Consider the following 281,015-nt stretch of genomic DNA (forward strand, 5'->3'; position numbering starts at 1 on the left):
GAGCTCTAAGGGGTCATACCCAATACCTGCTGATGCAATCATACGGACCCAGTGGGTTTGAAGCGGGGTGATCTCTTACTGCACCAATTAAACAGTCATCAGTTCTACCGACCATAAAACCAACCATAAATGTAAACAAAGAATTCCTGATCCCATGGGTCTGGACACTAAAAATCATGAGGTCCCCAAACTTAGAAGTTCTGGAAGAGAACATGTGAAAGTTTTGGCTTATATAGCAAGAGTTCTCCATTATTGCCCAGACAATGGAAATAGCAACCACGCGGCGCCTTCTAAAATCCCTTGCGGTCTGAGACCTGTGGTGGAGACCCTGGTTTACGTTCATTATGCATGAACCCAAAGTACAGACTTGCAGACTTTCCTAGAAATGAGTAGTAGTAAGTTCAGACCATCAGAATATTCAGAAACCTGATGTATTTCAGAGACTTTAGCAGTAAAAAGGGGTCAGAACACTACAATAGCTGTCTGGTGAAATCTAAGAGCGTTGTTCATAAAGACATTATGATTGAGTTAATGAGATTTGGCAAGGTATGAACCATCTTGGTAGACCAATAATGGTTGGCTGCTATGGAGTTTAGACTGGGAAATAGAAAACTGAACTGTTGTCAGAAAAGTTTGAGATACTTTCTTATACTTTTTGTATAAGATGAAAGCCTGCAAAAGATGAGGCTCAAAAGATATGGAGACAACCTAAATGTCCATCAAGGGATGAATGGATAAAAAAAGTTATATATATACACACACACACACACACATACACAATGGAATATTACTCAGCCTTAAAGGGCCTGGGGTGGGATCCTGTCACTTGCAACATGGATGAACCTGGAGGACATTATGCTAAGTGAAATAAGCCTGATTCAGAAAGACAAATACTGCATGATCTGACTTATGCAAAAAATCTAAAATAATCAAACTCACAGAAGCAGAGAGTAGAACAGTGGTTGCCAGGGGGTAATAGGGAGGGAAAATGGGGAGATGCTGGTCAAAAGGTAAAAAGTTTTAGTTATGCAAGACGAATAATTTCTGGAGGTCTATTGTACAGCACGGTGGCTACAGTTAATAATACTGTATTGTATACTTGAAACTTGCTAAGAGGTAAGATCTTAAATACTCCCATCACAAAATAAGAGAAAATGACTACTATGTGAGGTGATAGAGATGTTAATAGCTTGACCGTGTGATCATTTGATCAGGTATATATATCTCAAAACATCAGTTGTACACCTTAACTATATACAATTTCTATTTGTCAATTATACTCCAATAGAGTTGGGGGAAATGGAAAAAGATGAGGTTCCATAAATCATCTGAGCATATCAGGAAGTGAAACATTCAGGTGTTGAGAATAAAAACATAATTATCTGCTGGGCAAGGTGGCTCACGTCTTGAATCCTAGCACTTTGGGAGGCCGAGGCAGGTAGATCACCTGAGGTTAGGAGTTTGAGACCATCCTGGGCAACATGGTGAAACCCTGTCTCTACTAAAAATACAAAAATTAGCTGGGTGTGGTGGCGGGCACCTGTAGTCCCAGCTACTTGGGAGGCTGAGGCAGGAGAACTGCTTAAACCTGGGAGGCAGATGTTGCAGTGAGCCAAGATTACACCACTGCACTCCAGCCTGGGCGACAGAGTGAGACAGAGAGAAAAATAATACTAATAAAATAAAATTAATAATAAAATAAAACCATAATTACCTAGTGTGTGGCCTTTGCTGGAGAAAGGCTCGGCACATCGCCCAAGAGCAGGCCTTAATGCCGTGAGCTGAACCAGCGGGGCTGGACTCAAGGGTTCAAGGGTGCGGAGCGAGAGGAGAAACAACAAAGGGAAGCTGGGGACAGCTGCTCTGGTGAACTCAAGGAAGCCACCTGAGATGGAGAGGGAAGGAAAAGGGGGTTAGTAGAGCTTCAGGGAAACGCAGAGGAGAAGACTGATTTCACCCGGTGGTAGAAATAAAGGAAAAGGGAAAACAGAAGCCACGTTGTGGTGGTCAGCGCCACAAGAAGGACTCTAGGAGAGAGAGCTTCTAATGAGAAGAGGAACTGGGGCCAGCAAGACTGGCTCCAGGAGGCAAGTTCTGTGAGGTCTGTGAAAAAGGAAGTAGGGAGGAATCGCTGTTGAAATTCTCATTGTGAATGGATGGATCCCAAGCCCTGGAGGAATGGGCAGAAAACAGAAAGCAAAGAAAAAGAAATGTAAAAGAAGCCTTCAAAGCCTAATTAAAGTCATATAAAGAGGATAAAGAGTAATTCAAAGAAGCAATGTGAAAAAAGAAACACTAAAAGGAAGGCAAGAGGACCCTAGGGAAGGAAAAACTGGGCATATGTTTGTGTAAGAAATCTAGGTATTACCTGTTTGAAGCAGTTTATTCACCAGGAACTAGGAAAGGAACTGGCTCTGTGGATTTCCTTACCAGACAATTTTCAGAGTGAGATTTTTGTTTACAGTTTATTATAAGAAACTTCCTAAGACTTATGGGATCTGGATCTGATGATACATAACAATGCTTATGACCTAAAAAAGCAAAACGATTCACTTCATGGAAATGCATGTTCCCCGAAAGAAATCTGTATAGCCCCCCAGTGAAATTTTCAAGAGAAAAGCCATGTACAAACATATGATCCGCTTCCTAAATGCCACAAGGTGGAAGGAGTAGAGGAAGATGTCCACGGATTCTTGAGAAAAAAATGAAATGGGAAATCTAAGGCGAGTGCCCAACAAACCAAATAATGCAGGTTTCAAGAGCACAGAACTGAACGGGGTTTATTTAAGCACACACACCAGCTGCTGCCACACGGCTACCAAATGGAAACTGAGCCAGGAGGGTGGCCCAGTTTCTATGTACAAGAAAGAACAGAGGTTGTGACATGTAACAGGAATGATGTTTCCATTTTTATTTTATGAAGTTAACAGCCAAAATTCACCTCTGAAAACCTAAGTTTGGCAGTGGTATAAAGAAGGGAGGAAATTCCTGATGGAACAAGAAGGGATTAAAAACAAAAGAGGAGAGATCAGGGGGAGGACAGGCCTCTGATCTTCCCAGGCTGGCAGTGGTGGGCAAGTAAGAAAATGATGTGAGCAGATGCTCAAGGAAAATAGCCCTGAAATCAAAGGCTTTGAAGAGATAAGCAGAGTCCCTCAAGCAAAGCAATAAACAGAGAAACCAGGATGAATACACTGGAATCGAAATGATGAAATGCACCACAGAGAGGTTTCTAGAAGAGTGTCCAGAGATGGAAATGGGGAAAAGAGAAAGATACAGCAGAAATATAATTGCATACGAGATTCTAGTGTGTGCTAGAAATGTAGGGGGGAAAGAGTGATGGTAAAATTAAAAGAAAGAAGTGGATAGATTTTAGTGGCATGATTGAAATGGATAATGAAAGGGATCTTTATGAAACCGTTGCCAGGAGAAAGAAAGACATAGAAAGCGAAAAAAAGGCTGTAGGTTAATTCCAGTATGACAAGAATAACAAAGAAATGCATGAATTCTCAGCCAACAGCCCGTATCAAGAGACAAGCATGTTCTGGCCGTGTGTGAAGGGCACACCGTGCCTGGGGCTCTCCCTGCCAACGCCTGCAGACTTTTGCTCCTCACCTGGACCTCACAGTGCACCTGTTTTCAATGACACAAGGGGGAAAGGGTCAAAAGATGAATAAGGCCAGGCGCAGTGTCTCACGCCTGTAATCCCAACACTCTGGGGGGCCAAGGCGAGTGAATCACTTGTGGCCAGAAGTTCAAGACCAGCCTGGCCAAAATAGCAAAACCCTGTCTCTGCTAAATATATACAAAATTAGCCAGGTATGGTGGTGCACACCTGGGTAATACCAGCTACTGAGGCTGAGGCACAAGAATCACTTGAACCTGGGAGGCAGAGGTTGCAGTGAGCTGAGATCGCACCACTGCACTCCAGCTTGGGTGACAGAAGTGAGACTCTGTCTCAAAAAAAAAAAAAATGGATAAAATGATACTCATTTCTTCCTTGGTCCCATCGACAAACATTTATCGAGAGATGTCTGTGTGCCAAGCACAGTGCTTGATACTGAGAAAATACAAGAATTAATAAGCAACATAGCTATTCTGACAAAAATGGAGGAGGTCTAACATATAGAATTTTCCAGATAAGACAGAGCAAAGTTCAAAGCTGTGAAAATGAGAGTCAATGTGAAATATGACAGAATTGGGGATACCAAGGTGGACACAAGATGACCGTATATTCTCCTCAAAGGGGAACAACATAGGAAAGGAAAGTGGGAAACGAAAAGCAGAAGTAACATCGAGAGCCCCTAATGGGGCTCTAATAGGTTCTAACCTGAGTCCCAGCCCTTAGCTGGTTCCAAGATGATCTTGAGCAAAGTGCTTCTGTGTTCTGAGCCTCAGTTCCCTTAACTATAAAATAAACTAATGATGTCTGGTCTAACTTGTGGTTGTCACCACGACACAGTAAGGGGTATTGGTTGTGCCCTCCTGCCATAAACAACAATAAAACTGGACAAATTATATGAAACTGTTTTCAGGTGCAACGCTACAGATGGTGCAGGGATGTGACCCTTGAGAGAAGAAACACAAGAGGTGAAACCCACATTTACTCTGGCCTCCTGCCTGGGGCTTTCCAACCACAGCACGCGGAAGTGGAGCCCAAACCGAGGATGGAGGAAAGAGACCGAAGGTTAGGGCTGCTGCAGGGATTGAGTGTGTAGGACAGGGTATGAGAGAGGCAGGAGCTGCACAGAGCAGAAATCCAAAAATCTGCAGAGACCACCTGAATCTAGTTGAAAACAAAACTGCACATGTACAGGGTAACGTTTCCACAAAGCCTAATAGAGAATAGGTAGCAGGGGCAAGGCCCAGTAGCTCATGCCTGTAATCCCAGCACCCTGGGAGAGGCTGAGGCAGGAGGATTGCTTGAGCCCAGGAGTTCAAGACCAGCCTGGGCAATATAGCAAGACCTCATCTCTACCAAAAATTTTAAAAATTAGCTAGGTGTGGTGGCATGCACCTATAGTTCCAGCTACTTGGGAGGCTGTGGCAGGAGGATCCCTTGAGCCCAGGAGCTTCAGGCTACAGTGAGCTAAGATTGTGCTGCTGCACTCCAGCCTGGGTGACAGAGTGAGACCCTGTTTCTTAAAAAAAGAAAAAAAAGAGAGAAAGAATAGGTAGTAGGAGCTGTGCACTAAACAGAGATTCCAGAGGTCACACGGTGGGAAGAGACACTGTGTTCTCAGTGTCCACGGTGGAAAGAGCTTGATGAACAGCCTGGGCTTTCAACAGAGGCCCGGGAAAGGCCACACCTGTGGAGCTGGGCCACCCCAGCACTAGAGAGGGGCTGCACTGGACCCACCAAAACAAAGTCAAATTCCAACACTCAATAATGGATCCAAGTGGATCCACCAATAAATTAACCACCTGCCAAAACAAATGCAATGATCCTTAAAGGAAGATAATAAAACCGTAATGTTTGACATGTAACAAAAAATTACTCAATGTGTAACAAGGAGGAAACAAATAGAATAGAAAGCAGCCAATAGAAAGAATCCCAGAGGTGATACAGATGGAATTAGCAAACAAAAACTTTAAAATGACTAAATATATTCAAGAATTTAAAGGGAAAAAATGGACATAAGGGATGAAAAACAGTTACTCATTGGAAAATAGACATTAGAAAAGAAACAAGATGAAAATCATGGGACTCAAAAATCTACAATAACTGGCTGGGCACGGTGGCTCACACCTGTAATCCCAACACTTTGGGAGGCCCAGCCAGGCAGATCATTGAGGCCAGGAGTTCAAGACCAGCCTGGCCAACATGGTGAAACTCTGTCTCTACTAAAAATCAAAAAAAAAAGAAAAAGAAAAAAAAAAAGAACTGGGCGTGGTGGTGGAATCCTGTAATCCCAGCTACTGGGGAGGCTGAGGCAGGAGAATCGTTTGAACCCAGGAGGCAGAGGTTGCAGTGAGCCGAGATTGCACCACTGCACTCTAGCCTGGGCAGCAGAGCAAGAGTCTGTCTAAAAAAAATGTGTATATATATATGTATCTAAAATAACTGAAATAAGTCACAAGATGGACTTAACAGAAGATTAGACACTGCAAAAGAAAAGATTAGTAGACTTGAAGACAGAATAATAGAAATTATCCAAATTGATGCACATGGAGCGAAAAAGGACTAGAATAAAAGAATAGAGCTTGAGTTACATATGGGACATTATTAACCAGTCTAACAGATACATAACTGTAGTCTTAGTAGGAAAGCAAAGAGGAATTTGGGCAGAAGAAATATTTTAAAAAATAATGACCTCCTAATGTGACAAAAAAGTACCAATCCACTGATCCAAGAATCTCAATGTATCTTAAACAAGATAAACACAAAGAAAACCACATTTAGGCACAACATAGCCAAACGTTGTAAAACAGTGATGAAGAAAAGATCTCAAAAGAATTCAGGAGACAAAAAAAAAAATCCCACCTGACTGCAGTGGTGCAATAATGAGAATTATCACTGACATCTCATCAGAAACGTTGCAATCCTGAAGATAACAGAATGACATCTTTGGAGTTCTAAAAGAGAAAACACTGCTAACTTAGAATTCTACATCCAGTGGAAATATCCTTCAAAAATGAAGGCAAAATGAACAAATAAAAGCTGAGATAACTTATCACCAGCACAACTGCACAATGAAAAATATTAAAGAAAGTTCCTCAAGCCAAAGGGAAATGATACCAGATAGAAACAGATCTATAATACGCAAAGGAATGTGCCAGAAATGGTAAATCTATGTGGTCACTATAGAACACTTTTATTTTTTAATTTCTTTAAACTACATTGTCTGCTTAAAGCAAAAATGAAGTCTCACTAATTCAAGTCAGACTGTGCTCAGCTAAGGAACTGAAATAAAACAGAGTTGTAGGTCAGAAGTCAATAGAGGAAATAGAATACTCACAAGCACTTCATTAATCCAAAAAGAGACAGGAGAGTCGGGCAGAAGGAACAAAGAATAGATGGGAAAATCTAGAACAAATAGCAAGATGGTAGAATTAGACGCAACCTAACTCAGTGCTATCGTGAATGAAACGAAACCATGGCAATGGAACTCTGCTATAGCTGCCCTCATCACACATGTGAGGCTCTGGCTGTGTGTTTCTGGATGAAGGGGAGGAAGGTGCCAAGGAAGGAAGTAGAAAAGCAAACTTATGGGACATAGAAATTCTAATAAAATAGGTTCTAGGTGCTCAAGCCACCTCTCACCCTGATTTTTCGGGGCATAGCTGTGTATTACTCTTACCCTTGGGGCGTGCAGCCCAGGTTACAGGTACCATGTTCCTGGATTTATGGAGCAGCCACATGAACTGGGCTTGGGCACCAGAGGAGAAGCTGAGCTGGTTTCCAGTGCTGCTGTTTGAAATGTGAGGAAGGACAGAGACATGCTTCTAAGTCCAACTACTCACTGTGAATACCTGGTGGAAAGAGGACACCCTTTCCAGCAGGGCGGATGATGTCAAGCAGACCCACCAATAAACTAACCACCTGCCAAAACAAATGCAATGCTCTTTAAAGGAAGACAATAAAGCCCATAATGTTTGGCATGTAATAAAAAATTACTCGGCCTGGCGCAGTGGCTCACGCCTGTAATCCCGGCACTTTGGGAGGCTGAGGCAGGTGGATCATCTGAGGTCAGGAGTTCAAGACTAGCCTGGCCAATGTGGGAAAACCCCGTCTCTACTAAAAATACAAAAAATTACTTGGGTGTGGTGGCGTGCGCCTGTAATCCCTGCTACTCAGGAGGCTGAGGCAGGAGAATCGCTTGAACCTGGGAGGCGAAGGTGGCAGTGAGCTGAGATCACACCATTGCACTCCAGCCTGGGCAACAAGAGCGAGACTCCATCTCAAAAAAAAAAAAAAATTACTCAACATGTGACAAGGAGGAAACAAAAGCAGTCAATAGAAAGTGTCCCAGAGGCAATACAGATGGAATTCCACCAGGAAAACTAGAAAAAGGCTCTGCCTACAGAAGGGACAGTGTAAACAGAATGGCAGAAGAGAACAGAAACAGAGGATCTAGAAAGAAGAAGTATAATCCAACGCTGACATAGGGAGGAGGGAACTGTAAAATTAGAATCTGACAAGGTTTTAATAGGCAATAGGTAACGATCAATTAAAACAGGGCTGTCATGATATGTCTGGACAGACTCAGTTATTTGACCCATGAAGGTTCTGGAGATGAAGGCACTGTGGTAGCAGGTCTAAATGTGTCATCCCAAGCATTTGTAGCTAAGCGGCAGAGAGAAAAGACCAAGAATGATTCAGTTCAGTTCGGCACTCGTTTACTGGGGACCTTCTGACACCAGGCTCTGTGTCAGGTGCAGAGGATATAAAAGTTACTAAGACCAAGTCCATGCCTTTAAGGGGAAACCCAGTTCTACTGGGGGAAACAGGCGTGGCAACACATCAGAAAGTAGTGTGTCCAAGCATCCACCTGTCACTTACTAGCTGAGAGAGTCTGGATATGTGCCCTGCCCAAATCTCATGTTGGATTGTTATCCCCCGTGTTGAAGGTGGGGTCTGGTGGGAGGTGACTGACCCACAGGAGTGGATTTCTCATAAATGATTTAGCCCCAACCCCTGGATACTGTCCTCACAAAAGTGAGTTCATTTTCATGAGATCTGGTCGTTTCAAAGTGTCTGGCACCTCCCCCTCCCTTGCTCCTGTTTTGCCATGTGATACGCCTGCTTTGACTTTGCACTCCATCATGATTGGAAGCTTCCTTAGGCCTCCCCAGAAGCAGATGCTGCTAGGCTTCCTGTATAGCCTGCAGAACCGTGAACCAATAATACCTCTTTTCTTATAAATTAAGAAAATTTATAAGAAATTTTCTTTATAGCAGTGCAAGAACGGCCTAGCACACCAGCTATGTGGCTTTGCACAAATCTTTTTTTTTTTTGAGACAGAGTCTCGCTCTGTCACCCAGGCTGGAGTGCAGTGGCGCGATCTCGGCTCACTGCAAGCTCCGCCTCCCGGGTTCACGCCATTCTCCTGCCTCAGCCTCTCCGAATAGCTGGGACTACAGGCGCCCGCCACCTCGCCCAGCTAATTTTTTTTGTATTTTTAGTAGAGACGGGGTTTCACCGTGGTCTCGATCTCCTGACCTCGTGATCCGCCCGCCTCGGCCTCCCAAAGTGCTGGGATTACAAGCGTGAGCCACTGCGCCCGGCCTCTGCACAAATCATTTAACCTCAGTTTCATCATCCATAAAATGAGGATAATAATAACCACCCAGCAAGATGGTTGTGAATATTCTAGAAATAATTTTAAAAGTGCCTAGCTCACTGCCTGGCTTATAGTAATTCAGCAGCTCTCAACTTGAGAACAAGACACACATTAGAATCTAGGTGGCAAAAGGAGGGTATTTCTAACTAGTCCCAGCCTGCCTCCCACTCATATCCTGATTCCCCCGGAAGGATGTGCCTACCTATTCTAAACCCATTACCCTGGATGAAGAAACACTGTCTCATGCACAAAATAAAGTGTGGGAGTGTGTTTTGCGTGTGAATGGTGCATAGGTAGAATAAGGTTTGAGAATCACTCTGTAAGCATTCATCTCAGTTCAACACTTACAAAGCACCTATTGTGTGCCAGGCTCATAAAAAAACTAGTTTGGATTATTTCCACAAAATGATAGAGGTATGTATAAAATGCTAAGAGAATATAATACAGGAGAAGGCACTCAGCCTGGGGGTCAGGAAGGCCCACAAGCCTTGGCAGTTACCCAGCCTAGCAAAGGTGAGAAGGTATCCCAGGGAAACAGAAAGGTATAAGTTGGCAATAGCATGGTGTGTGCAGGGAACTGGGATCCAAGCATCAAACAGGGTCAAGGAATTAAATATGTGGTAGAGGTAGACAAGGGCAAGTTTATGAAAGGCATGCAAAGAAACCTACTTAATCCTGGGGGTGGTGAGAGCCATAGAAGAGCATGATGAAAAGGAGACCCAGGTCCCTCTGTGCTCCAGGTCAGTATCTCTGAAAGCAGTTCCCAGGCTAAATTTCATGATGAACGCACAAGGAGCCTCAGAGAGCTCCGCCTCCAGAGGAATTCATTCCTCAGGGGCAGTGTGCACTGCTCACTTGCCTTTGCTTCTCAAGCACCTACCCAAGTCTGACCCCACTGGAGGCACTAGGTTCATTGTACAGAACTGATATTAATAAACTTCCTTATCCAGAACTTGTGCAATAGCCGAGCATAGTGGCTCATGCCTGTAATTGCAATACTTTGGGAGGCCAAGGCAGGCAGATTGCTTGAGCCCAGGAGTTCAAGACCAGTCTGGGCAACATGGTGAAGGCCCATCTCTACAAAACTACAAAAATTAGCCAGGCGTGGTGGTGCATGCCTGTGGTCCCAGCTACTAAGGAGGCTGAGGTGGGAGGATCTCTTCAGTCTAGGAAGTCAAGACTGCAATGAGCCATGATTGCACCACTGCACTCCAGCCTGGGCAACAGAGTGAGACCCTGTCTCCAAAAAAAAACAAAACAAAAAACAGAACCGGTGCATTTTAACATTATCTCCAACTATGGAATTCATTCAATCACAAAGTTTTATTAACCATCAAGCAGGGAGGGAAGATATGAACACAAATACAGTCAGGAGTTTACGACAGGGATACATCTGGGAAATGCATCATTAGGCAATTTTGTCATGTGAACATGATAGAGTGCACTCACAGAAACCTATATGGTACAGCCTACAGCCTACAACACAAACAGGCTACGGTATATAGCCCATTGCTCCTAGGCTACAAACCTGTACAGCAAGTAATTGCACTGAATATCATAGCCACTTGTAACACAATGGTATTTGTGTATCTAAACAAACCTAACGTGAAAAAGGTACACTATAAATACAGTATAAAAGATTAAAAATGGGCTGGGCACGGTGGTTCACGCCTGTAATCCCAGCACTTTGGGAGGCCGAGGTGGGCGGATCAGGAGGTCAGGAGATCGAGACCATCCTGGCTAACACAGTGAAACCCCGTCTCTACTAAAAATACAAAAAATTAGCCGGGCATGGTGACGGGCGCCTGTAGTCCCAGCTACTCGGGAGGCTAAGGTAGGAGAATGGCATGAACCCAGGAGGCAGAGCTTGCAGTGAGCTGAGACTGGGCCACTATACTCCAGCCTGGGCAACACAGCGAGACTCCGTCTCCAAAAAAAAAAAAAATTGATTAAAAATGGTACACCTGTATAGGGCACTTACCAAAATGGCTGTTGCAGAACTCGAAGTTATTCTTGGTGAGTCAGTGAGTGAGTGGTGAGTGAATGTGAAGGACTGGGATATTATTGTCCACTACTGTAGACTTTATAAACACAGTACACTTAGGCTACACTAAGTTTATTTTTAAAATAAAGTAATTGAGCTACAACATGACAATGGCTACGGTGTCACTAGGTGATAGGAATTTTTCAGCCCCATTATAATCTTACGGGACCACCTTCATACATACAGTCGGTTTTTGACTGAAACATCATTACATTCAGCATATGAATGTAATTGCAATGAAGTGAAAGATAAAGGTTATAGTTCTAGTGTATCCAGAGTGCTTTAGGAGATGAACTGTTAGGGAAAGCCAGAAAAATCTCCACCATGGAAAAAATATTTGGCCTGGGTCTTGAAGGATAAATAGGAAGTCAGTACTCAGAGACAGGTGCCAGTGTTTTTCAGCCTGAGGCAGGGAGGTATGAGAGACAGCTGGAAGGGTTTGAGAATGGGTGGTGAGAACTTACACTTACTGGGGACTAGATATAAGAATGCAGTAAGACGTGGACCTAGCACCGTGATTTTTCGACCTGGGCTACACATCAGAAAGAGCTAGGGAGATTTTAAATCTTCCAGGGCCCAAACCACATTCCGAACCAATTAAATCAGGACGTCTGGGGCTAGAAGCCAGTCATCAGTATGTTTTTTTAAGCTCCCAAAGTGGTTCCAATGTGCTGCCAAGTCTCAGAACCACTAGTCTAGAAAGGAGGGATAAGGAGTTTCAGCAGCCCCAGAGAACCGGCCCTCCTGGTGATCCTGCAATCCTGGCACACACACCCCACCCCGCCTGGGAGAAAGACTGGCCACACCACTGTTTCCTGCTGCTCCTTTCCTCCCACCAGCATTTTACTCTGAAATAGTGGTTCTCAAAGTGTGGTCCCCAGACTGTAGCATCAGCCTCAGGGGGAAATTGTTAAAAATGCAAATTTCCCAGCCGCACCCTGGACCTACTCACCCAAAAACTCTGGGAGTGGAGCCCAGCAACTGAGGCATAGGTTGAGGCTAAGGTTGGTGAGCCGCTGCTGTGGAACATTGACCTCTCCCAAACTGCAGCAAAGCAAGGGCCTGGGTGTGACTCTGGCGGTGTAGGTGCTACTAGAATCTGCTGGAGTCACTGCTTGTCGGCAGAGATGCCGTGGGAGCTGGCCTGGGTGCCTCCACCTTGGCCGTCACCACCAGGCAGTGGCCTTTGGCCTGGAATCGAAGGTACCAGAGGGCTGATAGCTCAGTTTTTTTATGGTACCAAGAAAAGACTTTCAGATTGGAAGTATGGGATTTTGTTTATTTTTTAATCCTCTTTTAATACAAAGTGGCCCCTTGAAAGCAAACTTTCAAGATATTTCACATCAGAACTGGCCGGGAAATCCAGCATGTGGACAGACACGGATATGCCGTGTGCATTTTTCCGTTGGAGGAAGGGGGTAGGCTTGGGTGCTGGAGGGTGTTGCCTGGGGGCGGAGCGAGAAGGAAGAAAGGGCACTGCTGGTTGACACCTCACCCATCCCCTCCTCCCAGGCCCCAACCAGGCTGGAATTAAAGGACCCTGGGAGGAAAATAAGGAAAGCAACAAAGGAAATGAGTTCCCCATACAGAAAGGAAATTGCCTTTCCCCTTAAGGTCAGACTGGTCCGAAGTAAAGGACTGGTGAGCCCTAGCGACCGCCTCTGCTGAAGCCCTAAAGCTGGAGCTCTTTTGCCCTCGCAGAATAACCGGGACTTTCTTGCAGCCGGAACCAGCCACGTCCTGATGCCACACTCCCTTGAGGAGCCAGCCAGCTCCACATTTACTCAAAGAATCCAAAGGGCACCAAGTGGATTCTCTGCCACACGATTGAAGAGGGCAAGCTGTCTGGGGGGTTTGCCACCTCTTTTCAACTCAACTATTCTGAGCTGAAGTACTGGACCCGTTTTGTTTTTCTTGTTTTTTTCCTGCTTCGGTAAATCTGGAAAAATCCTGAAGGTCTGAAAAACTGTTGGACTTGACAGCGTGTGTGTAGCGCCACCTGGTGACCACAGCTTATCAAAACAGCTTCCTTCCGGGGCTCTTGTGGATGTACATCAAAGGCTCCAGCTTCCAGACAGGTACACATCCTGTTCTCACGCCCGGCCCACTTTCCCGTGGGAATGTCAGCCACTCTGATTTGCCTTGGCTGAAAACCTCCTGTCTTTGCATGGAAAAAAACACAAGTAATATGAACAAGCAACAGAGTTTTCTTTCTCTCTTAAGTAACCAAACATTTAAAATCTTCTAAAGCACACATTTCCCTAACTGAGAAAGGAAGCAGAAGAAAAATTTCTGGCTGAACTTACAAATCATAATAAATGGTCAGAAATACCTTCTCCCTTCCCAAGATTCCTAGGGTCCTAGTGTAGAGGAGACTTCAGTTGCCCCTGACACTACAACATCCTGACTAAAAGCCTGTTTCCAAGGTGATATTTGATAGACACGAAGGACCCAGGTGGAAAAGAAGGTAGTCTGGATGGCACGGCAAGGAGTGGAACACGCAGGCTATGAGGGGTCAGGAGAAATCAGTTCTGGTCCTGGCACTGCTACCGACTTGCTGTGTGACCTTGGGAAGTTACTTAAACTTTGTGGATCTCAATGCCCCAGACTCGTTAACTTCTTTACTATTTTTTCCCATAAATTGCGTGTTTCTGAAAGATGTTGCCCACCAAAATGCATCTCTAAAATAGGAGCTTAATAAGCGTTCTGTCTTGAGGAATCAGACATATAAATGTCAGGCAGGCCTTCTGATCATGATGCAACCAGAGTTAGCACAGTGAGTCCATATCACAGAGAAAGGCAACCTGGTCTCCCACCCATGAATGATTTTTGTTGGGATTTCAGCATGTTGAAACTAACCCATAGACCCTAGTTACAACTTTCTTAGGCCCTGACAGCTGAGGAATCCCAGTTTGGGAACCAACAGACTAGAAGATCTTGAGGGTAACTCTAGCTCTCATGAACTAAAACAGAGTAAAGATGGAAGCCTGTGGTATGTACGTGCAGGTAGAATCTCGATTTGAGAAATGGCATTACAAGGAATTAACACTTCAGAAATGCCAGCTCCGTGCCAGGACTTTTTTATTTTATTATGTATATTTGTCATGGACAACATGTTATGAAATATGTATACATCGTGGAATGGTTAAATAAAGCTAATTACATATGCATGTGCTCACAAAGTTATCATTTTGGGGGTGACTTAAAATCTCTCAGCGATTTTCAAAAATATATGTTATTAACTATAGTTGCAATGTTGTACAACAGATCTCTTGAACATCTATTCCTCTTGTCTAACTGAAATTTTATGTTTTTTGACCATCTCCCCAACTGCCCCCCAACAAGCCTGAAAGCCCTGGTAACCCCTATTCTACTCTCTACTTCTATGAGTTCAACTTTTTAAGAGTCCACATGTGAGATCATGCAGTATTTGTCTTTCTGTGCCTGACTTATTTCACTTAGCGTAATGTCCTTTGGGTTTATCTGTGTCACAAGCAACAGGATGTCCTCCTTTTTAAAAGACTGAATAGTATTCCATGGTGTATTTTCTTTATCCAATCCCATTTTCTTTATCCATCCATCCATTGATGAACACTTAGTTGGTTTCAAATCTTGGCTATTGTGAATAGCGCTGCAACGAACATGGCAGTACAGATAGCTCTTCAACATACCGATTTTATTTCCTTTGGATATATATACCCAGGAGTGGGATTGCTAGATCATATGGTAGTACTATTTTTAATTTTTTAAGGAACCTCCATACTGTTTTCCGCAATGGCTGTGTTAATTTACATTCCCACCAGCAGTGCACAAGGCTTCCCTATTCTCCACAACCTCGCTAGCATTTGTTATCTTTCATCTTTTTGATAACAGCATTGCAACAGGTATGAGGTGATAGCTCATTGTGGTTTTAACATGTATTTCTCTGATAATTAGTGCAGAAGTTTTAAATACAGAATCACAGTTAGTCCTGACAATAACCTCTAAAATACCCATGCAGATGAGGAAAGAGCTGCAGAGAAGTTAAAGAAATTGTCTGCACCTTACAGCTGAGACCAGAACCAGGTCTGTATAATTTCAGAGCACATAATCTTTCAAAGTAACCAAACAAAATCACAGCAATTTTTAGGTTCACAGAGAACAGGCCAAAAAAACAAACAAAAAGAAAGAAATTATAGTAATTTCCAGGTATGAACCAGTAATCCAAACTAAACATACTTTGTTGAATGAATATACTGGATTCTACTATGTTTCTCCAAGTCCCCATTGTCTTAAAACATAGCATTTGGGGTTTAGTAGTTATTGATAAACCTTTTGCATATCTATGCACTGTTAGTTCTTTATACTACACATTATTTTATTGTAGTAAAGCCAATTTTCTGACATTTATCTGAAAGCAAACTGTGAAGTACTTCCCTTCTACTTCCCGGTGATTTTTAGTGACCTGGTGCCATTTGAATGTATGTGTCCTTCAAAATTCATATGTTGAAACTTAAACCCCAAAGCAATGGTATTAGAAGGTGGGGCATTTGGAAGGTGATTAGGTCATGAGGCCGCCACCCTCATGTGAATGGGTTTAGTGCCTTTATAAAAGGGCTGGAAGGAACTAGCCAGGCCCATTGCCCTTCCATCTCTTCTGCCACATGAGGGCGCAGTGTTTATCCCTTCTGCTCTTCCACCTTTTCCACCATGTGAGAACACCAGAGAAAATACCATCTGTGGCCAGGCACGGTGGCTTACGCCTGTAATCCCAGCACTTTGGGAGGCTGAGGAGGGTGGATCACTTGAGGTCAGGAGTTCAATACCAGCCTGGCCAACATGGTGAAACCCCCATCTCTACTAAAAATACAAAAGCTGGGCATGGTTATGGGCGCCTGTAATCCCAGCTACTCAGGAGACCAAAGCAAGACAATTGCTTGAACCCTGGAGGCAGAGGTTGCAGTGAGCAGAGATCGCACCATTGTATTCCAGCTTAGGCAACAGAGCGAGACTGTCTCAAAAAAAAAAAAAGGAAAACAGAAATGGCTATATTAATATCAAGCTAAAGTACACTTCAGAGCAAAGAAAATTGCTAGAGACAGAGAGGGAGATTACATGATGATCAAAGGGTCAATCCACCAGGAAGTATTAACAATACTAACTGTGTGTGTGTCAAACAACAGATCTGCAAAATATATGATGCAAAAAGTGATAGAACTGATAGTAGAAATAGACAAATCCACAATTATAGTTGGAGGCTCCAACACTCCTCTCTAAACAATTGATAGAACAAGTAGACCAAAAATCAGCAAGGCTGTAGAAAAACAACACCATCAACCAACAGAACCTAATTGACATTTGTAAAACAGCGGACACAATAGCAGAATGTACATTCTAATACACATCAGAATACAGACTGAATATACACCAAGATAGACCATATACATTCTAATATACATCAGAATGCACACTCAACACACACCAAGATAGACCATATACATTCTAATGCACATCAGAATGCACACTTGGCCTCCCAAAGTGCTGGGATTACAAGCATGAGCCAAAGTGCCCAGCCCAATATGAAATAGATCATTTGAATAGCCCTATAACTATTAAGAAAATTTAATTCATAATTTTGAAATTCCCTCCCCAAAAAATTTCCAGACCTAAATGCTTTCACTAGATAACTCTACCAAATGTTTAAAGAATTAACACCAATTCTACACAATCTCTTCCAGAATATAGATAAGGAGGAGATTCTTAGTTCATTTACGCTGCTATAACAAAATACCTGAGACTGCATCATTTATAAGCAATATAAGTTTTTTCTCACAGTTCTGGAAGCTGGGAAGTCCAAGACCAGGGCACCAGCAGGTTTGGAGTCTGTTGAGGGCTGCTATCTCTGCTTCAACATGGCACCTTGTTGCATCCTCCTGAGAGAATAAATGCTGTATCATCACATGGCGGAAGGACAGAAGGGCAAAAAGGGTCTAGCTAGTTTCCTCCAGACCTTTCATAAGGCACTAATCCATTCATGAGGGCTCTCCCTCATGACTTAATAACTTCCTAAAAGGCCTCATCTGTTAACACTACCATAATGGGGATTAGGTTTCAACATGAACTTTAGAAAGAACACACACACTCAACCCATGGTATCTTCATAATTGGTTTTATTTCTACCAAGACCAGATGAAGGCAGAAAACTACCAAAAAAAAAAAAAAAAAAAAGTCAGAAAACTACAGATCAATACTATCTTGAAAATAGACATGAAAATCCTGAAAAAAAAATTAGTAAATAAAATTCAGCAGTATGTAAAAAGAATTATACATCTTGACCAAGTGGGGCTTATTATAGGGAGGCAGAGCTAGTCCAATGTTGGAAAATCAATAAATGTAATCAACCATATTAACAAGCTACAGAAGAAAAATCACATGATCATATCAATTGATGTGGAAAAAGTATTTGACAAAATTCAACAGTCATTCATGATTTTTAAAAAACTGTCAGAAAATTATCAATAGAAAAGAAATTCATCCACTTAGTAAAAAGCTCCTATAAAAATCCTACAGCAACATTATACCTGATGGTGAAAGTCTGAATATTTTTCCCTTAAAATCAAGAATAAGACAAGTGTATTCACACTTACATTCTTATTCAACATAGTAGTGAAAGTTTTACCCAGTGCAGTAAGACAAAAAGATGGGGTGAGGGAGAATAAAAAGGAAGATATTATTATCTATATACGGAAAATTCCAAGGAGTATACAAGAAAAACAAACTCTTAGTACTGAGTTCAGTAAAGTTGCAGGATATAAGATAAACATACAAAAACCAATTGTATTTCTGTATACTAGCAATGGACATGCAGACATCAAAATTTAAAATATAATATCATTTGCAATCACTCAAAAAGAAGGGAACACCTAGGTGTCAATCTAATAAAACATATCCAGGGATTTTATGCTGAAGACTATGCTATGCCGATGAAAGAAATAAAAATATCTAAATAAAGGGAGAGACATACTGTGTTTATGACTAGAAGATTCAAAATAATAAAGGTGTAAATTCTCCCAAATTGATATGAAGGCTTAATATAATTCCTATCAAAATCCCAGGAAGTTTTAAAAATAGATATAAACAAGCTTATCCTAAAATTTAAATGAAAAGGCAAAGGAGCTGGACTTCAAAACAATTTTGAAAAAGAAGAAAAAAAGTGGGAGGTAACTCAGTCTATCTGACTTCAAGACATATTATATAGGTCATTAATCAAAACTGTGTGATATTGGTGGAGAGACAGACACACAGGTCAATGGAACAGAATAAAGAATCCAGAAGCAGATCCACATAAATATGCCCAACTGATTTTTAACAAGGTGCAAAAGCAACTCAACAAAGGAGAAATAGGCTTTCAACATAAGATGCTGGAGTAATTGCGTATCTATTGCCGGAAATAATGAACCTCAACCTAAGCCTCACACCTCAAGCAAAAATTAACTCAAAATGGATCATGAACTTAAATGTAAAATGTAAAGCCATAAAACACTTAGAAAAAAAATAAGATAAAATAGTCAAGATCTAGAATGAGGTGGCCGGGCGCGGTGGCTGAAGCCTGTAATCCCAGCACTTTGGGAGGCCGAGGTGGGCGGATCACGAGGTCAGGAGATCGAGACCATCCTGGCTAACACGGTGAAACCCCATCTCTACTAAAAATACAAAAAATTAGCCGGGTGTGGTGGCGGGTGCCTGTAGTCTGAGCTACTCGGGAGGCTGAGTGTTGTGTTTTTTTCACATATGGAGAATGCCATGTGAAAGAGTTCTTAGACTTGACACCAAAAGCACAGTTCATAAAAGGAAAGATATAGAAACTGGTCATGTTCCGTAAAAAATCTTGTTAAGGGAATGAAAAGATAAACTACAGAGTGGGAAGAAAATATTTGCAAACCATATATCCAACAAAGGATTAGTATCTGGAATATATAAAGAACTCTCAAAAATTAATAAGAAAGCAAACAATCCAATTAGAAAATGGACAAAACATGAAGAGACGTTTTAACACAGAAAATATACAGATGACAAATAAGCACGTGAAAATATGTTCAACAGCATAAGCCATTGGTGAAATGCAAGTTGAAACCACTATGCAATATTACTACATATCTATCAGGATGGCTAAGATGAAAAATAGTGACAACACCCAATTCTGAGAAGGATGCAGAGAAACTAGATCACTCATATGATGCTGGTGAGAATGTAAAATGGTGGCGTTTGGAAGTTTCTTAGAAAACTAAACATGCAACTGCCATATGACCCAGCAATTGAGCTCCTGGGTATTTATCTCAGAGAAATGAAGACTTGTAGTCACACAAAAGTTTGTGCACAAATGTTTATAGCAGCTATATTCACAGGAGCTCAAAACTAGAAGCAATCTAGATGTCCTTCAATAGGTGACTGCTTAGACAAAATGTGGTACATTCTATGCGATGTTATTCAACAGTAAAAAGGAACAAACTTTTGATAAACACAACAACCTAGATGAATCTCCAGAGGATGAGGCTGCGTGGGAAAAAAGCCAATCTTGGCCGGGCGCGGTGGCTCACACCTGTAATCCCAGCACTTTGGGAGGCCAAGGCGGGCAGATCACGAGGTCAGGAGATCGAGACCATCCTGGCTAACGTGGTGAAACCCCGTCTCTACTAAAAATACAAAAAAATTAGCTGGGTGCGGTGGCGGGTGCCTGTAGTCCCAGCTACTCGGGTGGCTGAGGCAGGAGAATGGTGTGAACACGGGAGGTGGAGATTGCAGTGAGCCGAAGCTTGCAGTGAGCCGAGATCGCACCACTGCACTCCAGCCAGGGCAACAGGGTGAGACTCTGTCTCAAAAAAAAAAAAAGCCAATCTCAAAAGGTTACCCATGTATGATTTCATTTCATTTCCATAATGTTTTTGAAATGACAAAATTCTAGAAATGAAGAGTTGATTAGTGGTTGTCAGGAGTTATGGAGGGGGTAGGAGCAGGAGGTCACGGGCTGTGGCTATAAAATGACAAGATGAGGGAACTTAATGGTAACGAAAATGTTCTGTATCTTGACAGTAGCAATGTCAATATCCTGATTATAACACTGTGCTATTATACTGTTACCATTGGAAAAAAAATGGGTAAAGGGTACACAGGATCTTGATTATTTCTTACAACTGCATGTGAATCTACAATTATCTCAAAATTAAAAGTTAATTTTTAAAAACAAATTCAGGGCATACACATACAAAACTAAATTTATATTTCATAAGTTGGCAGGGTTCTGCTGATACAGACCAGGTGGCTCTGCTGAACTCAGCTGGCCTCACTCGTGTGTGCTGCTGATCTAGGCTGGGTTCCTCTAGGTCAACTTGAGAATTTGATTCTGTTTCTTTTATCTGTCATCCTCAGCAGGCTGGCCTGGGCATGTTCTAATGGCCATAGCTGAGGTGCCCGAGAAAACAAGCTCTAGCCTGGGCACGGTGGCTCACGCCTGTAATCTCAACACTTTGGGAGGCCAAAGCAGGTGGATCACTTGAAGTCAGGAGTCCGAGACCAGTCTGGCCAACTTGGTGAAAACCCACCTTTACTAAAAATACAAAACCTTAGCCAGGCGTGGTGGCGCACGGCTGTAATCCCAACTATTCGTGTGGCTGAGGCATGAGAATCGCCTGAGCCCAGGAGGCAAATGTTGCAGTGAGCCAAGACGGCACCACTGGCTGGGTGCAGTGGCTCACGCCTGTAATCCCAGCACTTTGGGAGGCTGAGGCTGGTGGATCACCTGAAGTCAGGAATTTAAGACCAGCCTGACCAATATGGTGAAACCTCATCTCTACTAAAAATACAAAAATTAGCCAGACATGGTGGCGTGCGCCTGTAGTCCTAGGAGGCTGAGACAGGAGAATTGCTTGAACCCGGGAGACAGAGGTTGCAGTGAGCCGAGATCGCGCCACTGCACTCTAGCCTGGGCGACAAAGCGAGACTCCATCTCAAAAAAAAAAAAATCACACCACTGCACTCCTGCACTCCACCCTGGGTAACGGAGTGAGACGAGACAAGACAGGACAGGACAGGACAGGACAGGACACGACAGGACAGGACAGGACAGGACAGGACAGGACAGGACAGGACAGGACAGGGAAAGGAAAGGAAACAGAAAGGGAAAGGGAAGAAGAAAACAAGTTCTAGTGGACAAACCTCTCTCCAGCCCGAATTTGAGTCATGGCTTTTACACACTAATGACAAAAGCAAGTCATATGACTGATCCCAGAACCAGGGGACAGGGCAGGTCATTCCTGCATGGTGGGAGGGCACTGTGAAGTTATGCGGCAACAGGCATGAATATGGGGCAGAGTAGGTGAAAAGCTGGGGTGGTTGAAGGACTCTACTACCATCCTTGACCACCTCCAGGACTAAAAATACCTACTGCGACTTTCTCTTCTTACTGCAGTAACTCTTGCCCACTCCCCCACTCTACCTGCTTCATCCAAGTGAGGGGGAAATGAGAGTTAGGAAGAAGGGGAAACATTGCAAATGTGTGCCTCTGTGTGTGTCTGTGTGCCTCTGTGTGTGTCTGTGTGTGTGTGCCTGTGTGTCTGTGCGTGTTTGTGTGTGCCTCTGTGTGTCTGTGTCTCCCTGTGTGTGCGCCTGTGTGTGTCTGTGTGTGTCTATCTATGTATGTGTCTGTGTGTGTCTGTGTGTGTGTTTGTGTGTGTCTCTGTGTGTGTGTATGTCCATGTATCTGTGTCTCTCTGTGTGTCTGTGTGTGTGTCTGTGTGTATGTTTGTCTCTGTGTGTGTGTCTCTGTGTGCCTGTGTGTGTCTGTGTATCTGTGCATGTGTCTGTGCCTGTGTGTGTGTGTGTGTATGTGTCTCTGTGTGTGTGTGTGTGTGTGTGTGTGTGTCTGTGTGTGTCTGTGTGTGTGTTGTGGAAATTCCTGGAAATCTCCTCTTTGTGGGAACTGAATCCCCAGCACTGCCATGTAAATATGTTTCCCTCTCATGGGCCACCGTGGCCATTGTCCATTGTTTCAAAGACCCTACAACAGGATCTGAGTTTCCCTTTGCCAAAAGACAGGTCACAGGGAAGGGAACACAGCTGACCCTTGAACAATGTGGGGTTAGGGATGCTGACCCCCACGTCGTCAAAAATGCGTGTATAACTTTTGATTCCCAAAAAAGGAGTCAGCCTGATGTCTGCTCAATATTCTACTGAACTTAACTACCAAGAGCCTGCAGTTGACTGGGAAGCCTTGCTGATAACATAGTCAGTTAACTCCTATTTCGTGTATGAATTATATAATGTATTCTTACAATAAAGTAAGCCAAAGCAAAGAAAATATTATTAAGAAAATCATGAGGAAGAAAAATATTTCCTCTTCGTTAAGTGCAAGTGGAGCTTCATGAAGGTTTTCCTTACTGTCTTCACACTGAGTAGGCTGCGGAGGAAGCAGAGGGCTTATTCTTGCTGTCTCTGGGTGGCAGAGGCAGAAAAGGCGGAGGAAGTAAAAGGGAAGGCAGGAGAGGCAGGCACACTCAGTGCAGCTTTTACTGGAAAAAACCTGTGTATAAGTGAACCTGTGCAGTTCAAATCCGTCTTGTTCAAGGGTCGACTCTCTATAATGTCTACAAATGTCCTACCCTGCACCAGGCTGCCTCTGCCCCAATCTTTATTCCATTTTCTGTTCCATCTCTGACTCTCTGCTCACCTTTTCAATGTTCTAGACTCCTTGTTCCTTTCCTAGCACCCACCCAGAATTTATGAGAATCCCTGTCCAAAGCCACTGAGAGCAGTCTCTTCAGCTCCATATCTTTATTAGTAAAATATGGATATCAGCAGTGCAACCTCACAGCGTTTATGTGAGGATGAAGCGACATGACTGATAATGAGTTTACACTGCCCGGTATGCAGTGATTCCTCAATACATTGCAGGGTGTGTTTTTTTCTTTTCTTTTAATATGGGGGTAGGGGCTGCCCAGTCTCACTGCAGACAGTTAAAGGAATCCCAGCACCAGGCACGATGGCTCACGCCTGTAATCCCAACACTTTGGGAGGCCAAGGCGGGTGCATCACGAGGTCAGGAGTTTGAGACCAAACTGGCAATATGGTGAAAACCCGTCTCTACTAAAAATACAAAAATTAGCCGGACCTGGTGGCAAGCGCCTGTAGCCCCAGCTATTCAGGAGGCTGAAGCAGGAGAATCGCTTCAACCCAGGAGGCAGAGGTTGCAGTGAGCCGAGATCATGCCAATGCACTCTGGCCTGGGCGACAGAGCAAGACTCCATCTAAAAAAAAAAAAAAAAAAAAAAAGGAATCCCAGCAATCCAAGGCGGAACTCTGAAAATAGTTTCCCGTAGAAACACCGTTCTACACTGCAGTCGTATTCTATCCACTATTATTCCTCCCAAAGAGTCTAAGGTTCCAGGGCTTTCACTTCATCCGAGAGGCTAAATGGGCTCCCCTGGGCTCCCCTGGCAGAACTAACCACCTAGAAGAACGTTACTCCAAGGGGAAAATGTGAGTGCTATATAAGTTCCTTATAAATGTGCTTTTGAAATAGAGTCCACTCTTAAGTTTGATACTTCCTAAAATTTAATGTGTGAAGGAAGATGCTTGGGAGACAATCCGTGTATCAGGCTGATATGTGGCAGATACTCTACTGAGCTCCCTGAGCAAGAACCTGAGGAATGAGGCCAGATGGGCAGAAATACTCAGGGCCAAGCAAGGGTAGGGAGCAAAACTGTGTTGTAAAGAGACCTAGATGGACTTGGGAGGAGGTGGGTTCAATAGGAGGCCACGACCAATGCCCTGGCATGCAAAGGCTGGACAGGAGTCTTGAAAGAGCCTCAAAAATATGGAAAACCAGATCCTAAGAGCAAAATGCCAAGGGGGACCTACTCATTAGTGAGCAGTCTGCAAAAACAGAAAGGTTTTAGCCAGAAGCTTATAGGAGTAGACCTGGAACCCAAATTGAAAAGGAATAGTGAGACCCATAATCTGAGAAGGAAATAGAATAGACAGAAGAACTATAAAAACTATAGCTTCGAGTCTAAGAGCCTATTTATAATCTTTTGGCTTCCTTGGACCACATTGGAAGAATAATTATCTTGGGCCACACATAAAACATACTAACACTAATAATAGCTGATGAGAAAAAAAAAGAAAGAAAGAAAAGAAAAGAAAAAAGAATGGCCATGCATAAATCTCACAATGTTTTAAGGAAGTTTATGAATTTGTGTTGGGCTGCATTCAAAGCCATCCTGGGCCTCATGCAGCCCGTGGAAGCTTGCATAAGAGATGGATTTAGGACCTTTTGGGGGAAGTGCTTGATAAGGGTTGAATGGCACCATAAACTGAAGCTAAACTGAAAGGTTTTAGAATTTAACTTGAGACACCTCAAATGCTTTTAGATGAAACTCAGGACTTTTCACTGTAGTAAAGTTTAGCGTGAAATTGACCTTGTAGGGGCACCAGACAGCAGTGAGCAGGGTGTGTAAGAGTGAGGGAGGGCTTAATAAATAGAGATGGTGGGAAAAGGAGCTGGCTTTTTGTGAGTACAGCTTCTTGCAGACTAGACTACCAAGAGCCAAGAATGAACCTAAGCCAGACTCAGGTCTACTGGGCAGTGCTAGGCCTGTCTCAACCCTGTTCGCACATCAGGTACCCCATGCATCTGCTGTAGTCTGTAGCTACGTGTGACCCTAAAACATCACCGAGGTTTCTAGTGATGTTGAAACTCAGCTCATATACAGGGAATCCCGAGGGTTCCCCTCTACTCCACTCCTGACAGTGGCCATCCTGCCTCTGTTTGAATACCTTAACTCACCTCTCATGAGGCACCTATCTCCTCATTAAATGATTGTCACTGGGAAGAATCCGCCCCACACAGCCGGATCAAATTTGCCCCCTGGTGACTTTCAGCCCCCGGTCCCCATTCTGCTCTTTGGCGCTAGGTAGCTGAACCGAATCCTTCCATGAGAGTCAATTCCATTCCTCCTAAATCTTCTCTCTTCTAAGATAAATAGTCCACGTTACACAATCTTAATACCCAATTCAATGAGCATTTCATGAGTGTCTAATATATGCAAAGCACCATGCTTGTGCCAAGTGGGACCCTAAAGTGAATATTATCTCCTTGCTCTTTAGGCAAACAGGGTGAAGAGAGAGGCATAGATGATGGACACTAAAACAAAGACCGTAAGTACTGTAATATAGCTACACACAAATTACAGTGGTATAGGCATGAGGAAAGAGTAGCCCAGCTTACCTTGGGGGAACTGGAAAGGCTCTAAGAAGTGGAATTGAGTTGGAGTTGGAAAGACTTCAACAATCAGATGTGAGAAGGAGGTGGATGGTGAGTGGAAAGAAAACAGGACAGGGCTGAGGACCTTGTTTTCCTTTCCTTTTTTGAGGTTTTTTTCTTTTTCCTTTGTTTTTCATTTTATTTTTATTTTTCATTAACAAGTAGTAATGATATATGTTTATGGAGTAAAATTTGATGTTTTGATACAGGTTTACAATGTGGAATGATTAAATCAGGCTAATTAGTAAATCCATCACCCCACAAACTTACCATTTTTTTGCAGTAAAAACATTTAAGGTCTACTTTTAGCAATTTTGAAATGTATAATGCATTATTACTTATTATAGTTACCATGCTGTGCAATTGATCAGTAAAGCTTATTCCTCTTGTCTAACTGAAGTTGTGTAGCCTTTGACCAACCTCTCTGCTTTTCCCAACCACCCCTCCAACCCCAGTCCCTGGTAACCACCATTGTACTCTCTACTTCTATGAGATCAACTTTCTCAGATTCTACCTATGAGTGAGATCATGCAATATTTGTCTTTCTGTGCCTGGCTTATTTCACTTAGTGTAATGTCCTCCAGATTCATCCATGTTGTCCCAAATCACAGGATTTCACCCCTATTTAAGGCTGAATAGTATTCTATTGTGTATATATACGACATTTTCTTTATTCATTCATCTGTTGATGGACACCTAGATTGATTCCATATCTTGGCTGTTGTAAATCGTGTTGCAATGAACATGGGAGTTCAGGTGTCTCTTCAACATACTGATTTCAATGCCTTTGGATAAATATCCAGAAGTGGGATTGCTAGATCAGGACCTTGGTTTCTTAGTTTCTATTTGACCTTGAGTATATCTAAAATGAGAGCCCTGAACGAGATGATTTCTAAAGTTTAGTGATAGAGACCAAAAGGAGTGTACATTTGAGCATTCCAACTTAGGCCAAAGCCTAAAAGTGAGAAGCCTGCCCATATCAAGGGAGTGAGGTGTGTGTTTGCGGCAGGGGTAGTAGAAGAGCAAGATGGTTCATAAATTCAGTATTCTTGTTTCACTGAGGCAGCACCCATCACCATTCTGATCAGGTCCCTCGGGGACATGGACAATGTCCTTAGAATGATGATGATGATGGTACCACCAGCACAACCACCACCATTTCTCTAGCATGTGGGTGAGCCAAACACCTTTGGAAACACCTTACATATTTACATTTACATCCTACTGAATCCTCATAACAGCCCTGTGAGATGGATACAATTTTTATTATTCTCATTTTACAAATTAGAAAGCTGAGGCACAGAAAGGTTAAATAACTTGCCCAAGTCCATAGGGCTAATCTAATAGCAGAGCTGGGATTTGAAGGCAAGTAGTCTCACTCCCTGATTTTCTTCCTCGAAAAACACAAGGGCAGGGCTGAACACAGCTCAGGGGACACAGTCTGCACCAGGACAAGGTTACAATGGCACCATAACTTCTTTTTTTTTTTTTTTTTTTGAGACGAAGTTTCGCTCTTGTTGCCCAGGCTGGAGTGCAATGGCACAATCTCAGCTCACCACAACCTCCGCCTCCTGGGTTCAAGCGATTCTCCTGCCTCAGCCTCCCGAGTAGCTGGAATTACAGGCATGCACCACCTCACCCGGCTAATTTTGTATTTTTAGTAGACATGGGGTTTCTTCATGTTGGTTAGGCTGGTCTCAAACTTCCAACCTCAGCTGATCCACCCGCCTTGGCCTCCCAAAGTGCTGGGATTACAGGCGTGAGCCACCGCGCCCAGCCAGCACTATAACTTCTTTTGCGTTCTCACTAACTCAGCCTCAGACGACTTTGGCTTCCTTGGAAGCCACCGCATACTGAAGTGGAACTGACAATCACCTAAAAACCCCTAAATGCCTTTGACATGAGCCACTCTTAAGCCAGGTCTCTCCCATTCTGTTCACGTGCGGCTGATCAGTTCAACCTAAATGTTGGGTTTTACATTGAACCCTATAAAATTCTAGGTTTTAGCTCATAGTTTCACCCTACAATAATTTTGAAACATGGTATGTTACCTAATGTCGCCTCTCCCAGCTTAGTAATAACATAAACAAAAACAGTTGACCGTTATGGGGGCCCTGACTTTGTGCCAGACACCCTGCTACGTGTTTGTTTGTTTAATGTAATACCTCTTATAATCATTTAGTCTTTACAGAAAGTTAAATATTATTATTATTCTCACTTAATAGGATAGGAAACCAAGTCTAGTGAAGTTAAGAAGCTTGCTCAAAATCCAATTAGGGGCTGGGCACGGTAGCTCATGCCTGTAATCCCAGCACTTTGGAAGGCCAAGGCGGGGGGATCACCTGAAGTCAGGAGTTAGAGACCAGCCGGGCCAACATGAAGAAACCCCATATCTACTAAAAATACAAAAAATTAGCCAGGCATGGTGGCAGGTGCCTGTAATCCCAGCTACTTGGGAGGCTGAGGCAGGAGAATTGCTTGAGCCCAGGAGGTGGAGGTTGCAGTGAGCCAAGATCGTGCCACTGCACTCCAGCCTGGGCGACACAGTGAGACGCCATCTCAAAAAAAAAAAAAATCCAATTAGGAAGGGACTGACCCAAGATTCATACCTAGGATTATCTGACTCCAGGGCCTGAACTTTTATCTATGTTCTCTGCAGCATCCTCACATCTTCTACACACTTATTATCTAAGTCAATCATGAAAAATGATGAAACAGGCCGGGCGTGGTGGTTCATGCCTATAATCCCAGCACTTTGGGAGGCCGAGGCGGGCAGATCACAAGGTCAGGAGGTCGAGACCAGCCTGGCCAACATGGTGAAACCCCGTCTCTACTAAAAATACAAAATTAGCCGGGCGTGGTGGCACGTGCCTGCAGTCCCAGCTACTCAGGGGGCGGAGGCAGGAGAATCGCTTGAACCCAGGAGGTAGAGGTTGCAGTGACCTGAGCTCACACCACTGGACTCCAGCTTGGGTGACAGAGTGAGACTCCATCTCAAAAAAAAAAGAAAAAAGAAAAATGATGAAACAGAATCAGGGAGAGAATTCAGAGGAAAATGACATCCCTCCAGGTGTGTATGAACCAATTACTCAGAGTCATAAACAGTTAGAGATTGAGGCATTTTTCACAAAATATTGAGGGCTGGAGAGGTTGAACAATTTGCTCCCACTCACACATCTAGAAAAGAGAGGAGATGGAAAAGTAAACAATGCAGAAAGGTCAAGACCCTCATTCCATCCACACACAATTCAAGTGCACATACGTGGGAAACCATCTGAAAAGTTTTGTAATTACAATTTCATCTAGCCAGCAATTCTCCAACTCGTTCACATGCATCTCATGAGATTGTTGTCAGAAGCCTCGCTAGAGTGAACGTGCACTTCATCAAAGACACCCCTGATCCGTGGGAGATGGGATTCGTTTGTGCTGATCTACTCTCCAGGAACACAAGAAACTCACCATTCTAACGGTTCATAAATCATCCATTTAATACTCCAGTTTCAGATTTTGCAGGAATTAACATCAATGCAGGGTTTTTGAGACCCGCCAACTTGCTGAAACAGTGCAAGCCACCTGCAGTCCTCGGATACCACTCAGTGATGGCCCTAGGTCTCCCTACTCTGGGCCCGAGTTCACTTACAGCTGCAAAACACACCTGTGCCCTCTCCTCACAGGCAGAACACTTCAACTTCTCTCAGTCATTTCCAACTGAGACTGTTTTCCTTGGTAGAGAATACAGAAGTCAAATGGACTCAGCGGTTCTGCCTGGTCTCTGCCTTCTGTTGTTGAGAATAAACCAGAAAAATCCCTTCTTCCGTCATTAACATTTTCAGGAAGCTCCGTTCAGTCCAGTGCTCTTATTTCAGGCCTATGACACCCTTTCATATTCGTGTTTTCATAGCCACTGACAAAGACTGTCCTTGACCAAACTTTAGTCAGGCTCCTCTGAGCCCAATTAGGCCCCATCCTTGGGCATGCCCCCACCCCCAATATCTGATCACCCTCAAAATCTGATCAAATTCCTCATCCCTCATCATCCCCCAGGCGATGTCTGATCACCCTGCCTGGTCTTCAGCAAAAATAGCAGTAGGTCAACTTAGCCAGAATCCCCTGACTCCCAATGTTTCCCCTTAGTAATTTTCCACCCACTGACCCCACCTGACTCCTTGGTTACAAATCCCCACTTGCCTCTGCTGCATTCAGAGTTGAGCCCAGTTTCTCTCCCTGACTACAAGACCCTATTGCAGTGGTCCCTACACCAATTGCGACAGTCCCGGATAAAATCTGCCTTACCCTTTTAACAAGTGTCAAGAGTAAATTTTTCCTTAACATCTCCTGTGGGCAGTATTTGTATACATTTAAAGTGCGAGCTTACCCAAGAGCTTCCTTTTTAGCCTGGCAATCAAGTATCCTTTTTGCTTCTTTCTCCAGATCACTCCCTAAACCCCTCATCTATAGTAAGAAGCAGAATCAGAATTTGACTCCAAGACTGTGCCTGAGGAGCCTGAGCCCTAAATACTACGCTCTGTTGTTACCTGTGTTATCTGTAAATAACTGAGCCATTGATTAAAACACAGTCAATAGGCTGCGCACGGTGGCTCATGCTCACTCGTAATCCCAGCACTTTGGGAGGCTGAGGTGGGTGGATCAACTGAGGTCAGGAGTTTGAGACCAGCCTGACCAACATGGTGAAACCCTGTCTCTACTAAAATACAAAAGTTAGCTGGGCATGGTGGTAGGCGCCTGTAATCCCAGCTACTCAGGAGGCTGAGGCAGGAAAATCGCTTAAACCTGGAAGACCTCGGAGGTTGCAGTGAGCCGAGATTGCGCCACTGCACTCCAGCCTGGACGACAAGAGCGAAACTCCATCTCAAAACAAAAACAAAACACAATCAATAACAGAACCTTGAGATCTCTAGCTAGATGCATCTCAATCAATTAAGCATGCAATCAAAGAGCCTGAAGGGGACCTGAGATCCAGATAATTTAAGTGATTTAACCAACGTTAAAGACTATTTTTTAAGGGGAAAATCATGACTCTCACATGATATAAAAGAACATGTGGCAGATATTTTATTTAACTCATTTAACTGAAGCCAGCAAAATATTAAAACCAGCTCAAAGGAGAAAACTCCAACTACCACACATTTATAGTCAGATAAGAAATACCAGGCCGGGCGCAGTGGCTCACGCCTGTAATCCCAGCACTTTGGGAGGCCGAGGCGGGCGGATCACGAGGTCAAGAGATCAAGACCATCCTGGCTCACACGGTGAAACCCCATCTCTACTAAAAATACAAAAATTAACCGGGCATGGTGGTGGGCGCCTGTAGTCCCAGCTACTCGGGAGGCTGAGGCAGGAGAACGGTGTGAACCCGGGAGGCGGAGCTTGCAGTGAGCCGAGAACGCACCACTGCACTCCAGCCTGGGTGACGGCGAGACTCCCTCTCAAAAAAAAAAAAAAAAAAAAAAGAAATACAGAAATAAATTTACAAACAGGCAAAACTGGAAAAACTGGTTAATATCTACAGGATAATAAACAATGGCATTCCATGGGAGACTATTTGCATTTTAATATGCAAGGAATTATTTGCATTACTATCAGTTTTCTATATGTTAACTTGTTTCTAAGGAGTTGTAAAATAGCATAATCAAAAGCAAATAAATAAGCATATCTCTATAAAATCAGATAATCCCCAAAGGCTCTAACATTCCATTGAAAGGATATCCACTAATCTCTTTGCCCATTGCAAATCTTTCCATTTTTCCCTTCACCAAAGTCAAAAAGCAGTAATAGCAAGTCCAGAAAAGAGGTGAAGAACATCAACAAACTGGGCTGCATCTGAACCATGTGAAGAAGATGGTCAGGTTTAGTGGTTAGCATCATGGGCTTTAAAGACAGACTGCCTGGGCTCCCTCAAATTCCAGCTTTGCCTCATGTTCTTCTGTGACCCTGGGCAATTCTACTTAAGTCTTTTGTTTGTTTGTTTTTCTTTTCTTTCTTTCTTTTTTTTTTTTGTGATGGAGTCTCTGTTGTCCAGGCTGCAGTACAGTGGCTCCATCTTGGCTCGCTGCAACCTCCGCCTCCTGTGTTCAAGCAATTCTTCTGCCTCAGCCTCCCCGAGTAGCTGGGACTACAGGTGTGCGCCATCACACCCAGCTAAATTTTGTTGTGTTTTTAGTAGCGATGAGGTTTCACCACGTTGGCCAGGCTGTTCTCAAACTCTCGACCTCAGGTGATCTGCCCGCCTCGGCCTCCCAAAGTGCTGGGATTACAGGCGTGAGTCACTGTGCCCAGACTTTTTTTTTTTTTTTTTTTGAGACAGAGTCTCTGTTGCCCAGGCTGGAGTGCAGTGGCACGATGTCGGCTCACTGCAACCTCCGCCTCCCAGGTTCAAGCGATTCTCCTGCCTCAGCCTCCCAAGTAGCTGGGATTACAGCCATGTGCCACCACACTTGGCTAATTTTGTATTTTCAGTAGAGACGGGGTTTCAGACGGGGTTGGCCAGGCTGTTCTCTAACATTCTACCACAAAAGAAGTGAAAATGGCCTGTTCCTGCCTTAACTGATGACATTGTCTTGTGAAATTCCTTCTCCTGGCTCATCCTGGCTCAAAAGCTCCCCCACTGAGTACCTTGTGACCCCCACTCCTGCCTGCCAGAGAACAACCCCCCTTTTTCCTTTACCTACCCAAATCCTATAAAACGGCCCCACCCCATCTCCCTTCGCTGACTCTCTTTTCAGACTCAGCCCCCCTGCACCCAGGTGAAATAAACAGCCATGTTGCCACACAAAGCCTGTGTCTCTTCACAGGGACGCGCATGAAACTGACCTCAAGCGATCCACCTGCCTCAGCCTCCCAAAGTGCTAGGATTACAGGCATGAGCCACCATCTGTGGCCTGTTTGTTTTTTGAGACAGTTCTGTTACCCAGGCTGGAGTGCAGTGGTTTGATCACTGCAGCCTTGAACTCCTGGGCTCAAGTGATCCTCCCACCTCAGCCTCCAGAGTATGGGACTACAGGCATGCAGTACCATACCTGGCTAATTTTTTTGATTTTTTTTTTCTTTTTTTGTAGAGATGGGGCCTCATTATGTTACCCAGGCTAGTCTCAAACACCTGGCCTCACGCAATCTGCTTCCCAAAAGTGCTGAGATTCCAGGTGTGAGCCACCATATCCCACCTACTTAACTCTTTTGTATCTCAGTTACTTCATCTGTAAAATGGGCATAACTGTAGCACCTACTACACAGCTGAGTTAATAATTGGCATGGAATCAGTAAAATAAGAACTATTATTGTTAGGGCTCTTTGGAGCCATGGCCATGACAGCATGCCTATCTTTACTCTAAAAATTTTGCCCAACTAGGCTCAGAATTCTCTCTCAGCCATCTCCAATTTTACAGTAAGATGAACATTCTTTCTCCAAGGTTCCCATTGCTTCTATGAGACCAACCAGTGCCTCTTTGTCAGCCAAACACAAGGATAGAACAATGTTTATCACCGTGGCTTCCTTTGACTTAAGAGATGATATCAGCATCAAGTGCGAAATGACCTTTGCTTATCAGGAGTCTTCCATGGAAGTCATGGTAGTCAGATCTCCTATCACAATGACCTCCTGCCTTGGTGCAGGATGTGATCTCTGTACTAAGAACGTCTTCCATCTCGTCTCTGGCCAGGCCAGTTACAGCAACACAGCACTATCACTTCAATCCTTCTATTATTTAGTCTTCACTCAAACCACAAATTAGAGGATCTTCTTCCAGGTATAGGGGAGAAGAAAATTGATTTTTCCTCTACCTTCCTAGGTTTTTTGGCTGGGGCCCTGCAAATTAGACTGACATAAGATAGATTAACAAAAGAAAAACAAACAGAAGTTTATTATTAACACATGCATACACACAGGATCGCTCAGTGATGAGTAACTCAAGGGAGTGGTCAGAACTTGGGCTTATAGAGCACTTTTTAAAAAAATAAATAAATTTGTAAAGAAGTGACAAGACAGGCCGGGTGCAGTGGCTCACGCTTGTAATCTCAGCACTTTGGGAGGCCGAGGCAGGCGGATCACTAGAAGTCAGGAGTTTGAGACCAGCCTGGCCAGCATGGAGAAACCCTGCCTCTACTAAAAACACAAAAATCAGCTGGGCATGATGGCATGCACCTGTAATCTAAGCTACTCTGGAGGCTGAGACAGGAGAATCGCTTGAACCCGGGAGGCGGAGGTTGCAGTGAGCAGAGATCGCACCACTGCACTCCAGGCTGGGCGACAGAGTGAGACTCCACCTCAAAAAAAAAAAAAAAAAAAACAAGTGACAAGACAAAGGGAAAGAGCTTTAGGCTTCTGGAGGTGGCAAACTGTGGGAAGGTAAGTAGATGGGAAAAGTAATGGAAGATAAAGATTGCCTTAGTGAGGTTGGTTATGTAGGTTCCTCCAGTGCCATCTCTGGGCTGCTTAAGAGCAGAGATCGTGCCACTGCACTCCAGCCTGGGCGACAGCGACACTCCGTCTCAAAAAAAAAAGGCGGGGGGGGGGGCCAGAGTTGTCTCCAGTGATTGAGAATCTTGCTGTTGTCCGTGGTAGGCAGACGTGGGGAGCAGAGAGTTTCTCTTTTTTTCTTTTCTTTTTTTTTTTTTTTTTTGAGGCAAAGTCTCGCTCTGTTGCCCAGGCTGGAGTGCAGTGGCACAATCTCGGCTCACTGCAACCTCTGCCACCCAGGTTCAAGTGATTCTCCTGCCTCAGCCTCCTGAGTAGCTGAGATTACAGGCACCCGCCACCATGCCCAGCTCATTTTTGTATTTTTAGTAGAGATGGGCGGGTTTCACCATGTTGGCCAGGCTGGTCTTGAACTCCTGACCTCAGATGATCCACCCATCTCGGCCTCCCAAAGTGCTGGGATTACAGGCGTGAGCCACTGCACCTGGCTGAGAGTTTTTCTTGTGTCTGCTTCATCTTCATTGCCTTCAGCTCAAAATGATCTTAAGGTTAAAGTGGTGTACTTTGGGGAGTGGCATCTTGACCCCTTCACAGATGTTCTTCATAATGAATGGCGCTTCTCCTCTGCTCCTTTTCCCAAATCTTTCATTTCAACAAGTCGCAGCCTTTTGTTGCTTCATTCCATCTCTGATCCTATTTCATTGAGTTTCATCATTGAAATCAAAACAAGGATAATGCCATAGCCCCGAAGTGATCTGGCGTCCACTCTAAAATCTGCTCATCTGGCCTTTCAAGTCTTCTTTGGGTACTCACAGTGATGGGCAAAAACCCCAGCGTTTTCCTGAGGATGGGCTTTTTATCTATATTATTCAAACTCTTAGCCATTTTTATCTAAGATATATTTCCAGTGATGATATAAATCAATTCCAGAATCATAGATTAAAGTGAATTCAAAGCATATATAACAATTTCAAAAATATTCATACCCAGTAATTCCACTCTCAGGCATCATTTCTCAGGAAACAATAGAAAATGTGAGCAAAGATGAAAAGCTATACCTTGCAGCATTATTTGTAACAGTAAGCACTTGAAGACAAACAAAACATTTTTTTTTTTTTTTTTTTTGAGACAGAGTCTCGCTCTGTCGCCGGGCTGGAGTGCTGAGGTGCAGTCTCGGCTCACTGCAAGCTCCACCTCTTGGGTTCACGCCATTCTCCTGCCTCAGCCTCCCGAGTAGCTGGGACTACAGGCACCCGCCACCACGCCTGGCTAATTTTTTTATTTTTAGTAGAGACGGGGTTTCGCTGTGTTAGCCAGGATGGTCTCGATCTCCTGACCTTGTGATCTGCCCACCTTGGCCTCCCAAAGTGCTGGGATTACAAGTGTGAGCCACTGTGCCCAGTGAAAAACAAAACACTTAAAAATAGTTGCCTGGCTGAATTATTTGATTTGATTTGATTTGATTTTGATTTTGATTTTGATTTTTTGGAGACTGAGTCTCCCTCTGTCACCCAGGCTGGAGTGCAGTGGCACGATCTCAGCTCACTGCAACCTCTGCCTCCCGGGTTCAAGTGATTCTCCTCTGGCTGAATATTTTTAATTCTATCATTCACTGGAATGATGCAGCCACTAAAAAATTTTATTTACAAAATAAGTTTATTAGAAGTTATGATGGCTGGGCGTGGTGGCTCACACCTGTAATCCCAGCACTTTTGGAAGGCCGAGGCAGACAAATATCTTGAGCTCAGGAGTTGGAGACCAGTCTGGTCAACATATTGAAACCCCGTCTTTATTAAAAATACAAAAATGAGCTGGCCGTGGTGGCACATGCCTGTAATTCCAGCTACTCTGGAGGCTGAGGTGGGAGAATAGCTTGGACCTGGGAGGCAGAGGTTGCAGTGAGCCGAGATTGTGCCACTGCACTCCAGCCTGGAGAACAGAGCGAGACTCTGTCTGAAGAAAAAAAAAGAATCATCCTGCCTTTCCTTGTAGAGAGGGGGAGGGCAGAGAGTTTGTCCTGTGTCTGCTTTTTCTCAAAGAAAAGAAGGGACGTCCACCAAATTTTTAGCAGCATTTCCCACGGAATGACTGCATTACGGCAATCCTTACTATGACCCTGTTTTACAAGTTTTCTACAGCAGCCTGTCTATGTTTAGAATCGGGAGAAAAGTGGTTTTTGTTTTTGCTGTTTAATATCTAACATGTATTGTGACCCGTCCCTGGCCAACTTGTTAGGTGTGGAGATAACATAGTTGAATGAGATGTGGACAGTTGCTCTCCTCAGCTTCCGTGTGGGGTTTGCCCCTTCCCTGTGTTAATAGTTGCCTTGCCAAAACCTTTCAGGATTTTTTTTTGAGACAGGGTCTGGCTCTGTCACCCAGGCTGAGTGCAGTGGTGCCATCATGGCTCATTGCAGCCCCAACCCCCTGGCCCCCTGCCAGGCTCAAGCAATCCTCCCACCTCAGTCTCCTGAGTAGCTGAGACTACAGGTGTGCTCCACCACACCCAGCTAACTTTTTATTTTTTTGTAGTGATGGGGTCTCACCATGTTGCCCAGGCTGGTTTCAAACTCCAGGACACAGTCAGTCCTCCTGCCTCAGCCTCCCAAAGTGCTGGGATTGCAGGCATGAGCCGCTGTGCGTGACAAAGACTCTTCAGGATTCTAAATGGTTTCTGCGACCAACATTGTTTAGTTATGTAACTCGGAACTCCAGCAGTCCATACTATGTGATGTGATTTTATTATTGCTTATATGCATTTGTGGGTTTATTGTTTGTTTTTGTTTGTTTGTTTTGAGACAGGGTTTTTGTGTTTGTTTTGAGACACAGTCTTACTCTGTCGCCCAGGCTAAACTACACTAGCATGATCCTAGCTCACTTCCCCCTTGAACTCCTGGGCTCAAGAAATCTTCCTGCCTCAGACTACCAAGTAGCTAGGACTGCAGGCATGTGCCACCACGCTATGTTGTCTGGCTGGTCTTGAATACCTGGTCTCCAGTGATCCTCCCACCTCAGCCCCCTGAGTAGCTAGGACTACATGTGTGAGTCATGCCTAGCTAATTAAAAAAAAAAAAATTAAGAGATGGGGTCTATCACAGCATGAATCCCAAAATTGGGGTTCAGTCTGGGAGGCCACGTGGGTTCTTGGCTGCCTACAGGAAGGAATTCAAGAGTGAGCCAACAAAGTAAAATGAAAGCAAGTTTATTAAGCAAGTTAAGGAATAAAAGGGGGGCTACTCCATAGGCAGAGCAATGGCATGGGCTGTTTGATTGAGTATACGGGTATTTCTTGATCATATGCTAAATAAAAAGTGAATTATTCATGAGTTTTCTGGGAAAAAGGTGGGGACTTCCCAGAACTGAGGGTTTTCCCATTTCAGACAATATAGGGTAACTTCCAGACATTGCCATAACATTTGTAAACTGACGTGGGGCTGGTAGGAGTGAGTGTCTTTTAGCACACCAGTGCATTATCATTGGCGTATAATGAGCTGTGAGGATGACCGGAGGTTGCTTTCATCGCATCTTGGTTTTGATAGATTTGGGCTGCTGCTTTACTACATGTCATTTTATCAGTGGGGTCTTTGTGACCTGTACCTTGCAAGCCAGTCCTGAAGAACTCTTGTCTCATCACTATGTTGCCCAGGCTGGTCTCAAACTCCTGGCTTCAAGTGATCCTCTCACCTCAGCCTCCCAAAATGCTGGGCTTACAGGCTTGAGACACTGAGCCAGGCCCTGTTTATTCTTGAATTGTTTCCAGTGAATATATCTCATCATCCCCCCCCCCCAAAAAAAACATAGCAAGTTTTTGGCCGGGCACGGTGGCTCACGCCTATAATCCCAGCACTTTGGGAGGCCGAGATGGGCAGATCATGAGGTCAGGAGATCGAGACCATCCTGGCTAACATGGTGAAACCCCGTCTCTACTAAAAATACAAAAAAAAAAAAAAAAAAATTAGCCAGGCATGGTGGCGGGCACCTGTAGTCCCAGCTACTTGGGAGGCTGAGGCAGGAGAATGGTGTGAACCCGGGAGGTGGAGCTTGCAGTGAGCCGAGATCGCACCACTGCACTCCAGCCTGGGCGACAGAGCGAGACTCCGTCTCAAAAAAAAAAAAAAAAAAAAGATGGCAAGTTTTTATAAAAAGAGAAAAATCATTCTTAGTATTTCTTTAATACCCTCTACATCGACCACACTGGTGCAAAAAATATTAGTTTGCCAGTGAAAATTCACCTCGAGTTACTAAATATCTAACTTTCCCATAACTACCGTCTGTCTCTTGTGGATCTGTTTGCCTAATATTTAAGTGATCCGTTCTTCCCCACTTTTACGAAAATAGCATTAATTCCCCTTTCACTATTCACACTTCCTTCATCGTCACTGTTTGACCAGCGGTCCAGGGTTTATGATTGCAAGCATGGCCATATATATCTATTTCACTTAAGACTTTGGATAGAGCATAAAATCAGATGTAACTGTTTACTATTTCATATAATAGGGAATTCCATCTCTAAAATTATGACATTTGGCCTTTCAGTGGGTTTTCGTGATTTTTACTATGGCTGTGGTTAGATTCCTTTTTGAACGCTTTTCCAGTGGTTCCACTTGAATACAATCTTTGAGTCACATAGGAGAGGTGACATGATATAGTGTAAAGCCAGAAAGAGCATGATTTGGATCTCAGCTCAACTGATAGGGATCCCTAGCAAGATTCTTCACCTCTCTGAGCCTCAGTTTCCTCATCTGTGCAATGGGAATCGTAACACCTGCCTCTCAATGTTGTTAAGATTAAATACGTGTGCCGGGCGCAGTGGCTCACGCCTGTAATCCCAGCACTTTGGGAGACTGAGGAGGGCGGACCACCTAAGGCCAGGAGTTTGAGACCAACATGGCGAAACCCCTGTCTCTACTAAAAATACAAAAATTAGCCGGGCGTGCTGGTGCAAGCCTGTAATCCCAGAAACTCGGGAGGCTGAGATATGAGAATCGCTTGAACTCAGTAGGCGGAGGTTGCAGTGCGTCAAGATTGCACCACTGCACTCCAGCCTGGGCAACAGAGTGAAACTCTGTCTCAAAAAAAAAAAAAAAAAAAAAAAAAAAAAGATTAAATATATGTACAGTACCTGTACCATGTCAGGCGGTCAATAAACATTTGTTCAACTAACAACTGATAAGGATAGTAAAGAAGTATCACAACACCCACCTAGTTATCCCAAAGGGCAGGAAGAGTGCTAGGTAATGGATATAGAATTCTTTTACAGTCAAATTACACGGGCAAAGATCAACCCCTCCTTCAATTAAAAAGCCAGGGGCAGGGCTTAGTAAGGAAGTGGTTCTCCTTCTTTACGCCTCTTTTCAGCCTGAGTCCTAAACCTGAAGAAGCTACATCCTGGAGCTCTAAACTACATGAGTTTTTCCAAACGACAAGCCAAGAAGACCTGTTGAAAGTTTCCTCTTAAGTTTCGTGGAGAGAGACTCAGGTATAGAAATATCCTTACTGCCACCTGACCTGAAGCAGAAGAAATCACTGCCAGCTTCCAGACCAGGTAACACCAGGAGGCACCAGTCTTCCTTCTCAGCCTTTGCAGGAGGACACAGCCTAGTCTTTAGCTGTTTGCCAAATGAGGCAGTCTAATTCAGGGAGCTCTTTACTGGGTGTATTACAAAGTTCTTATCATGTAAGTCTCGGGACACAAAATGACATTGAGAATCTAGTTTATTGGGGTTTCCAGGAAAGAGGAAGAAAGGTTATTTAGGTTTCTCTTTCATTTCTCTTTTGCTACAAAGGGTTTGGGACATTCAGTTAAGAACACATTCCTGGTTGAGGTATGTGACGTTACTCAGTCCCCTCTGCTTATGTATCTGGGGAGGTATGCGATGACATGACAGCCTTTCCATGGCCAGGGACACCACTGCCCAAGCTGGAGACCACGAGGATTCAGGGACTGGAGCCAGCCTGGGAATTCCTGGTTTGAGATCAGAGTGCTGAGTACCTCGTGGGAACTTGGGCATTCATCCTCAGGAAGTCTAGACCCCCAGAGAATTCCTTGAGTCTAAGGCACAGGTAAATGGAAGACCCTTCTCTCTCCTCTCTCCCCTCTAGAAAGCTCCCTCCTCCCTGAGCTCCCTGTCCCCTTCTTTCCACAATCAGAGCCTTGGACCTTCTATTTGGTAAATATGACCTGAGGCTCTGTCTAGCATTCAGCTTCTATTGTGGGAAGTTAAGGCACTTTCTCTCATTCCTCATTTCACCTTTGGTATTAAAGAACAGTCCAGACAGAAGGCACGAAGACTCTGAGAGGTCCGAAGTGAGGGGGAGAGGAGAGGGGCAGAAGGGGAGGCTCCGGACAACAGAACCAAGCTGAGCTTAGGATGTGCTGTGGGAGGCTCCGTGGGGATGAGTGTCAGTGCCCACGAGATCCACTCAGGCCTCAACTGTGTGTCCTGAGCACATGAAGTCAGCTCTTCTGCTGGGACAGCCGCCAAGGGATTCTCCACACCCCTCACTGCTGGGACAGGCAGAGGCACAGCAAACCAGGTGTCCAGCGTAACTGGGGCACTGGGTGGTGGCCGCCTTTGTGTGTGGAAACACGAGGTGCTTGCTGCAGTTTCCTCTGTGTGCTTATCCGTTAGCTGCCACCCACCGGGAGGGAAATGAAATCTCACCTCAACAAGTGAGTACGCAGAGCAAGAACCCTGCGACAGTGCGTCTGCTGATACCTGGAATGTAGGTGCTCGTTGCAGTGTGGCCTTCCCAGCCGGCCTCTCAGCACACCCGGTCAGGCAGCCAGTGTTCCCAGAGGACACGCTGGGGCCAGACGTGGAGGACCCTGGCCACCTCGGGGAGGGAAAGAGACCAAGAAAAGAACCTCTGTAGCCTTGCTTCTGAGAGTGCAGGTTTGTTATAGATAAGGAGCAGGAAGGTAAACATAGGGCAGTGAAGCAGGGTTGTGTCCTCCGCGGCCTTGAATTAGAATAAGCCTCACAGGTCTCACTCGGGAACGGAAATCTCCCCTCCAGGTTCTGAACCAGCATTCAGGGGCCCCACCCAGGGCTTCTGTCAACATAAGCATAAAACTTATGGTTTACCTTTCCATAAACCCCAAAGTTGGGCTTCTTGTATAGAGTACAATTTCTGTAGAACAGCTGAAAGCAGAAGGGATCTAACCTGTGATAATACTCGATCGCTGCTGCTTGAAAGTAAGACTTAGCTATAAACCGAACAATCAAGTAATTTATAACGAGGATTAGTAGAAAGAAAAACTCTGCGTTTGTGTGAGTGGGCTTTTTTTTCTTTCTTTTTGTTTTTTAAGAGAGTGTCTCCCTCTGCCACCCAGGCTGGAGTGCACTGGTGCGATCATAGCTCACTGCAGCTTCCAACTCCCAGGCTCAAGCGATTCTCCCCCCTCAGCCTCCCAAGTGGCTGGGACCGCAGGTGCACACCACCACGCCCGGCTAATTTTTTTCATTTTTTGTAGAGACGGAGCCAAGGCTGGTCTTGAACTCCTGGGCTTAAGCAATCTTGCTCCCTGGGCCTCCCAAAGTGCTGGGATTACAGGCGTGAGCCACTGGGTCCGGCATCTACATTTGTTAAATACATTTAAACCCTCTTAACCCTTTTGTCTCCATTTGTTCTATTTTGCTCCCTGCTCTCCAGGCTCTTGTGGCGGAGGCCCCCGCTCCCTCCGCTGGGGGGAGCTCCCTCCGCTACCGCCTCCTTCTGGGGCCGGCGCCTGAGCACTGTCTTTCTGCCTCTCTCTCCTCCTCTCTCATTCTTAGCTTTGCCTGTCGACTGGGCCAAGTCACAGCCTTTCTAACCTGTAAGACAACAAAAATCTCACATTTTACGAAATGGAAGGACTAAGTATTCCGTCTTGACCTCAGTGCTTTCCCCCGATTTCTGATGTTGCTGCTGAAATAGCATTAGCAAGCTTGTTTCTTAAAGAAGCCCTCTCTCTAGCGACAATACGCCCCCCCCCCACACACACACACAAACATGCACGCACGCGCACACACACACAATTTTAAAGCCCTCGCGTTACATTAAAAAGGTCTGGGTTGTTTTTAACGTACATGGAAAGTTCTTCAGCAGCACAGTGTTACTGGCTTGACGAGGGGGCACAGCCTCCTACCCAAGGACACAGTTCCTGAAGGACCAGGGTGCACATCCGGCCTGCAGTGCCCTGAGCCACTCTGTCCAAAAGGAAGCCTTGAATCAAAAGCCTCATGAATCCTCTCCTGAGAAATTCCATGTCTGGTCTCTTGCTAGACTCAGCCTTTTCCCCACCAAGTCCGCCGCACCTAATTCTGACCTCACCCCGCTTGGTGGCCCGCTTTGCCTGCTTGCACGCACCACAGGTCTTAGTGTGTCTCAGCAACAGCTTCCACTCCTAGGGTGGCCAGAGTTAGCAAGCAAAAATGCAAGACAGCCAGTTATATTGGAATTTCAGATAAACAACAAATATGAGTGTTTTTTAGCATATAATGTTTTATTTGGGACATAATATATACTAATATTATTATATATTAGACTAATATTTATTATATATTAGTCTCATGATATTTGGGACATATACTAAAAAATTATTTGCTCTTTATCGGAACTTCAAATGTGACCGAATGGGTCCTGTATTCTGAATGTCTGGCAGTCCTATAATCACATTCGGTCAGTTATCAGACATTTGAGCACCTACCATGTATGAAGCACTATTCTAGAGAGCCCGGATAGCTCAGTCGGTAGAGCACCAAGCGCTACTCTAGGTGCTGGGGAAGCCAGCCAAAGTCCCGCCTTCATATCTTACAGTATGTCTACTTTGTTTTTATATATATATATACACTATATATACTTGCAGATATGTACCTTTTTATTTTTTTCTATTATTTTTTTTGAGACGGAGTCTCTCTTACTTAGTGCAGTGGCACCATCTCAGCTCACTGCAACTTCTACCTCCTGGGTTCAAGTGATTCTCCAGCCTCAGCCTCCCAAGTAGCAAGGATTACAGGCATGTGCCACCACACCTGGCTAATTTTGTATTTTTAGTAGAGACAAAGTTTCACCATGTTGGCCAGGCTTGTCTTGAACTCCTGACCTCAAGTGATCTGCCCACCTCGGCCTCCCAAAGTGCTAGGATTACAGGCGTGAGCCATCGTGCCCTGCTGGATACGTTTCTTATGTCTCTTTTAAGCTGTAGCAGTTCTCTGTCTTCACCTTTTTTTGGTGCTATTTATTTGTCGAAGAAACCAGCCATTTGTCTTGCAGAATTTACCACATACTGAATTTGGATAGCTGCCTTCTTGTGGTCATTAGTTTATTTCTCTGTCCCCTGTATTTCCTGTAAACTGATCATTAGATCCAGAGGCTTGATCAGATTCGGATCCAATGTTTTTGGATCAGGAGACACATAATGGTTGTCTCACCTTTAGTGAGACCAAGATTGGTCACTGGGAACAGGGAAGTGGAGCTGGGCTGAGTATAGGGTCACCAGATGTCCAATACAAGCAGAATGGACAGGGCTGTGCTGCAGGATGGATGAGGGGAGGGTGGGATGCCCGGAAAATGCATGGGGGAGGGTGGGATGCCCGGAAAATGCATGGGGGAGGGTGGGATGCCCGGAAAATGCATGGGGGAGGGTGGGATAGGATGGAATTGGGGAGCGGGAAGGGGTAAGTGGAAAAGCAGTAAGGAACATGACCTTTGAGGAGACGTTGACGTGACTCCTTACAGAGCAAATGACGTGACTCCTTACAGAGCAAATGATTTACATGTAAGTGAATGTGAAATTGGAGCAGTGGCCGGAAGAAAGATTGTCCAAGCCCTGGAATAAGATAGGAATGTGAAGAAACAGCAGAGGAGGAGGAAGGATTGCAGTCATGACCCCCACTTCATGCCATACTCCTCAAGCATTTGCTTACATTCAGTTATGTGAGGGAGGTTTGTGGGGCTTGGAAGTTGTGTAATTGTGTCTGTGTAGTTGATCTGGCGAGTTTTGCAACTTGCCCTTTGCTGCACTGGGAGGGCCATTTCTGTCCCCTCCGTCATCACCTGATGTTGCAGCATAGCCCCCCCGCATCCCTCTCAGACTCACTTCCATCAGAACACACCTAGCCAGGGACCCTTGCTTTCCTGGGGCCTGGCCAAGGAGCAGTTCCTCAGACAAACAGTTTCGCTATCAGCCAATGGGAGCCTCTTCTAAGTAAAGGAGAGGAGACAGTGATGGAAAAAGGCAGCATCCAGCAGGCCCTCAGGGAAGATATTTCAGCTCCTACACCTCCTTCCAATAGCAGAACCAGGGGGAAAAGTTAGAGAACATCCTCATTCGATCTAACAACGTGGACACCGAGGAACAAAAAGGTGGAGTGACTTGGCCTAGGATGTTGCAGGTTAGAAGCTGAGCCAGCCCTGGCCATCCATCCTTCAGACACCCAGGCCAATTTGTCTATACCGCCTCACATTGCCTCAAACCCTGTCTGCAGTTACTGTCCCATTTCTTTATAATTTGGTCCTGGTATGACAGGGTACAGTGGAAAGAAAAAGAGGAACATACCAGCTGATCCCCTTAATATTACTGCAGCTTCTTTATCATCACACCAGCTTACATGCCAAACGACAGTCTTAAATTAGGACCAGGAAGGGAAGGGAACATTATTAAGAGCCATATTAAGACAGAGCCTGAGGCCGGGCATGGTGGCTCGTGGCTGTAATCTCAGCACTTTGGGAGGCTGAGGCAGGTGGATCACTTGAGCCCAGGAGTTTGACACCAGACTGGGCAACATAGCGAGACCTTGTCTCTAAAAAACAAAACAAAAAAATTAGCCAGGTGTGGTGGCGTGTGCCTGTGGTCCCAGCTACTTGAGGGGCTGAGGTGAGAGCATCCCTTGAGCCGGGGAGGTTGAGGCTGTGGTGAGCTATGATCTGCACTCTAGCCTGGGCAACAGAGCAAAACTGAGTCTCAAAAAAAAAAAAAAAAAAAAAAAAACCTGAGGGCCTAGGACAACAGCTGAACTACAAAAAAAACCATAGCTACCACTTTTGAACCAGGTTCAGGGACTTCTCTTGTGTATCTTACACCCTTACAATATCCGTGCAAGATGACTATTATCATTTACAATTTGCCTATAGGAAGTTCATGTTTGGAGAGGTGGAATAACCTGCCGCAGGTCACAAAACTAGTCATTGGCATGGTCACAATCTGAATTTGGGACTGTTAGCTGAGAAGCCCAAGCTAATTCTTGATACACTCACTGCCTGGGACATTTCACACGGTAGATCTGAGCTTTCTCGCATCTGAGACTGAAAGGAAAATGTAGTCCTTAACAGACAGCAGAAGGAAACAGATTATTAGCAAAAAGAACTGCTTTCCTAGCAGGAAACCAGAGAAGGAGTTATTTCATGTAAGCTTAAGCAAAGGAAATTGAACAAAATCTGTTCTTTATCTATCCTGTTATTCGTATGGAAATAAAGACGAAATGCTTGCATCCTGTTGTTTTAGTGCTTGTACTGATCTTTTTAAAACGTGCCGGTGATCACATCACTCTGTACTCAAAACTTTGAACAGCTCTCCATTGCCTCCATCAGAGTGTTTCAAATTCGTAAAAAGTAAAATAAAATAACAGGATGCTTTTTTCAGATGAAATCTTACATGGCATACCAAATATAGCAAGAAAAAAGAAAGACAGAGAGGAGAGAGAAGCCCGGACAAGCTAAAGCAGAGGGTAGAGGGAGAAGGAACCGAGCAAGGGAAGGGTCAGGTCCCAGGCATTTCTCTTCCCTGAATTGGCCTCCCTCTTTTGCCACCTCCCCAGCAAGACCTTTAACTCCACAGTCCACAGCTCATTTTGAAATGTACTGATCAACGTGAGAAAATGCAAAGCTTCAGCCTGATAGTCAAAGAATACCATAATCTGGACCCAAGTGCTAGTTCACTTATTTTCCCTCCACTATTTTCAAGCCCTGGCTATTTGCAAACTGCATACGTATGCTGTCCCAGTTCTTACCACTCTTCAAACACATTCTGAATTCACCTATAATCTCCCCTCTGCCCACCCTGTTGTAGCCCCAATATCCACCCACCTGTCTAACTCCTTCTAGCTTTCCAAAAGCTTTCACTTGCCTCTTTCTTTGAAGCTCACCTATCTCTGCCTTCTAACCTGGCTATCTGCATCTCTGTTAGACCTCTTAGTTCATTAGCTCATTCTTTTTTTTTTTTTTTTTTTTTTTTTTGAGACGGAGTCTCACTCTGTCACCAGGCTGGAGTGCGGTGGTGCAATCTCGGCTCACTACAACCCACGACTCCTGGGTTCAAGCGATTCTTCTGCCTCAGCCTCCCAAGTAGCCGGGTCTACAGGCATGCGCCACCATGCCCGGCTAATTTTTGTATCTTTAGTAGAGATGGGGTTTCACTGTATAGGCCAGGCTGGTCTCGAACTCCTGAGCTCACGATCCACCCGCCTTGGCCTCCCAAAGTGTTGGGATTACAGGCATGTGCCACCGTGCCCGGCAGTTCACTTTCTTTATGTGGAGTTCTCTATGGCCATGCCTCTCTTCCCACCCCAGTAAGACTGTGGCTTTTCCCTCTCTACCCTCCAGCACAAACACAATAGATGTTCAATAAATGTTTACTGTTTTCACCCCTGTCTCTCCTGACCTGCAAAGAGTAAATGGCCCTGCATAGAAGGGCACAGTGTGGACTTTGTCGTTACAGGCCCAACATGTGTAGCACGAGTGCGTGTGACCTGGAAGAAATCCCCCTAGATGATGACGACCTAAACACCATAGAATTCAAAATCCTCGCCTACTACACCAGACATCATGTCTTCAAGAGCACCCCTGCTCTCTTCTCACCAAAGCTGCTGAGAACAAGAAGTTTGTCCCAGGGGGGCCTGGGGAATTGTTCAGCAAATGAGTCATGGACACAAGTGTCATGGCCTTGCAGAAATTCCCAATCCAGTGAGAAGGCCATAAACCTTGGCAAGAAAAAGTCTTCTTGGAAAGCACTCTTTGGAGTAGTGGAGAGGCAAGGTTTGCAGAGCACGCCTGCCGAGGTCTCTACTCAGGGTCAAAGGACGTTGGAATACCAAGATTCGCACAGCCAGCAGGGGTCCAGGTGTCTATCTACCGCGGAGCAGTGCTCGGAGCATGAAGGTAGGCATCCGGGATTTCTTTCTCTCCCGCATCCTGGTTTTTCCCTTCTTTGTGTCCAGAGTGGTACATCTCTTCTCATGTTGTAAAGTGGCTTTAGAGAGGGCATGCATTGTGCCTCAGCTTTCCAACTTATTAGTGTTCAATCATAATTGCCCTCCTTTTCTCAAGACTAAAAGGAGTTGCTGGCCCGGCACGGTGGCTCACGCCTGTAATCCCAGCACTCTGGGAGGCCAAGGCGGGCGGATCATGAGGTCAGGAGATTGAGACCATCTTGGCTAACACAGTGAAACCCCGTCTCCACTAAAAAATACAAAAAATTAGCCAGGCGTAGTGGCGGGCGCCTGTAGTCCCAGCTACTCGGGAGGCTGAGGCAGGAGAATGGCATGAACCCGGGAGGCAGAGGTTGCAGTGAGCCAAGATCGCGCCACTGTACTCCAGCTTGGGTGACAGAGTGAGACTCCGTCAAAAAAAAAGAAAAAAAAAGACTAAAAGGAAATGACGGAAGTTAAGGGTGCTGGGACTGGTTTTCTTTCTCCACTGTCTATAAATAAGCTTGTTTCCCAAATTCCTAGTCCTCTGCACCAGACACCAATATAAAAGAAGGAGGCCAGGCGCCGTGGCTCATGCCTGTAATCCCAGCACTTTGGGAGGTCGAGCTGGGCAGATCACGAGGTCAGGAGTTCGAGACTAGCCTGGCCAACATGGTGAAAACCCGTCTCTACTAAAGATACAAAAAATTAGCCAGGCATGGTGGTGCGTGCTTGTATTCCCAGCTACTCGGGAGGCTGGGGCAAGAGAATCGCTTGAACCTGGGAGGTGGAGGTTGCAGTAAGCTGAGATCGCATCACTGCACTCCAGCCTGGACTACAGGGCAAGACTCTCTCTCAAAAAAAAAAAAAAAAAAAGAAGGAGCCCTAACCAGGGGCTTGCTTGGGCTGCCTGGGCCGCTGCTCTTCCTAAGTCAACTCATTCACTCAAGGCCTCTGTGTTTCCATCTGTCCATTGGGTACCCCACTCTCTCCACCTCGTATGGTTGATGGGAAGATCAGAGAGCAAAAGGACTCTTGACAAAGTACAAACCATCCTACAAAAACAACTGAGAAGCATTTTGACAAAATCTTTCCTCAGTTGGACAAAATTAATTGTATTGAATGAAACATTTTCACCAGGCTCTGAGGCTCATACCTGTAATCTCAGCACTTTTGGAGGCCAAGGTGGGTGGATCGCTTGAGCTCGGGAGTTCAAGACCAGCCTTAGCAACATGGCAAAACCCCATCTCTACCAAAAAATACAAAAAAGTTAGTCAGACATGGTGGTACACGCCTGTCGTCCCGGCTACTCGGAAGGCTGAGGTGGGAGGATGGCTTGGGCCTGGGAAGTAGAGGTTGCAGTGAGCCAAGATGGTGCCACTGCACTCCAGCCTGGGTGACAGAGTGAGAGCCCATCACGTCTATACTCTCAGCACTGTGGGAAACCAAGGCAGGAGGATCACTTGACACCAAGAGTTTGAGATCAGCCTGGCATCATAGCAAGACCCTGTCTCCATAAAAAATTAAAATACAAAAATTAGCGAGGCATGATGGTGCATGCCTGTTGTCCCAGCTACTATGGAGGCTGAGGTGGGAGGATCACTTGAGCTCAGGAGGTCAAGGCTGCAGTGAGCCAAGATCACATCACCGCACCCCAGCTCTGGGTGACATAATGAGACTCTGTCTCCAAAAAAAAAAAAAAAAAGACAGTTGCCCTTCATGCACACACCTTGGCATAAGCATCTTCTTCCCCTTCAACAAAGCCCAGTGCCCAAAGCCTAGATTTTTTTTTTTTTTCTTTTTTAGCTGTTTTAGATGGAGTCTTGCTCTGTCGTCCAGGCTGGAGTGCTGTGGTGCAATCTCGGCTCACTGCAAGCTCTGCCTCCCAGGTACAAGCAATTCTCCTGCCTCGGCCTCCTGAGTAGCTGGGATTACAGGCGTGCACCACCACGCCTCGCTAATTTTTGTATTTTTAGTAGAGACGGGGTTTCACCATGTTGGTCAGGCTGGTCTTGAACTCCTGACCTCGTGATCTGCCCGCCCTGGGCTCCCGAAGTGCTGGGATTACAAGTGTGAGCCACTGCACCCAGCCGCAAAGCCAGATTTTAAAAGAAAGGCCCCCTCCTGCTGGGTTTCATTGGCCTGGGTAACTTGTCAATAATTAGTCAAGAGGTGGCAGTAATGTCTCAGTTTTTAAATGTGACAGTCCTGGCTTGCTTGGAGAATCAGACCACTCACAGACAGCTTTAGATCATTCACTATGATCAAGGAAACTTCCATTTCCCATTAGAGTTTCGGATGTTAGAACAGTGGGAGTTACAGTCAGGATCATCTGAGGGAACCTCATGGCACAGACAGGATAAGGAAATGGGAGTCCCACAAAGAGGGCTTACCAAGGAAACAGCCAGGAAGTAGCAGAGCCTGGACTTACCAGAAGTCCAGACCTCTCCCTAGACTTGTTTAACTTTTACAGCAAGGCATCTGCTCTCTGAACTCCGCCCAGCTAAGGCAGGTCTAGAGGAAGAGGGAGTGGCCCCCTGTGGTCCTCCCCTCCACACCTGCCTCCCCACCCCTCAGCCGCCCTCGCCCAGCCAAGGCTCCTTCTGCCGGGGGTGGTGTCTGGACTCTGGGGCAAAGAACAGTTTGGAGGCACCGAAATAGGCTTTTCTACTTTGCCTGTACTGTGGACTTTGCCAGCAGACAGAGAAAGCTTTTACAGACCTTAGTCTTCTGGTTTTTCCTGAGATAAATTGCATTCTGTATTTCAATATTTATTGGAGTGTCATTTGACATTTTTTTACTTTCTAAAATTTCAAGAGAAGCTTTTATTTTTTCAGTAGGGAAAGAAAACTTGTATGTGAGATTGAGAATTAAAGATTAAATTCAAAAACACTTAGGTGATGTGTTAACGTGCTGAATAGCTGAATAGTACCTATGGCTGAATAATATTCTCCATAAAAAATGAAAAATGATTACCTCCTAAGAAGGCTTTAAACACATATGTACAGCTCATCGTCCCTTCTCACCTTTCTCCTCACGTTTGCATTTAGTCAGTTAATTGTGTGTTTTTTACTTGTGTTACTTGTGTTGGTTTTACACTGGGCATGATCCAGGAGCGCCTCACATGCTATTTCTATTTTGCCACATACAAATCAGGCCTTACAAATTTGGTCTCTCCTAGGTTCTTCTTTGTTTGTTTGTTTGTTTGTTTGTTTGTTGTTTTTGAGACAGAGTCTCGCTCTGTCGCCCAGGCTGGAGTGCAGTGGCGCAATCTCAGCTCACTACAAGCTCCACCTCCCGGGTTCACACCATTCTCCTGCCTCAGCCTCCCGAGTAGCTTGCACTACAGGTGCCCGTCACCACACCCGGCTAATTTTTTGTATTTTTAGTAGAGATGGAGTTTCACCATGTTAGCCAGGATGGTCTCGATCTCCTGACCTCATGATCTGCTCGCCTTGGCCTCCCAAAGTGCTGGGATTACAGGCATGAGCCACCACGCCGGCCTCACCTGGGTTATTTTAACTGAAGGTCACTGTGTAGCCTTGTACAGCCACTGCCAGGCCTCAGTACTGGGCTTATGTGGGAACTGTGAGATTACGTCCCAAGACCAAACTCCGTTAGGAAGAGGCCTCAGGATGTAGAGGAATAGACATTAGCACTAGTTTTAAAGACTACCAATCCAGGCTCTTTCACTTGTGAATCTTGTTTCTCCATAGCTATGATTTGCTCACGTGGAATGTTATCGTTAAGGTGAGGTTCAGTGATATACAGTGGAACACCCAAATACCCACGGCTTAAATAACATACAGGTTTGCTTTTCTCTCCCTTAAAAGAGGACAAAAGTTTGGCAGCTCAGGCATGATATGACAGCTCCACAAAGTTATTAAGAATTCCTGGGAATGGCCAGGCAGGGTGGCTCATGCCTGTAATCCCAGCACTCCGGGAGGCTGAGGTGGGCAGATCGCTTGAGCCAAAGAGTTTGAGACCAGCCTGAGCAACATGACAAAACCCCATCTCTATAAAAAAAAAAAACAAAAATTAGCCAGGCGCAATGGTGCGCACCTGCAGTCTCAGCTACTCGAGAGGCTGAAGGAGGAGAATCAGTTGAGCCTGGGAGGCGGAGGCTGCAGTGAGCTGAGATCACACCATTGCACTCCAGCTTGGATGACAAGGATGAAAAAAAGAATTCCTGGGAATTCTGCCATCCCTCAGCTCGTGGCTTCCACCTCAAAGTCACCTTATATTCTAAAGGTGGCTGTTGGGGCTTCACCCATCATGTCTACATCTCAGGCAGGAATAAAAAGGAAGCAAAGGAAGAGCAAAGGGTGCCTTCTTTCTAGGTAATTCAGCTCCATTTTGTTTTATTATTATTTTTTTTTCTCTTTTGTAAAGATGGGGTCTGTGTTACCCAGGCTGGTCTTGAACTCCTGGCCTGAAATGATGGCCTTGCCCTGGCCTCCCAAAATGCTGGGATTACGGGCGTGAGCCACCGCACCCAGCCTCAGCTCCCTTTTCAAGAGCTTTCTTGAAACTGCTCCTAGCTTCTGACATCTCATTGGCTCTTCCCTACTGCAAGGGAGCCCAGGGAATATAGTTTGTTCAGCTGGGTTCATTGCTGCCCCTCACATTTTAGAGGTCTGTACTAAGGAAGAAGAAGAAAATGGATACTGAGTGGGAAAGAGCAGTCCATAAGGAAGTCACACCCCAACCCCCTGCCCTTTCTCTTTAAAACAAATGCCTCAGACCACAGGCGAAATGCGACCTTCCGACCCCTTTGGCCTGCACTTCCTGGCCCCACAATGACCCCCAAAACAGACTCCAAAGAATAGACAGCCTTTCTGTCTTCTCCCCACTCCATCCAATATTCCCTCGCCTAGCAGAGAGGACCAAGTCTGACAAGAATATAATCTTTTCTTTTTCACGTTTTAAAATTAAAATATCCAAGATGGGAATTTTAACTAGAGCTAGTGCATCTGTGGGAACATGTTTGCTTACAGTTTCTCCTGGACATGTCTCACTCCATGTCCACAAACCCATAGAAATCAATACCCTGCTTTAACCCCAGCACTTTGGGAGGCTGAGGCGAGAGGATCACCTGAGGTCAAGAGTTCAGGACAAGCCTGGCCAACATGGCAAAACCCTGTATCTACTGAAAAAATACATTAGCTGGGCGTGGTGGCAGGCGCCTGTAATCCCAGCTACTCAGGAGGCTGAGGCAGGGAGAATGGCTTGAACCCAGAAGGTGGAGGTTGCAGTGAGCCGAGATCGTGCCATTGCACTCCAGCCTGGGCAACAGAGAGAGACTCCGTCTCAAAAAAAAAAAAAAGTCAATACCCTGTACACAGTTAGCCAGATTGGGTAATGTTCTACCTGTTGGTGATCTTGTGGCTGCCCTGCCTTATGAGGGGAGGAGGGGACAGAGCCTTTGGGACCCTTCATGGACCTTCTTCATGTGCAAGATGGGCACAGGGTGCTTTCTGGTGGTAGAACCGCATGCTGATCACCCTAGATGAGCTGCACAAGGTTGCACAGGCAGCAGAAGCCTGCTTTCCTTTCTCATCTCCTGAGGACACAGCCAGGGAAGTTTCCCTTGGCTTTGGGAGCCAGCCTCTTGCCATTTCTTTCTTTGTCAGGGGCCATGGGTGGCCAGAGTTCCAGTGGAGGCTGGCTGGGCTGCAATAAGGGGATAACAGAGTGGAAAGTCTGTTTCGCTTGGTTCTTAAAACACGAGGAGAAAAGACATTGGTCCTTTTCTTCTTGATCTTTCTTCTCTCCATCATTCACTTCTTATCGGTTTTTGAACCCTGTGGACTAACCATGAAAAAGATGGCTTTATGAGTCAGATGTCCACAAGACGATGGCATCATGGACAGAGCATTATCTTCTGTGGCCTTTCCGCGAATGGCTGGAGGGCTGAAGGGAGGATACTGAAGCCTTCAGCTGTGGAGGAATCCAGGGAGAGGCATCAGGAGCCACCTTGGCAGCTCTGTATGATGTCAAAACCTGTTTCTCTTGTGGTTCAGTCCCTCCCAGGCCCCCTACTTGCCTCTCTTACCTACGGTGCTGTACAAAGCCCAGGAGTGCCCTAGGAGTTTGGGCACACCAACCTTCTGTCCAAAACGCCACTCCATTACCGTCTTCAAGTCCTGTGAATTACCTAATGTTAGTCTTCAAATGTTAGGTGGTAAAACCCAGCTGCTCCACACGGCATCCAAAACAGCTTGTACAAGCTTTTAAAAGTTTAGGATTTAGGTTGGGTGTGGTAGTGACTCATCCTTGTAATCCTAGCACTTTGGGAGGCTGATGTGGGAGGATTGTTTGCGCTTAGGAGTTCAAGACCAACCTGGGCAACATAGGGAGACCTTATCTCTAGAAAAAGAATTTTAATAAATTAGCCAGGTGTGGTGATGCACACCTGTCATCCCAGCTACTCAGGAGGCTGAGGTGGGACAATTGCTTGAGCCCGAGGGGTCCAAGCTGCAGTGAGCTGTGATCACACCACTGCACTCCAGCCTGGGTGACAGAGTGAAACTCTGTCTGGAAAAAAGTAAATAAACAAATAAAAGGTTAGAACTTAGTGACAAATCAACGGTGAAAATTTTACCACCCAGCAACTCAGCCATGCCATCTGCCCACCCCACCTCCCCTTTTCCCCACTCAGGGGCAAAGGCGACTGGTCTTTTGCAGGCTACAACATTCAGTGGGCCAATGCCATTTCACCGTCCTATCTCAAAGTGCTTTATTCTACAATTCTGTGTGCAAATACATGACGTAACTCTTTTCTTGGGTTGTAAATTCTTGAAGGCCATAAGTTGTGCTGACTGCATCCTTGTTTACCTATAAGCATTCATTGAATGTTTTCCAATAGATTTAGAGGGGAGAAAAGAGGCAGAACTGTACCAGCGACAGGAGTCAGGTGTTCACTTGATAATGGACTTGGATGATGAATCTCATTGCCCTGAGAGCAGGGATATTTCTTTCCTCAGTGACCAACCCCGAAATGCTTCTCAAACTATCGAATGTCCTCCTATGCACGTAGGGGCTGGCTCTTAGAGGTATAAAGCATGTCGAGAAAAAAGAATAAAAATAAAAGCATAATGAGCACTCCTTCAAGTAAAGAGCTAAGCACTCCTTTTTGTGTCTCTTCCCTTGCAAAGGGGAAAGGAGACCCTAATTTTGCAAGACTTCAGAAAGAGTGTGCAGAAGGCCAATTGTTTCCAGGTGACAATCATTCCTGCGTGCACCCCTCCCACATCCCGGCCTCTGCTGAAGAATGACCCTCCCCCAGCACACATACTCCCAGGCACTTTCCTTCTATTCTGGGCTGGTCTTTTCATTCTGGGCGACGTTGCATACCAATGAGCCAGACGAAGTTCTGGGAAGGGCCTCTCAGCACCATTTTGTCTTGTTTCAGCTGTGGACCCCAAAGTCATTTCCATTGCCAACCGAGTAGCTGAAATTGTTTATTCCTGGCCACCACCACAAGCGACCCAGGCAGGAGGCTTCAAGTCCAAAGAGATTCTTGAAACTCAGGGTCTCTCCTTCCAGCTCGAAGGCCACGTGCCTGTAGCTTCAAGTTCTAAGAAAGGTAAGCTTTCCTTCCCTGGGTGGAGTGTTTGCCAGGCAGGGGCGCAGGAGCATTTGTGTATTTATCCATCCCAGGGCTTGGCAATTTGACAGTCTCTGCTGCCTGGACTGAGGGCTTAACAGCCACAGGCTGTGGGCAATGAGCTCCAGCTTGAGACACCAGCCCGAGGCAAGGGGGCTGCCCCAGCAGGTTGAACCAACATTCCCAGCTCTCTGCTAAGTAAGAAAGGAAAGTCTTCTACAGAGGGAGAGGAGGAAACACAAAGCCCGCATTCAGCCTTGTCTGTGGCGGGAAATGCAATGTTAGATCTGATCATGTTACCAGTGACCCTGGGCCAATTTGCACCAGGTACAGTTGGAGCGTCAAGCCAGGGATTTATATTATAACATTGCTTTAGGGCTTTGTGAAAAAGCAGGGGGGTGTCAGGCACCAGCTATGGTGCAAGACATGGAGCAGAACTGAGAAGTAGTGACAAGGCTGGGTCAGTTGTCACCCAAACCATAGCAATAGCTGAGACTGTAGATCCCATCAGGCTGGTGGTAACTCGAGGCACTGAGGGGAGAGTCAAGGGGAGCAAAGCCAAGTGCCACTGGAAGAGAAGCTCTGCCCGGCATTCCCACGCCACAGATCTTGCTCCTGGCTCCCTCCACAAACTACAGTGGAGGTTGTGATGACACAGCCTCATTGTCTGGGATAAATACCTGAGGTTCGTTGTCTCATGCCAAGGCAATCGAGGACACGGACACACACAAGAAGTGGGTTTAGTGGCAGAGGTTTAATAGGCAAAACAAAGAGAAAGGAGAACAGCTCTCTCTCCTGCGACAGAGAGGGGAACCCAAAAGTGACTTCTGGCCTGTGACAGAATGCACCGGATTTTATAGACAGGTTTGAGGAGGCGGTGTCTGATTTACATAGGATCCAAAGATCAGTTGAACCAGGTGTGACGTTTACATAGCATGGGGGAAGCTGGCCACCCCACCCTAATCTTTCTATGCAAGTGGGCTTTCCACTTGGCTGGCGCCATGTTGTTTGCTCCCTACGGCACACGTGGTTGGAAAGGAAAAGGGAAAATGCGGCCGCCATGTTGGACGTGCCTAGTCCCAGGTGGCCTTTTCCTATTGGCACAGCTGCCAACATTCACTGTGCAAGCTTTTAGCTTGCTTGTCTATGTCTGCAGCTCAATTTTACAGGCTACTCTTTGTTAGAAATGAAAATGATTTGGGGGCTGCTTTTCATTAAAAGGAAAACCTTCCCAAGAACTTCCTTACCCTCACTATCTGCCTAAATAATTTCTTTTTAACTCCTCTAACAGTGAGGCCAAGGTGGATCTTGGGTTTGCACCTCCCTAAAGAACAAGGTGAAGGTTCTCCCTCCAAAGGTATCCGTGTCTCCCAACCCCTGATGCAGAGCAGTAGCCACGCTAAAGGGGCCACAGCTGCCACAGAGGCTCAGGGGACCGTGTGAGGAGCTGGAGGAGAGGAGGAGGCCTCTTAGTCTGCTAAAAAAAAAAACAGTGTCAACATTTTATTGCTATCCCATGTGGGCTTGGGAGATGGAATGTCACCCCTAAACCAAGCTAAAGCTAAGATGACCTCATCCTCTGTGCACAGGAGAAACAGGCTGCTGTGCCAGCAACTTTCCCTAAGAGAGTGTTAACCCAATATATCTGAGACAGATCTCACTCAGTTTAGAACTTTTATTTTGGCCGGGCACGGTGGCTCGCACCTGTAATCCCAGCACTTTGGGAGGCCAAGGCAGGTGGATCGCCTGAGGTCAGGAGTTCAAGACCAGCCTGGCCAACATGGTGAAACCCCGTCTCTACTAAAAATACAAAAAAATTAGCCAGGCGTAGTGGCAGGTGCCTGTAATCCCAACTATTAGGGAGGCTGAGGCAGGAGAATTGCTTCAACTGGGGAGGCTGAGGTTGCAGTGAGCCAAGATTACGCCATTGCACTCCAGCCTGGGTGACAAGAGTGAAACTCCATCTCAATTAAAAAAAAAAAAAGAAGAAGAAGAAGAAGGTTTATTTTGCCAAGCCTGGGTGCGGTGGCTTACGTCTGTAATCCCAGCACTTCGAGAGGCCAAGGCAGACGGATCTCTTGAGGCCAGAAGTTCAAGACCAGCCTGGCCAACATAGCAAAACCCCATCTCTACTAAAAATACAAAAAATTAGCCGGGTGTGGTGGCACACACCTGTAGTCCCAGCTACTCAGGAGGCTGACGCAGGAGAATCACTTGAACCCGGGAGGTGGAGGTTGCAGTGAGCCAAGATCATGCCACTGCACTCCAGCCTGGGTGACAGAGTAAGACTCACATACTCCACTGCCCCTGTCCCCCCAACACACACCATACACCAACTGTGGCCACGTTCCTATCCATCTGCCCTTTTAGCCTTGGCCATAGGGGAATTTATTAATTTTACTTATTTATATCCCACCTTATTGTCAAGACCCAGCATACAAACAATAAATTTTAGTCAGATAAAATCCATCAATTTGAAAGATATCTTTGTAAAAAGAAAACAAAAACAGGAAAATAAGACGGATTTGGGAATTGGGTTAATTTCCAAAATGTAGGCCAGCAAGACTATCCACTCTCTTAGATATGGGCCACAAATTTGGCTCTATACTTTCTAGCAACTAACCCAAAGAGTGAAATATAATCAAATATGAGATTTATGGTGTCCATAAGATAAAAGCACCATCTGCTGAGGAAGAATCCAAAAACCAGAAGAATATTCCTCCTAAATATCTTCATAGACAGAATCCTGTGCTGTGAAACCGATGTTTTCAACAACAAGCTTAAGGTAACTACAGTGATGAATTTCACAGTGAGAGCTGGGGGACTGAGCAAAGGGAGAAGGGGAAAGAAGGAAAGGAAGGGGCTGTAGGAGAAATCCCTAGTATGGTTTGTGTCTGGGCAGAAGAGGCAAGGTAAGATTTACTTGATAAGAATTAACATGCTTCTTGCCAGGCACGGTGGCTTATGCCTGTAATTCCAGCACTTCGGGAGGCCGAAGTGGGCGGACCACCTGAGGTCAGGAGTTTGAGACCAGCCTGGCTAACATGGTGAAACCCAGTTTCTACTAAAAATACAAAAAAAATTAGCCAGGCGTGGTGGCACACGCCTGTAATCCCAGCTACTTGGGAGACTGAGGCGTGAGAATCGCTTGAACCTGCAAGGCGGAGGTTGCAGTGAGGCAAGATCGCACCATCGCACTCCAGCTTGGGCAACAAGGGCAAAACTCTGTCTAAAAAAAAAAAAAAAAAAAAAAAAAGAATTAGCATGCCTCTTCCTTCAGCCTTTACCAAGCCACAAGCATTCATTGTCCCTGGAAAAATGTAGGATTATTTTTTGCTTCTCTTAAAAGAAATAACTGGAATTTTCCCCGACAGATGAAGAAGAACAAATACTAGCCAAAATTGTTGAGCTGCTGAAATATTCAGGAGATCAGTTGGAAAGAAAGGTATGGAACACCTGGAACTGATGCGATTGATTTCTGTGCCCATGCACTAGTACATGAGAATGGAATTGTATTCCAGGTTGCAACCTTATTCCTTTTCTAAGTCCCAGTTTCTGCTTAGTCCTAAATTTTATTTCCCTTGGAGTCAAAATTCTTCATGCTGGTAGAATCTCAAAAATGAGTCACTTTGGAAAACATAAGTAAACCTTCTGGAGCCTCCTTGGAATTTTTGGAAACTAAAAAAGGAACTTGTTATTGCAAGAAAAGACACGAGTAAATTAAAATTTGCTGGATGGAATCATTAATCTCGTTCCCTATGTAACTGATCCTCACTGAAGTTTAGACTTGCATTTGCTTTGCAGCCTGAATATCTGTGTCCCACACTCACTGCAAAGCTGGAATACCTTCTGGAATTGTTTTCCCCTGTAGTTGCTGGATTGTTGTCTGTTTAAGGGTTCTCTTAGCAGTTCAGCCAGGGAGGCGCGCTAGTGGGAGAATGTATGGATTTCCTGCCATTTGGAAGTTGAGACCCATCCTTCCAATCAGGAACAGGTGGGAGTTGCCTTCAGGTAAAGAGTTGGTGAGCAAACCTTCAACAGAGTCAGAAGGGCTTCTCTATGCCTCCTGGGTCCATCACCCACAGACGACTGAGTAGTCTCTAGAATCTGTCAATCAGGGGCTGGCTTGCAGACATAGACCCTTGTTTTGCCAGAATCTGTGGGGAGGCAGTCAGACCCTGGGGGTGGGGATGGGAGGTTCTGCAGGAAGACAAACAGCTCCTGTCTATAGCTTTGTCCAAAGTGTGCCCAGAGGCTGGTGACCCAGAGGGCGAAGCACCTGGGAGATGGGACAGAATGAGAAACAGCGAGAAAACCAGGGATATTCGGTTAAAGAAAAGAGAACAGGTTGTGTGAGCTTTGGGGCCACAAGTAGAGGGTGGAGAGGGGTGCAGAGGAAGCAAGAGATGGAACAGGATGCATGATTTAGGGGCACCCCTGCATTTCTCCAGAGCTAGTATCATGGATACAGAAATTATGCCTAGTATGGAGTGATTGATTTCTCCTTATGGTAAGAATGAACCTCCATTCCTGGAGAATAGGCACTCCAGACTGCCCATGAGAGTCAGCGGGTGCCTTGTGAGGGAATGATCTTCCTGTCACGGGAAGAATTGCAAGTAGGTGCCGATACCAGTTAGCAGTTCAGCACGGAACTCTGAGGGGTCCTTTAGACATCCTCAAGGGCTCTTTACAACTCGGAGTTTCTGTCGCTCTCACAGGCACCTCCTTCCCAGCTTCCCTAAGCAGGGACTTGTGGTCAGTGGTCAGGGAGGTGGGAAAGGCGGAGTGGGGGTGCTGGAGGTGGGACGAAGGCCACCTCTCAGGTTATGAAGAGCGATGGTTTCATTTTCACCCCCACAAATTACCACTTTCAAAAACCTCACTCTGTCTGGGGCTCTCTCTTAAGGAGTTTGGATATTTTACGTTGTTTATGGCAAAGCCTTGTTGTTATTTCCTTTACACGCTTCCCCAGTAGGGAGCTCTGCTAGGGACACATGGTAGGTGTGACCTTGTGCTGGGCCGGTGCCAAGCTCCCACTGCAGAGTGCCGTGTGTGTGGCTGCAGGGGATCTGCAGAGCCGCTGGTCCCGAGAGCACACACAGCCCAAAGGCCCATCCTACACCTCCAGGAGAGGCCAAAGAGCCAGGCGCACCCGAGAGGGACAGGCAGGGGAGGGGTGAGGAGGTGCCAGTGGAAGCCCTGTCTTTGTGGCGTTTGATTCTTTTACTGTTCTGGCACAGTCGCGACTTGGCTGCCTGCTAGGGTTTTGAGCCTGGCTTCCTCCATTGGGAAACTGATGAAGAGGAGTCCATTCCCTGTTATGGAGGGGGCTGGCTATGCCTGCTGCAGAGTCACAACCCAGACGGGGCCTGGACGGTGGGGGTGGGCTTGGTTCAGGGAAAAGACAGGTCTGCCAAAATCTCCCAATCGCATCTGACTCATCCCCCAGATATCCCTTTTAGAAACAATATTTGTTGAAAACTCGCTTGGCTTATCATTCCTGTAGGACAGAACTAGAGGATTTTCAAATAAATATTTTGTCCCTGCTCACTAAGAAATTTCCATTTTCACATGACAACCAGCATATTAACAGACATTGCAAGAATGCTTTAAATGAAGATGATATATAGCTTTTTGATATGAGCCCTGATTTTTCAAAAGCAGAAGAGGCAGCATTGATTTTGTTTTAAAAGCATGGTAGCTCAAAGGAGGTAAAGCAGAGAGATATCAGCTTCAAGGGAGGGCCGGGAGGTAAAATCGATAGGGTAGAATAATGGGAGAGAAATCAGTGAATTGGAGTTTTCTTAAGTGAACATATGCACGCAAGGGAGTCTTCCCTGACCTCCATGCTCCCATAGCATCCTGAAAAATGACTCGCATTTCCAGAGCACCTCTTCTATGTCCAGCACTATAAAGTGTTCAACTACCCTATAGTATAGGGCCAAGCACAGTGGCTCACACTTGTAATCCCAGCTCCTGGGGAGGCCGAGGTGGGAGGATCGCTTGAGGCCAGGAGTTTGAGACCAGCCTGGGCAATATAGTAAGACTTGTCCCTAAAAAACAATAAAAGTTTCTTAAGAAAATGAAGGCTGGGGACGGGCGCAGTGGCCCATGCCTGTAATCCCAGCACTTTGGGAGGCCGAGGCAGGTGGATCACCTAAGGTTAGGAGTTCAAGACCAGCCTTACCAACATGGTGAAACCCTGTCTCTACTAAAAATACAAAAATTAGCCGGGTGTGCTGGTGTGTGCCTATAATCCCAGCTACTCGGGAGGCTGAGACAGGAGAATTGCTTGAACCTGGGAGGCGGAGGTTGCAGTGAGCTGAGATCGCGCCTCTGCACTCCAGCCTGGGCGACAGAGTGAGACTCCATCTCAGAAAAAAAAAAATGAAAGAAAGAAAAGAAAAGAAAATGAAGACTGGGTGCAAGGACTCATGCCTATAATCCCAACACTTTGGGAGGCTGAGGTGGGTGGATCGCTTAAGCCCAGGAGTGGGCAGCATGGCGAAACCCCATCTCTACAAACAAATAGAAAAAAATTAGCCAGGTGTGGTGGCATGCACCTGTAGTCCCATCTACTTGGGAGGCCGAGGCAGGAGAATCACTTGAGCCCAGGAGGCAGAGGTTGCAGTGAGCCGAGACCACACCACTGCACTCCAGCCTGTGCAATGGGAGTGAAACCCTGTCTTAAAAAAAAAAAAAAGAAAGAAAGAAAACAATTACTCTACAGTATCGATACTATCACCATCCTAGTTTAGAGACGACAAACTGAATCTGAGAGGTTAATTTCCCCAAGACTGCATAGCTAAGTAAGAGGTGGACCCAGGGGTTTTAGCCAAGACAGTGATTCCTAAGCTTCAGATCCTGTCCATTACACTACCTCTAGCAAAGCACATCACATTGTTCTGCAATTCCCAATAGACTGTGAGCCCTTTGAGTGAGGACCCGCATCTCAGTCATCCATACTACCTGCCCATTATAAGTGCTCAGGAAATATTTGTTGAATGTCAAATGAACCGACTGTTCCATTTTATACACGTATTTGTGCTGATGAAATGAATTCACCGAGCAGTACATGCCCATTCTGGTTCTGCAGGACACTGCCTTCATCCCCATTCCCTTGGTTGACACCAGCATCCAGGGTTTTCCACGGGGTGGTTAGATGGCCTGCATTTGAGCTAAAGAATGAACTTCCGTCTGCCTCATGGAGCCAAGCTACTGTACTGAGTGCTTATTCTCTTGTACACAGCTGAAAAAAGATAAGGCTTTGATGGGCCACTTCCAGGATGGGCTGTCCTACTCTGTTTTCAAGACCATCACAGACCAGGTCCTAATGGGTGTGGACACCAGGGGAGAATCAGAGGTCAAAGCTCGGGGCTTTAAGGCTGCCCTTGCAATAGACGTCACGGCCAAGCTCACAGCTATTGACAACCACCCGATGAACAGGGTGCTGGGCTTTGGCACCAAGTACCTGAAAGAGAACTTCTCGCCATGGATCCAGCAGCACGGTGGATGGGTAAGCGTATCCTATTTAAAAACAAATTTTCTCAGAACTCAGAAGAGATGGGATGGATTTTTTTTTTTTTTTTTTAATGAAGGGAACACATCTATGAAGCAGTTCTCATGAGTTTAGGACACTTGAGTGGCCAGAGACAGATCCCATTGATGGGAACATATTTTTAGTGATTATCTTCATCATCAATAAATATTTACTGAGCTCTCCAAGGGTATGTAGGGTATGTGTGGATGGAGAGGGACTGGTCAGATGGAACAGGAAATGAGGAGATGCTGAGATAAGAAATGTTTAGATAGATGAAATTTCTGTTTTCACAAATTTTGCAGGCAACGGAAGTCTGGCAGGGAGACAAGGGCAGGCAGACAGTTCCTCACACTTGCAGATACTTACAGGTCGCAGGGACTAAGCCTCATGCAGAGACTCAGGGTTCCTGACATTTTGTCATTGCTGCTTTGACCCAGCCATTTTGAGGGTGACATTTTGATACCAAATAAAAAGCCAACAGTTAAACTTTCATCTATTTTCAATTACCTGGTATCAGTCAAAACAGACCTCTTTCCCCTTTGCCTCAAACCCTCTCCCATCCCTCATCCCCAGTTCCTCAGGTCTCCTTAAAACTGCCATGTTCAAACGGCTACATAAGGTCCACCATGTCAAAATGTGCTAACCCAGAACTTTAACTCTCAACAGGCCTAGGCATTCCTAGGCGGACAGACCTTCACCCCACATTATCCTTAGTTCTCTTTCCACTAGAATGGTCCAGGGGCCAGCAGGAGGATTGAATCGGCTCTAGGCATGGCTGGAGTGACCCTGGCACCTCCACACAGCCTTGGTCTCTTTGCTGACAGAAGGAAACTGCAGCTGATCTTGCCCAAGGGTCTGAAGTGCCCGCCATGGTCTTCAGTGGCCGCCATGGTCTTCAGTGCCCACCATGGTCTTCAGTTTCTGTACATTGAGTTCCTTTCTATTTTCCACTTTTGCACCAAGTTTGATAACCCTAAGTGGCTGATCTGAACAACTAAGGCCATTCTTAAGTCTTCTAAACTTAAGCTGCCTTAGCTTATTCTAAAAGGAGGACAGGTTCCTCAACATTATTTTAGTTCTACCTATTCTTCTTTCCAGGATTCCTTCACCCCAATAACCCCCTCGAGCCCTCATCTGCCCCAAAGCCTCTCCTGACCCTTCCAGCTCAAAGGTTGCACAGTCTCTAATCTCCAACACTTCATGTTTGCAGCATAATAATATACAAAAATGATCAAATTCCCAATTGACTATGTGTCAAGCATTCATTTTAAAACTCATTGTTAGTCCTCTGAATATATTTTCTCAGAGAAATTATAATTATCAATTGGGTTCACAGGCCAGCTCTCAAAAATCTATTTAACCCACTAATGTAGCTAAAATACCATAAATATGCTATCAGAAAGCAGTGGTTCTATACCAAAAGCACAAGCAACAAAAGCAAGAATAGATACATTGGATTTTGTTTTGTGCTTCCAAGAACACCACCACCAAGAATGTGAAAAAAAAAAAAAAAAAAAAAAACCCACAGAATGGGGAAAAATACTTGCAAATAATATCTCTAATAAAAGACATATCTAAATACATAATGAACTATTATAATTGAATAATAAAATGTCAAATAACCCAATTTTCAAATGAGCAATGGATTTGAATAGACATTTCTCCAAAGAATATATGTAAATGGCTAAAAGCACATGAAAAGACGCTTGTTTGACATCTTCAACAGTAGGAAAATGCAAATCAAAGCAACATGGAGCTCTATCCACTACAGTGGCTAAAATGAAAAAGAAAAGTATTGAAGTTGGTGAGGATGTGGAGAAACTGGAACCGTTTATGTTGCTGGTTGGATTGTAAAATGGTGCAGTCCCTTTGGAAAACCACTTGGGAGTTCCCAAAAATGTTAAATATGAAGTTACCAATTCCAGGGGCTGGGCGCGGTGGCTCACACCTGTAATCCCAGCACTTTGGGAGCCCAAGGCGGGTGGATCACGAGGTCAGGAGATCCAGACCATCCTGGCTAACATGGTGACACCCCGTCTCTACTAAAAATACAAAAAATTAGCCGGGCGCGGCGGTGGGCGCCTGTAGTCCCAGCTACTCGGGAGGCTGAGAATGGTGTGAACCCAGGAGGCAGAGCTTGCAGTGAGCCCAGATCACGCCACTGCACTCCAGCCTGGGAGACAGAGCGAGACTCCGTCTCAAAAAATAATAATAATAAATAAAAATAAAGTTACCAATTCCACTCCTGGATATATACCCAAGAAAGTTGAAGACATATTTTCATACAAAAATTTGTACATGAATGTTCATAGCTTCCATTAGCCAAAAAGTGGAAGCAACCCAAATGTCCATCAACTGATGAATGATGAATGGATAAGGAAAATGTAGTATAGCCATACAATGGAATATTATTCCACTATAAAAATAAAGCAAGTATTGATACATGGATGAACCTTAAAAACATTATGCTAAGTGAAAGAAAGTCAGGCAAAAAGGCCATATACTGTGTGATTCCATGTATATGAAGTGTCCAGAATAGGCAAATGTATAGATACAGAAAGTAGACTCGTTGCCAGGAGCTGAGGGTGAGAGAATGGGAATAATTGCTAAGGGATGTGAAGTTTATTTTTGGAGTGATGATAATGTCCTAAAATCAGAGGTGATGTTTGCATAACTCTGTGAATATACTAAAAGTGAATATACTAATTCACTGAATTAGTGAATTTTATAGCACAATTATATTTCAATGAATCTTTATAAAACTAGCAGTTCTAATTCTAGTAATCAAAAAGAGGAAAGAGAAATGAATGCAATTATTTTTTTAATTTGGCTGCTGGTACTGGAGGAAAAAAACAGTCCCAATTAGAAGAAAAAGATGAATTATTCAGTAGGAATACAAAAGTGGATTTCCAAAGGCTTTAGAAATTGATGGCACTAGTTCTTTAACATCTGTAGTTTCAATTCAAAATGTATTTCTTATCCAAGTTATCATAAACCTTAATCTTAACTCTTGGCCATAGTTAAGTTTAATTTGGAGCATGTCAGTGGAAATTAGGAGAGGGGAGAAAAAGAATGTGAGAGGGATGACTAATTTTTCCAAAGGGTAGAGAAAAAATAAAGGATGATGATAAAGAATATTTATGAGCTGATATGAGCTATGGAAGTGTGAAGGACATGTGGATTGGGGCGTGTGCTCAGAGTCCCTTAATGGGAAAAAAAGAAGGCACTGGGAAGTAAGCCTCCTGGGACTTCCATTGGCACCAAGTGTCTCGATGGCTCTCTGTGCTGTCCTTGTAGTAGTGTGGGAGGAGAGAAATCTAGTCCCATGCACAGGCTTTCCAGAAGCTCAGGGTTCCTAACTATCTCAGTATTCCACATCTGATACGAGTACATCTCATCTTCCCAACTAAACTGCAAATCTGTAAGGGTGAGATCATGTTTTTATGATGGCTCCTTTAATCTCCCAAAGCTCCCATTCCTCTGCATAACACCATAGATGTTCAGCCAGTACTTGTAGAACGGTGAATGAATCGATCAAATGAATGAAGAGCAACTCTATCTACAAGGCATGCCAAACAAGCTACCACGAGATTCTGATTTACTCCTTGGCTCTTTGTTCTCTCTGTGGAGCACCATTCACATAGTTACCCTGCAGTCCGGCAATCTCACCCATTCTGTAGCACTTTGAAAGGAGAGAGTTGTAACCTCCATAGTCATCGACTTTTCAGTACCCACCCTTTTAAATTTTAAATACACCCTCGAAGCCCTCCCATCTTCAAGAAAAGATCCAGCCTGTTAGCTCTGGGTGTGTAACATAAGACCTTAGCTGATGTTTTCCTTGCAGGCATACCAAGAATGCCAGTCACCTCTCCAAACCCTACCCCAAACTAACATGGTCTCCTGAGCCTCGGGTCATGCCTGGGATAGAGCAGAGTTAGCAGCCATATGTTTTCACTTCAACAGTAAATCTAACTTGGAATTTTAAGAATCCATTTTTCCCCCTCTAGGAAGAAATACTTGGGATATCACATGAAGAAGTAGACTGAAATACCAGATTTGTCATCAGGAATACTCTTCATCTACCGTGGTCCTGTGCATGCTGGCCTCAGGTGGACTACAGGAGATTACAACGTACAAGGCAGATGGAGCAATTGATGTTTTCAAAACCATTATTCCTGTGATTGGAGAGGCATCCGGAGAGGCCTTGTTCATCTCCAGCTCATAAAATGTAGCAGCATGGTCCTTGACAGTGACATTGTTCAAGCCCTCCACTGAGTGCCTGAGGAAATCTGTAAAGATAAGTGGTGATGTTGTTTCAAACGTTCAGAACAGATACCATCATCCTGCCTTTGTTAGCTGCTGTAGGAAAGTGTGTTACAGATGTCTGCTGACCTCACAAGAGTGAAAAGATAAACTGTGCATGTGTTTACACTTCCGTGTCTGGTACTATTTATTTTTAAACTACACTTGGGGTGGCCTAATACCTAGGAAGACGTTGCTATTCACGTTAGTAAACAGCCTAAAGAAACTCTTAGGTTTACTGCTACATCCATTTGCTTGGAGAGGTAACTGTTGTCTGTGCCTTTTTGAAAAACTTCCATTTGGTACAAAATTTTTACTCCAACACCCCCTCAACCCTTTTCTCAGGGACCACACCTCTTCTTCCCAAGGTCCCTGGGACTTCATCATTCTTTGTGGTAGTACAATGATTGGTAGCAAGTAAAATAAATACATAGAAAGACTACTGTCAAAAGAGTGTCTTCTGATTAGTAAGTAATAAGTCTTCTGATTGAGTATCAAATGAGTTAATTTACATGAAGTGCTTAGGACACTTCTTGGTACTTAATGTTAAGTCTTCACTTATGGTCCCTAATGTGTGCTGCCCTCAGCTAAGCTGCCAATTTCCTCTCCTGTCAACGCAGTCCACTGATTGCTTTCCTGAGACGGAGACTGTTCAGTATAAGGTTTTTTAGAAACATGCTCAATAGCAAGTGTTTAAGACACAAAACAATTTTAAAAATATGATCAATTTATAAGGTCTTAAAAATTTCTGGATATCTAGTACCTAGCATATGGCCTGATGTAAAATTGGTGCTTAATAAACCTTTGAAGAACAAAGAAGTCAATAAGTCAGACATACTCTCAGGTTCAAGGGAAAACTGGATCTATCTATTATCAAATGCTTCACTAGCCTACCCATCTCAATAAAATGAGTTATTCTCTTTTGTTTTCTTCTCCCACATGAAAGTCATCAGTGTTAGGGATAGAGGAGTCTCCATTTTTTTGGTCTTGTTTTGTTTGTTTTGTTTTGTTTTGAGACAGACTCTCGCTCTGTCGCCCAGGCTGGAGTGCAGTGGCGTGATCTCGGCTCACTGCAACCTCCACCTCCTGGGTTCAAGCACAAGCAATTCTCCTGCCTCAGCCTCCCAAGTAGCTGAGACTACAGGCACCCGCCACCACGCCCGGCTAATTTTTTTTTTGTATTTTTAGTAGAGACGGGGTTTCACCATGTTAGCAAGGATGGTCTAGATCTCCTGACCTCGTGATCTGCCCGCCTTGGCCTCCCAAAGTGTTGGGATTATAGGCATGAGCCACCGCACCCGGCCAGGAGTCTCCTTTTAGACATGGAGACACTGAAGACCATCTCTTCCTCCACTCTGATCCCACCATTCCAAACTCTTTGCAGTTCCCCAGAGGTATTATGCAGCCTGGTACCTCTGAGCCTTCATAACAATATCCTCTCTACTTGGAGTGTTCATGCCTGATGGATTCGTTTCCCCGTTTCCACTAAAACAACTAACTCTAGCTCATCTTTCCAAATTTCCTCAGTTTCCTCCAGGACTCATTTGCTAACCCTCCCTTGGCCATCATGTGGCTATATTTGGATGCCTTTTCTCATAAGATGCTCCAAATCACCCTGCATGTAGACATTATGCTTAATATATTGCACCGTAAAGATTTGGTTTACCCAGTCTTTCTCAGTGGATTGTAAAGTCGTTTGCAGACAGGTGCTATGCCTAATTTAACTTTATATATCTAGTGCCTGGCATAGTTTTGGCACACAGTTGCAGAACCATACCCTCGTCTGACTGATACAGCTTGTAAATCAGTATGACTGGAATATGCCCCAAGATATGTGTACTTACAACAAGCTCTCCACGTTTCCAATATCATCTACAGCTTGTGGTCAAGATGAAGAAACTAACCAGATTTAATCTCCTGCTTGAAACAACTAAAAAAAAAAAAAAAGACACTATATATGAGAATGATTTTCAAGGCATTGGACATTAGGTAATTTTTTTTTTTTTGTATTTTTAGTAGAGACGGGGTTTCACTGTGTTAGCCAGGATGGTCTCGATCTCCTGACCTCGTGATCTGCCTGCCTCAGCCTCCCAAAGTGCTGGGATTACAGGCGTGAGCCACCGCGTCCGGCTAGGAGTCTCCTGTAGAGAACTGGTCCCGGAGAGATGAGACTCTAAGTGAGCCCTATGTTTTCCCTAGAGTAACTACGTGTAAAGAATTTCTAGGCCAGGCTGGAGAGAGGGGAACCCACGCAGAGTTCACCAGCTCCCTGAGTAGAAGGGATAGGGCTAGGAGTCCAGGAAGGTCAGAGCAGCGGAAGTTTGCTTCAGAGCTCCAGAGACCTGCAGATATTTCCCCTTAGGTATTCAGATGAATACTGATCAAAACATGTGCATGAAGAAATTACCCAAGACATGGGGAAGAACCACCTGAAAATATTAAAGGGAATGCTCTCCAAAGCCTACACAAGGCCATGAATACTGCCTATTTTGGCAATAGGTAGAATCCACAAAACAATTTTGTCTCAGAAGTGGCAAAAATTAGCCCTAGACTAAGCACTCTCTGGTTCTGCACAATCTAAAGATTAAGAGCAAAAACTTAAAGGATTAAACTATTACCAAATAACTGAGCTGTGTTCTAGAACAAACGCAAGGATATCTATAGAATCATCAAAATATCCAACATCCAACAAGGTAATATTCACAATGTCTAGCTTCTGATAAAAAATTATAAGGCATGCAAAAAAACAGCAAAATGCAGTCCATCATGAGAAGAAAAATCAGGAAAGCTAGAATGTTACAGATAATACAATTGTTAGACATTAGAACTATTGTAACTGTATTCCACATATTCAATAAGCCAGAAGAAAGATAACATGCAAAGTACACATAGAACTTATAAGTATGTCTCGAACCAAAGTTCTAGAGATGAAATCTATAACATCTGAGATGAAAAACATGCTGGATTGGATTAATAGCAGATTAGACATCATAGAAGAACGCATAGGTAAACTTGAAGGCATAGAATAGATCCAAAATAAAAAACAGAAAAATAAGACTGAGGGAAAAAACAGCAATAGCGAATTGTGGAATGACTTCTGATGGCCTAATATAGGTAAAATTGAAGTGAAGATTTTCCAAATGTGATGAAAACTATAAACCCACAGAACCAAGAAATTCTACAAATGCCAAGCACCACAAACAGGGACAGGGAGAAAACTATGCCAAGGCACACCATAAATTGCTCAAAACCAGTGATAAAGAAAAAAAAAGTCTTCCAAGCAAGCAGAGAAAAAGACATATTATATGCAGAGAAAGAAAAATTAAAATGCCAGCAAACTTCTTGGGGACTAACACAAAAGAAACCGTAACCTCTCTAAAGTATCAAGACACATACACACACACACACACACACACACACACACATTATAAATGCAGAATTCTATACCCAGCCAAAAGATGATTTTAAAATGTAGGGAAAATAAAGACTTTTTGAGATGCATAAAACCTAAAAGAATTCCTTATCAGCAGACCTGAACTATAATAAATATTAAAGAAATTCCTTCGGTAGAAGCCAAATTATTCCAAATAGAAATCTGTATCTGAAAAAAAAAGCACTAGAAATGATAAAATGTGGGTAAATATAAAGAATTTTTAATTAAAAGATAATGTACTATTTAAAAGAAAAAAATAATAATGTATTATGGGGTTTATAATGTAGATTAAAATGTATAAGAATAATAGTATGGAGGGTGGGAGACAGAAATGGAAGTATAATTGTACAGTTCCACACTATATGTGAAGTGCACAATTTCACTTGAAAGTAGACTGGGCCAGGTGCAGTGGCTCATGCCTGTAATGCAGCACTTCCAGAGGCCGAGGCAGGTGGATCACCTGAGGTCAGGAGTTCGAGACCAGCCTGGCCAACCTGGTGAAACCCCATCTCTACTAAAAATATAAAAATTAGCCAGGCATGGTGGTGCACACCTGCAATCCCAGCTACTCAGGAGGCTGAGGTGGGAAGATTGCTTGAACCTGGGAGGTGAAGTTTGCAGTGAACGAAGATTACGCCACTGCACTCCAGCCTGGGTGACAGAGTGAGACTCTGTCTCAAAAAAAAAAAAAAGAGACTGTGGTAAGTTAAAAATGTATACTCTAAACCCAAAATCAACTCCTAAAACACACATAAGCTCATACAAAATTTACAGCTAATAAGCCAACAATGGAGGTAAAATGGAATCATGAAAAATAATCCATAACAAGGCAGAAAAGGACAGAAGAGACAGAAAGAAAACAGCAAGTGGTCTATTAAACTCAACCATATCAATGATCACAATAAATGCAAATGATATAGATATTCCAATTAAATGGCAGAGATTATCGAATTGGATTAGAAAGACCAACTTTATACACATCTTCCAAAAAAAAAAAAAAACTTTAAATACGAAGACATGAACAGACTTAGGCAAAAGGATGGATGCTTTGGGAGGCCGAGGTGGGTGGACTGCTTGTGTCCAGGAGTTCAAGACCAGCTTAGGCAACTTGACAAAACCTCATCTCTACAAAAAACACACAAAAATTGTGTGGTGGTGCATGCCTGTAGTCCCAGCTTCTTGGGAGGCTGAGGAGGGAGGCTCACTGGAGCCCAGGAGGTCAAGGCTGCAGTGAACCATGTTCATGTCACTGCACTCCAGCCTAGGTGACTGGGTGACAGAGGGAGACCGTCAAAAAAAAAAAAAAAAAAGTCAAAGCATGGAAAGATGTACCATAACACCCATCAAAGGAAAATGGAGTGGCTACGTTAATATCAATCCAAGTAGAGTCAAAGCAAATAACGTTACCAGGTGATATAGTTTGTATGTTTGTCCCCTCCAAATCACATGTTGAAATATGATTCCCAATTTTGGAGATGGGCCTAGCGAGAGTTGCTTTGGTCATAGGGGCAGATCCCTCATGAATGGGAGGGATCCCTGAAGTAATGGGTTCACACAAGATCTGGTTGTTAAAGAGTCTGGAATTTTCCCCTTCTCTCTTGTTCCCTCTTTCATGTGACATGCCTACTCCACCTTCCCCTTCTGCCACGATTGTAAACTTCCTGAGACCCTCACTGGAAGCAGATGCCAGCACTATGCTTCTTGTACCGTCTGCAGAACTGTGAGTCAAAATAAACCTCTTTTCTTTATAAATCACCCAGTCCCAGGTATTCCTTTACAGCAATGCAAAATGGACTAATACACCAGGGATAAAGAATGTCATTCAATAATAGTAAAGGAGTCAATTCATCAAAGGACGTAACAATCCTAATGTTATGCATCTAATAACAGCCTCAAAATACATAAAGCAAACACTAATAGAATTGCAAGGAGCAATATACAAAAATGTTTCACAATTATAGCTGGAGATTTCAACATCTCTCAATGATTGATAAAACAAGTAGACAGAAAATCAGTAAGGATAGTACAGATTTGAAAACTTAGAGCATTAAAACCAACAACAGCAGAAAAAAGCATTCTTTTCAGATGCACATGGACGTTTAAAACATTGAACTATCTTCTGAACCATAAATCTCAATAAATTTAAAAGGATTCAAGTAATTTAAAGAATGTTTGTTGACCACACTGTAAATAAATTTGAAATCAATAACAAAGATATCTGGAAAATCCCTCAAATGTTTAGAAACTAAATAAAACCTGTCTAAATTACCCATGGGTCAAAGCACAAATCAAAAGGGAAATTAGAAGTATTTTTAACTTAAAAATGAAAGCACGGCATACTAGAAATTTTGAGAGGCACTAAGGTAGTACTTAGTACTTTGCTTTAGCAAAGGAAACTTTAAAGCACTAAATAGCTACATTAGAAAAGAATGGTCACTAACTGATGACTTCAGCTTATACCTTAAACTAGAAAAGGCAAATCCAGAGTAGGCATGAGAAAGGGAATTCAAGAAATAGAAAACAAGAAATAGTGAAAAAAATCTACAAACCCAAAACCTGGTTTGTTAAGCATATCAATAAAACCGCTAGCTTGACTGATCAGAAAAAATGAGAAAATACGAAGATATTTTCAGAATGTTTTCAAAATTTTGAAAAGTAGAATGTGTCATGAGCAGACTAAGAGTAGAAGACATACCAAAGGAAACTCTCAGCCTGAAGGAAAATTATAGCAGATGGAAAGTCAGATCTCTACAAAGGAATCAGGAGCATCAAACATAATAAATATGCAGATAAATAAAAGTATTTTTCTTTACATTAAAAGACAATTGTTTAAAGCAAAATAATAATAGTATATTATGGCATTTACAACATGCAGAAGTAAAACTTATGACAATAAAAACACAAATGAGGCCAGGTGCGGTGGTTCTTGCCTGTAATCCCCCGACTTTGGGAGGCTGAAGCGGGTGGATCGCCTGAGGTCAGGAGTTCGACACCAGCCTGGCCAACATGGTGAAACCCCGTCACTACTAAAAATACAAAAATTAGCTGTGCATGGTGGTGCATGCCTGTAATCCTAGCTACATAGGAGGCTGAGGCAAGAGAATGGCTTGAACCTGGGAGGCAAACGTTGCAGTGAGCCAAGATTGCGCCACTGCACTCCAGCCTGGGCAACAGAGCAAGACTCCAGCCCGGGTGACACAGCGAGACTGCATCTCCCAATAAATAAATAAATACACAAATGATAGGAAAGGATTCTGGGAAGATGGTGGAGTAGGAAACACCAGAAATCTGTCTCCCACCTAGACAATAATAACCCAGACAGAATCAATCTGAAATAACTATTTTGGAACTCTGAAGTCTATTAAAGGTTTGCAACTTCCAGGCAAAAGCTTTGACATGTAAACTACAGTTAATTTAATCAATTTCAGCTCTTAGCACAATACCAGCTACCTATCCCCCAACTCCAGTCCCATGGCAAGCAATGGTGTACCTGTTCCTGGAGCAGTTTGCACACAGCTTGTGGTGAGCAGAGTGGAAAAAAAGAACCCTGTTCTCCAAATATCAGGGATCTGTGCACTGATTGCTGACTCCCGCTCTGATCAAAGAGGTGCAGGTAAAGAGGTGGCAGCCATTGTTTGTCAGTCTGACCCATTACACCTCTCCCCATGACTACTAGCCCATCCTCCTCCAGCTGAAGTGACTTCCAGGAAATTTAAAAGGCCTCTGCCCTCTTTTTCTCCTTTTCATTTTTCTCCTTTTCCCATTTAGGGAGCCAGACAATGAGACTAGGATATTCAAAAGCAACTGTATTTGGGGGAAAAATATGAAATTGACCTTGCATGTCCAAAGAGAGGCACAGACTCAGAAAAGACCTCAGAAGACTTAAGTTTATACCTCAGGGTGATCCTTGGTACAGAGACAGTGTACAACAATTAAAAATCAAAATCACACAAACCCAAACCACAAAATAGCAAACCCTGGGGAAGGGGATTAATCTGATTTCCACAGTTACCATATTAGATTCAAATATCTGTTTTCAACAACAAAACATCAAAGCACACAAAGAAACAGGAAAGTATGACCCAAAGGAAAAAAATCAACAGGAACTGTCTCTGAAAAAGATCTGGTGGCAAATCTACTAGAGAAAGGCTTTCAAACAACTGTCTTAAAGATTCTCAAAAAAGAACAAAAGGAACATGTGGAGAAAGTAAAAAAATAATGTAAATAGTGTATGGACAAAATAGAAATATCAATAAAGAGACAAGCAACCTAAAAAGAAAACAAAAAGAAATTTTGAAAGCTGAAAGTACTATTACTGAAATAAAAAATTCACTAAACAAATTTAAAGGCAGATTTGAGAAAGCAGAAGAAAGAATCAGGAAACTTGGATGGGCGCGGTGGCTCACGCCTGTAATCTCAGCACTTTGGGAGGCTGAGGCAGGCAGATCATGAGGTCAGGAGATCGAGACCATCCTGGCTAACACAGTGAAACCTCATCTCTACTAAAAATACAAAAAATTAGCCAGGCGAGGTGGCGGGCGCCTGTAGTCCCAGCTACTCGGGAGGCTGAGGCAGGAGAATGGCGTGAACCCTGGGGGACGGAGCCTGCAGTGAGCCGAGATTGCGCCACTGCACTCCAGCCTGGGCGACAGAGCGAGACTCCGTCTCAAAAAAAAAAAAAAAAGAATCAGGAAACTTGAACATAGTGACACAGGATTTTTCTTGGCCCCTTTGCTGGGCTTGCAGCAGGGGCACCCATCACCTCGGCCTGCTGTGCTCAGCCCCAGTAGGAGGGAGCACATGGGCAAGCGAGTGCAGGGCTTGGCTGGTCGCTCCAAGTGCCAACACAGGAGCAAGCTCTATGCAAGCCCCACAGCCAGACCAGGTGTGTTGGCCTAAGGGGATCGCAACAGTACCCAAGCAGGGGTGCCGCATGACCCAAAATCCCCAGAAGGGGTGTTAGTGTGCTAATTAGCTCTTTTAGTTCTACTGTCCACAGCCTGATGGACAGCAGCATGTTAACAGCTCAGCCAGATTCTTGCCCCTCCCTGACCCAGGGCTCCAGAACTGGTGTGGCTCTGGGACCAGCTCAGCCCCGCCACTGCTTCTGTCATGTGGGGAAGCTGCCCTCTACCATTGAGGGCAGAGGGCCACTGTTACAGCCTTTCTGGCCACCCACATTCAGTGAGTCCCAAGCTCTTGTCCTGCATCCAAGAAGAATGAGGTCATGCTGACAATTAAAGGGTGGCAAAGACAGATAATTTTATTGAGTGAAGAAACAGCTGTCAGTGGAGAGAGGGTGGGAAGGTCGGATTGTCTCTCCTGAAGTCAGGTTGTCTTTCTCAGTGTGGCTGAATCTGGGATTTTTATAGGCACAGGATAGGGGAGTGCGTGCTTCCTGGTTTGTGAGTATGCAAGAAAGGTTAAAACCAAGGCACCAGTGAAAGGTGGGTGCAGTGTAAAAACAATTAGGGAAGGGTAGGTATATGTAAAATCGGTTAAGGGTGGGGATCAATCAAAGGAAAGCACACCAAACAGGAAGACAGTTCTCAATCCAATCTGTGAATTTGACTTGTAGCTTGGCCTCAGGCTTTAAACTCTCTTTGGCTTGAATGTGGGGTTTCACTGGGGACCTGCCCATCTGCCTAGGATTTCTCCGTCTCCTGCCTCTATCAATAAGACAGTGGAAATTATCAAGTCTGAGGAACAGAAAGAAAAAGTCTGAAGAAAAGTGAACAGAGCCTAAGGGAGTTGTGAGACATCATCAAGCTGCCCAACGCAAGCATTATGGGAGTTCCAGAGGAAAGGAGAGACAGAGAAAAAGAGGCACAGAGAATACATGAAGAAATAATGGCTGCAAACATTACAAAAATTTGAGGAAGATGTGAATGTAAATATCCAAGAAGCTCAATGAATTCCACGCACAATGAACTGAAAGAGACCTATCCTGAGGCACATTATAATCAAATGCCTGAAAGACAATGACAGATAATCCTGAAAGTAGGATGAGGGAATTGACTCATCACATACAAGGAACTCTTAGATCATCAGCAGATTTTTCATCAAAAACTTTGGATGCCAGAAGGCAATGAGCCAATGTATTCAAAATGCTAAAACAAAACAAAAAACAAAACAAAAAAAAAAACATGTCAACCAAGAATCCTATATTCAGCAAAACTATTGTATTAGCTTGTTCTCACTCTGCTATAAGGACATACCCAAGACTGGGTAATTTATAAAGGAAAGAGGTTTAATTGACTCACAGTTCAGTATGGCTGGGGAGGCCTCAGGAAACTTATAATCATGGCATAAGGGGAAACAAACATGTCCTCCTTCACATGGCAGCAGGAGAAAAATGAGAGCCAAGCAAAGGGGAAAGCCTCTTCTAAAACCATCAGATCTCGTGAGAACTTACTCACTATCATGGGAATAGCATGGGGGAAACTGCTCCTGTGATTCAATTACCTCCCACCAGGTCCCTCTCATGACACGTGGGGATTATGGGATCTACAGTTCAAGATGAGATTTGGGTGGGGACACAGCCAAACCATATCAATTATCTTTCAAAATGAGGGGGAAATTAATTCCCAGATAAACAAAAGCTGATTGAGTTTGTTAGGCTAGGTCACCTCTGCAGGGTGAAATTAAAGGGCCCTTGACAGTAACTAAAGCCATTTGAAGAAATAAAGATCTCAGTGAAGGTAAATACATAGGCCACTACCAAACCTAGTATTATTTTTTTGAGACAGAGTCTTGCTCTGTTGTCCAGGCTGGAGTACAGTGGCACAATCTCAGCCCACTGCAACCTCCGTCTCCTGGAGGGGCCAAACAATTCTCGTGCCTCGGGCTCCCAAGTAACTGGGAATACAGGTGTGCACCACCATGCCCGGCTAATTTTTGTATTTTTAGTAGAGATGGGGTTTCACCATGTTGGCCAGCCTGGTCGCAAACAGGTGATCTGCCTGCCTTGGCCTCTCAAAGTGCTGGGATTACAGGCATGAGCCACCACGCCCCGACCAAAGCTAGTATTATTTGGACAATGGTTTGTAACTCTACTCTTTGTTTTCTACACTTTTTTTTTTTTGAGACAGTCTTACTCTGTCATCCAGGCTGGAGTGCAATGGCGCAATCTCGACTCACTGCAACCTCCACCACCTGGGTTCAAGCAATTCTCCTGCCTCAGCCTCCTGAGTAGCTGGGACTACAGGCACACGCCACCGCACCTGGCTAATTTTTTGTATTTTTAGTAGAGACGGAGTTTCACTGTGTTACCCAGGATGGTCTCAATCTCCTAACCTCATGATCTGCCTGCCTCGGCCTCCCAAAGTGCTGAAATTTCAGATGTGAGTGCCCACACCCGGCACTTTTTTTTTTTTTTTTTGACAGAGTCTCACTCTGTCACACAGACTGGAGTATAGTGGCATGATCTCAACACATTGCAACCTCTACCTCCCGGGCTCAAGCTATTCTCCTGCCTCACCTTCCCAAGTAGCTGGGATTACAGGCATGCACCACCATGCGTGGCTATTTTTGCTATCATTAGTAAGACAGGATCTCACTATGTTGGCCAGGCTGGTCTCGAACTCCTGACCTCAAAGGATCCACCCACCTTGGCCTCCCAAAGTGCTGGAATTACAGGTGTGAGCCACCATGCCCAGCCAAGAGACTAATAATACATTTTTAAAAAATAATATAAACACTAGTATGGTTGTAACTTTGTTATTCCACATTTTTTTTTTTTTTTTTTTTTTTGAGATGGAGTCTCACCCTGTTGCCCAGGCTGGAGTGCAGTGGCGCAATCTCGGCGCACTGCAACCTCCACCTCCTGGGTTCAAGCGATTCTCCTGCCTCAGCCTCCTGAGTAGTTGGGATTACAGACGTGCACCATCACGCCCAGCTAATTTTTGTATTTTTAGTACAGATGGAGTTTCACCATGTTGGCCAGGCTAGTCTCAAACTCCTGACCTCAGGTGATCCACCCGCCTCAGCCTCCCAAAGTGTTGGGATTACAGGCGTGAGCCACTGCGCCTGGCCGACCCTTTGTCTTTAGAGAGAAGAATGTGGAGATATACCTAATGCTAAATGACGAGTCAATGGGTGCAGCACACCAACATGGCACATGTATACATGTGTAACAAACCTGCATGTTGTGCACATGTACCCTAAAACTTAAAGTATCATAATAATAAAATAAAATAAAAAAATAAAGGCACAAAATGATAAAAAAAAAAAAAAAAAAAGAATGTTCCTTTCTTCCAGGTGTAGAGAGAGCAGCTCTCTCAGGAGAGACCTGCTTAAGGAGAAGATCAGAAAACTTATCCCAGGTTTATAACCTGCTTCAGGTGAGAATGATGAGGGAATCCTGCTTCCTTGATTTCTCTCAAATTCCTTCAGCTCAAAATAGTATTCCAAGGTGTCATATTTTAGGTACTATGTTCTGAGTCCCAGTAGAGAACGCACAAATTGCCAATGTCAGAAACGAAAACAGACATTAAAAGGATAGAGAACGTATTTTATGTCAGTAAATCAACAACTTAGATGAAATGGACAAATTCCTTGAAAGACACAAGTAACTAAAGCTGACATAAGAAGAGAAAACATGAATAACCCAGATTAGAGAAACTGAGGTATTAAAATTTTTTTTAAATTTCTCCTGTTACATATGTATCTGCAGTTAAGAATCATAGCACTGCATACTTGAGGACCCTAACCCTTTCCTTCCCATGGAATCCCCAAGAAGGAACTTCAATTACTGGACAAAAGATGAGAATCTTCAAGGCTGTTCAACTGAGTAATGGTAGTGGGGGAGCTTTTGGTAGGATGATCAGAAGTCAAAAGACCTCAAGATAATCACTTCTGTCTGCCATGAAGCTTGTGATGTAAGATGGGCATTGGGCTGTCTCCTTTTTGACAGTTATTTTCTTTGGAAAGCAAAGAAAGGGCCTAAGGGAAAGGAAGCATCGAATAGGAATCTCCATGGAATAGGATACCACGTAGGCGTTTGGGCTTCAATGGACTCTGCCTTGTAATACAATTCATTGCCTCAAATGCATTATGTGTAAGTATCTCTCTAGAACAGGTATTGGAATTGACTAATTGAAGAGTCAACTGGTAGCCAGTCACGGTGGCTCACGCCTGTAATCCCAGAGGTGGGCAGATCACGAGGTCAGGAGATGGAGACCATCCTGGCCAACATGGTGAAAACCCATCTCTACTAAAAATACAAAAAATTAGCTGGGTGTGGTGGCGCATGCCTGTAATCCCAGCTACTCAGGAGGCTGAGGCAGGAGAATCGCTTGAACCCAGGAGGTGGAGGTTGCAGTGAGCTGAGATAGCACCACTGCACTCCAGCCTGGCAACAGAGTGAGACTCAGTCTCAAAAAACAACAAAAAACAAACAAAAAAAATGGTCAACTGGCTCATTAAAAGAGTCAAGGTTCTGAAAACCCTAAAGACTAATGCCAAAGAAATACTGAGAGATAAGAGTCCAGACATGCCTTGACAATTAATTACAGTGGAATAAAGATTAAAATCTAGACCTCAATCCATATCCTTTTCCCTCTACCCAGAGACAACCCATTTCTTTTTTTTTTTTTTTTTGAGACAGAGTTTCGCTCTTGTTGCCCAGGCTGGTTGGAGTGCCAAGGCCCCGTCTCGGCTCACTGCAACTTCTGCCTCCTGGGTTCAAGTGATTCGCCTGCCTCAGCCCCTCAAGTAGCTGGGATTACAGGCGCCTGCCACAATGCCCAGCTAATTTTTGAGTTTTTAGTAGAGACGAGGTTTCACCAAGTCAGTCAGGCTGGTCTCAAACTCCTGACCTCAGGCAATCCGCTCACCTCGGCCTCCCAAAGTGCTGCGCCCAGCGACAACCCGTTTCTAATCAAAATTTTGCAGTGGAGCTTTTCATACTCAAATTGGGCATTTCCTGTCAAGCCTGGTCATTCATCACTTTATTATTCTCTTTATTTTAGAGGTAGGGGTTTCTCTGTTGACCAGGCTAGTCTCAAACTCCTGACCTCAAAAGATCTTCCCGCCTCAGCTTCCCAAGTAGCTTACAGGCTCAAGCTACCACAGCTGGCAACCATTTGATTATTTTAAGTCGGACGGCGGGAGGCGAGGAAAGGCAGCACAGTGCCTGGTACACAGTAAATGCAGGCTAGAATGTTAATAAAATTATCCTTCATTTTAACTTCCGTATTGGAGAAGACTGGTTTTATATGTTGACTAAATATGAATTTGCAAATGCAAATCTCAAGCAGATTTTCTGTGGGGGGGGGATTGTGCAGATTACATAATGATGTAAATGGATGGAACCAGAGATCTGAGGACAGTAATTCGTCATTTGAATTAAATTTATAGAAACAATGCAATCATATACAAGACAAAGAATTAAAATGAAAACTACTTAATGATTTACTTAGCTGAAAACCTATCTAAGGAAAGAAGGACCCAAAACAGTTTGCAGTGTTTTCCCATTCGTGAGACTGCCTTTCCATCAGGCAAACCAATCTTCTGTCTTTTCTTTCTTTCATTTAACTGGGAATGGCACAACGTGTAGTTTTTGTTTTCCTTCCAGGGGAAAGAATGGGAGGAGTCAGCAAAGACCAAGGTAAGTTCACTTATTTGAGGGCACTGGCTAAGGAAAAACATTAAAACTTGGTTTCCCTTTAATTGGTATTTGGGCTCAAATACTGCAAAATAAAAAAGCAGCTTTCCTCCCTTCCTATCAAACTAGTAAGCTTAGTATCAAGCAGAGACCCGGTATTTCACTGGTTTTTACTACGTCCTACCCTCGTAGAAAAAGAATCATCACATCACACTGGGCTCTTCACCAGGAAAGCAATGTGCATTTTATAAGCTAATTTAAGATCTTGGAAAAGAGGGAAGTGCTCAGAGTCCATACTAGAACTCCTCCCAGTTTACTGAAAACAAGAGCAGTTCTGAAGCACAGGCTATTTCTTATTCTTGTTCCCAAACACAAATGCGGCCAGCACTGAACTAAGCAACAGCCCTTCTCAAATCTCTCTTGCAGAGACTGATTGATTTAGAGACAGGGTTTCACTCTGTAGCCCAAGGCTGTAGTGCAAGTGGCGCAATCACAAGCCTTACTGCAGCCTCAACCTCCCCAGCTTAAGTGATCCTCCCACTTCAGTCTTCCAAGTAGCTGGGACTACAGGTGTGCTGGCAGAGTATTATTTAAAATGCAAACAATAAAGCTGGGTTTTGTGTCTAAAACAGTCTTATTTACATCACAGCAAACCACAACCAGCTACTGTCTTAATTTCTTGCTGAAAAGAAAGGACAGACACTTTTACTTTTCCACTGTTTTATTACAAAAATCAACATTTCATTTGTTACAATTCAGGTTATTTATTGTAATAATCAAAAAAGGGGTTTTATACAAGGTATTTTTATACAGTTTATAATTAAAGCACTTATTTTACAAAAGGAGGGAAGTGAGTAAGTGGACAAGGGCTGACCAAATGTTGGCCATTATAATATAAATACATCCTTGCAAAGCACCATCGTACCAAAGTCGATGAACAAGAAACACCAGTTGACTTTAAGACAATGACGAAGATTAAAGCTTAAGGGAAAAAAAATAAAGGATAAACATCTGAAAGCAGCACCAGATCCTTCACTTGCAAATAAGGCTAGTCCAGTTTCATCTTCTTGGTATCCTCTCCACTTTTTAACATTTTTCCTTACTAACCCATATATTTAATTTCATGTAATATTGGGTTTAATCAGACTTTAAAAATTTTCCCTTTAATACCCATATTTAGGCATTAGATATATAGAATATATATCTATATATAAATATATCTCTATCACCCATCCTGCTTATATTTGATAAAAAACAAAACAACCAAAATGGACAGTTAAGCAAAAGCATGTTGTCTGTAATTCTTTGGTGCTGCTTTCGGGCAAACCCTAAGTGATGGTGGGGTCTGTTTGTTAGGTCTGTACTCTGCTTCTAAGTACAAGAAATCATTTAGTTTGTAATTCTATCTGTAAAGTCATGGAGATTTTTTTCAGCAATAAACTCAACAATTTAAGAATGCTTTATGAAAAAGAAAAACAGCAAAGTTTACCTCAACTGAAAGAGGGTGAGAGTAGAGTCAGCGAGTGATTAACATAAGACTCCACCTTCCACTCCACTCAGGTACAGGCTTTATGAGACGCAGATCAAGTCAGACAATAGCCTGAGAGTGTGAATTCACAATACTTATAATTTAAATCTTTAAAAAATTATAAATGTATAATTTTATACTTGAGGTCCAAAGTCTTCTACCATAAAATGTTGAGAATTTCAAAAGCTAAATTTTGAAACTATTATAAAATGGTGCCATCCCAAAAGTTAGAAGCCACACATACACTACAAGTACTTTCTAAAATCATCTTTCTCTTGGCTCATTTTAGGCTTAAGAAATACCAAATAAAATTAAATTCCTTGGGTTCAAGAATTCTGATAACGTTTTAAACAACACTTGACTATAAGCTTCTTTAGGACTCAGTCAACACTTAGTGTATAGTCTCATCTGTAGATGCCCAAATATTTGTCCACCTACTGCTAACTGGTCAACACACTCATATCCATACTCTAGATAAACTATGGATGCCATATGTAGACTTAAGCACCACACATTCATTAAGAGCTGACATATTTCGGATGTGAAAAGTCCAAGATTTTTGTTTTTGAATCTTGTTGATACGTAATGATAACCAATATGTAATTCCTACGGCATGCAAATCAGTGAAGTGGGATAAAGCTTCCCCTACAAGAAATAAAACAATTCAAAATATGACATTTCTAAGAATCTAATCTAGGCAGCAGCAGCCTGTTTACCGCACAGAAGTAGGCGTGCTTAACGCATACCTCTTCAGTCTCTATTATGACTGCTGGTATCAAGTCACATAAATAAACACACTTCATTAACACACTAGGTAAGCCACAGCTATTAACTCTACTGGAAGTATTCTTCATTAATAGGGCTTTATAGCAAAAGAAGAAGATGATCCTCCAAAACTGCTACCTAACACAGATGATGGCTATTTTTTATACCTTCAATAATGAATGAGTTTCCTTCATATAAATTACTGACTTTAGGGTATTTTTAAATGATAAAGAAATACAACCCTCAAAATCATCTTAAAATTGTACTGCTCAAAGCCCCTTCCCCCAATTACTGGCCTATATTAGATTAAAATGTACTTTAAAGTCTTCATTTCTAAATACCTATCATCTCTGTAGAATAGCTGTTCTCAAATGTACTAAAGAATCAGAGATCTCTTGGTAATGTATCACAAGCTATTTTTATATTAAAATTAAAGTAACTACATAATCTTCTGCTAAACAGACATCTTGTGACATGCTGTAAGAGTGGCAGAAAGTGCCAAAGGCATAATAAAATTTCATGGAAGAAAAATTAATAGTCAGAAAATTCTATCCACCAACTCTCTTTTTTTCCTGTGAATGTGCTATTATCTGACTTAAGCAAATGAAACTCCTTCAGTCACTATTCAGAAGACCACGCCTCTGCTGGAGCCAAGTCCAGGCCTTAGTTATAAAAGACCACTTCAATGCAGAATAGCTTACTGTGGTGCACAGAAAGTATGTTATGCTCAAGTTTATTTCTTGGACAATTTTAATCACATCAGTTAGTGCACATATTTTAGGACACATGTTCAAAATAAATACTTTTGCATATAAGGAATCTAATGAAACATTATTCATTTTCCCCCTTGGACAATGAATTTAATATACCAAATTTAAAAATCCCTTTTCTTTTTTCCCCCTAATTTGTGGTCTCATGTTTTTCCTCTCAACTTTTTCAATTACAGCTCGTGTTTAATAATCAATATACAGTTTACTTAAGCTTAACTGTCCATGTAACCTAAGGGGGTCAATAAATTTTTCCAAATTCGACAATTCTCTCATTAAAAAGTATTCCCAGAAATATTAAGAATCCATCTCATCTACCCCAGAAAGAGAACACTGAGATTAGGCTGAACTGCCTTCAAATAATTTTAAACAAATTGGCACACAAATTAGTATTTTGAAGAAGAGGCCATTGCCATCGCAGTGCAAGCACGTGGACTGAGATCCAACAAGGCAATATTCTTCTTAGTTAATCAGAGTGCAAGTCTCCACATGGGAAGCCCACCAGATCAAGATGCATATTTAAAAATGTAAACATATAGAATTCTCAAATTCTAACTGACACCCAGGTATTGCTAACCTTTCCATCTTCATTTAAGCATCAAGTGCCCTGTGTATCACAGAATCCAAGTTCAATGTCCATTTTGTCTGACACTGTGGGCACTTAGTTCCAGCAATGGGAAGAGTTTACGCTTGTCTGTTTTAGGACTCTGATAGATTTACCATTTGCTTATATGCAAAATCAAGTGCACCTGATTCTTACAGTCTCCAACAATCAGCATTATTCTGAAACCACAATTTTATCTTCAAAAACTTTACTTAGGTATTTTTAAACTGCATGAACAGTTACTTCACCCTTGCCAAAATTCTGATTCCTTTCTTCCACTGTTTTCTCTTGGGCCCTGAAACCCAGAGAGGCCTTGGCAAGACAGAATTAAAAAAGAAAAAAACAAATTCAATAATTAACTGACCAACACCTCTTAAGCTAAAAATACATTAGTTTAAAACCATTCAATTTTAGCAGAGAAGTGCTAGACATGTGTAAAAAGCAGGAAACGAACTTCTGGCAAGGTGGCAGAGCAAGTGCTAGAATCATTCCACAGGTCAGCCCTGATAGCGGAAGATGTAGCAGCCCCAGTACCACACATGACAGCAGGTCAGGCAGATCACAAAAGAGGCTTCCATTATTCCCTTCCACCCAAATTCTGACAGCTGAGAAGTTAACAGTTTGCCTTCTCATTTAATCCTCATTGTTAAATTTGTTAAATTATCTTAATCCATAATGGGTAAGAGAGGATCCACATAAAAATATGAGGTGATTACAAGAATAATTTGTGGATAATTTGAAAACAGCCTAACATTCACAGTGGGTAACAGAAAGATATTAAACTCATGTCACACATTAGAAGAGGTATGTATGTAGACATTATTCTGAGAAAAACCAGCCTAAAGAACATGAAAACGTCACAAACTGTTAATATAGTGAAAATCCTAATAAGAAAAAATTCTTTTTAAATAGATTGTCTCTAACCAGAACATATTAAAATGTTTTACTCAGAAAAAAAAAAAAAAAATATATATATATATATATATAAATGATTTCATACTGTGATATATGCTGAAAGTAGTGCAAGGATATATGATTAATTTACAACAAAAACATAATGGTTAATTTTTAATTCTTAAACATTGTCTATATGTGTTGTAAAAAGACATTTTAATGAGCATTAAAACAATCTTGGAAGAAGAGAAATAATATGTCTAACTTTTGATCATTATGCAAAAACAGCAGTCAAATTGAAGAGCTAAGCCTACTGGGGAATGGAGCTAGAAGAAATATTAAAATCAAGTTTAATTTAGAAAATTCCATTTAGTCAATGCTTCAGCTTAAAAAAATCATGGTATCTTAGCAAAATGACTTACCAAGTTGCTGGGGGAGGCAGCAAGGTAAACATACCTAGAGAAAAAAATTCATTTTGACAGAGGTATGGATTCTAAAGGTAGGGACAGAGACTTGCACACACACACAGCTTCATGGCATCTTACCAGAGGGCTGATCTCTCCTACAACAGCAACACCCAGAATGGGTTTTTAGAAATATCTACTTTCCTCACTAACACTGTTGGATTCCTAGAGAAAACAAAGCCCTTCGTCCAAGGTTAGTATTAATTCCTTTTTTTTCCTTTCATCATTTCTTACTTGTTGGCCCTCAAATGTTAGCTAACTGAAGGCTATCTGGCTACATCCATGTATCTATGGTTTGCTGCTCTGAGATGGACTTAATTTTTCTTCTTCCTCTTTTTTATTTTTGGTATCAATAAAGCCCAGATATTCCTGGTCAGTGATGCCTTTATTATTCCTGTTTACTTTGTACTCAGTTGCTTCACTGGGTTTAAGGCATGCTTTGTGTATTTAGTTTGCAAAAATAAAACTTTTAGTACAAATTTTTTTATACAAACTTTTATGGCACAAGCAGCAAATCTGCTGTTTTAAGAAAATATATAAATATCCTTTTCTTCTGTACAAATATCTCCAGTATTCCCTACCCCATTTTATAATTTTAACTGTACACGGTCTGCCTCATCCTTCTTAATAGCTCCCTCCCCCCCTCCAGATCTCAACTGAATTTATATTTACATTTTTACGCTGGAGGCAGTCAGAGGAGGAGGGCCCCTCCTCAGGAGGAGTCTGTACAGGGAGAGGGTGGCGGTGGGTAGAGGTGATGAGAATAGCTCCTCTCTGTGTATGGAGAAGGCGGGCAGCTTTCATAGTTCTCCTCTGCTGACAAGTATTGGCTTCGGGGTGTGGGAGGTGGGGGCACAGGTTCTGAATCATAGTTCAAGTCACTGGTATAGCCCTTGGCTGTTGCCACTGAGGTCATTCTCCGACTAGGAGCATAGTCACTGTCACAAACATCTGTGCTGCAGGGTGTGGTGGGGGGTGCAAAGTGCCGGTAGCTATATGGCCTGTAGCTGGTATAGGGAGAAAATAAAGAGAAGCAGTTAGTTTTACAAAAAAAATGATTTTCCCTCTCAGAATAGATGTATTAGATGTCAACTACACTACGAAAACAATAAGCTACTGCAATTTAAATTTACACAGACCAAGAGGCAATTTTCAATGGCAGATTCACTGAGGAAGATAGGTACTTTCTTATTTGCAAATAAGAAAGTAGCAAGTGAAAATGAACAGGATGGGAATGCAGAGGTGAATTCAATCTAGCCTCTGGTTGTGCTCTTATATCTTCAAGTTAAACTGTCTCACAGAATAAAAAATGACTATTCAAATTTGTTCTGCAGTTTCACAGCCCACGGGAAGAATGGGTTTTTACATATTTTACACTACTCAAACATGTCAGCATTCCCTCAACATTCTTTACTCCAAAATTAACCTGATGAATAATTAATTTAATGACATCTGAAGTCTTCATTTCTTTCTGCTGTACAATTCTGTACAATTTCTGTACAGTCCAGGCTGGATTTTGGTAGACAGCCTCAGGGGCGTAACTATTCCACTGCTGTTATCTTAGCAAAGGGAAATTGCTGTGGTGCTGTGGTTGGGGAAACGGTTTTCATTCCCTGTGTATAGGTAAGTACCTGTCATAAGAGCAGCTTTAAACATCAAAATGATCAAATTTAAATGCCCATAAAGGGTCAGTGAATTTTTTAATGTATATTTCAGAGGCGTAGTTTATTTCTTACACTTGTTTATCTTTATAAGTGATGTACAGTTGTTAGGTTTGTAGCATTGCTAACTAAAGAAAAAGGCATTGGAAAGAGAGAAACATACTAGTGAAAATAAGATCTGACCTAAGTTCTGGCTTTTCTGTCATTCCTACTTCTATTTTTAACTTCTTATACCTGTTTATTCTAAATATGGTAAAGCCGATCTTAAATTTATCCCAAAGATTTTTTTCATAAGCTTTCTCATCAAAGTGACTACAAGAGAAGGGGAAAACCAAGTTAAAAACTGATACAATGATTCATAAAACACCTAGTGATACAGAGCACCACAAGATAATATATCCCAGGAACCCAGGATACAAACCATTTGCTATCACTTGGGCTTGCTTCAAAAGAAATGGCTGCCAGATTGTTCACAGTTACAGATCAAACTCCTTGTTCTACTCTGTCTCCCCTTCTTACTACTGCATTTGATTAGTCTTTAAAAAAGAAAGAAAGAAAGAAACCAGCCTGGGCACCATAGCAAGACCCCATCTCTACAAAAAATTTTAAAAAGCCAGCCAGGCGTGGTGACACACACCTGTAGTCCCAGCTACTTGAGTGGCTGAGGCAGGAGGATTGCTTGAGCCTGGGAGGTGGAGACTGCAGTAAGCTGTGATTGTGCCCCTGCACTCCAGCCTGGGTGACAGAGCAAGACCCTGTCTCAAAAAAAATAAATAAATAAAAATAAAAATAAAAAGGCTGCAAGGCTGCCAGAGACCAAAAGTTATGTGACCCACTGAGCAAGTTCTCAAAGGCTTTTACTATCAATACTGACATGATGTCACAGTTTTTGTTTAACTTTTTGTCCAATCAGGTGTCAATCCTTGGTGAAATTTCTAAGGTCAACATTTAAAAGTCCAAATACTTCTATTTTCATGAAAAAAAGAAAAAAGAAAAAAAGAAAATAAACTGAATTAATAAAATTTTTTCATGTCCCAGTTTAGACCAAAATCTCAACAAATGATGGAAGTTTTGACTCAGAGGAAACAGAAATTGGGCTTATACGGAAAACAGTTAAGCAAGAATAGTTTTTTATGCAATCGTGTTTATTCTGATGAGTGCCTTATTCAATTTGAATTACGGACATTACTTTTAAAAAATAAAATTTTGTATCTTTCTCCTTTCTCAATTTTCAGGCTTCTGCTTTTTCTGTTTTGGCTTCCTTGAAGAAGAAACTTGTGGCAGGGAAAGCAACATTACAACAAATCATTAAAACAATCAGTTCACAGCCAAGGCTATTTCAAACAGTCTTATCTAAACTGAAATGAGAATTCTGAGTGAGATATTTTAAGTGGTTTCCACTTTATTTTTACACATGGGTGAGGTCATATCAGGCCAATTTGACTGAAATGCTAGGAAAGATAATAGAAGATTATCTGGAGAGGATAGAAGATAGAAAAGATTATCTAGAAGATAACAGGCACTTGAGGGATGCCCATAAACCCTGGGCACTTCAGTGTTTAGATAGAAACTCTCAAGCTACTGATAGTCTGTTGGTTTTTCAAGGAACATAGAAGTGGAAGCTGACACAACAGTACTTGACCTGCTCAACACACTTTATAGACTCATAAATTAGCAAAAAGGAATAATTTCCTCTTTTTTGGCTTACAAATACACTTTATTTATTTCAATCTTTCTTTATTCCATGCAACGACATGAGAAATCTTTCACTCCAGATTGTAATAGCATGTGCAAGCAATGGCTGAACTTACATTTCTCTCAACTTTTCTAAAATTCTGTGCTCTGAGTATGTTGCTGTTTTAAACTCTCAATTCTATGAACCAATCTTATCCCAATATTTCATTCTTAGAATATCAAGCTATTTTGAAACCAGTCACTTTGGTGGGTAATTCCTCCTTAGAATACTGCCAAAGCCTGAGGCTGTATTTTATTATTCTAAAAGCCAGCATTTGTGATTCTCTTTAAAAAAAAAAAAGTATAGGCTGGGTGTGGTGGCTCACACCTGTAATCCCAGCACTTTGGGAGGCCAAGGCGGGCAGATCACCTGAGATCAGGAGTTCAAGACCAGCCTGGCCAACATGGTGAAACCACGTTTCTACTAAAAACACAAAAATTAGCTGGGCGTGGTAGCGCAGGCCTGTAATCCCAGCTACTTGAGAGGCTGAGGCAGGAGAATCACTTGAACCTGGGAGGCGGAGGTTGCAGTGAGCTGAGATCATGCCATTACACTCCAGCCTGGGCGACAAGAGTGAAATCCATCTCAAAAAATTTAAAAAAAAGTATAACGTCCTGAAAGGAAAGGATTTGTGGTAGAGGTAATGTCAGTACTACCAAGACAAGATGCCTAGTCTCTCTTTGGTGACCATCGTCTACTCATTTGGGGCTACATCAGGTCCACAACTAAAACACTTTCTAATAAATACTGCACCTTATTTTAGAGGAGGATGTGTATTACCTGTATGACCTATGAGTGGAAGGACTGTTTGAAGAATATCCAAATTCCATAGTGTAATGTGATCGCTCTGTGGCTGGGGATGGTGGAGGGTTCAAAATCTAAAAGAAAAAATAATTAAAATATTAAAATAACAACACAGAAACGATTAGACTTTCTTTCAACTTTTCTTCCTTTGTCTCTATTAGTGTTTTTTTACAATACACTATTAGCACAATTCTTCTTTTCCAAAGAATTCACCTCAAACAGTACTTTGGGATCATGGCTTCCTCATTCCCTAAGACCTCATCATGGCTAAAAAGTGCAAAGTGACAAAAACTAAAATCTGTAATCTAAAAATCATTGGTCAGCACATCTAGGTCCTGGTTATTTAAAATTGTAAGTATTTGGAGAAAAATTATTGATTTAGGAGAAATTCCAGGTGTGCTTCCTCTTTTGGGAAGTCATAAAATGAAGGCCCTAATCCCTCAAGAGGTACCATTCAGTAGTTCTACTTTTACTTGAAATGTGAAATTAATGCCCAGTGCTTTCAAATATTCTGGTTATTACACAGTAACTTAAAAGATTTATAAGCATGGAGGGTAGTGTGTGGTAAATCCTTTGAGCCTTTTATGCCTAAATTTTACATTCAAAAACTACTTTTACATTACTATCACCGATCACCCACATTTAAATGAGTTAAAAAATCTAAGATCTCATGTATGTTGCATTCAAAGGAAAACAGACTACTTACTGCAGGGAAGTAAGTGCCTTTGGTGCTTGAAGAACTACTTGATGATGCTCCTGTAACATGGGCTCGGTCATAGGGGGGTCCACTGCTTCCCCCCATGATACTGAGGGAGCTGATCATTGATTTACCTCGAGACATTCCTAAAATAAAAGGAGGTTAAAAACTGAAGATGAGTAAGATCTATAAAAATGTTATCAAGCAATGTTATTCAACAGTAGGATTACAAATATCAACAGTCAAGTAGTCTGATTTTAAAATAACTTACACTCTTTTCCTATAATTGAAAACATTTAATGGAGAAAGGAAATGAACGTTCTCTAGAAGTCAATGCTTCCACTGAAAGAGCTGGCCTAGAACAAGGCCAAGAATAGCTCCCACCTTCTCCCTCTCCTGGTAGAAGCAGCTATTTAAAATAAGGGCTTTTCAACCTCTTGGAGGATTTGAAAGGATTGTAAAGGGTAGAGGTTGTGAGGCAGGGCATATTAAATACCAGACTTGCTCAAAAGAAAACAACAAAAAAAACATTTTTAGGGCACAAACAACAAATGAAAGAATATTTCTTCATCTAATGAATATAAATGTTGCTAGAATCAAAACTACCAGTGCTAAAGAAGAACTTCTATTTTTTCCAAGAAGCTTCCCAAATTCCACTAACTGAAAATAGGTATGGCAACAAAGAAACATTACCATTAACAGTTTAAAAACCATGTTTGTCTACTTAAGAGCTACACCCATAGTAAGTTCCTATTTTCAGAGGGTTTTTGCAAGGCACCGCCTTTTCCATATTCATTAAAAGGAAGGCTTCTTTTAACTAAGGGCACCAGAAAACATTAAAAAGAATGCCAGTTCCCTAGAGCAACATGGCCTACCCAAGTGTAAAACTTCTGGCTACTCAGCTATGCCTAAACTAGCCCTTTGCCCCTGTTAGCACATGAAGTCAGGAGAAAACATAAGACATATTCCGGCCGGGTGTGGTGGCTCACGCCTGTAATCCCAGCACTTTGGGAGGCCGAGGCGGGCAGATCACGAGGTCAGGAGATCGAGACCATCCTGACTAACACGGTGAAACCCCGTCTCTACTAAAAAAATACAAAAAATTAGCCGGGCGAGGTGGTGGGCGCCTGTAGTCCCAGCTACTCGGGAGGCTGAGGCAGGAGAATGGCATGAACCACAGGGGGCGGAGCCTGCAGTGAGCCAAGATCGTGCCACTGCACTCCAGCCTGGGCGACAGCGAGACTCTGTCTCAAAAAAAAAAAAAAAAAAGACATATTCCTCCCTTCTATCACCCAGCTATTTACAAATCTTTGTTGGCTGAAGGGAATCTTATATAATTTTTGGCCTCCTTTTATTCATGGGCTCCACAGTACTAGAGTTCCCTGGTGATGAACTTAACCTGTGGTTTACAACCCTTTCACTAAATGACTGGCTGATTCACCTTCCGTAGCATGCATCCAGAATTGCAGTCAGAGAGGCTTAGAGCTTGCATATGTATTTGTTGTATATGCTCTGACAATTTCTACCAAACCATATCTAAGGCCTTCTGTGTAAAGAGAAGGTGCTAATACTACAAAAGAACATTTGTTCTTATAATTGTTTAAACTCAGAGTAATATGGTTTCAAACAGACTCTAGGTAGTATTCTTTTCCACAATGGAAGCCTGGCAGTCTTGCAGGACCAAAGACTTGATTCTCAATGGATCCATCCTGACTCACCTGGAAGAGATCCTGACAAAGAACTTGGGTGTGGCACATAACCAAGAGGCACAGAAGCTGGTCCATGAACTACATAGTCATTAGTCATAGTTTCCCCATCTCCCTTCATACGTGGACACAACATCCTCTGGCAGATAAAGTATATAGTTCCAGACACAAAAATGGTGACAATTACACCAATAACAGAACCAACTGTATTGGTGGCCTGTGGTGCTGGTTCTTCAGTTGGATCTATAATGAAGAATGCATTATGGTTATTTAATAGAAAAACAACTGTATATTCAAAATAGTAATCAAAAGAGGGCTTGCTAATAGGATGTGAAGCTATAAGCCTAATGAAGATAATTCATAAACACTTTTCTTTTTTATGAATACATACGCACCATGCCCCGAGGACATATGGGATAAATGTCATCATTAGGAATCAAAATGAACTACCCTTAAGTGAAGACAGAAATAAAACAATAGGCTGGAAAGTGTAATTGTAAACTGATAGAAACAAAGATGGTAAATGAAGTACAGATTTAAACACCATTAAGAAGCTTTAAATAAATAGATAAAATCCATTCTACTTCATTCTATATACCATATAAATGACCAAGGTTATTCCAAGATTTCGGGAAAAAATTTATGACCAGAAGGGATAAACCTAGAAAGGTCATCAAATGTTTTACCTGGAATGGTGAAGAGGCCAAAATCAGCTCTGAGCACATGTTAGATTTTAGATTTGAATAGTGACATTTAGGCCTGATGAATGAAAACTGGAAGCTAAAGATGAGCCTCAGCTCTTGAATCCCCTATGCTGCTGGCCTTCAGGCTGTCTAGTTGCCTGAGACCAAGGAACATAAGGTCTTTAATACCTGATTACTGGAGGACCCACAAAGAAAGGCCAGACTGCCAGAATGAGGACATTGCCCCAGGGATTCACCTTCCCTGGATCCCTGAGCTACCTGAGGCTTTAAGAAGCAGAGGGCATCAATATCAGAGGTAGAGGGAAAGTGAGCTTATTGAAATTAGAGCATTACTGTTTCTATTCAGAGGGAAAATTCTTCCATTCTGAACAGTTAAAATTTTATCTCACAGTTGCAGATCCTTTAAAAAACTTCCTCCTGTTTCATCTTACCTCAAATCTCCCATCCATATAGCTAAACTCATCCTCTGACAGATTACATGAAAGAAATGCGTGAAAATGACATCTCTAAGTTACATAATATGTAGGGATTATCATTTACAAATTTAGTCTGTGGAATGTGAGGCATAGACTCTTCTTAGTCCTTGAGAACAACCGTCTCATCTTTTCATTCCTTTTTAGTGCCCTAACATTCCTTTGCAATGCCAAGCTTCAGGAAAGAAAAGTTCACATTCACTACCCTCAATTCCTAGTCTCTGGGTCCCACCATAAACTCCCTGAAATCAGACTTCCACCCTCACCACTGCACTGAAACTTTTCTGGCAACAGTCAAAGCTCTACTATTTGCCATATTCAATATATTCTTCATTTCACTAACCTCTTTACACAATACTGCTGGCTCCTGTTTTCTCTTTAAAAAAACGTCTGATCAATATCCTTCCAAGATACCACTCTCTTAATTTTACTATTTCTGATTATTCTTTTTCTGCTTCCTTTGTTGGCTTCATTCTCTTCTGCCTGCATCTTAAGGGCAGGTGCTTCCCAGAGAGATTTCTATCTATCACCTACTATTTTCCTCCTCTGCTTACTGTCCTGGGAGATTCTATCTACTGTCACAGCTTTCATTATTATCAATAAACTAAAGAACACCAAATCTCTCTTCTGAGCCACAGTTCCTTATAATCAACTTCCTGAAGATCAAGAGCTTCAGTGGGATATTCCATGAGTATCTCTCAGGCAACATATCACAAACTGAACTCATTGTCACCATGATCAGTCATTTCTCCTAGATTCCAGGGGTAAAGAGACCATAAATGAAGTCATCTAGAATAAGATAATAAAAAGTGATGGGGCTTGTGGCAAAGTACACACCTGCCTAAAGGCATTTAACGTAAATTAAACATCACATCAATCAAACATTACATCTGCAGCCAAGATGTGGTATGATACTTTGGTTTCCAGTTCCTGCTATATATCCCATTTAATGACTCCAGTCACTCAGTGAGGTACCTGTGGGTCAACTTAAACTTATCAACTATATCTAAGTGTTACCAATTCCTCTTTATTCTACTTCTGAAACAACTCCGAAATCTGTTCTCTCCCTGCCACCCCCACTCCTCCTCCTCATGATTTAGATCTTTATCATGTTCTGCCTAAACTCTAATCACTTCCTTTTTAAATTACAGGCTTCGTAAATGGTGAGAATGATTTAGTGGGTTACAACCAGCTTTGAAAAATAAAACAGAAAACGTCAGAAAGCATTCTATATAATATGAGTAAATATTTAAGTGTTGTGTGACATCTTTTTAAATGCATGAGCTCACATCTCTGTATTCCTCTTGATGCGATCAAAAGAATTTTGAAAGCAATCAATCTAACAGATTTCCCTGCCTATAAGCTTATCACCTCCAACCCACTGGCTTTACAACTTCTGCATTGCTTGACCATGCTAGTCTGTTTCTTGAAATTTTCAGTGACTCTCCACTCTCCATTGTTAATATTGTCTAGGCTCTTTAGAAGAAAAGTACAGTCCTCCATGATTGTACCTTTACCTATGTTATCTCTTGCTGACACCCCTCAACAGAGCATGTATTTTGGCAGTCCCATTACATGGAGTTTCCCAAAGGTGCCTGTTTCACTCTTTTCTGCTTTTGAATAGTATACTCCCTCTGCCAAAATTGCAATTTCGCCACTTATCTACATGATGAACGCTATTCATTGATCAACACCCAGCCTTTTTTTTTTTTTTTTTTTTGAGACGGAGTCTCGCCCTGTCGTCCAGGCTGGAGTACAATGGCACGATCTCGGCTCACTGCAACCTCCACCTCCTGGGTTCAAACGATTCTCTTGCCTCAGCCTCCTGAGTAGCTGGGATTACAGGAGCGCGCCACCACGCCCAGCTAATTTTTGTATTTTTAGTAGAGACGGGGTTTCACCAGGTTGGCCAGGCTGGTCTCGAACTCCTGACCTCGTGATCCGCCCACATTGGCCTCCCAAAGTGCTGGGATTACAGGTGTGAGCCACCATGCTCGGCTGATTTCTATGTATCTAAATGATTTGAGAATTTTGTGACTTTGGTTATAGTAAAATAATATTTACTCTTTTCTAGTGCTTTATTAAATGTTCTGTGAAGATTTTTGTGCATAAGAAAACTGCTATGTTTAAAGAATTACTGAAAGCAAATCATAAAAAAACCTTCGCACAAATAATTAGCCTAATATTAGTACTTATTACTTAGAAAGGAAATCTCGATAAGTAAACCTCACACGTAAGAAAAAAATGGTTTAAATTCTCTGTTAAGAGTAATTTATAGATCTCAGTCCTACTTACAACAATCCAGTTCATCTGACTTGTCACTGCAATCCACATTATGATCACACTTCTTGTGCTTTCCAATGCACTGACCATTGGCACAGCGGAATTGATCAATTAAACAAAGCACTGGAAAAAAAACATAAATAGTTTTCTTATTTTTAATATCATGTAACATCAAACTCTGGCAAGAATCAAAAGGTGCTTTCTGAGTACAAATGAAAAACAAATTAGACTTTTAGCTGTAACTTAAATATTATTCTCTGGAGTTCCATTGGTTGAGAGAGGGAAAAAAAGAGTGGGAGAAAAAAACCCAGCAGGAAATTTCCTATTTTATTCTCTTTTTTTTTTGAGACGGAGTCTCGCTCTGTTGCCCAGGCTGGAGTGCAGTGGCGCAATCTTGGCTCACTGCAAGCTCTGCCTCCCGTGTTCACGCCATTCTCCTGCCTCAGCCTCCCAAGTGGCTGGGACTACAGGTGTTTGCTACCACGCCCGGCTAATTTTTTGTATTTTTAGTAGAGATGGGATTTCACTGTGTTAGCCAGGATGGTCTCGATCTCCTGACCTCGTGATCTGCCCGCCTCGGCCTCCCAAAGTGCTGGGATTACAAGCGTGAGCTACTGCGCCCGGCTTATTCTTTACATTAAATTCCCTCTTTCACTAAAGAATTCTAGAGAACTTGGCTGGGTTGTTTTTACCATGGGAAAAGTTAGTAAGGGAAAGTGAAGAATATATAATATGTTAGAGCATAATTAATAAATCCACTAATTCAGAGCTCATTGAAAACGGGGACTTTTTTTTTTATACTGAAGCCCTAATATATTTTAGTTTCATTTCTCAATTTTCAAAGCTTATTAATTTGTATAAATCTTACGCATATGAAGTGAATTAAAACGGTAATATGGAACATGTCACTATGATCAGAAGTGATATAGTCATACGTACTTGAAAAACCCCAACTGACACTAAGCCAAGTAATACTGAATTTTAAACAACTGAATGGGAAAAAAGGATTGCATGCTGAGGCACTGAGGAATTCTGGATACCTTCACAGTTCTTCTCATCTGATTTGTCCTGGCAGTTTGCATCTCCATTGCATCGGAGGGCACCATCAATACACTGCCCACTGGCACACTGGAACTGGGACTCTGAGCATACAGGACAATTGAGTTCATCACTGTGGTCTTCACATTCAGTAAATCCATCGCACCGCCAAGCCACAGGGATACAGTCAATTTCCCCCGTGAAACAAGTAAACTGCTGAGGAGAACATGTTGGAGGTTCTTCAAATGAACAAGGAGAAGGGGAGTGACAAAAACACAATCATGGTCACACAGAAGTACAAACACATACCTGAGTGAAGCTCACTTAATAATTAACATACACAAAATACTTTACAATAAATATGATTTATAACTATCTCATCTATTCAAAGAAGAAATAAAGGTGTTCACATTACTTCCTTTCATTCACTATAAACTTTTGCCTGCAAAACTATAAGGCAAAAGTTTTTTCATATATTGTAATCCAAAACAGGATTATAATATTTGCAATGCATTACAATCCCACACATAACCTAGGAATAATCACTATAATTACCAAAGATTTTAAAGTTAGCCTAGCATTCAAAAGTTTTCTAGCTCTAAGCTTCTCAAAGGATAGTCCATGAACCTTTAGGCGTTCCTGAGACCTCTTTCAGGGGACCCACTAGGTAAAAACTATTTTTATAATAACATTAAGATGTCATTGCTTTTTTTTGGCTATGTTTGCACTGATGCTACAAAAGGAATAGTGAATAAAACTTGGTACCTTAGCAGACTCAGGCAAATGACAACAAACTTTATTAGTAATCACTGTACTATACACAGCCACACGTGCACAGTTTAAACAAACACACAAAAAAACCAACTTAAGAATGTTATTGATGAATCAATAAAAAATTATATTAAAATCAACCCAAGTGTATGCTTCTTTAATATTCTGATCAATCAAATGGCAATTATGCATAAAGCTCATGTTGCAAACCTAAGCATGGTAGTTTCTAATGGGAAAGCATTTGTTTTGAATTGTAAATGCAACTCAAAATGGAATGTCATTTTTACCTGAAAGAATGACTGACAGGTAAATTATACAGTAGTTATTTACACTTGTCTGTTAGTGAATTATCTAGAGAATCCATAACCTTATGATATGACCAGAGGTCAGAAAACCCTGTAACTTTACAACAGAGAATATTGCACATTACAGGTGAATATTTTACATGGGGAATTTTAGGGATTATTTAATAAGAGCCTATTATGTATTCAGCACTATACTATCTATATTGTATGGAGAATTAAAGTAGATAAAATATATCCACGTCCTTAAAGCAGTTTGAATTTGGTTGGGGACAGGAAGAAACTAATAAACGTAAAACAAAGGACACTACTTTGAACTGCATGTCATGCAAACTGTGTGATATAGTTTGGATATTTGTCCCCCCAAATCTCATGTTGAAATGTAATCCCCAATGTTGGAAGTGAGGCCTGGTGGGAAGCGTTTGGATCATGGGGGTAGATCCCTCATGCCTTGGTGCTATCCTCCTGATAGTAAATGAATTCTTGGGAGACCTGGTTGTTTAAAAGTGTGTGGCACTCCCTCTAGCCTACTCTCTCTCTTGCTCCCTCTTTTGCCATGTGACCTGCCTGCGCACTCTTCACTCCGGCCATCAAAGTTTCCTGAGGCCTATCCAGAAGCTAAGCAATACAGCCGGCAGAACCATGAGCCAATTAAACTTTTTCTTTATAAGTTACCCAGCCTCCGGTATTTCTTTATAGCAATGCAAGAATTGCCTAATACACAGTTGTATACATCTGTCAAAACTCATTTTAATACATACATTAAAAATAACTGCTAAATGTGCAAGCAAGAAAAAAGGCCCTTTAAAAGATATTTTCAAATTGGAAGATGAGATCCTTGACTCAGTTTTATCCATGTTATCATTAACATAAAGAGAAATTTTTCTAGGATTTGCCTCACTTAAAGTAACAGTCTAGCACCCTGATAGGGAAACACATGCTATTTCTTTTTTTGTTGGGGGGGGGGGGGAGTAACCATAAAATTTACCAATTTAACCACTTTAAAGTGCATAGCTCAATGACATTAAGTACATTCACATTATTGTGCAATCCCTATTTTTAAAAATTTCAAGTACCAGAGCTTAACTTTTTGTACACATCTGATTTCCCTGACTATGCTGTATGCTATCTCAAAGATCTTCAAATCCCCTACAGTCCAAGCACAGGGCCCATGGCTGCTACTGAATACATGCATTATTTATTTTTAGAAAAACTTATAGTTTGAAGAATAAAATTTACTTGTAATCCCACCCACCCGATCAATAATTTTTATATGTTGAATGCATATTCTCTTTCAGTATTTGTTTACAGAAATATATATTTTATGTACTTGTCATTTTGGCAACATTTTTTACATCAACTTCATGATTATAACATTTAATAGCTGTATAAACTCAGTTATTTTACTTAATAATTTCTCATACCATTAGAAATTCGTTTAAAAATTTCTGCCACTGTAGATAATAGTATGATGTAGTCTTTTTCCTTCAGCTGAATTAACTTAGAATTATCCCCAAAAGGAGGATATCTGAATTAAGGGTATGAATACTATTATGGTGCCTGATACCATCATACTAAAATTTAACAAAGGAATGTATCCATTTGTTATACCCACTAAGTGATGAAACCAATTTTCCTACAACAGTATCAGTGATATCTTTTAAAAAATCCTTTTTTACTAGATAAAGACGCAATGGGAATTTGCTGATGGATCTGAACAAAAGAATATTCTTTCCATCAGACACATTCCCAACAATGACACATAAACTTAGAGAATCTAGAATTTAGTGGAGAGAGATTACAGGAGTAGAATTAATTTATTTTGTTACCTTTTGGGAGGGGGAAGGCTACTTTAGTATTAGGAAGCATACTCATTCACAGGCTGAAAAGTGTGGTAATATATATGCAATGAAATACTATTCAGTCAAAAAAAGTAGGAAATCCTGTCATTTGCAACAACACAGATGAACTTGGAAGACATCCTGTTAAGTGAAATAAGCTAGGCATAGAAACACAAATACTACATGATCTCACTTATATGTGGAGTGTAAAAAAGTCAAAGAAACAGAGTAAAATGATGATTATGAGGCTGGGCAGGGTGGCAGAGAAGAATAACAGAAAAGCCTAGTATAGTACAAATGAATGGAATACAAGTAACCAATTAAGTTAGTAGACAGAGCAACTTCAATGCCTAGTCATAGAAGTCTAGGCTTAAGATATGGAATATGTTTGCATTTAAGGTTGCACAAGAAAATTACAGCATATTTACCTCCACATGATAGCTCATCTTGAAGCAGAACCAGGTGCATTGGACAAGAACACCTTGTAGTACCATCCCCCTTTACAAGACAAATATGTGAACAGCCACCATTATCCTGAGCACAAGGGTGCTGTCCTGCAAAGAGAAGAGAAGAGGTGAGGATGGGGAGAGGAGGGGGAGTGGAGGGGGAGTGGGGGGGAGAGGAGGGGGAGTGGAGGGGAGAGAAGTGGCAGAAGAGAAAAAGGGACAACGCTGTCAAAACTATGAAAATCAAATGTATAATCAGCTTGGACTTTTTTTTTTACTTTTATTATTATTATTATTATTATTTTGAGACAGAGTCTTGCTCTGTAGCTCAGGCTGGAGTACAGTGGTGTGGGGAGAGTCTTGCTCTGTAGCTCAGGCTGGTGTGATCTTGGCTCACTGCCAACTCTGCTTCCCAGGTTCAAGTGCTTCTCCTGCCTCACCCTCCCGGGTAGCTGGGATTGCAGGTGAGCGCCACCACACCTGGCCAATTTTTCTGTTTTTAGTAAAGATGGAATTTCACCACCAGGCTGGTCCAGCTTGGACTTTTATTTCCACACAATATGATTCTTCACTCAATCTCTACACAACCTACAAGAAACTACTTCCATCTAACCACTGTCTTCATATATTTATATATAAAATATTTTAAGGTAATGGTAAAGCTCACGTTAATTTTTGTGAATATGAAAAAATGTTTACTGAAACTAAAAAATTGCTAGGGAGAGGTTGGGTGCAGTGGCTCACGCCTGTAATCCCAGCACTTTGGGAAGCTGAGGCAGGCGGATTGCCTGAGCTCAGGAGTTCGAGACCAGCCTGGGCAACACAGTGAAACCCCATCTCTACTAAAATACAAAAGAAATTAGCTGGGTGTGGTGGTATGCACCTGCAATCCCAGCTACTCGGGAGGCTGAGGCATAAGAATTGCTTGAACCCAGGAGGTGGAGGTTACAATGAGCCAAGATAGTGCCACTGCACTCCAGCCTAGGTGGCAGAGCAAGACTCCATCTCTACAAAAAACAACAACAAAAAATTGCTAGGGAGAATGCTGAAACTTGAGTATTATTCTATTTAAAATATAAGAATTCTCCTATATTAAGATTTTTAACTCAGAAAATCTGTATTTCTGAAAGACGATTTCAGTCAAAAAGTGTATCTTAATGAGGAATCCATTGAGAATTAAAGAGTTATTAGAAGAAAAAAACTTAAAAGGCACATGTAACAGAACAATTCAGAAACAAAATTATTTGGTCAACTGCAAAAGGTAACTTGTAATACTATAAATGTCTAACTTCTTTATACATGGGCTAAGTAAAGAAACCACTAGGCAACTTTTCAAAGTCTGTTTCACAAGTTGTATTTTTAAAGAATCATTGTTTGGAATTTTCTGTTTAGCCTGTATTAAAAGCAACTTGACATCTGTCGTCACAAAATATGAACATCTAATATAAGCCACCATTTATTATTTGACTCTTTTCCACAATAACATTGGTTCTGCTTCAGTTTGTGTTGATGAGACTGAGGGAGTCAGCTATCTACAAATGAGCACACTGTCCAAAATAGACATCACACATTATATAGAATATACAGCCTATGTAGCAGTGTTTCTCAACCTTTAATTCCATGACATTTTTGATAAAAATCCCATTCTCTTTAATATTAGAAATTTGAAAAAATGATTTACCTAATATACAATCATATTTAAATAGTTAATAAAACCTCTTGAAATTCTGAAAATCTTGAGATTTTCTGTAATCAAATATTCATATATCGACTAAATAAATAACTTAGGTATATCATTATCATATTTCTATTAAATGTTCAGCCTGAGCTACAAGTCATACCATAAAATAACAATTTTTAACTTTCTAATTCTCAAATACTTGTAACTTTACTTCTAAATTCACGAACTGTACCAACATAATGAACACTTGTACAGGGCTACTCCTGTTTCTTCACTCTCCTTTCATGCTTAAATTCAATTTAAAAGCACTGAGCTGAGAAGTTACAGAATTTCAATAATTATCTCTCTCGTACTCAATTTAACATTGGCATTCCTGGTACCACCATGTAAGATCGACAGTAGTGATGGCTAGGAGGGCACTTTTAAAAAAATGTTTTGCATATATAAACTCATTTATTCCTGTCTATTATTAGGGTAATTTTGATGACAGATATGAATTAAGAACTAGGCCAAGATGACTAGCCATTTTCAAAAAAAATAAGAAAATATTTCTGGCTACTTTTCTTTTTTTCCTGGGGCTCATGGAGATGGCTATTTTTCTAAGCTGGGAATTGAAATATTTATCCAAATGGGGGGAAAAAAAACCAAGCACCTACTGATTAAACAGTCTTCTCTATGTTTACACACTAATTTTTAGTTTGTTTTGCGTAAGAATAAGATTAACCCATTATAACTATATTCATCATTATATAATTTTTACTTTTTTTCAAGCTATGGGGGAATTATAGAGAGGGAAGAAAAGAAATAGATGCTTTATGTTATCAGTATTCTCAAAGGAATTGAAGGAGAGAAAAACAAGGCATGATAAGCAGTCATTGTTGTACCAGGAAATATTCTTTCTTAACAGGCAAGACCCATGCCTTTCCCCCATTTCTGGTTTATGAGATTATGTTTAATTTGGAAAAGCTCCCGGGTAAGGTTGACAGGAGGCTTTAAAAGCATGAAGAGGCTGGGTGTGGTGGATCACACCTATAATCCCAGCACTTTGGGAGGCCAAGGTGGGCGGATCACTTGAGGTCAGGAGCGCGAGACCAGCCTGGACAACATGGTGAAACCCTGCTTCTACTAAAAATTAAAAAAAAAAAGAAAAAATTAGCGAGGCATGGTGGCATGAACCTGTCATCCCAGCTACTCTGGAGGCTGAGGCATGAAAATTGCTTGAACCCGGGAGGCAGAGGCTGCAGTGAGCCAAGATCGTGACACTGCACTCCAGCCTGGGTGACAGAGCGAGACTCCGTCTCCAAAAAAAAAAAAAAAAGCATGAAGAGTTAAAAAAAAAAATGGCAAAACTAAAAGTGCAGTCTTAAAAGTCTTAAAGGAAACAGAGTTTAAAAATACACAAAAGTACATATTGATTTATTATAACACGATTCCTCCAATTAGCTTTATCCCATTAACACTTACTGTATTCTTGAAGGTTCAGCTCCTTTACTGCATGAATGTCACTCAGCTGGGCAATTCGAGCTTGGACTTTGGTTCTACCCTCTCGACCTGTCATGTCAATTTTTTCAATCATTTGCTGCTGTTTATCAATCCAATAGAGCCAGTTTTCAAACACAGTAAGTCCCACAGGCTGCAAGATATTGGAGTCTTCTAAAACTATCCGGTTAGCACCTTGGAAAAGGAGAAAATTCAACAGAAATGACTCACGTGGGTCAAGTCATACTTTTGGTAATTATTTACTGACTACCAGTTAGATTCTACAGGTATAGAAAAGAAAAAAATAACAAGATCTCTACCACAAAACTTAAAAATCATGCTAAGACATACACTAGAAAACAGCTAATAAACTAGTTATTAATATGCAATCAAGAGCAAGTAAGTGCCCAATATGCAGTAAATATTCTAGTTCATAGAAATGTAGAAAAGAACTTAGAGTAGTTTGAAAAACCCTAACTTATATATACAACAGATAAAAATGGCACTTCTCTGGAGGAGCAGTGGTGGTGGACCCAGAGTTCTGAGTATACCTGAGGCATCTATGAAGAACAGCTTCACTCTCACCCCACCTAGCTTCTCAGAACACAATTAGAAAAAATGACTGACTCACCCCAAGGTAAGAATTATTTCTAATCATCTCAGACATAGAGCCATCCAGACTCTGAGGAGGCAACTTCTGCTATTGTTGCACAGTGAGAAAGTTCTTTTATACAGTGGGCTAAAATCTGTGTTCATATCCCCTGCCCTGCTTTATTCATAGTTTCTCCCTCACTCAAAAAGAAAAAATACACTCATTCCTTCTTTTTCATAACAGTCCTTCAAATATTTATAGAAACCTCATGGCTCCTAAGTCATGAGTTCAGTCAAACAAAGACATTAGCTGATATTTTGGAAGTATCAAGGAAAGTTCCAGGAAAGAGGCAAGCATAATGCCAACTTTTTAATAAATGAAGAAAAGTGGGGAGATATTCTGGATGAGAAGTCAACATTCAGATGGTAGGCTAAGCACAAGTTTACTTATATATTCTCTCCTAAAACTCTACTAACATGGTGATTTAAAAAATTTTAGGCCAGGTGCAGTGGCACACACCTGTAATCTTAGTAATCTGGGAGGCTGAGGCAGAAGGATCACGTGAGCCTAGGAGTTCGAGATCAGTCTGGACAACATGGCAAAATGCCATCTCTACAAAAAATATAAAAATCAGCCAGGCATGGTGACATGCGCCTATAGTCCAGGTACTCAGGAGGCTGAGGTGGGAGAATTCCTTGAGCCAGGGAGGTCAAGGCTATCGTGAGCCAAGATCACACTGCACTGCAGCCTGGGTGACAGAGCGAGACCCTGTCTCAGGGGAAAAAAAAAGAAAGAAAGAAATAAAAAGAAAATAATTTTTAAGGTATAAACCCATAAGGACAAAGAAGGCAGAAGAACAGAAGAGAGCAGGAAAGTGATATAAATTTTCGAAGCTGGAGAATAGATAGACCAGGGATAATGACACAGTAGCCCAGAGAAAGCGAAATGCCTATAGCCAGTGAAGCTAACAATGAAATCAATTAGCTCAGCAAGTAAAAGCACCAGGTATTTTAGAGTGGAACAAAGGTTGGACTTATGTGGCTGGGGCTGAAAGAGGAGTACTAATTGAAAATATGTGTAAGAAGTTACACAGCAATGTTCTCAGTATTTTTAAGCCTCATACTAAATGTAAACAGCTAAGGATCACCAAATATTTAAAGACAACCTCTATCTTTAAATTTGAAGCCCAAGACGAACACAACAAAGGAACTTGGAGAAAAAGACACAAAAGCAGAAGAAAACAAATAAATACAAATTTAAAAAAAAAAACAACCTAAAGAATAGGCTGTCTTCAGAGGGGCAGAGCATTTGGAGAACAAAAAAGAGCCCTTGGAAATTAAAAATATGATATCCAAAAATTGCAAAGAAAAATGCAAGAAGAGGGTTGGGAGACAAATTTGAGAAGCTCTCCTCTGAAAGTATAACAAAAACACAAAGAGATGGATAATAGGTGAGAAAAATACAGCTATAGTCAAGAAGGTCCAGCATAAAAAGCTCCAAAATAGGAAAATGAAAAATAAATTATCAAAGAAACGACACAAGAAAACATTCCAGAATTTAAGGTGTAGACTTCTAGACAGAAAGGATCAACCTAGTAACCAGTTCAATGAGAAGGAAGGAAAAGCACGAGCATAGATTTTAAAAATCTCTCTCTCTTTTTTTTTTTTGAGACGGAGTTTCGCTCTTTCGCCCAGGCTAGAGTGCAGTGGCTCAATCTCGCCTCACTGCAACCTTCGCCTTCCGGTTTCAAGTGATTCTCCTGCCTCAGCCTCCTGAGTAGCTGGGATTACACGCACCCGTCACCATGCCAGGCTAATTTTTGTATTTTTAGTAGATACGGGGTTTCACCATGGTGGCCAGGCTGGTCTTCAACTCCTGACCTCATGATCTGCCCACCTCAGCCTCCAAAAGTGCTGGGATTACAGGCGTGAGCCACTGCACCTGGCCAATCAAAAAAAAAAAAATCTTAAAACAAAACATTAGCATATCAAATCCAGCAATAAATAAAAAGAATGTACCACGCTAAATTTTATTTATTCCAGCAAACTGAGAAAAGAAGTTAAATTCCTTAATTTGACAAAGGTTATCTACAGAAAAACCTTACTTAGCAAAGTATACTTAATCACAAAGTATTGAATGCTTCCCCCAAGATCAAGCGGAAAAGGACTAGAAAGGAAGAAGAAGGGAAAGAAGGGGAAGGAGAAGGGGAAAGGAAGGGAATGATGAGAAAGGGGAACAGGAAAAGGCTGGGGAAGGGAGAGCGAAGAGAAAGAAAAAAGGAAAGAAGGGAGGAATCAAACAAAGGCACAGTATCAAATTCTAGGACACTGAGGGGAAAGAACATGTTAAAAGCTTCTGGAGGAAAAAGGAAAAGGATAGCATACAAAGACTGAAATCACAGTCACATCAAACTTCCCAATGACACAAGATGCTCAAAGACAATGGAGTTCTATTTTCGAAATTCTGAGAGAAAACAGCCATAAAACATGAAAGCAAATTATCAACCAAGTGTGAGGAGGAAAAAAAATTCAAACAAGATCAAGAATTTTAACTTTTTATGATGAGCCCCTTTCAAGAAGCTGCTAGAAAATGGTCTCTATTAAGGAAACCAGAAGAAATGGAGTCCAGGAAAGAGCAGGTTCAGAATCTGTACACTCCCAGGACAATGGAGAAATGAAGTTAGCCTAGAAATCAAGCAAATCCAGACTGGAGCAAGATGATGAAGAAACCCAGAGATGTGATTTTAATTATGGAGACAAATAGATGGACTGCTTGATGCATATCCATTTATTGAAACAATATTTACATTACACAAGTATTAACTGCAGGGAGGAAAAAAGTTTTAGAAAGAAATGTACCTAATAGTAATATGTTCATAGCCATAAATAATAAGTAATTAAGTTCAGACTTAAAAAAATTATGGCACTAGTCACAGGTGGGTCCTTTCTATCTGCAAACTTGTGCCTTGAATTCTGGAAAGTTCATAACTATGCTGGGGAGGATGGAAAGAAAATTCACATGTGTATTTTGGGTACATAGGGTTTAAGATAGCAAAATCTTTATCTTCCAAAGGAAGTCAATGTTTAGTGTCTAAAAGTGAAAAATCAAGAAATAGCATTTTTAAGCAAGTTTATTTTAAAATAAGTGAAAATAGTTGTGAATGCTTCTAAGCATGGGAACTGAGAGCAGCAGAGTAGAGCAGTAGGCTTGTTTTTTGTTACAAGCCAAGTAGAACAGTTTGATATCCATAATATTTACACGTATTACTTTAATAAAAATTAAAATTAATTTTAAACAATAAAAAAGAATGATTTTTAAAGATTAGCTGGTGGTAATGAAAGGATGGTCTGAGGTAGACAACTGGGTAAAAAAGGAAGTCAATAGTGTCACTGCAGGTCCCCAGATATGGTAAGGACCTGATCTACTTTGATGCTGATGAAAAATAAGTAAGCTACTGGAACCAATAAGGAAAAGATATGCTTATTTATTCAACAAACTAAGCATGCACTGGATGCAATTCGCTATAAAAGGCTATGTGGGTGGCTACAAATACGAAATAGAAAAAGGTCCCAGGATAAAAGCATAATTATCTGTGAATATATAAGAAAAAAAATCAACTTGACAGTAACCTTTTTCAGAGAATAGAAAAAGAAGAAACATTACTTTTTATGTGGCCAACAAAGCCTTGATGGCAAAACACCAACAAATACCTGACAAGAAAAGAAAATTGTAAGGTAATCCTTCACATGAGCGTAGATTAAAAAAAATCGTAAAACATTAGCAAATCAAATCCAGCAATAAAAAAAAGAATAATGTATCATGCTAGATTTTATTTATCCCAGTAAACTGGGGAAAGTAAGTAAATTCCTTAATTTGACAAAGGTTATCTACAGAGAAACCTTAGCAAAGAATACATAATCACAAAAGTACTGAATGCTTCTCTAAGACCTAGAAAAAAAACAACAAAAAAAAGGATTCTATTAACATCCTATTCAACACTGTACTGGGGGGCCCCAGCCAGTATAAGGAAAGAAAAAAACACAACTCTCATTATTTGAAGAAACATGATTCTGTAACATAAAAAATCCTAAAGGTAAGTATACTTAGCATGGTCCTGTGGTACAAGCTAATATGCTAGAAGGAGAAAAAAAGAAATTGTATTTCCATATTCCAGGCACAATTAGAAAATAAAACATTAAGTTTAGAATAGTCTTTACCACTGGCATTTAAAAGCACCAAATAAGAAGGAATAACAACTCTAATGAAAGATAGGCAAGACCTCTATGCTGAAAATTATAAAACATTAAGAGAAATTAAAGATCTAAACAAACGGGGAGATTTACCATGTTCATGGTTTGGAAGATTAATATTATAAAGATAATAATTCTCTCTAAACTATCAATTTAATGCAAACCCAATGAACATCTTAGTATGTGTTTTTTTTTTAGAAGGGGAAACTCACGAGCTGATTCTACAATGTACATGGAAATTGCAGGAGTTAACAATAGCTAAGGTGGTCCTGAAAAAATACTAAAGACACAGATGAATCTATTGCAGTTATAACAACTGACAGTATAATATAAGTAAAGGCAAAGTGACCAAGGGAACATCAGAGTCTAGAAACAAACACACACAAATACAGTCACCTCATTTATGACCAAGGTGATACTACAGAGTAGTAGGGAAAGGACAGTCTTTCCAGTAAATGATGCTGAATCAAATAGTAATGTGGGAAAAAAAGTGCATTTTAACCCCTGCCTCATACTACACACCAAAATCAATTCCAGATGGATTACAGATCTCAATAAGAAAAGTTAAATGAAGAAATTTTAGGGAAAAAACTAAAGTATCTTTTTGTACCTTTGCAGAAGACAAACATTTCTTTTTTCTTATTTCTACACATTTATGTAGTACACGTTTTTTTACATGGATATATACTATGTATCTATGATGTGTACAAGTGTGAAGTGTGAGCTTTTAGTGTAAAACCATAGTGTACATTGCACGCATTAAGTAATTTCTCATCCCTCAACCCCCATGAAGATTTCTTAAACAACATAAAAGATGTTAACCATAAAAAGAAAATTAATAAACTGTACTACATTAAAATTAAGACCTTTCTTTTCATCTAAAGATACTACTGGGAGAATAAAAAAGGTAAATCACAAACTGGGAGATTTATGCAGTATATATCTTGACAAAGGATTCATATCTAGAATGTATAAAGAATTCCTATACATCAATAAACTTTCAAGTTACAGTTTTGGGTTATTTTTTTGACACAGGGTCTCGGCTTTATTGGCCAGGCTGGAGTGTAGTGGTGGAATCATGATCGTGGCTCATTGCAGCAGTGGGACAAAATTAATTGTAATGAATGAAACATTTTCATGAAGAGCTTTATCACAGACCTGCCCGACAGGCACGGTGGCTCACGCCTGTAATCCCAGAACTTTGGGAGGCCAAGGAAGGGGGATCACTTGAGCCCAGGAGTTTGAGACTAGCCTCAGCAACACAGCAAGACCCCCATCTCTACAAAAATAAAATTAGCCGGGTGTGGTGGTGTGTGCCCGTAGTCCTAGCTACTCAGGAAGCTGAGGCAGGAGGACTGTTTGAGGTAGGGAGTTTGAGGCTGCAGCAAGCTATGATCACACCACTGTACTCCAGCCTGAGTGACAAGGCAAAACCCTTTCTCAAACTAAAATAAAAACAAAAGACAGTTTAAAATATTGACATAAGTAACTAATGTACAAATTAGAGGTGATATCCACGGAATACTATGCAACCATAAACAAGGATAAGTTCATGTCCTTTGCAGGCACATGGATGAAGCTGGAAACCATCATTCTCAGCAAACTATCACAAGGACAGAAAACCAAACACCACATGTTCTCACTCATAGGTGGGAACTGAACAATGAGATCACTTGGACACAAGGCGGGGAACATCACACACTGGGGCCTGTCTAGGGGTGGGGTGCTAGGGGAGGGACAGCATTAGGAGAAATACCTAATGTAAATTACTAGTTAATGGGTGCAGCAAACCAACAGGACACATGTATACCTATGTATCAAACCTGCACATTGTGCACATGTACCCTAAAACTTATAATTAAGAAAAAAAACTGCAATTACTTTTGCACCAACCTAATACATTCAGATTGCAACAGAGGTGAATTTTGGAAAAAAAAAAATTATTCAAAACACATAAATGCATTTAGGTACCCAGAAAAAAAAAATTAGAGGTGATATAAAAGACAGAGTAGATCAGATGAGGGAAAAAATATACTACACCAGGCGTGTAACTATACATGCATAAGTGTGTGCCTAACTGTCTGGAATCAGAGAATACATAATGGAAGGGAGGCATTTGAACCTGAAGACATTAAAAAAAAATGTGAAAAAAGATTAAAATAATTATAAATGTATTCAAACATACAAAAATGTACATGATACAGGAGTAAGCAGTCTCAACATTTTAGTATGCTAATGCTCCAGACTTGAGATATATTTCCTTATTTCTTGAGGAAAATACTGACATATATGCCTGTTTCTTTCTTTTCCCCTCTCCTCTCTCCCCTCCCTCCCTCCCTCCCTCTTCTTTCTCTCTCTCTTTCTCTTTGTTGAAGAACCTGAGATCTGAGGTTCCCACATTTCTTTTTCTTTTTTTTTTTCTTTTTGAGACAGAGTCTCGTTCCATAACCCAGGCTGGAGTGCAGTGGCGCAGTCTTGACTCACTGCAACCACGACCTCCCATGTTCAAGCGATTCTCCTGCTTCAGCCTCCCGAGTAGCTGAGATTACAGGTGCCCACCACCATGCTTGGCTATTTTCTGTCTTTTTAGTAGAGACAGCATTTTGCCATGTTGGCCAGGCTGGTCTCAAACTCCTGACCTCAGGTGATCCACCCTCTTCAGCCTCTCAAAGTGCTAAGATTACAGGCATGAGCCACCACGCCTGGCCTGAGTTCCCACATTTCTTAACGGTATATATACATACACTGTGTATATACAGTGTATATACTATACGGTTTTAAATTTTAAACAAAACTAGATCTTAAGCATTTTTATGAAATTTAATTTTTAAAAATCATTCATGTCAGTGCACACAGATCTACCTTATTCTTTTGAATGACTGTAATATTCCATACACTGATATAATAGAATGTATTTCTCCATGAAGGACTATCACAAATAATGCTCAGCAAATACCCTTATACACTTACATCAGTATTTCTCTAAGACAGCTATCTGCAAAGGAAATCACCAGATCAAAGGGAATGCATATTTTAAATTTTGATTACTACTGGCAAATTGTCTTCTAAAAAGGCTCTATCAATTTCCACTTCCACCAAAGCACATGAGGGCATGCCATTTTCTACCATACTGGCCAATGCTAGGCAATAATCAACGTTAACATATTTTTGCCATGCTGACAGAAACAAATAGTATATTTTAATTTCATTTACCTGATCACTAGGGAGGCCAACACAGACTATAAGGACATCAGAAATTGGGGACAGAGGAGGTAATTATAATTACAGACATAAGATTGCAGAGAAATGTGAAAGTAAAAGTGTATCTTAAAACAAACAAATAATTTAATTTGGTTAAAACACCAGAAAGGTAAAGGCCAAGATGAGGTTGTGAAAGGTGAACACTAACTTATACCAACTTAAGAGTACAACTAGACTTTTTTCCTACAGGTTATGAAACTACCCTGAAGATTTTTTAAGTAAAGCAGTGACATTAAAACCATGCTTCAGAAAATTTAGGAGCCATGTGTAAACTTTCATGGAGAAAAATTGGCAGGGAGATCAACCAGAGGCTAGGATTTGGCCAGAGATGACAAGAACATAAACTAGAGCAGAAGAGTTAGGAAAGGATGCATTAGAAATATATTATTTACGCCGGGCACAGTGGCTCATGCCTGAAATCCCAGCACTTTGGGAGGCCAAGGCAGGTGGATCACAAGGTCAGGAGATCAAGACCATCCTGGCTAACACGGTGAAACCCCGTCTCTACTAAAAATACAAAAAATTAGCCGGGCGCAGTGGCGGGTGCCTGTAGTCCCAGATACTCGGGAGGCTGAGGCAGGCGAATGGCGTGAACCCAGGAACTGCATTCCAGCCTGGGCGATAAAGCAAGACTCCGTCTCAAAAAAAAAAAGAAAGAAATATATTATTTACAGAACCAAGATCAAGAAAACTTGCACGTAGTTACATAACAGAGGAGTAATCATGTTGATGGTTGAAGAAAAAGCTCTTCACCAACCAACTTGATGCTGACTACATTTAATGAATAAAACTGCCAAGAAATGTGCCAAAAACAATACGATGCAAGAAAAACACAATAGATGAACCATCTTAAAAACTCAAATTAAAATAAGGAAACGTATTTCTTGGGTACCTGAGAGATCACTGCTTTCAATTCGCCGGAGATCTGAATCAGCCCAAAAGAGCTTGCCCAGCCTGCTATCAAGGGCTAAAGCAATTGGTTTACTTAAGCCGCTGAAAAAGAGAACCTCCCGTTCTGTCCCATCCAAAGCAGCCCGTTCAATTTTAGGAGACCTTTCCTGAAGATTGGTAAAATACATATACCTAGAGGGAAAGGAGGAAAAAATAAGTTACTGGAGTAAGAAACCACATAAAATGAGAATATTCTTATTAAGACAAATGGAGGTAGAATATTTTTAAGTATTGTTTTTAAATGTTTTAAAATACGTATTTTTTGACCAGGCACAGTGGCTCATGCCTGTAATCTCAGCACTTTGGGAGACCGAGGCAGGGGTATTGCTTAAGCTTATGAGTTAGAGACCAGCTTGGGCAATATGGCAAAACCCCATTTCTACAAAAAATACCCCAAAAATTAGCCAGGCATGGTGGCGTGTGCCTGTAGTCCCAGCTACTTGGAAGGCTGAGGTGGGAGGATCACTTGAGCCCAGGAGGCAGAGGTTGCAGTGAGCTGAGATTGTGTCACTGCACTCTAGCCTGAGTGATCAAGCCAAACCTTGTATCCAAATATATACATATATATCCTCTTTTATATAAATATATATGTACATATATAAATCCTCTTTATATAAATATATGTATATATAAAAATCCTTTTATATAAATATATACACATATTTATATATTTACATTTTTAAAAGGTCATGGGATACTTTTACTACTTTTAATAGTAGCAACAAAGGTACACAGAAGTTATTAGGGAGCTTTCATAGATTAACAGAATAGTGTTAGACATAGGCACATATATGTTTTCAGAATAATACAATAAATTAAAGATCAGTGACTAGAGAGACCTGAACACAAAATTTTAAATTCTTTCTAATTAATCTATTTAATAACTAAAAAGAAGTTACATATAAATCACTTCTTATATTTAACTTCTAGATTTCATCCTTTTCCTCTCTTTTGAAGTAAGCTACTTTACTTGCTGAATACCTTATCATTGACTCAGATACAACTGAATATTGCGTATTTATTAAATGCAAAGCTCTTTATTAAATGAAAGGAAGCATATTAGTTCTCATCATAAAGAAAACGGATGTCTAGTGGTAAATACAAGACTAAAAAATAATTAAATGTAAGGTAAATTGGAAAGGACTAAGTGTAACTTGGAGAGGCACAGATACAGAGTACTGAGTATTCAAGAGGGGGCAAAAATCACACCTGGCTGGGATGAGGCAGATCAAGGAAAACTTCCTGGAGGACATGGCAGTTGAAATGGTCCTGCAGGTGTGGTTAAGACTTAGAATTAAAGCAATAGTGGCCCAGGAAAGAAAGTCCAGGCAGTGAAATCAGAGAAAGTGTAAGACAACTGTTAAGACAATGCAGAGACAAACGAATAGAGAATATTGAGTTGTTTGCTGGAGCACAGGACACTTAAAGGTAAATAAATAACAGGCTGAAAAAGAACGGTGAGGAGAATCTCAGAAGCCACAGTATCTGAACGCCACTTTAGTAACATACCCTTTCTCTGGGTTTACCACAATGGCTCGAGGTCTGTCCTGCTCGCCTTTTAGCACCACTCCAACTGATCTCCCATCTAATCTTGTCACATTAATGACATTGGTAGCCTCACAAGTCCAGTAGATGTAGCGGCTGTAAATATCAATGCTGAGGTCATAGGGTTGTATTTCCAGGTTCTGACTCGGAACTGAGCTCACAACCACAGTAAAGCCCTAGGGAAAAAAAGACATACACAGAAAATTAAACTCCAGGGGCAGATAACCCTGAGGCAATCACTCACAATGCTTACACCTACATGGGCACACAGCGGAGAAGGCTCTCTCAAGTCTTAAGGAGTATTTCTTACTGACACCTTTTTTTATGGGTAATGTGCTTCTTTGTTAATACACATGTCAAATGTTCCTTGGGTTATCCTGCTGCTGAAAAAAGAGCTGAGGTCAGATAGTTGCTCCAAGAACCTGATAATGCCTTGATTAAGAGATGGGAGTCTTTCCTTTTCCTTTTCCTTTTCCCTCTCCTCTCCTCTCCTTTCCTTTGTGGAGATGGTCTCCCTCTGTTGCCCAGGCTGCAGTGCAGCGGCATAATCTCGGCTCACTGCAACCTCCCTGCCTCGGGCTCCCGTGATTCTCCTGCCTCGGCCTGCCGAGTGCCTGGGATTGCAGGCGCGCACCACCACGCCTGGCTGGTTTTTGTATTTTTGGTGGAGACGGGGTTTCGCCGTGTTGGCCAGGCTGGTCTCCAACTCCTGACCTCGAGTGATCTGCCCACCTTGGCCTCCCAAAGTGCTGGGATTACAGACGGAGTCTCGCTCACTCAATGCTCAGTGTTGCCCAGGCTGGAGTGCAGTGGCGTGATCTGGGCTCGCTACAACCTCCACCTCCCAGCCGCCTGCCTTGGCCTCCCAAAGTGCTAAGATTACAGCCTCTGCCCGGCCGCCACGCCGTCTAGGAAGTGAGGAGCGTCTCTGCCCGGCTGCCCATCGTCTGGGATGTGAGGAGCGCCTCTGCCCGGCAGCCCCATCTGGGAGGTGAGGAGCGCCTCTGCCCGGCCACCCCATCTGGGATGTGAGGAGCGCCTCTGCCTGGTCGCCCCGTCTAGGAAGTGAGGAGCGCCTCTGCCCCGCCACCCCATCTGGGAAGTGAGGAGCACCTCTGCCCGGCCGCCCCGTCTGGGAAGTGAGGAGCGCCTCTGCCCGGCCGCCCCGTCTGGGATGTGAGGAGCGCCTCTGCCCGGCCACACTGTCTGGGACGTGAGGAGCGCCTCTGCCTGGCCGCTGTGCAACCTTCCAAGTGTGAAGTGACAGCCTTCATTGTCGAATGAATGAAGACACTGGCACTGATTATGTAACACCTTGGCAGCTATCTCAAGTCGATGGTGGAGGTATTGGAATTATAGAAGAAAGCAAACACACAAATTTGACTAAAGGTGATTTTGTGACTTCTTTCTATTGGCCCTGGCAAACCAAGGTTATTCTGGATGGAAATAGCCTTGAAAAGGTGATATATATATATATGAACGTATCTGATTTTTTTTCCCCGTATAATTCTTACTTTGTGCATTTGATATTCAGTTGTGTTTGTAATCACGGAAAAATAAAAGCATATAAAAAAAAAGAGATGGGAGTGAGAGGGTGGCAACTGTCTTCTCTAAACTGGAGACAACTGTGGCTAAAACCACACCCTAGAAATATCTCTAAAGCAGCGGATTGCAACTAGAGGCAATATTGCCCCGCCATGGGCATTTGGCAATGTATGAAGACATTTTTTACTGTCACGACTGTGGGAATATAACTAGTATCTAGCAGGCAGAGACCAGGGATGCTGTTAAACATCCTACAATATTCAGAGCAGCCCCCCACAACAAACAATTAATCCAGCCCAAAATGGCCACAGTGCTTGAGAAACCCTGCTTGAGAGATAACAGCAACTAGTAAAAGCTACAAATCAAATCATCTCCTTTTCTGATTCTCAAGTCTACACATGCAATTTTTTTTAAATAAACTCAAGCAAAAAGAGAGGCTTTGCCCATTTGTGCCATCTGAACTGTATCTTATTGGTATCTCTGAAGTAACATATTCCTTAATTTCTATCTATTAGTTATCAGCCCATCAGTCCTGGCCTATATGGTGGAAAGTACATCTGGAGAACACAGCTATTACTACACCCTAAATGATCTCTCAGCAGCCCTAAATATATTACCTCCTTTCTCTTTATCGTAAGATGAGACATAGTGAAAAACGGTACTCTAACTTCCCTAAATTTTAATACATTCAAGATACAACTTACGATCATTGCTATGAAGAGGACAACAAGTAATTATTTATAGTATTATAATCCCAGTCTGACAGGGCTTGGCCACAGAAAGCAAGCAAAGAAGTATCGATAGCAATGTGTAAATCCATAAATGGCATGTAAATGGGTAAGATTTATTGATAATATCCTTATTCCCATCCCATAGTCACCAAATAATTATGACCAAAAAAACCCACTGGATTAATAACATGTTAGATGTTTTTAACTAACTACTGAGATTGTGTTGTATGTTTCATATCCTCTGAACCTTCTAAATAATAGTTAACTAGTAATGTAACCGTTATTTATTGAGTTCCTGTTACATAACACATAAGAGCTATGTGCTTTGCATTCTTTTCAGCTAAAAAAGTTCATAAGAATCCTAAGTGAGGGATAGAGCTGGAATCAGAACCAAGGCCTATTTCAAGGCTTCTAATACTCCGTACAAATAGAAATGTAAGGAAAAAGACTTCATAAAGAAATGTAGGGGGCAGTCACAAAGCCATTACCAACGTAACAGCTTAAGTAAGCCTAACAATTTTCATCATAATATCATCATCAAACAATAGCTTACTCAAAATATCGTCAGAAGGGAAAACTAAGCTACTAGGTCCAGAATTTCAGTTTCATACACACATACACACACACTTAAGCAGAGTCAAGACTTAAGTGAAACAGAATGGTTGGTGAGTCCAATTATTAGTCGGGAGAAATGAATTTTGAACCAAGCTCTCAATTACCTGGCTGCCATCTTCCTGTGCCTTTCGGATCATGTTTTGTCGTGAGTCAATCCAATAGAGTTGCTTGTCCAGTGGGTCATAGTCAATGGCCCGGACATTCCGAAGGCTGTGGATGGGAAGGATGATGTCGGGGCTCTGTTGTTCATCAATCACCATGCGGTTGATGGCACTCTTTTGACTGAAGAGCAGGAAAGTGGTAGGAGCTTAAAAGGAAGAAAAGAGAAAATCTGAAATCCAGTTACCCTACATCCTCTATCATCCAATGATTTGATCAGCCTGTTGTATGTATTTCATACAAAACAGACATAGATGTTGAAGAGCTAAGGCTGAGGACAAAATTCTTTGGCATGCCCTCAAAAACTCTCTTCAGAGTAACACCAATCAGCTCTCTGGTTACCAAATCAGTTATGAATTTACCTAATGACATAGCCACCTACCCTATTTTTCTCCATCTTGTCCACAGAGATACCACAGAAAACTTCATTTCCATCAGGTATTTGATATACAAAATTCTCCTCGTCTACCAAGTGAATAACCCTTAACCTATTCTGTCTGGTGGGTGGCAGGAAGCCTGGGCTTATATAAATTAAAGCAGAAACTTCTAGACTGATTTTACACATGACAGGGCAAGACCCATCTCAAGGAAAAAAAAAAAAAAGGCTGATTTTAGTCTCAGCCTTCTCATTTGATCTTAAGTCACTGAGCCTCTCTAAGTCAAAGTTTACTCAGCAGTAAAATAAGTCATAGCCATCTTGTCCCTCTCACTGAGTTACTATGAAAATTTTACAACGTATATGAAAATACTTTAAAAACTGTAAGGCACTATATAAATGTAAATTTTTAATATGTTTTTAATAACTTAAAAATTATTTATAAAAAATTAATACAGATGGGGGGGTCTCACCATGTTGCCCAGGCTGGTCTCGAACTCCTGGGCTCAAGCAATCCTTCCACCTCGGCCTCCCAACTGCTGGGAATACAGGCAGAGCCACTGTGCCCACCCATAAATTTAAAATAATTATTTATTACCAGTAGTTGTAGTAATAAACTTGTATTAACAGGCATTGAACCTTAATGGATTGCAGATATTATTTTGTTGTATGTGTATGTGATGACGGCATGGAAAGAGAGCAGGTAAAAATTACAAAAACTAATAATAATAGATGCTTTATGATATGGTTTGGCTGTGTCCCCACCCAAATCTCAACTTGAATTGTACTCCCACTATTCCCATGTGTTGTGGGAGGGACCCAGCGGCAGGTAATTGAATCATGGGGGCCGGTCTTTCCCATGCTGTTCTCATAATAGTGAATAAGTCTCACGAGATCCGAAGGGGTTTCCCCTTTTGCTTCTTTCTCATGTCTCTTGCCACCGCCAGGAAAGAAGTGCCTTTTGCCTCCCACCACAATTCTGAGGTCTCCCCAGCCATGTGGAACCGTAAATTAAACCTCTTTTTGTTCCCAGTTTCCAATATGTCTTTATCAACAGCATGAAAATGAACTAATGCAGTGGTGCGATCTCGGCTCACTGCAGCCTCCACCTCCCAGGTTCAAGCGATTCTCCTGCCTCAGCCTCCCGAGTAGCTGGGATTACAGGTGCCCACCACCATGCCCAGCTAATTTTTGTATTTTTAGTAGAGACGGGGTTTCACCATGTTGGCCAGGCTGGTCTCGAACTCCTGATCTCGTGATCCACGCACCTCAGCCTCCCAAAGTGCTGGGATTACAGGTGTGAGCCACCATGCCCGGCCAAGAATGACTTCTGAGAGACTACCAACAACTTCAAAGTCTAATACCATTTTTTAAATCTTCACTAAAATATCTGTATACATTTCATAATTATACTCTATTTTCTTAGTGTTTAGACATCACCTAAATACAGGAGAATTTTGTCCTTCTCAGGAATATAAAACATAAATAGCCAAGCTACGACTCCTTGCTTTATTTCCTCCTATTCCGCATTCTTCACAGCTCCATTATTTGTGGTCTCTCAGCTTATTTTACATTTACACTCAAATGAATACTGGCTTAAATCCCAAAGGAAATCAGTACTCACAAAGAAACTTGGTATTTACAAAACTGCAATTCTGCTTTAAGTTCTTCATTAGTTAAAAACCCACACTAAGCTTGGAAGATTTAGAAAGTTATCCCAATGATCCTACTACAAATCTCCATTTCTGGAGTCCATCATACTAATACATTGATTTAATAACTTTTAGCAATTTTTGTGGAGTCCATACTTCGAGTAGTAAAAACACATCACACAGAATAGCTAAAAAGTCTCCCACTATCATTTTTATTTTTAAAAAATTGTATTTTGGCAGTACTACTTTCTTAGTAAAGCAAGAAAAAAATTTTAAAGGTTCTAAATTGGCTGGGCACAGTGGCTCATGCCTGTAATATTAGCCCTTTGGGAGGCTGAGGCAGTAGGATCACTTGAGGCTGGGAGTTCAAGATCAGCCTGAACAACCCAGCAAAATCCCCTTCCGTTTAAAAGACTTAGAAGAAAGATCCCAGAGTTTTAGTTCCCACATTTTCTTGCCTGGGGAGCAATTAATCAAATATATATTTGGCTCCTAGGATATTTTGCTGGGTACGCTCTTTTCTAAGAAAAATTTTAACCTTCAATAAGATTCCACAATTAGCTGTGGATCTTGCTGTTCTAGAAATGTGGATTAAGAGAAAGCCACATGTGGCTCCAAATAAATGCCTGCTCCAAAAAGTCTACTCAAATATATTAAAAATTACAAATTAACTGGTTATTTCTAAAAGGCAGCTAATATTTTGACCTATTTTCAAGTCAGTAAGTGCTTAAAATGACACAGAATATGCCATTTTAAAAGCCTAAATCCACCCTATTAAATTAATGTAAACTCTAACCACCTCTCCCACATTTCCTTCAGAATGGTGCTTTAACAACAACCTCATCTGGTTGTCTGAGTCTCGCATTCCCACAACGAAGACATCAGAGAAGCTGGAGGATGAGATGTACGTAGGAGGGAGCTTTTCAGTTCTCTTCTGAAGGCATATGTGTTCACTGGTAGCTTCGACAAAGGTGTTGCTCTTGTTTAAGAATAGAATAAACTATAAGGCCAAGCCCATCATGTATGACTGTACCATTTGTGCTCTGTGCCAGGGGCATTGAGTAGGAACTGAAATCCAGTCCACACTTCCTTAGCCAGGCCACACACCTATAGGGCTCAATCTGCTCAGAGGAAACATCTTTTTCCAATTTGCACAAAGATGCCACAGAGGCCACTTCAGTACTGAATAAAGGATTACACAATCTGGCTTCCCATTTCCTCTCTGATCTAATCTCTTTATTCACTTCATTCCAGCAACACTAGCTTCCTAGGTGTTCCTCTAACATGTCGGACATATTCCCCCAAGACCTTTTGCATTTACTATCCCCTTTTGCTTGATAGGTCTTTTCCCAGATATCTGCATAGCTCATTTCCTCACTTCCTTCAGTTCTTGACATAAATGTCATTTTTTTCAGTAAGAACTTCCCTAACCACCCCACTTAACACTGCAGTCCCTGCCACCATCACCCTTTCTTGCTCTTTATATTTCTTCATTATACTTATTGCCACCTAACCCCTGACATAATTTATTTAGTTTATTATCTGTTCCACTGAATTTCACTCACTGCTATATTTTCCAACGGCTGAAGTAATGTGCAGCATGTAATAGGTGCTCGATAAACACTCATTACAATAATATATGAAGAAACAAAGAAACAAGCAATAGAGCCTAGTGCAGTGGCATGTGCTCATAGTTCCAGCAACTCGGGAGATTGAGGTGGGAGGACTGCTTGAGCTCAGGAGTTCAAGTCTAACCTGGGCAACACAGTAAGACCTGATCTCTTAGAAAGAGGAAAAAAAGCCAGAAAGAAGAACTGGGTGACAAGGAGAGCCTTGTAGCTATGATTTTGAAAGTAAGAGAATAAAATTTGAGACGAGGAAAGGAAAAGAAAAATTTATTTAGGACCTCCAATATATCACATATCATACTAAATGTTACTTAATCCACAAAATTATCTCTATTTTATAGGCTAATGCACTGAGGATCTGAAAGGTTAGGCCAGGCGTAGTGGCTCATGCCTGTAATCCCAGCATTTTGGGAGGCTAAGGCTGGTGGATCACCCGAGGTCAGCAGTTCAAGACCAGCCTGGCCAACATAGTGAAACCCCGTCTCCACTAAAAATACAAAAATTAGCCAGGCACCGTGATGCACGCCTGTAATCCCAGCTACTCAGGAGGCTGAGACAGGAGACTCAACTTGAACCTCGGAGGCGGAGGTTGCAGTGAGCCAAGATCGCGCCACTTTACTCCAGCCTGGGTGACAATATGAGACTGTCTCAAACAAACAAACAAAAAGTCTTTCAGCCAGAACCGCCATCTTCCAGTAATTTGCCAAAATGATGAACACAAAAGGGAAAGAGGAGAGGCACCTGATACATGTTCTCTAGGCCTTTTAGAAAACATGGAGTTGTTCCTTTGGCCACCTATATGCAAATCTATAAGAAAGGTGATATTGTAGACATCAAGGGAATGGGTACTGTTCAAAAGGAATGCCCCACAAGTGTTACCATGGCAAAACTGGAAGGGTCTACGATGTTACCCAGCATGCTGTTGGCATTGGTGTAAACAAACAAGTTAAGGGCAAGATTCTTGCCAAGAGAATTAATGTGCATATTCAGCACATTAAGCACTCTAAGAGCCGAGATAGCTTCCTGAAAGGAAGCTATCAGAAAATGGAAAGTGATCAGAAAAAGAAGGAAAATGATCAGAAAAAGAAAGAAGTCAAAGAGAAAGGTACCTGGGTTCAACTGAAGCACCAGCCTGCTCCACCCAGAGAAGCATATTTTGTGAGAACCAATGGGAAGGAGCCTGAGCTGCTGGAACCTACTCCCTATGAATTCATGGCATAATAGGTGTTAAAAAAAATAAAAGACTTCTGGACTGTTAAAAAAAAAAATAAAGGTTAAATAATTTTCCCAAGGTCACAAAGCTGTTGGGTAAAACAGCGTATGTGCTTTTCCAGGCCTTGCCTTGCCTCTTCATTCATTTATTTAACAATAATTTCTTGAGTGTCTACCACAGACTAAGTGTTATTCTAAGGCACATAAGATATGTCAATGAAGAAAACAGAAAAAAAATTGTTGCTTCATGGAGTTTATATTCCAACAGACAGACAATAAGCAATAAATATAATAAGGAAGTTATATAAATAGTAGAGTATATAAAAACATAATACATAAAGAGGTGAAAGTGCTATGGGAAAAAGAAAAGAAAAAGTACAGATAAGGGGCACTGGCATGCTGGAAAGAATGGCAGCATAATTTTAATTTTAAATAGCATAGACCAGGTATCACTATGAAGGAAACAATTAAGCAAAGACTTGGACGTGAAGGGTATCCACGCAAATATATGCAAGAACACTCCAAGCAGAGGAAACAGGCGTTCCACAGTCACGAAGTGGGGGTACCCAGGCTCATCTGAAACCACCAATGAGGCCAGTGTGGCTGTCATGAAGAAAGCAAGAGAGACAAGAGTAAAAGCTGAGGTTAGAGAAGAAAACTCAGTGGTGGGGAGTGAGAGTGAAGAAGGGGTTATGAAATGTGGGGTATAGGTCATGTAGGACCCAGCAGGCCATTATAAGAACTAGGTTTTTACTCTTTTTTTTTTTGAGATGGAGTCTTTCTCTGTCCCCCAGGCTGGAGTACAGTGGCACGATCTCGGCTCACTGCAAGCTCCCCCTCCCGGGTTCACGCCATTCTCCTGCCTCAGCCTCCCGAGTAGCTGGGACTACGGGCGCCCGCCAACACACCCGGCTAATTTTTTGTATTTTTAGTAGAGACGGGGTTTCACCGTGTTACCCAGGATGGTCTTGATCTCCTGACCTCGTGATCCGCACGCCTCGGCCTCCCAAAGTGCTGAGATTACAGGCTTGAGCCACCGCGCCTGGCCAGAACTAGGTTTTTATTCTGTGTGAAATGAGAAGCCAAACTTCTCAAAAGAGATGGCTATATATGTCACTGTCCTTTCCTTTTTTCCATTCACGTTTTAATGTACTGCATTCTGCATTTCACCATTACATCCCTGAAATTACTCTCTTCAGGGTTAATAACCACCTTACCCAAAAATCCAATGTATGCTATTTTAGACCTCCCCTTACTCATTCAACAGAGTTCATTTTTGAAACAACCTTATCTCTGTCTTCATGCCTCTATTCTCTCCTGCTTTTCCTCTTACCTCTCCGGTTGCTACTTCTCAGTGTTCTCTGTGAACTTCTCCTCCTCAACCAGAGTTGCATAGTTTACCAAGTGCCTTCTTCTCTCTCCATCAGAGTTAGCCCACTGATGGGGGTTATGGCCCACAAGTTAAATCTGGCCTGCTGCCTGTTTCTGTAATAAAGTTTTACTGGAATTCAGCCACTTCCATTTTTAAAATGTATTGCCTGAGGCTGCTCTCACACTACCATGGCGAGGGCTGGGCAGAGTTCAGCAGGTGTGACACAGCCTCAACACCCACAAAGCCTGTAAGAGAAAGTTGCTGGCTCTTGAACTATACCTTCTCTTTAGGTAACCTCATTCATTTTAAATACATCCTGGTAATCCCAAAATTTGTATCTCCAACCTCATGTCTCTTCTCTGATGATAGTCCATCATCTATGACACATAATCTAGAGGTCATCCTTGCTTCCTCCCTTTCCTTCCCACACAGAACTCATTAACAACTTCTGCTTCCTCCAGCTTCAAAATACATCTCGAATCCATCAACCTCTCTTCAACACACATGCTGCTGCCACCACCATTGTCCAGGTCTACCTGCATTACCACACTGGTCTAACTGACTTCCCTGCTACTGGTTCTTCTCCCCAGAAATCAGACCATGTATTATCTTTAATCTTCATAACAACCCTATACAGCAATTACTATTATTATTCCAGTTTTACAAATGAGAAAAAATTAAGGCTTAGAGAATTTATTACCTGTATAAAGCAAAAAAGCTAATGTGTGGCAGAGATTCCAAAGTATAACCTCTTAATCATTCTACTGTATGCTTGTGTCCTTTCTCTTTCACAACTGAAGTCGGCATCAGAATAGACCAAATTTTTCCTATGGGAATTCTGACACATTCTCTCAAGCACAAAAGAAAGTCATGCCAATAGTTAATTATCTCTAATATCCTTAGCAGTTTGTTACTTTCCACTATATTGACCCAAATCCTACACCCCTCCCATAATCTACTCTTTCTGATCTAATCTACTTATTTCTTAATCGTATCTACCAATTTGTTCTTGTGTATCCACCAAGAAATGGGCCTTCATATATATTTAAGTTATATTCATATATATTTAAGCCAGGTTTCCCCTAGCCAACAATGTTTTGTTACACACTTTGTTGTTAGTGTTATGTGTGTACTTGCCGGTATTTAAAAATCAGGAGATGAGGGAGTCACACACACACAAAATCTAGATTCAGATTCAGGACCGAATGAAAAGATCTGGTAACATCAGCTTCAGTTAAGTTGCAACTGCCTACTATGTTCATCAACTATTATAGTTTCTCATCGACTACTACTTTATACTGGGTTACATGTTCTCATACGCATTTTCTGTATGACCTGTTAAACATTTAAATTTTTTATGATTGTCCTACTCTATGCACTTCAAAGGACAAGTAAGTTGTGTTCTGGGATTCACTGTTTTACTGTTTGTAATGTTCTTCCCTTCCTTTACAATAAATATGATGCATGAAACTATGCAACTTTTACACTTAATATTTAATGTCCAGGGGTAAAAGACTTAATTTTTCCTTTTTTTTTTTTTTTTTTTGAAGAAAGAATCTCCCTGTGTCACCCAGGCTGGAGTGCAGTGGTGCCATCATAGCTCACTGCAGCCTCAATCTCCTGGGGCCAAGTGATCCTCCTACTTCACCCTCCTGAGTAGGTGGGACTACAGGTGCACACCATTACTCTGGCTAATTTTTTTATTTTTTATAGAGGCAAGGTCTCGCTATATTGCCTAGGCTGGTCTTGAACTCCTGAGCTGACGCATTCCTCCCACCTCAGCTTCCCAAAGTGTTGGGTAATGGACATAAGACAATGCACCAGCATAAGACTTAATTTTTCTATAACATCAAATTGCTATCATCAAACAAGTAATAAGTAACAAAAACTTGCATTCCCCTACCCTTTAACCAAACAAATGACCCCCTCTGGATTTCCACACTTTTTAACTTTAGAAAAAACACACACTAAAGTACTTTGAAAATGCTGCTTTCTCTCATTCTAGCCTGCTTTGGAGGGAAATGCAGCTTACCACTACAAGTCCTGTTGTCAGCATTAAGAGAGTAGTGGGCAGGGCATCCACAAACAAAACCCCCAACTGGCACAGCCAAGCAGAGGTGGGAGCAGTGCCCATTGCTGGAAGCACATTCATTCCACCCTGACTGTCGAGATGAGTGAAAGACGAGGATGTCCATCACATAATCCAAATGACCCTGAATGATAGTGCGGTTTTGGCCACTGGTTTTGTTGGCACGCTCAATGCTGCGTCGGCTCCAGTCCGTCCAGTAGATATAATCTTGGTACTGAGTTAAGCCAAAAGGATGAGGCAAGTCATCTGCTATAACTTCACGGTTGAGCCCTATTTTCAGAAAGGCAGTAGACAGGAGAGAAGCAGAGTGATGAAATATGTGAGAATACAAGTGACTTGCTGGCAAAAAGAAAAAAAAAAAAAAGCCCTAACATATAAAACATTACACTGTAAGCAATTTAAAATAGAAAAATTCATTTAAAAGCAATTTTAATTGTTTTCTAAAACGAGACCAGTTCTCTAAAATCAATCTATCTTCTGACCCCATGCTTCAAACTTATATTCCTGCTACAAATCACTCAGTTTCCTAAAATTCTTGCAAATGGTCTACTTTAAATGTGGTTTTATTTTCTCCATATAAGGGTCTACAGTTCTTTTTGTCTTCTTGAACTACAGAAAGAAAAGATGGAAATATATATATTTTACTGGTACAAAAGTCATTTCAGGAGTATCTAGGGAGTTACAAACTTCATTACAAGCCCAATAATAATGAAACTTTCACATAATAAAAAGATGAATCCAAGTACCTGGATCACTATTAATAACAAACGGGATACAATTCCAGAACAGAAGAAGAATGGACACATTCATATGAAGTTGTATTAAAAGTATCTAACCAATGATAAATAGCAGCCACTGATTTCTGCATGGAAATAATATACTGTTTGAGTAAAAAGCAGTAAAGCTTACCAAGCATATTTGAAGATTCTATTAAGTTGGTGTCCAGGTCTGTCCAATAAAGCCTCCTTTTAGCATAATCAATAGTTAGGCCGTTTGCCCGCCCCACATTTGGAACTAAGGTAGTACGTTCACTTCCATCCATTGCAGCTCTGTCTATCTTAGGTTTTCCACCCCATTCAGTCCAATACATAAATCTAAATTCAAAATAATAAATATTTAACATTTCAATTTTTTATTATCTGGGGGAAAGAGTCATATTCATGCAAAGTAACTAAATAAATTTAAAGAAAACATACAGCAAATCAAGGAAATGGGTTAAACAAAATCATGGCTACAATGCTTTCAATTATTTTGGCACCCTAAACTAAGTATTTTTTCCATATCCCAAAAAGGAAGTGAGTCAGCTTTCCTTAGTCTTTCCAATAAATTTGTTCCATCCAAACCTAGGAATTGGAAATAAACCAATAGTTTATTGCAGTACTGGCATTTATAAAACTAATATTCAAGAAAACAGCAAAGGTTTAAAGCTCTGGTCTCAGAATCTGGTTCACTTCCGAGTAAAATATTTTTACATATTTTTGAATATTAACTAATTTGAGTTTTTAATATGCTGAACTTACTTTTTGACTTGTGTAATCAACTCTTCCTCAAAGTAAGTTGCAGAAGTACATGAAAGGTAATTATGAATACTAAGCCTTTAACTTCTGAAGTCAAAAGCAAAGCCTGAAAATGTATTTGGTCATATGGTCCAAGGGAGCATACTATATGGTAAGAACAGCGAATCACCCCTTGATGTGTCCACTGGGCAATGAACACTACACTACACTACAACAATCTCTGTGAAATTTTAGAATAATTATTTTGCTGTTATTTTCCATTTTTGAGTTTTGCACTTTAATCTTACAGTAATCCTACAGTATAGGCTTTTTATAGATGAAGAGGCCAAAACACTACAAGAAACGTGAACAATTTATCTAATGTCTTCAAGCCAGTTAGATGACAGAGCTAGAACTAGAACCGAATCCCTGGCCAAATGCCCTTTCAAGTAAACTAGTGAGGTGCTAGTTTTTGAGACTCTTGAATACTGGAACTAAAAAAGCACATCACATGCCAGCTCTCACGAAATACCTGAGGACAGATATTCACTCATCAGCCTGTCAGCTGATAGCTGACTTGGTAGCAATGTATGAACATGCTTTTCTGAAAACTGAAGGTGTCCTGCCTTTATATGCATTTGCAATTGTCAATTGACAGGCACGTGCACACCACAAGAGCCAAAGAGAAACAACTGTGAGAGAAATTTCATACTTGCCAACAGCAACCAACTAGTCCCAACTATTAAACTTATCTGCCTGGCAGCTAATGTTTAAAGCAAAGATCACCACAATACGTCACTGATGACTAGATGAATTACTAGCTAATCATGGAATCAATGTCATTTCAGGGTAACTATTTTAAGTAGCAAATATAGTAAACATATTTATATGTTCACACTGTTTACTTCTTTTTTTTTTTCAAGACGGAGTCTTACTCTGTCGCCCAGGCTGGAGTGCAGTGGCGCGATCTTGGCTCACTGCAACCTCCACCTCCCGGATTCAAACAATTTTCCTGCTTCAGCCTCCCGAGTAGCTGGGACTACAGACACATGCCACCATGCCTGCCTAATTTTTTTTTATTTTTAGTAGTTACAGGGTTTCACCATGTTGGCCAGGCTGGTCTCGAACTCCTGACCTTGTGAGCTGCCCACGCCTCGGCCTCCCAAAGTGCTGGGATTACAAGTGTGAGCCACCACGCCTGGCCTGTTGACTTCTTTTATAAGTGGAATTTTTCTTCAAATTTCAGATTTCTTAGCTGCTGGCTTTAAAAAATTTGCTGACTCTTGTAAAAAGGAACACCCGCCCTTGAAAAACGTCATGTTGTAAACAGTTTAGTCTATCTTGTAATAACAAAGCTACTGCCAGTTTATAATAATGATCAAACCAAACTATCCATTTTGAATTAATAAATACTCCAAAATAAAGCTTTTTAAATGTAGTTTTTTCTTAGCTCACAACATTGTTTCGGTGGGTTTACTTCAATAGGCTTGGAATCTAGTATAACTGGGAAGGAGTGCAAGCAACTACAGATGGATAATACCTGTTGGTATACATATTTAACATATCAATATACCCAAAAGTCAGCTACTCGGAGAGGCTGAGGCAGGAGAATGGCGTGAACCCGGGAGGCGGAGCTTGCAGTGAGCCGAGAGCGCGCCACTGCACTCCAGCCTGGGGGACAGAGCGAGACTCCGTCTCAAAAAAAAAACAACAACAAAAAAAAAAACATTTGATTATTAACCCATTCCCCTCTTTCTTCACCTAAAGTTAATTATGACAAAAGTAAAATTAGCTAATTATTCATTCAAATCAGCAAAATATCAATAGTGTTTTTAAAAGTTCATCTATCATTTAGTTCTCAGATTCCTAATAAGCATTATTTAAAACATTAAGAATATCATCTGTAACTATGCCATGTTCCCCAAAATGTACACTGCAGTTGCAAAGAATGCACACGTAAAGCTGTTTACCCTTCGGCAGGGTCCAACGCAAGAGCTCTGGGACTATCTAGGTCTTTCCACACCAAAACTTGTCGGTGCTGCCCATCCAACTTTGACACCTCAATTCGATTCGTTCCTGTGTCTGCCCAGTACAAGTTCTTCCCAAGCCAGTCTACTGCCATGCCTTCTGGATAATCTAAGCCGAATTCTACCACATGTTCCAGTGCACTGCCATTCATAAAGGCTCTGCTGATGGTCTGCAAAATAACATTAACAACTAAGTCATATGACATAAGTCTAAACCCTATCCAGAAAGAAGGTTTGGTTTGGTTTTTGTCACGGGCAAGAGGATCCAGAAGTGCCAAGAGGCATACTATTTCCTAATAAAATTCACATAACTTGCAAGTACAGAAAAATTTGATGTCAATCTCTAATAAATGCAACTTCAAGTTTTACTGCCAATTCAGGGGAGAAATTTTAAAACTCTAAAGAACCAAAAATTTATTCTACTAACAGCAGAATGACTTTACTTTTAAAATTTATCAGTAATCAAGCGGAAAAGCTGTGACCACAATGCTACAGATCTTAATTAGTGGTCAATTTTCTAAAGGTGCTAAAGATTATGGCAAGTCATCATGCCTACCATACAAATGAATGTAACTATTATACTACCATTATAGCTTTGAGTCCCATAAAATCTTTAAAAATCGTAATTCAAACTAATAATAGATACTACATCTTATCAAGTATTATCCTAAGTATGCTTTGTCCATAGATTTTGTCACTTAATACAACAGTCCTGCAAGTATGGCATTACCCCTATTTTATTTTTCTGAGACGGAGTCTCACTCTGTCACCCAGGCTGGAGTGCAGTGGCATGATCTCGGCTCACTGCAACTTCTGCCTCCCAGGTTCAAGTGATTCTCGTGCCTCAGTTTCCCAAGTAGCTGGGATTACAGGTGTGCGCCACCACGCCCAGCTAATTTTTATATTTTTAGTAGAGACGGGGTTTTGTCATGTTGGCCAGGCTGATTTCAAACTTGTGACCTCAGGTGATCCATGTGCCTCAGCCTCCCAAAGTGCTGGGATTACAGGCGTGAGTCACCATACCCAGCCACCCCCCATTTTCAAGATGAGGAAATTTAGAAGATCACCCAACGCAAACCAAAATTTATTTATTTCATTTATTCACTTAATAAATTTAACTGAACACCATTAGAATCCAACTCTGACTCCAACACCCCATGTTTTCGCATATTACAAAAAAGTTTACATGAGTTATCTGAAACAAGCCCAAAACAATCTGGAAGAAGAAAAGATTATTCTTCAGATTTATAGGTCCGGAGCTTCCTCTCTAGCTATCCTGGTATTCTTTTCAGTAACTATTGTAGGAAGAAGAAAATAAAGAATAACTCATTGTTGGCCTTTTCCGCCTCAGTCAGGCCCTAAAATTTTGTTTAAAGTAAATCAAGAATTTTTGTTTAAAGTAAATCCATAGCCATTTTATGTGAAGCACACACTTCCTTACTCAGCTAATTGCAGAAAATGTCATTCATCATTTTCAAATGGAAGAAAGTAGAGGAAGACTATGGCTTGCAGATTTAAAACACTCTGGCAAAGTATCTGTATTAAAAAGCATCTAATAAAATACTGAATGGGCCTTTCCCTTCACTTAAAAACTTAAGGGTTTTGGCCAGGCACGGTGGCTCACACCTGTAATCCCAGCACTTTGGGAGGACAAAGCAGGCGGATCACGAGGTCAAGAGTTCGAGCAGCCTGGCCAACATGGTGAAACCCCGTATCTACTAAAAATACAAAAATTAGCTGGGCGTCCTGGCACACACCTGTAGTCCTACCTGTTCGGGAGGCTGAAGCAGGAGAATCGCTTGAACCTGAGAGGCAGGGGTTGCAGTGAGCCGAGATCACACCACTGCACTCCAGCCTGGGTGACACAGCAAGACAACGTTTCAAAAACAAACAAACAAAAAAAAAAAAAAACTTGAGGGTTTTTGTTGAACTCTGCCTGCCAAGCAATGAGGGAGGTGGGTCACAGCATGAAGATTCAGAAATTCTAGAAGTTCTCCCTTTTAGTCCCTAGCTTTAATATTCCAATTCTTTTGCTAACCTTGAGTGATATATCAGTCCAATAAATTCGGTTGTCTGTCACATCAAAATCCAAAGCAGAAGCTTCTTTGACACCAGTGAGTGGAATAGCCACATTATTATTGTTTGTTTCCAAAGAAATTCGTCTGATATCTGCTCTCCGTGAAAACAAAAGGAAAGCCTCTGGGACAATGCAGGTCTTCATGTCACTGATGAGTTCAAAGCCAATAGGGCAAGCACAGCGAAGGCCCTGAGGTCTATAGAGGCAGAGATGGCTACATCCCCCGTTTTCCTCAGCGCAGGGGTTGGAACCTAAAAGATTAATTATAAAAGGGGCACAGAAAAACACACACATTGACACATCCAACATATTTTCACTTTTAAATTACTTAAGCATTTGGTTCACAAATGCCTATGATTACGTCTTGCTCCCAATCTCAAGTTTCAATTCTAATATTACAAACAAGTAATATGCAGATTAATAGGGAGTAAAAGCATGGTGAAGTATTTTCCTTTAATACCACAGTAAGCTTTAAAATAAGGTATATTATTCATACTATCAGACTGAATTCTTTTGATGAAGGTGTGCCTGTGCATGTGTATTCAGCCCTTCAATTCAAGCTGGGTAGCTAAAGTAGTAAGTCAACGTTTAAAAGGTCCCTTCTCAGTATTAAAAAAAATGGGGTGGGGTGGGGAGAAGGTTTCTAAATTGCCTCAAAACATCAATAATTTACACTGCTGACTATCTCCAATCTTTTTTCATTCCTGGTTTCCATTTCTAAGAAAGCTTTGGAGTTACTTACCAATCACTCGATGAACATTTGTGGCCTTTAGGCCCATGAGGTCAGGCAACTGATCTATGATCACTTCCCTTTCTGCATTTCGTTTATGAACTCTTTCAATGCTACGCCTCTGCCAGTCAGTCCAGTAAACATAGTCACCCAACAAAGTAAATCCAAATATGTGAGGAATTTTGTCTTCCACTAGTACTCGTCTCCCAGTGCCATCAGTATTCATAACCTTCAGGTTTAAATTCAAAAGAGAAGGGGATGAACTATGTATTTATTCTTCAGGTAAAAATAACAAATCCAACTACCTGTTGTATAAAAATCCAAGTCACCTTGGTATTCCTATTACAATGCTTTCTCAAAATTATATGATGATTTTATAAGAATGATTTCAAATATTCCATGTAAGCCTCTATTTGACCACTTTTCCCCCCAATCTCATATTATTCTTCCTTCTAAAAATTCTGGCAACTTTAGATTATGCAACTCTTCTATTAAATGATTGTGGCAAAATTAAAAATACAGTATCATCACCTTAAGTTTGCACATTTGTTTTCAAATTATAATGTACCTTCACATACATTATTTTATCATATATTTTGTTTTATAACATCTTTTATTTTATCCTGAGAGCGTTGCCTATGGAAACTGAGATTCATGTAAGGTCACAGAGCTTGTAAACACAGTTGATGTCTTTTTCAGGACTCTGTCCACTTAGCATGCTTTTTATTTTGTTGTTGTTGTCAGTAACAACAAAAAACAGATAAAAGGGATCTCAATAAATCTCTCATTCCTCTGAGATTATAATCACAAAAGTATCTGGATTATATGACACCCTCTGTGCATCTAAGTTTCAAGAAACTAGGATGTACCTTCTCTTTCCAACTACCTAATAGTAACATTATTAAATTCACTCTGGCATTCATATTGTATTCACAGTGCATTCACCACGCACTATTCAGTGTTGACTTACTTGGAATACCTTTATTGACATAATATAACTAGTATTTGCATATAAGATTATATCTGATACCTTTTTGGGGGGGTAGCAGATACTGTTCACATGTACACGTTTTTAGTATGAAATGACATTTCTAAAGGCTAATTTGCCCAGCACACAGGCCCCTTTAAGTGGCAGAAATGGTCTCAGGTAGGGACTTGAACACTGGGACTCTGGAAGGCTTGCTCCATCTTTCAGAACAGAACAAGGTCTTCTCAGTTTCTAGCAGCATTTCCAGGAACATGTACTGCTACCTCATCTAAAATGTCATATACTTAACAGTGAACCTATGTTCTGCATTAGGGAGAGTTCAATCATTCTATCAGGCAGCACCCAACACAGAGTGATAAATATGCTGTATTATACAACACTAAAATATTACTTTCTTACAAGTTAGTGGTATGTTAAAATATGCCTGATTCAGCTTTATTCTTAGATTTAATTCTATCTTATTTTGCATTATCTTACATTTAATAAATTACGCTAATTTTGCTGATCTTTACATTCAAATGTTGGCCTTCCTATTAAAATTTGCTGGTGTAAAAGCATAAACTAGATGCCCAATATTGAACTTTTAAAGAATAACACTTATATTTCTATTTCAAAACTATTATAAGATCAATAAAATCTTTTCTCTTTCAGCTGTATCACTTTACAACATTTTTGTTTATTTTGATACATAAATAGCTTAAACAAAAGATGGATGATTAAGTATGAATTAGGAAAATGGGGCTGGGTATGGTGGATCATGCCTATAATCCCAGCACTTCGGAAGGCCAAGGCAGGAGGATCACTTAAGCCCTGGAGTTCAAGACCAGCCTGGACAAAATGGCAAGGCCCTGTCTCTACAAAAATACCAAAAAATTAGTCAGGCATGGTGGGGTAAGCCTGTAGTCCTAGCTACTTGGGAGGCTGAGGCAGGCAGATCACTAGAGCCCAGGAGTTTGAGGCTGCAGTGAGCTATAATCAAGCCACTGCACTCCAGCCTAAGTAACTCCAGCCTGGGAAAAAAATCTTTAAAAAGAAATAGGTAAGAATAAAATTAAAAATCATTGTGAGAAAAATAATAAATGCCACAATTCCAAGACCATTTTAGTAAACATAATTCTGCATCTTCTATTTACCAGTTTCCCTTCATTCTTCTGTTCTCTAAAAAATTTCTCATGATCAGCAAACAGTATTGTGGCAGAAACAGATTTGTATTTCAAATATAAGCTTTATCACTCAGTGGGTACCCTTAAGCAAGTCTCACAAATAAAATAGGGATAGCAGGCCAGGCGCAGTGGCTCACGCCTGTAATCCCAGCATTTTGGGAGGCCAAGACGGGCGGATCAGAAGGTCAAGAGATGGAGACCATCCTGGCCAACATGGTGAAACCCCGTCTCTACTAAAAATACAAAAAAATTAGCTGGGCGTGGTGGCGCACACCTGTAGTCACAGCTACTCGGGAGGCTGAGGCAGGAGAATGGCGTGAACCCGGGAGGTGGAGCTTACAGTGAGCTGAGATCGCACCACTGCACTCCAACCTGGCAACAGAGTGAGACTCTGTCTCAAAAAAAAAAAAAAAAAAAAAAAAAAGGACAGCGCCACTGCCATCACTGAATTAATTAAGGATCAAATAAAATAATGCTAAATATATAGCACAGTATTAGATGCACTATCTGGTAAATACTGGTTCCTGCCCTTTAAAATCATCTTATTAAAATGCTTTAGTTCCTAAATGTAAACAGCTAAATGACTGTATTTAATTATTTAATGTAGTGCTTCAAAATAAAAATACATAAATATAAAAGAATATATGAAAATAAAAGACCAAAACAACCACTCACTGTTAAACTGAAGACAAAAACCAAGAGACCTTTATGTATCCTGAAACCAGTGGGAAACTACATAGGTACAGGCTCCCATTTCCTACTCCCATTTTTATTGTTTACTTTTGATAGTTAGACATAAAGTAACTAAAACAGTAAACAAAAAAGAACAAACATCTGACAATTTCATAAGAGTACACTTTTGCTGCTCTACCAGACCCCTAACTCACTTCCCCGCAAATCAAACAACATTAGTAAAGACATCTAGTAAATGCAAACCACCATGATAGACATGATGAATGCTGACAAGCTTAGAACAGGGCCTCTTCCAGCTAAGGTATTACAATCTAACTGGGGAGGTAAACGATATTTACATTAAAATTACACACATATCCCCTCTCTGTAAGTAATCAGGAAAAACTTCAGGAAATAATAGGAGTTGAAATTCATCCTGAAGAATTAGAATTTTGGCAAAGAGAAAGACAAAAAGATTTTCCAGAAAAAAACAAATAATATGAGTTAAGACATAGCAAAGCCAAGGATGCACAAAACACGTTTGACTTTGAAAGAAATGCCTTGACTGAGATAGAAAGAACACATGGGGGACTCAAAGGATACAGCGTCAAGCAGATACCTATGGCAGGTATTAAATTCCAGGATAAGGAGAATTACAGAAAGCAAGAAGCTTCTGAAAGCACTTTAAGCAGAGTGACACAATAAACCCGTGTTTCAGAAACACTTCATTTATCTCTGTCACTCTGTTTAGATTGTGTTAAAGATAAATGGCTTATTTTAAATGTAGAATTATGAAAAAATGAACTAATATAGAATTATGGTTAGCAAAATATTTTCAATTTCTGTGAGATGGCAAGAGAGGTCCAAAATCCCTTATCTGAAGTCAGGGTCAGTTGTATTCCTGAATTCAGACTGTTTTTGTCTTTTTTTTTTTTTTTTTAAAGAAAGGTTAACACAATGCACATAGCATATCACCTCCACATGGGTTCAGGGCAGCACTTTATAACCAAACATGTTAATATTTCTGCAATAAAACATGGCCGGGCGCAGTGGTTCACGCCTGTAATCCCAGCACTTTGGGAGGCCAAGGGAGGCGGACCACTTGAGGTCAGGAGTTCGAGACTAGCCTGACAAACATGGTGAAACCCTGTCTCTACTAAAAATACAAAAATTAGCCGGGAGTGGTGGCTAACGCCTGTAATCTCAGCTACTTGGCAGGGTGAGGCAGGAGAGTTGCTTAAACCCGGGAGGCAGAAGTTGCAGTGAGCCAAGATCGCACCATTGCACTCCAGCCTGGGCAACAAGAGCAAACTCTGCCTCAAAATAATAATAATAATAATAATAATAATAATAATAATAATAATAAAAAATAAAAGTATGCCCACAGTGTGGGATAAAGACTACAAATAGTCTCACACTGGTTCAGGTCAAGTTTTCCACCAAATGAATTAACGAAAGCAGCATTTGGTTTTCAGAGTCCTTTGGATTTCAGAATTGCAGATAAAGGATTATAGATCAGAAATACTTTGCTCATCTTCACTTCAGTCCCTTGAGAAAACTGGGGTTTGGATCACTGTTAATACTGCTCTAGATACAAGCAACGGTCTCAGGAAGAAGAGAGCAAAGGAAACAATGAAAAGAAAAAGGTCTTCGGCAACATTTGCTGAAAGGACAACAAATGAAGACCACGATCAAAGTATTAATAAGCTCAACAAAGGTATTAACAATGAAGGTATTAAGAATGGCACAGAGGCGAGGAACTCAAAATAGTTCCTGAGAAGGCACAACTAATGATTTGGTTGCTTTACTCACTTGAGCACTAGTCCCTTCCAACCATTCCTTGTTCTCTCACTCGAAAAGCAAAAACTAAAAGGCCTTTTTTTGGTAATGAAGTAAATACAAAAGCAAGATCTATCAATTCATTTCTATTTCAAATTAAGCAATGTAATTAAGATTTATTAAAGATTTTTTAAAAACCACATTTTGTAAGCACAGTTTCCTTTAATTCTCGATCTCCTTGTTCTCATCTGGTGTAGTTTTTACAACAGGTTTGGATCTAAAACAGCACTGTCCAGGAGAAAAAACACAAGCCACAAATGTAGGCCGTATGTGTCCATTTAAAATTTTCTAGTAGTCATAAATTCTTCCTTCCTTCCTTCCTTTCTTCTTTCCCTCCCTCCCTCCTTCCTTCTCTTTCTCTTTCTTTCTGATGGTCTCCCTCTGTTGCCCAGGGTGGAATGCAGCGGCATAATCTCGGCTCACTGCAACCTCCCTGCCTCGGGCTCCCGTGATTCTCTAGCCTTGGCCTGCCGAATACCTGGGATTGCAGGCGCACACCACCACGCCTGGCTGGTTTTTGTATTTTTGGTGCAGACGGGGTTTCGCCGTGTTGGCCAGGCTGGTCTCCGACTCCTGACCGCCAGTGATCTGCCCGCCTCGGCCTCCCAAAGTGCTGGGATTACAGACGGAGTCTCGCTCACTCAATGCTCAAAGTTGCCCAGGCTGGAGTGCAGTGGCGTGATCTGGGCTCGCTACAACCTCCACCTCCCAGCCGCCTGCCTTGGCCTCCCAAAGTGCTAAGATTACAGCCTCTGTCCAGCTGCCACGCCGTCTAGGCAGTGAGGAGCGTCTCTGCCTGGCTGCCCATCGTCTGGGATGTGAGGAGCGCCTCTGTCCGGCCGCCACCCAGTCTGGGAAGTGAGGAGTGCCTCTGCCCGGCCGCCCCGTCTGGGAAGTGAGGAGCGCCTCTGCCCAGCCACCACCCGGTCTGGGATGTGAGGAGCGCCTCTGCCCGGCTGCCCCGTCTGGGAAGTGAGGAGCGCCTCTGCCTGGCCGCTGTGCAACCTTCCAAGTGTGAAGTGACAGCCTTCGCTGTAAAATGAATGAAGACACTGGCACTGATTATATAACACCTTGACAGCTATCTCAAGTCGTTGATGGTGGAGGTATTGGAATTATAGAAGAAAGCAAACACACAAATTTGACTAAAGGTGATTTTGTGACTTCTTTCTATTGGCCCTGGCAAACCAAGGTTATTCTGGATGGAAATAGCCTTGAAAAGGTGATATACATATGAACGTATCTGATTTTTTTTCCCCGTATAATTCTTACTTTGTGCATTTGATATTCAGTTGTGTTTGTAATCACGGAAAAATAAAAGCATATATAAAAAAAAGTAAAAAAAAATTTTTTTTCTAGTAGTCATATTAAAAAGTACAAAACATGCCAGGAGAATGTTTTCGCTCACACCTGTAATCCTAGCACTTTGGGAGGCCAAGGCGGGTGGATCACTTGAGGCCAAGAGTTCAAGACCAGCCTGGCCAACATGGTGAAGCCCTCTCTCTACTGAAAATACAAAAATGAGCCAGGTGTGGAGATGCACACCTGTAATCCCAGCTAGTCGGTAGGCTGAGGCAGGAGAATTGCTTGAACCTGAGAGGGAGAGGTTGCAGTGAGCTGACACTGCACCACTGCACTTCAGTCTAGGTGAAAGAGTGAGACTCCATCTCAAAAACAGTGTAAAACAGTAGACAGAATTTTAATAATATACTTTATTTAATCTAACACATCCAAAATTCTTTTCTCTCAACCTGTAATCAATATTAAAATTTTATTAATGATATTTATGGTTTTTTTAATACTAGGTCTTCTTAGTATGTGTTTTACAATTGAAGTACATCCTAATTCAACCTAGGCACATTTTAAGTCCTGCAGAGCCACATGTAATTAGTGGCTACATATTGCACTGTGCTGGATTAGAGTCTTCAGAGTGGTGACTATATACAGCCTATAATAAAATTGGCTCCTTTTCTAGTTTACATCACTGTCCCCTCTATACCTGTCACCTTCAGGCTTACCTCAGATCGATCAGGCTCACTAAAGCTTCAAACAAATGTCTTTTATTTGGTCTTTCTTTCTTCCCAGTTATACACTATTTAATTCTAATATGAAGTTAAAATTACTTCACACACGCACGCACACACACACACAAGTCTTTGATGGAAAAAAACTACTTTTTTTCTTCTTGTCACATTTGCAAGTTTACATATAAAACACTAGCTAAGAGGTTAGTTAGAAGGAGCGACAAAGACCTGATTCTTTCATTTATTTTAGGCTATGTCAAAAACGAAGTATTAACACCACAGATATATTATTAGAAAACCCATTTCTGCCATCTCCTTAGCCCTCCCGCTTAAGACACACTGCAGTCTAGATCAGCCATGTACTAACAATGGTTAAAACTAGGTAGTTCATGGTCGTCTCTACTCTGCTTTCTATACTCTGACATTTTCCATAATTTTTAAAAAAGGAGAAAAAGCTAAGAAGCAAGTCCAAGGACACACAAATAATAATGATGATGATAACTGCTGTTATTAATAAATGCTATTATTGGCCGGGCGCGGTGGCTCACGCCTGTAATCCCAGCACTTTGGGAGGCCAAGGAGGGCAGATCACGAGGTCAGGAGATCGAGACCAGCCTGGCTAACACGGTGAAACCCCGTCTCTACTAAAAACACACACAAAAAACTAGTCAGGCGTGGTGGCAGGTGCCTGTAGTCCCAGCTACTCGGGAGGCTGAGGCAGGAGAATGGTGTGAACCCAGGAGGTGGAGTTTGCAGTGCGCCGAGATTGCGCCACTGCACTCCAGCCCGGGCGACAGAGCGAGACTCAGTCTCAAAATAAATAAATAAATAAATAAATAAATAAATAAATAAATAAATAAATAAATAAATGCTATTATCATTTTTGTTAATATGATATAGAAAGGAATTATAAGGATCCTCCAAAGAGATTAAGGGATCACCAGCTTAAACAATATCTGACTGTGATACTTTGCATCTAAACACACAGATAATGTATTTTCCTTCACACAAAGTCCAATTTCTGAAATGTTTCCTTCCATTACTTTTGTAGAGTGACACTATTAGCAAACTGGCTTCTCCACCAAGTATTTCTCTTGTACCAGCCACACAATCTTTTTCTACTGGGCACAAGTTACCATAGTGAAATAAGAACATGTTGCTCTGTCTTAAAGAAATCACTATTCCATTTCTCATATTCCTGTAAAAGTTTTGGACAGGTTACTAGGTCTATAAATACAGTTTAAGCCCCTTATGTTTAAAATAACACAAATCCTGGCAAAAGCTTGTTTGTATATTCTGAACCCAGAACAAATGAACCACTTTAGGCAATTCCAAAAGATTACACTTATGCTTTAAAAACTGTGCCAATGTTAATTAAATCTGGCAACTCTTAAGGGTGTACTTCACTGTATTACCTCAGAGTGGTTTAATTAGTTAAACTGAAATTAGGCTTGTCACTTCTAAAATCTAACTCCAAATCTGAACCAGAGTCTCCAGTGGTTTCAGCTGCTTTGACCACACTGTGGCACATTGGTTTAACATTCTGAAATATTCTAAACCACACTGAGAATATAGGCTACAAGAGGAAATAGATGTGGGTTAACCATAGCATTATCTACACAAAGAAGTAATGGCAAATCTTCTACAGACATCACATCCAGTTTTTGAGTCATTTCATCAGCTCATTAAATGTCAAGACAGGACTGCCCATGCAATCTTGGAATGCAGCCAGTCTACTACCAAAATTGCTGCTATGCAACTCACTTGACAAGACAAGTTCAAGGAACAGATGCAGGAGGACAACCAAGCAACCACCATAAAATGTGCTAGAGTTGGAATGCTATAAAGCTCTAGAAGAGAAACTCAAATTATGCCCAAAATGAACCACTCCTCTTCTAATGTTCCAGACAATATCCAAAACAAGCAGTGAATTAAAAGCTTATACATAAGGGAGACAGATATGACTGAGGGTTGGGGAGTATATTTTTTCTGATACAACTTCATAGAACATAAAATATAATTTCACATAAATGGGATTTTAAAACATGGAATATTTATCCATGGAAATAACATTTCAATCATGCCAAATCTCACTGAGGTGACAAGTATAAAGAAATGCTTTGGACCCAGTAGGTGAAGTAAAGGGACACCACACACCTGTTAGAGAGACAGGTAAGGGCAATTACAGTGCTATATTCAAAACCTTTTAACCTATTTCAAGATACATTAAGTCTGAGTACATATAAGTGATTTTAAATATGAAAAGAATTGAAGTATCATAGTTACTCTGGGTAGTTTTATAATATTTTTTGCAAGGAATCATGCATTGAATATTAAAAACATTTGCAATTACTATGCTCTTTTTCTGTTAGAGCTAAAAATTGCTACTGTGACCAAAGCTTTCTAAAACCTGAATTACTCCAGGAAACGAAAAAATTGAGAACAGAGTTCCAGATGAAGGCATCATGATGATGAATGTCAACATCCTGGTCAATTATACTCAACTGCTTCATAAGACACTTCTGAAAGCCTCACTGTCCTGAGGCCCCGAAAACCTAATAGGGAAAAGATTAACATACCAAGAAGGGAAAACTGCCCTCTTTGCTCTCATTCTTTTTAAGCACAGCTAAAATAAATTCTTTTGTTTTTGGGGGGACAGGGTCTTGCTCTGTTGCCCAAGCTAGAGTTCAGTGGCATGATCTCAGCTCACTGCAACCTCTGCCTCCCAGACTCAAGTGATCCTCCCACCTCAGCCTCCAGGGTAGCTGGGACTACGGTTGCACACCACCATGCCTGGCTAATTTTTGCATTTTTTGTAGAGACGGGGTTTTGCCAAGTTGCCCAGGCTTGTCTCAAACTCCTGGGCTCAAGTGATCTTCCCACTTCAGCCTCCCAAGTAGCTGGGACTCCAGGAGTGCACTACCACGCCCAGCTAATTTTTATTTTCTGTAGAGCCGGGGATCTCACTATATTACCCAGGCTGGTTTCAAACTCCTAGCCTCAAGGGATCCAGGGATCCTCCCACCTCAACCCTTCCAAAGTGATGGGATTACAAGTGTGAGCCACTGTGCCCAATAATCAACTGGCAATTTTCAAACAGGAGTTCACAAATTTATTGTTATGCGATGTACCCCTGACACAAAATAACACAAAAGGCCAGCACCAGGTTTACAACTCAATGAACGTAAGTCCAAAATCCAGGTGCTCTGCTGAGTTGAGGAATCTAATGATGGAGTTTATCACTATCATTCTTCTCTGATCATATGTTATGAAGATTTGGGGAGAAATATATATTCACACTAACATACAGTACATATTGTGTGGTAAAGTAGCACATATGGGCAAATATTCAGGTATTTAAATTAATTATTTTGAATATTTCTCAAACTGAAAGTATAATCAATCTTTTTTTTTAAGCAGAGTCTTGCTCTGTTATCCATGCTGGAGTGCAGTGGCCTGATCTCAGCTCACTGCAACCTCCGCCACCCGGGTTCAAGCAATTTTCCTGCCTCAGCCTCCTAAATAGCTGGAATTACAGGCGCATGTCACCGCATTCGGCTAATTTTTGTATTTTTAGTAGAGATGGGGTTTCACCATGTTGGCCAGGCTGGTCTCGAACTCCTGGCCTCAAGTGATCAGCACACAGCCTCTCAAAGTGCTGGATTAGAGGCGTGAGCCACCGTGCCCAGCCTCAAACTGAAGGTATAATCAATTTTAAGAAACACAATGTTATAAATTGGCAAAGATTTAAAAGGAAGTACTTGTTGATACTTGTCATATTATCAGAACAGCCTTATCTCAACAATAGATTTTTTATTATAATTTTTAATGAGGAATTAATCTTACAAAGCAACAGTAAAAAAAATTATCAACAGGTTCCTATATGTTTTTAACAGTACAAAGGCTAAGATGCCAGACAAAGAAACTCCTTTAAAAACGAAGTTTGAATACTTGGGAAACAAATTTCCTTATTAGGGTATTGATGAAATAAAGGAAGTTATCATAGGAAAATGTAGCCCTGCAATTTCAGGCTTAGAATATGAAACAGAACATTCACCAAATGCCAAGTTTTCAGTACACATCCTACAAAATAATACCTTCTTTATTCAAAAGTTCTTGGTACTAAAGGTTCTAATAATCTTTGTTTCTGTTTCCCAACAAAGTCGTGCCAGGTAAAATTAGATTTCTACAAAACTAGCTATGGACATTGTATCCTCTTAAAGTAGGGAAGCTTACTCTAAGATTTAAAGCAAATACACATGTTCTTACAGTAGACATGAAAATCTCTTTTTATCTCTACTATCAGGTGTTGCTGCATTGTCAGTAGAAACTCAGAAATGAAAGTGGGGAGGAGAAACCAAAATAAAAAGTATATAACGAAAAAACAGGTCGGGCATGGTGGCTCACGCCTATAATCCCAACACTTTGGGAGGCCGAGGTGGGTGGATCATTTGAGGTCAGGAGTTCAAGGCCAGCCTGGCCAACATGGAGAAACCCCGTCTCTACTAAAAATACAAAACTTAGCCAGGTGTGGTGGCACGCGCCTGTAATCCCAGCTACTTGGGAGGCTGAGGCAGGGGTATCACTTGAGCCTGGGAGGCAGAGGTTGCAGTGAGCCGAGATCACGTCACTGCACTCCAGCCTGGGGGACAGAGTGAGACCCTGTCTCAAAAAAAAAAAAAAAAAAAAAAAGGCCGGGCACAGTGGCTCATGCCTGTAATCCCAGCACTTTGGAAAGCTGAGGCAGGCAGCTCACCAGGTCAGGAGATTGAGACCAGCCTGGCTAACATGGTGAAACCCCGTCTCTACTAAAAATACAAAAAATTAGCCGAGCGTGGTAGCAGACGCCTGTAGTCCCAGCTACTCGGGAGGCTGAGGCAGGAAAATTGTGTGAACCCAGGAGGTGGAGCTTGCATGCAGAAAGCCGAGATCGCGCCACTGCACTCCAGCCTGGGCAACAGAGCGAGACTCCATCTCAAATAAAAAATAAAATAAAATAAAATAAATAGATAAATAAAAAGAAAAGAAAAAGAAAAAAGAAACTGAGAAAAATCTAGCTATGACAATACTATTGTTTTCAATAAAACCAATGATTAGAAACATACTGATTTTGTCAATCAGTTAAATGGGTATATAACAAGAAAAGCAACCTCAAGAAAATATAAGCTAATAGTACATTCTTAATTTTACACCATGGCAAAAATGCTTTAAACCTATAAATTATCAATGATGTATCTTTGCTATTAGTAAGAAGTACTACAGGCCCTCAGTGCAACAAACGTTTTCAGCAGTAAAACCTGATCCTAACAAAAAAGGAATGCTGTTAAGAAACAAGGTTGTTCTGCCTACTGCAGGGTCATATAAAATAGAAATAAAGGCTTTTGATCTTTCCTCTATCAAAAACATGAAAATTATTCTTTCTGCGAATGCTTTAGTACTTATTATGGGAAGGCCCCACAACAATATAGTAAAAATCAGGAGGGGGGGTGGTGGCTGAAGTACTGTGCAGACAAGTAAACTAGATTTGTCCACAAAAGGCAATGAAGTCATTTCAGCATAATGAAGAACAGACATAAACAAGTACTAGCAAGCACCTTTTAAATAACACCTACAGATAGGTGGCCACTATCACCTGACAAGTAGGGAAAACAGACATACCCTCACATATATGTTATTCTATTAAAGCAGGAGCCAAATACCACAACTATCTTTTAAAAAATGTGACATCATTAGCAATGCCCTACGCTCAATCCCTCCTTCCAGAAGCTTATTATAAACCTGAGGTTAAATCTATTCATTCTTTCTACAACTCTTGTACAATATAAAAACACATCTAATACCCAGAATTCCCCATTCCTTCTCCCCATTCCTTCTCCTGGTCATCTGATGTGACCAGATGCTGGTTTCCCTAATGTAGCCAGCATCTGGTCACATCACCACTTACAAAAGAGGAAGTGAGAAGCTGATCTAAAGAATTTCCACTAAGCGAGCAGGTAGCATAAATGAATGAACACAATGAGACTTTCCCATGTGATCCACTCAAGACACATAGGTTTACTGTGTCTTACCTTGCTATATAATAATTTACCAAATAATTATCTTTTCTTTCCAAATGTACTATAAACACATATAGAACAGTGTGATCCCAAACCTTTTTTTTTTTTTTTTTTAGACAGAGTCTTGTTCTTGTACCCCAGGCTGGAATGCAATGGCATGATCTCGGCTCACTGAAACTTCTGCCTGCCGGGTTCAAGCGATTCTCCTGCCTCAGCCTCCCAAGTAGCTGGGACTACAGGTGCCCGCCACCAAGCCCAGCTAATTTTTGTATTTTTACTAGAGACAGGGTTTCACCATGTTGGCCAGGCTGGTCTTGAACTCCTGACCTCATGATCCACCCACCTCGGCCTCCCAAAGTACTGGGATTACAGGCATGAGCCACTGCGCCCGGCCAACCAAACAGACTCTTAAGTCTTTCAGAAGAGAACAGGGTTATCACAACCATAATTTGATACTCTCTTATAGTCCCAGCGAAAAGCAGCTTTCATTCTTGGGCATGACAAAAGCTAGGGAGCTTTCTAAGGAAAATGGGACTAGAAGGGAGAATGTCACCCAGAGTAGGGTTAGATCAGTATCTGGAATCAGCTGCCACTAACAAAAGGCTAGCGAATACACTTCTTGGAAAAAGAGGGATTTTTAAAATTACATATCTTTCTAAAAGTTTTCAAGTTCACGGTATTATCAAATCAAGGGAGATGAAAAGCTGGTAGTAGAATCACTACTAGTCTCAGGATGGAAAACCCCAGATTTTCTCCCCAGTTATGCAAGACTAATTTAGACGAAGAGCTGCACTCTTTGTTTAGTTTGCCAAATATCAGATTTTACATCAACATAAGAAGAGAATAAATAACTATATGCTCTATTTCCTAGACGTGCCTATGTAAATAAAATGACAAAGGCTCTGATGTCCTAATAGTGAAAACTCATCAGAATCTCCAGGGGAAATTATAAAGGGAGGTCTTCATGTATACAGAAGTAAATTTACCACAAACATCAATCTATAAAAAGGGGACAAAAAACAAACAGCAGTTGTGTTCCAGCAAACCTAGAAGGAGAAAGATGGATCTAAAAATAAGATTAATGGGCAACAGAGCCTTTGCAGATTAAAAGAATGAATGAATGAAGGAACAAATGAATGAACGAATGGATGAATGAAAAAAATTAAAAACAGGTTTAAGGATGCTGGTACCATACAGGGAAGAAGGAAAGAAGGGGTGAGGGAGCCAATGACACCACTGTATGTATGTGTCTGTATGTGTATATATATATGCATAGCTCAAGAAAACATAACAAAGAGGCCAGAAAGGGAATTCTAATTCTAAAATCTACTGCGCTCACTGCAAACTAGGAAAATAAATCCTATTTAATCAATGTTATGTATTGCTTATATAAAGTGTATTAATTTTTATTCTTAAAGACTTGGAACCTCTATAAATTGTAATGTCTTTATCTGAATCCCTTCTGAACTATTTGTTATTCTGAACAAATTTCTGTATCTAAAGTATTATACCTAAAGTGGGGAAAATAAGACTTGAAATATTCCCAGTAACAAACAAATGATTTTATTTTCAGGCTAATCAGTCAGTTATAGCAGGCTAAGATGGGCAAAACAAAACATGGAATTTAAAAAACCCTAGGTGATAATAAATTGAGTGCATTCCCTTATGTAAATTTTCTTGCTACAGATATTCTTCTAAAACTTAGGGGCTTTAAACCGTTTTCCTAAGCGTACTCATACCTATACACTCATGTATAGTTCATAATCCACAGGTGTGAACTAGATGGGATTAGGTAGGCAATCGATATTCAAGCAGACCAAAATGAAGCTAAAAGCCTGTCTGAAACATGAACCCATAACCTTTGTCTCATTAGCAATGCACTCCAACTGTTAAAAGATTCAAACATCAACTTGGATTTGAAAAGAGTGGGAGGCAGTGAAATACCAACAGGGAGAAAATTTATGGAGTCTATGTAAAATTTTCTATTAATGAAAACCAGCTGCAAGAACAACAGATGCCGTTTTCAGTATTTGAGCCTGGTGGAATACTAACGGGGTTTCTTCCATTCCAAGTTTCCATTTTGGAAGCAAGGCCCTTTAAGTCATTATTCCCTCAGAATCATGGGCACTCTACAGAATACCTTTCTAAAACAACTGTTCTAGAGTCTGAATTTTCTGTCCATTAGATGTGTACAGTGTCTCTCTGAAGAGCCATTTAAAGCCATCCTTGTATGAGAAGTTTCCCCCAAAGGAAAATTGAGAGCTAACTCTGTTCTATCTATGTGATCCATAAGACCTGTAGCAAAGTCTACTTCAAAGCTGTTAATTTTAGACTTAACACCAATATCAGGGATATATGCCACTAACAAAACATTGTGATAAAATATTAATCACTGATTATTTTCACCATAATCCATTTGATTGCCACAGACTTAATTCTACCACTTGGTAAATATTTTTTCCCAAGCTTTGGTTAATTAGTCTTGTTCCCACACAGCCCATAAATCAATTTTAAAATTGTTTGCATGTAACCATCATAATATTTAATATAGTCTACCATCTGTCCCAACACCAGTAACAGCAATAAAAGATATAGATAGATAGATAGATAGATAGATAGATAGATAGATAGATAGATAGATAGATAATAGATAGATAGATAGATAGATAGATAGATAGATAGATAGATAGATATGGGCCTTGTTTTCCTAACTTAGGATAGCCAGTTCTTCCAGAATAGATCTTACATAATTTTGGTTTGCAGAAATTGCCCCTAGGAAATTCAGGCAGTGGCTTTACCCAAAATGAGGAAAATCAATTACACAAGCTTTTAAGACTAGAAACTGATCAGCAGCCATTTCTCATACCAATACATCTCTCCATCCTAGGATTATGTGGAAGAGAATATATTATCCCTAGAATCATGAAGGTTGAGTAAAACTTCTGTAAAAGGTACCTTTGGCACCCCAGACAACTGTTAAGAAGAAAGAATATCTGTACTCAAATTATTATATTGTCAACTCAAAACCCATTATAAAAGTGACTTGAAAATGAAAAAGCAAAAAACAAACCTCAATCTTGTCTGTTTTGGCATCTCCCCAGTATATTTTGCCTTCATCATAATCCAAGGCTAAACCATTTGGCCAACCAAGAGAAGTGTTAACCAATATTACACGGTCAGAACCATCCAGAGCTGCTTGCTCAATTTTCGGAATTTCTCCCCAGTCAGTCCAATACATGTACCTATAGAAGTATACAAAAAAATGAGCTAAAAATAGATAATAAAATGTAACTTGCAGATATTCTAAAGGTGGGATCCACCCCTCCTATTACACTGGTATCATCAGTTAATGCCAAGGAAGGGAAAAAAAAAAAATATGAAGAGTGTGTTTAAGACATTTATCCCAGCAGTATATAAGATTGTGGGAAATTTTCAGATCAAACAGCGTGTTCTAGGGCCAGTCCTGAAAATGCCTCCCAATAATGCGATTACAGTTTTACTTGTTTTTTTTTAATATTTTGTGTGCCCTTTTCCATGAACTTTCTCTTTTCCTTGATGGCCTGTCATCTCTGACACAAAAGGCTTATCCCAGCAGTATTAGTCAGATGGCAAACTGAATTCTCAAAATATAACTGTTTCTTCCTGCAGTGCTAAGTGATTCTTATGGCTCCTAGATGTTTAGATGGCTCTAAGGCATTGGTATATACTGAGGTGTAACTTGTCACTATGCTTGTCCTCAGAATAAATCTCAAAGTAACAATAAAATTGTTGAGTATGTAAAAAGTTGTACTTCCCTGGACTATGACCAGGGTGGCATGGCAAAACAAAACAAACAACAACAACAAACTAGAAGTAAAGCTGCATGGGCTGACAAAGTTTTGGAAATCAAGTCATTCATGTATTTAGGGAAATAAAAGTAAGCTATATTCTTACTATAAAGTACTGAAAATGGAATTAAAGCTTCTAGGGGAAGGGAAAGAGTTCTGAAAACAATTTCTTTCCACATTTTTCATGGTAATGATGCAATCCGAGCAAAATCTGCAGACAACACCCAAAGTCAGCAAACATGGACTTAATTTAGAAAGAAAAAATATCTAAGACATCCAAGGCAAAAAACTAGCAATTTTTAAACTTGAGATTGTATTCTAATCACCATATCCTAAAAATAGCCATTAAAGAGCTGTTTACTGGAAACCAATATATATGTCATGTTATCTTAGTCAATGTTTTTAGGAACCTGTGAAAAAGAGAAACACCACACAGAATTTACTATCAGTAGAGCTTCTTACCCAACCATGGGATCTAACACAATAGCCCGGGGTTCCTCTAAGTCCTCTGATATCAAGATCTTCCTCATGGTCCCATTGAGCCTTGTCACTTCTATTCGATCAGTGCCAGTGTCTGTCCAATAAAGATTTCGTGCAACCCAGTCCACAGCAATACCATCAGGATGGGCAATTTGAGCAGTGACCACAAACTGACTGCCAGATCCATCTATAAATGAACGACGTATGGCCCTCACTTCATCATCAGTCCAGTAGATGTAGCCTTCCACAGGATCGTAATCTATGGCAATGGCATGACGGATGTCTTCTAACTGCAGAACAATGTCTGTAAAATCTGGTGTATCCAAAGAAATGCGTCTCAAGTCTGTCCTTCGAGCTAAAAGCAATAATTCTGTGGCACCTAGAACAAGAAAGTGAAATGAAGAACAGTTTGAAACCCAGAGGTAAAATTTACCTGCTCTAGATAAAGAATCAAGAACTGAAAAATAAATATAAAATATACATAAATTAACACAAAAGGATATGAGCTCTCTTTAGAGTGGAAATGGAAAGTAATACAGTGAAATAGGAAGAGTCTACTCTGAGGTCAAGCTGTTTAATGGCTAACTCTCCAAATTAAGTTGTGATACACTCTATGGTTTCACTGGAATTAATCCAGCTATTTAAAACTGCAATGAATAATGACTATGTAATGACTAAGAAGCTAAGTAGCTGAGTATTAAAGGAGAAGGAGATGTAGGATATAGATCCTTTGTTCAAGAAGCGTTTTTTTAAGATAAAGAAATTTAGGGCAAGAATCTTTGTGGTTGATAGGAATGTTCTAAAATTGGATTGTGGTGATAACTGCATAACTCTGTAAATGTACTAAAAAGTCACTGAGTTGTACATTTAAAAAATGGATGGATTTTATATAAGTTACATCTCAGTAAAACTGTCTTAACAAAGAGAAATACAGGGCAATACCTCACAGAATTGAGGACAAAGCAAGCTATGGAGAAGCAAACAGCTGCAATGGAGGGAAGGAACCAGATAAACATAACACAGTGGTTAAGAGTTGTGGATCCAATATAATTTGATTCAAGAAACTACACAAACTTTGGGAAAATATCTAATCTCGCTAAGCCTGGTTTCCCCATCTATACCCTGTAAGGTTGCTGTAAGGATTAAAGGAGATACATCTAAAACTCAGGAAGGTACTGAACATTTAAGTACTCAAGAAATATTAACTAATACTTACCAATATTATTAAAAAATAAAGATTTTCAGATTTTTATTTCACTGAATTTTAAATTAGGTTTATTTATGAACTGTTTAAAGCCCAAGTCCCAAATATTTAACCACATAACCAAGAATGAAGATACTGAGCTCAATCTTTTTTCATTTTAAATGTTCAAGTAAACCACCAGCAAAAAATCATCTAACTATAAGAAACTAATAAAAGACAGTAAGCAAATTGACAACTGAAAGAACAAGAAAAGATTCCCAGCTAAATAAATGAGTCCAAAACAAAATACTGGCATATAAACTTCAAGAATCAATCTGTAATTACAAGTCAAAAAACTGAGAAGAGGAGTGAAGGCTCTCAATATCAGCTCTTTCACTCTAGAGCTAATTATAAATGAATTCCAACTTGAAGAAAATACAGCCCAAATGCCACTGCAGGAACCAAGTAGGAATAACTTTGTACAATTCACTGCCCCGGCTAACAACCAAAAGGAGCCAGCCTAGAACTTCACAAAGAAGTCACAGAGCTGTTAATTTGAGCAAGGTGATCAAAACAGAACAGTTAACTTAAGGCTACTACATGCCAAATGCACATATGAAATTCAAAACTGGTTAAATATGTACACTTGCACTGCTGTGAGGGAGTAGATAGACCATTATTGCTAAAACAAATCCTCTGTTTTAAAGTCAGGCTACATTTTTAAAGAAAAAAGCAACATTACAAAAACCTTTTGTTTTAAATTGAAACCAAATTGTTGTCTGCCATGGAAACCATTTGACAAGAGTCAGCCAGCTTCACCTTTTACTATGAGGATAATTTATCAATGCCAAGTCATAACAAACATCCCGTACACAGACTCAATTCCATCTCTCTGACTCCCTGGCCCCCTTGCCAGGGATTCTAACGCACTCCAAAACACAGGCTTCTGCTTTTCAGAGTTAGATAAAGAAGCCACAGCTAAATACAACAATTTTCTTACCAGGTCTTGCTGGTTGCTAGAGAACCAGATGGTGATCCATAGGGGTGAGAATGAAGAATAACATTCTCATTAAGAAGAAAAATAGAAGAACTGGTGTTCTTCCAAACTGGAAGTCCCTTAAAATGCCCTAAATCAGTGTACTTTCTCCACATGCCCTCTTTCTATAGGGAATTAAGAGTAAGGAGAAGAGGCAAAGTGTGTTTCTTAAGTATAAAAAGAAGTTGTTTTAAATATGGATTTTTTTTCCTAGCTCTGAAAGCATCTCTCTGTTGTTAAAAAGCAATTTAAAATATCCTTAAATAATTTGTTATAAAATATATCTCATGGTATTCTTTGTAGCTAAAAGTTTAATAAACATACTTTCTCTCACAGAGGTTCTTTATTCACAAACGCTACCTGTTAAAAGTATATCCTTTATGAGAATACTCATTTCCATAGTTATCAACTGTGATATCAATGACCATGAGATTTGACAGAAAAGATACAACATGTAACTTTTTTCAAAAATATGTTATTTAAAAAGCTAAAATAATTTATAAAATAGCATTCAAGTGATGCCATACAACAAAACACTCCTATTCTATAACCATGTGTGAAGACTGTGAAATTAAGTGACTGGTCTCCCAAAGCAGTGTAACCTAGAGAGCTGATTATAGAGAAAACAAACCATGAAGAATTCCAATAGTTATAAAATTTTTCATTTTGGATAATATCTTCTTACCATCTTTGCAGGTTTTTCCATTCTCCAGGAGTTTGACCCCAGTGGGGCAAGCACACTGATAAAAAGGCTTGACTGGAGACATCAAACACAAATGGGAACAACCCCCATTGTCAATTCCACATGGATTTGTGGCTGTCAAATATAAATCACATTGATTAATACCAATGATTACTAAGTACACAAAGGTTAACAACCATAACATGAACAACTGTGATAAGCCAAAATTATTACCAAATGTCATGCAGGTGCTTGACTATCAAACCATCTGCAAAGACGGGAATTAATCAGTGTGAATTTACTTAGTATTTTGTATCCAAAGAGGAATACACAACAGGTAAAGCAGGAGATCCCTGCCCTAAAAGAGGTTACAATTTAGTCAGTTAAACAAAATTAACAAAAAGTAAAACTTAAAAAAAAAAAAAAAAAACAATAAAACTAAGTGCTATTTTGCATATTATAGACAATAAGTATAGAGTCAAAGGGAAAAAAACCACTGAGGTTTAAAGAATTGAAGAAGAGCTTTGTGGAGTATACAGCACAGCAGCCTTCAAGGATAGGAAGGATAGATGAAGAGGACATTTCAAGTATGGTAAAGCTATCTGAATAAAACTTTGGGGGCTATAAACTGGGTAAGATAATAAGGTGAACAGTATAACTGGAGGTTAAGGTTTCTACTGACTAATAGGAACTAAAGCTGAATGAATACAAAGAATGGGAATAGATTAAAGTGAAGGACACTGAAAGCCAAGAAAAGTAATTATGTTGAAAAGTCATATGCCTAGGGAAGATTAACATAGAAGGGATAAGCAGAAAAAAGGGGAAAATGAAAATCAGAGAAAACTAATTAGCAAACTTTGGAAATTATGGAAAGGGATATGTCCAAACAATACTCACAGAAAAAAATCAACATAAGATGGAGACCAGTGGAACATGAAAGATAAAAGTAACCAACATGAAAGATAACTGCAAATTCTCAAATTAGTAAAACATAAAGGACCAACAATGCCATTTAAAAAGAAAAACAGGAGGCCAGGCACGGTGGCTCGTGACTATAATCCCAGCACTTTGGGAGGCCAAGGCGCGTGGATCACTTGAGCCCAGGAGTTTGAGACCAGCCTGGGTCACCAACATGGTGAGACCCTACCTCTATAAAAAATACTAAAATTAGCCAGGTGTGGTGGCATATGCCTGTAGTCCCAGCTACTCAGGGAGCTGAGGTGGGAAGATCCCTTGAGCCTAGAAGTTTGAGGCTGCAGGGAGTCGTGATCACATAAACGCATGACAGAGCAAGACTCCATCTCAAAAAACAAACAAAAAACAGGGAAAATTCTCTTTTGAGGGCTATGAAGAATAAAAAAATTCATACAAGTGACTGAACGTTTTCTTTCGTACAGAAGAGTAACACATATACTTAAAAACATTTTTATGGGCTCATGATCATCAGATTCCAACATAACACTTTCAATATTTGATTATCTCCCCCTAAATGGAGAGAGCTAATATAAAGCAACACATGTTGCAAAATCTCTTCATTTTTGGCTATGTAATAAAATCTGAAATACACTCAGACAGATGCCAGACATTTATTTACACAAAAGTGCCAAACCCTTAACATTCTCATATTCCTTTTAAACCTAATTCCAGTCGTCTCTCACAAGTTCTCAGCAGTCATTGCCCAAGTCATTGTAAAGGCTGACCAAACATAGAACCAAAACTAAGGAAAACAAGGTGGGAGCAGTACACAGAAAAGTTTAAGTAGGTATTTTATTTAGCAAGCTGAGGTTCTTAAATTCAAATACATTCTAGATTAACGGAGTTTTCATTTAAAAAGAAGAGGGGGTTTTTTGTGTGCGTGTGTGTGTTTTTTTTTTTTTTTTGAGACATAATTTCATTCTTGTTGCCCAGGCTGAAGTGCAATGGTGCGATCTTGGCTCACTGCAACCTCCGCCTCCCGGGTTCAAGCGATTCTCCTTCCAAAGTTTGCTAATTAGTTTTCTCTGATTTTCATTTTCCCCTTTTTTCTGCTTATCCCTTCTATGTTAATCTTCCCAAGGCATATGACTTTTCAACATAATTACTTTTCTTGGCTTTCAGCGTCCTTCACTTTAATCTATTCCCATTCTTTGTATTCATTCAGCTTTAGTCTAATATTTTTGTCATTTTAGTAGAGACAGGGTTTCACCATGTTGGTCAGGCTGGTCTCAAACTCCTGACCTCAAGTGATCCACCTGCTTCGGCCTCCCAAAATGTGGGATTACAGGCATGAGCCACCGCGTCTGGCCCAAGAGTTTGTTTTTTAAACACACATCAACACATTCAACTACATATTGAAAGAAATAATATGAACAAAAAAATTCATTTGTGTATAAGCCTAGCATATAAGCTATCTCAATTTTTAAATTATCTCTCTCTTCTCCGCCTCTAAAACTGCTGACGCAAAAAGACTGAGGTGGTCTGTAGTGACAGGCTACAAATGGTCTAGGCTATTGCCTAACCTGAATTATATTTTTACATTTTCCCTTTTTGTTTGAGCAAAGTCTCGCTCTGTTGCCCAGGCTGGAGTGCAGTGGCACAATCTTGGCTCACTGCAATCTCCACCTCCCGGGTTCAAGTGACACTCCTGACTCAGCCTCCCAAGTGGCTGGGACTACAGGTGCACACCACCACACCCCATTAATTTTTGTATTTTTTAGTAGAGACAGGGTTTCACGATGTTGGCCAGGCTGGTCTCAAACTCCTGACCTCATGTGATCTGCCTGCTTCGGTCTCCCAAAGTGCTGGGATTTTAACTCTTTTTTTTTTTTTTTTTTAGATGGAGTCTTGCCGTCTCCCAGGCTGGAGTGCAATGGCGCAATCTCAGCTCACTGCAACCTCGGCCTCCCGAGTTCAAGTGATTCTCTTGCCTCAGCCTCCCAAGCAGGATTTTAACTCTTTTTTATTCCCGCCAACTATCTTTGGATATGCCCTCCCTCCTCCTGATCCTCACTAAAGCCAGACATTAGAGTGCTACAAAGCTGTTCCAACTTGCAATTTAAAAATCAAGGATCACTTACCATTTGGCTGCCTCTGTTGGCTGAAGGCATGTATATCCATGGGAGAGAAGATGTTAGAATGGATTTCACGCAGACCCTCACCAGTATACTTGTTGCAAGCCAAAATGGAGTGTGTGCTCCAGTCAGTCCAGTACAATATGTCCTCAAATAATGTCAAGGCAAAAGGATGTGGAAGGGAACCTTTAACCACTGCCTGCCTATTTAACACAAAGAGAAAAATTTAAACTTATTTCTAAATTTTCTTCTTCTATCATAACGTCACCTCTCCCATTAAAATGATCTTAGTTCACATTAACACATAAAAATTTTGAGTAATACATACCATTAGGTCAAATACACCTATAAAAATAATTTACATAATGAATTCATATATATTTTTAAGGTATCCAAAAGCCCCAAACAAGCACTTGGGAATAGTCCCTAACTTGGCAGCGGGCCTCAAGTTCAGTACAAGACACCCGGGAGAGAGAGAGCACTGCTTTTTCATTGTTTGCACTGCTGTCAAATCCTACTCTTCAACTACCATCTCTGGACTCACAGCTTCCATCCTTTCACATAATTCATGTCTTCAGACAGAGAAAGGTAAGCAACGAGAAAAATCACAGGGGTTACAGTTGGCACTGAAGTAGATTTATATCAGCAATAGGTTTTTTCCTTCTTGATGTGGAAGAACAAAGAACCTGAGCCTGTTTTGTCCACCACTTCTTATGGTTTTGATAACTGAGAATGAAACATAAACATGAGGCCACAATGGCATGCAGGTAGCACTCTCCCTGCAAACCCCAGTCTAGCTCCAGCAAATGATCATCTTAGCTGGCTTTTCCCTATATTCAGGCAGCCAAAAAGAAGTCCTGTTAGTGGTAGAATATGTTCATGAGACAAACCAGATCCAAAATTTTCACAAGCAATACATACTTTTTAAAAGGAAAAGTAGACAGGTTAGTACTTAAGGCAAAGAACTTTGTAGAGTATCAGAGAGAGTTATAGAATAAACAAATGCTCTGGAATAATGAACAAATCGCGTTTTGAGTCAAAATAATATTCAAGAAAATACATGTTTTGATATTTTCACAAATCCAAGTTTCCCAATAGCCCACCCAGGAGGCAGAGATGGGCAGAGAGGGAGGAAGGGAAAGAAAAATGAAGGGAAAAGGGAAGGGAAAACATAAGCTACTGAAGAGAAATTAAAAGTATCATATATCTTAAGGAAGATGATTCAATTTTCAGGTCCTTGAGGTTAACTGATGATTTCTACTATCTAACAGACTACCAGTATATTAAATTAAAAGCAATTAAGATCATTTTTATGTGTAAGCAGGATTACCACCTGTGATTGCACATGGAATGGTCTTAGTCTAAAGCATTATAAATTCAGACAAGATACCTGCACTGCCAACCCATATCACCAGTTTTCTCATTTTCCTTAATCCTCTCTTCCCTAAGTAAAAAGCTTACTTACTATTCCTTCTCATTTCCCAAAGAGAACTGTCACAATACCTTCTCCTAAAGTGCTTTCTTCCACTTTTTAAATGGACAGTTTTATTAAATTTACTAAAGAGACTATATTATTTACAGGGTGATGGCACAGTTTACGTTCAATTTTAAACAGGCCTGTATACTTCACACTAAAGTCTTCCAAAATTCATGGTGGAAACAGAGAGAGAACTGAGAAAGCTGCCAAAAAAGACAAGTAACACAAATGAAAAAGAGTAGTTAAAACTAAGTTACTTGGCATTTCACCATCTTAAAGAACTGCTTTGAAAAACTCGAGGAAAAAAAAAGCCTTCAAAAAGTTTTGTATATCATTATGTGAAAAGTTGAAATTCACTCTACTGAACTAAACATAGGAAAATAAACATATGGAAAAGGCAAAATCCCCAAAAGCTATATTCATTTTATAGATTAATTGAATGTATAAACTTAGAAATCAGAGGTAAGCTTAAATCCCCCCTTGACACTTATTACTGACACCATTTCTGCAAGTTTTATTTCTTCATCTGTCAGCGGAAGGTAATAATCTATCCTCACTGAGTTACTGTGAAGACTAAATAACATATGCAAAAGCCATTCAGCACTATGCTTGCTACTTAATACTTTCATTAATGATTCCTCAATTTTAAGACACATATTTTCAATATTTTAACATTTCTGATATAAGGGTAATATTTACAATGTGAACATTTCATGTGGTAGTTTTTAAAATCAGTAAGTTCTTAAAATCAATGGCTTATTAGAATCAGTAAATACTATACTAATATTAATTTTTTTTTTTGAGACAGAGTCTTGTTCTTATCACCCAGGATGGAGTGCAGTGGCGTGATCCTGGCTCACTGCAACCTCCGCCTCCAGGGTTCAAGCGATTCCCCTGCCTCAGCCTCCCAGTAGCTGGGATTACAGGCATGCACCACCATGCCTGGCTAATTTTGTATTTTTAGTAGAGATGGGGTTTCACCATGTTGACCAGGCTGGTCTCAAACTCCTGACCTCAGGTGATCTGCCCACCTTGGCCTCCTAAAATGCTGGGATTACAGGCGTGAGCCACCGCACCCCGCCCTAACATTAAATTTAAATGTCACTTTCTTCTCATAGCCATTCTTAATTTCCTCCCGCCACAAGCCAAGTTAGTTTTCTTTCTCTATGTTCTCATAACACTTAGTGAACTGTTTTATAACTGTTTACCTATCCAACAACTCTATAACAGATAATCTTTCTGAGAGTAGGACTCTAGCTTATTTATATACCAAGGATCCCACACAAGGGTAAGGTGCACAAATTAGGTAGACTTACTAAACACTCTGGGGATGCTTGATAAAATTAAATGTTTTTAAGAAAATACATAATTAACAGAGCTGAACAAAAGGCAGAACTAAGAACACTATCATGCAAGGGTGATATAAGGATTTGTCCAGCCAACTATGACTTGTTCCTGAAAGTAGGGATAACCACACAGAGTATTCCCCTTTCTTCTCTCTGGCTGAGATTACCAAGTAAGCCTACCTCCTGATCCCCATCTGGAAACACAAGTTACTTCAAGGAGGAGTTGATCGTGGCTGCTAAGAACCAAGGTGGCAGGTAAGATCCAAGCCTAGTTCCTCCATAGTAGGTCACAACAATAACAGAAACTAAAAAATGGATCACCACACTGGAGACCACAGAAAAGAAACCGAGACTCCCCCCAACCTCACTGAAGTTTTCATATAGTGTTTGCAATCTCTGAGCATCATCTCCTGCCTATGTCTGCCACATTCTGCAACTTACTGATAAAGCTCACCACTGCCAATACCTACCAGGCACCTCTTGCTAGCTCTTTGAGATTCTTTGGACTTTGCAAGGTGGTTCTTTTGAACTCTGCACCAACTGGACTTATCCTTTATAAAACACCTGCATGCCCTCATTTAGTTTTTGTTTCTGGACCTCCTCCCAGATAGTCATCTTCTGCTCCTCTCTCAGAACTGCCCACTTGTGTGAGTAATAAATCTTTCTTTAATCATACCACAGGACCGCTGTCATGAGTTCTGACATCTGAACTTAACCTTGGAAGGAAGCTTCCCTTCACCACAGTGAGGCTGTAATAGTATCTAAGAAGACAACATCAGCAGTGATGGCAAAGCTTTTGAAAAATCTCTATGAATCCTCCACGTGAAAACAGAGAACAACTAGGTAATTAACCCCAAACCCCATGGACAACATTCACAACAAAGCTAGGTAAAACCCAGGATACAAAATGGTACAGAAAACTACCAACAGCCATTAAGATATGACTGATATCGGCACCTCTGCAGGATGTGAGAAAGAAACAATAGGACATCTGGCAGGACAGAACACATAAAACAGACAACACTGGAAAGCTTAGTAGACCAATCCGAGAACAGCAACCAGCTATGAGGCGTTCTGGCCACTTTAAGAGTAAGTGAATACAATGAACTCATCGTCAGGCACTGAAAGGTCTAGCACTGTACTTTAACCTCTTGTGAACTCTCAAAATTGTCCTTCCTGGGCTCCCTTCCAGACAAAGCGTCATACTGAAGAGAAATCCCTGGGAGCAGACTGGAAAGTATGCATGATTGGTACAGGAGAACAATGGAAAAATAAGGTACAGAAAAAAGCAGAAGAAGGAAAGTGGGAGAGCCAGAAAATCCAGAAAGCTAGCTGTCATTATTTTTTAAACACATACACATAGACATGAGAGTTCTGTGAAACTGGAAAACTTATGAACTCTGCCTTCTTCTAAATGCTCAAGCAAAACAGTTTCACCTGAAAATAAGAAAACAGATTACTAACGTCAAATCCCATTAATAAGTTAATATTAAAAATAAGAAAAGGATAAAGTGAAGAATAACATCCCTACAGACAATAAAAGTATGCTAGAAAGATATAGAAATAGAACAAATTAAACTGATAACTTATTTCAAAACAGTCAAAGTATTTAAAATAAGATACTAGTCATAAATGAACAACACAAATTAGAATCAGATAACTCAGAAGTGAGGTGACAGAACTTGATGAAAGAATGAGAGATACAAAAATACATCATTTCAGAAATGAAGTCTAAGAAATACGAATGAATAAACATAATGCATAAAGAAAAAATAGTGAAAAGGAAGAAATATTACAGAATAGAAAAAATATTTTTAAAAAATAAAATATTTGAAGGACAAAGGACAAGGAAGAGAACAGAACTATACTGGAACAAGGAAATGACTCCAGATGGTAACTTGAACCCTCAGGAAAAATGAAGAATACCAGAAATAGTAAATATGCAGGTTAATACAAAAACTCTATAAATAATGTTTTCTCTTTTTCCTTTAACCTTTTTAACAGACATAAGATTGTATAAAGCAGTAAGTATAACCCTGTGTTAGATATAATAGAAATGTACTATAAATGACAATAATAGCACAAAGGATAGGAGAGAGAATGGAGATATACTTAGAGTAAAATATATGCACTTTACATAAGTTAATATTACCACAAAGTAGACTTTGACAAAATGCATGTTGCAATCCCTAAAATAATTACCTTTAAAATCCCAAAAATACAGTTTAAAATTATCATCCAAGGAATCAAAATGACACACCAGAAAATATCTACTTAATGCAAAGGACAAAGGAACAAAGATGACGTAAGATAATTAAAAAAAAAAAACAAAACACCAAAATGTCAGACATAAGCCCAACCATATCATTAATGACATTCAATGTGAATAAACACACAATCAAAAGGCAAAGGCTGTTAGACTGAATAAAACAAAGGTTACACTATATGCTGTTTATAAAAGACACATTTTACATTCAAAGATACAATACATTGAAAAGAAAAGGTTACAGTAAACAGTAACCATAAGAGAGCTGGAGCAGTTCTATCAGACAAAATAGATTTTAAGTATAAAAAGGTAACTAGAGATACAGAGGCAGGTTTTATGAGAAAGAGTCATCAGGAAGTTACAATTAGAAACATACACGTACCTAAAAACAGAGCCCCAGAACAAATGAAGCAAAAACTGACAGAAATCAAAGGAAAAATAGGCAGTTCAACAACATAGTTGGAGAGCTCAACACCCTATTCTCACTAAAGGAAAGAACAACTAGATAGAGAATTACCAAGGATACAGAAAATTTGAACATTATTAACCAACTTAACCTACTATCTACAGAACATTCCATGCAACAACAGAATACACAATCTTTTCATGTACACGTGGAACTTTCTCCAGGACACCACATGCTAGGAGACAGAATTAATCTTAAAAGACTGAACTCATATAAAATAAAAAGACTGAACTCATATAAAATATACTACTATCTGACCATAATGAAATTCATCAAGAAATCAACAGAAGAAAATTTGGGAAATCAAATTATTTTCTAAATTTTTGAAATTTCTTTCTCAATTTCCTCTAAATCAGCAATGAGTCAAGGAAGAAATTACAACAAAAGTTTTTGAATATTCTGAGCTAAAAGAAAATGAAAATACAAAATATGGAAATGTATATAGAATACTAATGCCTATATTAGAAAAGGAGAGAGATCACAAATCAATTATTTATGATTTAACCTTAAGACACTGGAAGAAGAAGAGTAAATTAAATCCAAAGCAAGCCTAAGGAAGAAAATAAAAACATTAGGGCTTAAAAAAAAAAAAGGCAATGAAACAGAAAACAGAAAAACAATAAAGGGGGGAAATGAATAAAACCAGAAGCTGGTTATTCTTTGAAAAGATCCACCAAATTGACAACCCTTTAGTGCTAGACTGACCAAAAAAAAAGATGCAAATTGTGAAAACTGTGAACAAAGTGAATGAAAGAGAAACACTGCCTTACACAAACTAAAAGAATTATTAGGAAATACCATTAACAACTTTATGCCAACAAATTAGACAAATTTATGAAACAAAAATATTCCTGGAAAAAAAACCAAATTACTAACTGACTCAAGAAGAAACAGAAAATCTGATAGATCTACAACAAACAAGGAAATTGAATTCGTAATTAATATCTTCCCAAAAAGAAATCCCCATGCCCAGATGGTTTCGGTGGTGAATTCTACCAAATATTTGTAGGAAAAATTGTATCAACTGGTCACACACTCTTCCAGAAAACAAAGAAAGAGGAAATATCTTCCAACTCTGAGGGTGATATTATGCTAATCTCAAAACCAAATAAACACAAGAAAAACTATGGATTAATATCCTTCACTATTAAAGACATAAAAATCCTCAACAGATAGCAAACCAAATCTAACAACATTTCAAAAGAAGTAGAACTTATCCCAGAAATGCAAGATTGGTTTAACAACTGAAAACCAATTACTGAAATTCACCATGTTCATAAAATAAAGAATAAAACCACATAATCATTTCCACAGACGCAGAAAAAGGGCTGGACAAAATCCAGTAATTATTTATGGTAAAACTGTCCATGAACTAGGAATAGAAAGGAACTTCCTCAACCTGATAAAAATCCCTTTATTAAAAAAACCTACAGGTAATATCATGCTCAAGACTATTTTTAATCTTTTTTTAAAAAATAAAGCCAATACAAAGAAAAGCATAAAAAACAAACATATAGCTTAACAAGTTACTATAAGGCAAACACTCTTGTAACCATGAATTCACCCAGATGAAGGAAAAAAACTTGATCTGGGTGAATCACCCAGACGACTTCAAAAGGCCCTCCTGTCCCAATCCCTCCCTCTCCACAGAAGTAACAATTATTCTGATTTTCTATTAGTCACTTTCTTGCCTTTATAGTTTTATTGCTTTTTGTAAGTGTGCATCCACAGAAAAATAGTTTAGTCTTAAGCCCCATTTTCATTTGCTATTTCTTTTAAAGTCTCTCTTTTAAAAAATGTTTAACTGGCACATAATAATTACACATATTTGTGGGGTACACAGCAATGTTGCAATATATATAAGGTACAGTGATCAGCTCAGGGTAATCAGCATATCCATCATCTCAAACATTTAACATTTCTGTGTTGGAAACATTCAGTATCCTCTTTGAAACTATATAATGTTTTACCTATTAAGTACAGTCATCCTACAGTGGTATAGAACACTCAAGCTTTTTCTAACTGTAATTCTGTATTTTTTAGCAAATCTCTTCTTATCTCTTCCTTCCCCTACCCTTTCCAGCCTCTAGTATCCCCTATTCTACTCTTCTGTGAGATCAACAATTTACCTTCCACATACGAGTGAGAACATGCATGGTTTAATTTTCTGTTCCTGGGCTTATTTCACTTAAGATAACGTCCTCCAGGTCTATCCATATTGCTGAGAATGACAGGATTTCATTCTTTTTATGGCTAAATGGTATTCCATTGTGTATATATACCACATTTTCTTTATCCATTCATCTGATGTTGGACACCTAGGTTGATTCCACATCTTGGCTATTGTAAATAGTGCTGCAATAAACATAGGGGTGCAGATGTCTCGATACACTGATTTCCTTTCCTTTGGGTAAATGCCAAGTAGTGGGACTACTGGATCATATGGTAGTTCTATTTGTAATTTTTTGAGGAACTTCCATACTATTCTCCATAGTGGCTGTACTAGTTTATACCCCCACCAACAGTGTATAAGAGTTCCCTTTTCTGCGCGTTCTTGACAGTATTACTTTTTTTCTTCAAGAAAATATTTATTGCATATTAGTGATTATGTTTTACAGCAAATTTAAATACATACACTTTTCACAAACACAAAATGGGAATCGAGGGAACTATCAAATTTAAATGTTGAACCAAGTTCTGGTTTTCAGAATTCAGCAGCCAGTCATGGTTCTGTGCCAGGGCCACCAGTCCATGATTTCCAATAGTTGAGGATCTTTTCTGTATTTGGAACAAAATCTTCTTTATATGTGACAATTGTTTCCACATAAAATCCTTTTGGGCGTTCAGATAGTTCACTGGGTACTTCACTTGTTGAGCCATCCTTTTGGTCTACTGACGACTTCGCCGTTGTCCGGCAGTAGTAAAGCAGTGAGCCCAACACAGACCAGGTGCCGATCCCGTAGACCACCGACATCTGCCGGTACCAGGCCGTGAACTCACTTCGATACATGGGTACACCAGCGAGTGCCTCGATTCTCGCAGGCTCATGGCGGAGGTGGGACTTCCGGTGAGGACCGTATTACTTTTTGTCTTTTTGGTAATAGCCATATCGTAACTAGGGTGAGATGATACTTCATTGTGAATTTAATTTGCATTTCCTGGATGATTTGTGATGTTGAGCATTTTTTCATATGTTTGTGGCCATTTATATGCCTTCTTTTGATACATGTCTATTCGGATCATTTCCCCATTTTTTAACCAAACTGGTTTTTTGCTGTTGAACTGTTTGAGTTCCTTGTATATTCTGGATATTAATCCCATGTCAGATGAGTAATTTGCAAATATTTTCTCTCATTCTGTAGGTCATCTTTTCACTGTGTTGTTTCCTTTGCTGTGTAGAAGCTTTTTAGTTTAATATAATGCATCTGGTATTTTTTGCTTTTGTTGCCTGCATTTTTGAGGTCTTATCCATAAAATCTTTTCCCAGACCAATGTCCTGAAGCATTTCCTCTATGGTTTCCTCTAGTAGTTTTATAGTTTCAAGTCTTACCCTTAGGTCTTTGATCCATTTTGAGTTGATTTTTGTATAAGATGAGAGGTGGGTGTCTAGTTTCATTCTTCCACATGTGGATATCCAGTTTCCCCAGCAACATTTATTGAAAAGACTATCCTTTCCCCAATCTATGTTCTTGGCACTTTTGTCAAAAAGCAATTGGCTATAGATGCATGGATTAATTTCTGAGTTTTCTATTCTGTTCTATTGGTGTACGTTTGTTTTTATGCCAGTACCATGCTGTTTTGGTTACTACAACTTTGTGGTATATTTTGAAGTCTGTTAGTATGATGTCTCCAGCTTTGCTCTTTTTGCTCAGGATTGCTTTGGCTATTCAGGGTCTTTTATGGCCCCATACAAATTTTAGGATTTTTTTTTTCTATTTCTGTGCAGAATGTCATTGGTATTTTAATAGGGACTCCACTGAATCTGTAGGTTGCTTTGGGTAGTATGGTCATTTTAACAATAATAATTATTCCAATCCATGAGCATGAAATGTTTTTCCATTTGTATGTACCCCTCTTCAATTTCTTTCATCAGTGTTTTGTAGCTTTCTCTGAAAAGGTCTTTCACTTCCTTGGTTAAATTTATTCCTAGGTATTTTATTAATTTCTTATAGCTATTGTAAATGACACTGCCTTCTTAATTTCTTTTTCAGCTAGTTTGTTGTTTGTGTATAGAAATGCTACTGATCTTTTTGTGTTGATTTTGTATCCTGCAACTTTACCAAATTTGTTGATCAGTTCTAAGAATTTTTTTTTTTTTGGTAGGGTGTTCAAGTCTCTTTTCCTGTCTGTCTCTTCCTTACAATCTCTCCGTTAAAGTACCTAAGATATTTCATTTATATGTCCAGATCTGCTGACGTACTCTCATGGTGCAGTTCAATGTTTCTCTGTCCTCTGTATTTCCTACAAATGGCCAGCTGATATACAGCCTTGACCAGACTCATGTTGAATTGATCCCTTTGACAAAATAGTAGGTAGTAGTGTGTTCTTATATCAGAAGGCAAATAATGTCTGTTCTTTTTCTTCTTGCGATGTTAGTAGTCATCGACGCTCACCACCTGGACCCATTCGTTCACCAAAGTTATAAAATGGTGGTATTGCAATTCTGTCATTTCTTTTTCATTTATCAATTGAAATAGTTCTCCCATATCTACTATTTTGTTAGCCAGAGGTACCCTCATATAGGAAAAGCAGGATAAATTGCTTCTTTCTTGTATTTATTAATGTTCAAGGTAATACATTTGTTCCTATGATGCTCTAATCTAAGAGTAACCAATTCCTTTCTAAAATATCATTATGAACTCAAGAATTTAAACACACTTCACAGGTTTCTACCAATCTCTGGCCACTGGGAGTTCTGTAGTCATTTTTCCAGTCTTTCTGAAATGACCCTAAATAGTCTTTAACAGCCTCCTTACTATCTGTTATGACAATGTTCCAGCTCAGCATGTACATTTCTTGCCCACAACCTAGAATCAGCAATTTTGCCAGAAAGGCTTGGTTTCTTTTAAGGTGGAATGGTTTTTCCCAATACCACAATTTGGGTGCTACAGAAGTTCACTGCACACAGCACTGTAAATGTTCAATTGCTACTCAGTTGGTCATTTTTGATCTAGTCCTCTTCAGTGTTCATAGTCAGGAAACAAACAAACACAGTTGGGTATACATGTTTTTGAAAGATAAAATACCTAATAAGTGCATACTAGTAAGTAACTTTCCATTAAAATATGGAATTATCAGTTTGACTTAACCTCTGCAGTATAACATCTATAATTCCTCTCTTGCCCATTAAGAATCTACCATATGCAGGAGCAATATATGTCCTAATACTTACTTGATGCAACAATATAAAGTTTCAGAATAACAATATTAATTATGACCACACCAATGTAGTTACTCTAAGAATTAAATTTATGGCCAGGCATGGTGGCTCCCACCTGTAATCCCAACACTTTGGTAGGCCAAGGCAGGCGGATCACTTGAGTCCAAGAGTTCAAGACCAGCTGGGCAACATGATGAAATCCCGTCTCTACTAAAAATACAAAAAATTAGTCAGGTGTGGTGGTGTGCACCTGTAGTCCCAGCTACTTGGGAGGCTCAGGTGGGAGGATAGCTTGTGCCCAAGAGGCAGAGGTTGCAGTGAACAGATTCTGTAACCTCTGCAGAATTCAAGCGATTCTCCTGCCTTAGCCTCCTGAGTAGCTGGAATTACAGGCACCCACCACCATGCTTGGCTAATTTTTGTATTTTTTGTAGAGGCAGGGTTTCACCGTGTTGGCCAGGATGGTCTCACTCCTGACTTCAGGCGATCCACCCACCTTGGCCTCCCAAAGTACTGGGATTATAGGCATGAGCCACCGTGCCCAGTCACAAATCTTCTCGTAAGAAACTTTTTCTATAGTTCATAGTTGTTCTATTCCCTTGCTTTGCTTTTCTTTCTAAAGAGTCTTATTATCTGTATGTTGTTTCTTCTTTGCCTATCTTCAGTGTTTATCATTTTCTCTCAAATCATCTTTTGTCTTTCTGTATTTCTTTTTGGTCTTTAAATTTTTCCTCCTTTTCAACCTCTATTTAAAGGTTTTTTGGTTTATTCAACCTAGTATCCCTTCTAGTTTTCTTTTCTGAAGTGATTTTTTTAATTCTTTCTTAAGTTCTTTCATTTCAATTCTGAATTTTTCTTTTTTTTTTTTTTTTTTTTTTTTGAGACAGAGTTTTGCTCATCACCCAGGTTGGAGTGCAATGGCATGATCTTGGCTCACTGCAACCTCTGCCTCCCGGATTCAAGCGATTCTACTGCCTCAGCCTCCCGAGTAGTTGTGATTACAGGTGTGCATCACCATGTCTAGCAAGTTTTTGTATTTTTAGTAGAGACGGGGGTTTCACCATGTTGGCAAGGCTGGTCTCGAACTCCTGACCTCAGGTGATCCGCCTGCCTTGGCCTTCCAAAGTGCTGGGATTATAGGCGTGAGTCATTTCTGAATTTTTCTAATCTTATGTTATCCTTTCACATGTCATACTGGTTTCTCAATGACTTTAGACTCATTTATTTATTTGAAATTTAAAGAAAAAATTTATTGAAGATTTGAAAAATAATTCCTAAAAGATTGACTTTTCCAGAAAACTAGCTACACAATGAATCACATCTACCATGTTAAAATGTGCACTAGACACAAATACAAAAACCATGCAACAAGCCACCATTCTTCAACAATTTGAGCAAAGTTAAATGCCAAAGGAACAACATGGATGACTTGCAAAGAATGGGCTATTTAAGCACCATTAAAAAAAAGGAGCACAAATGGATGAGTGTGTTCAGTTATATACACTGAATTGAACCTTTGGCACTAGGAATCACAGCATTTTGTCATATAGCATGAACACATATTATAAAAGTACGTAGGGTCAAAGGAACAGGACCACCAGCATTCAAAAGCAGCTCTGTCAACTAGGCAATAAAACACTCTATAGCATGTGCCTCTGTTGTCCATTGTAGAATACACTGGCAGGAACTTTGAAGTGAAAAAAAAAGGTAAGATAGGAAAAAAGGAGCTATTACTCTTTTTATTTTCTCTGTTTAAAATTAAACAGAAAAACATCAATTGTTGTACAATAACATCTTCAAAGTGTATCATTTGTACAAGAGAAAGACTAAGAAAAAAATGTGTTTACAGAGATCCAGACATAAGTGAGTGAGAGCATCTCTCAGACGGCTTTCTGATGGCTCTGGAGGAGCCATTCATAATTGCTGGGCACTAAAAAATGTTGTAGAATTCTTTGCCAGGTACTTTAGGAAACTGTGAAGATAATTCAGTAATAAAACAAAGCTCTGCCAGGAGTGGTGGCTCATGCCTGTAATCCCAGCACTTTGGGAGGCTGAGGAGGGTGGATCACGAGGTAAGGAGTTCGAGATCAGCCTGACCAACATGGTGAAATCCCACCTCTACTAAAAATATAAAAATTAGATGGGCATGGTGGTACACACCTGTAATCCCAGCTACTCAGGAGGCTGAGTCAGGAGAATCGCTTGAACCCAGGAGGCAGAGGTTGCAGTGAGCTTGAGATCATGCCACTGCACTCCCACTTGGGCAACAGAGTGAGACTCCATCTCAAAAAAAAAAAAAAAAAACCAACAACAACAAAAAACACAAGGCTCTTCTCATCCAGAGGTGTATGGGCCAACATTGCTCCAATTTGTACATCAATAGATGTGGTGCTCCATAAACCCCGGACATGAGTGCATGAGGGTGATCTGCAAGAATTTCAGCATACTGTGGTCTGTCAAACTTGTAGAGTAGCTGGGTGCCCAACATTACATTGAAGTATTCTTCTATCCCTGCCACAGCTTCATTAACAGCATACTCATTATCTGTGTTTGCAGGAGATTTTTTGTAATTTGCATAATCCTGGAGAATGGAATCCACATTCTTCCCGGCAGAAAGATAAAAGAGATGTTTTTGTCTGGTAATTACGTCCCAGTCATCAACGAGCCATGGTTTCAGCTCTTCAGGAATCTTCACTCTTTAGCTTCAACTCTGTTCATCAATGTGTCCTCATTTTCAAGAGTAGGATCTACCCCGGGCCCTTTTCTTCCAAGGAGGCTGAGGCGTCTCACTGGTACTGCCACCATCTCCATTTCCAGGTATTTTCTGTTTGTTCTTTTTTGTTTTCACTTCAACATTTTCTGTTGCAGACCGGATGTCTTCTTTCTTGGGGCAGCCCCTCTCATCTTCCCCTCTGCATACTGCTCCTGATTGGGATTTTGAAGTTGTTTCTGCAAATTGGTGTCCATGTATTTGAGTACTCTGCTCTCTGGAACCCATGCATCCCAATTTTTATTCCAACCACTGTAATACACAAAGTATTTTACTTGTTTGTCCTTTATGGCAACCTTTACACATTTTGCTTCATAAAGAAGCAGTCCATGAAAGCACAGCACTTGCTCACCCTCCTGGAACTTAGGGTTTGAGTCCTGCTTCCACGTCATTTGTAAGTGATTCGCAGCCTCCTCCTTCTCCAGCTCATTTTATAATAGAGGTTTGATCTGTTCTGTGGTCATGTTTTTCTGGGGTGCTTTTATTTATAGGAGCTTTTGTTTTTTCCTTTATAATAACTTTAAATGGGATTTTACCTTGATACTTTTCTGTTTCTCTTGTCTATGTAAAATTAGTGTTCCTGAACTTTTAAAATAATGTAGAGTTCAAGGTAGTTTTTCTAATGTCACAGAATTCATTCCTCTGTTGTTTTCACATAATGTTCAAAAACCTAGTAGCTTGCTTTCTGAGATCTTACTAGCCGTTGATCTTCCCATCCTTACCTGAACCTTCCTTCCTTCCCCTCCTGTTCTTCTCTATTCTATTGTCCCTATCCTGCTCAATTTGGATTATTCTGTCCTATTCAATTTTGTTTTAATCAGTGTGGTGCTCTGTCCTGGATGAGCACTCTAGCAGGTTCATTTCAGTAGTTCCATTTTGAGAGTTCGCTGGGGCTAGACTGCTCTAGTTTCTTCTGTCTTTACCATGGTCATACTGCACTTGCCTAATATTGGAGTGGGCAATCCTCCCACCCTCCCATTTCAGCTGCTGTTCTTAAAATAACCCACCATCTTGTCCAGCAAATAGTTGTGGCTATTTTGGCGTTCCCCTGCTTTCAAGTCTTACGAGACACCCTGTTAAGTCTCCCTGCTTACTCTTGCATAGACAGTGATAACATGGAGGTCTTGTGGCTGTTGGTGGCTTGCCCTTATCTAATTGTACCTTTGAATGCCTAAGGCTATAGTCAACTTTATCCATGTTTTTGGATTTGCTATCTAGTTTCTGTAGGTTTTAGTTAAAAACAAAAACAAAAAACTATGACATGGCTACATCCATCTTCCTAGACTCCCCCTCACAGCCAGATTTGAGGTCAAAAACAGCAGTTGTTTCTATATTCATCATATACTTATTTTTTGACATTTAAATTTACTTTAAACCACACTGTTATATGTCATTTCACTCTTTTTTGAAAGAAGGCAAAAAATACTCCAACTCCATGATTACAAAAAGTTTAACTGAATTCTTTAAATCTTTCCTGGTTTTCAATACTTCCAAATGTTCCTTATTCTTAGTTCAGATAATTGACAAATGTTTATACTTTGAAAAAATCCTACAATCACCAAAAACTCTCATCTGGTGAGGTCTCAGATTGAGATCAAAAACCAAAATTATCATTAAAACAAAAGAATCCAAATATAAAATGTCTTTAAAAATCTGAACATAATCTGAGAAGAAATTCTATGTTTATGTTTTATAGACTTTGTCTTCCTTGAACACTGAAATGTATGGTACATGCAGTAGGTTTTCTCCTTGTCCAGAGATGAGCAAACTACAGCCCACAGGCTCATTCTGCTTTACAAATAAAGTTTTACGCCAGGTGCTATGGCTGATGCCTGTAATTCTAGCATTTTCGGAGGCCAAGGCCGGTGAATCACTTGGAGCTCAGGGGATAAGACCAGCCTGGGCAACATGGTGAGACACCATCTTTACAAAAATGACAAAAAATTAGCCCGGTGTGATGGCGTGTGCCTACAGTCCCAGCTACTCAGGAGGCTGAGGCAGGAAGATTGCTTGAGCCCAGGAGACAGAGGTTGCAATGAACTGAGATCACGCTACTGCATTCCAGCCCGGATGACAAGGCGAGACTCTGTCTAAAATAAATACGTAAATAAATAAATAAAGTTTTGCTGGAACAGTCATGCCTATTCCCTTATGCATTACTATAGCTGCTTTTAAACTAAAGTAGCAGAAGTAGTTGAACCGGAGATCATAAGCCTAAAATATTTACTATCTGAGCCTTTACAGAAAATATTGGCCAAACCCCGTCCTAGTGTAGAGTTTTATCAAACAAAGTTCCATTAGCAGGACTTGGGGGCTTTACTGGTAATTTTGAGTGGGACACTCTTTGTTGTACTGATGCCCAGCACACTGCAGGATGTTTAGCAACCTTGGACCTCCTCCAACCACCTGAAGTAAAATACTAGTAGCACTCCCAGTCCTTGGGTTAAACAACATTCTCTACACATTTCCAAACAAAGGGAGTAAAGATGCTACCCCTGGTGGAGAACCACTGAAGAACTAAGTTAGCTCAGAGTAAGGAAAGAGGAAATACAGTCTGTAAATTCTAAATGCTATCAAGATGGATGATAAATGTAATTACTTTTAAAGCACTTTTAAACAGCTAACTAAAAGACTATTCTTCTTCCCCTCTGGCACTTAGTCAAAAATAAACATATTTCTTAATAAAATTAGGCTTTGTACTTTGAATATATCAAGGCTTCATGGAGTTTTCTTAAAAGTTTTTTCTAATTCTTATAAAGTAATCTTACCGATTTGTTCCATCCAGATTTGATTTGTGGATGAAATTAAGTTTTGCATCTGCCCAATAAAGCTTTTGTTCTTCATAATCCAAAGTCAGTCCATTTGGCCAGTAAATTTCACTGTTTATTATAATGAAGCGACTTGAACCATCCATTCCAGCACGTTCTATCTTTGGCACTTCTCCCCAGTCTGTCCAGTACATGAACCTAAAAATCATAAAAATAATTAAAGCCATGACAGAGCAGACATCAATCAAATACTCTGTAATTATTACTATTAAAGAAAGCTCAGGCTGCACGCGGTGGCTCACACTTGTAATCCCAGCACTCTGGGAGGCTGAGGCAGGCAAATCATGAAGTCAAGAGATCGAGACCATCCTGGCCAACATGGTGAAAACCCGTCTCTACTAAAAATACAAAAATTAGCTGGGCATGGTGGTGGTGTGTCCCCGTAGTCCCGGCTACTCAGGAGGCTGAGGCAGGAGAATCGCTTGAACCCCGGAGGTGGAGATTGCAGTGAGCCGAGATTGTGCTACTGCACTCCAGCCTGGCAACAGAGCAAGTCTCCGTCTCAAAAACAAACAAACAAAACAAAAAACACCTCATTTTAGGGACACTAAAACTCTTAGAAATTGTATTTTGAAATTCTAATATCTACCATTTGCAACTGCCCTGGTAATACCTGATTCAAACAACTATCATCAAGGATTCAAAAACCACTGAATCAAAATGTATTGGTAAAAAGGATATTTACACCATTTCAATGTATCTCCCCACAGATTACTTATTAACAACAAACAAGAAAGTGGTAACTTTAGAGAAGATAAACCCAGCGGATACCACCTTAACTGAGTCATCTAAATTAACATCACCAAAAAGGGAACAAACTGGCATTATATACCTCTTCATGTGATATACCTTTGCAGAACATAGTGTCTTTTATATGGTCTCTCTTGCATATTATTCCTGCCCCCAAAAAGTGCATATCCCAAATAAAATTATGAGGAAACAGTGTGACTCAAGTTGAGAGACACTACAAAACAGTTGGTCTTTGACAATATCAATGTCATAAAAGTCAAAAAAAAAAAAGGGGGGGGTGAGGAACCAATCTAGACTGGAGGAGAGCAAAGAGACATGATAACTACATCAAGTGTATGATCTTGGACTGATGAAGCAGGAAAAAAAAAATGCTATGATCACTGGGGGGAAAAGGCAAAACTGATGTAGTGTCAAATTACATAGTACTGTACTAATGTTAATTTCCTAAATATGCTAATTGTATTGTAGTTAGGATATAGAGGGGTTTGCTGTACTACTTTTGCTTCTATTCCACAAGTTTGAAGACTTTTCAAAATAAAAATGAAGTCTAATAGTCTCATTACAGAAAAAGAAATTTTTCTTTGATGTAAAAGAAAAACTCTCTTGGGCTGGGCACGGTGGCTCATGCCTGTAATCCCAGCACTTTGGGAGGTCGAGGCACCTGTAATCCCAGCACTTTGGGAGGCCGGGGTAGGTGGATCACCTGAGGTCAGGAGTTCGAGACCAGCCTGGCCAACATGGTGAAACCCCATCTCTACTAAAAGTACAAAAAAAAAAAAAAAAAAGTTAGCCCGGAGTGGTGGTGGGCGCCTGTTATCCCAGCTACTCGGGAGGCTGAGGCAGGAGAATCGCTTGAACCTGGGAGGTGGAGGTTACAGTGAGCCGATATCGCACCACTGCACTCTAGCCTGGACAACAAGACTCCGTCTCAAAAAAGAAAAAAAAAAAAGAAAAACTCTTTAATGTATTATACTTCACTTAAAAGCATATTTTCAAAAGTTAATGAGGGGCCAGGAGCGGTGGCTCACACTTGTAATCCTAGCACTTTGGGAGGCCAAGGCGAGTGGATCACTTCAGGTCAGGAGTTTAAGACCAGCCTGTCCAACATGGTGAAATCCCATCTCTACTAAAAATACAAAAATTAGTCAGGTGTAGTGGCAGGTGCCTGTAATCCCAGCTACTCAGGAGGCTGAGGCAAGAGAATCGCTTGAATCCAGGAGGCGGACATCGCAGTGAGCTGAGACTGTGTGCCACTGCACTCCAGCCTGGGCAACAGAATAAGACTCAGTCTCAAAAAAAAAAAAAAAAAGGTAATGAGGGTGCTATGAAACAGATCAGGCACTTAAGAAATGTGTTGAAACCCAAATGAAATTCAGGTATAAGTTTCACTCAAATAATCGGTGGAATGGTAATACTGAAATGAATCTACTTATGCATATTGATGTCTCCACTATTTCATATGAACTGCTTACTCAAAGAAATGATGAGGAGAATATCATGTAGGAGAATAAATACACCTTCTACATACAAGGCACTGTGCTAATGGCTTTACATACATTACCTTACTTAAGCCTTAAGCAACCCTACAAAATATTATTTGTTCATCACCACATTTTGATGAGAAAACTGAGAAATGTAAGCACATCACTCAAAGTCACATTGCTAATAAATGAAGAACAGAAATTCAAACCTATATCTCTTAAATTCTAAAGTCAATGTGTATGTCATAGGTCAGAGCCTTGATTTTTAAGGAAGAGAAAGCAAACTGCTCCCTAGATTGGGGACAATAGTTGGATACTACCCAGAATGAGTGGTATGGCCTAGATTAATACAGGATAAAACTGTGGCCATGAGCTGTGTAACAACGTGGTCAACAAGAGACTATATATAAAATGGTGGTCCTATAAACCAACAATACTGTATTGTTACTATGCCTTTTCTATGTTCAGATACACAAATACTTACCATGGTGTTATGACTGCCACCACATTCAGTATAGTAGCATGCTGTACAGATTCGTAGCCTAGGAGCAATAAGCTATCTTATACAGCCCAGGTGTATAGTAGGCTGTACCATCTAGGTTTGTGTAACACACTATGTTCACACAATGATGAAATCACTCAACATTTCTCAGAACATGTCCCAATTGTTAAGCGACACATGACTATATATAGGCAGGTAGACCAGACCATGTTAGAATTTTTCATTTCGGCCAGGCGTGGTGGCTCACGCCTGTAATCCTAGCACTTTGGGAGGCCAAGGCAGGCAGATCGCGAGGTCAGGAGATCGAGACCATCCTGGCTAACATGGTGAAACCTCATCTCTATTAAAAATACAAAAAAAATTAGCCAGGCGTGGTGGCAGGTGCCTGTAGTCCCAGCTACTCGGGAGGCTGAGGTAGGAGAATGGCGTGAACCCAGGACGCAGAGCTTGCAGTGAGCGGAGATAGCGCCACTGCATTCCAGCCTGGGCGACAGAGCAAGACTCTATTTCAAAAAAAAAAAAAAAAAAAAAAGAATTTTTCATTTTTATTCTGAGAACAACACGAAGGCACTTTAAGACTTTTAAAATTAAAGGTGATGGCCAGGTACGGTGACTCATGCTGTAATCCTAGCACTTTGGGAGGCCAAGGCAGGAGGATTGTCTGAGTCCAGGAGTTCAAGAACAGCCTGGGCAACACAGCAAGATGCTGTCTCTATTTTTTAAAATGAAAAAATCATAATAAAAATTGGAGGTGCAATGACTGACTTTGTGTTTTCAGGAGGGAGAAAAAAATGCCTGCGGTTTGCGAAAAATATAGAGGAAAACTAAAAAAAATCCTGAGGCCAGGTCTTCCAATAGGCTCTGTGAGTTCAGCAAATTCTCTCCCCTAAGCAATAAAAAAAAGACGAGGTCAAATCTAACCACCAAAGCCTCCAAAAACTGATCAAAGGTCATACAACAAAATGAGAAGCACTTATTCAAGAAAAATATATTGCATCTCAATAAGAACTGTGGTATTTTAGCTAGGAGCTTTTCCTATCCTCATCTATACTGCCGGATTCGTGGCATAAACGTTCTACTGTGGGCAAACATGGCAGGCCATAAAGAGTGGTTGCTACCTTTCCCTGCAAGAGGGGACTGACCTTAGTTGGAACGAGGCATGGAAAAATCTGTACCCAGGAATGTTGTTGAAAACTAGAGTGGGCTGGGCGCAGTGGCTCATGCCTGTAATGGGCATGGTGGTGTGCACCTGTAGTCCCAGCTACTCGGGAGGCTGAGGCAGGGGAGGCTGAGGCAGTGGAATCGCTTGAACCTGGGAGGCAGAGGATGCAGTGAGCCAAGATCACACCACTGCACTTTCGAGATTCCGTCAAAAAAATAATAATAATAATGCTTTCAGTGGCAGGCATCACGAGGGCCATTATCTAAGTGATGGGGGCAAGCAACAAAATGGCAAACGAGCCAGAAATCTAACAGGAAGATCCTAGGAAAAAGAATGCCAAGAAGAGCCTTAAGTGGATATTCATGCTTAGTAGTCAGGAAGGCTGTGTGCATGCATAAGACTTCACCAGAAAGAACATTTGCAAGCTAGTCTCTGGCTGAATATGGGTCAACTTTGAAATTGCCTAAAATTTTAAGACATTCTCCAAACCATAAACAGGTCCACAGGAAAATGGGGTAACACTAACTTGCTGGTATTTAGGAACAGCCTTTAAGCAATCATTAGCTGACCACGAAGATAAGAGTAACACAGAGGCAATCCCTAGAAAGCCAGGCATAAGAAATATTTTAAAAGGAAAACAGACAACAGAAGTAACCCCGGAAAGTCATTAAACAAACACACACAACAACAGCAACAAGCCCAGAGAGGGGTCAGAATCCAGAATCCATAGTCACTATAATATATTCATACAATGGAATACTATTCAGCAACATAAAAGAACTACTTATCAATGTCAAGGATGACTTTTTAAAATTATGTTGAACAAAAGAAACCACACATAAAAGAGTACCTACTACGTGATCCCATTATATGAAGCTATAGATGTAAAATCAAAAAGACTAATCTATGGTGATAAAAACCAGATTCACAGTTACTGGGGAGGAGCAAGGGATTGACTGTAAAGGGGCTTAAGGCACCTTCTGGAGTAGAGTAATGAACGTTTGTCTTAGGTGTATTTATCAAAGCTCATTAAACAATCAACAAAAAAATATGAATTTTTTGCATGTAAATTCTAACTCAGTAAAGTTGCTTAAAACATGAATAAGAAACATAGACTATTTTAAGAAGTTAATTCAAAGGTAACTTTTCTTAGAAACCTTTCCCAGCTTACTAAGGCAAAGTTATTCCCTCTTATGAGCTCTTGGCAGGTTCTGTTATACTATAGTACTTATCAGAGTTTGTGGATAAACTATAAAGAACTCAAAGGTAAAGACTAGGTGTTACTACCACATCACAATGACTGGCACATTGCACGTATTTTTTTTTAAATAAAGATGAATCCAGACCTTGTGCTTTCCATTTTCAATTTCTCCTCTCACCCCCAACTCAGTGCACACTGAAATGAGTAAAGGAAGACACATGAGACGCTACAAGAAGAGAAAGAAGTACAAAAGGTTAATAACCTAAGCGTAAGGACAGCCAGAAACAGTGAAAGGGTTTTGTGTGCATATGTCTATTATGATAGATGAACTAGATTTCTCCTCAGGATATCTTTAATACACAAATCAATTGATATTTCCATCTTGATAGAGTAATATAGTTAAAAACAAGTCCACAGCACAATTCATTAGCCACCTCCCATCTTCTCTATTAATACATAAAATGAAAACTACCAGTATCTTTAAACAAACGAGTGTAGAGAAATAAGAAGTTATTGTCACTGCAATATCTACTAATCTATACTCTGCACTGTGAGTGCAACATGCATTACTTGAGATTAAGTGATACAAAGTTTGAAATGTTGCCATCACAGGCCGGGCCGACCAGAAGCAATTTGCACACTATAAAGATGGAAAATGCAATAAGAGCTATTGTCTTTCTTGTACAATATAATTTAGGCAGTTTTCCTAACTGTAACTAATCTAAGCATTTAACTTTGTAACTCAGTGTCTAGTTTACGGTGAAATAAAATGTTACAAATGAGTGAGTCAACCTAACAAGATTTTAGTAATGAATAAAAGTATTTGCATGCCACTATGTACCAAAGCTAATGGATAATTCCTTCATTATTCAACCCTAAAAAATAAATCAAGTCATGTTTTTTCAAGGATAAGACCCAGATAAAGATTCCAACTACAATAAGTGAAACTAAGGCATTTGTCAGATGAGAACTTGATGAAAATTTAGCATTTTTAAATAGATTACAGATGTGCCTTCATTTGTGCAAATATTTAAAATATAAAGGAATAAATTTCATCTATAAATACTAAACATTTTCATTAACTTTTAAATTAAAAAGCTCATTACAAATGTAACCGAAAAAGCGATTAGGACACAGAAAATTTTTAAAAAGTATTTTTTAAGTTACCGATATATTATTCAATTTTCTTAAGGTTTTGAACACCTATTAAAGCGGTGAGCACCTATTAGGAGCTAAGCACCATGCCTGATACGGGGAATATGAAAATAAGCATGGCAAAACTATTGCCCTTACAAAATTCGCAATGTAGACAAGGAATGGCAAGTATATTGAGGAAGGTATAAACAGGAGGCTCTGAGAGTATAGAGAAGTGACACCCAATCAAGTCAATGAATGTAAGAGTTGTCAATAAAATATACCAGAGAAAGTATGTATTTTACTTTGGCAGTTGCCAAAATGGGAAATAGTGTTCCAGGAAGAGGACATAGCATATGAAGTCATGATATATTCAATAAACAGCAAGAAGATCCATAGAGCTGCAGCATATTGTGAGGTACATTGGCAATGAAAGAAATCCCACGTGTATTATTTTACTATACTAAGAAATTTGGACTCCAGTGACAATAACATTGAGGGACTGGCTAGAGGAAGAAGAAACTAGAAAAAGCCAGAAAACTGAAATATTCCAAATAAGAACTAAGGAAGGCAACAGAAGTTGAGGACTGGATCAATATGAAAGAGGAACGAGAAAGGATAGGCTAGGATGGCTCCCAAGATTTGCAAATGTGAATGCGTGTGTATTGGTGTCATTCAACATAATATGGAATTAGATGTGGTTTGGGAGAGCAAGATGATGAGTTCAAATATGGATGAATTGAAGCATCCTCACCTCATTGTTTTTCCTTCTGTATCCAGACCACCAGTCAATAGAATAACAGGAAAATCAGTGTAAAAATAAGTGAAAGTTGGTTAGAAAAGGTAAATAAAGTAAAAAGCATATTAACAGTCAAAGAAGTTGGTCTACAGTAACAGGGCAAAATAAATCACAATTAGGAGTTGCATATGAAACTAAGTCAATCCAGAAGTGTTGAGCCATGCTAATTCTAAGAACATTAATGTGACAGATGTAAGTAACTCTGAAAGGACCTATAAAAAGCCACAGGTCCTCAAAAACATTTTGTTGCTATCAAATTTATTTTGGGGGAAACTTCAAAAATCACATACATCATTAATCAAATTGAAAATGCAGCCAGCGAAAATAGTTCTGATTTTAATGTGAAAAAGAAAAGTGTTGTGTAAAATTCACACCCTTCCTGTTACTAACCCCTGAACTTGATTCCTGACCCCATGTTCCTGTCTCACTCTGGTTAGTAGATTAGGCTTTAAGTGAAGAGGAGTTTGAAGAATTTACGAATTTCTGCTTCCTAATAGAAGTGAAAAGAAAAAAAGAATTGTGAAGAAATCAGACCTACTTCTGCACTTCCCCTCTACTTGATCATGTGTTGGTATCATATTTTAAAAACAGGTAGAAATTAATAAAAGGATAGTGAAAGCATTCATGTTAGCAGGTTGGTTTCTGTGGCTGTTTTTACAGAGAATATACAGTAACCAGATAAAAGAATCTGGGCTGGGTGCAGTGGCTCACACGTGTAATCCCAGCACTTTGGGAGGCCGAGATGGGCAGATAATGAGGTCAGCAGTTTGAGACCAGACTGGCCAACATGGTGAAACCCCAAACCCCATCTTGACTAAAAATACAAAAATTAGTTGGGCGTGGTGGCGGACACCTGTAATCCCAGCTACTCAAGAGGCCGAGGCAGGAGAATCGCTTGAACCTGGGAGGTGGAGGTTGCAATGAGCCGAGATCGTGCCACTGCACTCCAGTCTGGGCGACAGAGCAACACTCCGTCTCAAAAAAAAGAGTCTGGAATGGAATTAGATAGACATGGTTTGGGATGGTAAGATGATGAGTTCAAATATGGATGAACTGAAGCATCCTAATCTCACTGTTTTTCCTTCTGTATCCAGAGTAGGGATGGCTTTGTCATCCCATGTTTTTACCTGTCCCTCAAAAGGGATAATAAGTCTACTTAATTACCTGCTTGTGACAGTATGCATCATCATGAAATTCTGAATGTATAAACTGGTTGCCCTGGAGAAAATAAGAACCTCATGAACAGCCTTAAGCACCCAGTCTAGTCGATTAATTTTAAAAAGTTAGTGGACATAATGCAAAGAATATATTTAATTCAGAAATAACATTGGTAAACCACTACTAGAAGATTATAACCTGAAAGCGGGTAACAGATTACATCAATTTAATTCCCAAGTATCATCAAAGAAAATGCTAACTCTTGTAATTTTTCAAAATTGCTGTTATACGTCATTCCTCTTTCCAAAGAATCAAAGGTGACTCATTTTGAGTGCCTCTAAGTTTAATAAAAATGAAATATTAACTGTCAGGAATGCCCCTCTTCAAGCACACTCTCCTCTGTGCTTCCTGCACGTTATTCTGATACTATGCTCCAGGTACAAACTACATCTCTGTACATTTCAAATACAGTATTAGGACTGTTTACCCATAGGTTTTCCACCACTCTAGATTCCAGGTCCTTGAAAACAAGGACTTTGTTTTATTTTTTGTTGTATCCCCTATCCTAAAACAATCTAGCATAATGCCAAGTACACAGTCAGCACTCAAATATTTAATAATGGTCTGCCTCACCTGCTCGTGGGACCTCTTGTATCTGTCTTATTACCAAGGCCATATCCTTGAAAAATACAGGTAAAATTTCATTTTAATGATTACCATTATTATTCTACTATGCTCCAGTTATGAGCTGCTTGCTTTTCTTTGAATGCACAAAAGCATGAAAAGAGCCTGGCACATAATATTTCTAATGACTAAAACTTATTACCCACTTCCACACCTTGTCCCTCTAGCCAACAACTGCTCAGTTAACAAGTACCACCCTAAAATAGTGCCTCCCCACCGCCCCCCCTGCCAAGTGAAAGTGAATACTCTCTCCTTTGTGTCCCCACCATACAGATTTCCATGGCAATACTTATAAAGTTTTACTGGTTTATTCATGATTCTATATAATCAGTCTCTTTATATATTTTGCAACTAGTTTGTCTCAGAAGGTATACTAGAATATCCTGTCACTCAAATCTGGAAGCTATATATGCTTCACTGACTTTTTCATTAAATGGTCTCATAGAGAGAATTTTATTTTTTTTAAGGTAAATTTATTTCAGTCATGCTTTATGAGAATTTCAACTACCTTTCTAACAAATACATCAAAATTAGCTTCTGAGGAAAATTTTGTCCTTGACCTTGAGAATTCTTGGTCTTGAGAATTAGAACTTATCCAGCTCACCTCACCTGCTTTAACTGAATTACACTTTGCCCAGATGCTGCAGGGACAAATGCCAAAGAAATGTGTCACTGTGGATATTATAAAGATGTTGTTGAATATATTTTTCATTATATCATATAGCAGCTTCTTTAGAGGACTAACGGGAAGAAACTGGTTTCATCATCTGGAGTAAAGATTTTTTTCAGTGAACAGCTTTTATCTAAAGGACATTAACTCATACCTGATACTTTCTTCCCTAAGGAATTTGGCTTAAAATCAAATGTGTGTGGAAGTATACGGGAATTAATGACATATGTTTTGGTATACGTATTTTCACTCCTGGTCTCATCTTACATTTATACTCTTATATTCCCATCTCAATTTTAAAATTTTATTTTATAAAATTAATACGTTTATTTATTTTGCATCACTTTTTTATATCTTCCTAAAACATCTTAAATCCTTTTAGAGACAAAGTAGGAAAAACATTTACTATTTTTTTTAGTTTAGCTATTGGGGATTAAACATTTTTCTTATTAATTTGTATGCACTTTTTATATATCAAGGCTAACTCTGTCTATTATTAATATATCTGTTACAAATATTTTTCTTTGTCTTTTTTTGCTTGAATCAAAATTTGGTTGAATCCATATTTTTCTTTGCAATTTCCTTCATTGCTTTCACGCTTACAAAGCCCTTCTCTCTTCAAAGATTAAACATTCACGTTTTCGTTTGATGTTTAAGTTTTCACTTAAAAATTTTTATCCATCTAAAATGTATCTGAAGTATGACGTGAGATACTGATATAAACTGATTTTTTCTTTCCTAATGATAAATTCTTCTAGTATGAAGTCCCTTCCCTCTTGATTCCAACTCCTTTTATCACGTTATAAATTGTAACGTACAGTAGATTTTCCTAATCTATTTGTTTAATTATCTATTTTTTACACCAATAATGTCTCATAGATTTAATATTAGCTCTATTAATACCAATCTTGGATAATCATGTGACCATAGTTTTAATTTTCATCTGCAAAATGAATACTTCACTAGTTGATGTAAGGATTAAAATAAGATACTTTATATAAAAGAAAAGTATCTTTCCTACTGGCTTTGACTCTTCTGCTCTGATCTGTTTGCAGGACAGTTCTTCACATTTATCATCTTCTCTTAGACTTTTACCATTACCCACCCCATGGGGTCTTTTAGTAATCTAAACTCCCTGCTAATACCTATTTTATAACAGTAACCAACCAAGAAGCCAAGTAGCACCCCACTCTCAAAACACATTTTCAAAAATATGTCATAAGTAAAAGAATATTTATTGGATGCAGGTATATTACAAGAGAAAATTTAGGACAAAATAGCATTTACTCAACAAGAAAAAGGAAATTTTCCTTTATTCTTTAACAAAACATCTCAGTTAATATTTACAAGCACTGGATACAAATACTTCCTTTATGTTAAACCTAACACCCCCTTACACAGTAAAGATAAGCTTCCTTTTCATAAAAGGTGAATACAATGTGCCATTCAAAGGCCCAGTCAGCTTACTAAAAACCCATTCTTCAGATATCTCATAAATCAACTATGTTATATAGTAAGAATCTGAAGTCTTTAATCATCATAAACACATTCCTGCAAAATAAATACATAAGCTTAATTCTTAAAAGGCAAAAGCTTAAAATTCATGATCTGATTTGTAAAATATGCTAAGACTAATCTTTTGGTTGCACTTATTTGAAATTTCTAAGTCATGTGAGAACTTTTTCCTTGAACTATCAGAGCCTATTTCTGTAAGCAAGCATAGAAAAAATAGTTTTCCTGGTTGGGTGAATATGGAATGAGTTTTCTCCATTTGAAACCAACCCATTAGTTCCCTAGATAGGTTTTGGATAAATATAGAAGTTGACCCTTCTGGTCTTAAAGCTTGAAATCTTACATTTGTTTTACCTGAGTTCCTTCCTCAGGAAATGACCTTCAGGCTGCTCAAAGTATCAAAGAACTGAAACTCACCAGATCACCACATCCAGACAGACAGTAAGATGCTAGACAACTCATTCAGCATGATTGCTTCCTTGGCCCGCCTTAGTTCCTGTTTCTTTTACATTTCTTCCCTGCTATATGAACCCTTCGTTTTAGTCACTCAGGGAGATGGATTTGAGACTGAGCTCTCATCTTCCTGGCTGCAACACCCAGTTCAAGCCTTCTTCCTTGGCAATACTTGTTGCCTCAGTCACTGGCTTTCTCTGCAGTGAGCAGCATGACCTAGACCAAACCCCTGGTGTTTTGGTAACTCATTTTTATTTGCAGTTTCTGACATCCTTACAAATAAACATAAAGTTAACATTTTTACAAACACTTCCTAATAAGGAAAAGTTTGAGGAGGGAAGGACACCACAGGGAAATAAATATCACAGGTTCTCCCACTGATCCCTGAGATTTGAGGGGACAACAAACTGTGCAAAAATAATGAAAAAAAGGTAATAAAAATAGTCTGATAAAAACGGCACTGTTGTTTACTATTACTAATGGCCTTAATCAGTAAGGGCTAAGATATTTTATTTTATTTATTTTATTTATGTTATGATGTGATGTGATGTTACGTTATGTTATGTATTTTTTGAGACAGTTTCGCTCTTGTTGCCCAAGCTGGAGTGCAATAGCGCAATCTCGGCTCACTGCAACCTCCGCCTCCTGAGTTCAAGCAATCCTCCTGCCTCAGCCTCACATGTTGGCCAGGATGGTCTCAAACTTCTGACCTCAGGTGATCCGCCAGCCTCGGCCTCCCAAAGTGCTGGGATTACAGGCGTGAGCCACCGCGCCTGGCCAAGGACTAAGATTTAAGATTTCAGTAGACAGTGTTTTCAGGTATTAAAGATCAGAGTTTTCTTTTAAGAATCTATTTGTGGCCAGGCGTGGTGGCTCATGCCTGTAATCCCAACACTTTCGGAGGCCGAGGTGGGAGGATCACCTGAGGTCAGGAGTTCGAGACCAGCCTGGCTAACACAGTGAAACCCCATCTCTACTAAAAATACAAAAATTAGCCAGGCATGGTGGTGAGCACCTGTAATCCCAGCTACCTGGGAAGTTGAGGCAGGAGAATCACTTGAACCCAGAAGGCAGAGGTTGCAGTGAGCCAAGATGGGGCCACTGCACTGTAGCCTGGGTGACAAGAGGGAAACTGTCTCAAAAAAAAAAAAAAAAAAAAAAGAATCTATTTGTGTGACAGACTAAGACTAATGTATCTGCCTAATTGCTTCATCTTTTTTTTTTTTTTTTTTTTTTTGAGACGGAGTCTCGCTCTGTCGCCCACGCTGGAGTGCAGTGGCGCAATCTCGGCTCACTGCAAGCTCCGCCTCCCGGTTTCACGCCATTCTCCTGCCTCAGCCTCTCCGAGTAGCTGGGACTACAGGCGCCCGCCACCACGCCCGGCTGATTTTTTGTATTTTTAGTAGAGGTGGGGTTTCACCGTGGTCTCGATCTCCTGACCTCATGATCCGCCCGCCTCGGCCTCCCAAAGTGCTGGGATTATAAGCGTGAGCCACTGCGCCCGGCCTGCTTCATCTTTTTCAAAATTTTCAAAGCAGTTATGGTCTTCTACACCTCTCCTCTGGTCCTATTCGCTGAAACAGCCTTTTACTTCACTTTCTTCTTTCTTAATTAAATCCACCCACAGAAACACACAAACAGGGAGAAGAGAGAAAGATTTGGAGACCCCTCTATCTATCATAAGCAAAAATCTATTAGATTTCTGAATGTCCTGGATCTTCCAGCACATTTCAAAGTGACTTTGTTACCCACAATGGCCATAATGCAACATTGTTTTATAATGATTTAAATTTGAAGTTTTTTTTTTTTTTTTTGGAGACAGAGTCTCACTCTGTCGCCCAGGCTAGAGTGCAGTGGCGCAATCTCGGCTCACTGCAAGCTCCGCCTCCCGGGTTCACGCCATTCTCCTGCCTCAGCCTCTCCGAGTAGCTGGGACTACAGGCTACCACGCCCAGCTAATTTTTTGTATTTTTAGTAGAGACGGGGTTTCACCGTGGTCTCGATCTCCTGACCTCGTGATCCGCCCGCTCCTGACCTCGTGATCCGCCCGCCTCGGCCTCCCAAAGTGCTGGGATTACAGGCGTCAGCCACCGCACCCGGCCTTAAATTTGAAGTTTTAAAAAATGATAATAATATAGCCAATTATACTTTTTATTCAGCTGAAAAATATGAGGGCCTGAAAACAATGTAAATAGTATTTGAGAAGAAGACAAATCCAAGAGCTACTTAGAAGGCAGAATAAACACGAATTGGTAACTGATTGAATGTGAGGAGTGAGGAGGTGGGGGGCTAGAATGACTCAGGATTTTTAGTTTCTGCAACCGTTAGGTAGAATGACAGTTGTTCACAAATTCTGATATTTTGTTACAGGGTTTTCTTGGATGTAGTCTTCTCTCTGTACAAAAAAAAAAAAAAAAAAAAAAAAAAAGCCTTGTTAAAGATTGTTTTCTCAAGCCCCAATAAAACTAATGGATAATCCAAACAGCCTCTTTCCAGACTTCCCGTCCCCTACCCTTAAGGCCATTTTCCATAATATTCTGAAATTAATGATTATATTACCACCACATCCCCTCCCACACACCCTCTCCCTCCCTCTGCAATCTGGGATTATGTAATTTCTTTACTTTCAGCATGAATCCCAAACTTCTTAGCATGACATATAAGAGCCTTTCTAATTTGTTTCTCTGCTTTTGGTTCCTCATTTCTCACGGCTCTAGTATCCTGCCTATTGCTACCAGACTGCCTTTTATAAAATACAGTATCATGTAAACACAAATCCTTTATGACTGGGGTCCCCAACCTCCAGGCCAGAGACCACTACCAGTTCATGGCCTTTTAGGAACCAGGTCACACAGCAGGAGGTGAGCAACAGGCAAGTGAGCAAAGTTTCATCTGTATTTACAGCCACTCCCTATCGTTCATATTACCGCCTGAGCTCCGCAACTGTCAGATCAGTGGAGGTATTAGATTCTCACAGGAGCATAAACCCTATTGTGAACTGCACATTGTGAGGGATCTAGGTTGCGTGCTCCTTATTAGAATCTAATGCCTTATGATCTGTCACTGTTTCCCATCACCCCTAGATGAGACCATCTAGTTGCAGGAAAAAAACTCAGGGTGCCTACTGATTCTACATTATGGTGAGTTATATAATTATTTCATCATACATCACAATGTAATAATAATAGAAATAAGGTACACAATAAAGGTAATGTGCTTAAGTTATACTGAAACCATCCCTCCAGCCCAGTCCGTGGAAAAACTGTCTTCCATGAAACTAGTCCCTGGTGCCAAAAAGGTAAGGGACCACTGCTTTATGAGACACTCTTAGCTTTAAAAGCTATAGGGACTCAGATTTCCCTATTGCTAAACATACTACAAAGCCACAGTAATCAAGACAGTGTGATACTAGTATAAGGGCAGACATCTAGATAAATGAAAAAGAAATGAAAATCCAAAAATAAACCCTTATATTTATGGTCGATTGACTTTCAATGAGGATGTGAAGACAGTTCAGTGGGGAAAAACAGTCTGTTCAACAAATGGTGCTGGGATCACTGGGTATCCACATGCAAAACAATGAAGCTGGACCTCTACAGGACATACAGAAATTAATTCAAAAAGGATAAAGACCTGATTGTAAAAGCTAAGACCATAAAACTCTTAGAAGACAATGAGTAAATATTCATGATCCAGAATTAAAAGAATGGTTTCACAGATATAACACTAAAACCATAAGCAACAAAAGAAAAAAACAGATCAGACTTCATCCCAAAACTCCATTGTACGTGTGTTTCAAGAGATACCACAAAGAAAGTGAAAAGGCAACCCACAGAACAGGAAATCAGTATTTGCAAATCGTATGTCTGACAAAGGTCTGGTTTCCAGAATATATAAAGAGCTCTTAGAACTCAATAATAAAAGGACTTACCAGGCATAGTGGTTCACACCTGTAGTCCCAGCAACTGGGAAGGCCAAAGTGGGAGGACCACTTGAGTCCAGGAGTTCAAGACCAGCCCGGACAACATAGTGAGAACCCCCATCTTTACCAAAAAAATTTAAAAATTTGCCTCGTGTGGTCACCCACCTACGGTCCCAGCTACTCAGGAGGCTAAAATGGGAGAATCACTTGAGCCCAGGGAGTTGAGGCTGCAATGAGCCATGATCATGCACTGCATTCCAGGTTGGGGAACAGACCAAGACCCTCTCTCAATAATAATAATACAATTTTAAAATAGGTATTTCACAAATCAAGATTTACAAGTTGTCAAAGCACAGAACATGTTCAACATCGGTCAGTAAGGAAATGTAAATCAAAACCTCAATAAGATATGCCTATACACCCACTAGATGGTTATAACTTTTTAAAAAAGGAGAGAGGGCCAGGCACAGAGGCTCACACCTGTAATCCCAGCTACTAAGAAGGCTGAGTAGGGAGGATCACTTGAGCCCAGGAGTTTGAGGCTGCAGTAAGCTATGACCATGCCACTGTACTCCAACCCAAGTGACAGAGTAATACCCCCATCTCTTTAAAAAACAAAAAAACCAGAAAGAGACAAAGAATAACAAATATTGCAGGAAATAGAGAAACTGAAACCCTCATACACTGCTGGTGGAAATATAAAAATGGTAGAGCAAGTTTAAAAAACAATGTGGGGCTGGGTGTGGTTGCTCATGCCTGTAATCCCAGCACTTTGGGAGGCCGAGGCAGGTGGATCACCTGAGGTCAGGAGTTTGAGACCAGCCTGGCCAACATGGTGAAACTCCATCTCTACTAAAAATACCAAAATTAGCGAGGAGTGATGGTGGGCACCTGTAATCCCAGCTACTCAGGAGGCTGACGCAGGAAAATTGCTTGAACCCGGGTGGCGGAGGTTGCAGTGAGCCGAGATCGCGCCATTGCACTCCAGCCTGGGCCACAAGAGCGAAACTCCATCTCAAAAAAACCCCACAATTTGGTATTTCATTAAAAAAAACTTAAACGGAGTGACCATATGACCCAGCAATTCCACTCCTAGATACCCACGAAAATTAAAAACATCTGTCTACACAAAAACCTGTACACAAATGTTCATAGCAAAATCATTCATAACAGCTAAAACATGTAAACAAAGTGTCCATCAATTGATGAGTGAATAAACAAAATGTGGTACTTCTATGCAGAATTCAGCCATCAAAAGGAATGAAGTACTGGCACATGCTACAACATGAAAGAACCTTGAAACCAGGCACAAACGGCTATATATTGAATGATTCCACGTATATGAATTGTCCAAAATAGGCAAATCTATAATGATAGGAAGTAGATTCATGGTTGCCAGGAGCTAGGAGAAGGGGACAATGAGGAGAGACTGTTAGTGGGTTTACTCAGAGTTTAATTACCGGGTGATGAAAATACTCTGAAATTAGACAGTGGTGAGGGCTGTGCCACTTCATGACTATGCTTAAAAATCACTGAATTGTATATATCCAAAAAAAATGAATTTTATGGCATGTGAATTATATCCAAATTTTTTTAAGCTATAGGAACTCCAGAGGAGGCAAATTCAAACTCTAAACCAGATATGTAAGGACCACTACCAAATGATCAACCCCAAAAACCACATGACCACAACATATGAATCCTATTCTCTAATCAATTACTGGCCTCCATACATAACTTCTTTATTACCTCAATAAAGGTAATAAAGGTAATTTTTCTTCCTTTGAAATGCCTTTTCCTTTTCTCATTCCAGAGCCTATAGGTCGGTTCAAAGTCATTACCATAAAGAAAGCTTCCCTAATCAATTCACTTTCAATTCTTTATTAATTCATTCAGCAACTGGATCTCATCACTCTCTTTTACTTATGTGCTTCCTTAGGGTTGTCTTGTGATTGTTTCATATATGTATTCCTCTCTCCCAAGTTTTAAGCATGAGTAAAGACAGAGTAAAAATAATTAAAGGAAATACCTCATTTATCACGGATCTGCTATTTTCTAGTTTCAGGCAAGTCACCTAAAATAGATGGGCTTTGATTTTGTAATCTGGAAAGCAGCAACCAGATATTGATATATTTGAAGTATTTCCTTAATTCTTTAATAAAATAAAGGAGGCTGGGCGCGGTGGCTCATGCCTATAATCCCAGCACTTTGGGAGGCTGAGGCAGGCAGGTCACGAGGTCAGGAGCTCGAGACCAGCCTGATCAACATGGTGAAACCCCGTCTCTACTAAAAATACAAAAATTAGCCAGGCGTGGTGGCACACGCCTGTAATCCCAGCTACTCAGGAGGCTGAGGCAGGAGAATCGCTTGAACCCGGGAGGCAAAGGTTGCAGCGAGCCGAGATTGCACCACTGCACTCCAGCCTGAGCAACAGAGCAAGGCTCCATCTCAAATAAAATAAAATTAAATTAAATTAAATAACAACAGATTACTTTGTAGGGCCCACTTTAGTTACAAATTTTATACTCTTAACTGTCTACCCCTTTTTGGTTTTTGTTCGTTTGTTTTTCGAGACAGTCTCACTCTGTCGCCCAGGCTGGAGTGCAGTGGCACCATCTCGGCTCACTGCAACCTCCACCACCCGGGTTCAAACGATTCTCCTGCCTCAGCCTCCCGAGTAGCTGGGACTATAGGCGCCCACCACCACGCCCAGCTAATTTTTGTATTTTTAGTAGAGATGAGGTTTCCCATGTTGGCCAGGGTGGTATCGGTCTCTTGACCTCGTGATCTGCCTGCCTCAGCCTCCCAAAGTGCTGGGATTACAGGCGTGAGCCACCCCGTCAGGCCAACTGTCCTCCACTTTTATATCTACCATTGCACCTCATTCATTTTTCAACATTAGAAAGGGAAAAAAAATACAAACAAGACTCAAATCACAGCAAAGATATCCACAAACCCTGTAACCATTCCCTTTCATTCACAAAATGTTCTTTCATGGATATACGGCATTGGAGGGAGCTCCCCAGCTTTATCGAATCCACTTTCCTGTTTGGAGAATTCTTCACTTTATCAGGCAGAACCTTGCCCTAAAACTAAAGAAACTGAAAACCAGGTATTTGCTTTCCACATCTCTCTCCTAACTGGGACAGGGTTACGTGTAAGTCCTGAGCTTTTCCAGTCAGACAAACCAACCCCAACTTTGAAAAACTGAATCAACAAAAGATGGAGGATGCAGAGGTCAAAGAGAAAGCAGTGACAGAAGCAAGCCCCATAAGCAATCCATTCTGGTGAGGTTGAAGGCAATAGCAACAGCTAATTTACTCCAGTTTGAATTAATTAATTCTTCGAGCTGGGCACGGTGGTTCACGCCTGTAATCCCAGCACTTTGGGAGGCTGAGGCGGGCGGATCACCTGAGGTCAGGAGTTCGAGACCAGCCAGGCCAACGTGGTAAAACCCTGTCTCTACTAAAAATACAAAAATTAACCGGGTATGGTGGCACACGCCTGCAGTCCCAGCTACTAGGGAGGCTGAGGCAGGAGAATCACTTGAACTCAGGAGGCAGAGGTTGCAGTGAGCTGAGATCGTGCCACCACATTCCGGCCTGGACAATAGAGCGAGAACCTGTCTCAAAAAAAAAAAAAAAAAATTCTTCCTTCATCCAGTTTTAAAAGGGAACACTGACAACAGTTTTGGGAGTATCTGTCACCTTATGTCAGAGAAAGTACAAATAGTGTGAACATGTCACCTAACAGTGATGCCTTCACTGGACCAGCTCTGCAGTATAGTACGTAGCATTGTTCCTGCACAAGACTGGTTCTTCTACCCTTTAGGAAATTCTATGAGTAGCCCAATATCCTCTTTAATCACAAAGCCATTTACGATTAAAGTAGAGGGATTTCTATTATTTAAGACTATGAACACTAACGCATATTTTCTTTTTTTTTTTTTTTTTTTTGAGACAAGGTCTCACTCCAACACCCAGGCTACAATGCGGTGGTACAATCTCAGCTCACTGCAACCTCCACCTCCTGGGCTCAAGCAATCCTCCCACCTCAGCCTCCTGAGTAAATGGGAGCACAGGAGTGCGCCACCACACCCGGTTAATTTTTTCTATTTTTAGTAGACACAGGGTTTCACCACATTGCCCAGGCTGGTCTCAAACTCCTGAGCTAAAGTGATCCACCCACCTCAGTCTCCCAAAGTGCTGGGATTACAGGCATGAGCCACCACGCCCAGCCTAACACATATTCTTAAATCACAACGACATCCCAAGCACCACTTTAAAGTTTAGATAAAGTAACTTCAACCCTTGCTCTGACAAAGTCTCGTATCTTAGAACTCCCTACCTTCTACAAGTGGCATGTTTGCAAAGTCTCACAGTTCTTCCCACAATCTACTATGACCTCTCTCTCCTTAAGAACCAATGTCAATATTCGTGAGACTGGTTAGCAGAAAATTGTCAGCTAAATCACATCCTGACCCTTCTTTCTGTACACACATTTAAAACAATATCTTGATGCAAACTAATATAAAAGGAACTATTACAGATGCAAAAGCCAACTTAACATTAGACTTTTGTATTTATATCACCATAAACAATGAAGTATAAGAGAAAACCCAATTGAACAGTTTGGTTTACCCATGCCTTCATAACTTCAAAACCCAATAGTCATCAATACATAATGATCACAAGATAACCAGTTCTTGGATATTAAGAAACTAGGATTGTTGCTTTAGCATGTTTCTTAGACTGTGCACCTCCCCCTCTTCCCTCTCTGACACACACACACAAAATAACAGCGTCAACAGCATCAGCAACATCATGAAATACCTACAGCAAAAAATTTCAACCCTGGCAGCACTTGAGAATGACCTAAGAAACTTATTTAAAAATATCCATTATGTGCGTTCTTTCATCAGAGATTCTGATTCAATTGGTCTGGGCTCAAACTCAGGAAATCAGTATTTTTTTAACAGCTTCCCAAGGAACTCTAATGCACTCACACAGGGCTTAGAACCAGTGAAGAGGAACATAATATTCTCAAGCACCTGTTTATCCATAGCATTCTATTCTTGCACAGCTGGTGTTAATGTATTTAACTCATTAACCACTGACCCTAAATATCAGCTAATCATTAAGCCCCAGTTGGTACTCGCCTGTGTGGAGGTTACCACATAGTCTGGGAGGATGGTGTTGGACTGTGTCATCTATAATTTTGGCTTCAGAGAATAGAGTAAAATATGACTGAGATTTAATTGGTGGTTTTTCTGAATTGATCTAGGAGTGATTTGCTAAATGCTTTATGTACTTATACCCTTCCACTGTGCAAGACCATATAGGGGAACAAAGCAACAACTAAAATTCCTTCTCACACAATGGCTTTTCACATTTCCTTCAAAAGCTCTACAAATTGAGAAGGGGGATTTGAAAAGTTCACAATTACTGCCTAAATTTTACTAAGCAGTAAATTTTACTAAGTAAAAATACACACATCTGTGAGAATAAAAGTAGATTTTCAAATTTCCTCTATAACCTTTCAAGCTTTTGGCACCCAATTTTATATATTTATAGCGATAACCCTATATATATATATATATAAAGAAAGATTACGGCGGGGTGCGGTGGCTCACGCCTGTAATCCCAGCACTTTGGGAGGTTGAGGCGGGTGGATCACCTGAGGTCAGGAGTTCAAGACCAGCCTGACCAACATGGTGAAACCCCATCTCTACTAAAAATACAAAAAAATTAGCCAGTTGTTGTGGTGGGTGCCTGTAATCCCAACTACTCGGTAGGCTGAGGCAAGAGAATTGCTTGAACCCAGGAGGCAGAGGTTGCAGTGAGCCAAGATCAGGCCATTACACTCCAGCCTGGGCGACAGAGCAAGACTCCGTCTCAAAAAAAAAATAATAAATAAAATAAAATAAAGAAAGATTCCATTCTTGCGGGGGGAACATTCCAACATTCCAAGACCCGCAGTGGATGCCTGAAACTGAAGAGTACCAAACCCTATATATACTATGTTTTTTCCTATATATATATATACTTATGACAAAAGTGTGGTCCATGAACCAATCAAGCTCCATCCTAGATCTACAGAATCGGAATCTGCACTGTAATAAGAGAATAAAACCAAAATATTATCTTTCCTTACATTAGTCTTTGTAACACCAAAAATACATAGTAAATGTATAGTAGTAAAAGTTATATATACAATCCTAAAAACAACACTAACGAATATTTCTAGGATAAGTATATAAAGCATTTAGCAAACCACTCCTACATCAATTCAGAAAAACCACCAATTAAATCTCAATCATATTTTACTCTATTCTCTGAAGCCAAAATTATAGATGACACAGTCCAACACCAAAATAAAATATTTTAAATTATCCTCCCAGACTATGTAGTAACCTCCACACAGGCCATTAGTTAAGAATAATAACAATTATAAAGATGCTCCAAGGATTTTAAGAAATACCTCCCTAATTATTTCACTCAAGTTCTTCATTTCATCAGAAAAAAAAAAAAAAGAAGACCTAAGACCTGAATTTTCCCCAACCATTTAGATGCATGTGATGGTCATTTATCTGAGCCTCCCAGAATGACTGGGAAATGAACATCCTACAAGTCTTGCCACAAACCAAGTGTTTAACAGAAAATTAGGTACAAGTATTAGCTACACTGAAACCCTGTTGCTGTGTTTCCCCTTGGGAATGATGGCTAAGGTAGAACCATGCCACACATATTTAAACAATAATTTACATAACATTACAAATACTGTAAAATACAACCACTACTCTTATGATGAAGGAATTTGCACTTGTTTTTATCAATACAATCTTTCATCTTGAGGGCCATTCAACAATATGACTGGTAATACATAGGTATGGGCCTAGGACCCTCCCCCAGTCTGTGAGATCTGACAAATCCTACAGTATTTTTTAAATCAAATGCTAAAAATATTAATTATACTTTTCTACTACTCCTATCTTAATTTTTAATGTGTATAAATTCCAAGGCTGAGATTATTTTTCATTGTTTTAAGGTTAATCAACTAACCTTACTTAAAATGTACACTGTATATATTAAGCTAAACATGGACTAAACACTGATGTCTCCAATTCTAATCCTTTACCACATGGACCACTCTAGCCTCCTTCTCCTTGCTTGTAACTTTCCATTCCAACAGTGAGAAATCTGGCTCCCACAATCCACCATCCACTTATACTTAACTATTTAACTCTAGTATACATTACTAGAGGTATCAGAATTGCAGTATCAGAATTGTTAACTATACCTTTAAATGAAGCAATATTATCAACTAATGTACACTACAAGTAGAGAATATGTGCAGTGCTTTTTGCCTTTAGTATTACAGGCACTATGCATCTCCAAAATTAATTAGATCAACAGTTTTCCCCCATCACCCACTTCAATGAGGTTGTTTTATACATCTCTAATACAATTAGATTCTCTGTCTCAATCTGCATTCCATCCTGGAATCCCCCAGCCTCCTAAAAGATAGTCTTTTAAAATTTGTATTCATTAAGGTCCACGCTTTCTGCTATAAAGTGCTATGGGTTTTGACATCTGTGTAGTATGCTTTTTTCCTGTGTTTCTCATCTTCTACATATTTGTATACATATTTCCACAGTCATCTTCAATTCTACCAAACAGAGTGCAGAATCTACATGCTTGCAGGCTTATCTCCATGCACATACCACTTTTTTTTTCCCCCACAATCTCTAGGAGACTCATTTCAGAAAACTTCACTTTCAGATTACTAACAGTTGTCTGCTCATGATTAGGCTTCAAAAGAAAAATGTTAAATTTATTTATATAAAAAACAGATTTCATATCTTTATTTTACAACCACGTTCTCTATCACTTATGTGTCTATCAAAAATAAATTAATGAAAGCTTGAAAACAGTTATGAATTCATTATACTGCTTTCACATCCACTTCAAACTTCCTATATATAAACTGATATGTTATGGGTTCACTTACCCAGCTCAGTCTTGCTATAAGGATTTTTAAACAAAATCAGTCCAGTCCACTGAACAGTATCAGCTTACTGCAGGTACACTGTCTTTCATAATAAATAACAGTATCAGTAGCGCAATACCAACACACAGGGAACTAGACTAAGACCAAGGATATAAATAAGGTAAGAACATACCCATTCCCTGGATGCCTGCCTGAATCCAAATTAAAACCCTCTGAATGGCCGGGGGCGGTGGCTCACACCTGTAATCCCAGCACTTTAGGAGGTCCAGGCAAGCAGATCACCTGAGGTCGGGAGTTCTAGACCAGCCTGACTAACATGGTGAAACCCCATCTCTACTAAAAATACAAAAATTAGCCAGTTGTGGTGGCAGGCACCTGTAATCCCAGCTACTTGGGAGGCTGAGGCAGGCGAATCACTTGAACCCAGTGGGTGGAGGATGGGAGGATGCAGTGAGCCAAAATCACACCACTGCACTCCAGCCTGGGCGACAAAGCAAGACTCCATCTGGCCAGGGTGGGCGCGGTGGGGAAGAAGCTTGGAAATCGTCACTCTATCCTAATAGTGATAAAAAGCTAAATGACAACAACAACAAAGATCAACAACTCTTCTTAGATCCATCAGAGAAGTAAGGTTCACAGGGCAAACCACTGCCCCAACATTTGGATAGACAGACAAGGTGATACAAAGGATCATAATTTATCAAAGCAGAAATCCATGGACAAAAACCTCTCTACAGGAGCCAGCACCCGAGTAGGAAAACCTAAATTGCAACTGATGACTTGCTGGAGGCTTAGTATGGACAAATCTGAAAGTTAAAAACTCTAGGGACACTTTTTTTAGTTTTACCTCCAGGAGCTCTACCAGGTTCTCACAGTAAAGATCCGAGCCACTGCGGTGGCTCACTCCTGTAATCCCAGCACTTTGAGAGGCCGAGGCAGGTGGATCACTTGAGGTCAGGAGTTTGAGACCAGCTGGACCAACATAGTAAAACCCCATCTCTAATAAAAATACAAAAATTAGCTGAGCATCCTGGAGGACACCTGTAATCCCAGCTACTCAGGAGGCAGAAGCAGGAGAATCACTTGAACCCAGGAGGCAGAGGTTGCACTGAGCCGAGATCACACCATTGCACTCCAACCTAGGCGACAGAGCAAGACTGTGTCTCAAAAAAAAAAAAAAAAAAAAAAAAAAAGAGAGAGACCCGAGAAAAATACCCACTGCTGCCTGTGCAAGGAGAGTTCTTGTAAAGCTATAGTTCTGGTAAGGTCTGCCCTCAAGAAAATCCATCTTACTATAGCCTAACCAACTTGGGGGAAGGAAAATATCCCGCTCCACCTCCCTCTCGCAGTCTACACAGAAGAGAAATACTTACCTCCAGCCTCCTCTAACCATTCTGTCCCACCTAAGGGGATGAAAGGAACTGAGAAGCACTTGCGAAGCTCACAGCCCAGGGCAATGGCTGACTAAACAACTGAAATATAGTCATTGAACTACAGAATATTTTTTCTCTCCCCACAGCTTACCATCACATTACAAAAGGCCTATATATCACAATTTCTTTTATCTGATATGTCATATCCGGCTTTCAACAAAAACTTACAAGGCATACTAAAAGACAAAAAAGCAGTTTGAAGAGACAGAGCAAGTATCAAACCAGATTCAAATATGGCAAGAATATTGCAATAAACAGAAAAGAATTTAAAGCAACTATGATTAATATGCTAAGGATGCTAATGGGAAAAAACAGACAACATGGAAGAACAGACTGATAATGTAAGCAAGGGGAAAAATCAAAGAGAAATGCTGGAGACCAAAAACACTGTAACATAAATGAAGAACGCCTTTGATGGGTTCATTAGTATACTGTACATGGCTGAGGAATCTGAGCTTGAGAATATGTCAATAGAAACTTCCAAAGCTGAAAAGCAAATTTTTAAAAAAGACCAAAAAAAAGGGAACAGATATCTAAGAACTGCATTCAATTCAGCAGCACATACACTAACACTGGAACAATTTACAGAAGATCAGCATGGCCCCTGCGCAAGGATGACATGCAAATTCATGAAGCGTTCATATTTTTATAATATATATTTTTAAAAACAATAAGAATTGTGGGACAACTATTATACAAAAGGTACAACATACACATAATGAGAATACAGAAAGAGAAAATATTTGAAGCAGTAATGACAGAATTCCACACAAACTAATGTCAGACAGCAAACCACAGATCTAGTCAGCTCAGAGAACAAGCGGGAAAAGGCAAAACAAAACAAACCACCACCTACACCTTGGCATATCATATTCAAACTGCAGAAAATGAAAAGAAAATTAAATCTTTAGCAAGAAAAAACACCTTACTTGTAGAAGAGCAGGATTACATCCAACTTATCCTCATAAACCATACAAGCAAATAGAGAATAGAGTGAAATATTTTAAAATTCAAGAGAAAGGAAAAAGAAAAAACTACTAGCCTGGAATTCTCTACCCTGCAAAATTATCCTTAAAAAGTAAAGGAGAACTAAAGACTTTCTCAAGACCAACAAAAATTGAGGGATTTGTTACCAGTAGACCTGCCTTTTAAGAAATGTTAAAAGTAGTTCTTCAGGAAGAAAAATAATATAGGTCAAAAATAGATCTACAAAAAGAAAGTAACAGCATTAGAGAAGGAATAAGTGAAGGTAAAATAAAAACTTATTTTCCTTAATTTTTTTTTTTTTTAATTGAGACAAGAGTTGTACTCTCGTTGCCCAGGCTGGAGTACAATGGCACAATCTCACCTCACTGCAACCTCCACCCGCCAGGTTCAAGCGATTCTCCTGCCTCAGTCTCCGGAGTAGCTGGGATTACAGGCACGCACCACCATGCCAGGCTAATTTTTTGTATTTTTGGTAGAGACAGGGTTTCACCATGTTGGCCAGGCTGGTCTCAAACTCCTGACCTCAGGTGATCCACCCGCCTTGGCCTCCCAAAGTGCTGGGATTACAGGCATGAGTCACCGCACCTGGCCTTTTCTTATTCTTAATTGAGCTAACAGGTAACAGTTTGTTCAAAATAGTAACAGCAACAATGTAGTCAGTGATTTTAAATGAATGATGGCAACAATACAGGGGATGGAAGAGAGAAATTAGGAGTATTTTGTTTCAGCCAATTTTGCTGTAAGCCCAAAACTGTTCTAAAAAATGGTCTTTTATTTAAAAAAAACAAAACACAAAAAAAAAGGCAAGAGGGGAGCCCTTTCTGCTTCAGTTTGCTGTTGTGTAAAGCTTGGCACTCATTTTTACTGGTCAGTGGTCAATAAGACTGGCACCAAATCCTCATTTGGCACATTTCCCCAAGAGTAGCTAAATTATGTATCCAAGATAAGGATTAAGAAAGAGAGCCTGGCCAGGTGTGGTGGCTCACACCTGTAATCCCAGCCATTTGGGAGGCCAAGGTGGGGGGGATCACCTGAGGTTGGGAGTTCAGGACCAGCCTGGCCAACATGGTGAAACCCCCGTCTCTACTAAAAATACAAAAATTAGCTGATGCACGCCTGTAGTCCCAGCTACTGGGGAGGCTAGAGGCATGAGAATCGTTTGAACCTGGGAGGCGGAGGTTGCAGTGAGCCCAGATCATGCCACTGCACAACAGCCTAGGTGACAGAGAGAGGCTCCATCTCAAAAAAAAAAAAAAAAAAAAAAGAGAACCTAACAGGAAAAGATAAATGCTATGCCTAAAAGGTAACAAGTAGGTGTCTTCAGTTTATGCAGTGACCCAGCAGCAGAATGAGTCTTTAGTCTTAGGATCTGCTTTATGAGACTGTGCCCTTCTCTAGGGCAGGGGTCCTCAAGCCCCAGGCTGTGGACCAGTAGCAGTCAGTGGCCTGCTAGGAACTGGCTGCACAGCAGGAGGTGAGCAGCAGGCAAGCGAGCTTTACTGCCTGAGCTCTGCCTCCTGTCAGATCAGTGGCAGCATTAGTCTCAGGAGTGCGAACCTTATTGTGAACTGCGCATGCAACGGATCTAGGTTGCACACCTCCATTTGTGAATCTAATGCCTGATCTGAGGTGGCACAGTTTCATCCAGAAACCATCCCACCCACCCCGCTACTGCCCAGTTCCTGTGGAGAAACTGTCTTCCACATAACCAGTCCCTGGTGCCAAAAAGTTCAGGGACCACTGCTCTAGGGAAAGCAGAAAAATGGCAACAGGCTCCAGTGAGCCAGGAAAGAGGCATTCATTGCATTCAAGGATGCAGCACTGAAGCTGACCCAAGAGGAGTGGTAGCTACTGAGGCCTGCTCTGGTACAGGGATGTGACACAGGAAAAGTCCTGAGGGAAAAAAACATTCTCAAGATCTGCTAGGACATGATACAAACATTTTCTATTATGAGGAAAATGAAGAATATCGGCCCGGCACAATGGTTCACGCCTGTAATCCCAGCACTTTGGGAGGCCGAGGCAGGCGGATCACCTGAGGTCGGGAGTTCGAGACCAGCCTGACCAACATGGAGAATCCCCGTCTCTACCAAAAACACAAAATTAGCCTGGCGTGGTGGCACATGCCTGTAATCCCAGCTACTTGGGAGGCTGAGGCAGGAGAATTGCTTGAACCCACAAGGCGGAGGTTGCTGTGAGCCGAGATCATGCCATTGCACTCCAGCCTGGGCAACAGAAGTGAAACTCCGTTTCAAAAAAAAAAGAAGAAGAAGAAGAATATCTCACACTGAGACTTGAAAATCTCTCCCTTAACTCAGCCATTTAAAAACTAAGCTGTGACATAAACTCCTTGACTACTTAATTTTATTTTAGACTCTTCCAAAAAATAAAGAAAATTGGTGTGCACATATTAAGGAGCAGGTTTGGTTGTTTTGTTTTTGTATTTAATCTACGTTAGAATCTACCTTAGAAACCTGTAGATACATAAAAGCACTTAACAATGAAGTCGCTTAATTCAACTAGTTGTGTATTATATTCTGCAAGGGCTTTTATCAGCAACATATTTTAAAGCCAATTTTAGTATGCTTTGGGAAACAGAAAGCGTGTGATAAACCTCTCCCTTGGCTTCTCAAAAGCTAGTCTATAGGCTTATATAGAAGAAATCTCACTTCAGCAGTAATCTTTACTAACTCTGGTTATGTAATCTATTTGGCCTCTAATTTATTTTGGCCTCAATTAGCTTTATTTTGGCTTTGAATTAAGAGAGAATGAACATATGTACTTGATACTGAATAATTAAATAAATATATGTGGTCACAGCTCCACTTTGCAATAGTACACACATCTGCTATTCATCCAAAAATCATGAAAACCAGGACCAGGCTGTTATATGCTGTTCATTAGCGTCCACACAAATGTAATTTTATTGCTGGGTCTGGTCTGATATTCATTTCTAATGCTTTCTGGAAAATAATCTTTAAATGGAGTGAAAGGTAGAAGATGAGCTTCATTTTAACTGGGAGGGAAGTAAAGCAAGTAAACATATATTAAGTTTTCAAGATGTCACAATTTTTTATGCCAGGAAAATAAAAATATCTCAAACTGATAATAAGACTAGACACACAAGCCATTTTATACAAATTTACTTTATACATTTTTATTACAATCCAAAGCATTTATTTGATTAGGAAAGGATAAAACAACAAATCTTCCAAAATATTCACAAGCCCTAATTTGGTATGTATACTCAATCTGAATTCAGTTTCCCATAATGAAAATGTTCAGAAATGTTCAGTTTCAATAAATCTAGACTAAAGGGATAAAATTTCACCCTTTACAAGACGTAATTACATACAAAGGTGACTAATTAAGACATTGAGACTTGAGCTATAAAAACTAAGTGACCCAGATCTATACTGGATCATAAATCATGTCATGATCCTTGAAGTTACTTATATAATCCTACCCATAATTAAAATAAGTCATTAATATACATATTAGTAAGTATGAATAATTCTCAACTATCATGCACATGGTACATGAAAGAATAGACAATATTTTAAAACATGTAAGTCAGAGTTTCTATTCTGGTAATTTGGTAAAAAGACAACCAGAAAATGCTTCTTTTACAAAATATCTAGAACTACTGGTGAATCTTTTTATTTGATTTGTACATATACACAAAATAAAATATACAAACACCCCTTTAAACGTAGAACTTACCAAGAAAGTAGGGGAAATCTCCTGAGACCAAAAATGAACAGGAAAGTAAAAAGCAGTACATGGCCAGGCGCAGTGGCTCACGCCTGTAATCCCAGCACTTTAGGAAGCCAAGGCGGGCAGACCACAAGGTCAGGAGTTTGAGACCAGCCTGGTCAATATGGTAAAACCCCATCTCTACTAAAAATACAAAAATTAGCCGGGCGTGGTGGCAGGCACCTGTAGTCCCAGCTATTTGGGAGGCTGAGGCAGGAGAATGGCTTGACCCTGGGTGGCAGAGGTTGCAGTGAGCCGAGATTGTGCTACTGCACTCTAGCCTGGACGACAGAGCAAGACTCCATCTCAAAAAAAAAAAAAGCAGTATATATTTGACCTGATGCTATGATGACCCTGGATTTTCTGATTTCAGAAACTGAGAAACTTCTGTTCCAATGACAAACCAAGGAAGATCTTGGCACACAAGACACAGTGTTAGAGAAGTAAGATTCCCGCACAAAGCACGGACTCTCAAAGAACAATGAAGTAGAAAGATCTGCCCACTGGCAGAGGGAGACAAGGAAGCCTTTTTTGTCTTGCCCCAGGCTCTGAAAAGGTAGGAAAGATCACCCAAGACTTCATAATCATAAGACTGCCCCTACATAGGTTTAGAGTTTGATTTATTCTATCCACATAGTACAGAAACTTCCAGCTTCAAAAATTAAATATAAAAAATGACTTCTGCTTGAATAATGCAATGACAACATTTGATAACTCATTTACCAAAACTCAAACTAAGCCGGGCACAGTGGCTCATGCCTGTAGTCCCAGAAGTTTTTACAACAACAAAAAAAACTCGTGCTGTAAGCCCAGCACTTTGGGAGGCTGAGGTGGGCAGATCACTTGAGCCCAGGAATTCAAGTCTATCCTGAGCAACATGGTGAAACCCCATCTCTACAAAAGATACAAAAATTAGCCGGATGTGGTGGCACACACCTACAGTCCTAGCTACTCGGGAGGCTGAGATGGGAGGATTGCTTGAGCCTGGGAGGCAAAGGTTGCAGTGAGCTGAGACTGCGCCACTGACGGAGTGAGACTCTGCCTCAAAAAAAAAACTCAAACTTCACACTTCAGATCTGTGCAATTTACTGTATATAAATTATACTCTAAAAAGTTAAGTGGTCGGCTGGGCACGATGGCTCACGACTGTAATCCCAGCACTTTAGGAGGCCAAGGTGGGCAGATCATGAGGTCAGGAGATCAAGACCATCCTGGCTAACACAGTGAAACCCTGTCTCTACTAAAAAATACAAAAAATTGGCTGGGCGTGGTGACGGGTGCCTGTAGTCCCAGCTTATTGGGAGGCTGAGGCAGAAGAATGGCGAGAACCCGGGAGGCAGAGCTTGCAGTGAGCCAAGATCGTGCCACTGCACTCCAGCCTGGGCAACAGAGTGAGACTCTGTCTCAAAAAAAAAAAAAAAAAAAAAAGTTAAGTGGTCACTGGAAACACCTCCAGTGAACTTGGCAAAAGCAACCCAAAATCTCTCTGGAAGAATATGCCCCCAAGTCACTCAGAATTCTCAAGGACAGCCTCTCTGAAGATCTGCTCACAGTCCAAAACTATATAAAACACTCGAGGAAACATTTAACCTTAAGCAAGAATCCAACAGGTGTAAAAAAAAAAAAAAAAAAAAAAAAGAAGAAGAAGTAGATTTTTAAGAACTTCAGAAAACTGAACTTGATAGAGATTATAAATATTTAAATGATTAAAACACATAAAAGATGGAATAAAATATGACACAAGAAAAGACATCATCAAACAATAACATATCTCTAATAAGAAAATACAAGAAGCAATCCTCAGTGCATGCTAAAATAATCAATAGATGAGTGGTTAATAAGGAATAGGTATTTGGCAAAATACAAAAGGATCATCCCACAAATAACTTAGGGACGCAAGAGGAAAGGGCTCAACTTAAAGATAGTAACTTTCAGGCACTAGAGTCAAAAACCAAATATTATGACAAAAGATGCACCTAACATCCCAACTGCTCAGAAAATTTGACCATCTGAACCTACTGAATAATCTTAGCATCACTACAATATAGGACAACTTCTGATGTGACAAATACAAAGTACTCAGTACTACCTAGGAGGCATTCATGCCAAAATGTTAAATCTGTCTCTAATCAAGTCTTCAAATCTAATTTTTCTTTCCAAGTAACACAGGGGAATAAAAATAAATCCAGTACCACAATAATGTTAGGGGAAAAAAAAAAAATTGCCCGGGCACAGTGGCTCATGCTTGTAATCCCAGCACGCTGGGAGGCCAAGGTGGGTGGATCACGAGGTCAGGAGATAGAGACCATCCTGGCTAACATGGTGAAACCCCGCCTCTACTAAAAATACAAAAAAATGCCGGGCTCGGTGGCTCACGCTTGTAATCCCAGCACTTTGGGAGGCCGAGGCGGGCGGATCACGAGGTCAGGAGATCGAGACCATCCTGGCTAACATGGTGAAACCCCGTCTCTACTAAAAATACAAAAAATTAGCCGGGCGTGGTGGCGGGCACCTGTAGTCCCAGCTACTCGGAGAGGCTGAGACAGGAGAATGGCGTGAACCCGGGAGGCGGAGCTTGCAGTGAGCCGAGATTGCGCCACTGCACTCCAGCCTGGGTGACAGAGCAAGACTCCGTCTCAAAATAAATAAATAAATAAAAAATAAAAATACAAAAAAATTAGCCGGGTGTGGTGGTGGGCGCCTGTAGTCCCAGCTACTCGAGAGGCTGAGGCAGAAGAATGGCGTGAACCCGGGAGGTGGAGGTTGCAGTGAACCGAGATCATGCCACTGCACTCCAGCCTGGGCAACAGAGCCAGACTCCATCTCAAAAAACTAAATGAATGAATGAATGAATGAAAGAAAATAAAAAATCTGGGACATTCTGTAGGACAGCTGACCCAGTCTTTTCAATTAAGTCAACAAGGTGAGAGATAAAAAGGGAAAGGGGGAGGACCAACTGAACTGCTCTAGAAAAACCACATGCAACTTGTAAACCAAATGTTTGGACTCTGATTTCAAACAACCAACTATAAAGCAACATTTCTGAGACACAGATACCTGAGTATGAACAGACTAATTTATAATGTTAAAGAATTGTTCATTGCAAGGTGTGTGACAGACAGTGGCATTATGATTCTAGAAAAAAAGTATTTTTTAGAGATGCAAAATCAAGTATTTACAAGTGAGATGTCGATGTGTGAATCTGCTTTAAAATATCTCAGCTAATTAAAAAAAAAAAAAAAACCAGCCTAAAAGCCTACATATAGAGAGTAGTTGAATAAACTATGGTACGCTCACACAATGGTATACTACGCACTGGCAAAAAAGAATGAGGAAGATCTCTATGAAATGATATGGAATGACATTCAAAATGTTAAGTTTTGGCCGGGCACGGTGGCTCACGCCTGTAATTCCAGCAATTTGGGAGGCCAAGGCAGGTGGATCACAAGGTCAGGAGTTTGAGACCAGCCTGACCAACATGGAGAAACTCCATCTCTACTAAAAAATACAAAATTAGCCGGGGGTGGTAGTGAATGCCTGTAGTCCCAGCTACTCGGGAGGCTAAGGCAGGAGAATTGCTTGAACCCAGGAGGCGAAGGTTGCGGTGAGCCGAGATCGCACCATTACACTTCAGCGTGGGCAACAAGAGCGAAACTCCGTCTCAAAAAAAAAAAAAAAAAAAAAAATTAGCTAGGCATGATGGCACATGCCTGTAGTCCCAGCTACTTGAGAGGCTGAGGCCAAAGAATCACTTGAATCCAGGAGGCGGAGGTTGCAGTGAGCCCAGATCGTGCCACTACACTCCAGCCTGGGCGACAGAGCGAGACTCTATCTCAAAAAAAAAAAGAGTTAAGTTTAAAAAGAACATGCAAAAGAGCATCTACAGTATGTTACTCTTTCATGTAAGAAACGAGGATTATAAGAATATACACATTTACAGCTGGGTACGGTGGCTCATGCTGTAATTCCAGCACTTTGGGAGGCTGAGGTGGGCGGATCACAAGGTCAGGAGTTCGAGACCAGCCTGACCAACATGGTGAAACCCCCCCTCTACTAAAAATACAAAAATTAGCCAGGTGTGGTGGCGCGCATCTGTTAATCCAGCTCCTCAGGAGGCTGAGGCAGGAGAATCACTTGAACCCAGGATGCAGAGGTTGCAATGAGCCAAGATGGTGCCACTGCACTCTGGGTGACCGAGAGAGACTACATCTCAAAAATAAAGAATATACAGATTCACATTCTGAGAATGGAGGTATAATAAAAGAAAAAAAAGAATATACACACTTATCAACTCATTTGTACATAAACAAATTCACAAGAAAAAAGCAGAAATTATTAAGACTAAGATACCTATAGAGAGTGGTGGAGAAAGACTGGAAAAAAGGGGGTAGGAGATGGGACCAGGATAGAAGGGATAGGGAAGAAGAATACTTTTCTGAGTATAAATTTTTGTATTATTTTTTACTCTTAGGAACATGTCAATTGTTTCACCTAACACCAAAGTAAATTCGTTTCTCACAATGGTGGTATAGGCTAATGATTTTAAAACTCTCTTAATGTGTACACTAAGATGGGCAAATAAGAAAATCTATCATGAATAATGAGAGCCAGGTTTCTCACTATCACAAAATAGAAGTAAATATCCCAAGTAAAAAAGGGAGAAGGCTACAATGATGATTTTGTGGTAGTAGATTGGAATTGGCGATAACATGAATTTGTTTTTACATATAGCAAAGACACAGAACTAGGGGTATGTGTGTCTACATACATCATATATTTCCTAACTCTGTCCACTGAGAGGTACTAAATACAATAAAAGAAAATACAGCCGGGAGCAGTGGCTCACGCCTGTAATGTCACGCACTTTGGGAGGCCGAGGCAGGCGGATCACCTGAGGTTGGGAGTTTGAGACCAGCCTGACCAACACGGAGAAACCCTGTCTCTACTAAAAATACAAAATTAGCCAGGCATGGTGGTGCATGCCTGTAATCCCAGCTACTCAGGAGGCTGAGGCAGGAGAATCACTTGAACCCGGGAGGCGGAGGTTGCAGTGAGCCGAGATCGCGCCATTGCACTCCAGCCTGGGCAACAAGGACAAAACTCTGGCTAAAAAAAAAAAAAAAAAAAAGAAAAAGAAAAAAGAAAATCCAATAGCAAAAAGCATACCCAGTTTCCACATCTTCATTTCTAAATACCATTCTCTAATAAAAGAAGCCAGAACTCCTTGGAGAAACAATTGATTCAAGGAGTGGAACAGAAAAAGGACACAATGAGTCTGGACTGTCTGGAGTCGCCAGAAAGTAAATAAGTACTGAAAAAACAATGAGGGCGACTGGACGTGGTGGCTCATGCCTGTAATCCCAGAATTTTGGGAGGCCGAGGTGGGCGGATCACGAGGTCAGGAGATCGAGATCATCCTGGCTAACACGGTGTGAAACCCCATCTCTATTAAAAAATACAAAAAATTAGCTGGGCGTAGTGGCGGGCGCCTGTAGTCCCAGCAACTCGGGAGGCTGAGGCAGGAGAATGGCGTAAACCCGGCAGGCGGAGCTTGCAGTGAGCCGAGATGGCACCATGGCACTCCAGCCTGGGTGACAGAGTGAGACTCCATCTCAAAAAAATAAATAAATAAATAAATAAATAAACAAACAAACAAACAATGAGGGCACGTACAAATGACTCAGGAATCAACTTCAAAGAGCTCCCAGTGGCCAAATCTGCAACAATTTGAGCAAGAACATCATGACAGTTTTGGATTATAACCTACAGGATAAAATAAATGCCCATGAATCCATACTCAATGTATCAGAAAAACATTTTTCCTTCTCTCACAGGGTCAACATAACAGAACACTTCTGAGACCACATTGCTGGGCGGGGTGACGGGGGGTTCCCCACACCAAGCAATTCTACAACACCAGCTGGGTGTCCTACAAGCCAGTTCAATTCTGACACTATATATGTGAAGACGGCATCAGATTCCAGTAACAGGTTCGGTCCTAAAAGACTGCGCCCACCACTGCAGGCACCCGTGCTTCTGACTGGCCAGCTATAAACTGGAGGTTCCCACAATCCCCTCCTCAGGTTCAATCATTTGCTAAAGTAGCTCACAGAACTCAGGGAAACACTTTATTTATATTTATCAGTTTATTATAAAGGATATTACAAAGGATACAGATGAACAACCACATGGAAAAGATACATAGGGAGAGATCTACAAGGGTCACGAGCACAGGAGATTCCATCCTAATGAAACATGAAAATGCAGGTGTTCACCAACCCAGTTCTCCAAACCCCCGTAGTTCAGGGATTTTTTTTTTACAGAGGCTTCTTATATAGGCATGACTGATTATTAGCTCTATCTCCAGTCCCTCTCCCCTTCCCAAGGATGTGAAGTGGAGCTGAAAGTTCCAAGCTTCTAATCATGGCTTGGTCTTTCTGGTGACCAGCCCCCATCCAGAAGCCTACCAAGAGTTGCCTCATTAGAACAAAAGATGTTCCTATCACCCAGGAAATTCCAAGGGATTAGGAGTTCCATGTCAGGCACTGGAGTCAAAGACCAAATATTAGAACAAAAGATGCACCTAGCACCCCTACTGCTCAGGAAATTACAAGGGTTTTAGAAGCTCTGTGCCAAGAATCAGGGGACAGAGACCAAATATATTTTCACAATATCACACTAATATAAATAACTGAATAAATAAACGAGACAAACAGGACAGCTCTACGTCAAGGTAGAAGTCTAATAACGCGCACAGAAGGAATAATGGAACTAGAAAAATCGCTATTTGGCAAACAGCAAACACCACGGTAATAATTACTACAGGCAAAAACCATCAAGGAATGCTAAAATTTGTGGATAAAAGTATGATGAGAAACAGGATAATTGCACAGCCTCCAATATATATTGCAAGGAAAAAATAGTACCTACAGTGAAAAAAAACTAGCAGACGAAACCATAACCAAGTGATCAACTGTAACATCACCCAGTATCCACATAATGTGCCTGCTGACAGGATGCCCTGAGAAGGGCATAATACCACTTCTGTGGTATTCTTGCCAAAAATGTATAACTTTAATCAAATCACAAGAAACAGCAAATAGAGCCAAACTGAGGAATGTTGCACAAATGACTGGCCAATAATCTTCAGAAATGTCCAGGTTATGAACAATGAAGAAAGATTTCCAAAACATCTCAGAAAAGGCCGAGGCGATAACTAAATGCAAAATGGTATCCTGGACCAGAGAAAGGACTAATGGGGAAAACGGAGAAATTCAAATATGGTCTACAGATTAGTTAATAGTATTCTATTAACATTAATTCCTGGTTACATAACTGTTCTATGGTTATACAAAATGTCAATATTTAGGGAAACTGGGTGAAAGTTATACCAGAACTATGTACAATTTTTGCAACTTTTTTCCAAGTCTAAAATTACTGATATAGTGTTTTCTCTAATTTTATGTAGCTGAAATTTCTTCATAAGGGGGCACAAGGAACTTCTAAAAAAATTAAAATATAGTCACTGATATTAAAACCTCAATTAACATATTAAACTACAAAATTAGGCACAGCTGAAGAAAGAATTTTGTTATCTAGATGGCAGGTACAAAAAAAAAAAAAAACCCAGAAAGTGGCTCAGAGAAACAATGAGAGAGAAGATAAAAGAGCAAAATTAAGAGGAAAGGAACAGGGAATTAGAAAGGAACACATATCGCACAAGAGTTCCAAAGGAAACTAAGGAGAATGGAGGAAAATTAAGAAAAAAAAATGGATAAGAATTCTCTAGAATTAACAAACAACAAAAATGCTTAGATTCTAGAAATATGAATCCTAAGCAGGATAAATAAAAATATATCCACATGTAGACACAGGGTAGACAAAGCTGCAAAATACCAAAAAAAAGAGAAGCTTTTAAAAACCAGAAAAATATTAAAAAGATAAATGATAGATTACAAAGTAACACAGACTTAATCGTACCAACAATTAAAGCCATACACTCTCAAAGGTCTGAGTGAAAATAACTAATCACAGAGAATTCTATACCCAACTAATTATCATTTCAAGCATGAGGACAAAATAAATACATTTTTAGACAAAGACCAAGAGTTACTATTAACAGACCCTTACTGAAAGAAACATTAAAGGGCATACTTCAAACAAAAGGAAGCTGAATCCAAATGGATTAACTGGGATGCAAAAAGCAATGCTAAAATAAAAAACTGATACACTGAGTATACCTAAAAACACAGAACTTTTTTTAAACGGTCCTTTAAACAAAGCTACCATGTTGAATTTTTTAAAGTAGTTCAACTTGTAAAAAAAAAAAACAAAACACAAAAAACAAAAAACCATGGCTTCAGTAAGATACCTTTCACAAAGAAAAAAAGCACCAAACATGGAATTCAAAAATTTCAACTAAGAATATAGCTCCCTCTCATTTTATCTTGGTCAAAGGCCTTGGTTTCTTCACCCAAAGAAGGGAAGGAAGGCATTTAGCTAGAGGATCCTTAAGATTCCCTTCCAGTTCTAGGATTCAAGGGATAGAAAACAGACCTTCCCAATTTAACAGAACATCTTTCAAAACTGTAAGTTGTTTACACCAAGATCCTTCATACATAGGGCCAGTGCTTTAAAGCAAGATCCAGTCTGAAGCTTTAGATTTTAAATAATTGGCTATCTGCTTCTATGCAAAAGCCAGTTGGAAACAGATATGATCTCAGAAAAAGAACAAAGAAAATAACGCAATTTTAAACTGTTCCATTTTTAAAGAGCTAATGGAGGAAGGAAAGGCACGGTCCAAGTGGTAGGACAACCAAAACAGTATAAAACTCAGTAAGTTTAAGTGAAAATTTCTAAAAGAAATATAGTATCAATATCAATTGTTACAAAAATAAAAACAATCATATTTTATTCCTAGTTCACAAATTAGCTGACAAACCCTGCCTTCCAAAATCTTAAAGATTCATTGTAATTTCTGAAGAGTCATCAACTCTGGAATACATTGAAGGTAGACAAAATCCCCAAATGCAGGCAGCCTATACTCATAAAGGTGCCCTATTCTTTTTTTTTTTTTTTTTCATCTCCAGCCACACAGAGGAAGGTATCCTGTTCTTTATCATCACCAAGTTTCAATCTTCTACTAAGGATGAATGAAAAGCTCAATGCTACATGCAAAGAAAGCTTTTATTAAAAAGCAAAGCTATTAAAATACTGTGTTATGTAAAGGCATTCAGTTATACAACTACTCCCCTTCAAAATTCCTTCAATAAACGCTAGGAGATATGGAGCATAAAAAAGTAGACAATACAATTGAAACTTATTAATTTGAGACACAGTGATGGATATCACGTGATATAAAGAAACTAAAACTGGATGAGAGTTAAGATATTTTTAAGAAAAAAGCCCTACATTAACGTTTGAGAACACATGTACACACACACACACACACACACACACACAGACACACCACGAGTTTGTTGTTTCTTAATTTCCAAGACCTTGATTCATATGCCATTCAAGCTAAACCTATAATCCAGATATCCCGAAAAGATTAGTGGTTCTTCTAACACATCACTCTTAATTTTTAGATAATGATCTCAAAAAACCTCATCTCCAAACATATGTGAATCTATATAATCTGCCTAAAAGTAACTGGCTACATTTTCCACTTTCCACACAAAAAGAATCTTTTTACGGTCGGGCACAGTGGCTCACGCCTGTCATGCTAGCACTTTGGGAGGCCAAGGCGGGCAGATCACGAGGTCAGGAGATCGAGACCATCCTGGCTAACATGATGAAACCCGTCTCTACTAAAAATACAAAAAATTAGCCAGGTGTGGTAGCAGGTGCCTGTAGTCCCAGCTACTCGGGAGGCTGAGGCAGGAAAATGGTGTGAACCCGGGAGGCAGAGCTTGCAGTGAGCCAAGATCGCGCCACTGCACTCCAGCCTGGGCAACAGAGCGAGACTCCATCTCAAAAATAAATAAATAAATAAATAAATAATAAATAAATAAAAATACATATTTTTAAAATATAAATATTCGAAGCTGTTTAGTATAAATTCACTTCAAATTGAATCACTGAAGTTTAACTTTATAAAAAAATCTGAAATGATTTGGAATATGAAAGGATCCTAAACGAACAAACAAAACACTCTTAAACTTGACACAGGTCCTCAACATCACCAGGATTAGTACGATTGCTTAGCATGGTAACTGTGGAATCAGATTGAGGGGCTCCAGCATTAGAAGCAGCCACATAGGAATCACCTCTACTCAATATAACGTAAGACTACTGTTTACTGTAACTCTGGTTGTTCATTTCTCTAACAATTTCATACACACATCTTCTCGTTTCTTAGTCTGAACTGTACATTGCTAGTCATTATTATAAGGAAAAAAATCTCATACTAATATAATAGAGGCCAAGTTTAGAGAGACGAATAAAATCCTCCTTCAGTCTAGGCTAAATGGACTGATTACACAAAGAACTCCATACATCCGAAAGCACACAGATGTCTGCACTAGTTCCCAGGGCTCAAACAATACCAGTCATTCAATAGCTTTCCTTTTACGTAAGTTGCTATGAGAGAGCTCAGTCAGCTCTTGTGAACCTCATAATCCAGGATCCTGGAACTCTGAAAAGTCTACATTTTTCCTCAGCACTGTTTTCATGTACTTTGTCTGGAACTCAAACTTCGTATTTCCCCCCAAAAATAAATCTGGAAATCATCTCTTCTGTTTGACAAATTATGTACTCTACCTATAATTACTTTTCAACTAAAACCACAATCCACGATACAAATCTAAGATCATTAACACTGAAAGATCATCTGATGAATATATTTTTCAGTGTAGGAGTTTAAAATATAATTTTAAATATGCTCCATCATATGTACATATATCAAATGTATATATACCATTTGACCAGATTCTATTTGTTTCCAGTTAAGTCGTTCTTAAAATAACCATGACACAAAATGACTTCTCAAAATTAAAAGAAATTTTGAGACGACTGTTAAAGCCGGGGAGGGGGGGTTGAATTTACCCACTCTCTCTCCCCTACTCTCCCCTCCTCTGCCTCCCACCTTAACCACACACATCAAAAATAATACAAAATATTTCACTGGGTGTTTCACCAAGCCTTCAGTACACAGAAAGAGTTATTCTTCACTGAACCACCTTCAGAAGCTAAATAACACTACCTTCTGTGCTCGCTTCGGCAGCACATATACTAAATAACACTACCTTCTACCTTCAAAGTACATTACTACTGATTCTTCCAATAATCTTTTTTATCAGCTAAGTCTTTGGTGAATTCTCACATTCAATAATGAGAAGTAACAAGGATAAATTAAAGCCACAGAAACTCTAAAGTATTTTTTAATCAAATGGCAAAATTACTTCAGAAGATACTTATCAGACCTGCGACCCAGAAGTAAAGCTCATTAGTTTTGGGGAACAAAATGAAAATGATTAATTTACTCACTAAACTGTTAGATCCTGAAGAGTCAAGAGGAACTATATACATTTAGTTCCCTTTAATAACATACTATCAGGTAATCATTAATCTCTTATAGAAATAATCAAGATCCCATTCCAAAATTTGGTAATGAAGCTCGTAACAGCTCTTGTGCCCCTTCTAATTATTTTAACACTCTTCCTCTCTTCACATACATGTTACATAATGCAAATAAACATGCTTTGAAGAAGAAAAAGTTGTCTCTCCCAAGTTTTCTGTCCTTAAATAAAACAGTAAAGATAAACCAAACCCCCTCTCTCCAACCAGAGTACAAAATGCAGAACTCTGAACATAATAACCATTTAATAGATATTTCATTAAATTTCAATCATCACCCTTACAGTGGTAAGATTGAACTTGTCAAGAAGAAAAAGAGGGGGAAAAAAGAACTTTATCTTTTCACCGAAGTATTCTTCCCTAATGACTAAAAGCACCAAAATACTATGTGTTCTATAAAGCAGTAACCTCAGAAACATTTCAACACCCTCTGAGCCTTAAAAACTCTGTTAGCAAAACACAAACTCCGTTTCTCAAAAATATCTATAAAGTTCTCAACAACCAAATTCTTTGATAACTACAGTTACATCTGAGACCTCCTCCTCAGGACATCCAATCCTTTTTCCTACGATCAGAGCCGCTACAATATTTCCTGGTGCTTTAAGAGCACCATCTTGCTTCAACAAACACGTTTTAATTCCACTCTAAAAAATACCTATTTGTATTTCCAGACATCTCCCTCTAAAATTTCACTGTACTACTACCCACGTTATCCTTTACAGTTAAGTCAGTCTTCTCATTTTTCTACAACATGGCATCCCATTAACCTCTGTAACCAAATCAGGCCTGATATCAAGATAAAGAAGCACATATAAACCTTTCTTCCATTCTCCCCAAGTTCTCATTTATTACATAAAAAGAATTCACTCCTTTCTGTAAGTGAAACGAGTTTTAAAGCATTCCAATACAATTGAAAGCTAAAGAAAACAAAGTATTAAAATAGTACAAGTTATTTATCTTTGGATTTTAACCAAATATTAGTCATTTTAGGTACATGTTCAGATAGTTATCTATACTTAGCCATGACAGACTGGCCATGACAATTTATTCAATAAAGAAATATCACAAAATGGTATATACTAATAGTAGAAATGAGGCATAGTAACAGAGAAGCAATGTGGGGATACAGTTCACACTTTGAAATGAGATTTATTCAGAGCTTTAAGTATTCCTTCTCATTAGAAAATAAACCTTTATTGCAAATGTATGTTTAGCTAACTAGAAATGAGTTATTTGATAACTTTTATTTTTCATTCAATGCTGACATTAAATAACGCTTCAGAGTGTAACAAAAAAACACTAGTATCACAATATCATTGTGTATATAATAAAAGTTATAAGACCTAGATTAGTCTATCTCATCTTGAGCTATCAAATACTTCTCTTGTTTTCATTCCTTCTTCTCTCTCTTTAAATTATCTTCTGATATCACAAAAAATAAATACAGAAGAAAACCCAGGAAATATAAACATGGCTATTAGAAACCCAAAACGATTTACAGAAACACTAAGAACACAACACACTGGGCACAGTGGCTGTCACCCGTAATCCCAGCACTTGGGGAGGCCGAGGCAGAGTGATTGATCACTTAAGCCCAGGGGTTCAAGACCAGCCTGGGAAACATGGTGAAATTCCGTCTCTACAAAAAAAAAAATTTTTTTTGAGACAAAGTCTCACTCTGTTGCTCAGGCTGGAGTGCAGTGGTGCAATCTCAGCTCACTGCAACCTCCGCCTCCCGGGTTCAAGCGATTTTCATGCCCTAGCCACCCAAGTAGCTAGGATTACAGACGTGTGCCACTACGCCCAGCTAACAAAAAATTTTTTTAGTTAGCTAGGTGTGGTAGCGTACACCTAAAGTCCCAGCTACTTGGGAGGCTGAAATGGGAGGATCACTTCAGCCTCGGAGGCTAACAGTGCAGTGAGCTTTGATTGCACCACTGCACTACAGCCTGGGTGACAGAGCAAAACCCTGTCAAAAATAATAATAATAATAACACAACATAACTTTCCACATTCAAGTCTACTCAACAAAGAAGCCCAAAGAATCTAAAATCCCTGTTTTCGATCTTTCTTTTCTCATAGGGGTCAGGGTGGTGTATGTCAGTGGGGAAAAACCAAAAGGAGGTACAATGATTTTCGTACACTGTACAAAAACTTACCCACTTGAAGGATCTAAGGCAATAGCTCTGGGTTGATCCAACTCTTGCCAAAATAACACTTTTCGTAAAGATCCATCTAGATTAGAAACTTCAATCCGATTAGTTTCAGAATCTGTCCAGTACAATTTTTCTCCAAGCCAATCACATGCCAGCCCATCGGGGGACAATAATCCAGAAACAACAACATTCTGTACACTCTCAGTTTTGTTAAATTCTGTTCGTTTAATGGCTTCTTCGCTGACATCACTCCAGTATATCAAGCCATGACTAAACACAAAGTCCACAGCAGCTGCATCCTCCAAGCCTCCAACTACAATCGTAGCATTCTCTTTGCCATTTGTAGCATCAACCAATCGCAAGTCCCGCCTGTTTGCATAAAGCAACAAAGGGGCCGCTAGAACAAAAAAAGAAAAATATGTAAGTGAAAAGGAAGAAAAGGTATTGGTTCTCATAAATTGGGTTTCAAATCGGTATTAGTGAGCAAAGACTGTCAAAAATAAGAAGAGTAAATAAATCAGTAGGAGACCATCTAAAATTCTTTCACACACAAAATATTATTTTTGCAGCATTTAAAAAATAAGACATGGGGGGGGGAACTATTTCCACCATGATAGTCTTTTCTTGTTAAAATAACTCAGATAAAATTTTAAAGCCTGGCTATACCAAGAACTGGTAATGATATGGAGCTACTGGAACACTCATACTCTACTGGGGTGAATGTAAAATAGTACAGCCACTTGGGAAAACAGTTTGGCAGTTTCCTAAAAGGTTAAACATACAACCTACTATACAATCCAAGGCAATAGCTAGGTATTGCTTATTCCACATCTAGGTATTTACTTAAGAGAAACAAAAACATATGTCAATACAAAGACTTGCATGCAAATGCTCATAGCAATTTATTTGTAATAACCCAAACTGGAATCAACCCAAATGTCATCAACAGACTAATGGATAAAATGTGATAATGTGATACTGCCATACAACAGAAAATAATGAACTCTTTGTATGTGAAAAATGGGTGGATCTCAAAATAATTCAGAATGAAAGAAGCCAGGCCAAAACAAAGGTATATATTACATGACTCTCATCTATATAAACTTTTACAAAAGGCAAACTTTTGTAAAAACACAAAGCAGATCAATGGCTGTCTCAAGATAAGGAGAGAAGGTGCAAAAGAATGAGGGGGAGGATTAACAATGGACATGAGCAAACTTTTGCAGGTGATGAGCTATATTATCAATAATAATGATGGTTTCGGAGGTGTAAACATGTCAAAACTTATTTTACACTTGACATAAGCAAAATTTATTGTCTATCAGTTATACCTTAATAAAACTGTTCCAGCTTAGTAAAGCTATTTTATTCTGTTCTATATTACTATTAAAATGACCTTTGAAAAGACCCGAAACTAAATATAAAGACAATCTTACAGAAATAACATTTAACTTTGAGAAAGTTGAGGCTGTTGGGAGTGAGGTAGTATAAATTCCATGTTTTTTGGTTTTTATGAAGTATCTATTCCAAGCTTCTGACATTTACTTTCCTAGTATCAAGCAACAATTAAAAATCTAGAGCACTACTGTCCTACAGAACTTTCTGTGATGATGGAAATGTCCTCTCCACTGCGTAACACAGTACCACCAGTCACACTCGGCTATGGAGTGCTTAAAATGTGGCTAGTGTGACTATGAAATTAAATTTTTAATTTTATATAACCTTTTTTTTTTTTTTTTGAGACAGAGTTTTGCTCTTGTTGCCCAGGCTGGAGTGCAATGGCACGAGCTCGGCTCACTGCAGCCTCCACCTCCCAGGTTCAAGCAATTCTCCTGCCTCAGCCTCCTGAGTAGTTGGGATTACAGGCGCCCACCACTATAGGTCTGGCTAATTTTTTGTATTTTTACTAGAGGTGGGGTTTCGCCATGTTGACCACGCTGGTCTTGAACTCCTGGCCTCAGGTGATCCACCCGCCTCAGCCTCCCAAAGTGCTGGGATTACAGGCGTGAGCCACTGCGCCTGGCCCCAATTTTATATAATCTTAATTCATTCCAATTTATATAGACAAGTGTGGCTAGTGGTAGTATTGGATAGCACACATCTAGAGGCTGGAATGCAGAACATAAATGAGGCAGCAAAAGTAAGACCAAGCCAGGCACGGTGGCTCACGCCTGTAATCCCAGCACTTTGGGAGGCTGAAGCGGGAGGACTGGTTAAGCCCGGGAGTTCAAGACCACCTTTGGCAACACATGGAAACCCCATCTCTACAAAAAAATGAATTTAAAAAATTGGCCAGGCATAGTGGTGAGCGCCTGTAGTCCCAGGTACTCAGGAGACTAAAATGGGAGGATCACTTGAGCCCAGGAGTTTAAGGGCTGCAGTGAGCCTGGGTGACAGAGGGAGACCCTGTCTCAAAAAAAAAAAAAAAAAAAAAAGTGAGTTGTGATGCAATTATCTACATGATCTTCTTTCATAATTACTTACCAAAGGCCTATAACTGTGTCATCTGAAGCCAAGCCCAACTACCATTTAGAAGTAACCATTCCCCCTTTTTCAAGAAATTACTCCAATCTCAAAAAAGTATAAGAAAAAAGTGATGTTTACACTAATTTATAGATTGTGTCTGTCAAATAGTTATAAACGTATACTATTTTCATCTATAAGTACAACATAAACTTCCCTAACTAAGCTTAAATCCAACTTTCTTAGTCAAAAACAAACTGGCAGACAGCTTTTTTAAAAAGTGGCTAACCAATCTTTCTGCTTATTCTATCTGCTGCAGCTATTAGCAAATTCATAAATTTCCCTAACAGAGTCACTTTTAATTCATTTCAGGCCTTCACACATCACACTGATTTATCAGTCCCCACAGAGCCCACTATACTGAGTCTCTCATACTATGGGCCAAATATAAACATCAGAAAAAAGGTCCCTACAGTGAAGGATACAATGCTAAGTGCTGCATAAGGCTAAGGAATACCCATGAAACACTCAAAATTTAAAATCCAAGAGTGATAATCATCTAATATTTACTGGGCACCTTCTTTATGACACTATCCTTGGAAAACTATATCAAAGCTATAGGATATTAGGTGGCAGCCAAATGTCTTTCATTGCTTTCAAGTCAAACTTTAACACTTCTACATGTACTGAATATTTTTGGTCTACAAAATCCAAAACACTTTCTAGTCATTTAAGGCCTCACAAGCATTCTGAGTCTCTTCTCCCTCCTGAAAACGGGTGAAGGCGGCAAAGTTAATCTTTTTAAAGTTAGTAATACTAGTTACAATTGAGGATTTGTAAAGGACTGTACATAAATCTGCTGCACATAAACCACACTATTGAAAGGAAATCCCAGGGTGCATCCTGTCCAACCACCCTTCTGATGCTTGAATACTTTCTATTACATTGTCACCAGTATCTGTTCAGCAACATATTAAATGGGATATCTGATAGGTATTTGATTTGTAACACTGTTTTTATCTACCAAAGAGATACACTGGAACCACACACTTGCTCCCTGGAACATGCCAGTATCTTCCATTCCAGAGAGCTTACTTTCTGACTGCCTAGTATTTAGATAACCCAAATAATCACCATCAGTTCTCTTTAGTGGAACACTCACAGTGCTCAGGAATCCTTGTTTTCCTTTATTAAATGCCTGGGAAACTTTCTCTACCAGCCTTTCTAAGCCTTTTCTACTTTTAAAGACTAATTTCCATGCCCTGAATCCTTTATCCTCAGATCATCTCATAAAACAATCTCAGTGAAGCAGGATACAAGGTACATGTCATACATCCCCAACATCTTAATTTATACCTCTCAAAATTTTCTCTCCACCCATCTTCCCTTACCTTGTCCTCAGTCTCAAATGACAAGATGGCCTTCCTACTAAGCCCAAAGCAATACCTTCGGTTCAGCCTCCTTACCACCTCTCTACAACTTTGCTCTATCAATTGTTCTGTATTTCTTGTATTTTCAATGGTTTATGCCAGGTTCCTTGCTATTGTTTTGTTTTAATACCCCTAACCTTGCTACCATCAGAATAATTGTATTTCTACTAACTGCAAAATCTTATAACATTGGTATATATACTTCACACTACCATTCATTAGCTATTACTCTTTTATCTAACTTCCTACCCATCACTCAACTGCAAGTGCTTTCTCTAAATCTTTATAACCAAATCCAGTGGTCTTTTCTCAGTCTTTATTCTTTTTTTTTTTTTTTTTTTTGAGATGGAGTCTGGCTCTGTCGCCCAGGCTGGAGTGCAGTGGTGCAATCTCAGCTCACTGCAAGGTCCACCTCCCGGGTTCCCGCCATTCTCCTGCCTCAGCCTCCCGAGTAGCTGGGACTACAGGTGCCCGCCACTACGCCTGGCTAATTTTTGTATTTTTAGTAGAGATGGGGTTTCACCGTGTTAGCCAGGATGATCTCGATCTCCTGACCTCATGATCTGCCTGCCTCGGCCTCCCAAAGTGCTGGGATTACAGGCTTGAGCCACCACGCCCGGCCTCTCAGTCTTTACTCTTAACACTTCTAGAGCAGTCAGTGCTGCTGACTATATCCCTACCTATATAGAATGTTCTCCTCATACACTACTACCTATTTTTTCTTGTTTGTCTTGTTTCAAACCTTCCACTTCCTATATATAGGTATCCTAAGACTCTCTGTTGTTCCCAAATGAAAGAGTATAAAAAATTAAAGTTCACAAGCAACAGCGACACAAGGTGGCAGCCACCACAGGCTCGGGAGTAAAAGTCCCTTGCAATTTCCCACTTTTGGAAGAACTCAAAGAAGGCCAGAAAGGAGTAGGAGATGGCAGTTAGCTGAGGTCTAGACAATGATAAAGACATGACACTTACAAGACGTACAGGGATGATAATTGGGCCTGCAAGAACAATTTATGAAAACTGAATATACAGCCTTAAAATAGAATGTGGACCTAAATACCCAGAAGTATCCCCCTTTGTAAGATTTGTAACAAAAAATTAATATGAATGGAGTTAATAGTTCTAATGGATTGGTGGACCCAAGAGCCATATCAGTGCTAGCAAAATGGCAGAATTCACAGCACCAAAGTTGTCCTGCAAGAGCTTTGGCGCCTAATGGTGTCTAAAGAAAATATGAAACTCCCTCAGCCACGTGAAGGACAGTGTTACAGCAATTAATCGAAAAGAAAAACCACAGGCCCTTCCCCTTCCCCCTCATTCAATTTAAGCAGTCTTCATTTTCCACAGTAGAAAATTTTCTAGATACGTCTTGTAGTACTGGAAAGGAAGCTCCCATTCAAAGGAAATTTATCTTAAGATGCTGTAAAACTAATTTTTTGTCCATTTGAAATATATAAGTTGTGCTATAACAAAAGGAAGGAAGGAAGGAAGGAAGGAAGGAAGGAAGGAAGGAAGGAAGGAAGGAAGGAAGGAAGGAAGGAAGGAAGGAAGGAAGGAAGGAAGGAAGGAAGGAAGGAAGGAAGGAAGGAAATAAATTAAAGTTCACCTGGTCAACAAGCAATTCTATGCAGCTAATTTCCAAAACATTATCTCCAGTTCTGTCCCTCTAACTTTTTGCTGGCCATCTCTACCTCCCATTAAATTAAATTCATCACCTTTCCCCCAAAACAACAAAATCCCTCACCAGTCAATGGCACACAATTCTAACCTTACTGGCATGCCTTGGAGCCATCTTTGAGCCCCTCCCCTTTTCCCCTAGTCTGACAATTACTGTCTTGTTGACTCTTATTTTACAAGCATGTCTTTAAATCTGCCTCCTCTTCTCCATTTTCAGAACCACTATCCTATTCTAGACCTTCATGACTTTAGGCCTAAAATATCCTAATAGTAATTTATCTCAATATTTTCCCTTTTCCTTTTCTACTTCTAATACTTTTACTTTAGCCAACTCAAAAGCCATTCTGATTCCCCTTGCCTAAATTTACATAATGCCTCAATACCTCAGCCTTCCACCATGACTTCTACCTAGGTCTCTAAATTAATCTTTTATAGTCTCTGCATCACACAAACAGGTTTCAAAACACGTAAATTGGGAGTACATCACACCCATCATCGCAGAGTATTCATTTTCCTACCTACTCCATACTTCTCTTTCTCCCAGCATGCAAGTCCTTCAAGGCCAGAGTCAAACTTTACCGACTCTGTAACCCTTTCTAATTGACTCAGCTTTACTTCTTTTAATCCTTAGTCTTTAGTACTTACATGATATTAGCTGGTTTTTTTTTTTTTAAGCATACTTCCTACCTCTAGGATCTCAGCCCTTGGAAACAAGAACCATACCTTATAACTAATTTTTATCACCAATGCCTACTACAGTTCACTGCACACAGAAATATCATATACATATTTACTAATATTTTGGGGGTTTTGTTTTGAGACGAAGTCTCACTCTGTCACCCAGGCTGGAGTGCAGTGGCGTAATCTCGGCTCACTGCAACCTCCAACTCCCTGGTTCAAGAGATTCTCCTGCCTCAGCCTCCCAAGTAGCTGGGACTACAGGCACCCAACACCACCCCCAGCTAATTTTTGTATTTTTAGTAGCGGCAGGTTTCACCATGTTGGCCAGGCTAGTCTCGAACTCCTAACTTCAAATGATCCACCCATCTCGGCCTCCCAAAGTGCTGGGGTAACAGACGTGAGCCAACGCACCTGGCTTGACTTTTTTTTTTCTTCTTCTTCTTCGTGTTTCAAGATGGAGTTTCGCTCTGTCACCCAGGCTGGAGTGCAGTGGTACAATCTGGGCCTAATGTAACCTCCACCTCCCAGGTTCAAGTGATTCTCCTGCCTCAGCCTCCCAAGTAGGTGGGATTACAGGGGCCCACGACCACACCCAGCTAATTGTTTTGTATTTTCAGTAGAGGCAGCGTTTTGCCATGTTAGCCAGCCTGGTGTTGAACTGCTGACCTCAAGTGATTCGCCCATCTCGGCCTCCAAAGTGCTGAGATTACAGGCGTGAGCCACTGTGCCCAGCCAAAGCCGGCTAAGATTTGATGGGTTTATTTGTAAGATGTTTTTAACTGCTTATCAAATATTATAGTTACGTAAAACTAGATTTTAGTTTTCTCTGTTAAAATGACGGATTTTCTTCAGTTATTAGTCTTTTTGTTTTTTGTTTTGAGATAGAGTCTCGCTCTGTCACCCAGGCTGGAGGGCAGTGGTGGGATCTTAGCTCACTGCAAGCACCGCCTCCCCGGTTCACGCCATTCTCCTGCCTCAGCCTCCAGAGTAGCTGGGACTACAGGCGCCCGCCACCATGCACAGCTAATTTTTTTGCATTTTTTTTAGTAGAGACGGGGTTTCACCATGTTAGCCACGATGGTCTGGATCTGCTGACTTCGTGATCCACCCACCTCGACCTCCCAAAGTGCTGGAATTACAGGCGTGAGCCACGGCTCCCCGCCCATTAGTCTGCTTTTAATAAAGAGGTTATTAAAGGTTTTCCTTCGCCTTCTGAATAATCTCCACAGAAGGCAAAGATTCTGTGTCTTACCAGAATTTCCTGTGCTTAATGCTGACTTTAGCATGTCCTTAATTACTTAAAACTGTATTCACACGCTTGAAAGGGTAAGGTTCTTCACCATCGCGTTACTTCCCATGCTTACTTTTTTCAATATTTTCTTTAAGAGACAGGGTCTCACCCTGTTGTCCAGGCTGGAGTACAGTGGCACAATCATGGCTCATTGCAGCAGCACAATCATAGCTCATTGCAGCCTCAAACTCCTGGGCTCAAACGATCCTCCTGCCTCAGCCTCCTGAGGAGCTAGGACTACAGGCATGAAATCTTTTGCCAGCTAATTTTTGTAGAGACAGGATCCCACCATGTTGCCCAGGCTGGTCTCAAACTCCTGGCCTCAAGTGATCCTCCCATCTTGGCCTCCCAAAGCACTGAGATTACAGGCATGGGCCACCGCACTGAACTAAAATCTTTTTTTTTTTTTCCGGTCACTTTTGGTTAAATATGTAGCCAAGTATTTTTTTCCACAGTGGCCCATGATCCTATTTAATCAAATGTTCAAACCTCCTAAATGATGCCTTTTGTACCAACAACTGTCTTTGAGATTTCCCCTAAGGGGCCCTAGAAAATCAAAATTTCCTTTACCTTGTAAAAGAGAGATGTTAAAAAATAATAGTTTATTTGATCAAACGTTATGGGTCATATGGAAAGCACTGTCAAAGCAAGAGAGGCTTACCCTCCCTAAGTTAAATTTGTATAGGTAAAATGTTATGAATAGGGATATTTTGGAAGTTCTATGAAGGCATAAAGCTCCTAGAAATTCATCAATGCCCTCATTGTCCATGTCTATTAATCAGAGTTCTGGTGCTGCTTTGCCTGGTATTAGACAACAGTATAATGTCATCAGTGATAATTTTAGGGATTTTTTTTCCTCAATGTTAACTTGGTCATAATTTGACTTCTTTAATTTGAATATAATATCTTCTAGGTTGGCTAATGGTTCTCAGTTAAGAATTCACATCATTTATTTATGGAATGATATTATATAGAAGTTAACGACCTACTCCAGACTGCTAAATCTTTTTCCTTGATAATCTTGATACATTCTTGATATACTCTCTCTCTCTCTCTCTCTATATATATATAGACATTCTTGATATACTCTTGACATATTCATGGTCCATTACATCTTAGGATTATACGTCTTTAGATTTTCTCTCTGCAATGAATATATTCATCTATATTCATAAATGACATGTACTAGCCACTCTTCTTTAAAATAAGGTTAATCGGCTAGGCACGGTGGCTCACACCTTAATCCCAGCACTTTGGGGAGCTGATGCAGGTTGATACCTGAGATGAGGAGTTTGAGACCAGCCTGGCCAACATGACGAAACCCTGTCTCTACTAAAAATATAAAAATTAGCAGGGCATGGTGGCGCGTGCCTGTAATCCCAGCTACCCAGGAGGCTGAGGCAGGAGAATCACTGGAACCCAGAAGGCAGAGGTTGCAGTGAGCCAAGATTGCACCACTGAACTCCAACCTGGGCGACACAGCGAGACTCTGTCTCAAAAAATAATAATAAAATAAGGTTAATCATTATGCTTATAGATATGCTTTTGTCTAGCACTTTTTTGGGTTGATTTGATTTTAGTTTGCGTGCCACAAAAATCAAACTTCCTTGTCAATTTCATTATCTTTTTCTAACAAATTTTCATAAGATCTTTCACTTTTCTTTTTTATTATTATTATACTTTAAGTTCTAGGGTACATGTGCACAATGTGCAGGTTTGTTACATATGTATACATGTGCCATGTTGGTGTGCTGCACCCATTAACTTGTCATTTACATGAGGTATATCTCCTAATGCTATCCCTCCCCCCTCCCCCCACCCCACAACAGACCCCGGTATGAAGTTCCCCTTCCTGTGTCCAAGTGTTCTCATTGTTCAATTCCCACCTATGAGTGAGACATGCAGTGTTTGGTTTTTTGTCCTTGCAATAGGAGATCTTTCACTTTTAAGATTATCAGTAATAGTTTAATCATCACCATTTTAAGTCTTTTGTCATCTACAGATAGTTTTCTGTTTTACTCTAATGCTTCCCTGAAAGAACTTGCAAATCAGCTACAGGCCAGAGTGTACTTGTCTTCAATAAAAAAAGGGCTATGGGCCAGGTGTGGTGGCTCACGCCTCTAATCCTCACACTTTGGGAAGCTGAGGTGGGCATATCACTGGAGCCCAAGAGTTTGAGACCAACCTGGGCAACTTGGCAAAACCCCTTCTCTACAAAAAAATACAAAATTAGCTGGGCATGATGGCACACACCTGTGGTCGCAGCTACTAGGGAGGCTGAGATGGGAGGATCACTTGAGCCCAGGAGGTCAAGGCTGCAGTGAGCCAAGATTGTGCCACTGCACTCCATCCTGGGTGACAGAGTGAGACTCTGTCTCAAAAAAAAAAAAAGAAAGAAAAAGAAAAGTGACTATGCCAGGTAACCTGAACACAAGCTTCTGATGGCATCACTTAAGTAACTGAGACCACACCAGTGGACTGAGTCAGGATTTCCAAACAGCTAGTAGAGAAACAGATGGGTTCGTGAGACTGCTAACACAGATCCAGCAGAACGAGAATTAATTACATAGGACTGAATAAACTGATGAAGGATGATTATGGGTTTCGTTCAAAATATTGCTGATGCCTTAGTGTCCTATTTTCTGGATATAAGGAACCCCTTTCTCTTTTCTCTAAAGCTATCTATAACTCACAACAATTTAAGGAGACTATGCTTTTGTAAACCAAAATAAACACTTATCTTTTTCTCCCCCGTCTTACTCCTCCAGAATTCGAAAACTCTTATTATTTTTATTTTCATGGCAATATAGTTATTTGCAGAGGTTCAATGAGTCTGCCTCCTAGCTGGAAACATTACTTATGCAACCAAGGCTTTGACTGGAATGCCACATTTGAAAATATTCATTTAATCAGGTATGACCAAACACTTTTAAGTTACAGTTCACTTTATGAACCAACGCTTACAGTCCTCTTAGGAAAACTGGCCTGGTAACTGGCTTACAGAGTTCCCAGCCTTGCAGGTGAATTAAGCAAGATCACTTCCCATCAGGCTCAAAAAGCCTAAAATATTTTGGGAACTTCAAGACAAGAATTCACCCAAATTTATAGGTATTGCAAGTGAAACCTGATGGTCAGTTCTTGACTTACCTTTATAGTCTCAAGAGGCATTTTAAAGTCCAATCAGATTCCTTAAAAAAACTTTCAGCAAGGCAATATTAAAAGACCTATTATATGATAAATTACTATTCTTGCTACACCTATGTAAATAATCAGGCCAAATCTAATGAGATCAACTTCTCAATGAGTCTTATTCCATTGTCAACAGTGACTGATTTTGTTTTAAACAACAGGGAGACTGACCAGTGCACATCACAATTGCCCATTACTTACTCATTGACTTGGCTTGAATAAACTTTAGTCAGGATTCTCTTCTCCCCACAAATTCCTAAACTTTGGCTTGCCCTAAGCTTAAGAAAGTAGATGCACAACTTCTTCCCTCATTCTGACCATCAGCTGACAGCAGGAAAAAAAAAAAAAAAATGCTTTGCAGTTAAATAGTCCTGGTCATGCAATCTGCTCACCCCTACCTATTTGGCCCACATTCCCACAAAGTTCCTGCTAGCTCTGCTTACTTCTCCTTTCTATAAAAGAAAAGCCTGTTTCGGTTTGATTTTGAAGTGTATTGCAGATCCTGTAGTAAGCACGTCCTTCTACTGCAAAAATCGTTTCAAATAAAGTCTCTCCTTACCTAAGTCTAGTTTTGTTTTTGCTTTTGGGTTTGGTCACTTTTTTTTTTTTTTTTTTGAGACAGAGTCTCACTCTGTCATCCAGGCTGGAGTGCAGTGGTGCAATCTCGTCTCACTGCAACCTCCACCTACCAGGTTCAAGCAATTCTCCCTCCTCAGCCTCTCAAGTAGCTGGGATTATAGGCACCACCATGCCTGGCCAATTTTTTTGTATTTTTTTGTAGAGATGAGGTTTCACTGTGTTGTCCAGGCTGGTCTCAAACTCCTAAGCTCAAGCAATCCTCTGCCATGGCCTTCCAAAGTGCTAGGATTACAGGTGTGAGCCACTGCACCTTGGCCTCAGCTTTATTTACAGCATAAGTACTGTGACAAACTACCTATTTGCAAATGCCAAAATTTACATTAATATGTATTTCCCTCTATCAAAGTCATCAGCATCTCTTTCAAAACCACAAGAAGGCCCAGGTAAAATTAGGTACATACAGAAAGTCCTGCATGAAAAATTACTGTCCAGAGTACAAACAATCTGGCCTTATTCATCTTTCTGATTTATAAAACAAAGGAGTTGGCTCAGGTAATTTCTAATACCTCTTCTATTTTCTTACTCTAGATATGAATTTAGTAAAAAGATTTAACTGCGACAGGACGACTGACAGGGCTATTCAGAAACACGAGATACTGGTGAACTACTTAGTGCTTCTCCAGCAGAAAAACAGGAACTTAAAGTATTTTTTAGGCCAAGCGCAGTAGCTCACGCCTGTAATCCCAACACTCTGGGAGGCAGAGGCAGGTGGATCACCGAGCCCAGGAGTTCAAGGCCAGCCTGAGCAACATGGTGAAACCCCATCTCTACAAAAAATACAAAAACTTAGTTGGGAAGATCACCGGAGCCTGGGAAGGTCCAGGCTGCAGTGAGCAATGATCGCACCACTGCACTCCAGCCTGGGTGACAGAGACACCAGCTCAAAACAAACAAACAAACAAACAAACATAGGCCAGAGTGGTGGCTCATGCCTGTAATCCCAGCACTTTGGGAGGCCGAGGCGGGCAGATCACTGGAGGTCAAGACCAGCCTGACCAACATAGCCAAACCCCTTCTCCACTAAAAATACAAAAATTAGCCAGCACGGTAACACACGCTTGTAGTCCCAGTTACTCAGGAGGCTGAGGCATGAGAATCACTTGAACCCAGGAGGCAGAGGTTGCAGTGAGCAGAGATTGTGCCACTGCACTCCTGCTTGCTTGAAGCAAGACTCTGTTTCAAAAAAAACAGATATTTTTTAACATATCAAAAGCTGAGATTCAGAAATAATTTCTCAAGGTAAAGACTCCAATAATCAAACCCACACTCATTTGAAAGTATTTAATATATCCATACAATGGATTACTCAGCCATTAAAAGGAATGAAGTACTGACACATGCAACATGAATGAACCTTGAAAATGTGCTAAGTGATAGAAGCTAGACACAAAAGGCCACATATTTTATTCCATTTATATGAAATATTCAGAATAAGCAAATCCATAGAGACAGAAAGTAAATTCATGGCTACCAGAGGCTGAGGGAAGGGAGAAATGGGAAGTGTATGGGTTTTGAGGGAGCAGGGGATGATAAGCGTTCTGGAATGAGATAGTGGTGATGTTTTACAACCCTGTGAGTATACCAGAAGCCACTGAATTAGACATTGTAAAATGGAGATTTTTACTGTATGTGAATTATATCTCCAAAAAACTTGGTTTAAAAAAGTACTTGACAGGCCGGGTGCAGTGGCTCACACCTGTAATCCCAGCACTTTGGGAGGCCGAGACAGGCGGATCACGAGGTCAGGAGATCAGACCATCCTGGCTAACACAGTAAAATTCCGTCTCTACTAAAAAAAAATACAAAAAAAATTAGCCGGGGGTGGTGGCGTGCGCCTGTAGTCCCAGCTACTTGGGAGGCTGAGGCGGGAGAATGGCGTGAATCTGGGAGGCAGAGCTTGCAGTGAGCTGAGATCATACCACTGCACTCCAGCCTGGGTGACAGAGCAAGACTCCATCTCAAGGGGAAAAAAAAAAAAGTACTTGATAGAAGGGGCTTAATGAAAAAAAAAAAAAATGGGGGAAAAAAGAAAAACCCCATAAAAAGGAAAAAAAAAAAAAGTACTTGATAGAAGGGGCTTAATGAAAAAAAAAAAAAAGAAGAAAAGAAAGAAAAAAGTACTTGAGGCCAGGCATGGTGGCTCATGCCTGTAATCGCAGCACTTTGGGAAACCAAGGCAGGAGGATCACTTGAGCCCAGGAATTCGAGACCAGTCTGAGCAACACAGTAAGACCCTGTCTGTACAAAAAAAAAAAAAAAAAAAAAAAAAAATCAAAAATGAGCCAGGCGTGGTAGCACGTGCCTATAGTCCCAGCTACTCAGGAAGCTGAGGCAGGAGGATCGCCCAAGCCCAGGAGGTCCAGGCTGCAGTGAGCCGTGATAGCATCACACCACACTCCAGCCTAGGAAACACAGTGAGACCCTGTCTCAAAAAAAAAAAAAAAAAAAAAACTAATTGTATTAGTGCAAGTTATATCCTAAAACCAGAAAACACGTTACATAGTCTACACCTCGAATTCAATCTCAGATATGAATATGCTGATTTTCTAGTAGTCTATTTACATATCTAATCTGTGCTAAGAAATCTTTATTTATTTTGAAAGACAGGGTTTTGTCTGTGATATAGAGTGCAGTGGCATGATCATGGCTCACTGTAGCCTTGAGTTCCTGGGCTCAAGTGATCCTCCTGCCTCAGCCTTCTAAGCAGCTGAAACTACAGGCATGTGCCATCGTGACTAGATAATTTTTTAATTTTTTATAGAGATGAAGGTCTTGCTATGTTTCCCAGGCTGGTCTTGAACTCCTGACCTCAAGTGATCCTCTCGCCTTGGCCTCCCAGAGATGGGATTACAGGTGTGAGCCAGACTAAGAAATCTTTGTAATCGTTACAAATTTATAATTTAACTATAGCTAATGAGCAACTGAGTCAAAATACAAAATGGCGTTCCAAATAAATGTCATAAAAATTCACACTTTTTGTTTTTTTTTTTTGAGACGGCGTCTTGCTCTGTCGCCCAGGCTGGAGTGCAGTGGCGCAATTTCAGCTCACTGCAAGCTCCGCCTCCCAGGTTCACGCCATTCTCCTGCCTCAGCCTCTCCGAGTAGCTGGGACTACAGGAGCCCGCCACCACACCCGGCTAATTTTTTTTTTTTTTGTATTTTTAGTAGAGATGGGGTTTCATCGTGGTCTCAATCTCCTGACCTTGTGATCCGCCCGCCTCGGCCTCCCAAAGTGCTGGGATTACAAACGTGAGCCACTGCGCCTGGCCAAAAATTCACATTTTTTTATATTACTTTAAATATAAAATTTACTATGCTCAGTATGTGCAAACCTCTGGTACATGGTGCATATAAAGGGGAAAAACATCTATTCTTCAAAAACTTTTCATCAAAGAGCTATTTCTGCATTAGCATAAATCTAGAAGGTTACAAATAAAGACAATATAATGTACAGCTAAGAATCCATGGTAATGAAGTTCACTCGTCACCTTTCTCAGACTTGCAAAATATAGTATCTTTAAACTGGATATATGGATATACAGTACTTAAATTATACGTACCAATAAAGCTAGTCAATAGTGAGGAAGACTCCTATCCCTTGTAGTCCTTTACTTGTAGTTTGGGTCTAGTAGTGATAAAACAATGACTAAGACCATTAGAGAAAATAGCCTCCTGGTCAAACAAATATAATTTGATAAAGGTAGGTTTCCAATATTTGGGTGACTATTTTCTTGGGGGGAAAAAAAAATGACAGCCGTGCGCAGCGGCTCACACCTGTAAGCCCAGCACTTTGGAAGGCCAAAGCAGGTGGATCACCTGAGGTCAGGAGTTCGAGACCAGCCTGGCCAACATGGTGAAACCCCATCTCTACTAAAAACACAAAAATTAGGTAGGCGTGATAGTGGGCACCTGTAATCCCAGCTACTTGGGAGGCTGAGACAGGAGAATCACTTGAACCCAGGAGGCAGAGGTCACAGTGAGCCAAGATCATGCCATGATCCATCTCAAAAAAAAAAAGACTACTGCTGGTCATGTTATTTTTATTGAGAGTCTCATCAATAACTTTAGGCCTGGTGTTAAGAACTTACATAACTTAATGTAGTTTTCTGCCTAAAAATATAATTTCATTTTGCATCCCCAATCTCCTCCTGAAATTAGTTCCAAAATATTTAAGCACTTATACGAGGTCCTTCCAAGCAAGATATCACAGAAACTACAAGTTATGATACCGCTAAAAGGATCACAGCATCAAAGTATCAATAATTTTCACCGAAGAGTCCAAGCACATTTTAAATTTTTCTAGCCTCACACCCGAACAGCTTGAACCTTTAGTGAGAATACTCACTGCCACAAACATGAACAGCTTGAGAAACAAAAGCATATGTTAATAATACCAAATAACCTTGTTTCCTTGTATTTATGTACTGACAAATTGTATTTTAAAATAAATAATTTTAAGAGCAAACAGCCTGTTCTTAGATTGCCTGGTCTGTATATTTGACTAAATTTCAAAGTTACTCATATAAAACAGTGTTTTATTCACTGAAGTGAGGCTTACTTTACAGAAGATAAACACCCTTATCCAAAGTGAAAACATGCAATGCAGAAACTCAGTATAGCATTCAGCCATCCTGCAGAAAGAAATCCACCAACTGAATAATTGTTGTAAACAAATAATGCAATTTCTCAATTAGATGTCTTGATAAAATTATTTTGCCCATACTTAACTCTTTAATAAGTATCACAATCACTTGAACTGTCTGTTCTGTAGCTTATTTATAATAATCATCACCTAAAATAGTTAAGGCTGCAATCCTTTAGAAAATAAATTTAGGCCAGGCGCGGCAGCTCATGCCTGTAATCCCAGCACTTTGGGAAGCCGAGGCGGGTGGATCACCAGGTCAGGAGATGGAGACCAACCTGGCTAACATGGTGAAACCCCGTCTCTACTAAAAATACAAAAAAAATTAGCCGGGCATGTTGGCAGGCGCCTGTAGTCCCAGCTACTCGGGAGGCTGAGGCAGGAGAATAGCGTGAACCCGGGAGGCGGAGCTTGCAGTGAGCGAGATTGCACCACTGCACTCCAGCCTGGGTGACTGAGCAAGACTCCGTCTCAAAAAAAAAAAAAAAAAAGAAAAGAAAAAAAATTTAGTAAGTGTCATTCCATTTTATATCAAACAAAACAGAAATTGTCATAAGTATTTCATGGAGCTTTTATTTCAGTTGCAGAAGAATCAAAAAAAATTCCAAAACCACTGGCCTAAAACTGTCAACTGCCAAAAACAGTGCCCAGGACATAGCGACACTTAAAATGTTTTACCAATCTTTCCAGAGTATAATGTTTCTTTTAATTTGGCCATCTTAATAATAGCAACCATTTATTCAATGTCTACTATTGACTGTGCATTGTACTACCCCTTTACAAACATTTCATCAGTTCTCACAGAAGTCTTGTAAGTTATATCCTCACCTAACAGGAAAGGAAATAACTTGTCCAAAGGAACACAAAGTGGCAGAAGAGTTTAACTTGGCCTGTTTAACAACAAGCCATGTCTTTCTGCTATAGCACCTTCTATATAATCTTCTCTAAATATAAACTTTCAATAGAATTTCTATGATGAAAATGATCTTTCTCAGAGTAGTTACCCACGGCCTAAATAGCACTAAACATTGTTTTTCCAGTATGCTCAAAATATTTAAACAAAAAATATATGTTCTCATAAAATATTTTCCATTAATACATCCCTTCCCAGAATCTCCTTTGATATTTAAAAGTCTTTTCTGACAGCCAAAGCATATATAAGGACACAGTAGTTCAGTACAGCAAATGGAAAAACTTCCAATTAAAGCAAAGAAAAAAACTTTTAAAAATTGAACCATGGCCAGGCGCGGTGGCTCACGCCTGTAATCCCAGCACTTTGGGAGGTCGAGGCTGGCGGATCACGAGATCAGGAGATCGAGACCATCCTGGCTAACACGGTGAAACCCCATCTCTACTAAAAATACAAAAAAGTAATCGGGCGTGGTGGCGGGCGCCTATAGGCTGAGGCAGGAGAATGGCGTGAACCCGGGAGGCGGAGCTTGCAGTGAGCTGAGATCACGCCGCTGCACTCCAACCTGGGCGACAGAGCGAGACTCTGTCTCAAAAAAAAAAACAAAGGAACCACAGGAAATCACTATTAGCCCTTCTGATAACAACAAGCTAAAACCTTAAAATTTAATAACCAGACAAATTATTATTTAGCCAAATGAGCAAACCTGAAGCCAGGTAAGTAAACAGGAATGACAGTATCAAATTAACTATATGAAATTGTCATCAAATATCCATGTAATACATGACAAGTTTGGAAAACAATAGGTTAAACAAAGTTAAAACCGGTCTCTTTACCTCAGGACTTTTCAGAACCCTTAATGTGTTAACATCAATTCTAAACTCCAAATAAAGTGTACAGAGATTACCCAAGGTTACACAGCAAATTTAGAACCATAACTTAATTCTCATGATTCCCACTCCAAAATTTGCTCTACTTCCCCAAGACTTTATAACACATGATTTTAAAGGAAGAAAAGGATCACTTCTACAGAAATACAAGATGCAAAACATCAGTGGTTTGTTCCAACAATATTTACCACCAGCCCACCAAAACAAAAAAAAAAGTAACAAAGAATTTTTATATAACAAGCCTCCTCAAAAACAGCTACAAAGGCCAGGCGCAGTGGCTCACTTTGGGAGGCGCCTCCCAACACTTTGGGAGGCAGAGGTGGGTGGATCACCTGAAGTCAGGAGTTCGAGACCAGCCTGACCAATATGGTGAAACCCCATCTCCACTAAAAATACAAAAATTAGGCCAGGCACAGTGGCTCACACCTGTAATCCCAGCACTTTGGGAGGTCAAGGCGGGTGGATAACTTGAGGTCAGGAGCTCAAGATCAGCCTGACCAATATGGTGAAACCCCGTCTCTACTAAAAATATAAAAATTATCCAGGCATGGTGGTGTGCGCCTGTGGTCCCACCTACTCAGGAGGCTGAAACAGGAGAATTGCTTGAACCCAGGAGGCAGAGGTTGCAGTGAGCTGAGATCATGCCACTGCACTCCAGCATGGGCGACAGGGTGAGACACCGTCTCAAAAACAAAAAAAATAAAAAAATACAAAAACTAGTCAGGCGTGGTGGCAGGCACCTGTAGTCTCAGCTACTCAGGAGGCTGAGACAGGAGAATTGCTTGAACCAAGGACGCAGAGATTGCAGTGAGCCAAGATCACACCACTGCACTTCAGCCTGAGCGACAGAGCGAGACTCCGTCTCAAAAAAAAAAAAAAAAGCAAGTTAAGAAATACTATTTCACAGATTACACATACCGATGGTATTCCAAAACCTATATTCTTACCAAAAATACTTCCAGTAGAAAATCAGATATTATTTTTTCTCATCAGTACCCAAATGGAACTAAGAAAATGGTAAGGATGGCAACCTAAACTGTGAGGCCCATTAGATTAGGAAACACATTGTTTTACCCACCATCAGTACCAGAGGCTGATATATAGGAGGTATTCCATACATATTTGCTAAAAGAATGAATAATAAATCCTTGCCCCATCTTTAATTAACGTACCTTTATTAAATTACAGTATCTCTGAATCTGAGTTTCCCCACTTACAAATAAACTGGTGAGGCTCAAACGACCAAGATCCCTTTCACTTTTAACAATGTGTGAATCTGGGCAGGGCGTGGTGGCTCACACCTGTAATCCCAGCACTCTGGGAGGCCGAGGTGGACGGATCACCTGAGGTCGGGAGTTTGAGACCAGCCTGACCAACAAGGAGAAACCCCATCTCTACTAAAAATACAAAAAAAAAAAAATTAGCAGGGCATGGTGGTGCATGCCTGTAATTCCAGCTACTCAGGAGGCTGAGGCAGGAGTATCGCTTGAACCCGGGAGTGGAGGTTGCAGTGAGCCGAGATCATGCCATCACACTCTAGCCTGGGCAACAAGAGCAAAACTCTGTCCAAAAAAAAAAAAAAAAAAGAATGTGTGAATCTGGCCGGGCGTGGTGGCTCACGCCTGTAATCCCAGGACTTTGGGAGGCCAAGGCGGGCGGATCACGAGGTCAGGAGATCGAGACCATCCTGGCTAACACAGTGAAACCCCGTGTCTACTAAAAAATACAAAAAAATGAGTCCCAGCTACTCAGGAGGCTGAGGCAGGAGAAAGGCGTGAACCCGGCAGGGAGAGCTTGCAGTGAGCCGAGATCACACCAATGTACTCCAGCCTGGGCAACAGAGCAAGAATCCGTCTCAAAAAAAAAAAAAAAAAAGAATGTGTGAATCTGCACCTGTAATCCTAGAACTCTGAGAGGCGGGGGTGGGAGGATCACTTGAGCCCAGGAGTTTAAGACCATCCTGGGCAACATAGCAAGACCCTGGCTCTATAAAAATTTAAAAGTTAGCCAAGTGTTACGGCACACAACTATGGTCCCAGCTACTTGGGAGGCTGAGGTGGGAAGATCACATGAACACAGGAGGTCCAGGCTGCAATGAGCAGCGATCATGCCACTGCACTCCAGCCTAGGCAACAGAGCAAGACCCTACCTCCAAAAAAAAAAAAAGAAATTCGTGAACCTGGCCACCTGGCCAAGCATGGTGGCTCACACCTGTAATCCCAGCACTTTGAGAGGATCACTTGAGGCCAGGAGTTGGAGACCAACCTGGGCAACATATCAAGACACCCCCACACCAACCCCATATCTACAAAAAATTGGGGGCATAGTGGCACGTGCCTATAGTTCAGAGCTTTGGGAGGATGAAGCAGGAGGATCACTTAAGCCCAAGACTTTCAGACTGCAATGAGCTGACTCGGTGATGAAGCAAGACTTTGTCTCTTCAAAAAAAAAAAAAAAAATTGTGAACGTTATACAAATTAAATCTCAAATCATGAAAGCATTTGAGGATAAGTCCCTGAACAAGCAAAAATTATAGCAAAAAGTAACATTAACAAGGCACTTCCTATTATTTCATTTAAAACACCCAATAACCCTGCAAACCAGTCAGGTATCATTATCCACACTACCAGTAAAGAAACTGTGACCTAGAGAAGTGGACTAGACCAGAACCACAAAGTTATGAAGTTGTGATGCTTGGGCTTTAAATCCAAGATTTTAATATTGAAATTCCCAAATCTTTCCTTTATACCTTGTCGTGATGACAGAGATACGGTCACAGCACTAACAGTATTCCCTGGCTTTCTGCTACCAATTCAACAGGGCTACATACAGGACAGAAGGTCTCCCAGACTCTCACATACCCCATCACACCCAGCCAATGTTAAAGCTCCAATTGTTTGTGGGGGAAAAAAATGACCTAAATGCAACAAATCAATCAGATTTTTCTCCTTGGAGCCCAAGGTTGACTAAATATCTTTACTATAACAGAAGATGACATTCTCAAAGAATGAATTAATTCTAAATTATGAACAAAAATCTTTTACATCAAAAGGCAGTTTTACTTCAAATAATATGTACTCACAGCTAAGTACAGTACTGTTACATATTAGAAGACCACCTTACACCATATTTTGCCACATTTAAAACGAAGAGCTCCACTTCTGAAAACTTTGCTAGTGGAAACGAGACAATTTAAACTATTACCTCTTCCAGGTCCTGTTACATAAACAAGTGCAACCTATCTAAATTCCAATAATGAACAAACCCAGCTCTGGTCTCAAAGCTGGTGTTAAACAAACGGCATTTACATCACACACTTCTCCAAGAAATACAACTAGACAACCAGAAACATCCCAAGTTGTAAGTTTCCCCACGACTCTAACCAATCAGCTGGTTCTCATATTTGTCAACCCTATTAACCTTGTCTTAAAATATATACATATTCTTATGTCAAATACAGTTGTTTCTAACAGCTACAGCAAAACCCCTTTCAATAGAGTATGCCATAATAAAATAAGTATATACTTATGAAACCTCTCCAGTACATAACACTTCATTAAAATTTCTGCCACAAAAATCTAATGGGCACTACCTTTTCTAGGGTTTACACGTGGGAAAACTTTGTAATATGCTTAGAGTATCAAGTACAAGTAATATAACATGCAAACACAATGCTGCATTACTACAGAGTAACTGAAGAAAGCATTTCTCCTCCTCCAAAAAAAAAAAGTCAGTCATTCTCATCCAAAATACACATACGCGGTACACACAAAAATATACACCTGTCACAGACTATTAGTTACTATTAGTGTTCTGTAAACTTCAATTAGTTTGGAGAACTTAACAAAAGTTTAGCTTGTTAACACCTAAAAATCTCCGGCGACCAGCGGTCACACGCCTGAAAAGAACTTATCATGAACGCCAGTGAGAACTTTAACAAACCAAAACTACAAGCCACCGTATCGAGCAGTACTTAAATTCCTCTGCTGGTAAATGCTCCACAGCCATCACTGCCATCTCAGGTTCAACACTATGTAGTTTGAGAAGAGCTGCCGACGGGCCAGTCAAAAATCTTCGTGAACTGTCACAAAAGTCACAAAGCATGTGTCAGCTTTGCAGTCCAATTCAAAACCTCATAGTACCATCGAATTCAGGCGATTCCCAGAGCAAATTATCTCGAACAGCCTATGCAATTTACCAAAGTGCCAAGCAGTCCCCAGGGGTGCGGAGCAAATTATCATTTTGGTCCCAGGACCGGCTCCTCTTCACACGAGGATAAATTTCCCTACTTAATGCCAACTGTACACTTGCATACTCCGAAAATAGGGGCAAGCCGTGAATACCAGAGGTTACAAGGGCAATGTTTTATTTTATTATGGGCTGAAGCTCAGAAGGCTCCCAATGCTGAAAAGCTCGACCTATAACCCCGGAGTCACTTTCCAACTGCGCTCTCACCCAGGATCATTATATCCCAAACGGAAGCCAATCATTACCTGTAACAAGGCCTGGAAAAAATAGCAAGAGGGCTTTAAAAGTTCACCTAAGAAACACCGAAACGGAGTGGGGAGTGGTGGGTGGGGGGGCTTCGATGGATAAGGCCACCTTAAAGCATCTCGGACTCAAACATTTTAAAAGCCAAAATACGTACAAAGACCCTTTTCCCTGGGAGACCCCAGGCAGAGAGAGGCACACAGACACTCAGTCATCCCGACAGCATGGGGTGCCAAGGGTTCCCTAAGACCAGCAGCCGGGATCGAAGCTCCGATGTGTCCGGGGAAGGTCTGGGAAGCCAGGCCAGGTCCGCATTGTGGCCGGGCGGTGCGCGCAGCCCCTGCTCCCGGGCCCCTTTCTCTCCCCCTCCCCACGACCAGGCCTCTCCCCGCTCCTCTCCCCTTCTCCCTCCCTCCGTCCCTCCCCTCCCCCTAGACACATACAACAAGGCCACCTCCCCCCGAACCCCACCAACTTTCCAATGCCCCCACTCTTCCCACCTCTCAGGAGCACACAGAAGCTGCAGGCCAGGAGGCTCCTCAGGACGGCCCCCATCTTCCCTTCTCGCGTTCTCTTCTCTCACCGGCGAGGGGTGGCCAGAAGAGGGGGAGGCGAGGAGCCGGGGCGGCCGCCGCAGCGGCAGGGCTGCACGCTCATGCTTCCCAGCTTCCCAGCGAGAGAAGAAAGAAAGGGGCACGTCAAGGTTCCGCGCGCGCCGCCGCCGCCCTCTCTACCGCGCCGCTCGGCCCCGGGCTCGCGCGACGCCAGCGTCTACTTCCATCCCGCCGCCTCCTCCCCCGGCGCCCCGCTTCCCCCGCGCAGCTCCTCATTCAGCCTCTGCCTCGCGCAGCGGCGCAGGGATACGGTCGGCGCCGCCTCCTAGGGCCGCCGCGGCCGTGTCCCTGCGCGCAACGAATCCCCTCCGCCGGCACTGCCTCCTGTACGGCCAGGGAAAGGAGTCGGCAACCGCACGCACGGCCTCTGCCTGAGACCCTGGGAGAGGTTCTCGGCTAGCAGAGGCGAACTGGGAGGGAAGGCCTCCTCCCGGTGGCGCATTCCAGCAGGATTCTTTCCCGGACAAGCCGCTTCGGTCCTCCCGGCGGAGGGCGTGAGGCGACGTCGAACAACATTGGACCCGGCGTGGTCGGGACTACTTTCTGCGGCTCGGCCGGGCAGCCGTCTTCCCCGCTCTTTGTGCGGCCGCCGCCGGCAGGGCCAGGTGGGGCTCCGGTCTCGCGCCCCCAGCCACCTGTGACTGCCCAGCCGCGGTGCACGCGCGGGGAGCCACGGCGGATCCCGTTGCGTAGTGATCAGCTCCGTCTTCGGGGTTGGAAGTCGGTTTCAGCATCCTTTTTTTGGGAGGACGGAATTTTTGAACGCTGTTTACACCGGCTTTCAGCGTGGATCTGGTGAAGGATATTAAAACGCCAATTCAAAACTGAGATTGTTGTTTTTCTCCCGCCTTCCCAGAAATACAGACTGCCCCCAGAATTAAGCCCTACCAGCTAAAGATTTCTAAACTGGCAGATAAAATTCCAAGATAAATGCCTCAAAACCTAAGAGCAAAGGGACAATTGGACAAGACTATTTAGGATTTTACAAGTTGCATATAATAACGAATGTTTGGCATGCTTTGATTATCAATTCTCAGCTTGAGAAGGAAAAGATTCCCCAGAATCTCAGACTGTGCACAGCCTCTGCTACTCCCAGTGCACTGGGCATTCAGGAGTAATGGCCCAGACGCCCCCTGAAATCACCTGCCAGGCTTCCGTCTGGGCAGAGGCGCTCCAACAGTTAACCCTAATGGAGCCATCAGATGCATCCTGCCCAGCTGTCACACGCCCTTACCTGGAGGCAGATGGGCAAGAAAGTGGAGTTGCTACCACAATGTTAAAAGTATCTCAGTGACATTGGAGTTCGCTAGTGCTTGAACACAAGTTATCACATTTGACACTCAAAACTACCCTGGGGAAGGGCAGGTTTTGTTACTTATTCTTTATTGCATAGAGGAGCGAAATGAGAACCTGAGAGGTTAATGACTTACCCAGGGCCACTCAAGTAATGAATAGCAGTACCTCAGCCCAATCCAGGTCTCCGATTTAAGCCACTCGGCTCCTTCCAAGAAATGCGCTCTGAACCAAAGGTGCTGCAGGTTTGTAAGTAGATTGACAGCAGAAACAGCCAAATCACTTTCTCCCAAATTCACCTGAGAAGGTCTATTCACCGTTGATTTAAATGACCTGCTTCTAAGAACCAAGTGAGTTTTGTATGCTGGCTTCCTCAAAGCAGGAAACTGGGCCGGGCGCGGGTGGCTCAGGCCTGTAATCCCAGCACTTTGGGATGCGGAGGCGGGCAGATCACGAGGTCAGGAGTTCGAGACCAGCCTAGTCCAACATGGTGAAACCCCCCCCGTCTCTACTAAAAATACAAAAAAAAATTAGCCTGGCATGGTGGCACACGCCTGTCATCCCAGCTGCTCGGGAGGCAGAGGCAGGAGAATCGCTTGAACCCAGGAGGCGGAGGTTGCAGTGAGCCGATATCGCGTCATTACACTCCAGCCTGGGCAACAGAGCAAGATTGCGTCTCAGAAAAAAAAAAAAGAAGAAAGAAAAGAAAGTTAACCTTCACTTTCACAGACCCCTTCCAATGTCTGGGGAGGGGCCCTTATGATATGTTCACATGGTCCTATTTGCAAAACAAAGATAATTTTGAATTCTTCTTCTTCTGTATAATTGTATTACACAAAATTGTATAAGCTTCAAGTCCCACAAAGCCTAGATCTGTCCCTATTTATAATAGACAATGCAGTACAACCGGCCGGGCGCGGTGGCTCACGCCTGTAATCCCAGCACTTTGGGAGGCCGAGGCAGGCGGATCACGAGGTCAGGAGATCGAGACCATCCTGGCTAACACGGTGAAACCCTGTCTCTACTAAAAATACAAAAAATTAGCCGGTCGTGGTGGCGGGCGCCTGTAGTCCCAGCTACTCGGGAGAATGAGGCAGGACAATGGTATGAACCTGGGAGGCGGAACTTGCAGTGAGCCGAGATAGCGCCACTGCACTCCAGCCTGGGCAACAGAGTAAGACTCTGTCTCAAAAAAAAAACAAAAAAAAACACTGATTGAAATTGCTACCACTGGCTGGGCACGGTGGCTCACTCCTGCAATCCCAGCACTTTGGGAGGCCGAGGCGGGCAGATCACAAGGTCGAGAGATCGAGACCACCCTGGCCAAAATCGTGAAACCCTGTCTCTACTAAAAATACAAAAAAAAATTAGCTGGACATGGCGGCAGGCGCCTGTAATCCCAGCTACTTGGGAGGCTGAGGCAGGAGAATCGCTTGAACCCGGGAGGCGGAGGTTGCAGTGAGCCGAAATCGCGCCATTGCACTCCAGCCTGGGCAAAAAGAGTGAAACTCTGTCTCAAAAAAAAAAAATTGCTACCATTAAAGAAGGTATGATTAGTAATGGCAAATGCAGTGTTAACTGTTAGCAACAGAGAGTCTGCTGTGAGAAGTGCTGAAAAGAGGACATTGTGACTATAACTTTCTCGAATGTCATTGATGGGAACATACATTATGCCAGTGTTTTAGAAAATAAGTCTGGGAGTAAAATACATATACCTTTAAACTGGAACGCTGGCTGGGCACAGTGGCTCACACCTGTAATCCCAGCACTTTGGGAGGTTGAAGCAGGCAGATCACCTGAGGTCTGGAGTTTGAGACTAGCCTGGGCAACATGGTGAAACCCCTGTCCCTACTAAAAATACAAAAATTAGCTGGGTGTAGTGGCGGGCACCTGTAATTCCAGCTACTTGGGAGGCTGAGGCAGGAGAATCGCTTGAACCCCGGAAGTGGAGGTTGCAGTGAGCTGAGATCGCGCCACTGCTTTCCAGCCTGGCAACAGAGTAAGACTCCATCTCAAAAAAAAAAAAAAAAAAAAAAAAAGCCTACAAAAATGACAGTTTCCCTGGTTCAACCTAATCAAAAGAACCTGAAGCCTGCTTTTAAAAAAACTCACAGATAAAGTGCACAAAATAGTCATTGGTGACTTTAAGCCAAAGCAGTTTCAGCAGAGGTATGAGATCCAAAGCAAAAGTGCAGTGAATTGAGAAATAAAGGGGCAACAGGGAGGGAGGGCAGTGGTTTCTCCAAAATCTTATTGTTAAAGGAAAGAGAACACTTGGGTGGCTGGAAAGGAATGTGAGGCTGGAGGAATTTGGGAGTTGACTTAGTCAGGGTTGATTGCTTACTGTGTTTTTAAGTTTGAGAGGAATATGATCATATTTGTAACCTGAAGTAAGTGATCAAATAAAGAAGGAGAGTGGGGAAAGTGATTCCGAGACTTCAAGAGGATCTGGAGCCTGGCAGAATGCATTAGCCTTGGATGGGACGAGGAGCAGGAGGATTTCCACTTTTGGAGGAGAGGAGAGTGAGTGTGGCTGCTTGACCTTCAGCTCTCCTTTCTCCACTCCCACTTTCACAGACTCCTTCCAGAGGCCGTGGAGGGACCATGGCAATGATTAGGATGGTCATATGTTTTTATACTATTTGCAAAACCAAGATTGTTTTAGTACTCATTTTCATTAAAATATCTCCTTCTCCAGTTGTATATGCGCAGCACTACAAAACCTGAATCTGCCCGTAGTAGCTATAAATAGGTTTCATGGGGAAGGGATAGTGGAGACAAGATTTGATTGCCTTCGTTTACATAAAAACAGAAAGCAAAGTCTACATTGAGAGTGAAGTAAGAAAGAATATGGTGGTGGGGGGGAGGAGGTCAGGAAAGTGACAAAGATTTGGAAAAGCTGAGAATGGAAGAGGGAGTTGAGAAAGGACACATTACAGGATCCTCTAACAGCACAGAGGGTGCTGCTATAACTGCCTACCGGAAATGTGGTGTATATCATGAAGAGTGGCCTTCTTGCCTCTATTTTTCTTTTTTTCTTTTTTGAGACAGAGTCTCTCTGTGTCACCCAGGCTGGAATGCAGAGGTGTGACCTCGGCTCACTCCAACCTCCACCTCCAGGGTTCAAGCAATTCTTATGTCTCAGCCTCCCGAGTAGCTGGGATTACCAGCGCGTGCCACCATGCCTGGCTAATATCTTTCTTTCTTTCTTCCTTTCTGTCTTTCTTCCTTTTCTATTTTTTTTTATTTTTTTAATAGTAGAGATGGGGTTTCACCATGCTGGCCAGGCTGGTCACAAACTCCTGGCCTCGTGATCTGCCCGCCTCGGCCTCCCAAAGTGCTGGGATTACAGGCATGAGTCACCGTGCCCTGCCTCCTTTCTTTCTTTTCTTTTCTTCCTTCCTTCCTTCCTTCCTTCCTTTCTTTCTTTTTCTTTGACAGAGTCTCACTCTGTCACCCAGACTAGAGTGCAATGGTGCTATGTCGGCTCACTGCAAGCTCCGCTTCCCCGGTTCACGCCTACTGCCTCAGCCTCCCGAGTAGCTGGGACTACAGGCGCCTGCCACCACGCCTGGCTAATTTTTTGTATTTTTAGTAGAGACGGGGTTTCACCATGTTAGCCAGGATGGTCTCAATCTCCTGACCTCGTGATCTGCCTGCCTCGGCCTCCCAAAGTGCTTCAGCCTTTTTTTTTTTTTTTTTTTTTTGTAGGGACAGGGTTGTGCCATTTTGGCTAGGCTGGTCTCAAACTCCCAGCCTCAAGTGATCCACTTGTCCCGGACTCCCAGAGTGCTGGGATTACAGGCATGAGCCACTGCGTGTGGCTGAGCCACTGCGTGAATACCTAAGAAGAATTCACTATAATTAGAAAATAAGTATACTTTGGGGCCAGGCACAGTGGCTCACGCCGGTAATCCCAGCACTTTGGGAGGCCGAGGCAGGCAGATCACCTGAGGTCAGGAGTTCGAGACCAGCCTGACCAACATGGAGAAACCCCGTCTCTACTAAAAATAAAAAATTAGCCAGGAGTGGTAGCACATGCCTGTAGTCCCAACTTCTCAGGAGGCTGAGACAGGAGAATCGCTTGAACCCAGGAGGCAGAGGTTGCGGTGAGCCGAAATCACTCCATTGCACTCCAGCCTGGGCAACGAGCAAAACTTCATCTCAAAAAAAAAAAAAAAAGAAAGAAAGAAAGAAAAAGAAAGAAAAGAAAAGAAGTATACTTTGTTTTCAATAATATTTTTTCTTTTTTCAACATCAGCTATATAAACCCCCTGTAAAGTTTATTAAAACATGAAAAATAAATTAAATGCTATACATTAAATTGCTTATGTTTGTCCCAAACAAGATGAAAGGATATCTGCAGTAGAGGGTAACTTGGAAAAGGGAAGCGGAGCCAGAGAAAACAGAGGAGGGAGTCCATTCAGGGGAGAGGATGATGGCAGTGTTAGAATATTGGTTACATCCAGACTGGCATGGTGGCTCATGCCTGTAATCCCAGCACTTTGGGAGTCTGAAGTGGGTGGATCACAAGGTCAAGAGGTCAAGACCTGCCTGGCCAAGATGATGAAACCCCGTCTCTACTAAAAACTAAAATTAGCCGGGAGCGGTAGTAGGTGCCTGTAATCCCAGCTACTCGGGAGGCTGAGGCAGTAGAATCGCTTGAACCTGGGAGGCGGAGGTTGCAGTGAGCCGAGATTGTACCACTGCAGTCCAGCCTGGGCGACAGACTGAGACTCCATCTCAAAAAAAAAAACAAAAAAACAAAAAAAAAGGAATATTGGTTACATCCAGAAGGATTAATCTATTAAGTAAATATATTAACGATAATGGAATCAGAGTTTCTAACTATCAGAGAAGGAAGTTACAAATACAACAAAGATACATTGGTGCCAATGGCAATGAAAACGGTGGAGTAAGAAACTCTAGGGGTAGGGAACTCTCTTCCTTTGCAGAAACACTGAAAAAACTGGCAAAAGTCATGAGAAACAACTTTATTAGAACTCTAGAAGATAGTCAAAGGTTTACAGCAACCAAGCTAATGCTTAATAAGGATAATGGGCACTGAATCATGGTAGGAGAGGTTTGTCATGTTTTACCTTACCCTTGTCCAATCCCCCTGCCCAGTGCAGCAGTAGTCTAGAAGACAGCAGCCCATGCTCCCAGTGCAGGTTCTCAGTTTGGGAGGTGTGTTAGGCCATTCTTGCGTTGCTGTGAAGAAATACCTGAGACTGGGTAATTTACAAGAAAAGAGGTTTAATTGGCTCATAGTTCTGCAGGCTGTACAGAAAGCATGGCACCAGGATCTGCTTCTGGGGAGGCCTCAGGAAATGTTTACTCATCACCAAAGGCGAAGCAGGAGCAGGCATGTTACATGGTGAGAACAGGAGCAAGAGAGAGAGTGAGGGCAGGTGCCACACACTTTCAAACAACCAGATCACATGCGAACTCAGAGCAAGAGCTCGCTTATCACCAAGGGGATGGTCCAAGCCATTCATGAGGAATCTGCCCCCAAGATCCAAACACCTCCCACCCAGCCCCAACTCCAACATTGGGGATTACATTTCAGCATGAGATTTGGGTGGGGACAAATATCCAAGCTATATCAGAAGGGAATGGAGGGAATCTTGTTCCTGAGAAATTGTGTTCGTAGGTTTTCATCTGTTTGGGGGATCCCCAAAGGGACTAATGCAGGGTACTTGACTTTGTTGCACTTAACTCAAAACTCTCTCAGGATAGAAAAGTTGCTGTGTGGAAGAGGTTTCTCAAAAACATTGGACAGCCAATGAATAAACCCCAGATCCTAGAGCAAAAGATAACAGCTGTGGCAAAAAAACAGACTCGTAGAAAGCCTGAGAAGAAAACCCTGGGGATTGATATACTTGGGGAATAGGGGCTCTGAAAAGCCCCTGGGTATGTAGGGGAATCAAAAAGTCCCAGGCCAGGATACATCCTCAGAAAACGTCTGAGAACACCATAAGCTTCACTTCTGGTTGATCTTTAGGCTTAGCACAAGTAAGAAGTGAAGGCTAAGGCAGAGTTATAAATGGTGTGGCTAGTCAGCCGGGTGCAGTGGCTCACACCTGTAATCCCAGCACTTTGAGAGGCCGAGGCAGGCAGATAATGAGGTCAGGAGATCCAGACCATCCTGTCCAATATGGTGAAACCCTGTCTCTACTAAAAAATACGAAAATTAGCCAGGTGTGGTGGCACGCACCCGTAGTCCCAGCTACTCGGGAGGCTGAGGCAGGAGAATCGCTTGAACCCAGGAGGTGGAAGTTGTAGTGAGCTGAGATCGTGCCACTGCACTGCAGCCTGGGCAACAGAGTGAGACTCTGTCTCAAAAATAAACAAATAAATGGTGTGGCTGAGCACTGAAGTATTGGCACCAACACAGAGCCAATTTGCAAAGACCTGATGGTACTTTTTTCTTTTTTGGCTCTCGGAGTTTAAGAAAATCTTTGATAAAACATTAGCTGACTACTATGCTAAAAAAACAGAGACCACACAATTCAAAGAATCATATAAAATAGTTTAGAAAAGTCACTAAACAAACAACCACAACCTACCATGAGCAACAAAAAATCCTGGAATGGGGAGAATTTTATTTCGAGAGTTACCACATTGTTATATTCAAAATGACCACTTTTCAACAATTATGAGGCATGCAAAAAACAATGAAGTGTGCCCTGTTCATAGGAAAAAAAATTAACAAAAACAGTCCTTGAGGCCAGGCGCGGTGGCTCACGCCTGTAATCCCAGCTCTCAGGGAGGCAAGAGGCGGGAGGATAGCTTGAGACCAGGAGTTTGAGACCTGCCTGGGCAACATAGCGAGACCCCGTTCTCCAGAAAAAGGAAAAAACAACAACAACAACAACAAAAACAGTCCTTGAGAAAGCATAGGCATTGGACTTACTAGACAAAGACTTCAAATCAACTCTCTTAAATATGCTCAAAGAACTAAATGTAGCTGGCCAGGTGCAGTGGCTCACGCCTGTAATCCCAGCACATTGGGAGGCCGAGGCAGGTGGATCACTTAAGGTCAGGAGTTCAAGACCAGCCTCACCAATAGGGTGAAATCCCATCTCTACCGAAAATACAAAAATTAGCCAGGTGTGGTGGCATGTGCCTGTAGTCCCAGCTACTCGGGAGGCTGAGACAGAAGAATTGCTTGAACCTGGGAGGCAAAGGTTGTAGTGAGCCGAGATCATGCCACTGCACTCCGGCCTGGGTGACAGAGTGAGACTCCGTCTCAAAAAAAAAAAAAAAAAACCAAAGGAAGCCATCATGGACAAAGAACCAAAGGAGAACAGTGTCTCAACAAGTAGAAAATATCAATAAAGGCACAAAAAATATTTAAAGGAACCAAATAGAAATTCTGGAGCTAAAAAGTGTAATAACTGAAAGAAAAAATTTGCTAGACACATTCAGCAGCAGATTTAAGCAGGCAGAAAAATCAGAAAACTGAAGATAGGTCAATTGAAATCATCCAGTCTGAGAAGCAGAAAGAAAAAAGAATGAAGAAAAATGAACAGACACTAAGAGAATTGTAGGATACCATCAAGTATATCAATATATGCATAATAGAAATCCTGGGGGAGAGGAGGGATAGAAAGGAGGAGAAAGAATAGTTGAAAAAAATTATAGTTAAATACTTCCTAAATTTTTTTTTTTTTTGAGAAAGAGTCTGACTCTGTCACTCATGCTAGAGTGTAGTGGCATGAACATAGCTCACTGCAACCTCGACCTCCCAGGTTCAAGCTATTCTCATTCCTCAGCCTCCTGAGTAGCTGGGATTACAAGTGCGTGCTACCACTCCTGGCTAATTTTTGTATTTTTAGTAGAGACAGGGTTTCGCCATATTGGCCAGGCTGGTCTCGAACTCCTGACCTCAAGTGATCCGCTTGCCTCGGTCTCCCAAATTGCTGGGGTTACAGGTGTGAGTCACTGTGCCTGGTCAACTTCCTACATTTAATAAAATACATGAACATCTAAGAAGCTCAACAGATACACAGGAATTACAAATAAAGAAACAGAGAAAACTAGAATGGACCCTGTGATGCCATATTGATAGGATATATTCGTATAAATTCATGATTTTCAATATATGTGGATAGGTATAGAAATATAGTTGTAAGTGTGTATATGAATATGTGCATGTATTTGTATACACATGAACGCACAGATCCTAGCTCTGTCTACCAAGAAAATGTGTTAGTTAATGCCTACTAGTAAGCAGGCACCAAGACAGAATTCAATGTGCAAGAGATTTATTCAGGGAGTGTGATAGCCTCCAGCATGGTCGCTAATGATTCTCACCTCTTCGTAGTCACATCCCTGTGAAATCCCCTCCCACACTGAGTAGGACTGACCTATTACTGCAGCGACAGCATGTGACTTTAAGGCTAGACAATAAAAGACATAGTAGTATCTGTGTTGTTCTCTTGAAACAGTCACTGTAGGGGGAGAATCAGCTGCCATGGCATGAGATACTCAAGATGTCCTGTGGAGTTGTCCATGTGGTAAGGAACTGAGACCTCCTTCCAACAGCCAAGTGAGTCATCTTGGAAGTAGATCCTTGAGGCCGAAGCCAAGCCACTATATGACTATGCTTTGGCTGACATCTTCACAGCAACATCATGAGAGATTTCAAGCCAGTGAAGCTGCTCCAGAATTTCTGACCTATAGAAACTGGGAGGTAATAAACACAGTTGACCCTTGAACAACGTGGAGGTTAGAAGTGCTGACCTCCACGCAGTTGAAAATCCATATATAGCTTTTTTTTTTGAGACAGAGTCTCACTGTGTCACCCAGGTTGGAGTGCAGTGGTGCGATCTTGGCTCACTGAGTTCAAGCGATTCTCCTGCCTCAGCCACCTGAGTAGCTGAGATTACAGGCATGTGCCACCACACCCAGCTAATTTTGTTGTTGTTGTTGTTGTTTTTGAGACAGAGTCTCACTCTGTCGCCAGGCTGAAGTGCAATAGCATGATCTCGGCTCACTGCCACCTCTGCCTCCCGGGTTCAAATGATTCTCCTGCCTCAGCCTCCGGAATAGCTGGGACTACAGGCATGCACCACCACGCCCAGATAATTTTTGTATTTTTAGTAGAGATGGGGTATCACCATGTTGGTCAGGATGGTCTCTGTCTCTTGAGCTCATGATCCCCCCACCTCGGCCTCCCAAAATGCTGGGATTATAGGCGTGAGCCACTGCGCCCAGCCCTAATTTTTGTATTTTTTTAAGTAGAAACAGGGTTTTGCCATGTTGGCCAGGCTAATCTTGAACTCCTGACCTCAGGTGATTCACCCTTCTCAGCCTCCCAAAGTACTAGGATTATAGGCCTGAGCCACCGCATTGGCCCATGTATAACTTTTGACTCCTCCAAAACTTAATTACTAATAGCCCATTGTCAACCAGAAGGCTTACTGGCAACATAGTTGATTTACACATATTGTTTGTTATATTTATTATATATACTGTATTCTTACACTAAAGTAAGCTAGAAAAAAGAAAATGTAATTTTATTTTTCATAAAAATCTTAAGGATGAGAAAATATGTGTACAGTACTGTACTGTGCTTATCGATACTGCAAAATTACATAAAGATGGATACTTTGAAGTAATGGGTAATGGTAGCTGCAGACCTCAATCTACAGTACATACCAAGCAATTCAACTTTTTTCCTGTAAAGTCGTGACTTTTCTCTGCTTCTTGGGAGCACTTCCAGCATCACTAGTGGCACTTTGCATGGGTCCAAGGATGTTATTCAAGGGTTCATGGTATTGCACTAAATGCGATAAAAAACGTGCAAGATCCGTGAGAAATCACTTTTCACTGTGAAATGCAATTACTAGAAAGATCAACTGCTCACACAGAGATGAGAAGCGTCCCACGGGGTTTTAAGCACATACTCACAATACTTGAGCTAATCACAATAGCAATAGGAGGTGGCTGTGAAATTATAACAGTAGGCCGGGCGCGGTGGCTCACGCTTGTAATCCCAGCACTTTGGGAGGCCAAGGCGGGCGGATCATGAGGTCAGGAGATCGAGACCACGGTGAAACCCCGTCTCTACTGAAAATACAAAAAATTAGCCGGGCGTGGTGGCGGGCGCCTGTAGTCCCAGCTACTCGGAGAGGCCGAGGCAGGAGAATGGCGTGAACCCGGGAGGCGGAGCTTGCAGTGAGCCGAGATTGCGCCACTGCACTCCAGCCTGGGCGACAGAGCGAGACTCCGTCTCAAAAAAAAAAAAAAAAAGAGAAATTATAACAGTAGTACAGTATATATACAATAGTTAATTTTATGCAGTTATGATTTCATATTGCATCTTTACATTTGTTTACATTTATCTAGACAACAAATGAAGCCATGTATGGTCTGTATTTGTGTGTGTAAGTTTTGATAAATTTCAATTTTTTGGAATAGATTTGTGTATATTTTATGGTAGTAAATGACAAAAATAGACTAGTATCTACATGTATTTTGTGCATTCATGACATACCTAACTTTTTCTTCATTTTTTTGCTATTTCTAGGGTATATGGTTTATCTTCAAGTTTTTTCAAATTGTTGCCAATCTCCAAAAAAATTCCAATATATTTACTGAAAAAAGTTCATGTATAAGTGGACCCACTCAGTTCAAACCTGTGTTGTTCAAGGGTAAATTGTACTTATTTTAAGCCACTACATTTTGGGGGTAACTGTTACACAGTAATAGGTAAGTAATACAATAGAAAGCAAGAGAAGGAAGAGAGATTCCTCACACTGAGATGCAGGTCTGACATTTCTGAAGGAGAGAAGAATGAAGGATTGGAGTAGGACAAGTCTTGAACTACTGCATTGTTCCAAGAATGAATTTACCAAGCAGATGAGGAGTTCCCAAGCCAAAGTTGTCCCCTAGAGGATTCCTGTATTTTGCCACAACAGGCCTACCTTAGTACCCCTGCTGGGCTCAGGCACTGACCCGGAATAACCCTTTAAAAGTTGGCCTCAGTGCGAATACGGTGATAGATTTAGGAGGCAGTAGTTGGGGCTATCTGTCAATTATGTTCCCCACAGCAGGAGAACTGAGTGACACATTTCATAGCTATCACAGCAGGCCTGGAAGAGATGACAGCCCAATAGCAATGAGCAGAGCTAGTGTCAAGATCTTAGCCTCTTTTTTTTTTTTTCAGACAGAGTTTTGCTCTTGTTGCCCAGGCTGGAGTGCAATGGTGAGATCTCAGCTCATTGCAACCTCCGCCTCCTGAGTTCAAGCGATTCTCCCGCCTCAGCCTCCCGAGTAGCTGGGATTACAAGCCCCCACCACCATGCCCAGATAATTTTTTGTATTTTTAGTAGAGATGGGGTTTCACTATGTTGGCCAGGCTGGTCTCAAACTCCTGACCTCAGGCGATCCACCCACCGCAGCCTCCCAAAGTGCTCGGATTACAGGCGTGAGCCATCATGTCAGGTTCAAGATCTTAGCTTCTAAATAATATTTTCCTTGAAAAGGAACCAGGGCTCCTTAGAGAAATGGCTGATCCCATATCTGAGGCAGGAAAAGTATGAGTCTGGAACAGTTGGTCGTGAGAGAGCAAGGAAGGGCTCAAGAAATGACAGAAACATGTGAAAAGGACATAGAAGCCAGCTTGAAGGGACTTCCACTGGTCAAATCAGGAACAATTTGAGCATCAAAATTAAAAATGGCAGTAAGAGATTATAACCCATTGAATAAAATAGGGAATTATGGGTTCAAACAGACATAAAGACATATACATACATACATACATACATACATACACACATACATCAAAAGTTTGATGAGGAATGGGATATTTACGTGGTTCATGGTGGACAGATACTGACCAGATCAAAGAACGAAAGTCAAAATCATTAGTAATAGGGCAAATTGAAATTATGTGCTACCTGATAGGATATAAGAAGACGAAAGCAGTTATCACTTCTATGGTATTCCTCTAAAAGATGTATAACCTGAATGTAATCATATGAAAACACCAGTAAACCCCAAATTAAGGGACAAGTTACAAAATAACCGACCTGTTTTCTTCAAATGTATCAAGGTCATGAACATCAAGGAAAGATGGGGGAATTTCTCCAGGCTGAAGCAGACTAGACAGACATAACGACTCAGTGCAATGTGTGATTCTGAACTGGATCCTGTTGCTACAGAATATTTTATTGAGACAATTGCCAAACTTGAGTGAGATCTGAGGATTATACGGTGATCATGTATCAATGTTAATTTTCTAATTTTGATGGTTGCACTGTGATTACGTAGGAGAAGGTCTTTATTTGTAGGAAATAATACTAAAAATATTTGGGGTGGTGGAGCACCAAGTCCTCACTCTCAAATGGTTGAGGACAAAAAGTTCTTTGCATTGCACTTAATTTTTTTTTTCAACTTTGCAAATGTTTCAGAATAAAAAAATAAAAGTATGCATACTATTTGAAAGATAAACCTGTTATAAATATAAGGTTTTATCATTTAAATCCGGAGAGCTCTTTAACATCTTTTAACTTGATGAGTAACTACCCTCTTTCTTTTCTCCCCGTCCAAGCTTACTTTAATTCATTCACAAGACTGAATGGAATCTCAACATTTAAATACCTAATCTCTTTCTTTAATCTTTGGCACCAAGGAACTGGATTTCCCCACTTGTATGAGTCACCTGATAACAAATTTCCCAGCTTAAATAGTTTTAAAGTTGTGCTATTAGTAAGGCAACACTGTTCACTGTGTCTCAGATTCAAGGATTTATAGTAACAATGTGTTTTAGCATGCGTATTCTTTTTCAACATATACGTTTTTCTTTGATGCTGTAAAAAGTCTTTCTGATATTGAAAAGTTTTAATGCAGTTATGCCATGATGAAACCACCCCTCTCCTCACTCCCAGAAAATCACACAGCTTGATATGTTTTTAGCCTTCATCTGAATTGTAAAACACTGAATTCTTACAATTTTCAAAAAAGAGAAAAGAAAAAAGCATGCCATTGCTATTTGGGGAGCATTTGTCCAGACAAATAAAACACGGTCCTGATCCCACCGTGCCTGTCCTCGCATTTCTGAGAGTGAAGATACAGAACACTGAAGTCAGGGGAGAAAACATGTTTTTTTTCCTTCCTTGTCAGAATCTGTTCCATTGGGAGGTGAGGTATATGAACCCAATTTTTGCCTTGGAGATAAAGAGAAAAAAATCAATTCTACCAAGATTTACTTTATGTGAAAGCACTTAAGCAGATTCCCTAGACATGTGTTTCTGAAGGGTTCATTCACCCTCCAGCCATCTGACTTTTGGCCAAGTCCAAAGACATTTTAGGTTGTCAGAACTGGGGGGTGGGAAATGCTACTGGCGTCTTGTGGGTAGAGGGCAGGGATGTTGCTAAGCATCCTACAACATACTAGACGGTCCCCACAAGCGAGCTGGCCAAGTGCAATGGCTCATGCCTGTAATCCTAGTGCTTTGGGAGGTGGACATGGGAGGATCTCTTGAGCCCAGGGGTTTGAGACCAGGCCAACAAACAGTGAGACCTCGTCTCTACAAAAAAATAAAAAATTAGCTGGGTGTGGTGGTGCATGCAGGTTGTCCCAGCTATTCAGGAAGCTGAGGCAGGAGGATCACTTGAGCCCAGGAGGTCAAGGCTGCAGTGAGCTATAATCACACCACTGCACTCCAGCCTGGGTGACAGAGCAAGACTCTGTCTCTAAAAAAAAACAAAAGGCCTAGCTCAGTGGCTCACCTCTGTAATCCCAGCACTTTGGGAGGCTGAGCCAGCAGGATCACTTGAGCTCGGGAGTTAAAACCAACCTGGGCAACATAGCAAGACCTCGTCTCTAAAAAAAAAAAAAAAAAAAAAAAGCCAGGGGCGGGGGGGGCCACCCCTAAACCCCCCACTTTGGGGGGGCGGGGGGGGGGGGTATTCTTCGTCTAAAAAAAAAAAAAAAAAAAAAAAAAAGCTGTCAGTGCAAAGGCTGAGAAACCCTGTTCAAGACTTTTTGTTTGTTTGTTTGTTTGTTTTGTTTTGTTTTGTTTTGAGACGGAGTCTCGCTCTGTCGCCCAGGCTGGAGTGCAGTGGCACAATCTCGGCTCACTGCAAGCTCCGCCTCCGGGGTTCACGCCATTCTCCTGCCTCAGCCTCTCCGAGTAGCTGGGACTACAGGCGCCCGCCGCCACGCCCGGCTAATTTTTTTGTATTTTTAGTAGAGACGGGGTTTCACCGTGGTCTCGATCTCCTGACCTCGTGATCCGCCCGCCTCAGCCTCCCAAAGTGCTGGGATTACAAGCGTGAGCCACCGCGCCCGGCCGTCCTGTTCAAGATTAATGCAGAGTACAGAGAAGAAAGAAGACTTCAGGAGGAGGGGGGAAACACCAAGAAATACAAACACAAAATTAAGAGAAAAAAAAACCTAATAAACAGTGAATTTCACACCGATTTATAAAGATACAGGATTTTAGGGATTAACATTCCTATTTGGTGGCCTTTCAGGATATTGCTAAGAGGACTTTAAGACCATTTTGAGTTTTTCTACTGCTACATTTTTATCAATTCATTTGCCAAGCATTTCTTGAGCACCTACTGTGTGCCAGAGGCTGAGGACACAAAGATGTGAGCTTTTCTCTTTCCTGGGGGAGCTGGGAGATTTTAGTGGTGGAAATACCTATAAATGAAGAATTGGAATTCCAAGTGCAAGAGGTAAAGGGCAAGAAAAAGAGTCCTTCTCTATACCAAGCACTCCTGCTTATCTCCAGTCATCCTCATTCTGCTGTCACCAATGAGTGTTATTCCCTTTTCACAAAAGAAGAAACTGTGAAATTAATAACAAGAGCAGACAAGCAAGTGTCAGGCCCTGTTCTCAATGTTTTAATTAATTTTTTTATTTTTAAATTGTTGTTGTTGTTGTTGTTGTTGTTGTTTTGAGACCAAAGTCTCCCTCTGTCGCCCAGGCTGGAGTGCAGTGCTGTGATTTCGGTTCACTGCAGCCCTCGCCTTCCGGGTTCAAGCAATTCTCATGCCTCAGCCTCCCGAGTAGCTAGGATTATAGGCGTGTGCCAACATGCCCAGCTAATTTTTGTATTTTTAGTAGAGACAAGATTTCACCATGTTGGCCAGGCTGGTCTCAAACACCCAACCTCAGGTGATCCACCCGCCTCAGCCTCCCAAAGTGCTGGGATTACAGGCATGAGTCACCACACCCAGCCCTCAGTGTTTTTTCATGTAACTCATTTTTTTTTTTTAATTAACTCATTTTACTTTCACAACTATCCTTTGAGGAGGGCATTAATATCATCACTCTCGTTTTACATCCGTGGGTGCTGAGGGACCAAGCGTTTAGGTAACTTGTCCAAGGTCCCACAGCCAGGCTATCTGGCCCCAGAATCCATGCTCTTCACAATCCACACCGGTGCTTCTCTTATGCCTCATCCAAGGAAGAAAATGGTAGATCTGGGCTTAAAAGCCGGAGTGTGACTGGAAACCCAGTGCTCTTCTGCTACATGATACTCTCCCCTGTTCTAGAAAAGAGCCCAACATGCTATAGGCTCACAGGTGTCTGACTGTGCCTGAAGAAGCCAAAGTCGATTTCAGGTGGAGGTAGCATCTGACTCATAGTAGAGGTATATGCCAGAAGGAAGGTCAGACAAAGGGAGAAGGACAAGAACAGCTGGAATAGAACACAACAAATTTCACCATGGCTAGCAGTTTGTTGTGGTTGGAATGTAAGCTATACAAGAGCAAAGGACTAAAGAGAACTTAGAGGCGAGGTGCGGTGGCTCACACCTGTAATCCCAGCACTTTGGGAGGCCAAAATGGGAGGATCACTTAAGCCTAGGAGTTTGAGACCGGTCTGGGCAACATAAAGAGACCTCATCTTTACAAAAAAATAAAATTTTAAAGGCATGGTGGTACACACCTGTAGTTCTAGCTACTCAGGAGGCTGAGGCAGGAGGATCACTTGAGCCTGGGAGGTTGAAGCTACAGTGGGCCATAATCACACCACTGTACTCCAGCCTGGATAACAGAGCAAGACCCTGTCCCAAAAAAAGAAAAAAGAAAAAAAAAAAGAACCTAGAGGAGTAAATAAGGGTGAGGTCAGGAAGTGTGAGCTTTGACTTCCAGGCAAAAGGTAATTATTAAAAGACCATAAGCAGGCCGGGCATGGTGGCTCACACCTGTAATCCCAGCACTTTGGGAGGCCGAGGCAGGTGGATCACCTGAGGTCAGGAGTTTGAGACCAGCCTGGCCAACATGGTGAGACCCCATCTCTACTAAAAATATAAAAGTTAGCCAGGTGTGGTGGCCTGTAATCCCAGCTACTCGGGAGGCTGAGGCAGGAGAATCGCTTGAATCCAGGAGGCGGAGGTTGCAGTGAGCCAAGATCGCACCATTGCACTCAGCCTGGACAACAGGGTGAGACTCGGTCTCGAAAAAAAAAAAAAGAAGAACATAAGCAGAGTATGATCTGACTGAACACCAACTTGATATCAACCCATACTTTGGAGTCTCGAACAAATATTTCCCATTCCTTTCTGTCCACATGCCCTGCTCTTGTTCTTTTTAATCCCACTTTACTTGGTTTAAATATGTATGTATGTATGTATGTATGTATGTATGTATGTATGTATATATGTATGTATGTATGTATGTATTTATTTGAGACTGAGTCTCACTCTGTCGCCCAGGCTGGAGTGTGGTGGGACAATCTCAGCTCCCTGCAACCTCCGCCTCCCAGGTTCAAGTGATACTCGTGCCTCAGCCTCCCATATAGCTGGGATTACAGGCACACATCACATCTGGCTAATTTTCGTATTTTTAGTAGAGATGGGGTTTCACTATGTTGGCTAGGCTGGTCTCAGACTCCTGGCCTCAAGTGATCTGCCCACCTTGGCCTCCCAAAGTGCTGGGATTGCAGGTGTTAGCCACCACGCCTGGACTAAATGTGTATGACGTGGGAGAAGAAGACGAAAAATCTGGACTGCCTTTCCCCTAGCAATTCTCAGCAGCTCTCAACACCACTCAAGCCTGCTGACGTGCAGGAGTTATTAATGATGACAGAGTGCTGTTGAAAGCAATAAGCAATGTTATGCAATTACAACCAAAATCACGCCTTCTAGATTGATGTGGTTGGGTACATTTTGAGTAACAGTGGTCCTATTAGTAATACTCATATAGTGCTTTATAGTGTACCAAGCTTTTTTACACGCACTCTGGTGTTTGATCATCAAAACAAACCAAGGAGGTAGGTGTTATCCCATTTCACAGATGTGGAAACTGAAGCTTCCAGAGCTTGTTTGGGTAAGTGGAAAGAATGAACACAGAACTCCAGCCTTCCAGTCTCATCCTTTCTCCCTGCCTTCCTGCCTTGCCTTCCTCCCTCTTTTTTTTTTTTTTTTTTTTTTGAGATGGAGTCTCGCTCTGTCGCCCAGGCTGGAGTGCAGTGGTGCAATCTCGGCTCACTGCAGCTCTGCCTCCCGGGTTCACGCCATTCTCCTGCCTCAGCCTCTCCGAGTAGCTGGGACTACAGGCGCCCGCCACCACGCCCGGCTAATTTTTTGTATTTTTAGTAGAGACGGGGTTTCACCGTGGTCTCGATCTCCTGACCTCGTGATCCGCCCACCTCAGCCTCCCAAAGTGCTGGGATTACAAGCGTGAGCCACCGCGCCCAGCTCCTTCCTCCCTCTTTAACAATATTTTGTTTTGTTGTGTTTTTGTTTTTATATATTTTAATTTTCCCATATGAGTGGGACAGCAAAAGCCAGGAGACTTGATTTGTCCTCCCCTGTCTTGTGTAGGGTTAGCCCACTGTGGCCCCTACGCTTGCTAATGCAGCCCCGTGACGTTTTTCCAGATCCCTCCTGTCACCCTTATTGGCTCTGGATCCTGATGGATCAAGAGTGTGCTTCTCGGCTAGGTGCAGTGGCTCGCACCTATAATGCCAGCACTTTGGGAGGCCAAGGTGGGGGGAACACTTGAGGTCAGGAGTTAGAGACCAGCCTGGCCAACATGGTGAAACTCCATCTCTAGTAATACAAAAATTAGCCGGGCGTGGTGGCGGGCAATTATAATCCCAGCTACTTGGGAGGCTGAGGCAGGAGAACTGTGTGAACCTCTAGGCAGAGGATGCAGTGAGCCAAGATCTCCACACTGCACTCCAGCCTGGGCAACAGAGTGAGACTCCATCTAAAAAAAAAAAAAATCAACAACAACAACACCACCACCAACAACACCACCAACACCACCAACAACACCACCACCAACAACAACAACAGAAAGAGTGTGCTCTTTGTCATGGCACAGAAGACTTTCTGCATCCTGGCTTCTGTCCTCCTGTCACCAACCATCCTGGTTTGCCCAGAACTGAGGGACAGGGGACTTTCACTGCCAAAACTGGGACAGTTCTGGGCAAAGTGGAGCAGGCGGTTACTCTTGTACTGCCTCTCCAACTGCCTAATCTGCCACTCTCAAACTCCGACTTCTAAGTATCCCAGCAATTGCTGTCCTGTTTCAACCCCCTGTCTTTGCTTATGCTGTTCTTTTTATTGAAAACACATACCTCTACCTTCTGTCAGCCACTTCCTACTTTTTCTTTAAAACTAAGTTCTAGGGCCAGGCACGGTGGCTTACGCCTGTAATCCCAGCACTTTGGGAGGCTGAGGTGGGCAGATCACGAGGTCAGGTGATCAAGACAATCTTGGCTAACACGGTGAAACCCCACCTCTACTAAAAATACAAAAAATCAGCTAGGCGTGGTGGCGGGCACCTGTAGTCCCAGCTACTCGGGAGGCTGAGGCAGGAGAATGGTGTGAACCCGGGAGGCAGAGCTTGCAGTGAGCCGAGATGATGCCACTGCACCCCAGCCTGGGCGACAGAGCAAGACTCCATCTCAAAATAAATAAATAAATACATACATACATACATACATACATACATACATACATACATACATACAAACTATGTTCTTAAATGTAGGTACTGATTTCTTTCTTTCTCTTCTTTTCCTTTTTTTTTGAGACGTAGTCTTGCTGTGTCACCCAGGCTGGAGTGCAGTGGCATGATCTCGGCTCACTGCAACCTCCACCTCCCGGGTTCAAGTGATTCTCCTGCCTCAGCCTCCCAAGTAGCTGGGTTTACAGGCACACGCCACCACACCCAGCTAATTTTTGTTTTTAGTAGAGACTTGGTTTCACCATGTTCAGGATGGTCTCAAACTCCTGACCTCAGGTGATCCGCCTACCTTGGCCTCCCAAAGTGCTGGGATTACAGTTGTGAGCCACCACACCCAGCCTGTTTCTTTCTTTTTTCAGTTAAAAAATATATATATATATGGAATGCTTGTGGGGCTCGGTGGCTCATGCCTATAATCCCAGCACTTTGGGAGGCCAAAGCAGGCGGATCACCTGAGGTCAGGAGTTTGAGACCAGCCTGACCAACACAGTGAAACCCCGTCTGTACTAAAATTAGCCAGGCATGGTGGCGTGCGCCTGTAATCCCAGCTACTCAGGAAGCTGAAGCAGAATTGTTTGAACCCAGGAGGTGGAGGTTGCAGTGAGCCGAGATCACACCACTGCACTCGAGCCTGGGCAACAGAAAAAAAAAAAAGGAATGCTTCACGAATTTGTGTGTCATCCTTGAGCAGGGGGCATTCTAATCTTGTATCATTCCAATTTTAGTATATGTGCTGCCAAAGCCATCACTAAAGCATTTGTTTCTTTGACTGTATTGTAAACTGAATGTTTGTGCCCCCCAACAATTATATGTTAAAATACTAACACTGAAGGTGAGGGTAGTAGGAGGTGGCATCTTTATAAAGTGATTAGGTCATAAGGAGGAGCCTTTACAAATGGTATCAATAGATACCCCCGAGTAGCTGGTATCAGTAGATACCATTTGTGGATATCTACTGGGGGTGCAGTGGCTGATGCCTATAACCCCAGCACTTTGGGAGGCCAAGGCAGGCAGATCATGAGGTCAAAAGATCGAGACCATCCTGGCCAACATGGTGAAACCTCGTCTCTACTAAAAATACGAAAATTAGCTGGGTGTAGTGGCGCACACCTGTAGTCCCAGCTACTCAAGAGCTGAGAATCGCTTGAACCCGGGAGGCACAGGTTACAGTGAGCCAAGATTGCGCCACTGCACTCCAGCTTGGTGACAGAACGAGACTACGTCTAAAAAATAAAAAAAATAAAAAATAAAAAAAATTAAAAACAACAAAGAAACCAAAACGAATGGTATTAGTTTCCTTATAAGAAGAGACACAAGAGAGGTGATATTTTTTTCTCTCCCATGTGAGGATACAATGAGAAAATAGCCATCTACAAACTAGAAACAGTGCCCTCACAAGACACCAGATCTGTCAGCCACCTGATCTTGGACTTCCCAGTCTCCAGAACTGTAAGAAATATGTATTTGTTGTTTAAAGTGTTTATTATTTAAGTCACTTGCTCTCTGGTATTCTGTTATAGCATTCTGAATGAAAACAGCCTGTCTCTTCCAGAATAGGTTATGCTTCTTTGTAAAGCATCTTTTCATCCCAGTCTGTTGTAGAATTCCTGGCATGTAGTAGGCAAGTAATAAACCTATGCAAGCAGATCAAATGGTGCTAGGACTCTGTAAGAGTTTTTCTCAGTTCCCTTCCACAGATCTCTTGCCAGAGAGAAAAGGTTCCCCTCAGGGCAGCAAGGTAGAAGACTCAAGAAGTGAGCAGAGTTGAGATCATAGAAGGCTTGGCCTTCCATGCTTAGGGGTGCACACTTTCATGTTTTTGCAATGGAGAGTCATTAACAGGACCAAAAAAAAAAAAAAAAAACAATCGGTGGCCCTTTATCTATGAACTCAATAAGAGCCTGGGCAAGAAAAAAAGAAAGGTAGGTAACCAGCCCAGCAAGAATAGCAACAAAGAGGCAACATTCAAGCCTCCTAGTATGTCTAGAGTCCTGTACACCCTCCTCAGGGCCAGAAGGGCCTCAGTGTCTGAGTCTACCTGAGCCCACAGGTGGAAGAACAAAATGGGAAACATTTCCTGACCCAAGAAAATAGTTTAAATTGCAAAGGCACACATCACAGGTAGGTACAATATAAACAATTCCCTGGCACATTTATTCTCAAACTTTAGTGTACGTGAGAATCACCTGCAGGGCTTGTTAACACAGAGATTGCTGAGTCCCATCCTCAGAGATCTGATTCAGTAGGTTTGAGATGTGGCCGGGGAATCTGCATGTCTAACAAGTTCCTAGGTGGTGCTGCTGGTCTGGAGACAATGCTTCTAGGACCACCACCCCAGAACCCACTCCACCTCTCTCTCGTCAACGGATAACTTGCCTGTCCTTGATTTAAGGCTTGCCTCTTTCCTTGCTAACAACATCCCTCAATCGCCTTTCAGGGACTTATTCTCCCTTGGATATTTTCAGATCTGTGCTATCGGTGGGGAGGACAAAATAACACCTTCCCTCATCAGAGCTACTCCTTAACCCTCACTCTACTTCTCTCTTTTACTTATAACTTCAAAAATTGTTTGTGGCCGGGCGTGGTGGCTCACGCCTGTAATCCCAGCACTCTAGGAGGCCGAGGCAGGTGGATCACCTGGGGTCAGGAGTTCGAAATCAGCCTGGCCAACATGGCAAAACCCCATCTCTACTAAAACTACAAAAATCAGGCGGGCGTGGTGGTGCGCGCCTGTAATCCCAGCTGCTCTGGAGGCCGAGACAGGAGAATCGCTTGAACGCAGGAGGCAGAAGTTGCAGTGAGCCGAGATCTCACCACTGCACTCCAGCCTGGGTGACAGAGCAAGACTCCATCTCAAAAAAAATACAAAAATAAAAATTGTTTTTATTGACTACTTTCATTTTCTCACCATTCATTCTGTCTTTAACCTCTTATAATCTTTCTTTTATCCTGTCTACCACTCTGTTATTCATAAAGAGTACTTATAAACTGGGGGGGGTGGATTATGCCTGTAACCCCAGCACTTTGGGAAGACGAGGCGGGTGGATCATTTGAGGTCAAGAGTTCGAGCCAGCCTGGCCAACATGGCGAAACCCCGTCTCTACTGAAAATACAAAAATTAGCCGGGTGTGGTGGCACGCGTCTGTAATCCCAGCTACTCGTGAGGCTGAGGCAGGAGGATGGCTAGAACTTGGGAGGCTGAGGTTGCAGTGAGTGGAGATCGTGCCACTGCACTCCAACCTGGGCGATAGAATGAGACCCTGTCTTAAAAAAAAGAAGCACAAGAAGAGATTGCCCTTCTTGCGTTTGAATACAGTTTTCCTGAAGATGTGAATGGTTGAAGATGTGACACCCATTTTGTCAGAATGAAGGGTTACATCTGAGCACAAAACGCAACACACTGAGGATGCCACAGCAGAAAGTTGAGAAGCATCTGGGTTATCAACATAATTTTCCAACTAATTAACCAATTCCAGAATTACCTGTCATCAGACTTTTTGCTATGTGAAATAATAATCCCCTATTTTTTTCTTAGAGCTGGTGCTTTTCTTTTTTCTTTCTTTTCTTTCTTTTTTTTTTTTTTAGAGTCTTACTCTGTCGCCTCTGGCTGGAGTGCAGTGGTGCGATCTCAGCTCACTGCAACCTCTCTGCCTCCTGGGTTCGAGCGATTCTCCTGTCTCAGCCTCCTGAGTAGCTGGGATTACAGGCGCCCGTGACCACACCCAGCTAATTTTTATTTTTTGTGGTAGAGACGGGTTTTCACCATGTTGGCCAGGCTGGTCTTAAACTCCTGACCTCAGGTGATCCACCTGCCTCAGCCTCCCAAAGTGTTGGGATTAAAGGCGTGAGCCTTGGCCGGGCGCGATGGCTCACGCTTGTAATCCCAGCACTTTGGGAGGCTGAGGCGGGCGGATCACAAGGTCAGGAGAGCGAGACCACGGTGAAACCCCGTCTCTACTAAAAATACAAAAAATTAGCCGGGCGTGGTGGCGGGCGCCTGTAGTCCCAGCTACTCGGAGAGGCTGAGGCAGGAGAATGGCGTGAACCCGGGAGGCGGAGCTTGCAGTGAGCCGAGATTGCGCCACTGCACTCCAGCCTGGGCGACAGAGCGAGACTCCATCTCAAAAAAATAAAAATAAAAATAAAAAAATAAAAATAAAAAAAATAAAGGCGTGAGCCACCACTCCAGGCTCACACCTCTAGAATCTATTTGCTACCCTGAGTACCTTCTTACAAATGCAATTGCAGTGCTCCTCACAGATTCATTAAAAGAAAAAAAAAGAGGCCGGGCGCGGTGGCTCATGCCTGTAATCCCAGCATTTTGGGAGGCTGAGGCGGGCGGATCACGAGGTGAGGAGATCGAGACCATCCTGGCTAACACAGTGAAACCCCGTCTCTACTAAAAGTACTAAAAATTAACCGGGCGTGGTGGCGAGCACCTGTAGTCCCAACTACTCGGGAGGCTGAGCCAGGAGACTGGCATGAACCCTGGAGGCAGAGCTTGCAATGAGCCAAGATTGCGCCACTGCACTCCAACCTGGGTGACACAGCGAGACTCCGTCTCAAAAAAAAAAAAAAAGAAAAAAGAAAAAGAACTATTTACCAAAATGTGGGCAGGGTTAATGGCAACCTTAAAAAGCAACAAGGGTAGCAACAGCAGGGGAACCTGGGGGACTTCATTGCTGCCTCTAAGCCTGAAGGGGCAAAGAGAGGGAATGGCGATCAGAACTGCAGAACACAGGGAGAATAGCAGGGGCAGTAGGAGAGCTCCTTGACAGGAGCTGTAGCCTTTGGTGGAGGAATGCAGCCAACCCACAGAGGCCCAGCAGGACGGGAGCCAGGAGAATAAATGCCCGGATCACACTCTCCTCCCACCCTCTGCTTTCCTGCTGGCATCTTCCAGAGGCCAAATCTAACAAGAAGTCAGAGGGAAAGGAAATTCATGGCTAGCAGTTCATAAAGGTCAGCTTCCTGGGGCCAGTGCAGGGAGGAAGAAAGAGAAGATCAGAGGGGCAAATGGAAAACATCCAGTATACCACGTGACCCACAATTCTGTTACAGGACCCCAACACTATCCCAAAGGTAGCCATTGGGTAAGGGTTTCTGCACTATATTCCCATCTGGGTTGCCAGAAATATGTTACAGGGAAGGGGTCCCGATCCAGACCCCAAGAGAGGGTTCTTGGATCTCGCGCAACAAAGAATTCAGGGTGAGTTCGCAGTGCAAAGTGAAAGCAAGTTTACTAAGAAAGTAAAGGAATAAATGAATGGCTACTCCATAGACTGAGCAGCCCAGAGGGCTGCTGGTTGCCCGCTTTTATGGTTATTTTTGAGGATATGCTAAACAAGGGGTGGATTATTCATGCCTCCCGTTTTTAGACTACATTAGGGTCACTTCCTGACGTCGCCATGGCATTTGTAAACTGTCATGGCGCTGGTGGGACTGTAGCAGTGAGGACGACCAGAGGTCACTCTCGTCGTCATTTTGGTTTTGGTGGGTTTTGGCTGGCTCTTTTACCGCAAGCTGTGTTTGTTTGTTTGTTTGTTTGTTTGTTTGTTTGTTTTGAGACGGAGTTTCGCTCTTGTTGCCCAGGCTGGAGTGCAATGGAGCGATCTCGGCTCACGCAACCTCCGCCTTCTGGGTTCAAGCGATTCTCCTGCCTCAGCCTCCCGAGTAGCTGGGATTACAGGCATGCACCACCACTCCTGGCTAATTTTGTATTTTTAGTAGAAACGGGGTTTCTCCATGTTGGTCAGGCTGGTCTCCAACTCCCGACCTCAGGTGAGGTCTCCCAAAGTGCTTGGCCTTCCAAAGTGCTCGGATTGCAGGAGTGCGCCACCGCGCCCGGACTTACTGCAAACTGTTTTATCAGCAAGGTCTTTATGACCTGTATTTTGTGCTGTATCTTAGATCTGTATCTCATCCTGTAACTTAGAATGCCTTAACCTTCTGGGAATGCATTCCAGTAAGTTTCAGCTCATTTTACCCAGCTCCTATTTAAGATGGAGTTGCTCTGGTTCACACGCCTCTGACGATTCTACTCTAAATTTCACACCGTATAGAAACTTCGACGTGTGCAAAAGGACAAGCACAAATATTGTCTTGCAGCATTGTTTTCAGTAGCTGTAAATTGGGGAAAACCTGAATGTTCATCAATATGGGGCTACGTAAATTGAGGTGTATTCATTGATAGAATGTAGTGCAGCCATTAAAATGAATGAACTGGATATATATAAGCATTTGTATGTGTTTGTGCATGCGTGCACATGCATGTTTTAGAGGGATACATATAGTATGACAGATACTGAATAAAAATATTTAAAACACACAGAAAAAGCAGTTGTATATTGTTTCTACCTACACGTTATGTAGTAGAAGTATAAAAACATGAGTAAGTCCAGGCATAGTGGCTCACACCTGTAATCCCAGCACTTTGGAAGGCCGAGGTGGGTGGATCACAAGGTCAAGAGATGGAGACCATCCTGGCCAACATGGTGAAACCCGGTCTCTACTAAAAATACAAAAATTAGCTGGGCATGGTGGCATGTGCCACCCAGCTACCCGGGAGGTAGTAGTCCCAGCTACTTGGGAGGCTGAGGCAGGAGAATCACTTGAACCTGGCAGGCGGAGGTTGCAGTGAGCTGAGATTGCGCCACTGCACTCCAGCCTGGCAACAGAGCCAGACTGTCTCAAAAAAAAAAAAAAAGAGTGAAAGAATATATGAAGTCACCTGTAATCCCAGCACTTTGGGAGGCCGAGTCAGGCAGACCACTTGAGGTCAGGAGTTTGAAACCAGCCTGGCCAACATGGCGAAACCCCATCTCTACTAAAAATATTTAAAAATTAGCTGGGCATGGTGGTGTGTTCCTGTAACCCCAGCTACTTGGGAGGCTGAGGCAAGAGAATCGCTGGAACCTGGGAGGTGGAAGTTGCAGTGAACTGAGATTGCACCACGGCACTCCAGCATGGGCAACAGAGCGAGACTCTGTCTCAGAAAAAAAAAAAAAGAATACGTGAAGTCAGAGAAACTCAAATTGTGATAGTAGTTTCTTCTGGTGAAGGAAGAAAAGAGAATGATATCAGGGAAGATGGAAAAAGAGACTGCATTAGTAAAGCTTCTCCAGAGAGAAAGAATCAATAGGATCAATGGATGCATAGATAGATAGATAGATAGATAGATAGATAGATAGATAGATAGATAGATAGATAGATAGACAGACAGACAGATAGATAGAGGATTTATTAGAGGAATTAGCTCAAGTGATATGGAGGCTGAAAAATCTCACGACAGGCCATCTGCAAGCTGGAGACCCAGGGACACTGGGAGCATGGCTCAGTCCAGGTCTAAAAGCCTCAGAACCAGGGAAACTGATGGTGTAATTATCCGTCCCAGGTGGAAGGCCTGAGAACCTGGAGTGCCCCTGATATAAGCCCCAGAGTACAAAGACAGGAGATCCTGGAGTTCTGACTTCCAGGGGCAGAAGAAGGTGTCGCAGCTCCACGAGAGAGAGAGAAAGAATTTATCTTTCTTCTGCCTTTTGATTCTATCTGGGGGCCCCAAGCCAATCGGATCGTGCCCACCCACATAGAAGGCAGATCTTCCCTGCTCTGTCCGCCAACTCACACACCAGTCTCCTCTGGAAACACTCCCACTGACACACCCAGAAGTAATGCCTTGCCAGCTATCTAGGTATCACTTAATCCAGTCAAGTTGACATGTAAAATTAAGCATCACAGGGGCCTTCGACTGTATTGCTTATTTTAGAAAGATCTGAGGCAAATATGACAAGTCTAGTGATAACTGCTATGAAGGGGGCAAAAGGCAGAGGAAGGAGATGGGGAATTATGGTGGATGACATTTAAAATCTAGAAAGAATGATTACAAGAATCCCTCCTGGGGAGGGGATATCAGCGCAGAGACCTAAATGAGGGGAGGGTAGAGATGCAAACATCCAGGGGACCAATACTCCAAGCTGAAGGAGCAGCAGGTGCAGACACTAAGGGGCATCCTGTTTGGCTCATGACTGTAGTCCCAGCACTTTGGGAGGCTGGGGCAGGAGAATTGCTTGAGCCCAAAAGTTGAAGACCAGCCTGGGCAACATAGCAAGACCCTGTCTCTACAATTAAAAAAAAATTAGCCAGGCATTGTGGTATATGCCTGTAATCCCAGCTACTCAAGAAACTGAGGCAGGAAGATCATTTCAGCTCAAGGGGTTGAGGCCACAGTGAGCCAAGGTCACAGCACTGCACTCCAGTGTGGGTGACAGAGCAAGAACCTGTCTCTTAAAAAAAAGAGTATATATATATGGAAAAAATATATATTTCTATAAGGAGAATATAAATATATTTCCATATATATATTTATATAAGGAGAATATAAATATATTTCCATATATATTTATATAAGGAGAATATAAATATATTTCCATATATATTTATATAAGGATAATATATATATTCTCTAAAAATAGATATATTTTTTCCTTATATATATGAAAAATATATATATGTTCCCTAAAAAGGAATTCCCTGCATTTTAAGACTGAAATATATATAAATGTTTTATACACATAACATTACATTTCTATTTATATATATATAACGTATATATATAGTGTTCTGTTTTTGTTGCTGTTGTTGTTGTGAGACAGAGTCTCACTCTATTGCCCAGGATGGAATGCACTGGTGCGATCTCTGCTCACCACAACCTCCGCCTCCTGGGTTCAAGCGATTCTCCTGCCTCAGCCTCCTGAGTAGCTGGGATTACGGGCACATGCCACCATTCCCGGCTAATTTTTGTATTTTTAATAGAGACGGGGTTTCACTCTATTGGCCAGGCTGGTCTCGAACTCCTGACCTCAAGTGATCCACCCACCTTGACCTCCCAAAGTGCTAGGATTACAGGCGTGAGCCACCACACCCAGCGTAAAGTGTTCTGTTTTAAGTGAACAATCCAGCACATTTAGTATATTAACAATGTTGTACAACTGCAATCTCTAATTCCAAAACATTTCAATCACTATAAAATGAATCACTCTGTGCCCATAAGCACTTTCTCCCCATTTCTTCCTCTCCCCAACCCCTGGAAACCGCCAACCTGCATTCCGTTTCTATACATTTACCTTTCGTGGCTATTTGATATAAATGGAATCATATAATATGAACTTTGTGTCTGGCTTCTTTGACTTGGTGTAATATTTTGAGGTTTATCTATACACACATTGCAGCAAGTACCAGTACTTCATTCCTTTTTATGGTTGTGTGATACTCCATGTACATATATTTGCAGTCATAATATTAAAAAATTTTTAATTGTGGTAAAATCATATAACAAAATTTACTATATTAATCATTTTAAGTGTACGGTTCAGTGGCATTAGTAATGTACATTCATGTTGTTTACAACCATCACCACCATCCACCTCCAGAACTTTTTTCTTCACTCCAAACTGAAACTCCATATCCATTATTATTATTATTTTACTTATGTACTTATTTTTGAGACGGAGTTTTGCTCTTATTGCCCAGGCTGGAGTGCAATGGCACAATCTCAGCTCACCGCAATCTGCACCTCCCAGGTTCAAGCGATTCTCCTGCCTCAGCCTCCCGAGCAGCTGGGATTACAGGCATGCACAACCATGTCCGGCTAATTTTGCAGTTTTAGTAGAGACAGGGTTTCTCCATGTTGGTCAGGCTGGTCTCGAACTCCCGACCTCAGGTGATCTGCCCGCCTTGGCCTCCCAAAGTGCTGGGAATACAGGTGTAAGCCACCGCGCCCGGCCCCAAAACTCCATACCCATTAAACAATAACTCCCAATTGTCCCCTCTCCCAGTCCCTGGCAACCACCATTCTAATTTCTGTCTGTATGAATTTGACTATTCCAGGTACTTCATTTAAGTGGAATCACACGAAATTTGCCTTTTTGTAACTGGCTTATTTCATTTAGCATAATGTCCTCAAGGCTCATCACGTTGTATTACGTGTCAGAATTTTCTTCCTTTTTAAGGATAATATTTCATTCCAAATATATAGACCACATTTTGTTTATCATTCATCTGTTGATGAGCACTTAGGCTGCTTCTACATCTTGGCTATTGTGAATAATGTTGCTATGAACATGGGTGTACCAATATTTGTTCAGGTGTCTGCTTTCAATTCTTTTTCTTTTTTTGAGACAGGGTCTTGCTCTGTTGCCCAGGCTGGAGTGGACAGCAGTGGCGCCACACAGTTAATCGCAGCCTCTACCTCCTGGGCTCAAGTGATTCTCCCACTTTGGCCTCCCACGTAGCTGGGATAATCAGTGCACACCTCAACGCTTGGCTAACTTTTTAAAAATGTTTTTGTGGAGATGGGTTTTTGCCATGTTGGCCAGGCTGGTCTCAAACTCCTGGGCTCAAACGATCTCCTGCCTAGGTCTCCCAAAGTGTTGGGATTACAGGCATGAGCCACCATGCCTAGCCTGCTTTCAATCCTTTTGGTATATATCCAGAGGTGGGATTGCTATATCATATAATAATTCTACTTTTGCTTTTGTTTGAAGAATCATTATGCTGTTTTCCATAATGGCTGCATTATGTTACATTCCTAGCAATAATGTGAAGTCTTGGTTTGTGTGTGTGTGTGTGTGTGTGTGTGTGTGTGTGTGGTTTTTTTTGCTTTGTTTTTGTTTTTTGAGACGACGTCTCATTCTGTCACCCAGGCTGGAGTGCAATGGCGCCTTCTTGGCTCACTGCAACGTCTGCCTCCCCGGTTCAAGTGATTCTCCAGCCTCTCAGCCTCCCGAGAAGCTGGGATGACAGGCGCGTGCCGCAATGCCTGGCTGTTTTTGTATTTTTAGTAGAGACGGGGTTTCACCATGTTGGCCAGGCTGGTGGCGAACTCCTGACTTCAGGTGATCTATCTGCCTCAGCCTCCCAAAGTGCTGGGATTACAGGTATGAGCCACCGTGCCCAGCCAAGTCTTGGTATTTTAATGTTCCCCAATTCAGTGTCTGTGGAGAGTACTTGGCGGCTCTGGAGTGGACATTCACCTGCATGTTATCTGATGGGTCTCTCTCCTTGGTTCAAGAATGCAAGGCCAGGTAGTAAGCCAGATGTGGCTTATGGAAGTGATTAATTTTATGTGTCAACTTGACCGGGAACTTAATGTTCAATGTGATGTCCAGATTAAACATTATTTCTAGGTGTGTCTGGAACTCGGTACTACCACCTTACTCCCCAGGTGGTCTGGGAGAGGCAGCAACAGAAAGTAGACAGTTTATTAGGGACCCAGCAGATGCTGGAAGCCCAGGGACGGGAGTTTCCGGGCCCTGCATCCGCCTACCTGGCCCCACAAATTCACCAGCTGCTAAGACCACACCTCAGCCTCCTTTACCGGACCCCTAACCCTCCAACTATCTTTTCCTGTGGTTGGTCAGTCTATCCACATAGGTGATGTTATTTGTCCAGCTGGCATCTACAATTCATCAGTCAGAATCTTGGTGATGACTGTCCAGAGTGGCAAGGGGTCCAGGCAGATGAGGGTGCTTCCAGATGAGATGAGCGTTTAAATCGGTAGACTCAGAAAAGTACTTTGTCCATCCCCAGTGTGGATGGACACCACCCAACTTGTCGAGAACCTAAACAGAACAAAAGGTAGCAAAAGGAGGAATTCACCTCCCCTCACTTTTTTTTTGTTTGTTTTCCTGTCTCACTGCTTGAGCCAGGATATCTCATTTCATCTTCTCCTGCTGTCAGACTGGGATTTACACCATCAGCTCCCCTGGTTCTTAGGCCTTTGGAAATGGACGGAATTATACTACTGGCTTTCCTGGGGCTCTAGCTGGCAGATGGTAGATTATGAGACTTCTCAGCCTTCATAACTGCATGAGCCAATTCCTTATCATCTATCTACCTATCTATAAGTCCCTTTGGTTCTGTTTCTCTAGAAAATCCTAATATAGGCCAGGCGTAGTGGCTCATGCCTGTAATCCTAGCACATTGGAAGGTCGAGGCAGGCAGATTGCTTGAGCTCAGGAGTTTGAGACCAGCCTGGGCAACATGGCAAAACCCTATCTCTACAAAAAAAAAAAAAAAAAAAAAAAAGCAAATATTAGCCAGGCATAGTGGCATGTACCTGTGGTCCCAGCTTCTCAAGAGACTGAGGTGGGAGGATCGCTTGAGCCCAGGAGGTTGAGGCTATAGTGAGTCGTGATCACGCCACTGCACTCCGGCCTCGGTGACAGAGCCAGACTCTGTCTCAAAAATAAATAAATAAATAAACAAATAAGAAAATCCTAATATGCCAGGTGTTCATTATAAGTAGCTAAGGGGTTGGGACAGGAAAATAAAGAAGTTGGTGGTACAGGAAGAGGCTTGGAGTCAGGGATAAAGGGGCTATTTGAGGGCTTGGACTAGGCTTATGCCTCCAAGAATGGAAAAGGGATGGAAGCAAGAGACATTAAGATATGGCTAGGATCAAAAAATCAGATGATAGGCCAGGTGCAATGGCTCACGCCTGTAATCCTAACACTTTGAGGGCCGAGGTGGGCAGATCATAAGATCAGGAGTTTGAGAACAGCCTGGCCAACATGGTGAAACCCCGTCTCTACTAAAAATACAAAAATTAGCTGGGCATGATGGCACGCGCCTGTAGTCACAGTTACTCGGGAGGCTGAGGCAGGAGAATTACATGAACCTGGGAGGCAGAGGTTGTAGTGAGCCGAGATCACGCCACTGTACTCCAGCCTGGGCAACAGAGTGAGACTCTCTCAAAAAAAAAAAAAAAAAAAATTTAGGTGATAACAAATAGTGTAAAGGATGTGGAGAAATCAGTTCCCCCACACATTGTTGGCAGAAATGTAAAATGGTGCTTTGGAAAATATTCTGACAGTTCTGAAACAATTAAATATACAGATACTCTATGGCAGGGCATGGTGGCTCACGCCTATAATTCCAGCACTTTGGGAGGCCAAGGTGGTTGGATCACCTGAGGTCGGGAGTTTGAGATCAACCTGGCCAATGTGGTAAAACCCCGTCTCTACTAAAAATACAAAAATTAGCCAACGTGGTGGTGTGCACCTGTAGTGCCAGTTACTTGGGAGGCTGAAGCAGGAGGATCACTTGAACCTGGGAGACAGAGGTTGCAGTGAGCTGAGATCTCGCCACTGCGCCCAGCCTGAGTGACAGAGCGAGATTCTGTCTCAAAAATATATATATATCGGCCGGGCGTGGTGGCTCACACCTGTAATCCCAGAACTTTGGGAGGCTGAGGCGGGTGGATCATGAGGTCAGGAGATCGAGACCATCCTGGCTAACACAGTGAAACCCCGTCTCTACTAAAAATACAAAAAATTAGCCGGGCGAGGTGGCGGGCGCCTGTAGTCCCAGCTACTCGGGAGGCTGAGGCAGGAGAATGGCATGAACCCAGGAGGCGGAGCTTGCAGTGAGCCGAGATCGCGCCATTGCACTCCAGCCTGGGTGACAGCGAGACGCTGTCTCAAAAAAATATATATATGTATATACATATTTTATGTTTATATATTTATATAAAAAATATATTTTATGGTTTTATATATATGTGTGTGTGTATATATATACATATATATATACATATATATATATACATATATATATATACATATATATGTATATATATATATGCAGTTACTCTGTGACCCAACAATTCCTCTCCAAGGTGTATACCCACCCAAAAGAAATGAGGACGGCCGGGCGCAGTGGCTCACGCCTGTAATCCCAGCACTTTGGGAGGCCGAGGCGGGCGGATCACGAGGTCAGGAGTTCGAGACCAGCCTGGCCAAGGTGGTGAAACCCCGTCTCTACTAAAAATACAAAAATTAGGCCGGGCGCAGTGGCTCACGCCTGTAATCCCAGCACTTTGGGAGGCAGAGGCGGGCAGATCACGAGGTCAGGAGATCGAGACCATCCTGGCTAACACGGTGAAACCCCATCTCTACTAAAAATACAAAAAATTAGCCGGGCGAGGTGGCCGGAGCCTGTAGCCCCAGCTACTCGGGAGGCTGAGGCAGGAGAATGGCATGAACCCCAGGTGGCAGAGCCTGCAGTGAGCCGAGATCGCGCCACTGCACTCCCACCTGGGAGACAGTGAGACTCCATCTCAAAAAAAAAAAAAAATTAGCCAGGCGTGGTTGTGGGTGCCTTTAGTCCCAGCTACTCCGGAGGCTGAGGCAGGAGAATTGCTCAAACCCGGGAGGCAGAGGTTGCAATGAGCTGAGATCGCACCACGGCACTCCAACCCGGCGACAGAGGGAGACTCTGTCTCAAAAAAAAAAAAAAAAAAAAAATGGACAGAAGATGTAGCTTAGACTTCATGAGTGACTAGTTATGGGGGCTAGAGAGAGGAAGGAGACAGAGAGAACGTCAACTATTCAGTTCATTATGACATGGAGAATGTGATGGTAATCTTCACTGATAGAAACAGGACAATGTGGAAACTGAAAGAAATAAAAATGCAGTTTGGAGGAAGAGATCTAATAAGGTTAAGGGAAAATACTAGGGCAGAATAAGTTATTTTTGGGTTGATTAGAATTTTACTAGCTTTCCCCTAGAAACTCCAAGAAAATGTCTTTTTCATATATTTTCATATCTCGTGGGCCTATATTAAGTCATGATCCTGGACCAAATGCTGACTCCATCTAGGTATGGCAGAGAAGCTAAGCATCCCTCAGTTTCCACACTGTCCTTTTTCCTGTTAGCACAGAAACCACCGCTTTCCCCCAGTTTTCATTGAGAAAATGTCCACTTCCCAGTTTCCTCTGTTGGCTGGACATGTCCACATAACTAAGTCCAGTCCAGTGGGATGGGAGGGAGAATGATGTGTGCAATTTTTAGATCATCATCTTAAAGACAAAACTGCTTGCATTGAACACTCTCTTTGCTTTTCCTGAGGACTGGAACATGGGCTGAGCTAGCCTCCATCACGTGAGCAGGACAGTGCTTTAGGACATTTGGATAAAAGTGATCCTTATTCTTTAGTGGCACGTGGAACAGAGTTGCTTAGCTAGCCCTGGATATCTGACCACTGGCTGTTTTGTGGTACTCAGAAGTGAATTTCCATTTTATTTAAACCACTATTTTCAGGTCTCTTTGTTACCATAGTTCAGCCTCTACCCAAATTAATACACCAGTGGGGAATGGGATGAGCTTGATGCTAATGGGCCAGGGAAGGTCCCTAAATGCCGGTGGGACCACGACCCTGGCTGGTGTCCAGGCTCTTGACACCATCACAAGAAGGAATTCAAGAATGAGTCAGAAAATAGTGAAAGTGTGGAGATTTATTGCAAAATGAAAAGTACGCACTCAAGAAAGTGGAGTGAGGGCGTACTCAACAGAGAGTCACGCAATGGAGTTTGGGGTTTCTAACCTTTATGGGTTTATTTAACCGAGGGGTGGAATATTCATGAAGATTCCTGGAAAAAGGTGGAGTTTCTCAAAACTCTGGTGCCACTCATTTTTACACCAAATATGAGTGCTTCTAGAACTGTCCTGGTCCTGGTGAGTGTGTGATTGGTATGTTAATGAGTGTATAATGAAGTCCTCAGTGAAATCTAGGTCAAATCTAGTGCCATGTTTGGTCCGGTAGGTCTTACCCAGCTCAGTCCACATCCTGTTTTTCAGGGTTTTATCAGCCCCTCGCTTCTGTAGCTATTTCATCAGTTTCCTTTTGCTAGTTATGTGAACCTGCCTCCTGGAGTTTTCTGTTCTCCTGAGACTGCCCTGTATTAAGCTGACTGAGTTAATTCGATCAGGGTCCACCTCTGGGGATGGGGCCAGGAGTGGGGTCATCTTCCCTGAAGCACCTGAGTTTTATATGGAACAGCGGACATCTGAATGAAAAATCAAGGTGCTTTTCCAAAGAAGAAGGGGGAATGGATATTGAGCAATCAAAGGCAGAAAATGGGCTGGGTGCAGTGTCTCACACCTATAATCCCAACACTTTGGGAGGCTGATGTGGGCAGATCACTTGAGGCCAGGAGTTCAAGACCAGCCTGGCCAACATGGCCAAACCCCGACTCTACTAAAAACACAAAAATTAGCCGGGCGTGGTGGTGCATGCCTGTAATCCCAGCTACTTGGGAGGCTGAGGCACGAGAATTGCTTGAACCTGGGAGGTGGAGGTTGCAATGAGCCAAGATCATGCCACTGCATTACAGTCTGCACAACAGAGTGAGACTCTGTTGCAAAAGAAAAAAAAAACCAGAAAAGGTTCCTTACACCCTAGAATAGGGTTTCTCAACTTAGGCACTACTGTCATTTGGAGCTACGTAATATTTTGTTGTAAGAGGCTGTCCTGTACACTGTAGAATGTTGGTCGCATCCCTAGTCTCTACTCTATATACCCCCCAATCATGCCAATCAAAAATATCTTCAGATCTTGCCAAATATCCCCTGGAGAGCAAAAATTTCCCATTTGAGAAGCACTGCTCTAGAAAGGGCTTGGAGCTGCCTTTTCTGCCTCTCACTTCTAGTCTTTTTCTCATATGATTGGCAGATTTCCTTTTGTAACAAAAACATGCCATGCTTGGAAATAACAACTGTATTCTGTGCACTCATAGGGTCAAATCTAAACTCTTAAATGAGACTTACAAAACTCTTCTCAAAACAATAACTTATCTCACTTCTCAAAAAAATTATTTGTCTCACTTCTCAAAAAAATTGTCTCAACTACAATCCTATCCCCACATACACATTGCTCTAGTCATACTGAATTTTTCCCACTATTCTCAAAGTTTCCGTGACTTTTTTACTCATATGATTTTGTAATACTCTTCTTTCTGCCTGGAGTACAGACACTCCTCTACTTGTGATGGGGTTAAATCTCAGTAAGTGCATTGTAAGTTGAAAATACCGTAAGTCGGCTGGGTACGGTGGCTCACGTCTGTAATACCAGCACTTTGGGAGGCTGAGGTGGGCAGATCATGAGGTCAGGAGATCGAGACCATCCTGGCCAACATGGTAATACCCCATCTCTACTAAAAATGCAAAAATTAGCTGGGCATGGTGGCGCATGCCTGTAATCCCAGCTACTCAGGAGGCTGAGGCAGGAGAATTGCTTGAACCAGAGAGTCAGAGGTTGCAGTGGAGCTGAGATTGTGCCACTACACTCCAGCCTGGCAACAGACTGAGATTCCGTCTCAAAAAAAAAAAAAAAGAAGAAGAAGAAAGAAAGAAAATACTCTAAGTTGGCCGGGCACGGTGGCTCATGCTTGTAATCCCAGCACTTTGGGAGACTGAGGCGGGCGGATCACGAGGTCAAGAGATCGAGACCACGGTGAAACCCTGTCTCTACTAAAAATACAAAAAATTAGCCGGGTGTGGTGGCGGGCGCCTGTAGTCCCAGCTACTAGGAAAGGCTGAGGCAGGAGAATGGCGTGAACCCGGGAGGCGGAGCTTGCAGTGAGTGAGATTGCACCACTGCACTCCAGCCTGGGCAACTGAGCAAGACTCCGTCTCAAAAAAAAAAAAAAAAAAATACTCTAAGTTACAATGCATTTAGTACACCTAAACTACCAAACATTATAGCCTAGCCTAACCTACCTCAACGTGCTCAGAACTCTTACATTAGCCTACAGTTGGGAAAAGTCATCTAACACAAAGCCTGTTTCATATTAAAGTGCTGAATAGTTCATGTAATTTATTGACTACTGTACTGAAAGTGGAAACAGAACGGTTGTATGGGTACTCAAAGTATGAATTCTACTAAATTTAAATCACTTTTGCACCACTGTAAAGTAAAAAAAAAAAACCATAAGTTGGGGGCCATCTGTACTTTTCTCCACTTCTGTCTTAGGGAAACTCCTATATACTTTTTTTTTATTTTTTTGGAGACAGAATTTTGCTCTTGTTGCCCAGGCTGGAGTGCAATGGCGTGATCTCGGCTCACCACTACCTCCGTCTCCTGGGTTCAAGCAATTCTCCTGCCTCAGCCTCCCGAGTAGCTGAGATTACAGGCATGCCCCACTACGCCTGGCTAATTTTGTATTTTTAGTAGAGATGGGGTTTCTCCACGTTAAGGCTGGATGACAGGCGTGAGCCACCGCGCCTGGCCCGGAAACTTCTATATACTCTTTAAGACTCAATTCAAGCTGGGCGCGGTGGCTCACGCCCGTCATCCCAGCACTTTGGGAGGCAGAGTCAGGCGGATCACGAGGTCAGGAGATCGAGACCATCCTGGCTAACACAGTGAAACTCCGTCTCTACTAAAAATACAAAAAATTAGCCGGGCGTGGTGGCGGGCACCTGTAGTCCCAGCTATTCGGGAGGCTGAGGCAGGAGAATGGTGTGAACCTGGGAGGCGGAGCTTGCAGTGAGCCGAGATTGCATCACTGCACTCCAGCCTGGGCGACAGAGCGAGACTCCGTCTCAAAAAAAAAAACAAAACTCAATTCAAACAGAACTTCCCCCATTAAAAAAAAAAAAGTCCTAATATTTCCTAAGAAAACTTGGTGTCTCCATACTACACTTTGTTCATACCTATCGGGTCGTGCTTGGCACACTTTTTCGTTATTTGTATATTAATCGCCTTTCAGCCCCTGGGTTTCTAACAAGGTGCCTAACACAGAGAAGTTGCCCCATAAATGCTTGTTGAATGGGTGAGTGAAATGAAGGAAAACTGCCATGGCAGTGCCTTCAAATTTCACTGACAAAAACTGTACTTTGGCCAGAGTTCATTGGCTTTTATTAGCTTAGACTGGGTTTACAACAGGTGTCTCTGTCACTAAACTGGAAAGTAGGTGAAAAGCTAACCTCAGGACACCAAATTAAATACTTTCAGCACTGTGCCACGGTAGCCCTTGGATCACTGAGCATGAAGTGTCTGAGCAGTAATTTACAGCTGCTGCTGCCAGAGAGATAATAAATGATGTTACACAGAAAGTATCACATTATAGTTTATTATACATGAACCTCTGTGAGAGTAAGCTGTAAATGGTTTGCACCCTAGAGCATGGGCTTAGTCTTTCCAAACAAATCCATTTACCTGTTATCTTTATAAAGTCCTGATTAAAACATGTTTTGGAGATACGGATATATCTAATACATGGACCATAGCAGTCTCTTGTGAGTATCTGAATCAAAATTCTAATATCTAGATAGCACCAAACTTAGAAAAGTATGCCCTTTTACAGAATTACAGGCTCATTTTCATTTGGCTGGACTACATGTCTTTCCACTTTAGGGTCCTAATGTCAGAATATGGCTGGACGTGGTAGCTCACACCTGTAATCCCAGGACTTTGGGAGGCCAAGGTGGGAAGATTCCTTGAGGCCAGGAGTTTGAGACCAGCCTGAACAACAAAGTGAGACCCCATCTCTACAGAAAATAAAAAATTTGCCAGGGTTGGTGTATGTGCCTGTAGTCCTAGACACTCACGAGGCCAAGATGGGAGGATTGCTTGAACTCAGGAAGTTGCGGCTGCAGTGAGCCATGAGTGCATCACTGCACTCCAGCCTGGGTGACAGAGCAAAACCTTATCTCAAAAAAAAAAAAAAAAAGAAAAAGAAAAGAAATATATCAGAATAGGCCCACTACCCCCTAGAAAAGGTCCCCAAACGGTCTCTGCTGCTTCCTACTGCTGGCTGTCTTCTCACATCACTGACAGAATCATCTGTTTATTAACCCAGATATGCCATGCTTGGAACCGTGGAGTCTGTTTAGGACAGCACAATCCCGTAGTTGGGTCTGAGAATAGTAAAAATGTCACAAATGATCCACCAACTTTGGTGGAGTTTTGTTTTGTTTTGTTTTGTTTTTGTGTTTGTTTTTTGAGACGGAGTCTCGCTCTGTCACCCAGGCTGGAGTGCAGTGGCGTGATCTCGGCTCACTGCAAGCTCTGCCTCCCAGGTTCACATCATTCTCCTGCCTCAGCCTCCCGAGTAGCTGGGACTACAGGCGTCTGCTACCCACGCTCGGCTAATTTTTTGTATTTTTAGTAGAGACGGGGTTTCATCATGTTGGCCAGGATGGTCTTGATCTCTTGACCTCGTGATCCGCCCACCTTGGCCTCCCAAAGTGCTGGGATTATAGACATGAGCCACCGTGCCCGGCTGGTGGAGTTTTTTAACCTAAAAATTTTACTTCTGTATTAACTTTATAGCATAAATATTTTCTTTATAATACGGATAATCCAGAGGGAAGTTCAAAAGTGAAACAGATGGAGGAAGGGCAGGGGAAAAGACAGTCCCTTGAACTGGGGAGAGGTAGAAGGTCTCAGGGTCCCCATGTCATGGCTTCCCTGTGCTGGTCCAGTGGATCTCAACCCGGTCTACACAGCAGCACACCTGGGGAATTTAAAAAATACTGATGCTCTGGCCCTGATTGAACCAGAATTTCAGGGGACGGCCTATATAGCTACTACTTAAATATCCATCCACGTATCCAGAGTCTGAAAAAAACCTTCAGTTTCATAAACACAGAGCCCACCCCCATGTTGGAGAAGCAGAGCACGGTGATAGCCCCCACCATGAATACCAAGACCAGGGAGAGACTGGGCTTTTCCGCCATCCCCTCACTGTCCCATACAGGGAGAGTGTTAACAGAAGAAAGGGGAAGGATACTGGGCAGGGGGAAAAAAAATGACAAGTATTTATTACAGTTAGTATAATTGTGCCTAAGGCTTAAAGTTCCTTTTTTTGTTTTTTTTGAGACAGAGTTTTGCCCTTATTGCCCAAGCTGGAGTACAATGGCACGATCTCAGCTCACTGCAACCTCCACCTTCTGGGTTCAAGGAATTCTCCTGCCTCAGCCTCCTGAGTAGCTGGGATTACAGGCGCATGCCACCACACCTGGCTAATTTTTTGTATTTTTAGTAGAAACGGGTTTCACCATGTTAGCCAAGCTGGTCTCGAACTCCTGACCTCAGGTGATCTGCCCGCCTCAGCCTCCCAAAGCACTGGGATTACAGGCATGAGCCATTGTGTCCGGACTTTTTTTTTTTTTTTTTTTTTTTTGAGACGGGGTCTCGCTTTATCCCCTAGTCTGGAGTGCAGTGGCATGATCTCGGCTCACTGCAGCTTCCGCCTCCCGTGTTCAAGCAATACTCCTGCCTCAGCCTCCCAAGTAGCTGGGATTACAAGCACATGCCACCATGCCCAGCTAATTTTTGTATTTTTAGTAGAGATGGAGTTTCACCATGTTGGCCAGGCTGGTCTTGAACCCCTGACCTCAGGTGATCTGCCCGCCTTGCCCTCCCAAAGTGCTGGGATTACAGGTGTGAGCCACTGTGCCCAGCCACTGCCTAAGTCTTATTTTAGTTCAGGACCTGGGCAAAGTTGAACTTGAACCTATAAGTAAACAAGGCTAGGGAATGCAGGATCCAATACAGGTAGCAGTAAAAGGTGCGGGCATATTTTCTTAGCTTTGAGTGAAGGGGAAAAAATTGAGAGGGAAATTCCCTCTTTTTTTTTCTGTTAATGTTGGACATTTTTTTTTCTGTTATAATGTTGGACATTTAAAAGTAAATATTTATAATCCTCACCCCCACAAAAAAGTTTCACTTGTGTTATATAACATATACCCAATAGAATTGATATATGATTCATGACCTATATGTGTGATTCTGTTTCTTAATCATAAAATGTGTGATATCTGTCAATGTTAGAAGATGGAGCAGGGACTCCTCTTAGGGGCCTGCCAGGTGCCCCCACCCCCACCACCATGAGCACGAAAATAAAGGACAAGTTTTGAGTTCTTTCACAGGAGATTCCAGGCACCTAGCTAGCCTTGAGAGGTAAATGAGCAATCCAAGAAGAGAGCAGTAGGCCGGACGCGGTGGCTCATGCCTGTAATCTCAGCACTTTGGGAGGCCGAGGCGGGCGGATCACAAGGTCAGGAGATCGAGACCATCCTGGCTGACAAGGTGAAACCCCGTCTCTACTAAAAATACAAAAAATTAGCAGGGCGTGGTGGCAGGCGCCTGTAATCCCAGCTATTCGGGAGGCTGAGGCAGGAGAATGGCGTGAACCAGGGAGGCGGAGTTGTCAGTGAGCTGAGATAGCGCCACTGCACTCCAGCCTGGGCGAAAGAGCGAGACTCCCTCTCAAAAAATTTAAAAAAATAAAAAATAAAAAATAAAAAAAAAAGAAGAGAGCAGTAACTTAAACAGTAGTCTGATAAGCAAGTTAGAGTCACAAGCTGTTTCGGTTGCCTGTAGAAACTAAAAGACAACATCTTCATGTATGTTCTTGAGTTGTTTTTTGTTTGTTTGTTTGTTTGTTTGTTTGTTTGTTTTTGAGATGGCGTCTGGCTCTGTCGCCAGGCTGGAGTGCAGTGGCGTGATCTCGGCTCACTGCAACCTCTGCCTCCCAGGTTCAAGCTATTCTCCTGCCTCAGCCTCCCAAGTAGCTGGGATTACTTCCACACGCCACCACACCTGGGTAATTTTTATATTTTTAGTAGAGACAGGGAATCACCATGTTGGCCAGGATGGTCTCTATCTCTTGACCTCATGATCTGCCCGCCTTTGCCTCCCAAAGTGCTGGGATTACAGGGGTGAGTCACCACGCCTGTCCTTTGAGTTTTTTATCAGAAAGCTGGACCCCCACCAGATGAAAAATGCTGACCGCTGTCACATAGACCTCAGATAAGGGAGAAGTAAGGACTGAACTCTGACTGTTCTGAATTTCTCCCCGAGCGGCCTGGAGAGAGTAAGGCCCACAGGCCAAACCTTAACATTCCTTTCTGATGACCCCCCGTTTTTAGACAAAGCCTTGCTCCTTAACCAACTCCAAATCAAAGAGTCTCTGAATCCAATTATGACCTGTAAGCTCGTGCTTTGAGACAGCCCACTTTTTGGTGGCCAAATCAATGTATAACCTCCATATATTGATTTACTATTTTGCCTGTAACTTTTATTTCCTTTTTTTTTCTTTTTTTTTTTTTTTCTTTGAGACGGAGTCTCGCTCTGTCGCCCAGGCTGGAGTGCAGTGGCGCAATCTCGGCTCACTGCGAGCTCCGCCTCCCGGGTTCACGCCATTCTCCTGCCTCAGCCTCTCTGAGTAGCTGGGACTACAGGCGCCCGCCACCACGCCCGGCTGATTTTTTGTATTTTTAGTAGAGGTGGGGTTTCACCCTGGTCTCGATCTCCTGACCTCGTGATCCGCCCGCCTCGGCCTCCCAAAGTGCTAGGATTACAAGCGTGAGCCACCGCGCCCGGCCTTTTTTTTCTCTTTTTTTTGAGACAGAGTCTTTCTCTGTCACCCAGGCTGGAGTACAGTGGTGCGATCTCGGCTCACTGCGAGCTCCGCTTCCTGGGTTCACGCCATTCTCCTGCCTCAGCCTCCCGAGTAGCTGGGACTA

General features: G+C 41.5%; 3 protein-coding genes, 2 non-coding genes and 2 pseudogenes across 11 annotated transcripts; 3 read left to right on the forward strand and 4 right to left on the reverse strand.

Moving 5' to 3' along the window:
* Positions 1-12,868: 12,868 nt before the first annotated feature.
* BCL2L14 (BCL2 like 14) lies at positions 12,869-66,803 on the forward strand. Of its 6 annotated transcripts, XM_058442463.1 has the most exons (10): positions 12,869-13,406; positions 25,468-25,518; positions 39,413-39,599; positions 39,958-40,117; positions 40,687-40,950; positions 46,755-47,194; positions 54,638-54,811; positions 58,207-58,277; positions 62,082-62,348; positions 66,380-66,803. In XM_058442463.1, the coding sequence occupies exons 6-10, from the start codon at positions 46,762-46,764 to the stop codon at positions 66,416-66,418; spliced, it is 984 nt and encodes a 327-aa protein (XP_058298446.1). In that variant the 5' UTR covers positions 12,869-13,406; positions 25,468-25,518; positions 39,413-39,599; positions 39,958-40,117; positions 40,687-40,950; positions 46,755-46,761; the 3' UTR covers positions 66,419-66,803. The 6 variants fall into 6 exon arrangements, with proteins under 6 accessions (XP_058298446.1, XP_058298443.1, XP_058298445.1 ...); XM_058442460.1 differs by lacking the exon at positions 40,687-40,950 and having other exon boundaries at positions 12,871-13,406; XM_032159642.2 differs by lacking the exons at positions 39,958-40,117; positions 40,687-40,950 and having other exon boundaries at positions 12,872-13,406.
* Positions 66,804-81,427: 14,624 nt separating this feature from the next.
* On the reverse strand, positions 81,428-237,714 carry LRP6 (LDL receptor related protein 6). 2 transcript variants are annotated; one of them, XM_032159641.2, is made up of 23 exons: positions 237,351-237,714; positions 214,551-214,944; positions 171,138-171,335; positions 154,671-154,867; positions 151,618-151,749; positions 148,696-149,092; positions 147,477-147,648; positions 131,677-131,893; positions 130,896-131,185; positions 128,801-129,027; positions 126,244-126,428; positions 125,278-125,604; positions 116,951-117,153; positions 113,920-114,131; positions 112,352-112,542; positions 103,342-103,551; positions 100,179-100,304; positions 96,839-97,075; positions 95,811-95,921; positions 92,351-92,581; positions 90,642-90,778; positions 89,912-90,009; positions 81,428-86,742 (listed from the first exon to the last, which is right to left on the reverse strand). In XM_032159641.2, exons 1-23 carry the CDS (start codon positions 237,403-237,405, stop codon positions 86,448-86,450), a joined length of 4,842 nt encoding a protein of 1,613 aa, XP_032015532.1. In that variant the 5' UTR covers positions 237,406-237,714; the 3' UTR covers positions 81,428-86,447. The 2 variants fall into 2 exon arrangements, with proteins under 2 accessions (XP_032015532.1, XP_058298442.1); XM_058442459.1 differs by lacking the exons at positions 151,618-151,749; positions 154,671-154,867; positions 171,138-171,335; positions 214,551-214,944; positions 237,351-237,714 and having other exon boundaries at positions 148,929-149,063.
* On the reverse strand, positions 162,790-164,476 carry LOC116472695 (small integral membrane protein 26). The gene has a single exon (XM_032159647.2). It carries the CDS (start codon positions 163,227-163,229, stop codon positions 162,942-162,944), a length of 288 nt encoding a protein of 95 aa, XP_032015538.1. The 5' UTR covers positions 163,230-164,476; the 3' UTR covers positions 162,790-162,941.
* Positions 165,080-168,613, reverse strand: LOC116473868 (mortality factor 4-like protein 1; annotated as a pseudogene).
* On the forward strand, positions 196,611-196,717 carry LOC116473946 (U6 spliceosomal RNA). The gene has a single exon (XR_004249507.1). It is a non-coding gene; the product is annotated as a U6 spliceosomal RNA (small nuclear RNA).
* On the forward strand, positions 215,750-219,718 carry LOC116472694 (ubiquitin-conjugating enzyme E2 variant 1-like; annotated as a pseudogene).
* A 20,634-nt stretch (positions 237,715-258,348) lies between the features above and the next one.
* LOC116473939 (U6 spliceosomal RNA) lies at positions 258,349-258,451 on the reverse strand. Its single transcript, XR_004249500.1, has one exon. It is a non-coding gene; the product is annotated as a U6 spliceosomal RNA (small nuclear RNA).
* Between the last annotated feature and the right edge of the window lie 22,564 nt (positions 258,452-281,015).

The sequence above is a fragment of the Hylobates moloch genome, unplaced genomic scaffold (genome assembly GCF_009828535.3).
Source record: "Hylobates moloch isolate HMO894 unplaced genomic scaffold, HMol_V3 SCAFFOLD_8, whole genome shotgun sequence".
Classification (NCBI taxonomy): Eukaryota; Metazoa; Chordata; class Mammalia; order Primates; family Hylobatidae; genus Hylobates; species Hylobates moloch.

Bases quoted from the DNA above. Each gene is read 5' to 3' on its own strand.
- BCL2L14 (XM_058442463.1), top strand. From the start codon at position 46,762: ATGTGTAGCACGAGTGCGTGTGACCTGGAAGAAATCCCCCTAGATGAT. The intron at 54,812-58,206 runs GTAAGCTTTCCT...TTTCCCCGACAG, and splicing joins AGCTTCAAGTTCTAAGAAAG to ATGAAGAAGAACAAATACTA. The intron at 58,278-62,081 runs GTATGGAACACC...TCTTGTACACAG, and splicing joins GAGATCAGTTGGAAAGAAAG to CTGAAAAAAGATAAGGCTTT.
- LOC116472695 (XM_032159647.2), bottom strand. From the start codon at position 163,229: ATGTATCGAAGTGAGTTCACGGCCTGGTACCGGCAGATGTCGGTGGTC.
- LRP6 (XM_032159641.2), bottom strand. From the start codon at position 237,405: ATGGGGGCCGTCCTGAGGAGCCTCCTGGCCTGCAGCTTCTGTGTGCTC. The intron at 149,093-151,617 runs GTAAGAAGATAT...TTCTTGTTCTAG, and splicing joins TGGAAAAACCTGCAAAGATG to GTGCCACAGAATTATTGCTT. The intron at 86,743-89,911 runs GTAATACACATC...TCCCTATACCAG, and splicing joins TCCACTCATAGGTCATACAG to CTACAGGCCATATAGCTACC.